Raw genomic sequence first — 273,535 nt, forward strand, 5'->3', positions numbered from 1 at the left:
TGCAGTACGAGATGACGTAGCAGTAGATCAGACGGTTTAACACTGCACCAGTGCAGAAAATGGTGATTTCTGCCGTTTTACGACCTTCTCTAGTTTCAAATTCGTTTACAATCATTGAGTTTTAAGTAAAAAAATGTTCCTTTTTCTTATCCTTATCAAAATCTATGGTGGAAAATGGGTTCACAAAGTGCAAACTGGAAAAAGAAGCAAACTACTGCAACGAAGATGCAGTTCCACTCATACAGCATACTGTACTCAGTGTACTGTTTGTTCCAAGCACGCCGTGTTACAGCCTTTACTGCATTAACTTTTATCTTGCTGCTTTATACGAAGCCTATAATAATTTTGTGTTTTAATGCCCGCGTGGAGCTTTTTACGGAACGAAGAATTACGGAAGCTATTACCGTGCTGCTGAGGTATTGACTGGGACGAATCTTGTCCTTCTTCACCAGTTTTACGTTCGGTTTTTAGATTTGGTCGAACTGTTCTGAGAATTTGTGCTACTACAATCTTTGACTATTCTCGAAGAACTCTTAATGTTGATGTTTGGAGGCCTAACAAAATTGTAAACGAAGCATTATTGACAGTGTCACCGTAGCAGCAGGTGAGCTGGGACAACAGCAGTTATTGCAATAAAACTTCCCAGTTTAAAGCTTTCCAGTCGGTCTATATTCCATTTTATGGCCCAAATTAGTTTCAGAATTTTTTTTATTTTATTCTACAATAAAAACTGTTATCAATAATAACAGTAACTCTAAAAACCAACCCAAATCAATCCATCATTCTCATGCTCTGCATTGGTAAATATTGATAACTGTCTCATCTACTTCGACGTCATCGAACCTCTTATTAGGCCTGTATACAATAGGTCCTGATATAACAAATATAAAATATAAATATATATAATAATATGCATAAATTGTAATATAAATGTAACACTTAGAAATTTATTTTGCCGCTAAATAATATTTGCAGTGGAGTGATGACTTACAAGCGAGTGTTGACTTTGCACGATTATGAATTTATTTTCAAGTTTATGCACTCCAGAAGGCAGCTGGGAAGCGAAATCACTTTACAAGTGTAACATACATAATGAAGGCGCTTATGTCTGCAAGACTGCAGATGCACGGTCAACGGAGATATTGGTACAGGTACATGTACAGATGTACTCGTACATAAAGTACTGCATATCGTTATATACGATGAACGCCGTAGATGCAGTCATGCAATTAGCGCGCAGACACTGTAATACGCAGTAAACAATGAATGCAACCGAACCGGAAGTCATCGGCTATGGAACGCTAGTGGCGTCAAGGTTAGTGTGAATCGCAGAACAACAAATTGCTCCCACAAAATCATTTCCACGCTTTCCTGTTGTCATATGGAAAACGTGATGTGATCATCTTGTGATCACACGCTGCACGATCTAAGCGGACTTAGCATATAGGTCTATGACCGACGCTTATGCGACCCGGAATACCTGCAAGGTATTCGCGTCTACTTCCATCTATCTCTACCTATATAAGCTCAGCACTGTTGTACCATCTGTACACACGGTACCAAGTCATCTGTATGCATGCTAGCATTGTACCATCCGCGTACAGTCATCATGTACCATCAATAAAGATACAGCACGGTCAGTCTCTCGTGTCTTCTTTATATTACTAAAACCCACTATTACAATGGTGGCTCCAGGGGTTGCCGAGATTCGGTCTCGGTATATTTCTGATCGTCAGTCTTGGCAACGCTGACCGTTCAGTTTCTACCGACTAAATCCTCGTCGATTTACTGTGAGTTTACTAGTGTTTTATACTGACTTGACCTTCCTATACACTGCACTATGGACACTTCAAACCCGTCACGGATAGCCCATCAGTTCGTCCAAACCATCCTGAAGCGACTGCATCAAGAGCATTCCTGCCCTACCCGGAAACAACAAATCTATGCCGTATTCGATGCGCTTCCTCCAGAACTGAAAGAAAAATACCTATTCGAACTGCCTCAAGACACCAACTCCTTCGAACGCAAGCTCCAGTACGAATTACAGTACGGTCAATTCCATTCTCAGCTCATTTTACCCGTATTACAACAACAACCTTCCCCTGGAAGCCAACCCAAACAACGACGACAAAGACCTATCGCTCCCAGAATTTGCTACCACTGCAGAAAGCCCGGACACGAAGTTATTCGCTGTTGGCAATACAGAAATCAGCATAACTACTGATGAAGATTTTACTGGATTCAACATTGACTTAGGACCGGATTTACAAGGTATAAAAGTGGAAAGTAAGGCATGTGGCTGTAAGAGTGATCCATGACCTTTGGTACGAGAGAACAAGCTGTAAGAGTGAAACGTGTCTCCGACCGATACTAATGACTTTAAGAATTTGGGTGCGACGTACGTGAAGATTACAGTGAGATTTTTACCACTACTTGCTGCTGATGGACAGTTGCCTCTTCGACGAATTTCGCCTCTACGATGCATTTTTCAACAAGGGAAGGAGGAACATGAGCTCCACTCGTCATCACCAACGAACACTGGAGAAACGCCCAACCTGAGCAAGAGGAATATAAAAAAAAAATCGTGCTAGTATTTCTTTTCTATTTGTTTTATAATTTCTACGAAATTCTCCTAAGAAGGGAAGTGTCATATGGAAAACGTGATGTGATCATCTTGTGATCACACGCTGCACGATCTAAGCGGACTTAGCATATAGGTCTATGACCGACGCTTATGCGACCCGGAATACCTGCAAGGTATTCGCGTCTACTTCCATCTATCTCTACCTATATAAGCTCAGCACTGTTGTACCATCTGTACACACGGTACCAAGTCATCTGTATGCATGCTAGCATTGTACCATCCGCGTACAGTCATCATGTACCATCAATAAAGATACAGCACGGTCAGTCTCTCGTGTCTTCTTTATATTACTAAAACCCACTATTACACTGTCAACGGCTCCATATGCCAAGAGTCCAAGATGGGCCAATTGCAACCTTACGAGGACCCTTTAGCTGTTAGAAAGCAGGTTTTGGAAAACAGAAATGGGTTTAAAACGACGGCCCAGGTTTGGGTTTTCACAACTTTGACTGAACGCAGAAGTATTTAGCTACACAATGGTGTGACACGAACCCTCTTTCTACTGCTAGGGGTCCCATTAAAAGCGGCAATGTTGCACGATCGAATTAAGGGAAGTGGGCCGGTACATGGTACCGAATTCGTGTACATGCACGAAAATTTACACTTTCGCGCACTCCCAAACACATTTTTGTTTCGGTTTATGGCGTTGTAGCCAGATGATTTGTATACACTGGCGTGAAAACCGTTTGTGCGCGCAACATCCGGTTCGGGAGTTATGGCTGCTAGAAAATTCCAGAAAGTTTAAATGCGTTCAGGTGTACCAAAAGTCTCATTATGGATCAATCTCCCTCAAAATTTGCACGTAAATGCGCATTATTATTATTATTATTATAACAACTACAGTAGCCAAACTCCATTAAAGGAGACTTTAACCCTAAGGTGAAAACCTTTGGGTGTTTAGGCTATTGGAAAATTTTTTTGTTTAATTTTGAAAATTTTATACTTTTTTTGGTTTGATTTTATGAGATAAAAGTTACCCACCTAGGAATCGAACCCAGGACATACAATCTTAAAGCCAGACGTACTACCACCAAGCTAGGCAATTAACATTAAATATTTGATTATTATTATAACAACTACAGTAGCCAAATTCCATTAAAGGAGACTTTAACCCTAAGGTGAAAACCTTTGGGTGTTTAGGCTATTGGAAAATTTTTTTGTTTAATTTTGAAAATTTTATACTTTTTTTGGTTTGATTTTATGAGATATGAAGCATGCCCATGAAGATCGTTTTTACACCGATCCACTGTTCTAGCATGTTTTTCAAATTTTAAAATGAATTTCAAAAATTTTAAAATTCATTTTAAAATTTGAAAAAAATTATGGGAGTCTGGGTCAGTGTAAAAACGATCTTCATGGACATGCGCATTTACGTGCAAAATTTGAGGGAGATCGGTCTATAATGAGACTTTTGGTACACCTGAACGCATTTAAACTTTTTGGAATTTTCTAACAGTCAAAACTCCCGAACCGGATGTTGCGCGCACAAACGGTTTTCACGCCAGTGTATACAAATCTTCTGGCTACAAAGCGATATAAAACCGAAACAAAAATGTGTTTGGGAGTGCGCGAAAGTGTAAATTTTCGTGCATGTACACGAATTCGGCACCATGTACCGGCCCACTTCCCTTAAGCGGGCGCGGGTGACTAACGGCGCCCATTGTTCAATTGGTGAAAGGTGACTCCGGCCGTCAGTGCTGTCCTGTGGGATGGTATTGCCCACATAAATGAGTACCTGAAGATTATATGGAGAACCGCGCGTGAAGTACAGTTAAGAAACCATCGATGGGTTCCTTGATGTACTATCCTTAACACTTGCTGTTTCCCATTCTTCAGGCTCTTCCGAGCTGCCGAGAAGTGGTGTCGCCACTGTAGCCAGCCGCTCTATGGGTTTTTGCAAACGGGCTGCTGGTAACCAACGAAAAAAGAAGAGAGGAACAGTGACCGGTTGTCCACCACGCCATAAACCAGCCCCCGGTGGTTGGCTTTGGGCGTGGTTGGCGACCGGTCACTTTCTCTTTTCGCTTCTATCCCCACGTTGGCTGCTGTCCTCTCTAAGGTACGTGGATGTAAGCGGTATACCGGAGGTGGCGCAGGATCCCGTTTACGACATCAAATTAAAATGCCGCGTACCATGGGCTGACATGGCACCAGTAGCTTAGCAGCTACGTACGCCGCTATCAATACCCACAGTTGATGGAAATTCGTGATGCATGGTTGTGGCATATCGACTTGGCAGGAACTATTGCATACTGCCGTTTATGTGCTCTTCTAGCTGCAGGTGTACATGTCCCGTCGAGGACGGGTTTGCGGTAAACTATCCAGAGTATCACTACAGTTACAAGTCATGTTAATGCACTGGTGTATACACCACAACATTAACATGTATAGTAACTGTACTGTACCAGTGCATAATTTTTCGAAAAACAATGCCGTTTATGCGGCGAGCGCAGAGGTTTCTTATATACAAGTACCTGAGCCACGGGCCCGCGAGCGGCATTACAATAATTCATCTTTCATTGGACAAGGGACAGCCCGTAGTCGTTCCATCCCGGCTTTCCGCGTTCGGTGTCGTTTTGTCACGTAGGTTTAGTAGAATGTACTTATCGCTTGAGTAGCATGTCATGTTATGCCGGTATCGGATTTCTTTGTAGCAGCGTGCACTCAACATTCTTGTCAGAGCACACACGGAAATGCTCTTCCGTGAATACCACTGTCAGCTGCATAATCAGCATTTCCGCTCTCCCCTAAACATCAGCACAACGTGGCTTTTCTCACTTGTCAGCGCCGGGAAAATGCAGTTGTTTGCCGTGTCAGGTGCCGAGTAGTGGAGTACAATTATGACTTGCATTACAGCATTGTAACCAATATATGCCTTCACACCACGTGACTGCACTAAATATGGTAAAACAGAAGAATAACTTGACAAATCGTAACGCGTGACCGCATTAACGCTATGAAACCACAATACTGACTGTAGTGCACTTATTGCCTATAGGCTGCCGAAAATGCACAAACCAGATTTTAAATACGGTACGCAACCGACCATCACTAACAACCTGACGATATACAGTAAAACACACGCATACCACTGAGTTTCCTTCCGGTAGCTCCAATTTTCAAGAACTAGCTAACCGACCGGAAATGCTTCACCGGAAGTCTTTCTACCTGTCTCAAGAATCTTCACAGGCTGATTTTTCGCAAGCGTAGGTAGGGAGCAGGTGCGAGACCGTTAAGCTGACTGCCCTTTCGGCTATCAGACATATGGGCAACCTACCGAGTCTCAAACTGAAAATTTAACATAGTGGACAATTACAGGATTCGGACTCTGGAAACATTTACGGCCGCCCGGTGTGGCAGCGTGATGCGCTTTCTGTCTTGCAAAAACTTGCTTCATCTTTATTACGAAAAGTGGGTTTACCTGCAGTTCCGCTATTGTAAGATGTAAGACGAAAACCAATGTTGTTATAAAGAATATCATCAGGCTGTTCATAAGGTATTTTATTTGTCTGGAAGCACACCGATGCGGAACGTCGTTTACTGGCAGAATTAAAATGCCTCATCCGGCGGCTTCAAATACGTCGAGTCGGCAACGTTTTAGTGTGGGGTATCCAATAAAATTACAGTGGTTCCTCATTAGGCGATCAATCTTACATCATAATCTTATGTAAGATTGATCAAGTCTGCATATATGCAGACTTGATTATGAACTGCGTGCAGCAGCTACCCAGTACGGTAGTAGACAGGCCAGGTGCACACTGCACCAATTCGCCAGGTACGTTACATGTACGAGCGCGTACGCTGCTTGCCGATCATGATAAAATGTACAGAAAACTGAAGGAAGTCGATCTTGTACCAGATAGCTGGCACATCCATTCCTGTGTTCTGCAGTATAAACGCTGAGAATTTATCTAGCTTAATTCTTGGCCGTTATACGCTAACGTTGACGTTGTTGTTGAGTGTTGATTCCGCTGATAACTGGCCCTGCACCATGTCTATCAACAGCGTGATAATTCTTCTCTGCTGCAGCGCCGGATTAATTGGCCATACTAACGTTATCATCGCGGCCAGCTCGGCGAAGACATCGGCCCTGGTCCGGCATCTCATCGCTGCTGAAGACGTCCACGTGCCGCCCAACGCCGACCAGCCCGGTCAGCCGGTGCTCGTCGAAGTCAGTCTTCAAGTCACCGCAATACAACACGATGTAGGTATTAGGTACATATACAGTAACCTGCGCCTGCGCTGGATATTTCTGACCAGAACTGCCGAGCGAAACCATAAAAAAGAAATCTCGTCCGTACATTAAGTTTAGACTGCGGTACTGTATTTATTGCGATTTTATTCGGAATTGTTGGTAAATAAACGTATATATACGCCTTTTTGCGTTTTGTTCGCGGTTCATGCAAGGTGTACTAGTAAGTTGTTCCGTCTAACCTGTTGTGGGGTCATAGAGTCCGGAGCTGGATTTGGCAATGCTGCGGGGATTTCTGGACCTGAACTGGAGGGACAGCCGGCTGACGTGGGAACCTCAGGAGCACCACAATATTACCGCGGTACGCCTCCCGGCCGACCGCGTCTGGCTGCCCGACATTACGCTGTATAACGGGTTAGTCGATGTTGGCGGAAGGACTGTGTCTGTACATACGAACAATCGATCAACGGCCACGCCGGGTTTACATCGCTGTCCTCTGTTTTCTTGGCGTCTAGTGCATTCATTAAGCAGCTACGGTACGCGCTGTCGAGCGGTATTCCCGGAAGAACGAAAGCTGGTCTTGGTGCAGTTGGACGGCCGTGTCACGGGGGTACCCCGCGTGACCTTCCCGTTGAGCTGCAATAAAACGCGCAACTATTACAGCTCCGGTGAAGTGCACTGTGCTGTTAAGCTAGGTACGGTGCAGTCATCGGATTTGCCGTTTGTGGAGAAAAAACAACAATTTAACTGGTTTTGATGTAGCTTCGTGGATGTATGACGGGTCACTGGTAGAGTTCTGGCGAGCGACGAGATACTTCAACGAACCGGTAGTGTTTCTGTATATATCTGTCGATTATGATTATGAATATAGCTGCATTGTTCAGCAGAGTGTCTTGACCATTGCAGACTACTGGGATCTGTATTCCTCCCGTGATTCCACCTACCGTATCGTCGACAGCAAGGTGCAACGCAACGTCGTCTACTACGCCTGCTGCCCCGAGTCCTACCCGTCCATCGACATGACCTTTACCGCCCAAAGAGCGGCAGCATCGCCACTGCGACTCACTTGGCCTGCTTTTATACTCAGTTCAATGCTAATAATAATACGTTAGTCTTAATGTGGTTGTATATATAGAAGTATGCACATTACTTATCTGTAGTTCAGCTACTACATATAGAACAGAATAATTATTATTATGCTACATATAATAATAATAATGGATATACTGTATTATATCTATATATGTATAATAATATTAATGACGCTGGTGTAATTATATTGTACAATACAGAGTACATGATCGAAGGTGCTACCAGATCTGCACAAAATGTTGCAATGCGCTGCATGAGATTTAAAAGCCGATAGCCAGTACCGCTATCGTAGGAAAACCAACAGAAAACTTTATGCAAAATTTTGCGATATAATGACAGTAATGCCAGTATGTAGAACAAAAAAAAACACTTCGTTTTGTCTCATATTTCGGTCACTTTAAGTACATGTTTCCATATTTCGGTCACCTGGTTTTAAATTTCCGGGCCAACAAGAAATGCCAGAAATGATTGGTTTTCACAGTAAAAACTTCGATCATGAATTTCGAAGTTTAATCAAGAGAAAATTTCCATAAAGAACTAAAGGACGAACAGGAATTGGACCGAGTGCAATGTAAAAGAACCGCTTTTCCACGTTAGTAAATTTAAGAAATTTTAAATTGCAGTGTTCCGTTCTTGTTTTAACGATTACAGACAGGTGAAAAACAAATCGGAAAGAAATTAATTTTTCTGCGATCAGCAGCTATTCATGTAGCGCGCCACATGGGGATGGTGTAAGCGACCGGTGTCCGAAATACTGTATGAAACCGTATCCTTAAAGTGACCGAAATATGAGACAAAACGAAGTATACAGATTAAAAGAAAGTTGGTTCGTCAAGAGAATTTGGTATTTTGTTTGCGTTGAAAATTTGGAAACCCTGTTTTACCGACAACTCCGGAACCGGATGTTGGGAGTATACGAATCGTTGAGCTGTACAATAACGTAGAATGTCGAAAACGATGCAAAACCAAGGTTGGGGAAAAAGTTCTCGTGCACCAAGCGAACTTTGCACCATGTACCGCTTTCCAAACGGGTCACATTCAAATTCAGTAAGTCCAACCGAATTTCTACTGTAATCTTCTTTGGTGACTTCGTCTGTCGTGCGCACTGGAACGATTCGTAGCGCACCTCCACCACACCGTACGGCCGCCGGCCGTTAAAAAAATTATCAGTTTTAGTGGGCAATCAACAACCACGCCGTTTTTTTGCGCTGTACAGTGCGAGTTTGTCTCTACATTTGACATTATTTTGTCAGTCGATCTTAGTATCTGTACTGTAATCTATCATAACATGTACATGTACAAGATGAGCACGGATGAATATTGGCTTACGACTAGGTACTGTAAATAAGTGAGTTAGGATTTTTTGTTACTCGAAGTCGTAGAATTACGTCGTAGTATTACTGTTTAGTGAACGGGGCTGCTACAATTATGTGAAAGATTGACCGAACTGTTGATACAGCTCAGTGCATTGGGCCGCAAGGTGCGACAGTGATCAAGTAAAATACTAGAAAACGGTAATGTGCTTTTTGGTTTCCGTCGGTTAATCACAAGAAACACAGAAGCGAAGCCAAACTGTTTCTTGTACAAGTGTTGTTTAACGTGCCCGTGGTAACAGACCAGCTCATGTTAGCCCTATGGCGGCATCCATGGTAACAAGCTTTTGAGTGACCACCGGCCTGAGAATTCTTAAAACAGCAAAAGGTCGTCAGTCTCACAACATCCACCGCCCTGAAAGGATTCTAGAATATTTTAAAGCATGAAAATCGGTTTATCAGGAGCTGAGATCACCCGGGACAACGAAGAGAGGCCGAACACCTGCAAGAGATGTTTAGTATTCATATAACCACTTGACAAACCCATGTACTGTAAGACTATGCAGATCGATGCACGACGATTAAAACGAAATTTTCCATAAATTTAATAAATATAATAAATTAGCAAGCAAAGTGGATAGAATTAAAAAAAATCCATGCCCGCAGAAACATAAATCCTTGTGTACGAGTATGTGGCATAAAGGTAACCGTTTTCCACAAAACACGTATATTTCACTATTAAGCCGCTAACTGGATCGAGCTTCGCGGCACTCTGGGAATTTTGTTGTGCTGCGCTAGGACGGTCTTTGCACCGACGGAAGTGCTGACACATATTGCCAATGGATTGTGACCAGAGATAAAGTGTCCAGTAAATCACTGTACCCTTGTAAATGAACTTGGAAGGATATAAAGCCTGTTTTAATTAACAGCGGCGGGTAAAATTCTTGGAAAAGGGCCAGACATTTATTTCTGTAACGCGGCCTTTGGCCGGCGTTCACGCAGCTGACAACACACAGCCAATAAAACAGGCACCTACCCGGTAGCCGGTAGCTAGGCGAGTTCTCGTTCGGCCATGTGATAAGTGCGTGCCAATACCAGCAATAACGGTACTGCGTGTTCAGTGAGTGTACGAGTGTGCATCGCGGGATATTGTCGGCTCAGAATATTTACTTCCTTTTGGGCGTAGCGAACACCAAGACAGTAGCTCTGACCGACATACAACAACACAGTGCGGTTTTAAGCCAACAAAAACAGCAAAACAAAACCAAACACAAAACAAAGGAAAGCTCAACGCAGTGAGCCCCCTACATAAGAAGAAGAGGAGCGGCGGGAGGGAGAAAATTTGTGAAAGCAAAAGTGATTAGTGTAAGTCCGGCGAGATGGCTTTATATAATAACCTACTATTAACAAAAACTAGGACACGAAGCAATCAACATGTTATTATTAACGACTGTCCATCTCCTTTCGAAGAAGAGCAAGACCACCATTGTCCACATGGCGCAGGTAGGAATCCGATGGCCATTGTCCGGCTGGGGAAGTAGGGCACGCAGCCGTTATAAATGGATTTCAATAGAAATCCTTCTCGGCCGGTGGCCGGACCGGAATTAGTCTGTTCCTTCGCAGACAAGTGCCTGATTGCGCGCTTTTGTGGCTACACAAATGTAACCGTACTAAGTATTTCTGAAGTCAACTGTACCTGTAAACTGCAGGTTTTTATTAGTACCTATATGCGCAGGCTTGTTGTTATGCAATAAATGCTGCTCCAGCAGCCAAATGACATCTCGCCAGCTGAGTTCATATTCGGGGGTGTTGGACAAGAAAATGTCATAATATCTCCAGTGTGCAAGGACAGGCCAAAATGGCAGGCCAAAATGTATACCAGGTGCACATTGCCAATGTGCACCTGGTATACATTTTGGCCTGCCACGGTATTGCTCGGAAGCAACCTACCCAGGCTTATCGTGTCGTCGGTTCGAGCAGACAATGCCTCGTCCAGCATGTCGTTAACTAAACAGGTGCAGTCTTCCTTTATTCAGACAACAGCCAATTAGCGGCCCGTGGCAGCAATAATTACCGAAAAGACATCACTTCTTAACATTACCCGTGGGCCACGGATAATGTTAAGTGATGTCTTTTCTGAACTAACTAACCCCAGAACCACTGCCGGCGAAGGGACGAACGTCACGGTGCGCTGCAATATCCGGCTGCCACAAGGCCCACAACCGAAAAACGTGTTGACCGACGTTAAGAATCACATGATATATATCATGTGATTCTTAACGTCGGTCAACACGTTTGGTGGTGCCATATATGGCGCCACAAGGGACGGATTATTCTAGGACCACCGGGAGTGCCATATGTCATATCTACGAGTGGAGTGGATAAAAACAGCCTGGCCTCACATCTCGTTACCAATGTAGCCGTGCTCTAGAGACGCTGCAAGTCGTTCTAAAGTGGTAATGCGATTCAAAGAGAACAGACTTACCGTTAGAAGTGAACTTATGCATAAATGCTCACCTCGTAGTGAACGACATGTTGGCGGAGGCGATGCTGCACAACCGGCAGGACGACCGCATCGTACTGCCGGGGCGGGGCCTGAGCAGCAGCATGGCGGACAGCGTGGTGTCCCGACCGCGACTCGGGGAGGACGCGACGTTCACCTGCAGCGTCCCCGACGACCTCGACTAGATATGACCTGGACGCACCAGAACTACCGAGTTTTCGAAAACGGAAAGCCGCTGCCGACGGAGAACACAACGGGACAGGCGTATAGCTTTAGCCACGCCCACCACACCGTTATATTGGTGATCCCCAACGTCAGCATGCGCTCCAGCGGATCCGTGCAGTGCGTCACCAGCCCCGCCCACTCGAGCCGCCGCGTCGTCCTGCAGCGCTTCCTGCTGCCTGCCGCTGATCACGCAGCGCGGCGAGGTCTTCGCCGCTCTGAACGCTTCCTACGTGACCGCCGTGGAGGGCGAGGAGGTCACGGTGCAGTGCAGTCTGCGGCTGCCCCTATCGCAGGGCGTTTACCTGAATTTAAGCAACCATTTCATGTGGGTCCACCGCGGCCGCATCGTCAGCGGTCCCCGGGAGGAGCCCTACCAGTCCCTGCTGCCCGCTCCAGGAAATCCGCGGGAGGTGGTAATGGACTTCGCCGCGTTCGCCAACCGGCCAGGACACCTGGGGCACGCGAGACTACACTTTCGGGCCGTCACGCTGGACGACGAAGGATCGCTGCAGTGCCTGTTCTGGCCACACCTGGGCGTGCACGAGTGGATTGCCCAGAGGACCACGCTGGTGGTCTTCGCCAGGGAACACTCCCGCTGGTTTCGTTGAATTTGTCTGTGCATGTGTGTACGATATCAGCGCGTATAATTCCACTTTCTAATAACTGCTGATAATGCTTTAACTTACGCAGCACAGGCTACTCTTAAATACGAAAAAAAGCGACGGTTCCGACAATAACTTTGGTGTGATAGAATTCAAGAAATATAAGGTACTGTAGCTTGGGTCTCTTTATGGCAGCAGTAATGGCGTACAAAATAAGAAGTGCACATCGTCGTGACCTTTAACTTCCGGTAGAGTGTCAACGTGTTGTTATCGACATTGACAGCAGACTGGCATCGTTCGCCTTCAATAAAATCACGTTTAACTTAATCGCCTTTTATCGTCTTCATATGATTTTATCACCTTCAGTCTGATTGGCTTTCGTATTTGCTATAATTTATTTAATGAAATTTGTATGGAATAAATATTGACCATTTATAAACCGTGGATAAAAGTATATCGTGGATAAATGTACTAGGCATATTTATTTATTGAATAGTTAATTATCTAAAGCAACTGTTTAAAACAGCCGATCCATGAAGAATTTTAGTTGTCAATTACGGCATAACAATTATGTTCTGTCGTGGTGTCTGGGTTTACCGGTTGTTGACAATTTTCTCGTTACAAACCAGATTTTCAATCCTTTCAATTTTTATAGCTATGCATTTTGAGAAGGGGTATATAACATAGTGTTTACATGTGTAATAAAGCCGTTGTGCGGGATAATGGAATTTGCCGACAACCTGTCCAAAAAATAATAATGTATTCTGCTGTGCAAAATAAACCCTGCGGCTCATAAACGCGAAAACAAATCAGTTAATGCATGATTCACGAAGCTGGCAACGAGTAAGACGACTGGTCGCGCTGGTTGTTATGACTGGAATCCAATTAACTGCACACGAGACAGTCCGCGGAAACCTGTCTCATTCCGCCATTTCACTCAAGATCAACACAATTAAGCGGTTAGCATGGCAGTACTGGAAACAGTTTCGCTATATAAGCGGACGCGAAAAAGCGATATTATTGTGAGACAGTCTGCAGTGTTCTCTTTTCCGTTAAGCACAGCCTCGAATATCGTAGTATTCCTTTGTTGACCGTTGCACGCCGCCATGCGTTCCCTGCTCCTCCTGACCATCCTGCTCGTGGCCGCCTTCTCCGGCTCGGTGGCTGGCGACGGTTGTGAGGCCCAGTTCTGCATGAAGTCAGGCTGTATGCCGCTGAGTCGATGCGGCGGTTGCGGCATGTGCAACAGCATCGTCGCGCGCCGCGAACGTTCGGTCCGTGCGGCCGATCTGCCACTCCCCTGACCACTCGCTTAATATGACCTTTTGCTTGCCTTCTGCGTTAGATGTGCGGTTGTCCTTGCGCACGATGAAATAAATTTCTTCTTTCTGCTGATGTCCGAGCAATTTTACCTGCTTTAAAGCAGCAGTAATTTCGTAGAGTGTGTCAGCAGAAGTATGCAATCGGCAAGAAAGACTTGTGTACAATAAACACCATATACTTCTTTCTATGGTCAACGTATCTCGCTAGCCTCTCACAATCAGCCTACAAGTCAGGCAGCAATGCGCTGGTGGCCGGGTAGCCTGCCAAATCGTGATGTAGCACCGGAAGTAGGCGTGCCTTTTTTTGTAACAGTACTTACGAGTACTGTCATGCTATGGGCAGAACCCGTAAAATGAGTGTGCATAGTACATTAAGGGAAGTGGCTCGGTACATGGTACCAAATTCGTGTACATGCACGAAATCTTTCACTTCCGCGTACTTCCAAACCATTTTTTCTCTTCTTTTTCTGTAGCCAAATTTTAAAAAAAATTATGGAAGTCTGGATAGGTGTAAAAACGATCTTCATGGATGTGTGCATTTCCATGCGGAATTAGAGAGAGATCGGTCCGTTATGAGACTTTTGGTACATCTGAATGTATTTAAACTTTTTGAAATTTTTTTACAGCCATATCTCCCGAACCGGATGTTGCGCGCACAAACAAATTTGGTACCATGTACCGCGCCACTTCCCTTAAGTGTAGTTCGAGTATACGGGTAGACAGACGCATGAAAACTTTCTCCCCAACACGTTTTTGGCACTGTTCAGCCACATGAAAGTCCATCGGGAGTAGTCCATCAAAAAACATCCCAGAAAATTTCAACGCAAACAAATGCATCGAAAGGCGCACTGCGAACGGATCTTCTTTACATTTTATACGGTACTGCACTTAGTATTCAGCATATATAATGTTTAAAGTTTAAAATTTGATCATTTTGATTAGTCTTTATGTGCGCAAGCGTACTGCTCTTTGTACTGTCTCCTGCCGAAATAAGAACTAGGTGAACATATATAAGTAGAAGCACTGGCATCATTGTTTTTTATCGTGTAACGATGGAAGCTGGTTTATTATCGCTCGTACGAGTATTACCGCAAAATCTTGGATGCAACCTTTCTGACGATTTCTTTAACGACAGCGGCACGAGATGTTATTTGCAGTTTAATTTCTTTCAGCTTAGCTAGTAGCATGTAAAGATGCAAGCGGCATTAATAATAAAAACGATGCTCTTAAATCACTTCATCTGGAACTGCTTATACAGCGCTCCCCGAAAGCAGACGACTGTTCAGGTTGGAAAAGGATGCGAGGTCACGTAGCAGCTATGATTACGATTAAAAGGAATCGAGAAATACCAGTTCACTGTGCGGCTAGATCGCGAGCCTAATTTATTAGAACGTTTCGTACGGACGGAAGAAGAACAAGAACCAAAATCACGTTTAGAAAATAACAGAATGGGCAGCTTCCGATAAATAGGCAGAAGGTATTTTCTACAGATACAATTCAAGTTTATTATCAGCAGAACGCAACTGGCATGGCGAATTAGTTGTGCGCAAGTCAGCCGCATTAGCGCATTATTGTTAGCGGAAAACTGAGGATGAACGCAACCCAAGCGAGGCGTAGCTGTGAGGCTGCTGCTCTTGTAGCGGTAAAGGTCATCTCAATGTACGGGTAGGCTTCGGGGCCGCTGGGGTAGTATAGAACTCTGCGGACTACCGTGCTGCCGGTTATGTGGTAGCGGGAGCCGAGTCGGTATGCATACGAATAGGCTGCAATGTACAGATTAATCAATACGAGTATACACCGTTTACGTTCCATGCGTTGAGATTGAACAAACAGTACGTACTGTTTAATGCAGCTTCGTTCTGCAGAAACATATGTACACTACCGGTTGTGCCGATTACACTGCTGGACGGCACAACGATAACGTCAATCACCGAACTATCATAAAGCCAGGAAGCTGTATTAAAAAAGAAATCGTTATTCTATATTTTATTCTCCACAAATGGGCAAAATTTCTTCGTCAACGCAAGTACGTATACCTAATTTAACAGCGCAGTGTACTTCGGCCTCGCCGGCTGCGTTCTGCGTACGACTACAGGTCAGCGGGAAGGACACGTAGGGTGACCAGGAGACCGTGCCATCGGGACGCACCCCGAGCAGCTCCCGTTCTTCCGGGAAGACTCGCTTGCAGGCGTTGTAGCTGGCAAGGAGCAATCAATGTACCAACATATATTCCAAGAAAGAGGAGAACATATATAGTATATACATAAGAACATACATATACACAAGAACATATATATATATATATATATATATATATATATAGGGGGAAATCGATTGCATATTATACACCTTCCCTGTACTGCTCCAGTCACCCGTATGGCTTGCCACGTTATGGCTGAACAGGGTTTTTTAAAGCGCTGCATTTATACCTGCACATTTACGCAGGTACATGTAAGTACCATGTGAGACGTAGTGATAATCAAAGTGCTGCAGTCATTGCAGTGACAGTAGAATTTGCATTTTGTTGTGCATCGCGCAAGCAGAATCGTGGGAGTGTGCACAAATCTAGTTCAGAACAGCACATTTACCACGTAGAATGATTCCCTTAATTTATTCTTCACTTTGCAACCGAAGTTGCGCAGAAGAAGCGTCTTTTTCGCCCCAAAATCGAAAATCAAAAGGATGGACGATTTCGAAAACTCTCAAAATGCAAGCCAGATCACGGTGCCACACCGGGCGGTTCCACCTGCGTCACGCGCCGGAAGTTTTTAAAATTAGTTTTTCTGTAACCCTTAGCTTTGAGGTCTTTATGAAATCTTCATGTAAAAAAACAGAAAAAAAATTTCCCACGAATACAAGGCAGTTTGAAGGTAATCACTCATACTCATACCGAGATACGCTTGATAAAGCGAATTTGTAGCAATCAATGTCCAGGTATAAATGTAGCGCTTTTAAAAACCCCTGTTCCCCCCTGACGTGAAAATCCATACGGATGACTGGAGCAGTACAGGGAAGGTGTATAATAGGCAATCGATTTCCCCCTATATATATATATATATATATGTTCTTAACAGCGTCATACATTCACAGTAGGTCAACAACACTACATACACTATGTTCTTAACAGCGTCATACATTCACAGTAGGTCAACAACACTATGTTCTTATATACCTATACGTTCTATATATACATATAAATATATATATATATATATATATATATATATATATATATATATATATATATATATATATATATATATATATATATATATATATATATATATATATATATATGTTCTTATATACCTATACGTTCTATGTATATATAAATATAACGTATATATAAGAACATATATATATGTATATGCGCCCTGTGCTGGCGTAGATCGCATCATTCGTGTGAAGAAGACGAACGCCCGTCCGCCAATATGGACTAACCTGTTATACAGCGTCATGTCGGGCAGCCAGACGCGATCGGCCGGAAGGTGTACCAGAGTGATATTGTGGTGCTGCAGCGGGTCCCACGTCAGCCGGCTGTTCGTCCACTCCAGGTTGAGAAATCCCAGCAGCGTAACCAAATCGCTGTCCGGGCGCTAAAGCCGATAGAAACTGTGAACTGTTTTACAATTCACAGTAAAATTACTGTATGTGACTGTACGTACATCATGCTGCACGCCCGTGGCGGTCAGGCTGAGGCTGACGTTCACCGGCTGACCGGCTTGGTCGGCGTTGGGCGGCACGTGGACGTCGTCCGCGGCGAGGAGCTGGCGGACCAAGGCCGACGTCTTCACCGAGCTGGCCGCGATAATGTTATTACGACCAATTAGTCCGGCACTGCAGCACAGAAATATTATCACGCTATTGACATACATTGTACAGTGCAAATTTATTATCGTATCAGGAAAATCGACAGTCAACAACAACAGCAACGACAATCGCCACAGTTAATCCAGTTTTGTGCTGAGCATGCTACAACTGTAATGTGTGTACAACTGCAGGGTACATTACAATTTTCTGCATTTTTTGTTTTGATGCGTCCGCACTCGTACGTCCAGTATGACAATACTGTACCTCACGAACTGGTGCAGTGTCGTCTTATTAGCGACTATACTGTATCTATGTCGCTCTTTATCGCAATTCACAATCAAGCGTACATGATATTGATCAGTTTAACTCGAAGGAATTTATGAAGCGATCGCAGTAAGTAATTCGTGTCAGCACAGTGCGCATACAACCAACACTGACTGCAAAAAGTTTGAACTAAAAAATTAGGAAATGGACTGTACTTACCGTAAGGGTAATACTGTATACTGTAATGATGTATAATCAACCGTTGATGGGTAGCGCGGCGCGCGCTGGGGTCGTTGCTAGTCCATTACTGCGCCCTTATAACTAATTAGCTCATCTGGATCCTGTCGTCTACCAATGTTTCATTTGTTTTTCCTGTTTGCTCTTGTATCCCTGGACAAGCGGGCATAATGGACCGCTTTCTCGGCGCTGGTGCCGCGGTTGTGCTGTTGTTGGTCGCGCTACCTGCAAGCCGCGGATGTCCAAGCCAAAAGGGACGTAGCGTGGAGTCGGTGGACAGATGTAAGCCACGGTGCAGTTTTCTCAGCACGAATTGCCTAGTCTCCCGTGTCACCATATTATTTTTTGGGCAGTGAACCAGATCCTGAACGAAGCCAAAAAATCCAACGGAAACGGCAGCATGTTTTTGCGCGGGTATGGGCGGCCGCCCTCGACCCCGAGGTTCCCGACGGCGGAATGGCCGCCCAACACGGAGATCATTCGAGCGCCCGAAAGGGGAGAACTGGTCATTCCCTGCAACAACACGAACAATTTACAGCAGGTACCGCATTTATGATAGATATATGAATATCTCGTGAGAGGAGCAGTAGCGTTTATATACGAGTAGAAGAGGTAAAGGTGTGTCGGAAAATTATTATTACGGCACAAGAGCAGACAAGCCCAAAGGGACTTCAAGTCTGGTCGAACACAAGAGCCTATGTTATATGCAGATGTACAGACATGACACGGATGTAATACGGAAATACCTTCTCCATATGACAGCGACCTTAAACAGGCCTATTCGTGCGTGACCTTAGGTATTACACACAGGTGTCCCACGTGTCGATTCCGCCAGCATACACGTACAACGGGAAGCTGTATCCCGTCAACGAGAACGATACCGTCGGAGACGGGTATGCCGCGGGGAAGCATTCCTGCTGCAACTGCACACCGGAAGCCAGCAGCCGGGGCTTCGTGCGGCGCTCCTGGTCCGTCTCCGAGTACGATCCGGCCACTGGTGCGTTCGCCATCACGCTGCACAACTTCACGGCCTTCGCCAGCGGTCTGTACGAGTGCCTGCACTCCAACGGCCGCCAGCTGGTGGTGACGCAGCGCTACGGGGTCATCGCCACGCTCCTCCGCCACGAGGTCTTCGACCCGCCCATGCAGAACGTCACCGTCCGCCTCGGCGACCCCGCGGAGATGGTCTGTCCCGTCCGCTTCAACTTCAACCGGAAGCGCTGATCCGCCGCTTCCTGTGGCGCAAGGGACACTTCCTGCTGATGCCCGCATCCATTCCGGAGGTAGCCGACGAGGCCGAAGCATGGCGGGGCTTCAACGGGCACTTTGAGGTGGGCGTGCGGCCGCCCTGTGTGTGCAGCGCCACCATGAAGATCAACAGCGTCACCTGGGAGCACGCCGGTGTGTACGAGTGCTGGTTCCGCATCGACGACCGCCTGGATGAATGGATCATGCAGGAGGCCCATCTGCACGTCGTTTAAGCGGGTCAGCGGTGCGCCAACGGTTTTCAAAATGCAGGCTGCTCAGCATCGCCTCTGCGGCTCTGCCTGTACATATCGTTGACCAGTCAGCTCATGGCTTATGGGATTGGTCAATATTCTTTGGATGATTTGGCTTTACTCTCTTTATTCTTTATTTATTTATTAATTTTAGCGCGGTAATGCGGCTTCTGTTTCCAAAACTGTTGGTTGTTCGAAATAGCTAAGAAGAGTTCTTTTCATTTCTTCTACATACAGTAGCTTAAGTGGCTTCCCAGTGTTTCGTTGTTTTCTTGTTAGGTATTGAGAAATACTTATGTATATTTATTTACTGAGCGCGCTTCCAGAGAACTTACTGATCTGTTTATCAAGAAGGTAAACATTCATACCAGTTGCTAAGCACGAGAAAGGTCATATGCTTAAGTACAAGCCGTCACATGTTTGCTCTTTTATACCTGGAAAATCGGTCATAATGGATTGTTTTGTCGGGGCTGCTGCCGCGGTTCTGCTGCTATTCGTCGGGCTACCTGGAAGCCTCGAATGTCCAAGCCAAAAAGGCCTCAGCGTGGATAGATGTAAGAAACGGTGCGGTGTACTCAGGACGAACTGTGTAGACTCCCCTGTGACGGAATATGGAGTACAGTAACGATGTTGTACGTAAAGTGACGGCTTTATTTGTACTAAGTACAAATAGTGCAACCCTTTTTCAGTGCAACTTTTTATGGCAAATTTAATAATACTAAAATCGGATCCGTTGAGGCTGTCAAGAACGCGTTGTGCGCTTAGTAACGGGGAGGGGCAGTGGGCGTTTGAGGGATGCCGGACGATTATAACAGCCTTTATAAAAAACTCGCCAAACGATATTTTTGCACGGAATTTTTGATGGTTGCCGTTTGAGTTTCTTAAACCAGTTTCTCTCTGCATGGCTTATTGGGTGGTGTCAGAGTAGAAGGCTCTGCCCTCAGGACAGCCGCCCCATCCGCCGCCTACCTGGTTGTCTCAAGCTCAAGCACAAAAATCTTGATCTCAGCCAACAACGGCGATGGCACAGTGGCTGTGCTACGTGGATCACACACTCGGTAGCCAGCGGTTCGATTCCGCTCCGTCGCCATTTTTCAGAATTTCCTCAACAGGAAATTCTTTCAGACTTCATCTGGCCGCCCTCCCTTCGCTGAGATACCCACGGACAGCCGTCTTTATGGCAGCCTCTGATAGTGGACAGAAGCGTTTAAACTGGCAAGCGTGTATGTACAAAGGGTCAATTCTCCACTTTAACTATGCCCAAAGTTACATCTCAAAGGTCACGTAGGTTTGGTTGTTATCGAACGATCTGAGATACAGTACGCAAGAGCCTTAAATAGCGAACACGTCAGACTTATTTAGTTTGGATAAATACGTCAATGGAATTTTTAAGCGAATTATAATTCGGAGGAAGGCTCCCACGGTACATGGGTTTGAAACTGGTCTGCTCTAGTTTCGCATACACTGCAATTCGAAACACGCTCTCAGCGTAAGGAACGATAGTCCAAAGAGGGTAGACACATACGGCAATACTATAAAATGTAATGATTAAGTCATTTGTGATGGGTGACCTCAGACCCGTGACAGGATTCGGAAAAAAGTGCCCGAACATGGCGTAGCACCCCTGTACACATCACCGCAGCGGCACACCGACAACTCGTTGACCACTATCCGGCTGACCGACAACTTGCTGGCAGTTTTTTGCCGACCGACGAAACGATGACCCAACAGTTTGTCGAAACGACAAATCGCTGAACGACTTTTTGTGAACACCGACAACTTGCTGACGACACTTTGCTGGCTGGAGAAACCCAAGAAACTTAAGAAGCCAAAGAAAACCTAAGAAAAAACGACAAAAAAGTTATGAAAACTCAAAAATCAACGTATCGCACCGAAAAGCAACTTGTCGGTCAAGAAAAATGTTTCGAGAAAACATCGGTCAACGATTGTCGGTCGGCGAACTGACGTGCCGCTCACCGCGGCACAACGCCGCCGCGACCTTTATGTGGCTTAAACCTTGAGCAATAAACTGTAGCAAGCTAGCAACGGTTGCTAAGCAACCTGTTGGACGAATATCAGTATATTGAGCGCTGCCACCTGATGCGTTTACTTTTCATTTCATTTAAACATATTATTTTTTGCACAGTGAACCAGATCCTGAACGAAGCGAAACAATCCAACGGAAGCGGCACCATGTTTTTGCGCGGGTATGGGCGGCCGCCTCCAACCCCGCGATTCCCGACATGGGAATGGCCGCCCAACACGGCGATCATGCGAGCGCCCGAAGGCGGCGCACTGGTCATTCCTTGCAACAACACTAACAACATGAAGGTACAGCATCCGCGTTTATATACGAGTAGAGCCTAGAGGTGAGGTTATTTAGGGAAATAACACAAGAGGCTATGTAGATGCACACACACGACACGAGTGAGATACGGAATACATTATACATTCTCTATATGACAGCGACCTTAAACAGGCATATTCGTGAATGACCTCAGGCATTACACACAGGTGTCCCACGTGTCCATTCCGCCGGCATTCATGTACAACGGAAAGCAGTTCGCCATCACAAAGGGCAACACCCGGGAAAAATCATCCGGGGAAACGAATCACTGCTGCAACTGCACACCGGAAATCAGTAGCCGGGGCTTCGTGCGGCGCTCCTGGTCCGTCTCCGAGTACGATCCGGCCACTGGTGCGTTCGCCATCACGCTGCACAACTTCACGGCCTTCGCCAGCGGTCTGTACGAGTGCCTGCACTCCAACGGCCGCCAGCTGGTGGTGACGCAGCGCTACGGGGTCATCGCCACGCTCCTCCGCCACGAGGTCTTCGACCCGCCCATGCAGAACGTCACCGTCCGCCTCGGCGACCCCGCGGAGATGGTGTGCCCCGTCCGCTTCAACTTCCTCCCGGAAGCGCTGATCCGCCGCTTCCTGTGGCGCAAGGGACACTTCCTGCTGATGGCCGACGCCATCCCGGCGGTGGCCGACGCGGCCGTGGCGTGGTGGGGCTTCGATGGATTCTTTGAGGTGGGCGTGCGGCCGCCCTGTGTGTGCAACACCACCATGAAGATCGCCAGCGTCACCTGGGAGCACGCCGGTGTGTACGAGTGCTGGTTCCGCATCGACGACCGTCAGGATGAATGGATCATGCAGGAGGCCCATCTGCACGTCGTTTAAGCGGGTCAGCGGTGCGGCAAATGAGTGTACAAACATAGATTTTGAATGCTGTGGATCGGTACTATCTCGTTTTCTACTTTGGAATAGATACCATAATGTTAGATGTTTGATGCAGTGGTATTTGTCTGCGGTGGCATTTAAGCAACTGCCGTCAGTCAACCGTCAGTACCCACTGCCTAAATAATTTTAATCTTTACGAATACGAGTACTCAAGTTCAAGTATCACTAACACTCGTAATTAAATCTTACCGCTACCATGCAGGACGTTTGTTCTTGATGTCGATCGTGATGCGACGCATCAAACAACTAATGTTAAGGGTTAACCTTTAATAAGTATCGTAGTACAAGTACAAACTTAGTACCAAAACAGAACGTCATTATAATGTTAAGGCAGATGCTGTGATGTCCGGCTACATGCTGCGTACAGCACCACACTACGGCTGGTGCCGGCCTGCGACGCATGGAGAATTTTTCATGGCAGTAAAAAATCCTCGGCCTGTGTGGCGGGCCGCATTAAGCGGAATGGATGACGGTGGTGCGCGTGTAGGCGGGCCGGAAAGGACACGGCAACAGCGGCGTGCGGCCCTTTCGGCAGGGACGTCGCGCTCGCTAGCAACGGCCGGCTCACGGCACTTGGTGGTCGGATGCGGCAAATGCTTGAGCAGTGAATCACGGGATCCGTAGATATCGAAATCTCTTTACCAGAATAATTCGAAATGAGCTGATCATACCTGTGTCAAGTCTGTCCGCTGCACGAGTAGGACGGATGTTTAATGATTATTTTCCTGTGCAGCGGATCACTGAATAATAATTTTTTAACAATAATTACGTACTGTATTACGACACTGACAATCACTGCTACGGCAATGTGTAATATGTAGCACATTATTCTGAATACTGGAAGTCTGGAAGTATGCCACAATAAATTACGCATTTTCATGTCATAACGATGGACTTTGCAGCATACACTATGTAGTACTCTACGCTAGTAGCTAGCCAGTAAGTGGCAATTCTTCTCGCATTTCTTCTCCAGAGTAAGACGTCGCGTCTAGAATTAAGTCTACTTGATCCTTAAGCCAGTGTTCGGCAATGATTTGGCAATGGCGGCGCATTGCGCAGATGTACGTTCTAGGTACTTTGTAACAGCGAAATACGTACCAGCACACAAGGGCGTGTCCCTTCAGTGCACGAGCGTTTATAGTAGAAAGAAATTTCACGGTTAAATTTTTTTTGAAAACCGTTTTCAGATTTGAACCCAGCGCATGAAATAACGTCTAAGTCTCCAGTTTCAAAAGATTTGACCGTGTAGTTATCGAGATTCGAAACACATGTAAGTTGAGGTTGCCGGTTACCGGGCCAATTTTATTTATCTTCTACCGTCTCCCATTTTTGGCGTTATACGTCAATTACAAGGCCATCCTAATGCTAATACCAGGCACTAATGCGTGCCCGTAATTGGGAAGCCCACACACCATGGTCAGTGAAACGTTCGATATACTACGTCTCTGCGACTCAGGGCTTATAAGTAAATTTCACACATGAATTCCAGCGGCCGAAGATGACGAATACTAATAACGATTTTGGTTGTCTCTTCGCTGTTTAAATTTGAATCATTTCAATTATTGTCCATCAGCAGACACATCTATATTTGCACTTTGCAGGTGTACTACCTAGTGGGTAGTGGCTAATGACATTGTGTTGCCATTAAAATTTGGCGCCAAAAATGTACATAGACGTACAATACATCGCCAGTGTATTAAATGTGTAAACTGTAGTTGTACACAGTCTCATCTGAATAATATACAGTATCTATCTACAGACAGATATTGTATTACAGTCACTGTAAACTGCAACTTGTAAGTATGTATATAAGCCCAGTGCCTGTTCTGTCGGCTCCTGATTCTCCTTCGTTATAAATGCTCAGTGTGAAGTCTTCATTCAGTAAAATTTGACTGACGTTAGATGGGCAACGTGCGCCATCTACCGGTACTAGTACTTTGCTGTTGAACATAACGTCGGTACAGATAATATACGTACAGTGGCGGAAGCGATGCTAGGTAAGCAGCAGCGGGCGGCCGTTTCGTTTTCCCATATTATCATGACCGATATATTATCATCAGTCATAACAACACCGGCCGCGATGGATATTATTGTCCAAGATCAAACAGCTAGCCTTCTCCCTGTTCACCGCCAATTCGGATTAGACGCCACGTGGTGGACCCGCGCAGTAGCCAGTGGGCAGCTACGGCCGCATAATAACAGCACCGTGGGGAGTGTCCCAGGGAGCTTGTATAATGCGATCGTGCTGGCGCCACATCCCGTACTTGCTCGTAGTCAGGAGAGTGCCTTCTGGAAGGGGATGACGGATACTATCATTCGCGGTGGCCGTCGGGGAAGGAACGCGGGATACGTACCTAATCTTCACTAGAAGCTACTTAAACTAGAAAAAATGAAATAACTCTTCTTCGCTCTTTCGAACAACCTACCGTTCTCGAAACGGAAACCGCATTACCGTCCTGAAATTAATTCTACGCTATTTAATAACAGATTTAAATTATTATTAAACCTGAAATGTAATCGCTCTGTGCTATAACCCAAAGAATATTAATTTTACCGATACCATAAGCCATGAGCTGACGGTGGTAAGGGACATGTACAGGTAGAACTAGAGGCTGAGAAATCAGCTAGACTTGGGCTGCCGTTGCATTTTGACCCGGCTGATTCCCCGCCAACGGACGCGGCAGCAGGGACGGGGCCCGTGCGGCCATATCATGAAAGGACCTAGGACGCCTGCTAGCGCCCTTCGATGATGCGGCCGTGCGGGCCTCCTATCCAATGGTCGTACGTATCGCCGTGGAGAATGCGTGCCGGAAGCCGGGATCACCCAGATCGCCCTGGCGGACGGCCCGAGAGCTGACTGCCAGCCAGCTGCAGCGGAACGCCCATCCTCCCCGAACATCGCCCAAACAACGGACACCGTCGAACTATGCCAGCGGTCGGTGTCGTCGGGCGTTGGCGATCGTTAGCCGAAAGGACGACGCTGACGCTGCCCGGCATCCAATAATTACGGACGGCGCAAAATCCGCGCAGGACAGTTGCGAAAGCAACAACATCAAAGGTCACCATGTAGGGTGGGCGGGTGGTAAATGAAAAACAGGAGAGGGCTAATCATCGGAATGATAATACAGCAGCTCGTCAACACGACTGATCAGAAGAGAATGCAAAAGGCAATCGGGCCGTGTGCACGGCCGGCGGCAACTCCCGCGTATTCGCCAGGCATAACAAAGAAAGTGGGCTGAGCCGACTCGAAACAAAGCAATACATGGAATTTACCACGAATTTAACTTCACTTAGCTAGCTAACTATCCTTTACGGACGGCGCAAAATCCGTAGAAATACATGTCATCGTTTAAGTAACGGTTGTATCTTACCAACTGGCAGCGAAACGGAAATGGCAGTAGCCGGCCAGCAAGCCGCTAACCTTGACAGTTCGCGCTTTTATGGAGGAGATAATATCGACATAAAGTGGTCTTAAGCCACGCCTAGCTAACGGGTAGGAATATGTTTTCTGGGCATGTGTTGTAAGCTGCGTGACGGGCGAGCAAAGGCCGCGTTACAGAAATAAATCTATCTCTGGCCTTTTCCAGCATTTTCGCCGCCGCTTATTCTCCTCTCGCCGTAATCAAAGCACGAGGCTTATCCTTAGTTCAAAGTTGATTTGTGAGAGAGCTGATGTGGTCCGCATAACGTTAGTTCTACTATTACTGCAGACCTTATCTTTAATCAAAGATACGAGTAGAAGGGAAGGTTAGAAATTTAATTTGTAGAGAGTTTGCACTGACTGACTGCGCATGGGATTCGTTACGAAGGCTACCGGTACATGGTACAAAGTTCGGGTCGACGCACGTGAACTTTCTCCACGTATTACAGCCGAATGGTTTGTACAGATCTGTATAGTTTGGCGTGCCTGCAAGGTCCGATTGGTGAGTTATCGGTACTGAAGTACATAAGTAGGATTCTCCAGACAGATGTACTGGTACCAAAAATCTCATTAACAACCGATCTGGTGGTTTTTTTAAGATACCGCGATTGCATCTGAATCTGATCATGCAGCGCATTACAAGACCAGCATTCTGTGCAAAGCCGGTAGCGCTTTTGTGTATTGTGCAGATCATTTGAAGCAGCGGGCAACAGCATTACTACGTAAGGTATTTATATACAGAGTATTGTACATACGAGTATAACAGCAGAACGAAATATTGCAGCTATGCCCGTCCAACCGCAATACTACTAGCGCATTATTATTAGCAGGAAACTGAGTCTCAAAGCCGCCCAGGCCAGGCGCAGTTGTGATGCTGCTGCTCTTCTGGCGGTAAAGGTCATGTCAACGGACGGGTAGGGCTCGGGGCAGCAGGTATAGTAGCGGACGTTGCGGACTGCCGAGCTGGCGACGATACGGTAGCGGGTAACACGCTGGGAATACAGATCAGAATAATCTGCAAAGGTCAACACACGCTGCTGCACAATACAGCTTCATTCATCACCAATATAATATTATTCGAACAGATACGTTACCGCTTCGGTGACTTATGTAGTCAAAGTCCGTCACAAAGTCCACCAGGGAACCGTCGTACATCCACGACGCTACACTCAACCATTATCCAAATTATTAGTTATTTACTCTCCACAAGCGGCAAACCCGCAACTGTACCGAGTTTGATAGCGCAGTGCACTTCGTCAGCGGCTGTGTTCTGCGTTGTATTACAGCTCAGCGGGAAGGTCACGCGCGGGATCCACGTGACAGTACCATCGGAATGCACCGAGACCAGCTGTCTTTCTTCGGGGAACACAGCGCGACTGCGCGGGTCGTAGCTGTTAATGAATGCACTAGAGGCAACGAAAACAGTTGATCGTATCGTGCGTATGTACACTCGGAAGACGGACGCCAATAATCTATACTAACCTGTTGTAAAGCGTAATGTCGGGCAGCCAGACGCGGTCGGCCGGGAGGTGCACGACGGAAATATTGTGGTGCTGCAGCGGGTCCCACGTCAGCCGGCTGTCCCTCCAGTTCAGGTCCAGAAATCCCAGCAGTACGACCAAATCCGACTGCAGAGCATGCTATAACCAGACCGAACAACTGAACAAGTACACCGTGGATGCCTGCGCCATAATTCAGTCCAAGCGGAAAAAAGGCAGATATGCAGCCCTGTACATGTCCTCGTACACTCAATCAGTTTGGCAGCCAACGCAGCGCGATGCTGCTATTGGTACTGGACGCGTGTGCTGGATGAAACGATTGTGACGAACAAGTACAATTTATGTGTCGGTCAGCGTAACTGCACCGACCTCACGTTGTATGCCAGTAGCAGTCAGGTGGACGCTGATGGTCACCGGCTGACCGGGCTGGTCAGCGTTGGGCGGTACATAGACGTCTGCGGCGGCGATAAGATGCCGCACCAAGGCCGACGTCTTCAGCGAGCTGGCCGCGATGATATTTTTATGATGGCCAATTAGTCCGGCGCTGCAGCAAAGAAATATTACTAAACGCCGGATATACATTGCGCAGGGCGAATGATCAGCGAGAGCAACACTCAACAACAACGTTAACGACAGCGTTAGCGGGCAAGAAGTATTTTAGCCAGTTGTGTACACTCTCGAGCATTACTACAGGGATGACTGGCAGCTGTCTGCTATGGGATCATTGCGTACAGTTGTATGCAGTGCACTTTGTAACTCCTCGTACATGTAACGTACCTCGCGAAGTGGCGCAGTGTACAACTGGCGACATTCCCATAATATGCTTTTATCTAGCTTCTGCACCTGCATCGCTGTTCACAACTGACATGGCATAATTAGGAACCAGTGTAATTTGAAGGACAGCCATAAAAAACAAACCGCCTCACGCTGCCACCCCGGGCGGTCGTAATTGTTTCCGGCGCCGGATGTCCAAGATTCCTTCGCTGTAAATCCTCATGATCAGTCTGGATATTCGTCCACACAACTTAACCAGCAGCACTGTTGCCCAATGCCCTGGCATCTTGACTGCAGCGTTATTCCACTTACCAACTTGTAAGTGATCGCCTGTTAAACAAAATAATTATGAAGGCATTTTGTGATTTGCCCACCACATTACTTACTATTCCGCAGTAAACACGAACTGAATTACTACCAACGCAGGTACATGTTATACCCTCCAAATAAAGGGCAGATGCATCATGTCACTTATTCACCTAGCGGTTTTGTTCACCTAGAGATTCACTGCTCGGTCATCACTCTCCTAGCGATTTCGTTTTGTGCACTGGACAGCTGGTGGTAGCTCGGTGACTCACTGCCCTATCAGTTTGGTTTTGTTTCCTTGGAAACCTGGGCTAATTCAAACATGGTGCAGAAATTGGATTTTTTTAGGCACTTGAACATTGAACATTTGAACAGCAATCAGGCGATTAAAATTCAGCATGTTTGCAAAATTTATTACACAGTAAAACCTCTCGTTACATACAAATTACAATTCTATATTAAGTACACTTCTGAGTTCTTTATAACATTCAACCTGTAAGGAACCGAACTGGCTCGCATGTTATAACATAGGGGCGATTCTCTTTATAACATTCACCTCTTTATAAGCCTTACATACACTTTCCGCGGAACCGAATGTAGTTTAACCATTGTAGAAAACCGCTGAACAGTATTCAGAACAACAGTTGCATACACGTAACTGGCTGATGTTATCTTAACATCCTGGACTAATACGGAGCAACATTAACGTTGTTTGTGTAAATGGTAATTACTTTGTACTATAGTTATGCAAAAGTATATCTCAGCAGAATATTCTTATTTTATCAGTCTTCAAGTGCTAATCATACTTTAATGAACTAGTCCAAACGAAGTTTGTATTTTTCAATGTACTCGTATGTACGAATGTAATTCAAATTTGTAATGTACTACAGATTCTTGCTACTACTGCCTTAATGTTGCATTTATAAAATACATGTACTGCGACCCCCCACACCCCAAATTATAGCAGCGCCCCTGGGGGCAGTTTCTCTTTATGAAATTCACCCCGGTATAACATACGAAACTGATGGAAGTTCATCATGGAACCGTGCCTGAATTTTATGAAGAGGTTTTAAGGTAGTACATACTTAATATGTACTTTCATAAATGTGTTAAGCAACTGGCACCGCTATATTATTCCCAAGTTCACCTGGAAGGCTTTACCGAAGCCAGTTGTGCCGAAACCGGCATCGGTGGGACGGGTGTAAAAATTTTTTTAAGAAATAAAATGCATGTGACACACTTTCTGAACAGGCTGAATCTAATGGCGTTTGCAGTTTTTTTGGATTAGGTTGTGGTTTTTCCGATCTCGGTGTCTCAGGTTTTTTTGCAGTTATACATATTATAGATCTTCCTTCATATGTATATTGAAGCTTTAATAATATCATACTGGTACAGTACAAGATCGTCGATAGTAAGCGGTTTCACGAAAATGATCAAAATAAATTTGTACATAATTGACAACAAGGCAGCATTTTGGCGCCGCAAAAATAGCTAGGGCCAGCCGACCTGCACATCACAGTTATGCTAATCATCACGGAATCGCGTCAATGGTACGAGTACGGCTCGTAGTTGTAATTCCTGGACAAAACCTCAAGCTCCGTCTCCCGCAATAGCCAGCGTTGCGTGAGTTCATGCGGCCGAAATAAGCACTGGATGGGTCCAGTTACTGGACCCGTCCAATGCATATTTCGGCCGCTTGAATACTGGACTCCAGTATCGTCCACTGTGACGGGCCGCAGATGGTATGTATTTCGCAAGACACCCCCGGGCCGGGATAGTTCCTAGCAGGGCTGTGCTCCAAGCGGACTCGGCCGGGTCCGGCGGTGGCCATGGCTGTTTCGTTGACCTGCATGCGCCCGGTAATAATCCGGTTACAAAAAACACAGAATTAATCCTGAATCTTCCCACTTGTTTGTTCTATACATAGTGCGAGCCTGGTCCGGGGCCGCACTATCTGTCTGTATCAGCACGAACGAGTCGGTGAACGGGACGCCTCAGGGACACAATTACACCAACCAAGCCCAGCGTGTCGCGCAGCATCCCCCTGCTCCTGCCGAATAAAATTTTGAAACGAACACTACAAAGGAAGTATCTGCAAAATAATTTGCAACTTCAGAAGTTAAATTGAAAATTATTTTGGAATGTTTTTGAAAAAACTTTAAAATTTAAAAATATAGAAATGCTTCTCAAATTACTGAAAAACTCAGAACTATTTTGATATTTCAGGAAATCATTCGGAAATTAACTGCAAAAGGTTCAGGTGAGCTGGAAATCATTTAGAATTTAGACAGTAAACAGAAGATTTAACGTAAAAAAAATATCCAGTAAGAAAAATATCAATTTGATCATTTCGAAAACTAACTGCGCTCCAAAAATTCATTGTTTTCATTCAAAAATAGTTTATTAATTTTCGGGAAATCAATATGGAAGCTACAGTCTTTAACTACCAACTATAAATTTGATTTTGAATTTTGGAAATAAATTGCAAATTAAGTTTCGAATAAAAACTAATAATAATTTGGGAATGTGGAAAAAATTGGGGAAAACTAATTTCAAAATCCACAAAATACACAAATCGGAAATTAACAAGAAAAGCAATTTAAAAATGATAATTATTTTGTAACTGAATTTCAGAAATACGAAAGATAATTTTAAATTAAATTCCGAAATCTGGGAATAATCTAGAAAATAGCTGGTATAATAATATAATTTCTTAGGTCTTCTGAAAATGATTTTAGGTACCGGATAGAAATTGTCTTTTAGTAATTGGAAAATCGTTCCACAGCACGGGGCTTATCCTTGGTTCAAAGTTCAGTTGTCAGAGAACCGATCTAATCTGGGTATTGTTACTAGTAGTTCCGCTGCACTGTGTAATTATGTGTTTCTGCACGCGTTATCTTCGGTCGCAATCCATTCGCATATGTGTCGGCACTTCCGCCGGTAGCCCGGTGCCAGCCACCGTCCTAACAGCGCAGCACAACATACAGTAACACACAGTAAGTGTGCTTTGTGGAAAATGGCGAACACTGGAAAACGCCATATACGGTACTTCGCACAGGGGTTTAATTTTCTGCGGGCGTAATTTCGCAGTTTAACCACTTGATCCACAATTAGTTAATTTATCCCAGTTTAATATTTTTGTGAATTTATTTAATTTCTCCAGATACTTTTTAATCGCTTTGCAAATAATGTGCATATCTGTAGTCTTGATTATACGGTTAGCATTTCGGTGTGCATATATAGTGATATATTACAGTATTCGATGGGTGAATGTAGAGACAAGCAAGCACGCATTCTTACAGCTCAGCAAAAATGGCGCCCTTATAGAGCGTAAATTAAAAATCTGAAATTAATCGTTTTTCCAACGGCCGGCGGCCGATTACGTCCATTGTGGAACGGCATGGTGCGCACTGCGCGATGGAAGGGAGCGCAGCGTGACAGAAGCCGACAGGCGAATAGAGCGAAGATTAGAAATTTATTTGAACGTACACTTACTGGCAGTGCATGTGATTCGTTAAGAAAGCGGTACATGGTACAAAGTTCCGGTCGACGCACGAGTACTTTCTCCCCAACCCTGTTTCTGCATCGATTTCCACACACTATAGCCGAATGGTTTGTATACATCCCCGTGCACGCAACATCGCGGTTCGCGGAGTTATCGGTAAAATCAGATTTCAAGATTTTCAATGCAGCCAGATGTAGCCAAATTCTCTTTACGAACCTTACACTTACATTTTACTTACTACCTAAGTACTGCACGTGTCTCCACAAATCTTTACAAAATTTTGCACAAATCTTTCTGGTAGTTTCTTCAAGATAGCGGGTTGGCACTTAAATCTCATACAGCGCATTACAAGGCCAACATTCTGTGCAGAGCTGGTAGCGCCGTTATGTATTGCACAGATTACTTGCACCAGCGGGCAGTATTTAGTATAGATATACGTACCTACATGTACATATTAGCAGAACGAAGTAACTATGCACGCCCAAGCGCATTACGGCATTACTACTAGCGCATTATTACTAGCAGGAAAGTGAGTATCAAAGCAGCCCAGGCCAGGCGCAGTTGTGATGCTGCTGCTCTTCTGGCGGTAAAGGTCATGTCAACGGACGGGGGTAGCAGGTAGCGGACGTTGCGGCCGAGCGACGGTAGCGGGTAGCAGATCAGAATAGTCTGCAAGGTCAACACACTCTGCTGTACAATACAGCTTCATTCGTTAGCAATATGTATGTGTACAGATACACTACCGCTTCTGTGAGTTAAGTAGCCAAAGTCCGCCACAAAGTCCACCAGAGAACCGTCGTACATCCGCGAAGCTACATTCAACCAAGATCAAATTAATTGAAATTATTATCATTTATTCTCCACATTGAAGCGGCAAACCGGCAATTGTACCTAGTTTGATAGCGCAGTGAACTTCATCACCGGCTGTGTTCCGCGAGCTATTACAGCTCAACGGGAAGGCCACGCGCGGTATCCACGTGGCAGTGCCGTCCGGTGCACCGAGACCAGTTTTCTTTCTTCCGGGAACACAACAGAACTGCGCGTAATCGTATCGTAGCTGATGAAGAATGCACTAAAGTCAAATAAAACAGAGGATACAGAATGCGCCCGTCGTGGCGTGTTGATCGTATCGTTCGTATGCGCAGTCAGAAGGCGGATACCGGTCCTCTAATACAGATACTGACCTATTATACAGCGTTATGTCGGGCAGCCAGACACGGTCGGCCGGGAGGTGTACGAGGGTAATATTGTGGTGCGCGTGAGGCTCCCACGTCAGCCGGCTGTTCTTCCAGCTCAGATCCAGATATCCCAGCAGCGTTCGCGCTCGTATTGGTATTGTACACAAATACTGCGCGAACTGGTGCAGTGGACATGTGGCGACCTTCCCATATTATACGAGTACAATATATAGATATAAGTACTTTTATCTACATAGCTCCTGCATCGCTGTTCAGAGTAAAGTCTAGATAATACTGATCACTGTAATTAACTAACACAGTACTGTAATACCGTATATACTGTAATATGCATAATATTGGTGACTGTTTTATATTTTAATTTTAAGGATAGCAAACCCCAAAAGGTTGCTGCCGACGCTTTTAAAATGTGGACGTTTTTTAGTTTAAGGAAAACGGCCCGGTAAATGGTGTCAGAAATGGTGTACATGCACTAAAACTTTCGCTTTCGCGCACTCCGAATCACTTTTTTTGTAATGTAAATTTATGCCATTCTAAAGCTAAATGATTTGTACGTATTGTTCTGAAAACCGTTTGCGCACGCAACATCCGGTTGCCGAGATATGGCGTATTAAAATGGGCGAAAAGATTCAATGCATTGTTGTGCACTAAAGGTCTGGTTATTACCCGATATTCTTGAAACCTTGCTGTAAACGACACATGGCCACAAAGTCGAAAGTGAACCAGTTTTAGGCCATAGTACTTTCCCATAATTTTAAAATTTTGGAAACTCATTTTAAAATTTGAAAACGATGGTGCAACTTTGGTTCAGTGTGAAAACCATTTTCACACTTACGTGCTTTTATGGGCAAAATTTCAAGAAGATCGGCCTATAATGAGCCTTTTGGTACACGGGAATGCATTTAAACTTTCTCAAATTTTCTCACAGCCATAACTCCCGAACCGGATGTTATATCGCGCACTCAAAGGGTTTTCACGCTAATGTAAAGATCTACAAATCATCTGGCTACAGAATGTCATAAAACAAAGCAAAGAAGTGTTTGGGGGTGCACGAAAGTGAAAGTTTTCGAGCGCCGGAAGTGCGTGATTTCCCTCCGCTTTAAATTATCATGATCTGACAGCGTTATTCCCATTACTACGTGAAAGGCAGTAAGAAAAAAGTTATGAAGGAAAAACATGCCGAATAATAAAGAGATTAGCCGACAGCATACGCCATATATCCACCGGCACATTGCTTGTCAGCGACATATATAATGGCGGAGGCGATGCAACATAAGCAACTTGCTGGGCGGCCGTTGCATTTTCCCGTTGGTTGGCTTCGAGCGTCCAGCCATATCATGACGGACATATCAGCGTGGTGTACAACAGCGGCCGTTATTGATATTACAGTGTTATCCCGGATGTAGCAGCACGTTCCCTGCAAAGCATCCCAGGGGATCTGGATATATATCCGGGAGCAGGAAGGAAGACGCTTACGCTCCTCCCTCCGCACAGGACGACATTTGTCTCAACGCCCGCATCTTTATACTTACTCACTCGTACAGTACCGAGACTACTGGCTAAGCTGTGTTAATCCAATAAATAAATACAGATTCGCACGGCGTGTGTACCGTAACGGGAGCAGAGCACAGCGTAGATGTTTGGCTACGGTAGTCCCCTGGAATACAGGCTATACTAGTAGGCGAATAGAACCACATTAAGTTTTCATGTCTGCGCAACTTGACTACAACGTAACACAAAAATCATACTCGTATACATAAGTAAGTTACTAAGTACAGATAAGTACAGATACTTATACATAAGAAGCATACTTATACATTCGCACATGTACCTTCGCGAAGCCTCCCAGAATGTGAGGAATTACGTTGCCACACCGGGCGGTGGCACCTGCGTCACGCACCGGAAGTCCCTAAAATTTCTTCCTTTAAAGCGTCTAGCTATGAGGTCCTCGTGACATTTTAATGCAGCCAAAGAGGAATGAGATTTCTGCAGGAGTACAGAGCAGCGCGAAGGTAATCACTCGTACAGTCATACGAATTTCGAGATAGGGGCGTGTATGAAAGCGACTCTAATCACTTTCTGCGCATTTTCGTTTAACCGTAATTAGATCTTGATATTGTTATCACGCTATTGAAATAAGTACATCTGACATGCGCATTCCAGCCACTGGAAATCATACCAGTGTTAATAGCTGATACTGATAGTATCTTCCTACAAATTATTAACTACTATATATATTAATGGTTGTGCTTTTTGCATTATTAATATTAACAAACTAACAAAAAGATTGTGCACGGTCCATGTAATATACTGTGCCTTGCAACACCAACGGTGTGTATGTATAAATTAAAATGGGGCGCGTTAGAAAACCCTTTTAAGGTTACTACCGTAATTATCGAATTTGTGGCCCTGGGGTGCAAATAGTTCGAAGGATATGGCGGAGGGGGGCTTATTTCGGGGAGGGGGCGTAATTTCGGGGGGTGGCATTATTTTTCAAACGGCATATTTTGGAAGGGGGCATTATATTATTTTCAAACAACTGTGCATTCTGTTCTAGTGAACTGAACGCAATAGTTACCGGTTTATCCAACTACACGACCTTGCGAACACACATTTTGGAGCTTATTCTTACCTAAGCAACTGTTTCTCAACAAACACAATATTATGCTGATGTCCGTTTACTATTTGCCCATCAAATTACAATAATTGTTAGGAAGAAATTTGCGGTGTACTTATGATTTTGCAGCGCTTGACATTTAATAACGGCCCCTGGGGCGTAATTTCGGGGGGTGGCGTTATTTCTCAAACAGGATCGGGGAGGGGGGCTTATTTCAGGGGGGGCTCTTATTGCGGGGGGAGCCACAAATTCGATAATTACGGTATGTTGTATTGTACAGCTCATTCTGCATATAGATATAATGTACAGAAGCATTTAATACCTATACACTATATAAAATAAACCATCAAGTTCATGCTGCTTCTCAGGAGTTGGTATACAATACACGCGCAGCATTATCACACTAAATTTCCATGCTAAAACGGTGTAAGAAAAAGCGCCTTGCGCGACCTTCTCGAGCACCAGTGTACAGTAGATCTGCCCTCTGATGCGTCTGATCAGTTCAGTTAACGAAATCCAAGAAGGGTCGGGCCCGCAACTTCCCGTTGTTCCTAACGGGCCGGGCCGAAAAATGTACCGATCAGCCAAATCAGCATATGTGCCATACTTCCGGTGCTCCGGTCGCTGCTGCTGCAGCTCAGGGATGATCGCAAGTACGCGGAAACTGGTCGGCCATAGTTGGTAACGCTAGCTGCTCGCCGGTAATTATATGGTCGTATCTTGTTGCGGGTACAGTCGGTTTCCTTACCACTGCACTGCACTGAAGAAAAGGCCTGTAATTAGGGATCCAGCCTCATACTTGCGGCTGGCTGATGTGGAATATACTGTAGGTGCGGCGTTGTGTAATACGGCCGACGGGCCGCGCAATCTGCCCGTTACATATATATATGCAACCATGAAATCCGCTGCGACCGTCTCGTATATTGATTAAACATTTTTATCGGCTCGATCGATGGGGCCGTACGGTCGCATCATTCCGGGCCCGTGGGAGGCGTCCCAGGGCCGGGCCATAAATGTTGCATCCGTGCGGTGTCATCCGGATTATACAGGCATTTACGCCGGAGAGTGGTTTCCGCGAGCAACAGATGCATACGACGCGGCTTCCATGCGTCATCGGCAGCCCGTACTGCCGAGTGCCGACGAGGATCAGGAGTTGGAGGGGAGGGTATGCAGTGTGCCCTGTCCTCCAACGACCACAGAGGCGGCCGTCTGACGGGCGAAGGCACCGACGGGCGCAGTGTGACTTGGCTTGCACGTTGACCGTTAAATAACCACGTAATTGCGCATCTGCAGATTGTCAACTCACAACGCCGGTATCGCTATATACTCGTATCAGTCGTACAAAGAATCGCTGTATACAAGTATAAGTCGGTTGAGAAGGAAGATGTGTATTTTGTCTTTAAATTAGCTGAACGGCAATGATGTCAGTGATTGTTTTTCTTGTTACTTTTGTAATGCGCGATGTAATTAAAGTCGTACAATGTACATATAAATTATCAATCATCCTTTTTACAAGCTGGAAATGGTAAAGTTTTGACGCTGCGTCGTTACTAAATAGCAAGTCAATACAAAATAACTCAACGTCGATTCTCGCTTTTAATTTCCCTCAGAGTATTTGTAGGAAGTATCTACACCACAGACTTTAAGCGACCGTACGAGGACCTATGTAGTATTGCACTTTTCTTGTCACAGACTCACATGTGTGATGTGTTCAGGTAAACTGCGCGGCCGGCGGTTATACAGTGCACATTTCAACAGCGCTGGTCAAAATTGACAAATAATTATTAATTTTCTCAGTTCTCTCGGTATGGTAGAATGGTTTAAGTTTCCTAATTCTGCTGGTAAGATGATATTTTGCTTCGGCTTCCGAGTTCTTCTTCGATTTTTAGTAGCAAAGTATGCGCAAAAAATAAAGGCGCGTCGCATGCAGTTGGTCAAGCGCCCGTACGCAACGTACTTAGTGTCCCGCAGGACGCTGATGGGCATCGGTGGGAAATAATGGCCTGCTTGTGGAGTGCAGTACCGCCCTGCCTTTTACTTGCCTGCCTGTCTGCTGCCGGCCAAGAAACTCTTCACAACGTTTACAGCAGAACAGTATAGCGAATTTTCCGCTTACCGGCAAAATCGTATCTGTTTGCAGATACGATCGGTTCTTTCGTGACTGAGTGCCAGCCCAGATCAAGCTCGTGTTGCTGATAAGCTACGCCACGCTCTGCAGCAGCGTACCTGTGAACTGCTTTGCGCCCGGCGACATCGTCTGGCGCGTGCGACCGTACCGGTTGGTCGCGGTTGACCGACCGCTGCCGCTTCCGGTGGAGACCTAGGACAGGGAATCAATCCCTTGCCTTTCAACGGAAGGGTCACCGGTCGGGACCACTATACCATTCCCGCCGCGCGAGCCCTACCCTCTCCTTCTGGTCTTCCGGCCGGGCGCCATACGCTCCGGTAGCTCCACAGTGCATCTGCGGAGCGGTGACGCATTTTGGTTGAGGCGCAGCTGGAAGAGCTGCCTATTCGATATTATTGAGTTTATTGGACGTAGTTAGTTAGTGTGTGTGTGTGCCGATGGTAATTACTGGGTTAGTACCGTTCAACTGCGGTCAAGTACTTACTTCTATTCCTACTGATAAAAATAATAATCTTACCGGCACCAGGTAGGCCGTATTATCGGTGGCGCATCACGCAAATGACCGGGTACAACGGTGCATGGTGCCAAATTCGCGCACATACAAGTGATACAACATTCGCGCCCGCACATTCCCAAAGACTTGCATAATATTTTCAATGACCACGCGCCGCCGTGAGCTAGGTACTAGGTAGGTATTCGCCGCGCCCAGCGTTACCCACGTAATTTACTTTTTTACTAAAACGATCTCTGCTATTCTCGGTACTTTGAATATTATTCCAAATAAGCATGGAACTGTAGCTCTGACGATTTAAACTGCTTAATTAAACTCAGATCATAATTATTAAGTAATTTTTAATTCCATCTGACAAATGCCTGCCGTACCGCTGCGGGCGGCAGCAGTCCATAGTTATCGGCAAACGCTACGAGGCGGCAGTGTGGCGGCCAACTTGCTCTCATACGAGGCTGTACGTGTGTGCGTACTCGTAGCGTAGTAGCTCCACCTCCTGCGATGTTCAGTGATACCAGGTGGCGCTCTTGTCGGTTCCCCGTACACCTGCGCATACGTGCAGCTGCAGCAGCGCCCTCTCAAGGCACTGTGGCGATTTGCTGCATCCGACGTGGCTGTGAAATGCCAGCAGCGTGTCCCGTTGGCACGCACAGCACAGAGCGGTGCAACCGGTGGAAAATACAGTGCTGTTGATTTGCAATGCGCATCGGGAAGATTTTGCCGCAAAAGTCAAAACCAAAACACACCAAGTTTCGTTTCCAGCGGTGTATGTTACTTGTGACTGATCTTTTTAGAAGTCGGATTTTGTTGTGATTGGGATTTGATTGTTGCATCGGTGTGCGGAGGGATTTGCGTGCGAGCGGAGTGATTCAGTGTTGCAGAACTTGCATTTGATCGGAGCGTGATTGAACATGTTGCATCGCGGGATTATCGCCGTCTTCCTGGCGGCGCTCGTCTTCTGCGCAGGCTGCCTGCAGGGGGCCCGCGCCGAGGACGACATCATCGTGGAGACGGAGGAGCAGCAGCAGCAGTTCAAGACGGCCAGCGAGATCGTCAAGGAGGCGGGCAGCAGCACGGTAAATACTGAGCATTTTTGATTTCTGCAGCTGGAGTACGCAGATTGCGGATGCGTGCCTGCTGGTAGAGTTAATGATTCGCTGCTCCGCAGGGTGATGCCCCGACCGAAGAAGCCGCCACCAACCTCGTCACGGGCTCCCCGGACGCCGACACCACGGTGTACTTCACTTATCCCCTCAATTCCAAAGGTGCGCACTATAACTCACAATTTTTCAATTTTGGCCATTTAATTGCAGATAATTCTTGCAGTTTGTGGTTTTTTAAATCATTTATCATTTTTGCTTTCCATATGATCATGTAAATAAATTAATTTTCGTGATCACAGGCAATGAGACTGGTAATCAATGGAATTGTTTGTTTTCAAGAAACAGCAAGCAGTGTATTTACTGGCATTTAGATTGACTTAATTTATTTTTAAAAGGATTTTATTCATTTTATTACCAGGTCTTATTCTTAGGCCGATGATAATTTTAGTGATTATGAATTTCTGATGATTTAGAACCAGTGCGATTGATATTTTCATTATTTTAAGAAGAAAATTGTTTTTTTGTAATTTTTTAAATTTTTATTGTGGAAAAAGGCAAAAAGCAGAAAGCAGCGCAATTTAAATTACTACTATTACTTGATAAAATAAGTAACAGATTGATTCTTTTATTTATTCTCAGCCCGGTCTGCAGAAATTGTTACTACCAAAAAAGTTACTGGAGTAATTGCAGAATTTTTTTTTATCTGCGATTAAATATCGTGATTTGGTTTATTATTGTTTTGTTAAAAAAAAACCGACTGTACCAATGTATAAGAATTTTTATTGGATATTTGGGAATGATTATTATCGCCATTTCGGGCGGTTATTAATTGTGCATAATAATAAATTCAGCGAATATTTCTGTGGTGCTTCTTTGAGTGCATGATTTGGCGTTTGGTTAGAAATCCCGACGAACAAGCCGGTGCGGCTGCTGATCGGCTTCCGCAACCGCGGCGCGGCGGACATGATGGTGGACTACCTGGACGCGTCGCTGCGCTACCCCATGGACTACTCCTACATCATCACCAACTTCACCGCCGTCCGCTTCAGTCGCCACGTGCCCGCCCAGCAGGAGGCCACCTTCGACTACGGCTTCTACCTGCACGAGGCCTTCGCCGCGCGCCCCTTCACGCTCAACATCAACCTGCACTACCACGACGCCGCCGACAAGCTCTTCGTCAGCGCCGTCTACAACGACACCATCCAGGTCGTCGAACTCGACGAGGGCCTCGACAGCCAGACGTAAGACGCTCTTGTTCGCCTCCCACATTTGTGGGCATAATTGAAATTATTTTATTTATTATTTTTATTTTATTTATGATTATTATTTATGCGTCGGCGTCTGCAGGTTCTTCCTGTACATCATGTTGGCGGCGGTCGTCTCGCTGCTGGGCCTGCTCGGATACCAGTACACCAGCGCCCGTTCGGTAGGTGTACCCTATTCACTTGACGACACTTCACTGTTATAACAATTTATTCACTGATTATTTTCCATTAATTTTGTCAAGCATGTTTGTTGAGCAATTATTCCGCAATAATGCTGATTTCGTACAACGTTTGAGATTAATGATTTTTTCTTAATTTTTTCAACTAATTATTTTATTTTCAGCTTATGAATGACCATTCTATAATAATCTGTTCAGCACTTATATGTTAGTACGAGTAGAATAATTTGGTAAATCCTTACTTTCTTGTAATTTGGTTGAGTAGTTAATTTATTATAATAAGTAACTGAAAACAATTTCTTCAGTAAGGATTGTGAAATAATTTCTGTATTTGTATTTTGTAATATTTTGTGGTGATTGATCGAGGCCTCCTTTTGTGATAATTTCAGAATGATGTGTTGTATATTAGTGAATTAGTAATGATTTTGGAATGGTTCATTTTTTTATTTATCCAACACCAGTTTAAGGCTTATTTGTAAATATGCTTATTGGATGGCTGAATGATTCTGTATGGTGATAGTAATGTGGTGATGTTGCAGAAGAAGCGCTTTGGCGGCGTGAAGAAGGCGGTGAAGGCCAGCGTGAGCGCGGCCGGCAGCGGCAGTCAGGTGGAGAGCGGGACGTCGCGCAGCGGCGACGTGGACTACGACTGGCTGCCCGAGTCCACGCTGCGCGCCATCAGTACGTCCGTTTACTGGCACTTTAAACCTAACTGTTTTTGACATGATTGGCTTCTCTTCGTAGATAAATCACCAAAGAAATCCCCGGTGCAGTCGCGGTCGCCGCAGCAGTCGCCCAGCGCCAAGAAGAAGCTTTGATTCACCATGCGATGCGTTTTTCCTGTTTTCCTCTCTGTGTTATCGTGTTTTTCAGCTAATTTCTGTACCAGATGCTTTTTATTCATTTTATCCGGACGATCAGCGGGTTAAATAAAAAAAAGAATACAGAAATTACCGGTATATAATTATTAATAAATATTTAAAAAAATCGATAGAAAAACATAAGAAGAAATAAAAGCATTCAATACAAAATTAAAAACACAAGTATTGAATATGTATAGGACTGAATAAGGATTGATTGCATGTACAGAGTATAGGATTGAATATGTATAGGGCTATGTATAGGACTGAATAAAAAATAATCAATTTAAAATAAGAAAAACACAGCATAAACGTACAGTAAAAAAACATGAAAGAAATTATAAGAACTTTTTCATGATATCTGAAAATTATCGATAGAAATAATGCGTAATAATTACACCATTTAATCCAGCATAAATCAATAAATTTGCTAGGATAATTCGGTGTGGTGCTTCCGCTTGTCACTGCCACACGGGCGGGTGCAGGACGGCCGGGAAATGCAGCGGTGAGTGGGCGGTGTCGACGAAGTTGTGGCTCTCGGGATCCGCCAGCGGGAAGGCCGGCGCCGGCGCCATAAAGGTCACCGGCGCGTCGGGCCCCGCGGGGTGTGGCTGGTGGTGGGTGGCGGCGTGGTGGAGGTCGTGGATGACGGAGAGCAGCGCACTGACGGCGTTCAGTCCGGAGAAGCCGTGGCCGGTGCCGCGGGAGGGACTGCCGCGCGACACCGGGCCCGGGAAGGCCGCCGACGCCGGCGCGGTCACGGACGGAGAGGTGGGCGGCGCCACGAGCAGCGTGTGGGCGGCGGGGTCGTGGCGCGGAGGGAGGAAGGCGTCGGGAGGGTCCAGCGGGTGGGCCACCACCCCGGAGGCGGGGTGGAAGTAGGCGGGGTCGGGGTGGAACGGGAGGAAGACGAACGGCGGGTCGGTGGGCTGGATGATGCCGGCGGAGGCCCCGCCCACGTCCGCGCCGTGGGGAAACGGCGCCGGGATCGTGTTGGTGACGAAGGGCGTGCCGACACCCTCGACCACCACCGGGCCGGTGTCGGGACGTTCCACGGCGTTGGAGGCCTGCATTAAAAGGTCATCGGGTTCGGTGGGTCGGCCAACCGCCGCCGGCAAGGGTTGCCAGGTGTCGGCCTGCGGCTGCAGGTGCCGGTCGACGATGAAGGCCTCCGGGGCGGCGGTGGCGCTGAAGACCGCCGGGGGAGACGCCGGAAGTGGCGCAACGGCAGCGGAAGGGCTCGCCGCCTGGAATGGCGCGAGGACGGGGCTGGGCGGGGCAGTGGCCGGTAACGGCGGGATCGGGGCGGCGTGGTGGAGGTTGAGGAAGGGGAGGATGTGCTGGGGAGTGTAGAGCTGCGGGGCGGGCGTGGCCGGCGTCCATTTGGGAGTGGTCGCCGGTGTTACAGCGGGAGTCGTCGGGAGGGGATGCCAGCCGGCCGCCGCGGGGCGGCCGTTGCCGGCCATAGGCGGCGGCTGCACTTCCAGGGCGTTGTGCATGTGGCCGTTGGGGTGCGGCCGCGAGAGGCTCTTGCAGCGGTGCCGGCAGCGCCACCGACACGCTACCGTCGCTGCAACGATCCGTTAGTTAGTTACAAGTTTACCACTGCGCTACTTGAAATATATATAAGCGTTGCATGGATAGAATATTGCTGCATGAATACATAGTCTTGGATAATTATGAAGGTAATCCCTAAACTCGTATATCTGCAAAAGTGCATCTGTACATATGTCTCACGATCGGTAATAATTTTCTGTTCATGTCGAGTCTGCCTGTCTACGTACATTTACATACGTAAGCGTTCGTGGCAGGAAGTCTGGCAGCGCTGGACGCAAAAGTGCTCACGCGGCTCCACGTGCATGTCGGTGTGGCGGCGGTTGGTGGCTGTAAACGGAAAGGTCATGATCGTGTGCGTGCTAATCAACGTAACATGACGTACAGATACAGTTACGCCATGCACACATGTACAGCGGTCAGTCTGTGCATGGGCATGCGATTTTGCAGTGCTTATGATTATGCAACTGACACGTCTGTAAATTCCGTACAGCTGTACCTTCATCCGTAGCGATCCAGACGGAAGCGCGGCACGCCGACACCATCCAGAGCAGAAGGAGCAGGCGTCCGAGGGGCAGCTGCAGGGCAGGGCGGCGACGCTGCAGCTGTTGCCGCGAGACGGTTAGCGGCCGCTCGGGACGTGCGCCGGCCGTGCACCGTGTGGAGGTGTCGCGTCGGTCGGATCGGAAGGGGCCGTTGGGTAATAAGACGGGAGCAGCGCAGCGGCCATGGCCGGGGCCGGGGGACAGCCAGCGGCCGGTGCGCCGGGACGCTAACGGCCGCCGGGGGGACTTGCATAAGGGAACGGCCGCCGGGTCGGTGCATGTGCCGACGCGCTGTCCCGGTGCGGAGGATTCCCTGGCGATTATAACCGGGCTGCATATAACGCTCGGCATCATGCTCGGGACTCTGGAGCGCCCTCGGGCTGCAGCGCATTCGGATGCCGGTATACTCGCGTTATGATGCAGCGCCATCTAAGCGTGCCAAGAGGAGGGCCTTGCAGCAGCATAGCAATAATTACTGACCACCGTGTTAATATTAATTCCGATTTCCTATGACGTTTTCTTGATCCGATTCCTGGCCGTCATATAACTTTGTCAGTCGGTGATCATTATAAACCCGGTTCACACGAACACATGCAATACTGCAGCACGTACAGGGCGATATGCGGAATTAAGTAGAATAATTACATCGATCGATCTATGGCTAATTAACGCCGGAGAATTCTAGCGCTGGACGTCGTCATTTCGTTGTGGTAACCACCAGTCATCCGCACTCGCTCAAATGGTTGTAATGCTGCACAGTCAGCACGGCTCACCAGTGACCACGCAGCGGCGTCGTCCCTTGTGAGTTATTCGGTGCAGGTTAATGCGGGCGTAACGTTAACCGTCGGTTCAGCTGGCGTTGTGGTGCAGCTCGGACAACGCTGGCAACGGGCAAACCGTTCACTGCCGATCAATTCCACTTCTTCACTGCGTATTAAACGACGCAGTCCGCAGATAGCTATACGCACACAGATGTACACTACAGCTGCGGCTGCGTATTGGGCTGTCGCACATGCAGTCCGTCAGCCGACCACTACCGAACCGAGACTGCCGCGGCCCCGGACGGACAGGCCGGTCGGTACGCTGGCCGTTGGCTAATCCCTGGCCTGGGTACGTACTGTGTGCGGTGTATATAATAATAGATAGCGACTGAGTAACTGCAGGCCTTGGCCAGCAGGAGCGGCCGTTGGGAAACCGGCCATACCGCATCACTGCGGCATAGTTGCAAGTTTGCAACGCGTCAGCCGGCCAAACCACATTAAATCACCGTGCCGCTGCATTCCTGGCATATATGCAAAGGTCACCTGCCTCTTGACACCGTGATCTGCGCTGCATTGCGCTGATGGCGGCTGGCCTGGTCCGGCGGCTTTGCTGTTGAATGCTGTGAGCGGACGGTGGAGCTAGTGAGATAACCGATGTATGCAAGTAATGCTACAGTACAGTGTATTGTACATGTACATTGTACAGCTCTGTCGTACGCCGTAAAATTATGAGTATGTATGCGGCAATTTTATTAACGGACAACCATCCCGGCCGACAGCATTCTTCAACGCATTGCAATTCGCAAGGCTTGATCAAATCCATACCAGATTCTGTTTAGTACTAACTAATACACTAATAATGACTACTACTACCGTAATTAGCAATAATACGAAGAATGAGCGGTTCTAAGTTCTAACAAAATAATAACTACATACGGTACCGTAATAATTTAAATATTCGTTTAGAAATTTATTTTAAAAAATACTGTAATTAAGACTACATACATAAATGTAGTGTTAGTTAATACTGAGGTAATACTGTAGTACTGTACTAATTACAAACGAAAGCATTAAGAAGAAGCCTCATGTACAGTACTTCGAGTTAGTTCAAATAAGTACAGAATGTTAAGAATAAGAAATATCAATGGGTACTGCTAATTAGCAATAAGAGACGATTAAGAAAAGTGCGGGATATGAATCACGTTCGTCTGTTCGTTCCGCACTGCATCTTTATTCTTTAGGCTGGAAAATTGATTACATTTCTTTTGAAAAACACACATTTATCTCGCAGTCCAGGTTACACATGGGCATTCATTCATCCAGGAACTTTGAGAACGAAAGAAACGACCACAACACAAAAATGCTAGGGTTAGGGTAGTACAACCAAAATTAATACGTAATAATACAATTGATTATGCCTTATGCGGAACCATTCTTTCAAAGACAATTTTACCGAATAATTCCGCTTTTTCTCAGGTTGTCCAGCAGCTGCCACAACTGCACTGGTTAAACGCCAACAAAAAAGAATTTAACAGAAACACACACCAACCTGGTTGGTAAAAACAGAAGAGCTGCACGCAAAAAAAACAGGAAACGAACCACGTCAGCGGCTGCTTAATGTAAGCAAGATAACTGGCCAAACCTCGCTACTGACGTTCATGTTCGCCGGCATCCTTCGCGGCCGGCAGGCGGGCGTGCAGGTCGCGGATGCGCTGCTCCAGCCGCGCCTGCCGCTCCTTCAGCGCCGTCAGCTGCCGCTTGATCAGCCCCGGCGACAGGCCCAACATCTCCTCGTCCTCGGCCGCTTCTGCAATTAATTAACCACATTTTTTCACAATTATTCAGTGAAAAATTAAATACAAAGATACGCCGTTTCATCCGTTTATTTTTCCCATTTTCTTAACATTTTCTTATGGTAACTTTCTTTGAAAAAATTAATTCCTTTATTATTATTAATATTACAAATGTTTTTAATTAAAATTCGCCCATTTTTATTTATATTCCCTAACATTATTACATTGTGCTGCATTTTCTTATCATTCCAATTCACACGTTATCAAAACAGACAATAAAAAAAAACAGCAAATCATATCATCGTGATTTCTATTTTTACTTTCTGTTTCCTTATTATTTTAGTTTGTTAACATTCCTGTTTTATTTTAGAATTTTTGTTATTTTTAAAAAATTAAGCAACTAAAAAAATTGGAAAATTTTCTGTTAGTGCTCGTATATCAAACTGATTATTAATAGTATAGTACTGTTCCTGTTATTACAAAAACAATTCACAAAATTTAAAACTAGCTGTATGTATTTATATTTTTCTTGTTCATAAAATTAGAAAAACCAGTTTCTCAGCTGACCTTCATCGTGCGCGGCGCTGACGCAAATCTGTCCATCGGCGTTGGACTGCACACTGATCCCGGTCAACTTCAGCGACAGATCCTTGACGGCGTCCCCGCCCGTCGCCGTGCCGTCGCCCGCCACGGGCGCCAGCTGCTGGATGACGTCCTTCAGCCGGCAGTGGATGTTCATCAGGCGGATGTTGATCATGGGCACGCCCTTCAGGATGTACTGCTCCTCGCTGCACACCGCGCCCTCCGCGTCGGCGGCGGCCAGGGGGCGCGGCCGGGGCCGACGGCTGGGCGGCGGCGGCCTTCTGCACCTCGTCCAGCAGCGCCATCAGCCGGCGGAAGGTCTTCCCTTGGACGGGGACGTCCAGGCCGCGGCACACCGCCGTGATGCCCGGCGCGTCGCCGTGCAGCGCGTACTTGCCGCGCTCGAAGCGCAGCAGCAGGCTGTCCAGGTACTCTGGCCGACTCACGTCCAGATCCGCTTCTGTTAACGCAGTGAAATATGTTTCAGAATATTTTATTCATCTCATTAGATTATCCTCTTTTTTTTCAATTTTACATCACATTACATTTTCATTTTGTTTACAAACGGCAAAGCAATTAACAAATATTATTTTCTTCCATTTTATTGCATTTCACATTTTTAACAGGTTTTTTCTCTGGTATTCTTTATTTATTTCGATTTATTTTTATTTAGCCAAATAACAGCATTTTATTTTGTTGAAAAGCTTTTTGATAATTTTGTTTTCGTCAGTTTTTTCTTTTAATCCGAAGGATCATTTATTTTCAAGGAACTGGAAATTTCTTTTTCGATTTTCTAAATTCAGCTTTTTTTCCATTAATTTTATCTTTCAAATAGTTTTTCGACTGTATTCTCGATGTGTAAATTATGATGTTAATTTATTTCGAACACATTAATTTTTATTCCTAGAATCTGTTTCCTTTTGACTAATAAAATAAATTTCAGTGGTTGATAGCATGGGTTGTTGCCTGTTGGCTTACCGGGCAGCGGGACACTGGGCACTTCCCGCAGCGCCACATCGCGACTTTCCGCCGTAACGATCTGTTTTCAGAAACAACTCAGTTCGCATCGTACTTTCCAGCAGTTAAACGCCCATTGTACTGACCTGTCCCAGTCGCAGTTTGGCCAGCACGTGCCCGTGCGAAATCATCAAGTAGGTCTGCAGCGACTTCAGCGTGGCCACGAACAAGGACGTCTACAATAATATCGTTTTTTTGTTCAGTTAATCCACTAAACAAATCGAAAGCAAGGCCTATAAAAGCTGCACATAATTATTACGTCTAGAGTAGAAAATGTAGTATGTACATAAGTTGTACATACCTAGTTGTACGTCTAGAAAAAGTTGTATGTATATAAAAAAATTGTACATATTATTATTTTTTAATTGTTGTATTGTTGTTTACTGGGACGTCGGGCAGCGGGAGGGTCTTGCGGGCGTTGGCGAGGGCCTTCCAGTTGAAGCGCTCGGCCTCGGTCAAATCCAGCTCGCTCTCCCAGGCGGAATCATCCGTAACGACGCTGCCGCCCGTGATGGAGCCGGCCGCGCTCTCCTCGTCCGAATCATAAGCCGAGCCCGTCTCGCTGGCGCTCTCCAGGTTGCTCACCTCGCTGAACACGTCCTCCGACTCGTTGTCCGACTCCCGGAAGTACTTGGCTGCACACACACAACAGCCAACATTCTTATTCAGCTGCTTCTTAGCTGTTGTGCATTGATGGCTTTCTCTTAGATTAAATGAATATTTTCCTGCTTTTCTTAGCTGACCTTGCTTCCACCAGGGCGCGTTGTTATCGAGGGAGGCGGGTTGGGTGTTGTTGGTGCGGTTGGTGGCGGCGCTGTCGATAGAGGCGCTGCTGGTGATCGTTGTCAGGGGACTGACCCCGACGGGGTTGTCGCGCGCCATCTGCACCGCCGACTGCTGCGCGCTCAGCGCCGCCGCCGACGCCGGGATGTTGACATCGCTGGCCGAAGTGGTCGAGTCGATGCTGTCGCGGTGCTGCGACAGCGACAGCGAGCGCAACGACCCGCTCTCCGCCATCGTCGCCGCCGTCTCCTTGGCGATGCTCAAGTTGGAGATGTTCAGCGCTTCCCCTGCACAACATCAAGAGGAATTTGTAATGCATTAAGAAATTCAAATCTATTTGAATGTATTTTAATTATAAATTAATTCTGCTAATTAAGATACAATTTGGTTAAATTTACCGGCGCTGATGGCCTGTCCGTACTGCGACTGCAGGACGACGGAGACCTCGACGTTCTCCTGCTGCATCAGCAGACACAGGCCCAGATCCGGGCAGCCCAGCTGCGGCAGCATCGCCTGCAATCCAGCAGATTTATTAGCAATTATTCACTCAAATACTAGTTGCAACGGGGCTGACCATGTGCTCGGCGCCGACGTCGCCCAGCCGCACCAGGCCCTCGGAGACCTGCTTGAGCAGCTTGAGGATGTAGTCGTTGAGTTGGACGCGGAGGGTGGGCGCGTCCACGCAGACGACGGCGGCGCCCCACACCAGTTTGCGCTGCTGCGACACGTTGAAGTTGCCCGGCACCAGCCACATCTGCACCGGCACGGCGTCCACGAAGGGGATCGGCACGCTGCTGCCCAGCTCCTCCGTCACCGCCCCCGCCCACAAATCCTGCCGGAAAAAGGACACGGATATTAATGACAATTTAATCTTGTTTTTGATTAAAGAAAATAATTTAACAGTTAGGAAAGGAATTCTGTTTGTGAAAATAATTGCGAGTAAATGCTGAGTATGCTAGTGCATGCTTGTGTGGCTAACCGTGGCCTGGATGAACATCATGGAGGGACGGCGCGCGGGGTCCTGGTAGAAGGAGCGGATGTGCTGCACCAGGTCGGGCAGCGACCAGTCGGCCGGCATGTTGGGCGGGAAGGAGGGGTGCGCGTAGAGATTGGTCTGCAGAATGGCCGGCAGCGCCTCCTCCACCGTCTTGCTCTGGCCCACCGAGGTGTTGGACACCACCAGCGAGGCGATCTGCAGCTGGATCCCCGAGCGACGGCCCTCCTCGCTCTCGAAGGACTTCGGGAAGAAAATCTACATAACCAAATAGGGAAAACATAAAACAGTGAAATACAAATCAAATTGGAAACCAAATGAACGGGACGCACCCGGGGGAAGTAGGCTTCGACGCGCAGCAGCGTCTTCACCGTCGACGGCTCGGGACTGCCCACCATCTGCAACAACCCAACGGAATGAGGATCAATTGGGATTCAATTGCACAGAGCTTACAAAGAGCTCGAGACTGCGCAGTTTCTTGATCAAGTCGAAGGCGACGTGCAGCGACATGAGCGTCATCCAGTCGACGGTCTTGGCGTCCAAGGCGATGCGCATCGGCGACACCGACACGAACAAGCTGGCTTTGGGCACTGCGCACAATAACGGAATAAAATCAGCACAAATATACGTATATTCAATGACGACAAAATAAAAGCTATTTTCATTATGGCAACGCTAACGGCTTACCGGGCCACTGGACCTGCTTGGCGTAGTAGTACTGCGTGCGGCACAGCTCGATGGCGGGGATGCTGCTGGGGAGGCCGAACTCGGTCTTCTGGAAGCTGAGGAAGGGCAGCTCCTGCGGGCGGTTGCCGCACTGCACGTCCTTGGCCGTGATCAGCGGGTAGATGGTCATGTCGCCGATGCCCACCACAATCTGCATATCGCAACCGGTCACAATCATGTTCGAGGCAAACTATGAAACGCCAGTACCGCTCTTTTACCGTCGACGACATCAGGTGCTTGACGTCCTCCTCGAACAGACTGCTGTTGACGCTGGCTGCCCATGGATAAAAACATACGTAAAATACCAAGGATATTACAGTATATATAAAATCCCCAAAAAAACTATAAATTGCAGTCAAAGCAAAATTTGTTCTTCTGACGGGAAGACAAAGACTGACCGAGCTCGCGGCGGTATCCGCTGAGCAGCGCCGAGCGCCACACCTCGCTGCCCGGCACCATGTGCTGGCGCGCCATCCAGCTGTTGGCGCTCTCCGACACCAAGTGGAATGGATACACATCTACAAGACAATACATGTGTTTCTCTCATGAAATATTCGTATGATCAGAATAAATTAATAATAATAAAATTACAAATATGGATCAATAAATTCTAAACAATTTTTCAATTTGTTCATCAATACAGATACAGGCAACTAAAGTAAACGATACGCAGATACTAATAAGAATTTTCTCCAGCGGATTAGCGCTGGCGTACCGGCCCGGAGGTTCTCGATGTGGAACGTCATGGAGGCGCCGGCGTAGCGCTTGTACTGCCTGTACTCGGGGAAGGACTCGGGCATGGCGTTGTCGTGGATGATGAGCAGGTCGATGGTCTTGAAGAGCAGGTGCTGCGAGCTCTCCCAGATGGTGTTGCGCATGAAGTAGCGCGCCTTGGCGTCCTTGAAGTGCGGCCGCTTCTCCGTCTGCGCGTTGTACTCCTCCCCCACGTGCTTCTTCATGAACTCGTCCATCTACACGTCACAAGCATATCTCTCACATTCTATTACTAAATGAAACATTAATCACAATTCAATGGAAATTACAGTTGAAATTAATTGGAAATTAAACTGTAGGCTACAATTAATTGGCAGTTACACTGCAGTTAGCTTGCAATTAAAACAGAGCAAAACGGGAGTTAAACAGAAATTAAATGGAGATCAAATACAAATTGCATGGAATTTACTGTAAATGGCATTCAGCGCAATACATATCGTACCGTTTTGGAGGATTTCTGCTTGGCGACGTATTTGTTCTGCGCTTTGAGGATGCGCGTCTGCGCCGTGGACGCCTCGATCAGCGCCATGATGTCGCGCACGAATTCCACCGCGGATTTCATCTCCGTCTCGCTGAGTTTCAGCTGGATTTTCTCCAGAATATTATCTACAATTCGCACTCAATTAAGTACCGGCTCCGTCAACGGCTGCCAGAAAAACACCCACCGATTTTCACAGCCAGAACAGCGGCATCTGTAAAGCCACAAGAAAAGGTCAAACCAGCAACAAATTACATCTAAACATTTCAAACAAATTTAGACAAAAAAGGTCAATCCAACGACGAATTAAATTTACTGCAAATAAAACTGAGAAAAATGTATCAAAATTTAGACTAAAATTGAAGAATACTTTTAAAAAACTGAAACTAAGTTTGAAAAATATGAAAGAAAACGTACAGTAAGTTGGAAAAAGTTGTGTTTGTTGGAAAAACTTATTTTCCAACCCCACTTATGTAGCTAGAAAAAAATTGTTTTTCGATCTGAATTATTTAAAACGTTTTTTATGTGTTATTTTGGAATAAACCTACCGGAGAGGCGGCGTTTCATGATGATGCGGACATTGTCATCGCTGGTGATGAGCGCGATGGGCTGCGACTGGTTCTCGTTGTCGCCGGTGCTGGCCAGCTCGCACTTCATGGAGTCAAAGTCCAGCTGGCGGAAGATGAGCGTCTCGTCCAGGTCCTGGTTCTTGACGCGGCTCTTGGCGATGTTGTCGGTCTGCTGCCACTCGGGCGTCGACGGGTAGGTGCGCAGCTGCAGCAACTGCACAGCAAACATACCGAAATGAAATAAAATAACCAAAAAGAAATCAGAACAGTCCAGGGACCTCGATTTCCGCCTTCATCAGCTGCGTGACGAAGGAGATGCGCAGTTTGTTCATCGTGATGATGGCGCCGTCCAGGATCTTGTGCGGCAGCCGGTACTTCATCCTGCAACACGCCAATCAACAAATCACCATTAAAAATAAATTAACAACAGCTATCAGGTGAAAAAATTGAAAAGAAAATCTGAAAAAAATACATCTTCAGCAGAATACCTAAATCGGAAAGTACAGATGGTTGGACATATTGGAAATAAAATCAAAGAAAAATTTAAAATGTATTCTGTGATAAATTTAAAGTAATTTGGAAAAATATTAAAACAATTGTAAGTAAGTTGTACGTTGAATAAATTGTGAAGACAATTAAGAAAAAAATATGTTTTTTTAGTAAATTGTAAGTGGAAATAAATTGGATAACGTACTCGGGCATGTCGGGCATGCTGAAGACGGAGACGGGCGGCGTGGGGGTGCGCAGCTCCGGACAGGTGGCCATTTGCACCGTCACTTCGTCCAGGTGCTGTCCAGCACAACACATTGTAACACCCACATTTCTACAAATTAACGCAGTCATGCGCCGGACGTACGATGTGCAAGGGAAGCGACTGGATCTTCCGCCAACCAATCTACACCCAAACAAACGCCAACACACCGTCAACAAACCATCACAAAATAATAGCATTTATTGATCATAAAACAAACAATATTCAACGGCAAAAAACACTTTAATCAATATATTATTTCTATTTTTGGATATTGTTGGTTATTATTTCTTCAACAATATCTCCGCGGTGCGTAGCTTCTTATCGACGAAGAAAACAGTTACGTTACTTTACTTGCATTTTCATTACTCTTAATAAGTGCTATAAACCACTTACAAACTAAGCCTGTTAATTTCTAAAAAACTGGAAAAAATACATCAAAATTTCTTTATTGGTTTTCTTTAATTAAGCATGTTTGGTATCGATTTGGTTTGTACCTTGACGTAGAGGCGATTGCAGGAGATGCGGTCCACCTTGAGCCAGGTGGGCAGCTCCATCAGGTTGGTCAGCAGGTCCTCGTCAAAGTCCAGATCCGTCAGCTCGAAACTGCAGTTAAAACAGCGCGTTGCAACACACACCGTCAAATCAATAATCACCGTATACATGTCCCATACGCACCGTCCTTTCGTCACGCTCAATTTGAGCTGGTCCCGCTCGAAGTTCTTGATGAACCTGCACACAACATTTCGTCAGCGTTACGCCACTGAACGGAACGACGCTGGACGGTACGTACTTGGCGAGGTAGTTGGTCAGCTGTGTTTTCACGAACGACGTCATTTTCGATCGATCAGCACAAGTTTGATCAGCGCTCGCAATGCGCGCCGCAACTCAATATCCAGTAATTCTCCGCCGATTAACGCAGATCCGCTCAATTTTATAAAACGGAATGAAGGCTACAACAACGGTAAGCTCAGTGGAAATCATCCACAAAGTAGTGTTGTCAATCGTATACAAGCCCACAGGGCACAGGCTATCAGTTTATCCGCGGCGAAACTCAGCGCACAACTGCTGCTTCCATCTACTTACTGTACTATGCAGAATACTTGTTAAAAATCTCAGATCCACAACTGACAACTCAATTCGAAAGGAATTTTAGATGGGGATAAAACTGGAAATGATTAATAACTGTGAGCAATCAAGCAGGTGTGAAGCGCGATATAAAGAAACTGCGAAACACATGCGAATGTTTGGCAATTCCCCACGGTGCAGCGCGATATGTAAAGCAGTGGTGATTTTCCAGTGCTGATGCGCTCTACGCCGTACGTTCAGTCTGCGTATGGTTTACGCTGCGTATGCGTGGCACGTACTGCGTAGCAATTAGTCCATCATTTGCATTATGATTCATTTGTTTTTAAGATTTCTTATTTGTCATGGGAAAAAAAATTATGAAAGATTGTGTGATAAGGAAGATTAAAGTTATTGAAAAAAAACTGGAATCGCCTGTTCGGCCCGCAGTCATCCTGCACAGGCTGTCGCAAAACTGCCGCATTCCCCCGAGCGGAACGTGCAGCCGCCCCAGGTCGCACGTATGGCGGAAATGAATTGCCTGGCTATCGCTCGATGCGTGCACGCAGATCATTTCAATTGCGTACTCGTATCGACGGTATCGGTACAAATTTTTTGAAAACATATTCGAGGTAATCATTGAGAAATCTGAAATCTGCTTGTGATTTTCAATTGTGCATTTGAGTATTTTGGATGGACTGTGCGGTGGGATTGTGAATATTGCCTACTCCTAAGTCAGGTAGCTACTGCATAATCACTGCGATAATCATTCATGATTAGACGTGATTGAGCGATAAGAGCACGCAGTCAAGTCGTGGATGCTGTGTGGCTGTTTAGCTTTCTACGCAGTGTCTTCGAGTTTCAGCTGTCAATCACATCGCTGGATTTTGAAACGGTGTTGTGTCGAGTAGTGCGCCTGCGGCTGGTGTTGATTGCGTTGGGATTGTTGCAGGCCCGTTGGAGTGCAGCATCGTGAATTGATCTTGAATTGCTTGCAATTGCTGTTGTCGGTGTGATGGCCGTTTCGTGGGGCGCCGTGCATTTGCCGCGCCTGGGGCTGGGGTGCCTGGAGATGCAGGCGGCGGGCTGCAGGCTGGTGGCCGCGCGCAGTCTGGCCAGCGCCGCCCGCGCCGCGTCCTCCGCCGAGGTGAGTCGACAGTTGGGCACAACCAAAATTAGCGAAAATGTTCCGATGAGCAAGGATGAAAGTGTGTCCTGACTAGCAGTGTCAGATGTGGTTGTGTTTCGGACAGGCCTCCGCTAACACGAAGGAAACCAATCAGAATCCCTCGACGTCCGCCAGTGCCAGCGCCCACCCGGGCCGCTGGTGGGCGCACGTGGAGCTGGGCCCGCCCGACCCCATCCTGGGCGTCACCGAGGCCTTCAAGCGCGACAGCAACCCCAAGAAGATGAATCTCGGCGTGGGCGCCTACCGCGACGACAACAACAAGCCCTTCATCCTGCCCTCCGTCAAGAAGGTACAGACGCTGAGTTAGCGGTCGGTGCGTGTTGCCTGAGTGTGGGTGTGTGTTTTGTGCGTTGGCAGGCGGAGGAGACGCTGCACAAGCAGGGACTGGACAAGGAGTACGCGCCCATCGCGGGTTTGGCGGAATTTAACGCTGCCGCGGCCAAACTGGCCTTCGGACCCGACAGCCACGTTATCAAGGACAAACTGGTACGCTACTCGTTGCCAGTATTTGCAGTGGATATAAGTCCGTTTTGCTTGTAGAATGTCACGGTGCAGGCCATCTCGGGGACCGGGGCGCTGCGGGTGGGCGCCGCGTTTCTGGTAAAGGGAATTTTTTTGATTAATTTTGACAATTTTTTTTCTAAGATAACCGGTGGCGTTGCTTGACTACGGCGTTATTAACGGTGTTGTTGATGCGCGGTTTAGGAGAAGCACTTTAAAGGCAACAAGGAGGTGTACCTGCCGACGCCCTCTTGGGGCAACCACACGCCCATATTTCGGTACGATGCATCGCCGTTAAATGTTGTCAGCGATGGTGTTGGTTAATCAGCGCTTGTCAATTGGATGTTTATTCTTGACTGTTTGCGTTGTTAGGCACGCCGGACTGCAAGTGAAGCAGTACCGCTACTACGATCCCAAGACCTGCGGATTCGACCATGTCGGCGCTCTGCAAGACTTAGCGGTGAGCGCGCTTACGAAAAATCCCTGCAGTTTTTTGTCAGACGGTGGTAAAATGTTTGTAATTGATTTTTCCAGAAAATCCCGCAGCAGTCCATCGTTCTTCTGCACGCCTGTGCGCACAATCCGGTAAGATGCACTGAACCGGAAGTCGTGTGAAAACACTGGACGAGACGTTCGTTTTTTCTGTAACAGACCGGTGTCGATCCCAAACCGGAGCAGTGGGCCGAGATGTCCAAGATTATCAAGGTAAATAATATTTCTTGTTTGTAAATACTTAAAAATACTGCTTGATGTGTTGGTGAATATTAATAAAAATAAATAAAAATACCAGTAAAATATTCAGTAATATTTCTTTTTTGTTATTGAATATTGCTTGAAGCTTGATGTATGGGTAGGAAAAATAAAAACTAATTAAATGGTGTTGTAGGCGCGCAATTTGTTCGTGTACTTCGACATGGCTTACCAGGGCTTCGCCAGCGGCGACACGGATCGCGGTGAGAGCGAAAGTGGTCAAACACGGTACAAATAAATGCAGTTTGGAGTGTTACAGACGCGCAGGCCGTCCGGCAGTTCGTGTCGGACGGGCACCAGGTGGTGCTGGCGCAGTCCTTCGCCAAGAACATGGGCCTGTACGGGGAGCGCGTGGGCGCCTTCACGGTGCTGTGCAGCAGTGCGGAGGAGGCCAGGGCCGTGGAGAGCCAGCTGAAGATCCTCATCCGGCCCATGTACTCCAACCCGCCGGTGCACGGCGCGCGCATCGCCTCCACCATCCTCAACACGCCGGACCTGGCGTCGCAGTGGTGAGAGTGCCGAATTTGTTCTTGTGGTGACGGTTGGCGTTGAGCGGGAAGGTGCTTGTAGGCTGAAGGACGTCAAGGGGATGGCCGAGCGCATCATCCAGATGCGCGAGCTGCTGGCCGCGAATCTGAAGAAGGAGGGCTCCACGCGTGACTGGCGCCACATCACCGACCAGATTGGCATGTTCTGCTTCACCGGCCTCACGCCGCCCCAGGTAACTACAATCAGCAGTGACCTTTTGGTTGGGTTACTTACTGTTGAATTTATAAATAAATGCATTCGTTAATTTATATAATTTTCATCAGTTTATTTCACGGTCAGGAACTTATTAAAATAAATTAAATAAAATTGAAGTCGTTACATTGGTTGATATTTTAATTGATCATTATTTGATTTACAGGTTGAGCGCCTGACGAAGGAGTTCTCCATCTACCTGACGAAGGACGGCCGGATATCGATGGCCGGCGTGACGTCCAAGAACGTGGCCTACCTGGCGCACGCCATCCACGAAGTCACCAAAGGATAAATTGCTGATTATCGACTAGGCTAACCGCATGATCCGCATCGACGTCTTCTTCGTGCTCGCTCAATTTGTCAGAGTGTTCGTGTTACAGTGCTCACTGGTCAGCGCTTCTCGCCCATTTTAACTGCTATTTTGTTAGTACTGCTTACGGCCAAAGCCTGTTTCTATTTTGACGAATTTATTTTTAATCGGAAGCGGAATTCACCGGCTACGGAGAATTTATAACGTTTGGTTTTTATTTAATTTGCCGTTAATAATTTAATTGCCTATTTTTCGTTGTTCAGGTTTAACCAAAACTAAATGCAAGGTTAATTATTAATTATTGAAATTGAACTGAAATAATTGATCACAGTATCATATTATGACAGCAGTTATGCTGCAACTGGAAGTAAAAGACTAGATCGGTTTCTTGGCAGTTATTATGTTAACAAACTGTCGATAATCATTAAAAACAGTGCATTTTAAGACAGTGAAGAACGTACGGTGAAGTATAAAGTATTCCAAATGCTGCGCACCGGACAATCCTGATTACTCACTCATTAGGCCTCCCAAATATCGAGCCCAACTTCCGCTCGATTCCGCCGTCCACAGAATAAATCATTGCACTATGTAAACTGTGCGCATCCCCCGTGCATTCCGGTAGGAAGTGGTGAAGCCCCAGTAAGGCGAGCAGATAACTGTACAGGCCGTTGCGAGGCACGCGCCGAGTAGCGAAACGGAGCGCAGGGCCTGCAGTGGGAATCGTGGCGCGCGGTCGTCAGTTCCCTGTAGGTTAGCTGCCTGCCTGCCTGTGCGCACTGTCACTCGCTCATTCATTTCTGGGCTCTCGGATTGTTTTGTGTTGATTTACGAAAAATCCGTCAAATGATCGCGAGAGCGGTGTGATCAGCTCGTCGTCCGCCTGATTTCTCCGTGCGCATGGAAGACGGTGGATAAAACGGGGCAGATTGTTGGGAGATAATTGTCAGTTGCCCGCCCGGCCGCACTGCGCTGGCCACGTTGAGAAGGACGCGATCTGTCAGTGTAATTTGGTGTCGCGCATGTTAGAACGTGCCTGTACCCGAATGCAGGCTTGGCCGTCGTCGCAGCACTCGCTCTTGAATCTTGATCTGTTCTCTTCCTTCCCCGGCCAGGATGATCCACTGAGGCCCGGCCCGTCGCTGCTTGATATTGTGGCCGTGAGTGTGCGGTGAATGTTGCTCAGCATGGGATGCTTCAGTAATTCGCGAAGCAAAACCGACCCCGAAGATGAACGTCTGCAGCGCGAGACCAACAAGAAGATCGACCAGCAGCTGCAGCGCGACAAGCAGCTCTATCGCGCCACCCACCGCCTCCTCCTCCTCGGTAAGGGGCTGTTTGCAGGGGGTTTCTGCCGTTTGTAACGGTTTGTTGACGAGTCCGCGGGGATGGTCGTCGGTTTGAATGTGCTGGAAGCAAAATTGCTGGCGTGCGAGGCGCGCGCCATCGCCTGCCTGTACGCACCCGTAGTACACCGTCAGCGGGTACAGGGATACAACCTGTTGCGTACGGTTGTGACTGATTGTTGCTGTTTCGTACTGGGACTTGTTGAAATTCGGTTTAAATGCTGGACTGCGATTATCTTGTTATGTTTCTGGCAGTTTTAGGTTTGTGAATAAATTTTGCCTGTTGTAGGAGCGGGTGAGTCGGGGAAGAGCACCATTGTGAAGCAGATGCGGATCCTGCACGTGGCGGGCTTCAATGAAGAGTGAGCTCGCTCCTGCGCGCTGCGTTGCTACTGCAGACGCTCATGGCTGGCTTGATTTTGCAGGGAAAAGCGGCAGAAGACGGCGGAGATTATGAAGAATATTAAGGATTCTATTGTGGTGAGTGGAGCTGATGTTGTAGGCGGTTTTCTGGGGGTATCGCCGCAGCGGAAATGACTGCGGTTTTAAGGTTGAAAGTCGAACGGCTTTGGGTTTTTTAAACGACTTGGAATAAAATTGTTTTAAAATGAAGTGGTAGTTTTACAATAAGAAAATGCATTTTTAAAATTGATTGTCCCAATATTTTTTCTGTTGTGAGCCAAGAAATTCAAGAAATCGTAATAGTTGATTGATTACTAATAATGATATAATGGTATTTGTATTTTTCAGTTGTTATTAATTAGTTCATTGTATTTTATTAAAATTGTTGCCCTTAAAATTGTAATTGAATAAATTAAATTGTAATTGAATAACAACTGTAAAACTAAATATTTCGTTGCAAATCTTTCCCGGTTTTATGTTGAAATGAATGAAATGATCTGATTAGAAGCTGGAAATGTGCAAGGTTTCAGTTGATTCTAGAGCGTAGTATTGTTGGTTTCACCAGCTGACACTGACCGTCCCGCCGTCCGTGTGTATTGTGAGAAATGAGGGATTGGCCGGAGTAGAGCAGGAGCTGTCGTTCGAGGGGAGTGTGCGGCCACACACGCTGCCAGCCGTGTGGCTGTGTCAGTGTGTGGTGATTTTACGATGCGGCTTATCTTATCTGTGGGCTGGTTACGACTTACGATGCTTCATGCTTCCGGCCGTGCTGCAGCCTGCAGCAGCTGGACGAGCGGCGGTCCCGCTCCGCAATTCGCAGCCGTGCGCGTGCTGTTGAACTAGATTGGAGCCTTGCCCGTTACCCGTGCGCTGGTGTGCCGCGATGGAAACGGCTGCCATGTGCTTGCGAAGCGGCACGGCACAGGACGCCTTGTAATTAAATGTAGTCCACTAATTATTCCGCTCGCCGACGGGAGCATGTTGAATTTCCGTGGGCGCACGGTGTCGCCGTAGGCAGGGATGTAGCTCAGTCAGGGCTGCGCTGCGTAACGTAATTTAATTTAATTTAATTGATTTTAGCCATTTAACCGCGGGCGCAAGGTTTCTCCTTATCCATCGAGAGAATTTGCAGTTATTCAGGGCGTTGTTATAAGGCGTTGATTTGAAGGTAGTTACGCTGGTATTTCGCGCTGTTGGTTTGCGCGATACGATGAGGATACGTATGAGAATATGGGATTGGTAAGCACGGGTGGAATGTTGTGCTGATTGGCATCAGGAACGATGGCATTCTTTAGTTGCCAGATGGAAGTGTGTGGCAGGAATAATTAAGTGGTGTCTGGGTGTGATTGCAGGTGATAACGGGGTCCATGTCGATCCTGGTGCCGCCGATTGCGCTGGAGCGGCCGGAGAACAAGCCGCGCGTCGACTACATGCAGAGCATCGCCAACGTGGAGAATTTCACGTATCCCGAAGTGAGTCGTTTGAGTCGTTGTCTTGCCTTGGCGAGACATGTTAGTGACACCTGAGCCAACGTGATTCCGTAGGAGTTCTGGGACAACGCGGAGGCGCTGTGGGCGGACGAGGGCGTGCAGCGCTGCTTCGAGCGCAACAACGAATACCAGCTGATCGACTGTGCCAAATAGTCAGTCAACGATCAGATCGTCTTACTTACCTTAATGCCCGCAGGTGGGATAATGTGGCGGTGTGTCGTTGCAGCTTCCTGGATAAGATTGGATCGGTTCGTCGTCCAGATTACTCACCTTCCGAGCAAGTACGTACCCGTCCCCGGGCAATGGTAAATGCTAATTGTCAGCGGCATTGTGACGTGTGTTGGTTTGTCCGCCTGCAGGATATCCTTCGCGCTCGCGTTCAGACTTCCGGCATTTTCGAAACCAAATTCACCGTGGACAGAGTGAACTTCCAGTGAGTGCTGTCGTAGTCAGAAGTCAGAATTACATTCGTTGTTATTTAATTGAAACGTATTCATGTGAATTATACTGACAATAATTGTTTTTCTAATTTATTTTCATATTTTTCATTCAATTTATTCCGAATCCTAATTTGTACAGTTATTCATCGTGCCAACGCCATCATTATAAAGCGGGGTTAAGTGTCATAAAATCGTTCCTTTATCTAATTTTTGCTGAATTATTTCCCGACCAAGACCTCACGAGTTTGTTAAATGTAGTGTTTGTATAAATTGACCAGCACAAGAGCAGTAGTAATACATGAAGGAATTATAACTTGAGTTGACGTGATGGGAAAGTAACGGTGCGTCTTTACTGTATGTGTGCGTGTAGTATGTTCGACGTGGGCGGTCAGCGGGATGAGCGGCGCAAGTGGATCCAGTGCTTCAACGACGTCACCGCCATCATCTACGTGACGTCCTCCAGTAGCTACGACATGGTCCTCATGGAGGACATCACCACCAACCGCCTCAAGGAATCTCTCGACCTCTTCAAGAGCATATGGAACAACCGGTCAGTCACAGTGCCATTCACTCCTTTGTTCACGGCGCAGCATGAAGCTGAAGAAAATAGTCAGAACTAATTAAGCAGATTATTCAATTATAACGAACAGCGGTAAATATTACTTACGTATTTGGAAAATTATGATAGAATAATCAACAACAAGAATACATATTAATTTATTTTATGTATCAGAAATTGTGCTGCTGTTAATTTATAGACAAAAAGGTTCATTGGTAGCTCGATAAAACTGTGCAACTGTTTATCGGTTAATGAGCAACAATAATAACATAATATTAACGTTGATTATCACAAATGGACTAACTGTAAACTAGCGAAAATATTACTTGATAGTTAAAACAAAATGTTACGTCATTTCTGTTAAAAATAATAAGATTGAATTAACAAAAGTGCTGAATAATAATCGACGAAGCCTGTGCATTTCACTTCATTAAGAAAAATGAGGAAGAATGCAGCGTTGGTTGTGCATTGCAGGTGGCTGCGGACGATATCGGTGATTCTGTTTCTGAACAAGATGGACCAGCTGCAGGAGAAGATCCTGGCTGGCCGCTCCAAGCTGGAGCTCTACTTCCCCGAGTTCGGCCGCTACGTCACGCCGCCCGATGGTCAGTCCGCTTGGATCGTTCCGCTGGCTCGTTGTGTGGTCCTCAGTTTTTTGTATTCTGTTTTTATAGCGAAAGCCGAGCCCGGAGAACATCCGGAAGTCGTACGTGCCAAGTATTTCATCCGCGATGAATTTCTGGTACGATCGATCGAGTACTAGTAGTGCTGTTACTGATATTTCTCATTTTTGTTCACTTAATATTTTTTTAATAGTATATGGCTAATTAATATGAGACATTTTAGCTATTTACTACGGTTGTAATTTCTATTATGGTGAAGGCTCTGCATACCACAATTTACCAACTTTGGCTTCTTATACCATCTTTATGAAACCATTTTGGACTCAGTATGCCACCATTTAATTCAACTTTTTTAGACTTTGTATTTGTTTCGTATGCCTTTCTGCAGTAAAGTTTAAATTTCCAACTTTTAAAAAATATTGTTGTCGGCAATTGGGACTTGTGACGTTGTTTTCGTTTGTTTATTGTATGATTACCGTAATACGAATTATGTAATTAAGTCTATGTTGGTTGTACTACTAACTACTGTAAAATTCAATTTGAACGCGTCTTCGTGTTATCCTTGTAATCGATTGCGCCCAGGACAGACAAGAATTAAAAATAGCTCAAATAATACACAATGAAACAGTTTGTTAAAACGATACAGCAAGTAATTAACCAGAACAATAAACATACCCTGTGATGGATCCTTACATTTTTTAAGAAAAAATTCCAAGAGGCTCTACCGATATTGTCAAAATCTGAATCCTCCGAATACATGCATACTAAACCTAACAAGTATTCCAACAACTTAGTATCGCGATTTAGCGTGCAGCCGCCATCATATTTTCTTTGATTAATTGTTGATAATTTGGTTAACTAATTTTCAGTACTTTTGTACTTTGGTGTGCAATAATTGTGGCAGTTAGATTTTGTGGTAATTATTGTTGAACGCTTTCAGAGGATCAGCACGGCATCGAACGACGGGAAGCACTTCTGCTATCCACACTTCACAACGGCCGTGGACACGGAGAACATTCGGCGTGTCTTCAACGACTGCCGCGACATTATCCAGAGGATGCATTTACGGCAGTACGAGCTGCTCTGACTTGTCGGGTCTGGGTGTGTGAACGGGAACGGGTCGGGACGGAATTCGGGCTGGGATACTGCTGCTGCAGGATGGGATGGTGGGGCGTAGTTATAGCATTTCATCGTTTTGGCTGTGGCTGGTCGGCGTTGTACGGGTGGAACGGCGTGTAAGCGGACTGTCGACCGAATCCTTCTCCGCGCTGCGTGCTGCATTCTGTTCTGCTTAGACAGTGTCTGACAGACAGACGTCCGGCGCAGGTCTTCACTCGAGCGTCTTCTTCCTTTTATGTTTGTTTAATCTGTACAGTGAATACATGCATCGTCAAGGGGACGAGATCAGTGGCGAGCTGCTAGGAAAAAGAGGGTTTGGGTTGGCGCGGTGGCAGGCGTTTCGGCTCGGTGTCCGCGGAGGCCCGGTGAAGGGCGCTTGGGCTGGTTGCGCTGTTGTCATTTGATTTGTAGCTGGCTAGTTTTGTTTCTTGGCAGTGCCGTGTCCGTGTCCCGCGGCCTATGGATCGGTATTGTCACGGACGCCGTGGGCGGGCGGCTGGCTAGTACACATTTCACCGTTGTTGTTGCATACCGCTAATTTTCGATTAATTCAGTTTCTGGTTTATTTTATCTTTCTAGACGCTGATCGAGTTAATTTCTGGAAAAATGAAGCTTCAGTAACTGCGTTTTTTATTGTAGTAAAGCATGAAGTACTGTATCGTACGAAATTATTCAGCTATCGCAACAGATCATAGCCAAATGCTCTCAAATAATCATAGTATTGAAATATTTACATAATTGATAAGTAGACAGAATTGTAACAGCGCCTCAATTGGAATACGAATACATATTCGTGTGAAATTTGTAACACTCAAGTTCCTGTTGATTTTCGACTTAAGTCATTGGCTATCCGGGTGGAACAGGAGGCGTAGACCGGCATGATAAATAAAGATTATAGGCTACAGTATAGCCACCAATTATACAGTAAGTCGGTCACACGCACTTTATGGGATGGAAAAAGGACACCGTATGTAGGGGGCGGGGACTCGCTATCGCTGTCTTCCATTGGAGGAGCTGTTGCAAAACATTCCGTCTCAGTCAAATCCGGGAGTGCCGATTCGATAACATTCTTTTTAAAGCACAATCGGTTTCTTTTACGTAAATAAAAAAATAATCCCACCAGTAAGGCCACAAAGATCACCACCGCCATAATACATAAGGGAATTATAAACTTATTCCTCTCCTCCTGTGGATCAGGAGGATTAGTAGGATATTCATATGGTTTTTTATAGGGGTCTAAGTCTCCATAGAATCCAGGATAATAATTCGATCTATGTGGCCCATAGAAATTATGATACTGGAGATGTTGCCAAAGGTCATTGAAATTTCCCACGGGAATCGGTTCCCCATTTGGTCCTGCAACGTATGGTGGGATGACGGGTCGACTGTCAACAGTAGATAAAGATACTGTTAACAGTACGATAAGGAGTAACTGCATCTTCCTATGCTAAAATTTGAGAATTTCTTAAATAAACGTGTGCAACACCGAAATCGAACAATTACAAGCACTGCGCAGTTGAATACGAAGTCTGTGACTCTACATAGCGTAGCGGTAGTGGCGACTGGCGAGTCATGCCAACTATGTAAGAATACAAATGAAAGCCCGAGGGGGATACGTTTGCTTGCAACTGTCTGTAGTCCTACCGCACGGTGCGCCACCATTTCGGCATAGGGACACTTCGGCATAGGACATATCGGCATAAGACATTTCGGCATAAAGATATTTCGGCATTGTGACATTTCGGCATAAGACATTTCGGCATAAAGAAATTTCGGCATGGTGACATTTCGGCATATACTATTTGCTTTTAAATTTTGGCATACTAGATTTCGGCATACGGTTACTTTGTCACAATTACTTTAATTTTAGGTACTATTAGTCTATTACTATAATTTCAGAAGCAATAGTCCTACCTACAGTACATCGTTCGGTATATAAACATTTCGGAATACCATATTTAAGTATTGTTATTGAGTTAAGACTGACAAACGGTTGTGACGCTAAACAAAATAAATAAACAAAACAAAACTAGAAGGAAGTTTACAATACATCCAGAAACAATGAATGGCACATTTAGAGACAGCGAATGATAACGCAGCAAAACTAAATTGAACAGTTTCTAAAAAAACAAGTATGCGATAATACGGTAATGTACACACAAGTACCACGTAAGTCAAGCACAAACATTAAGTAATGAACACAAATCTACACTTGAACGACTTTACAAACATCCGTACGAACACATACAGCAAGTACCGTGAACACTGAATATACCTGCACTAAAACAGTGGAGAATGCGTTTGACGCTATTTAAGGCCAACAAAAAATGTATGAAAAACTTATGATTTGCTGCATTTACCGTAGCTGTATTTAACGGCTCAAAAGGATTTCCAGGTTTAACGCAATAGAACGCAAAAAATCCGAATGCCCCATTATATCGTACTGGCCAAGCACGCTTTTCAACCGCTTGGTCAACTCGGCGTACTTACGCCGTGGCTTAGGGCCAGACGTACCGGCCATTCGATCGGCGGTGTTCGTTTCTTGGTGGGAGACCTCTAAGCGAATCAAATCCACGAAGTCATATATTCCTGGATGGTCTCGATTGATGGTATCTTCGATAGCATGATGCCACGCTTCCAGTCGGTTAGTTGTTCGATGGACGTCACCGCTCAGTCTATCCACGCAGTTCCAAAACTCCACCGGGAACAATGGTTTTTTGAATTTAAATCCATTTGGCGTCAGTACTTTACGGCCCACATATGTGTTCCTCAAGTAATGCAGAAACGGGTTGTCTGCCGGAAATGGAAAATCTGCCGCAAAGACCATTTCTTCAAACAGTTCAGTCACATCCGCAGTAGGAACAAACGCGAGAGCCAGTATCTTCCGGCAGGCCAAGCTAAATGCTGCGTCCGTTGCGTATGATGTGCCGTGGCCGAGATCAACCAACTTCCGGTGGATGCTTTGACCGAAATGAAAATTGCATCCTGCAATTTAAAAAATAGCATTACAAATGAAACGCAATGGCAAACAAAAGAATTAAAAAAAACTACATACTGAAAACCAGAAAAACAATCTAGAATTATGAGAATTACAATTCAATCTCGTGTGTATGTACAACATAAATTTACGTATTTATAACATATTTTATAAAATGACTGCTTTTATTAACAAAAATATTTTACATTAAATTTATTTGCGTTATAAGTTAACTACTACAAATATTATTTCAATTCTGTTAAAGCAAGGTACTCCAAGAATCCAAAAACAGACGTTTATTTATAGATTTTGTTAATTAATTTCATCTTTAAAAAATTTGTTCACCTCGCAAGCGCCATCCTGGAAACACCGTCCGAAAAGCAATAATAGCGGCTTGCTCAAAATCCATTACCATCCACTTGGGGCTGACCCCTTCTAAGCCCAGTTTCGCAACAACGGCATCGTGAACAATATGGAAGAAACGTCGGTAACAAACTTCCGATTTGTTTGGCAATAGACCGTACACTAAGGGAACAGTAGCGCCAAAACGTCAGCGTGAATTGTGTACAGCTGGGTGAACAGCGGTGGCGAAATGCTAAACGTCCCATCACTCATTAACACTTCTGCCTTTCCCAGGTGCTGGATGCTTTCTTCTGTTCCAAGCACAATAATCCGATACGAATCTTTGGCACCAGTATCAGCAATAAATATGGGGTGGCCACGGTCTGTAGGTTTGTGGAAATAACCAATGTCAATGTCACCCAACGCTTCACTTGTGTTGTCGGCATTCCCGCTACTTTTCTTTCTCGTCGAACGCAGCGTGCAAGGGCATTGTAGCTTGGCATTTTAACTGCAGCAATGACAGAAACTCCATTCTGGACCTGGCTGATAATTTGTCGTGGGCGTTCCATGGTACTGGCCGCGCGGGCTTTGATGATTTCTCTCGTAGATTTCGCGATAACCTTGATTACATCCGGTGCATGCGAATGTTGCGCTTTCTCAACAGCGACGTTTTCACTGGTGCTGTAACGAAGTTGGGCGCCGTAGCTGTCTTTACTTCGGCACCTCCAGCTAACACACTCGCCACTCTTGTCATCGCCGGTCTTCCAGTGCTGTATATACTCGTTACCTTTGTAGCATAACACTTTCTTCTTGCGATTAGTAACGGAGAATGTTATTTCAGCCATGATTATACTAAATAATTTTAACAGAATAATTACGCTTAGCGGATTAGATGTTTGAATTTTCGCAAAGCTAGGAAATGTTACATAAAAGTTGTTTTTGCAAAATAGCACATTAAATTAAACGCAGCAGACGGTGCGCACCCAGCGGACTTTAAGCAAGCTAAGCACAGTAACTAAACTTTTGCAAAAATAGCGGCATGCCGAAATGTCCTCATGCCGAAATGTCCCCATGCCGAAATGGTCGGACACGCTACCGCACTACTCTTGTCGATTAGTTATGTACTGTACAGTGTTTCTGTATTATGTAATACGCAACAAATCCGCCATCATAACAGTCAAGATTCGTGTTTCCGACCGTTCTCAGGCGTTCTGGTAAACGCGAGCAAGTACAGAGTACTTGCCCTTCAGAAGACTTTCTTCGAACTGCAAGGTCAACAGGCATTTGAATATAATTACAGCGTCAACTGACAAGTATAATAATAATGCTTTGCAACGCCTGCTACGTGGTACGACTACGGACTACGGAGCACGAAGCCACATTGAATTTTTTGTCTACAAGGTGCTGCAATAAGCTTTGAAGACTTCGTCAAATCTCCAATGATAAAATTTTGTCCGTAATCCGTTACGCTTTTCCAGTTCCAAATATTTTCCAGTACGAGTACCATTTTTCAGTGGAATTAGCGCTCGCTCGGTGCACAAATATGGTTAACGCCCACCGTTAGCGTTCAATGGGTAAGCCAATCATGATTTAATCGGACGATCCTCATGAACAGCTCAGATCATTCCTGAGATCAGAATTCTGATCTGCGCCGCCACGCCGCCCGAGGGCGGTTGGACTCAGTAGCCTTCGAGTAGCCGGGAAGTCGTGGCTGCTCCATAGCAACGCGTACTCCTACTGTAATTTTTAATTAGGGCGCGTTTGCAAACCGTGCTGTCTGCAAATACGGGTGGCACATGAAAATTAACAGAAAACCAAGGTCTACAAAGCGAAAGACACATGCCTGATAAAAAAGAGTAGTGTGCTCGGTAAAATCTGCGGTCAGTTAGTGTCCCCACTCCCCAGTATTACAGTGCGCCTACCATGCGCCAATCTTTACGTGATACGTAGCGTATGCGTAGTTCCCATTTTGGTGCACTGTGTAATCCCTGTAATTGGTGACGTGCGAAACAACGTCTACGGCGGTTGCCATTCGGGCGCAGATCAGAACATTTCTGATCTGCGCCCGAATGATAACAGATAAGTGAGATAACCCGTTAATACTCGTACTCATTCCTGACGGCTGACGCTGTGCAGTGTTGGTAGATTGGAATTGTTTTTTTGCCGGATTATCAGCTTATACATTTTCTGGCGCATGAATGGCATTTATATTGCGCAAGGCATCAGTGCAGCACTGCATAATACTGCTGCAGTATTATGCAGTGCTGCATAATTATTTGCACCGAGCGCGAAGCGCGAGGTGCTGCAATTAACTGATCGTCAAGCGATGCACGCTCCATAGCAGAGCATACATTTCCACAGCAGAGACAAAAACCAAAAAAAGCGTACGTAACACTTTTCCAATTTCACAATCCAATACCATTTTCCAGTGGCATTGGCGAAGTTAACCAGAGAAGAATTGTTAATTATCTTTATCTTTAACAAAATGCTCCAACCAAACAGTTGTCTGGTGCAAAGAAGTTGGTACTTGGTAGCCGTCTCTGTAGGCATGGTCTGTGTATAATAGTCCGTATTCTGGTTCGAAATCCCTAAAATCCAAGCGTGCTGGGTTGCTACGCGGTGTATTGGGTCTTTAGTATACGCTCTGTATACTGATACACTGTCGGTTCGAACAAGAATAGTAAATACGGACTTCAGTATACAGAGCGTATACTAAAGACCCCATACACCGCGTAGCAACCCAGCACGCTTGGATTTTAGGGATTTCGAACCAGAATGCGGACTATTATACACAGACCATGCTGTAGGTCTCTGAATTTCAGTACGTACATGTAATATCGTACTTTCGTTTTTAATTTTTCCGCATACTTACTATGTGGAATTTTGACACAGAGTGATCTGTGTCAATCTGTGTTTAGTTTACGACGGATTTGTTCATAAAATGACAGCGGAATAAAATTAAGTATATATCTATTATTACATATCTGAATAAAGTGTTCCAAAAACATATCTGCTGTTTACAATTCACCTATTATTATTATTATTATTATTACACCAAGAGCAGACAACCCGCTTAGCAGGACTTCAACGTCTGGTCGCTAAAAAAGACTTCAACAATGAATAACTTCAAAACAGATCTACAGTTCGGAGAGCAAATTTGAAAAAACCGATACCATCAACACTAAGTATCTGCATGTTGACTTTCTTAATGCGCTCAAAGATGTCCTTCAGCCGCATTCAACTTTCAGTGTAAACAGTTGTCGGTGAGTATCACTCCCGCTCGGTGCAATGATGTGGTTATCAACCACCACTAGTTATCCTTAGAGTGGTGGGAGAAGATTGAAAAAGATTATCGCTTATGCATATTCGGTAGCTGCGTATGGATAATTGGATATACAGTAAGAATACTGGAGCTGTCAACGTGCCATTTTGATTTTTGCAGATTTCCTGCGGGTTCCTCGCATTTGTTGTTGATGTAATCTGCACGATCTTCGTATTTGTTTTTTTTTTTTAATCGCTAACACATTGATCGATGACATCGATCTGTATATTAACCTTGTATATCTGTATATTATTATTATCTGTACATTAAACTTGTGATTTCGGTGCAGAGTGTGCTGCTCAACAGTGAAAGCCTCACGAACGGCTAAATACAGTAACGATCGACAGCCTGATCATTGTGAACAGGGAAGTGCGTGTTGACGTCGTGAATTTGGTTTCTTGATTGTATTCTCACCCTGTCCGCGATGGCCCAGCGCAAGCGCGAGTTCGATTCGGTGCGGGAGATGTGGGAGGCCAAAGCGTGCTCGCCGGGCGCGGTGCTGCCGTCGCCCAGTCCCAGCAAGCGCTTCGCCAAACTATCCCATCCAGAAGCAGAAACAGACCAGGAGCCCGCACTGCTGCCCGTGTCCGCGGTGGCCTCCTACACGTCGCGCTTCCACTTCACACCGCAGCGGGGATTGTGGCAGACGCCTGCCGCAGCGACCAGTGTCGCCCGCGTCCAGCCACGACGGGAGGACGGCGCCAGTCGCCAACGCAATCCATACAGGTCAGTTGAACGTGACGCACTACTGACTCACAGCTAACAGGGTAGTCGGATATTCAGCACAGTAATCAGGATCTGTGTATCATTCTGTGCTTCTTTCAATCGCAGGGAAACATAACCACTATGAAAAATAATTGAATATTATTACTTATTCGTTAGATAAAATATATATAATACTAAAATTTGAAGAATGATTATTAATAGTTAACAAGAGTGTCATTAATAAGAATGAGATCGTTATTGTGATTGTTAATGATTATTATATAATATTATGTATATTATAGATTGAAGTGGAGTCGGCCGTGGAGGTGGAGGCGCGCGAGGGGAAGAGCCCGGCCCCCCAGCGCAGCCAGCAGTCGACGCCACGGACACCGAGCTCGCCGCTGAAGGGCAGTCCGCCAGTGGCGGCGGCCGCCGGAAGTGCTCGATGGAGTGCGTCTCGTGCTGCGGAGGAAGAAACCTCCAGTGGAGCGGACGCGGAGACTGCAGCGGAAGAAGAGTTGGTGGCTGACGTCCTCCCGTCACCGGAAACGACGGACGACGAGTCGACCGGCGCGGACGAAGATCAGCCGTCGCTGCCGGTCCCACTGCCCGCCACTCACCCTGTCCAGCATCACGACGTGCTGGTAAAATAAAAAAATACCATACAATCAGTGCATTAATTATTGATACATTAAAACAAGTGATACGAATAAAATAATAACATATAATACTAATGAGTGAATAATGTAAGTGAATAATATGGTACAAGTGCTAATTGAATTACGGCCGGAAATGACTTTGACTGTCTACCGCTCCCATATCTGTCTGTTTGTCGTGAAGACTGACACTGCGGCTGGCGCATCGGCGTCGTCACCCGGGATGAGTGAGCGCGGAATCGATCTGCATGTGCTGGACGAGGAGGCAGTGCGAGTGCGCGGTGTGCTGGTTGGCGAGCAGTCACGCGTCTCCAACAACAGCTTGCCGCCCTCATCCGCCGACGCTGATCAGCCGGTACGTTTCGTAGTCCCTTCATTTATCTGTAGTTGTGCAAGAATATTGTACAGCTATACTTACGGTAATAGTACTTTACCAGTTTAATACCGGTACGTGTGTCGAGGCTTGAAACCTTCCGTATTAATTTTCTCGTGCTTTTAATCAAATCAGTCGAGAATTTTAAAGGGATTTGCAATGAAGATCTTGACTTTTAACAAATTTTATTATTTCTATAGTTTTAAATGGGCAAATTGACCAAATTCAATGCCGATCGATTGAAAATAAAGTAATATAGAACAACTGCTGCAAATAACGATAACATTAACAGCCAGTCCGTAATTCATAACAATTTACCATTTCCTTGTTTACTTTTGCAACGAAAGCTGGGAAATAAATAATTAAACAAATGTATTTTAAATGCAGTTTTTATTAAATATTTCAGATGGAAAGTAGAAGTTAGAAGTGGTTGAATGGAATTCCTAACGTGCATGTTATAGTATAGAGTGCATGCGTGTAGTGGTGTGTTGAATGGCGGTGTGATTGCGTTGTAAACGTTGTTATTCAACGCTGCCTGCACACGGTAGTGCTGCGCTCAGCGCTCTTGCCCGCGACAACAAAGGGATGCCGGTATGCGTAGTGTTGTGATGAGCTTGGCTTTCTGCCGACACTGACACCTTCCTAATGCGCTACATCTGAATGCGCTGGCATCAGTGCATTCCGCGCCTATGGTAGCGGCACTCTTCGACAGCCGTTTGGCCATACGTTCATCTTGCTTGACTATCACTGTGCTTTTCTCCCTAACATTAGGCCAGCATCCCCACTGTTCCCGCTTTCGCGCCGTCCCCCATCCGCTCCCGCTCGCCGGACATTCCCCCGCTGGACCTCAGCCAGGCGCTGGACGATCCCCATCCCGTCGGGAATGTGAAGGACGTCGCGGAGAGCAGTCCGTTGCTCATGGGGTTGCGCCAACACATCACCGTACGTCCGATCTGTTCATTAGCGGCGCTGGTCAGCGTTTGACGCTGTTTTTACACAGGATCTGGAAGCGGAGGCCGAGTACCAGGAGACGGTGGCGGACCAGATCCGCCGCACCATCAGCGCCGCGCAGAAGGGCTCCGCGCAGACCTCCACCGACCGCTCCATCATCAGTGCGCGCGTCGAGGCCGAACGCACGCTCCTCGTCGCCGGTCAGTCTTCAGCGCTAATTTTTCCTCTTATTCTTAGAATATTTTCATAATAATTTTTGGACTATGTCGTAATTGTTTTTTTGACGTTTATGGAGTTTTCTTTCTTTAAAATAAAGACGATCGCTGTGATCATTTATTGAGTACTTTTTCGAGAAACTCATTTGCTTTCTTAAATCTCTGCATGTTTTAAATTTTTGAATTCAGGACGACGTTTGAAATAATTGCTGGAATATTCTGGACATTTTTGTTCATTTTATAATGAAAATATTTTCAATTGGGTGTCGTTGTTAGCGCGCAAACGGAAAGGCTGTCTGGCGCAGGCGCGTCGCATCCAGCGCGCCATCGAGCAGTTGCGCAGCGCCGGCGCTGATCCGTTGACCATCCAGCCGCTGCAGGATCCCAGCTACAGCGCCGCGCTGACCTTCCGCGGCTTCCAGCTGGACGTCAGCAGTGATTTTCTGGCCGATCTCAAAGCCGACAGCAGTGCGTGCTTCCCTGCCAACAAATCTGTCCAGATGAGTGTTTTTTGTAAATAATTCTGTTTATTTATCGGTGTGCAGCTGCGGAGTACTTCGTGGTGATCGTGGTGATGCTGCTGGAGCAGGTGCACGCCACCGAGGCCCTGCCGCTCTCCGAGTTCGACGCGCGCGGCCGTTTGTTGTTAGGCAATTTCATCCAGTTCGTCGACGTGCAGTGCGGCTTCCTGCTGGAAGTGGAGGCCACGCTCATCGTGAGTGTTACGTTGTTTTGTATTTCCCCTTGAAAAAAACTAACTAATGTTAATTTAATTAAATTAAATTGAATTAAGTATGTAAAATTTAAATTAAATACTACGGAAATTAAAATGAATCCAAGTAAAAATTAAATTGAATTAAAATGAAGATCTACTGTATCTGCGATAAAATAAAAATTAAATTGCATCGCGACGGAAATTAAATTAATTCATTTAGGAATTCAGTTGAATTAGAATGCAGCTTTAATTTCGTTCGAATAAAGATGGCATTTGAATTAAAATAAATCAAGTGTTGCTTGTGCAGCGCGTCGGTCGCCAGCACGCCCCCCTCCATCCGGCGGCGTCCGCTCCGTCGTCCCATTCCACGCCGACGCATGGCGGGAATTTCCTCAAGCGCGTGATGGCCGCCCTACCCAAATCGGCCACCAAACACGCCGACGCTTCCGCCGGAAGTCACAGCGCTGTCGGCTTCCGGGCGTCCGTTAATCCCGCTTCCAGCGAATTAGCTAATGTCATGAGTCTGGGCAGCGTCACTCTCAACGTGGACAACTACAACCGGAAACGACACGTCCTGTCCGAGGTAGCGTTGACCGCATTTTGAAAATATTTATGTAATTATTCTGAAAATTATCTTTGTAGAAACAAATCGAACGAACTCGAATAATTACGGAAAACATATTGTAGGCATTACTTTTATAATTTTTTGATAGAAAAAACTAATAAACACGGATGAAATAGTTTAGAAATTATTTTCAGAATTGTTTTGATTTGAAAAACATTTAAGCGGAATGCCAAATAATCACAAAAGAAATTTTCTTGAATATTCTGTGGGTTTCTGAAGAATGTCTCAGTTAAAAAAAAATTCCGTAAAATGTTTATAATGTATGCTAACTTGTGGATGGATGGTAGGCGTTGTTGGTGAAGGAGTGCGGTGTCGTGCTGGACACGGAGGTGATGCTGGATCTGGAGATTAACGTGCCGCTGGCCGCTTTCCTGGTAAAACTGAAAGTGCGCTGCAGTAATGCGTTGACTAATGGTTAACTGATCGCTGCAGACCTTCTACTGCTTCCACGATCCCGGCTCGCAGACGGAGTGGATCCGGCGCTGGTGCGTGCTGCGCGGCTCCACGCTGCTCATGTGGCGCTTCTGCTTCCACCGTTACGCCGTTTAAGTAGCCACTTAAAAATTTCCTGTTTCATAACCCTGCAATCTTATCATGTCGGTCTTTCTGCCATCTAACAGAGCGGTCTCAGATCTTTACAGCGGCTGCTTTGTGCAAAATGACAATTTAGAATTAAAGCCGTCAGCCATCCCGTTAACCCCATGGTGTCTCACTTCTCTGCCCGTGCGAGTAGAGTAGGTAGTACTCTGTAGGTGCTACTTACTAGGTAGAATACAGTTATGGATTACTACTGTACTTCAGTAATGTAATACGTATAGGTATAAGAGAAATGATGCGTTATAAGTTCATAATCAAGATGCTGCACAATTACCGCATTTTCACCATAACATGACCCGGAGCTGGAGTAGTAATTTATTTGGATTTCTTAAAATTCATGCAGTTGCAAGAAAAACTGTAAGTACGTATCTATATAATGAAGATTTTACATTTGCAGCCACAGTGAAATAATTATAATGGAAATTGAACCGCCCGGTAGGAGGCGTAAATATAGTGGCGGCATTGTTATGTGTTAGTGTCATTTTTGGGAAAAACCAACAGCGCCGTCGTGTGCACAATCCACTCATGCAGTCCAGGGTGCGGCCGGAACCAGCACTCCACCGCGCCGCGGTCGGCCAGCTTGACGGCCGCGAAATAGCCTATATACAGCGGCACCTGTCCGGGGCTGTCCGCTGGTCGTTCTTTGCGGTTGGACAGGATTATGGGGTCCGGCAGGGGTTGGAGGGGACGCTGGCCGGCAAGAGGGGCCCGTAGGGGGCCTCCGGGGGGCCGCGGACGATGCGGCCGTTATGGCGCACCATGAAGTGGTTGCGCATGTTGCGCAGGATGGCCTCCGGGAGGGGCAGCCGAATCCAGCACGGCACCATGACATCGTCGCCTTCGCTGGCGGTGATGTAACTAGCGTTGGGCGCGGCGAAGACGTCGCTGCTGCGCGTAATCAGCGGCAGCAGCTGGTAGCGCTGCAAGACGCGGGGGCGGGGCGAGTAGTTGGAGGGGACGGAGGGGGTGGCGACGCAGAGGACGGCGCCGCCGACGCAGGTGCTGACGTTGAGGACGGAGAAGAAGAGGGTGCTGTTGACGCGGGTGAAGTTGTACGACTGTCCCGTGGTGTCTTGACTGGTTTCCACTGGTCGGCCGGCTTCGTAGACGGTCCGGTCCTGGTGCAGCCAAGACACGTCGCGCCAGTCGACGTCGGCCGGCACGCTGCAGTTAAAGGTCACATTCTTCCCCAGTCGCGGCCGGTACGTCACGCTGTCCGCTACGTCCGGGCTCGGGGCCAGTCGCGCCAGGGTGATGCGGTCGTCCTGTCGGTTACTTTGCCAGGCCTCCACCAGCATGTCGTTTACTATCCGCCACAAGACATTATTGTCAGTTTAGTTATTTGCTAACTTTCATGATATGGCAGCGGCATAACTATATGTACTCTACAAATTATTACTAGAATTTAAAGAAAATCATTACCGTAATATTATGATTGCTTTAAGAGCAGTGGTGGACTGGTAGTACGAGTGCACAATAATATTGTGCAGAAGTGACGTCTTGATTTTATTCGTGATTTTACAGCCATTGCATTTAGTACAGTTGTCAAGTGACAACGTAACCGTCGTGCGGTGGCCCATGCCACAGGCTATTTTAACGTAAATCTTTGAAAATTCATGACTTTGTTCATTCCTGCATTAAATTTTTATGTATAGTCTTGAAAAATGCAGAATAATACACAGCATTAGAGAAAATAAATGCTTCTCTGTTTCTTCTTCAGGGTAATGCGGTAGGAGCCCCTGCGGTTAACATAGCAGCCTATGACAAATCCTCCATAGGCGGCTATGCTAGCCGTACAGGCTAACAGTGCATAACCCTGAAAGAAAAACAAAAACGAATTTATTTTGCCTAATACTGTGTGTTATTCTGCATTTTCAAGACTATATAAAATTTAATGCAGTCATGAATTTCAAAGATTTACGTTAAAACAGCCTGGCATGGCCACCGCACGCGTGGCTATGTCACTTGACAATGGAGGTCCACAAATCTTCAATGGCTGTAAATCACGAATAAAAATTAATCAAGTAAGACGCCACTTCTGCACAATATTATTGTGCACTCGTAGTACTAGTATTAATGTACTACATGTACTCGTACTCGTACTGCTCTGTTGTAAAATTCTCCTGTAGAAGTCTTAGTACAAGAAAACGTCATACTGTATTTAAATTACGCTTTCAGGAAGACGTTATAAAATAAAATAAAATCATCCTTCTAGGAGATGTAAGTCAAGTATTGTAAATTAAACCAAACCAAGTATTTCAAACCTCGTATTTCTCCACCATGCATTCGCCGTTACTGAACGATCTCGTTGCCTTCAGTTATTTCAGTACATAATCATTGAGCTGCATAATAATGACTGCATGAAATCATAAAACGACTAGCACAAATCGTTTCTACCAGTACGGTCGAATTAAAAATTAAAGCCTTTTTAAGACTAACAACAATTATTGTAAGCTTCACTCAGACACCGACCACGAGCTGATTTCTCCATCCCCCACGGGAATTACGGTTATTTAGTAACTCAAAGCTTGTGTAACAATTACGCTTATTTAGTGGCCCACGGAAATTACGCTCTGGACGGTAAGATTGTATGGGTAGGAAGATACGAATAGTAAATACGAGTACTGTACGTAGTGAATACTACTCACAATCCGGTCCCGCCTTTGACTTTGCAGATGGTGGCGGACATCCCGCCGAGCAGTGCCATTGTAGCAGCAGTAGCAACACTAGTAAACACCAGCTGCACCTTGACCACACTTTAATCCTCCATTTGCGCACACACATTGTAGCTCGCTCGCAACAGAATAATATCAATGCGGAATCTGAATAGAATGCAATAATATAAACAGTAATATATATAAATATAGTTATTCATATGTATACAATATAAATATAAATAAATATATACAAGTAATTGTTACGAGTAACAAAAGATTGCAGGGAGATGGAGATTTGAATTGGGCACGGAAGGAAACAGATAATTTTTTCCGCTTTTCTCGAGATACTTATGATGTGTAACACACAAATTATAATTCAACTGGCTCTAAGCAACTGCAACATCGGCAACACCACCGGTTTTTCGGGCTTTAACGCACGGTGTGTTTGATACGATGTATTTAAACCTTTTGTATAAGATATGTACTGTACACTGTACTTGTAACCCTGTACCTAAAGGAAATTTATACGGTATGCGTAGTGCGACAATGCATGCCGTGTATGAGAATCGCGAATGCACTCGTTACGCTGCAGAAATGGATCGTGCGTGCACTGGTAACATCTGGTGGCACTGTACAAATTTCCCTAAAGTGCAGGATTAGGGTAGATTACTTAAGTATCAGTACGTCGTACTTGCGCAATACTTACATAATTATGTACAGCACTTAGTAATTACAATATCATCCTGTATAATATTATATTATTAAATTTATACTAGCGGTGGTTGCGAACCACATTATTGCACGAGCGCGAGCGCCAGTACCACTGCGAAATGGTATTGGGGTTGTGGAATTGGAAAAGCGTGACGTGTGCTCTTCGTGCACGTCAGACATATTTTATGCTCTTGAGTCTTGACGAAGGCGGTGCAAAAGATACCACAGTGATCCACCTGTGTTTATTGGACGCATACTGAATGATCGTATCATAAAATTTGCGGACATTTTTTGTCGAAATTGCGCGTGATCGCTGTGCTTGTGTTACTGTACAATAAATGCTATAGACATCGACTGTCATGAGAATCAGATCACTGTGCGCAACAATCATGTCGATGTCGGCATCTGATCAAGATGACCGCAAACTGATGAAAAAAGTGGTATTTGTTACACGAAAGGCATACACTCAATACTTACCTGTGGACAAACCACAAAGATCACGTAGTAGACTGATAGAACTGCAGATACGTATTACCAAAGTCTGTAGTACGAGTACAGAAATACAGATACATGTAATTAGTAGTGGGTCGGCGCTGATAATTAATCGCCTGAGAACTTCCTCCAATCCTTAAAATTAAGCAATTTCTAGCAGTACGTGTATATTTACTTTGCATATGAGCGTGTGTTGTGTTCGGCCAGGTTTAAATTCCCATGCTGTGTATGAAAAACACAGCAGGTTTATGGGCTACCTGCTACCGAGACGAAACTATTGAACTATTTATATAGATATTACATACTGTACATTGGGGAATTTTGGAGAGACTCACGCACAAATGCAGAATAGCAATCGATCTATGATTATTAATTTTACGAAAGCGATGCTGACGTGAATTATAGTGTGCAAGCGTTCCTTAAAATCATTAACATTCTATTATTGAACCAATAATCGATTTTATTTTTGAACCAATATATATTTTATTATTGAACCACTTCTCTTATTCGACCAATTATAGTATTCACGTAGCACAGACAACAATACATAATACAAGATAGCCTCCCGCCTTCGGCACGTTCGTACAGGACTTAGGAAAGATTACTTTAATACAGTACGACTAACTTTTAATTAAGTACGTCCTTACTTGATTAACTGATATTAAATGTAAATTTTACACTACAGTAACTGCTACTGGGGGGCATCCATAAATTACGTACGCAGAGAACCACGGTTTTTTCACCCCTCCCTCCCCCTTCGTAGCGGTCCGTCACGTTTGCTTGACCCCTACCCCCTGGTTCGCTCAATCGTAACACATGAAGCTGACCACCCCTCCCCTTGGGTTCGCCGGGGCCGTCACAGCTTGTCACGTTTTTTGGACCCGTCCCTCCCTGGTTCGCTGCGTACGTAATTTATGGATCCCCCCTAGCTCCGTGTTAACAGTATCTGTTATTTGTTCTGCACGTAAGAATATAATACCAGTACTCTTAGAAGTCAGGGAAGTCACTGTACTTTTCATTTTCGATACTTAAGAACAATTCGAAATGTTTAATTTCTGACCACAGCCTTTTTAAAAAGATCAAACGTCAGAAGGAAAATTAGGAATTTTTCAAGACTAAACTTGACTTAACCCGACCACGCGTTGATTTATCCATAATAACCCAGGAAAAATACGTTTTGAACGGTAAGCTTGTATGAATAAAAATAAGTAAATAAATATAGAGATAACAAGCCGAGCACGGATGGATAGTGGCTTACGACTGTCAGAGGCGTACGACTGCGCCTGGTGCGTACGGTCCACACAGGACGTACTTGCACCCATTGCTTGCCGTTATCGCCTCTCTCGCTTGTACGTACGTGTGCTGCTGCACTGCACTCACCCGCTGAAGCGGATATACGCAGCGCATACACGCTGAGCCACACTTGCTCTCGTTCCTCTCGCAGTATGACTCAGCGTTCATACGCTCGCGTTGGATAGAGTCCAGTCTGCGCATCATCACACAGCTGATGGCACACAGCACGTGCTTGCCGCCAGTTGCTTCTTTCACGCCATCAGACGCTCAAGAACCTTCCTGGCATCAACTTGCTAGTTTAGCCATCAGTGCTTTGTTCTTGCTTTCCTGCTATTGTTCCCCCTTTATTTGTACAATAAAGCTCACTCGTGATCTCCTCGTGCTTGTCTGTTACACGACCGCGAATGATGATAAAATATCAAGGGGCCATGATAGAATTAATAAGCACCTGGAAATTTTCCATGTAGTGTATCGCCACTGACAGCATGTTTGTTTGGCAAACTGCACCATGGGATGCACCATTAAAATTTGACCTATTAAGTAATTATGCGTATCCAGACTTTTATATTTTTATCCTTGCTACGTAGCCTACATAACAAAAAAATGCTCAAAGTATGGGAAATCGAGAGTATCAAAGTGCTTGTATTTGTGACCATTTTCCAACTCGATTTCGTGAGACCCAGTGGTCAATCATAAGTTTTTTAGCATGGATGCCATAAGATTATCATGGGCAGCTTTATTTATTGTTACCAGGGCTTCGTTAGTGGCTACGCTGCTTTGTTAAGCACAAGACAAACACTGAGCTTCGGCGATCGTAGACAAACGTCGATCCATAAAGTACTCCCGGGTTGTTGAGTGCAACTCGGCCGGTAGCGTCAAAACTAAATAAACGGCCATCAACATCATCCACAGCCAGAAGTCCAGAAGCAGGACGCTAACAAACGCATTAACCACCAAAAACATTCGTCCATCCATCCTTCCTCTCCAGTTGCGGCTGCGTGGATACACCCGACCAACCACAGAGCCACTACACCGACACCACATCGCCTGCCGCATCACAGGTCAATCGCCAGTGTTGCAGAGCGGTCCGCGCGGCACCCAACTGCCGCAGGCATACCGCCAGCTGCGCCTTGTCATCCGCCGCCACAAAATATCTAAGATAATTAATTAAATTTATTTACAAAAACGTACACGCCATACGTCTGATAACTGCTTAAACGACTGAAATTAACCGACAGCAGCTGCAATTGTCAGCAGACGACAGCAACCTAACTTACTCCAAGATGGGTTGACGCGTCTGCATGCCGGCTGTCGCGGCGGGAGTTGTATCGAGCGGCGCTGCCGCAAAAACCGCCCGTTCAGAGCGCAGGAGGAAGCAGTGCGGCCGGGCGCATTCCTGGCTGTTGGCGCGCCGCAGACTGCCCTCCAGGGCGTCGCGCACCTCCAGCTTCGACAACGGGTTCACCTGCCCGCCAAAACAATGCTACACTCTACACCTTCACAATTTGCAAAACATGTTTTCCAACTTGCGTTACGTCTGAAGAAAAAATCTACAAATGAAGACCAAAAATTTACCAGTTTTTCAAAAATATTACATGTAAATTAATTATTCCAAAGACTGTTTTAATGTAAAGCAAACCAGAAAATAAATGCCGAAAATTACACAATAAATGTTTACAAATGTTTGGTAAATTATTATGAAGACGGTTTACAGCGGCCACTTACGCCCTTGTCGACGTCGTCCGGGTAGCGCCACATGAGCAGCGTGGAGCCGCGCAGCACGCACCAGCGCCGAATCCACTCCGTCTGCGAGCCGGGATCGTGGAAGCAGTAGAACGTCTGCAGCGACCAGTTAACCATTAGTCAACGCATTACTGCAGCGCACTTTCAGTTTTACCAGGAAAGCGGCCAGCGGCACGTTAATCTCCAGATCCAGCATCACCTCCGTGTCCAGCACGACGCCGCACTCCTTCACCAACAACGCCTACCAGCCATCCACAAGAATATCATCAATTACAAGCATTTAACCAAATTTTTTATGAAATTGAGACATTCTTCAGAAACCTACAGAATATCTGAGAAAATTTCTTTTTTGTATTTGTTTCAATAAAGAATTTGTTTCAATAAAGATCATTTTAAAATAATTTCTGAAATACTTTCCAAATGCGGTCAACGCTACCTCGGACAGGACGTGCCGTTTCCGGTTGTAGTTGTCCACGTTGAGAGTGACGCTGCCCAGACTCATGACATTAGCTAGCTCGCTGGAGGCGGGATTAACGGACGCCCGGAAGCCGACAGCGCTGTGACTTCCGGCGGAAGCGTCGGCGTGTTTGTTGGCGGATTTGGGTAGGGCGGCCATCACGCGCTTGAGGAAATTCCCGCCGTGCGTCGGCGTGGAATGGGACGACGGAGCGGACGCCGCCGGATGGAGGGGGGCGTGCTGGCGACCGACGCGCTGCACATGCAAGGCTTCTTTTATTTTAACGCCATAAACGCCATTATTTATTCAAACGAAATTAAAGCTGCATTCTAATTCAACTGAATTCCTAAATGAATTAATTTAATTTCCGTCGCGAAGCAATTTAATTTTTATTTTATCTCAGATAGATCTTCATTTTAATTAGATCTTTATTTTAATTTTTGCTTGGATTCATTTTAATTTCCGTAGTATTTAATTTCAATTTTACATACTTGAATTCAATTTAATTTAATCAAATTAACATTAATTAGTTTTTTTCAAGGGGAAATACAAAACAACGTAACACTCACGATGAGCGTGGCCTCCACTTCCAGCATGAAGCCGCACTGCACGTCGACGAACTGGATCAAATTGGATAACAACAAACGGCCGCGCGCGTCGAACTCGGACAGCGGCAGGGCCTCGGTGGCGTGCACCTGCTCCAGCAGCATCAGCACGATCACCACGAAGTACTCAGCAGCTGGATCCCGATAAATAAACAAAATCATTTACAAACAACACTCATCTGGACAGATTTGTTGGCAGGGAAGCACGCACTGGTGTCGGCTTTGAGATCGGCCAGAAAGTCACTGCTGACGTCCAGTTGGAAGCCGCGGAAGGTCAGCGCCGCGCTGTAGCTGGGATCCTGCAGCGGCTGGATGGTCAACGGATCACTGCCGGCACTGCGCAGCTGGTCGATGGCGCGCTGGATGCGGCGCGCCTGCGCCAGACAGCCTTTCCGTTTGCGCGCTAACAACGACACGCAACTGAAGCTATTTTCATCGTAAAAAGAACAAGAATATTCCATGAATTATTTCCAACGTCGTCCTAAATTAAAAACTTTTACAAAATGCGCAGATGTTACAAAGTAAAAGAGATTTTTCCTAAAAACGCTCTATGAATTATCTGTGCAACTGTGTTTACTTGAACAAATACCGTAAAAGGAAACTCCATATACTTAAAACAAGAACAACTGCAAAATAGTCCGTAAATTATTTGGAAAATATTGTAGGAATTAAGAATAAAAATCAAAAGATGATAAGGACAGGAGAAAGACAAGTGTGGGAGACTGACCGGCTATGAGGAGCGTGCGCTCGGCCTCGACGCGCGCACTGATGATGGAGCGGTCGGTGGAGGTCTGCGCGGAGCCCTTCTGCGCGGCGCTGATGGTGCGGCGGATCTGGTCCGCCACCGTCTCCTGGTACTCGGCCTCCGCTTCCAGATCCTGTGTAAAAACAGCGTCAAACGCTGACCAGCGCCGCTAATGAACAGATCGGACGTACGGTGATGTGTTGGCGCAACCCCATGAGCAACGGACTGCTCTCCGCGACGTCCTTCACATTCCCGACGGGATGGGGATCGTCCAGCGCCTGGCTGAGGTCCAGCGGGGAATGTCCGGCGAGCGGGAGCGGATGGGGGACGGCGAGCGGGAACAGTGGGGATGCTGGCCTAATGTTAGGGAGAAAAGCACAGTGATAGTCAAGCAAGATGAACGTATGGCCAAACGGCTGTCGAAGAGTGCCGCTACCATAGGCGCGGAATGCACTGATGCCAGCGCATTCAGATGTAGCGCATTAGGAAGGTGTCAGTGTCGGCAGAAAGCCAAGCTCATCACAACACTACGCATACCGGCATCCCTTTGTTGTCGCGGGCAAGAGCGCTGAGCGCAGCACTACCGTGTGCAGGCAGCGTTGAATAACAACGTTTACAACGCAATCACACCGCCATTCAACACACCACTACACGCATGCACTCTATACTATAACATGCACGTTAGGAATTCCATTCAACCACTTCTAACTTCTACTTTCCATCTGAAATATTTAATAAAAATTGCATTTAAAATACATTTGTTTAATTATTTATTTCCCAGCTTTCGTTGCAAAAGTAAACAAGGAAATGGTAAATTGTTATGAATTACGGACTGGCTGTTAATGTTATCGTTATTTGCAGCAGTTGTTCTATATTACTTTATTTTCAATCGATCGGCATTGAATTTGGTCAATTTGCCCATTTAAAACTATAGAAATAATAAAATTTGTTAAAAGTCAAGATCTTCATTGCAAATCCTTTAAAATTCTCGACTGATTTGATTAAAAGCACGAGAAAATTAATACGGAAGGTTTCAAGCCTCGACACACGTACCGGTATTAAACTGGTAAAGTACTATTACCGTAAGTATAGCTGTACAATATTCTTGCACAACTACAGATAAATGAAGGACTACGAAACGTACCGGCTGATCAGCGTCGGCGGATGAGGGCGGCAAGCTGTTGTTGGAGACGCGTGACTGCTGCCAACCAGCACACCGCGCACTCGCACTGCCTCCTCGTCCAGCACATGCAGATCGATTCCGCGCTCACTCATCCCGGGTGACGACGCCGATGCGCCAGCCGCAGTGTCAGTCTTCACGACAAACAGACAGATATGGGAGCGGTAGACAGTCAAAGTCATTTCCGGCCGTAATTCAATTAGCACTTGTACTTGTATTATTCACTTATTATTCACATTAGTATTATATGTTATTATTTTATTCGTATCACTTGTTTTAATGTATCAATAATTAATGCACTGATTGTATGGTATTTTTTATTTTACCAGCACGTCGTGATGCTGGACAGGGTGAGTGGCGGGCAGTGGGACCGGCAGCGACGGCTGATCTTCGTCCGCGCCGGTCGACTCGTCGTCCGTCGTTTCCGGTGACGGGAGGACGTCAGCCACCAACTCTTCTTCCGCTGCAGTCTCCGCGTCCGCTCCACTGGAGGTTTCTTCCTCCGCAGCACGAGACGCACTCCATCGAGCACTTCCGGCGGCCGCCGCCACTGGCGGACTGCCCTTCAGCGGCGAGCTCGGTGTCCGTGGCGTCGACTGCTGGCTGCGCTGGGGGGCCGGGCTCTTCCCCTCGCGCGCCTCCACCTCCACGGCCGACTCCACGTCAATCTAATCATTAACAATCATAATAACAATGTTATTCTCATTAATTACACTCTTATTTATTTTTAATATCACTATTAATATTATTTATCATATTAGTGTTATTCAATAGATCCTGTATTTTATCCAATTAATTAGTAATAATATTCAATTATTTTTAATAGTGGTTATTTTTTTGCTGCGATGGAAAGAAGCAGGGATACTGATTACTGTGCTCAATCCTCGACAACCCTGTTAGCTGTTAGTCAGCAGTGCGTCACGTTCATCTGACCTGTATGGATTCCGTTGGCGACTGGCGCCCGTCATCCCGTCGTGGCTCGCCACGGCCGACACTGGCCGCCGCGGCAGGCGTCTGCCACAATCCCCGCTGCGGCGTGAAGTGGAAGCGGGACGTGTAGGAGGCCACCGCGGACACGGGCAGCAGTGCGGGCTCCTGGTCTGTTTCTGCTTCTGGATGGGATAGTTTGGCGAAGCGCTTGCTGGGACTGGGCGACGGCAGCACCGCGCCCGGCGAGCATGGCCTCCCACATCTCCCGCACCGAATCGAACTCGCGCTTGCTGGGCCATCGCGGACAGGGTGAGAATACAATCAAGAAACCAAATTCACGACGTCAACACGCAGTTCCCTGTTCGCAATGATAGTGCCGTCGATCCTTACACGTTGGGTTCTCCCTGCTCAACAGACAACAGCACAGTCTGCATGGGAGTCACACGTTATACAGCCCGCTCAAGGAGTAAGCGATTTACAAAGACAGCATGCAAATTACGATCAACAAGGAAGAACCAAATCCGAAGAACCCGCAGCTGGAGAAGCAGAGAAATTCAACAGTGATATCACACGCAGCTAGCGAATCCTAATTATTTCGTGAGATTCTGTTCTAGTCGTTCTAAAAAAATATGCACTGATGTCTTACGCACTATAAATGATGTTCATGCGAGAGAAGAACGTAAAAGTTGATCATCTGAAAACTAAAAAAGTAAAATTTGTAAATAGCGAAAATTCTAGTCTGCCAGCACACTGCACAGTGAGCTCACGTTTCGGTCGCTGACTTTTTGTTGTCTGCAGTTCGGACTCGATTAAGCGGCAGCGATTAAGCTAGCACGCTGGGCACCAATCACCGTTTTCCCTTCTCATGACCAGCCAATAATCGATCGACATTCTGCTGCTCAGCCAACCACCGTGGAGAAGGCGAGTCTCCATTCCGTCATAAGTAGGACGGCCAAAGCGTAAATGGACGAATCGTGTGAGCACAGTAATAACGTTCAAACTTGTAACTTGTGTGGATTCTTTTTTCATCGAAATTCAGAAAAATTTCCTACGACCCGATCCGTCGTCTATCTGCTGTAATTAATTATTAATCGTAGATTTTGTACGCCGCATAAAATGGCCAAAATTTCGTCGGCAATCCCAAAAATTAATACTACTTCCTTCTTGAATTATTTAATATTTAAACAGCCGGGAGGAATACTGAACAAACAGCCAGCAAGAAGACAGTAAACTGTAAAGTGTAAACATCCGGCAAGAATTTTAAAAATAATTCTGATTTAGTTTTGCATAAGTTTATTTCTCCAAAAGTTTTCGAGCATTAAATGATTACAGTATTAATACTTCTTCATCATTTTTCAAATTTTTTCACATTCCAACATCGTCTCCAAAGACCGAAAAACGCTTTTGCAAAGCCTTTGTACTACAACACACACACCACAATAAAACCGGGAATACGACCGGCACGAAGAAAACTATAATTCCAACTCAGTCCCCGCGCAAGAGGCAACTGCTTGCTGTAATTAATCGTACACGTTCCGCGGCGCATACACTGTTTCCACGAATCACTCCCGCTCTCCCGGCCCCCATCGGTGTGCTGATGCCCCCCCCCCCAATGGGAGCCGGTAAGATGAAAGGCGAGGCACGCGCCCATTGCTGGTGGCCGCAGATGGATAAAGACATCGTCGAGCAGATGTCTCGCGAGTGCCGGATCTGCTCCGAACGCGCTAAGGAAACTGCCCAGGCACCGCTCTCGCAGTGGGAAGTGCCCGAAAACCCATGCATGAGGCTGCACATGGATTTTGCCGGCCCATACCACGGCACGATGCTGCTGCCGGTGGTCGATGCCATGTCTAAATGGCCGGAAGTGGCGCAAATGAAACACGCTACATCCAATGGCGTATTGGAAACTTTGCGCAACCTGTTCAGTCGGTACGGCGCTTGTACCGAAATCGTTACGGACAACGGCACCCAGTTTACTCACAGGAGTTGGCAAACTTCTGTGCGGAACACGGGATAAAGCATCTCAGGACACCACCGGGACACCCACAATCGAATGGACAGGCGGAGCGGTATGTCCAGACCATCAAGGACGGTGTTGAGAAACTCATGTCTGACCGGAAGAATCTGTCCGAAGCACCTGGGCAGTTCCTCTGGAGATACCGAGGCGCGCCGCATGCAACAACCGGAAAGTCGCCAGCGGAGTTGTTCCTGGGTACAAATTCCGTACTCAGCTCGACCTCATTAGCGATGGGCCCCTTATTTAGTGGAAAAACAAGCAATACAAAAGTCAACCTATAGCTAACAGGCATTCCTTAATTCCATTAGCTGGTGTGCATTCCCTTGTTGAAGTGGGTAACCCTGGCCAACAGCATTAGGAATTCAAAGGGGCTAGAGGCTGTCGGGAAAATGCGTGCAGCTGACATGAAATCATTGGCAGCGATCGTTGCCGGCCGTTTGTTGGGTTGGTTAATTCGTTTACCGTTGACGACACACTTTAACAGGTGATTGTCTCGCTTATAAGATACTCGTATAAGCGAGACAATCATGCCTGTTGCTTATCTGCAGGAGATGCGTGGAACTGGTACATATAAGTATACAAATATAGTATATGCGTGTATAATAACTGTATATGTCTATATAATGGGTTGACGCACTGCGTTTTTGCGGTTGCCCGAATCCGTCAGCGTCCGGCTGCCCAGTGCAAAATTTATGACCACCCACTGACCTCTAAAGGGCAAGGTACAAAATGGCCTTCAGGAGGTCATAAAGTAGGCAAAAAGATGGCATCTGGGAGCCCCCCAACTTTGAGGCCTCTGGAAGGCGCCGCCGGATGCCAGCAAAATGGCTGTTGGTTATGGGCCTCCCAAAGGTGCCATGGTGGCGTTCCCGGTGCCTTCCGGATGGCACTCCCGGACTGACTATTAGGGCCTGTCATTAAACCACATAGTGCCTACTGTGACACCGCCTTCTACAAGGCTGGATTATCCATGTTTATTGTAACCAAGGGTCCAAGGGTGATTTAATCATGATGCATACGTTACTGGACCATTTTATCCACCGGATGCTATCATGCTAGCTAGTAATTTAGTGCAGAATTGAACACACGCGATAATTTCTAGGTTTTATTGTTAGTTAGATACTTCTATTTTTGTATTTTACCAACTAGCGCAACGATCGCCAATATTGTCCTAAGTTTCCTAAAAAAACTAACTGGACAATGACGCATATTGTTTAGTGGTTTCTTCAGTTTTCCACCATTTTAATATTTAAATTTTATTAACGCTTATATTATTGAAAAATGATAAAATAAATAACAAAAAAACAAATATTGATAAAGAATGCGAAAAACAATATCAGTAATACTAAACATTATTAGATAAATGGCAAATTTAATAAGCATTAATTAATAATAATAATTATTAAGGACATTACTACATATTAGCAACTGTTCATGGATGCAAGCGCTAATTTGATAATTACTATTATTATTACTATTATTATTTTCTAACAGTATTATATAATGCAAAAAGAATTTTTTTGTAATTACTGTAATTAAAAAACGCTCAGAAAAAGAGTACGATTGTACGATCGAAAGAATATAAAATTTTACGTTAGAGTTGTTCTTAAGAGAACTGGAGTAAATTCACACTGCCGGCCGCGGTAGTAGAACCTTTTCCCGCGTTTGGAGGCGGAGCTGCAGTTACCATCAATGGCATGTATAACTTGCACAGAGTAGTCAGCAACGGCAGCAGAGCTGCACTGCTGCAGTTTGTCTTTTTCACTTTGTCAATTCTATTTGAAAAAGAACTTGTCCTTGTGGATAAATCATAAATGATTGTTATTCTGATTTAATTGTTATTACAGTTACAAGACACCACAATTAGTTAACTATTAATTGTCCTTGTTGGCAGAGGGATGCTTGAATCCCTTTGTTTGATACGTTTTGCCGTCATGCATAATGCAGCGATACTTATCCCTTGTAATTGTAACACAGTAACAGTAATAATAAAACACTTGAGTTACTGCAACTGAGGATGGACTACCTTGGCGTCTTGTGTCCTTACTCCTTCGAAACCTATAACCCTGGAAGCCTATATCTTGTACTCTGGAGGCCAGGCTTAGCCAGCGCTTATTTCGAGATCGCCCTAAAAACTCCTCATTGTCAGTCGCAGTCGCAGATCTTCGTGGGTTCCCAAGTGCTGCAGCAACGGTGTTTACGGTACGTCGGGTACGACTTTATTTTCACTGAGTAAAGAATAATCTTTTCACTTAATAATTTCGTTGATGAGCACATGTGCAGTTTATAAATTATTCGGTTGGGTTGTTTGGTTTTGTCTGTCATCGTTGATTTTACTTTTTATTTTTTCGATTTTTCCTCAGATTTTTATTTTCTGTTGCTTTTTAATTTTGCAGGCGTACCCTGTGATGCTAGGGGAAATCAAGGCCAAAGGGAACCTCAACGCTCAAATCATTCACCAGTAGTGGGACGTATGCGTTCAAGGCTCATCGCTGACGCTCAGGTAGAGCGTACTGTAATTAATAAAAATATAGATTTTTATCAAAATTCAAATACAGTGTAAATAAGTTGTTGAATTAATAATTTTACAATTTTTCTGGGTGCCGATCACTATTCATTAATGACCTGATTTAAATTTCTCCTAATTTATCATTAATTTGGCAGTGCGACGGAGAGAAGCTGTGGATCTGTAAGTGAGCAACGACTACCGCGCCCGCGGACGTAACGGCCTCGTAGACGCTGGTCTAGTTGGACATTTAGAGCGCTTGCATCGGACAACGCCGTCGGCGCCGAGCCCACTCACTAGAAGGGCATACTCTTCCGGTTCTCCGACGGCCAGATTCTTTCTCTCAAAAGCAGATACACCGGTACAATATTAATTCATTTTAAATTCAATTATTTGAAGGATATTCGATGCCTGCTTATTATCATATTTGAAATTACTGTAATTTATCTGTTTATTTATTAATTTGGTTGTATATATGGTTGTATTTGGTTGTTTTATTATTTAATTTACTATAATTTTTTGGTAGATATGAATTTTATGTCATCATGTTGGTTAAGTACTGGATCATAATTTATTTTCAAAAAAATTTAATAAATTTGAAATTGCAGCGGTTATTTTTTTCTCGGCAGGCAGTGACTTTCATGTGGCGACCTAGCCTACAGAGTACAGAGCGTGTCCAGCGTCGGCTACGCCGTCAAGATTCCCAAAACCATCGCGGTCATCCGCGGTAAGCTATTTTTGTCATTTTGGCAGCGTAGTAATACAAATACCGAGACGAGCGCATTTACGTAATCGCATTTTTATTTCTTAAAATTTTAAACACACAAGAATTATTCGAAAAATTTTCTGGTTGCAGGTGCGCACGGAGTGAGTGTCAGGTGCATTAATTGTATTCCCATTTGGCCGTTTGATAAAGTCTATCTCCACCCAGAGCCGGCATCCGCTTATTAAACACATATCTTCCGAATGGATATTGGACACTCAAGCCTCGATTTTTAATTAAATGAACTCTTGTTTATTAACGACATGTCTGGTTTAGCTTTGAAAACTTAAATAAGGTAATTATCCTTTTGTTTAGTCATGGAGTATGGTGGTGTTTGTTGGTTTTATAAATTTTATTTAATTTTAAACTGAATGGAAATTTTGTTGGCGCAAGGCTCAATGGTATTGTCCTTATTACGGTATTTGGTGAATCTTAATAAAAACAGTACGAACGAGCTAATCCCGTACGCAAAAGCTGGGCTGTAGTAGGCTGTCACCGCCCTCGTCTAGAGGCCCCTATATGCACCCGGGAGGCCCAACCGTACACCTCCAAATGGCCCGTGGAGGCCTTCCGAGGGGCATTTTCTGTAACCTTTTACCGAATAAAAGGAGGCCTCCGAATGGAGGCCTCCGCACTGGGGCAAATGGTCATAAGTAGGCCCTGTGGGGGTTAAGTGCACAGGCCCCTTTCCAGCCGTTTGGATGTCAAATTTTGCGCTGGGTGGATCGTCGAATTAAGAGCATGCCGGGTCACGACTTCGAATCAGCAGAATCGAGCAAACACGGAATGTGGCCGGATGGCAAGATCGATTTATTTACATCCGATCGTCTATTCAGTGCTCTTTAAAGTTAAGTACCGTATTTTTCGAATTTAAAGCCTCCTCCAAAATTGAAGCCTCCTCTACTGTATAAGCCTCCCCCTGCACCTTAGTTCGAAAATTTAGTAGCCTCCTCCGTATTAGAAGCCTCTCTCTATATACGGTGTACAGCAATTACACTTGTTTAAAGGCTTTGAAAATTTAAAAGCCTCCTCCACAATATAAGCCTCCTCTGCTGTATAAGCCTCTCCCCAGGCACCTTTGAAAATTTAGAAGCCCAGGGCTTCTAATTCGAAAAATACGGTATTTGACAGAGAAGTAATGTGACCGCGCTGGCATTTTGTGTTATTTTGACGGCTAATGGCTATCAAAATTGATCGGTTGCATATAGACCGTCTCGTACGTTCATGCACCACGAAGGAATAAGAAGAGAAACTAAAGGTCACACTGAGAAACAGCTTCCGACAATGTGTGATTTATGCGTAATACATGTACAACATTATCCCCTACGGAGATAAATTATTCTGCAAGGATGTTACTGCGCGTTGTGGTGTTGCAGGTGCGACGCGTCATTGGCAGAGGATGGCTGAACACCCATGCCCGATAATCCCCACCGGATCAACGTTTTGTGGTCTAACACTTCCCCCGTCGGACAAATCTTTCGCCTATCGGATGGCTAGGATATGGAATGACCTACGCATGCCGGCAGAAGCTTATGGGAGTTTGAGTAAATTTAAAACGGCTTTAAATATTGTTGATTGGAAAACAGTAAAGTCGCTTAAAAAGTTTTACCACACTGATCATGTGCAGTTGTTACAAATTTGAGCGCTTGTTAATTTGTTTGCCTAGCATTATTCGATGTTTGCTCTATTTTAATTATGACGAGTCTGCTGCCTCGGATTGGGTCTTACCCAGACTGTGTGCGGACGTTAAACGATTAAACTTAACTTAACTTAACTTAACATGTATTATGGCAATCTGGTCAGAAGACGTAGTTACAACGCGGTCAACCGCTTAGACAAGATTCAACTAGTTAAAAATGTATTGATACTGTCATGTAAGAATTATTGTAAACCCGTCCAGCAAAAATCAGACAGTACTCTGTAGATGTATCTGTGTCAGTTGATGGACAGGCCGGTATTTAAATGCAGAGCGGTAAGGTGTAGTTGCCTAATTGGATCGGCTGACGACAGGGCAACGGTAGCGCTGACGCAGTAAGGCGAGAAGCACGGGCTGGCCTGTGTAGAAGCACATGTTATGCCCGTGGCCCACGGTGGGCCGCCTGCGCAGCATGAGCGGACGGCGAGGGACTCCGGGCCCGGGCGCAGTAGCTCATACAGAATCGCTCGCACTTTGGACTACAGGGAATTTGCCCGGCACAGCTAGCCGGACATTGGCCAGCCACGGGGCCCGAGCAGGCGGCCAGCAGCAGGAGGGTGAGGACGAGCAGGGGACGCATGCTGCAGTGGAACAGTGGAAACAGTGCGAAGGTCACCTTATCGACAAGTACAGATGTGATAGCGCCAGCGCGTTCACTTATGGCTACCGTCTTTTCCAGAAAAGACGGAAAGCTCAAAGAAAACAACACAACACTGCCAATTTTTCCCAATACAATCATCGCTTTTCTCTTTCGCTTATATACAAGTACTGTACCGCAGCAACTGTAAGGCCCTTCAGTATCATTGGAAAATTTCCCGCTGCAGCAATGTCACGCGGACATTTTCTCTTCACCGCGGGCAGTGTAGCCGCTTTTTCTCGCGGATCAACTGTCTCTCTTAGATTTCACTCTACCCGGCTGAGGCTGCCAAGGCCATGCCTGTTTCATGAATCATACACTCATTGTTTTTTAATTTGCCGCAGGGTTTGGAAAGCGTAGCTCTAACTGGTACTGTAAGTGTTCATTTTTTGGATGGCCGTCATTTTCTTTGCAGACTGACCCGGCTGCAGGGAACAGTTGACCGCATTTACCGCAGCCGTACAATGTACATCCAATTACATATATGACAATTTTGGCAGTCAACTTGGCTCTCACAGCTTCCACCGGAATGATGAATTACCCTAATCCATTGTGACCAAGGGACCAAGAGTCAAGACCAACCAACAGCACATCATAAAAGAAATATAATTCTTGTACAATTCCCTGAAATTAATCTACGAGTGGTTATCCGATTTTGGGTGGACCCTGCAAAATTGTCTTGTGCTTTATGTGGAATAGCATTACTGCGGAAAACACTGCTCGGTTAGAATACGCTGACAAATTAGGATTAAATAAAGAAATAAGGCCCTACACAAGGAATCACGATGATTACACTCTACCAGCCAACCAATCATGACAAGCCCGATGAGATGGAGAAAAGCAGACGAAAAGACAACAATTATCAATCCATACGCAAAACAAACAGCCGCTGCGTCCGTCCAGCCACGATCCAGTTCCAGCACAGATGCTCTTTGGACAGAAGCCCGCTGGAGCATCGCGGCTTTTTAGCTCCATTCGACGGTCAATTAAGTGGCCGCGGCCAGCACGACGGGCTCCTCGGCGTCGCTCTTGTTGTCGGGACTGCTGCAGTCCTCGCACAGCCACCCGTAGAAGCGCGTGCGGGGACATTTCGCCACTGCAAAGAATAATAATAATTGTTTTTCTTATAAATTATTAACTGCGGAAAGAAGCACTGACGCGGCGGATCCAAGCAGGTCTTGAAGTGGAACCACTGCCGGCAGCGATCGCACTCCACGGCGTCGCGACCGTCGCCCATCTGTTGGCACTTGCAGCAGCGCCCCGTCCGCGGCTCCTCCACGCGCTGCTTCCGGCCCGGCGTCCGCGGCGCCACCCCCGGCTGCGGCTCGCCGCTGGCCGCCGACGGCGTCCCGGCCGCGTCCGCCGTCATCTCCGCCTTCCTGGCCGCCTTCTTCCCGGCCGAGGAGACCTTGCGGCGCTTGGCCGGCGGCTGCCCGGCCTCCGCCGCCGCCGACTGCAGGCGCTGCTCCAGGGCGGGGTTCTTGCCCTGCAGACGCCGCTTCTTCCGCCCGCTGATGCCGGAGTCCTCGCCGCCCGGCTCGCCTTCCGCGCCCGCCTCACCCTCTTCCTCCGAATCCTCCGAGGACGGCGCACAATCCGAGCACAACCATTTCACTCCTGTTGAATCAAACACATTATATTTAATATTATCAATATTACCGTTAAATTTTTATCCTGAATTTTGTTATTATTAATACGGACCGGTGCGTTTGTTGGGCATGGTGGTGAGCGGGGGATCGAGGCACTTGAGGTGGAAGCGCTCCTTGCAGTCGTCGCACTGCACCATCCGTTGCGGGAAGCTGGAGCTGGCGCAGATCTTGCACTTGGGCTCCAGCTCGCGCCGCGCCACGCCCGGCTCCAGCTCGCCGCCGCGGTCCTCCGACTTCTTCTTGCCGCGCGCCGACCCCGCCTTCTTCCCGTTGCCGACCGGCGGCGCCGTGCTGCCGTCGTCCATGAAGGGCAGGAAGGGCGTCAGCAGCTTCAGCAAGCCCCTCCCGCTCGTACTGCAGCTCCAGCGTGTAGCGCTTGTGCGCCGCGCGTCCCGTCGTCGGGTCGAACTTGCCGCGCTGGCGCAGCACCTCCCGCCGCGTCTCCTGCGCCGCCTCCATGCGCTCCAGACACTCCGACATCTGCTTCTCGCGCTTGAACACGTACGCCACGAACTCCGGCCGGAAGTCCGGTCGGGAGGAGCGCAGGTTGTCGGCCAACGGATTGGAGTTCACCACGGGCTTCGCGTCCCACCTATGCACCAATCACAACACTCCAATCAATTACTTAACACTTGCGGCTTTATTGAGACTTTGGAGCACTATAATTCAACGGTTATACCGGCAGGGAAGAAACAGAGTGAGATAGGGAAAAACAATTCAGACAATTATAGCACAACTTAAGGAATATACACAGCGACGATTTCTGGATGAGTGCACCGGAAAGGAATACAGTTCAGTGCCGTGTGCATGCAGAATAATCGAGAAAAATCAATCGATAATAAGGCACCGCCGTTTGAGCGTTGTGAGCAGTCGTACACAGCTAATTATACACCTGCCGCACGTAAGCTGCCTTCAAAACGAACGAGGATTTAACATATTTCCTTCCTACTGTTAAATGATCGAGAAAATTACTGTTTTGGTGAAATTATAATTTTGGTGAATCGCCTGCAGTAAATTACGGCTGTAATTTTACTGAATTTTGCATCGAATTCGTACTGATATTTTCCATACTGTAGCGGAAACGAAGAGCAAATCTAAACTCGTCTCTCCTGCAAAGTCTAGCCAAAATCGGATAATTAGAACAATTTCAGGGAATTATACAATAATCATATTTCTTTTAGGTTGTGCTGTTGGTCTGTCTTGGCCACAATGGAATAACGTAATTCATCATTCCTATGAAAGCCAAGTTAACTGCCAGAAATTGCCATAATTTTAGCGTATAAGATACTTTTTTGTCCTCTAAAGCCGGGTCATTCTGCAATGAAAATAAAGGATATTCGAAAAAACATTTAAACCGTTACGCTTTCCAAACCCCGAAGCAAATTAAAAAAAAACAAAGGTATGATTCATGAAACAGGCAAGGCCTTGGCAGACTGGTAAAATGAAATTTTAGAGAGACAGTCCATCCGTGAAAAAAAAGCAGTTACATTGCCCGCGGTGAAGAAAAATTGTCCGCGTGACATGGCTGCAGAGGGAAACTGCTACGGTATATAAGCGGAAGAGAAAAGTGATAATTATATTCATAATGTTGCATTTAATACGTTAAGAAAAAAGGCGACTATGTCAAGGATTATTTTTCTATATGCTGGTACTGTAATAGGAAAATTTAATTATTCCCTAATCAACGGGAAGTGCACAGCGCATAATGTACCTACAATAAAGTACTGGTTCGCATTCTTTATCTAGCTTTACAGAATAAGCATAACACGTATTTTATAATTTCTTAAATAGCAAACTGTACGACGAAAAAACTTGTCTAAAAACTTGAGTAATAATATTTGTCAGATAGAATCCAACGGAAATGCACGAAATTTTCGTTCATAACACCGTTCATCACTGTTAACGTATTCCATTCACAAAATCACAATTAAATCGCTCACAAGATGGTATCTCCTGCTAGGCGGAGAAGGGAGTAAACAAGCGTTATTAAGCTAATTAATTTCAAAAAATACAAACTACTAGGATCATTATTGCAGAAAAATTAATCCAGTAGACTACTGTATTTATAGAAAATTAGCCTAGCGATCATTTTAAAACAAACAAACTGGTCCACTAATTTAAAAACTTGAATATTATAGGAAACTTCGCCTGTGTATTAATTTCTAGAGAAACCTGTTGCTTATCCACTGACCCTAGGGCGTCGGCGCGCTCGTGTCCCTTCATGAGGAGCCAGAAGGCGGAGTGCAGCGGCCGCGCGCTGGACTCGGTGCCGGACTCGGGGCGGCGGGCGCGGCGCCGCAGGATGTAGCTGTCGCGCTGCTTGCGCTCGGCGGCGTCCAGCCGCGCGCGCTCCTCCTCGGTGAGGGCCTGCAGACTCATCTCGTGCTTGCGCTGCAGGCCCAGCGAGGCCAGGAAGCAGCGGCGGTTGCTGGAGCGGTCCTCCTTGGGGCAGTGGTCGGGACAGTAGACGGCCAGCGGGTAGCCCATCTCCGGCTCCAGCTCGGCCGCCGTGCCCACCATCATGGCGCAGGTGGCGTGCAGGTACTTGCGGCACATGCCCGTCTCGCAGTTGATCGTCACGCCGGCGTTCTTGGCGTACACGTCGTCGCAGATGATGCACGGCCGGTCGCCCCACCGCACGTACGGCAGCTCCGTCAGCACCGCGTCGCAGAACCGCTCCTCGTCGTCAAAGTAGATCTCGCGGATGTAGCGCGCGCAGGCACTGTGGATCCAGTCACCCTAATCAACACCATTCAGTCATTTTCAATTGTTATTTCAAAATAATCAATCATTTTACTACAACTCGTAATAAGCCAATTGTTAACCTAAATCAAACAACCAAATAAATGCGTGTGTTATTAAGTCAACTTCCCTAGTAAGGAGTAATTTTTGAAAATTTTCCTCATACAGCAGAATATCTTTTAAAATGATGAAAATCAAGAGCTAAATAACCCGATACATATTTCTAAAAATTAATTTTTTAAATATATACCCGACAAAATAACGAAAGAATAAAATTATGTAAATTCGGATACACAAGAAAATAAATAAAACACAAATAAGAAATACTATAATTAAACAAACGATTAATCCAAACATTAAAAACGAATAGCAGCGGTCAAGAAACGAAAAAATCAATAATTAAGAAACCAATCATAAAATAAAATATAGATAAAATACACAAATAACTCGAAGAAAATTATTTTAGTAAAAAGAGAGTCATTCTCGTAAGTTAAATGCTACTTGAAATTCCAAAGAAAGCAAATAAATCGATCAGTCGAGCCTTGAAGAAAAAGAAAATTTGTGTGTAAGTTGCCAACAAAACGAAACGACATTTTAGCATCAATGACTGCAGTTTCACAGCTGCAAAGAAATCTGCGCAGAAACCGCAAAAGTAATATCAGAATAAATCACTGTCACCTTGATAGTCTGTTTGAAGGCGCCGTAGAGGTTAGGACAGGCGATGCAGCGCGGCAGGCGCTCGCCGTAGCGGCAGGGATCGCAGAACCAGGGCATGGTCTCGGTGCTGCTCTGCCCGTCGCCCTCGCCCGCGTGCGCCTCCTCCAGCTCCTGGCCCAACACCCCGTAGCAGGCCTCGTGCACCGGCACCCCGCAGGCGTCGCACTGCACCACGGCGTCCTTCTCCGTGTCCGTCTCGTCCCACAGACAGATGGAGCAGATCTTCACGTCCTCCAGCTTGCCGCTGCGCGCGATCTCGTCCAGCAGCGCGTCCAGCGACTGCTTCTGCTCCGCCAGCGCGTTCAGGGGGTCCTTGCTCTTGTGGTGGTGATGGTGGTGGTCGCGGGGCGCCGACACCGTCTCGTCCTCGGCGTCGGAGCCCGAGGCCGAGGAGGAGTCGCCCTCGGAGCTGGAGGAGGCGCTGCCGTGCTCCGACTGGCTGGTCAAGCCATTCAGCCGCGCCGCGTCCGGCCGGAAGTCCGCGTCGTCCTCGTCCGTGTCCGCGTCCGGCTCCCAGTCCTCCGATTTCCCTTCTATCAGATGTCACACAGTATTAAAAAGCCATCGTAATATTCCAGTTATTATGAATCGTTTTACTGTTTTTAAAAATATTTCCATCTATTTTAACCACTTTTCACACACTACAGATTATTCCGGGTGATTTGACTGATTAATTACAAAATTATTTACTGGTTTAGTTTCTAACATTCATTATATTTTCTGGAATATTGGGCTTATTATTATTCAGTATTCAATTTTCAAAAATGTTTTCCTCACTTGACAAATATTCTCCTCTATTCCAGCTGTTTTATCGCAAAAAAGACAAACTACGAGTATGTAGATAATTATATTAATTATTTTTCCAAAATAAATAGATAAACGATACAACTAGAGATTTCTCACACAATAATGATGAATGACAATAACAATATCTTAATTTCGTGTTCGATCGATCAACGGCAGAGTTAATTATTTCATTTCTTTGGTTTGTTTCATTTTGAAAAATCTGAATCACTGTCTTTCAATTGCACATAAGTTCATAACGGGAAAAATGGCTTACCCAAGAACTTCGGCGCGGGTGCGCGTGGGGGCCTGCGTGCCGTCCTCCTTCTCCTTGAGAATGGCCTCCTCGTAGCGATTGCCGAAGTTCTTGCGGCGCGAGCGACGCGGCGGGGCGCTGGCGCTGCTGGCCCCGGTGGTCGCGCCGACAGACACATCATCCAGGATCTGCACGTCGTCATCCTCGTCGTCCTCGGGCCCGGCATCCCCGTCGAGCGTCGACGGGCCGTTGCTGACGACCACGGCGGACTCGGGGGTCGCTGTCGCGGGGGACGCGGGTTTCTCGGGCTGGACAGCGTCGACGTGGTTATTTGTCTCGGCTTCCAGTTGCTCTTGGTCTATGCTGGAACTGCTTTCGACGGCAGACTGGCTGGAAGACGCGTCCGAGCTGGATGCGGAGTCGGAACCCGACGTGGCCATTTCTTCGTCTTCGGGTAAAGCCAACTCGTCGTTCTCGTGCAGCTCATTCTCCTCCATTCTGACCAGGCGTCACTGCGCCGATGACACTTGTCACGTGGACTGACCGGCCAACGGCTACGGAATAAGATTACAATGATAAAATTAGAGAAAAATCACCGTGAAACAGCAAACCATGCGGATTCGATCATTTGTATCCACTTGGAACTGTTCAAACCTGCGACCGTTCGAACTTTGCTCGAAGTGAACAAGTCTGTCTGCAAACTTTCAGGCCATCGACCGAAAAGGCAACAGCTAATTAGCGACTGCCGAGCCGAACCGCTGTTTGTACACATTCCCCCCGCTCACCACAACACATCTGCAGGCTTGAAAGAACGCCTCAGGTGGTTACGCCACTGCTGCAAGTTTAAACGTGAATCTTCGTTCTTATTCACATTTCAAACCAAACAAAATGGCACACTGCGTATCTCATCGTTTAGATCGATTTGTACTCTTTCCGTGTGTGTTTTCTCTTTTCCACAGGGAATAGTCGATGTTTTGACCAACTAAAAAAATACTGTAATCATTAAGTTGAACTTGTATCGCCGTTAGTAATTAGATCGTGAGGATGCAGAGCGCGGAGGACGTGGTGAGCCTGCTGCTGAAGGCCGAGCAGGGCGCCAAGCCCCACGAGGAGCTGCGCGGGCATTTCGCGGAGTTTGTCCAGCAGCTGCGCAAGTTCCCCGTCAACGAGCTGAACAACGCCATGCAGCGCGTGGATGCGCGCCACCACCCGTCGCCCGTGGCCGTTGTCCTGTACGATGGCTCAGTGTCAGACTGTCAGTTATCGAAACAGCTCCATCATGCATAATCTGCGTGTGTTGTAGGGCGGCCAAAACGGGGCTGGGGCAGGCCAGCGTCGACAGTCTCCTGCTGCAGATCCGCCACCTCCTCGAGCAGCACCTGACGGCCCAGGGGAAGCTGGCGCCTGCCCTGGACAGCCACGTCGTCTGTCTGCTGATGAAGCAGCTGGCCGAGCGTCTGCTGCGCGACAACGCCGCCTACGCGGGTCTCGATCTCTTCCTGGCGGTCATCAAGCTCATCCAGGACAATCCCCACCAACTCACCGAAATCCATCCGCTCTTTCTCCAGGTAAATTAGGACTCAATTATGAGCAATTTGATATCTATGGTAGTGCAGCGTTTGCTGCACATTGGCTCTGGCTTCTTGGGATTTTCTCGTGTTTTTACTTCGTCTTGAACTCTTGATGGACCTGACACCATCAGAAAAATCCCGATTGTTGTTATTGGATGCGTCGTACATTTGTTGGTTTAACAGTGGTGTTTGTGTGTGCAGTTGTCCCTGGCCAGTAACAGTGTGAAGAGCGCCCTGGAGCTGCTGGAAACGGAGATCAACGATATTTCCTCGCAGGTCAGTCTAGTCGCATTTTGTAAACAGTAAACAGTTCAAGTTTTAAGCCGTTTTTCATGTTAATTTCAAGTGAAATACAACCAAATGAATCTTTAATGCTATGGCATACACTACAAATTTTCCCGAGTTTTTTTCTGTTATAAATCAAGAAACTTTATTGAAATCACTTAATACTGTATTTGCTGATGCACTGTGATTTTCAACAGTTTTTTACATTGTATTTCATTCAGTTGGCTTTGATTTGGATCATTGGCAACCTCAATTCTGAAATTACATCAGTAGAAATTGAAACAGTTGATGTTAAATCATTTCAAATTCTTTAAGTCTGTTTTGGTTTCGAGAAAAATGTTTAGCCAAATGTGAGACGTTGGTAATGTCGATTTTCCAGCCTGTTAATGTTAACTGAATGATTGTGTGTTTGTTTAGAAAATGTCTGACGTGCAGTCGTGCGTGGCGTACTTCTACAGCGCCGCGCAGATCCTGTCGGCCAACAACTTCTTCATCTCCGCCCTGCGCAACATCCAGACGGTAGGGCAGTATGTCTTACACTCTTACTTGTCTCGTTCTTGATGTAGGAAGAGCTGTGTTTTCTGGGGGGCAGATCTTCTACATGCCGGGCGCCGCGACGGCCATGCACGCCACCGTCACCGAGGCCTACAAGAAGTACCTGCTGCTCGTCCTCCTCGCCAAGTACCGGGTCAGTTGCACCTTGTTCATTTTGCGCTGTTCCTGAGAACGGAGGTGATCTTTGGTCCTTCTCTGTGCCTGTGTCTGACTAGGTTGTTTTGCAGGGGACGGGTCTGCCCAAGACGGTGGCTAACTACATGGAGAACCATACCAAGGTATGTCGACAATCGAATCCAATCTAACAAAGTTGGTATTTGTGTCCATTTTCTGATTTTCATTCTTTTGCAGAAAGCGGTGGCTGCGTATCAGGCGCTGCACGACGCCTTCCTGGCCGACACCTTCGATCCCGTCGCGCTGCAGAATATCGCCCACCAACATGCGGCGGTTTTCAACCAGGTACGTCAGTGGTGTGAGTTAATCGCTTTAGTGTAAGCAATAACTTGCAGCCTTTTTTCGGAATTATACTCGTTTGATCTTGCTGTAATCGAAGAAAACAGCATCCAAGCATCAACGGTTGCTGTCTGTTAACTGGACTTTGTAGTCGTGATGCTGGGGATTTTTTTTTGCGCTGGAAAAAAGTGAGCGTCAAGCTGTTGAAATTCAAAATAAATTTGTCTGTTGTGTTGCAGGACGGGAACATGGGTTTGGTGCAGCAGTGCTTGAAGCGCTACCGCGTCAAGGAGTTGATCAAGCATGCCGGGGTGAGTGATTGACTGATGTTTCGGCTTAATTTAATTGCGGGATTCGGAGATTATTTCCTGGACGTTGAACAGGTGTTCGAGAACATGGAGCTGCAGGTGCTGATGCACAAACTGCAGATCACGCAGCCGGAGCTGCTGGAATCCTTCCTCCTGGACATGGTCAGTGTCGCCAATTAACTGACAAAATGCTTGATAAACAAACCGTTGTGTCGTTTGAGTAGCTTATTTATCAATATTTTTGGTATTATTGTTTTTTCCGGCAGTATACCTACAGCGATTTCCTGGGCCGCATCGACATGGGCCGGAAGATCGTGGTGTTCCGCAAGAAGGCCCTGGTCATGCTGCCGGAACAGGCCTTTGAGTCGCTGCAGACTTCGGTAAGAAATCGGTCATTTGAGACGGAACAAAATTAACAGTATTGCAGCATGTTCATAAGGATAAGTCAATCAACTGATACAAGCGTGACAGTGTGTTGTTGTTGTGTCGGCGCAGTTGTCGCATGTGCAGAGCGTGATGGACGCCGCGTCCAGCGTGGAGAAGGACATTATCCTCAACACCGACTACCTGCGCAAGGTACAGTACTATCTTCTTCTGTGGGTAATTAATAATACGCGTAATAATAATACTCATTAATTATAGGCAGTAATACAGTGATTGTAGATGATTGGCAGTCTTTTGGGAATAATATTGATTGTGTTGCGTGTGGCAGATGGTGCAGGGTGAGCCGGGGATGCGCGACGAGTGGGGCAGCATGTTCGGGATGGAGATGGGCATGGGCATGGGCTCCCTGGGCATGGGGATGGGCCCGATGGGCATGGGATCCTATGGCATGGGCCTGGGCCCCTACGCCTCCTCGGGCAACGGCTACGGCTTCCCCTCGCCGCCCTCCACGCGCTCCGGCCGCCGATCGCCGTGAAAGAGGCACTGTGAGCAAATTAAAAGGACGGCGCCTGCTTCTGCGCACACGCTCCTCTTGTGATTCTCCACATCTCCGCATCGTACAGCTGACAGTACTGCGACGGCGACACAGTATCGCCGCTTCACCTCTTTCTACTCGTTTCCTTGACACCTGTTTCTTACTTTGGATGTTTTCGGCAGTCATTGGTGTTCTTTCGGTTTTCACCCGCTGTTTCTATGCTTTATCGACGCCTCTGTAGTGAACATGTTTTTTTGTCTTTTATTCGTCCGATAGATAGATAACTGATGTGTTTATTTAAAGTCAGTGCTAAAACTAAGAAAAACTGGACTATCTGTACATATTCGTAGCATACAGTACGGACAAAATAATAATGCCGGTTAAAATTTATCGTTAACAGTAATGCGGATCAGATTGCAGCAATAAGCACTTACTGCCGTTTCCTGCAAATCTCCGTCGACAATATAATCTTCTGAATTCTTTTCTTATTTGCACATTTCGTACAGAACGAAAATAAAACGGTGGAAATAGCATCTCTGTACGCGTATCTGTAGTTCCAGAAAGCGAAAAGTTTAGAACTTTAGTGAATGGAATACAAGTTTATCGTATAAATACGAGTATCAATGAATTATAGCATGATCATAATTATTAATTTTCGTATCTTTATCAATAAGCGATCACAGAATACAAATCAGTAAACATGACTGAGCTAATACCACGATTAATCTGCCAGTGCCAAAAGATTGATTACGTTATCCTGTCTTTTTAATATTGTCGAATAATCGAATCCATCACCGGTACAATTTATTTTAATCAACAACAACCACGTTCTAGCATCAAGTAAAATCCATATTAATCGTGAATGGGTGTGTATGAGAAGTTGACAAACAGTCTGCTAAAAACGTATTAACCAATACAAACACAACACAGCCAGTCATGGAACGCGTAAAATAAAATCGCAGTGGCAAAGCGGAATAAGTTAAAAATGAACAACACAAGCCGGGTCGAAATTGGCTGGTTAATTAGAGATTCCTTCTGGCAGGCAGCCAGCATTATAGCACAGAACAGCGCCCGCAGCTGCTTGATTAATAAAGAGAGATTAGCACGAACAGATGAGCGGTCGTCGTGTATACCGACTTGTTAATGCACTGCGCAGCGAAGACTGGATGTGCCCGGGGCGATTAAAGAATAATTCTCTGCTCGGCTACTGCACCTGCGTCGTCGTGGTGGAGGGGCTCGTCTGGGAGGGCGGGCCGGCGCGGTAGCGTGCCGGCAGCACTTCCTCGAGGATCTCGCGGCCGCGCAGCATCTTCACCAGCCAGTTGAGGGCCATCCAGGCGGCGGCGGCGGCCGAGGCGGCGCCCAGGCCCACCACGAAGCCCGTCGGCACCGCGAAGAACAGGGCCAACACGCCGCCCGCCACCAACAGGCCTACGAGGACACATTCAACGCCATAAAAAAACACATTCATTTCTAATGAAAAAACATTCAACAATTCAACCAAAAATTCCCAAAATAATTACACGTAAAAAATTGATCATCCGCTCTACAAATACGCAGACCAATTTCTACAAACCACAAATAATTTCTACAAAGTGTACGGAAAATCCTTCAGAGCCAAAACGATTCACAAAATGTGGAAAATTATTATTACAGGAAAAAGTGGACAACTACGTCAGAGAAATTCATAAATATAAACTAAATAAACTGAATAAAAAAATTTTAAAATGAAAGGGAAAATCCCATACACTCACAACGATTCGCAAATGGTGGGGATTCCGGGGAAGAATGACGGGGAAAGAAAGTCAAAACAGCCGCATTATCCAAAACAAATTGCCAAATTAAAATTAAAAAATACATTCCTAATTCCACAAGACCAAAACTAAGATAATATTAAATACTTTAAAAAAGGGAAAATTCACTGCATAAATTCCCATAAAATAATTTCCAAAAATAAAGAAACAAATGGCAGAAATATAAGAAAAATGCAGAAAAAAACTGCAGGAAAATAATAGTAGAAAAAAATCGACAATGAAATGCAAGTGGCAGGAAGAAGGGAAATTCCCGTAATAATTTACAACAGTGCTTTGCTCACCTTCGACAATCAAGGCCGTGACGGCCACACTGACGGCGCTGACGAGGCTGAACCCGAGAAAGACCCCCAACGGCGTGAGAACGAACACTCCGAGCACGGTGCAGAAGACGCCGAGGGCGGGGTGCTGCAGGAAGAGCAGGAACAGCGACTGCGCCACGTCCAGCAGCAGGTCCTTGTAGGCGTTCAGCGCGTGCCACAGCACGCCCAGCCCGCGCAGGTACACGCCCAGGGGCGGCGGCACGTCCAGCAGGGGCCCGCTGTACAGGCTGTGGATGCGCGTCTTCTCCGACTGATCGGGATCCTCGGCCGTGCTGACGCGCGTCGCCCCCATGGCGTCGAAGGGGAAGTTGGCCTTGTAGGCGTGCACGCGCGGCAGTTCGGTGGACTCGCGGACCTCGGTGCGCTCGCTGTAGTAGGTGGGTTTGGCGTTGGAGGAGTTGACCGAGTCGGGCTGGTACGTCATGACAGAAGAGCAGGAACAGGAATAGACAGACGCGTATCGATCGCCGTTGTGCCGGTACTGGGAGCGATACGGATACGGACAGGGACACGCTTCCCACGCAGAATGCTGGTTACAGTCCGCTGCGTCGATGCTGCGCCTTCCCGTGTCAGGAAAACAATCAACAGTTGACTATTACAGCAATGCAGTTCCAAACTGGAATCTGCCATACAGACGGCACGCACTGCCGCCGCATTTCGGATTTTACAGAAATTAACTGTATTTTTTGTTACACTGCAGTCGCCGCCCACTCCACAGCAAACAGCTGTTTACTGCCCGGCCATTGGCTGCCATATCGTAGCGTATGAATTTGACCGTGCGACGGCGTGCGTACAACGGTACAAGTGCTCAGTTCTGTACGTTAATTTTGTTTAATATTACTTATTGTTAGTGAAATAATAATATCAAAATTAGTTTATTTGGAAGTAAAACAAGTAAGTATATCGCCACTAAAACCGATACTTTATAAAGTTTATTTAATAAAGCAACTTAGAATTCCGTATACCGAAATCCACTATAAGTAGATACGAGGTACAGGTATTGGGCTGCAGTACAGCACTTGCAAGTTGTAAGAACAATAAAGCGGCGCTGTATCATTCCATAAATTACTGTTAAATATGATTACATTTTCATACAAATTAATAATCTTTGATGGCGTACGCCGCCGTATGGTACGAGGGTACGACACTTTCTAGCCGTACTCAAAATAATAAATTTAATGTTAATTGTGTACTATCCAAGTATTGTACATATTATACGGAAGTATTACCGGCATCTCCACGGACAGACAAATGGCATCAATCTCAATCCTCACGACGCATGGAAACTGGAATTATTAAGGAATTCTCACTTCCGGTCACAACCGCCTAAATAAGGACGTTATCCGTAGTCATCAATACGCATCCAGAATTGTTATAATCATAGGATGGTGATCGTACTATCGTAGTATCTCAGAATGGAACCATTATTAACTGCTTAGTATTTGTATCTGACAATATTCTATCTCACTCCTTCTTTATTACAAACCATCACTTAAACACGTGTTAAAGAAGCAGTTACAAAAACAACAACTCGTTAAACATTTCCGCTTTCTCCACCGTGCCCAAAACAGAAACCGCGTTACCACGCTGTATCTCTATAGACAGACGTTGTCGAAGAAATTCGTGCGAGCGGGCTTCTCCTGAATGAGAACGTAATCTCTTCCCAAGTTCTTTTATAATGGCAATATAGAAGAACTGGGGAAGAATGGCAAAAATATATTCTATTATTTTCTTTTATAATGGCAAAAATATATTCTATTATTTTTGCCTTTCAGCAGAATATTAAGTAACTTCACTACTAACTTGTATACCCGTATAATAACTGCAAAATAAGATCAGTGCAAGAAAACTGACGTCAAAACGATGCAATGTCATCCAGTTTATCTCGTTGGATATGCACGTATACAGTATTATACAGTACATCAGTACGTGCACAAACACAGGTTTATTTCCGGAAAAATGGCGCCGCAAAATATTACATTCTATCCGCATATAAAATTCTGCAGTATATTCTGTAGCTCCACAGTACTTACTACTTAATGTGTACGGGTGGGAATTGAATGGCGACCGGAAGTTTGGTGCATGTCGATTATAAAGAGAAGCGCAGCGTTACAGATATCTGATCGTGAGATGGGTACATGCCGCGCGTTATAACTAGTCAATCAGCAGAAATTTGTTTACTCTGTCGCAATCAACAGGAGTTGTTGAATGTTGTTGTGACAGGAATATCAGCAGGCCTCTTGCGATTGTGCAGCGGACAGGTGCACGACAAACTCCTGACAACGCGAAACGCTATATCTATATATATAGATATACTCTGTGTTTAAATTTGGAGGAAAACACCTGATCCAGCTATAGCCCGCGTCAACGTTTTATTGTACAATACAATTCAGCTGTACATGCGTTGTACCTGTATAAGATATATGCTCAGGGTCCCACCTCGCTAGTTATTAGTTATTACTAGCGGTTTATAATTATTTTGTAATATTTATAATTATTCTATACGTATACACAGTTACATATTATATATTTATAGTACATCTCATCTAATAACTAAATTTTATCGTTAATTATAAATTTATACGTACGTGGCGTGCTTGTACTTGTACGCTGCGTTCAACTTGTTCGTAAGTAAACAAAGTTTTCAGAGTTCAGACTGTGCAACACATACGGGTGCTGTTTATATAATTAATCACAAGTCCGCTAATAACAACTTTTCTCAGCTGACAATGAATTGCAATGATAATTGCACGCGTTTCCATAATTCCTCCACGAAATCATGGAGGAATTGTAGTTATTGTACGCAAATTGCGATATTGTAGTCTTGAAATTTTAATCATAAGTACACAACCACCTACGTATAGATATCTATACGAAGTATACGATACGATACTCGCTAATGTTCGCAAGCGGAATTGAGATTAAAATACTTTTGATAATGCGCACTGCGCAGCGCCGGAAAGGACACCGGCACTTTTCTGCTTATCCCCCCATTATATCATTATCGTACAAATTTCTGTTTTTTCGATCTTTAGTAGTAGATCGAGATTTTCTTCTTTACTACAGCATCAACAGACAGAGGAAACAGGCGCTGAATCACAGAAGACATTATTTTAATCAAAATTAGGCGAGGCTGGTGCCGTCCTCAGGAGGGATGCCGCGTTTCCGCGCCGAATTTCCACGTGTCCACTTGTAATAACATTCCAATTAATCAAATCAAGCAAATCACGACTTATTATTAAATTAAAAATTATTATTGTAAATTCTGTAAGTCAGCAGTCTTTGTAGTACAAGTACTGCAGTACAAGTACATGTAAGTACTTCACACCTTCACAGTGCACATAAAATTAATACAATACTTAATTATAATTATGGCCGGAAGTGCATCGATGCTGTATGCACTATGCAGTACGCAGTGCGCACTATGCACAGTACTGTATCGCGAGTGCAGTGTGTGCCGTCCGCGGTGGAGCAGCTGCGCCATGGCGCACGGCTTTACGCTTCGGACTCTGTGGCTCAAGCAGTCTGTAATCTGAATTTCCAGTTGCTGCGAAATCCTAAATCCGCATTGCGCATTCGGTTATCCGTTCTCGATTTTTAATCCTGGTGGAAGGAACCTGAGCTGAAATTCTGCTGATTCCGATCTGCGAAGCGAAGAATCAGGCAGATTTCAGATTTCTCATTTGAATACTGACATTGTGGTGTTTAGCGCGAGGGATCCTCTTTTGGGGTGTGGTTGTGATATAAGTTGGCTGTTGATCTGTGATTGTCGCAGTGTGGATTAAAATCCTCGGCAGTTTGGCTGGAAAATACAGATAGATTTTGTCAGCCTGGTGTCAGTCCGTCCGTGGATCTCAGTCTGTGGTTTCTTGCCATCTACTCGTATCATTTATTCTGGCGCGGTGTGAGCGGTTCCCGTCCGAGTCCGACATTCGTATCCGCGATTGAAGTAGTTGAATATCTATCCCGTTAGTGAATCAACTGAAGCTGAGGAGTGAGAGGAATATTACTATCTGGCGAAGCCGCGAAAGGAACTGGAGGAGATCGGATAGAGAGTAGCTGCGTCTGATCCATCTAATTAGTAATTAGATTGATCGGGATATAGAGCCGCGTGATAGAGTGATTGGCGTGGTATTCCTCTTGAGTCTTGACAGACCAGTGAGATAACTCAGATAGGACTCATAGGAGCAGGATAAATAAAATGCCCGACACGACGCTGTACGATCTGCTGGGCGTCCGGCCCAACGCCAGCGACGCGGACATCAAGAAGGTAATCGAGTAGCCTAAGTGAGTGATTAATCATTGCCTGGCAGGCTCAGGCTGGCACCGACACAGACAGCGCAGTGTGCAACTGGTGCGGATGGAGGGAAGGCACTCAAGGCAGCTGGTCCCGTCCCGGACCCCGGTCGTGATCAGTGTGATGCAGTCAATTCTGTACTGCAATGACATGTACAGCTGTAGTGTATCTGTAGGCGTACCGGAAGATGGCCAAGCAGTACCATCCCGACAAGAACACGGACGAGGCGCAGAACGAGAAGGTGCGTATCCGGTTAGATGTAGTATTACTCTGCAGATGGCTGTGTGCCACTGCCACTGTGCAGTTGCAGTTGAGGATCACTAACATTGACGCTGGCTTATTCTGACGGCTGATTAATTGTACTGGTTCATGTTGTATTGCGTTGCGTGTTGTTGTGCAGTTCAAGGAGATGAGCTTCGCCTACGAGGTGCTGACGGACCCGCAGAAGCGCCAGACCTACGACCGCGGCGGCATGCAGGCCCTCAAGGAGGGCGGCGGCGCGCGTAAGTGCTCCAGTTGAATTATTCACTTTATCCAGTCAAATTCAGTGTAATTCACTGTAATGCCTTGGTCGGTACTGGTAGTAGCCGCCGTTAGCTGATCTTTCATTCTTCTGTTGACGTAGTTGATGATTTCTCCTGGAGTAACTGTTCTTGTCCGCAGCTGTTAGCGTCTTGGCGTTTGTATGGGTGTGTGGCTATAAGTTGCTGGTGATGTTGCAGAGGGCTTCGAGGACGTGTTCGAGCACCTGTTCGGCGGAGGCATGGGCATGGGCGGGGGCTTCTTCGGCAACATGTTCGGCGGCGGCGGGATGCGCGGAGGTATGGGCCGCGGTGGACGGATGCACGGCGAGGACACCGTGTTCCCCCTCAAGTATGCATGGCCTGTCCTGTCCTGTATTTAATTCTTAACATGCGTGCAGTTCGACGGCCTAACGTTTCGGCTGTTTCTCCTTCCTTTCTGGCAGTGTGACGCTGGAAGATCTCTACAAGGGCAAGACGGTCAAGATTTCCATTGACAAGACCGTGCTCTGTTCCCAGTGCAACGGGTAAGCAGACTTCCCGACTACAACGGTTATGCGTGATTTACGCTCATTTTATGCTGATGTAGGTACGGCGGGAAGAGCGGCGCCGGGGGGCGCTGCGGACAGTGCCGCGGGTCGGGGGTGCGCGTGACGCTGCGCCCCATCGGGCCGGGCATGATGCAGCAGGTGCAGGAGGAGTGCGGCAAGTGCCGCGGAACAGGTACAGTACTGTGCACTAGCTAATTAATTGCAATTTCATTCGGCAATTCTTTGATTTATCGTTGGTCAGGCAGTTGTTCAAGAATAATTGGTGATGTTGTTAGTAATTAATTGGCTGTGTTATGCATGTGCAGGCAACGACTTTGCGGACGCGGACCGCTGCAAGAAGTGCGACGGGAAGCAGACGGTGCGCGAGAAGAAGCTGCAGGAGATCGAGGTGGACAAGGGCCGCAAGCACGGCGACAAGATCCTGCTGCGCGGCGCCGGCGACCAGAAGGTGTGTAGATAAGGATAGTCGTGCTTGCCAGGATGACCCTGTAAACGTGTCTTGTCTGGCCGTGTCTAGCCCAACGTGGAGGCCGGCGACGTGATCGTGGTGCTGCAGATGGCCAAGCACGACACCTTCGACCGCGAGGGCCCGCACCTCCTCGTCAAGATGGACGTGGACCTCGTCGAGGCCCTCTGCGGCATGCACCGCCCCTTGACGCACCTCGACGGCCGCACGCTCATGGTCACGCGCAAACCCGGCCAACTCATCACGCCCAGTGAGTGCACCCGCCGGTTTTAATCAGGGTTACCTTTCGGATAATTATACCCGTTCCTTTATACTTTCGGATAATTATACTCGAGCTATAATTATCCTGCGGTTTTTCTTACGAGATAGATCTGTTTTTGTTCTCGTTCATTTTTCTATGCCTTTACATCAAATTACATGCTCCTTTTCTTCGTAACCGTTATATCTCCATTTTATTATATATCTTACCTACGTGTATTGCTGTTTCGCGTTGCATTTTTATATTTTTATTTGTGTATGCCTAATGCCTGTACGGTAATCCCTAACCTGTATATTCTTGATTTGCATTTCTGTTTTTTTCTGATGATGGATGATGTGTGTGTGTGTTGTAGCGGACATTTACACGGTGGTGGGCGAGGGCATGCCCATCTACCGCAACCCCACCGAGCACGGCAACCTCATCGTCAAGTTCACCATCAACTTCCCCCCGACCAACTGGACGAGTGCCGAGAATATTAAGGTATCTTGCCCAGTCACTTTTCTCTCTAACGCAGTTCATTTTCCACGAAAATCTCCCAGCTGGATATTAAAAACAGAAGAAATTCAGCGACTTCCGGTGCGTGACGCAGTTGCCACCGCCCGCTGCGGCAGTGTAATACCCATTTTATCTTGGCAGTTTTGTAAAATTCCCGGTCATTTTCCTTTTCGATTTCTCTTCACAAAAACCGACCAACTCTTCACTTCATACAAAAAAATAAATAAAAAATAAGGAATAATTTCTTTAAAAATAAAAATGCGGAATAAATTGTAGGAAGCCTTTCTAAATTGTACTTACGTCGTTTGGAAGCCAAAAAAATTATGGAAAAAAATTGGGAAAAAAATAGAAAAAATACGTGAGTGTTTGATTGGTGTGTGTAGAAGCTGGAGGATCTGCTGGGACCGAAGCCGGCGTTGTCGCTGCCGGCCGGCGTCAGTCTGGCCGACGCGGAGGAAGCGGCCCTGCACGAGTTGGACCCGGCCGCGCACGGCCACGCCAACCATTCCGGCCAGCGCTCGGAGGCCTACCACGACGACGAGGACGAGGAGGGGGCCCACGGCGCCCCCGGGGGCGTGCGCTGCGCCACGCAGTAGCCGGACTCCGCCCGCCGCGGACTATTTGCGCTCCCTCGTCCCCCGGACGGAGACGCGCACCAGCCGCACTGGCTGGCTCGCCGTCGAGGAACGCCGGCAGCGGACAGGGACGTCGCCATGGTGATGTGCTTGTGTTTTTTGCGTTGCTGGTCGCCGGCTTTTCTTGCGGGCCGGTCTACAGTTTACTGACACTGTCTACGATTATTTAATCCAAAAAAACCGACTTTTCTCTTGCTTGTCGACTTTTTTCTCTCTTTCTTTTCGTAATTTTCTTCAAATTCCCTCGATGGATATGCGACACTGTTACTGCACTGTGTGCGGCTTTATTAGTTTCTTCTCTTCTTTTCACGAGCAATGAAAGTCAGCAGTGTTTAACGGGTGATTCGTAATACTTTGATTTACTAAATTTATTTAACGCATTTGTTTCCTTCAGTCAGCGGTGTTTAGCACGGGCGCAAAACGCAATCAACAGTCAGTAGCAAGAGTATAAAAAATGGCCAAAAATAAATTAAACCATAAAAATCACAACGAACACATTGGGAAGGCATAGAAGTGAAGAGGTTGTTGAAACTTGAATGGTATTCTGATCAGGCGTGGCGGGATTCGGCCATGAAGGCCTCGATCTCGTCGACGGTGCGCGGCACATCCGTCAGCAGCTCCATGCCGTGCTGCGTCACGATGATGTCGTCCTCGATGCGCACGCCGCCGAAGCCGCGGAAGCGCTTGATCATGTCCGCCACCAGGAATTTGCCGTGCTCGGGATGCGCCAGCGCCGCGTCCAACAACTACACACACAACCAACCATATTAATCGAAAAAATTTTAACTAAAATGTAAAATAATCGGAAGCGACATCCAATTACCTCAAAATTACGTACATATAAAACCTATTTAATCCGAAATAATGTAAACATGAAACCTAAAATAGTCTAGAAGATCTCTGATTAAATCCAAAATAATGAAAATATAAAATCATAAATAATCTGAAATATTATCTAATTAATTCAAAATAATGTAAAAATAAAATCCGAAATAATGCAAATACACAATCGAAAATACAATGAAATAATGTCTAATTAATTCAAAAGAAAATCTGAAATAATGTAGATATAATTCGACTGACCGGATCGATGAAGTAGCATCCCGGCTCGACGGTGAGGACCATGCCCGGCTGCAGGACGCGCGTGGTGCGCAGACTGCGCAGGCCGGGCTTGTTAATCCTCGCCGTCCCGGCCGGGTAGCCGCCGACGTCGTGCACGTCGATGCCCAGCAAATGGCCCAGTCCGTGCGGCATGAAGACGGCCGGCAGCCGCGCCTCCATCATCTGCTCCACGTCGCCCTGCAGCAGGCCGCCCCGCTTCAGCTCCTCCAGCAGCGTCCGCTCGGCCAGCAGGTGCATCTCCAGCCAGGACACGCCCGGCTTGATGGCCGCCATCACGCCGCGGTTGGCCTTCAGCACCGCCTCGTAGACGAGTTTCTGGTCGGGGCTGAACTTGCCGTTGGCCGGGAAGGAGCAGGTGATGTCCGACGCGTAGCAGTAGTACTCCGCGCCCATGTCGAACAGGCTGCAAGTGAGAAAATTAACACAACAAATAAATAAAGAAATATATATACATATATCCACATATATCTAGCAATTACACAATAACATAAGAATAAATAGGAATAAAATAGAAATAAATAGGAAGAGATGTATGTCGATCCACTGACCACATGTCGCCGTCGTTGATGACGCGGTCGTTGACGTTGTAGTGCAGCGTGCCCGAGTTCTCGCCGGTGCCGCAGATGCAGGTGTAGGCCACGTGACGACACCCGCCGCCGCCGTACGCCGCGTGCAGGAATTCGCTGCGACAACGAACAGCGTATTGCCTTAATGTGTATTTAACCAACCATGGCCGAACGGCACTGGATATTCACCACCGACCTTTCCAGCTGGTACTCCTTCATGCCCGGCCGCACTTTGCGCATCACTTCGCGGTGCGCCGCGCTGCTGATCTTGTTGGCGTACCGCAGCACTTCCTGCTCGTCCACCGTCTTCAACAGCCGACTGCAAATCAGCACTGACTGTTAAGACTAACTTCAATGCGGGAAATAAGAGAAATAAAATTTATCAGAGATTGCACAGAATAATTGGAGAAACATGCACAGAATACTTGAATCTAAATGAAATTTCGACGAAAGTGCCGGTCTGTGGACTGACCATTCGCATATTTCGGGATAGAGGAGACTGCTGTCGACGCGGAAGCGCTCGATGCCCTTGAAGCTGGCCTCCTTGGTGGTCTTGCCGCTGTCGGAGTTGACGCCCGTCAGCGTCAGCAGCAGCGCCTCCGCCGGCAGCTTGTCCGCCATCTCGTCCGTGTAGTGCACCTCGTCCACCATGTAGCGACTCTTGAAGTCCGCCAGCGTCCACAGTCTACCCACCACGACAAAACACAACACTTGTCAGCCAAACCAACGTAATGCCAAATGACTACACTGTATATACGAGTATTTATTAATCCATATTCGCTTTGAAATCGCATCACACTGAATCTGAACATCCATTGCCATCATAATGATTCGATAATCAAATTACTCAGCATTATTTTTTGACCATCATTTAGATGAATAAATTGTCAAGTGTTATAATTATCTGTAGCAGCGAGACCGTACTTGCCCATCCAGACGGCGTAGGAGTCGGGGAGGCGCGGCACGAAGAGCGTGCTGCTGCCGGTGCGGACGTCGATGGCGCCGAGGCAGTCGGGCTCCAGGACGCCGAAGGCCCAGTGGAAGAAGGACTCCTGCATTGAATGCCGTTGAATGAGCGGGAAGCGGTGGATTAAGCGATCTGCCAAACGGTCTGTTAGGGTGACCTACCTGGCGGAAGAGCAGGTCGACGTCGGTGCAGTAGCGCGTGTCGGAGGGGCCGCCCTGCAGCAGCACCACCAGCCGGCTGTCGGCCATGCCCGAGGAGGGCGCCGCCGCCGTCTGCTGCCGCAGCAGTCGCTGGCACAGCCGCTCGCGGTTCTTGGCGAAGAGCTTCATCGACACCTTATGCTTGCCCACCGCGTACGCCGGCCTACACAATCAAACAAACAACAACCATCAACACAAACATTAATCACCCGACCGACAGATATCTGTACTGTATCGCACGCAGCGTTTAAAGAACACCACTGCAACGTGTCATACGATTATCAATCAATACAATCCACCATTTCCCGAGCAAGTATTTCCACTAATACGGTCTCTTAACTACTGACTGAGCATTTAGTAAAAAAAGCATCTCCTCACCGCTAACGCTCAAACGAGTACGCATTACTTTACTGCTTCCATATTTCCTGTATATTTCTCCTTCCCCAACAAATACAAACAAGGAAATAAAGAGAAAAACAATCAATAAAAAAATAAAAGAACAATTATCAAGTAACTACATTTACCTAACATTACTACATTTAACTAACAAGGTTAAATCAACTGGGGAATAATAATACGGTATATGTTCAAGTGTGGACAGCAAAAGACAAAAATGACAACACCATCACTATGAGTATGAAGCATCAGAACAAGCGAGTACATAATACAGTATTACTCAGTTACTGCAATAAAATTCAATCAACACAACACAGAGAGTTGTGCCACTTGCCCGTGTCCCGTGCCGTCTCCCAGCGAGGCCTTCCGCGGCAGTTCGTGCGGATGAGCGTGCGTGTGGGTCTGCGGGTGCGGATGCGAGCCGTGCTCCGATGCCATTTTCCTTAAGGCCTAAGAAACGACAACAAATCACGAAATGGGACGAGCAAGCTGCAGCTTGTGCCAAAACACTGAAATAGATTCTAGTCATTCAGCGATCGTCCCACTTCCGCCACCAGCCATCCCCGCACTTCACTGCTTTCTTATCGCGCGTCGCGATAAGATAATAACTGATAACGATTACTGTGGACGGCGATAAACACTGCCATCGACTGATAACCAACACGACACGGACAGACACCAATATTTTATCGATGTGCGCATTCCACATTTTTCACTTTTCCACGGACACAATCAACTTCTACTGGCTATTTTCCTAGCTGGTCCAATTAAATTACACTTTACCATCGTCTACTCGTCAAATTTAAAGCAAATCAACAAACTCTAATCGTACACGTACAGTACAGTATACTGCTTACTGTTTTCGAGTGACTCGACGCTCCTCTTCTCCACGCTTCACGCACAAACACGGTCTGGTAACAATTCCAAACAGACAAATCAGAAAAGCCTCTTCTGCCACCAAATTCCCGAGACGCACGAAACACACGGGTCCCGATTTGCCAGGGTGAACTGGCGTGCAGGAAAAAAGCAGGATAAACAGCGCTCGTTAAGTTCTGTACAGTGGCAGAAAGCATGTTTTGACTGGTTTTTTGCTGCTGACTGTGGTCCGATTCGCGGAAGGATGCAGCAAGAAAATTAACTGGCCAATTTAATAACGGTCCGGTGCGTCGAATCGTAAACAAATTGTAACACGAGCCGCTGTGACGCATCACTGGCACATTACGGCAGATAAGTGCATGGGCGGGCCAATCGGCTGGCGAACGAACCGGTCCGGAGCCGGACTGGCTGCAGTGTGAGGCGTGAGTGCATCGGGCGAGTGCTAGAACACGTTACGACGCCCGGGATCGTCTGCGAAGTGCGATGCACATGTTTCGCTGTTTTGCCTCTTTCTTCTTCCCTTTGGAGATGTAAAGCCATCCACCTTTGCCCTCTTTCTGACACGTTCCATGCGGATTAACCTTGGCTGATCGGGGAGCAGTAAGAATGGCGCGAGTACTGAGCCGTTTGTCGCATGCGCAGCAGATCTACTCCGGGGCGAGAAAGGTACACCTGCAAACTGAAAACAGGGCAGCCAAGGACTGTACATCTGCACTGCTTCCTGCTCCACGGGAATGATTATTTTCCTCGCCCAGTTTCTTGAAAATATTCAGGACAACCCCCTGATTGTTTTGCAGGCCCACACCTTCGCCTTTCGCAACCTGGAGCAGCTGTCGCGGTCCAAACAGCTGGTAAGGCCGCAGCGTTCGTTGGCGCGGAGGAACGCTGTCTTGGCGTTCTCCCGCGTGTCTGGCGCCTGTGTTCCCTGTTAAGGCAGGCGGTGACTAAGCGTGTTTGTGTGCGCAGTTGATCGGCGGGGTGGGCGCGGCGGCGGTGGGCGGCGCGTGTGTGCTGTACGCGCTGGAGCACTCGGAGGTGGAGGCCTCGGGCACGGACCTGCACCCGCCGCACTTCCACTGGGCCCACTCGGGACCCCTCGATTCCTACGACCACCAGAGGTAAGTTATCCGCCATCCGGATATTGGTGGCTTTTCCACGCTCCTGCAGGCTGCGTGCGGGCGCAGTTTCCTTGCTTTCAGAATGTCCTTCGATTTATTAGCCAATTTCCCGTTTATTTTTTATGAATACATTTTAATGATTTTATTTTTTCCTTGACTTGTTACTTATGCCTTGTGGTACATAATGATTTGCAGTTATTTAACAATTTTGCATAGCGAAATAAAATTTTTGTGTCTGAATTAAGTCGGGTTAATCGAGTGTGAAGCTTCTCATCCAGTATAATTGTAACGAGGAAACTTGTACTAAAATTGATTGATTTTGGAAAATCAGCAATCGTTGATTATCGCTTCCGCTTCTTCTTCAGTGTTAGATTAATCATTAATCAGTTTATCCTAATTTTTTTGATATTTTGCAGTCTGACACCTTTCTTCACAGTGGTTTTTCCTTTTTCGCAATAAATTTTGCTTTCCAGCAGGCATGGTTTTATTTATAACTGCGAGTATTATTTTGTCTGCGAGTTTTTGGCGACTTTGTTCGTAAATGGCATTAATTTTGTGAATATTGCATTTTAAATTACGAGTTTTATTGGTGGATCTTATTAATGTTGCATTCTGTTTGATAGTTTTGCGTTGCTCAGTTTTATTTGTAAATTTTTGTTAATTTTGTGAATTGTACATTATATGTTCTCAAATTTATTGTATTCTGTGAATTGTTTCATGCGTCGTAAACTGTTGGTTAATTGGCCTTTGCCGGTGCGGATGTGATATGAGGTAATAAGGATGGTGCGCTTGTTCCTTGTTGCAGTCTCCGACGCGGCTACCAAGTGTACAAGCAGGTGTGCGCGGCCTGTCACAGCATGCGCTTCCTCTGCTACCGCCACCTGATCGACGTGACCCACACCGAGGACGAGGTCAAAGCGGAGGCCGCCGCGGTGAGGGACCACGACACTTCTTTATTTCTTTTAAATTAAATTTAATATGCAGTCTCCAGTTAAATTTCATTATTCAGTCTCCGTCGTGCAGTCTCTATTTTATGTTTAATTGAAATTGAACTAAAAATGAATTATTGCATGTGTGTTTGGGTGTGGCTGCAGATCCAGGTGCAGGACGGGCCGAACGAGGAGGGCAAGATGTTCATGCGGCCGGGCAAGCCCTCGGACCACTTCCCCAAGCCCTACCCCAACGACGAGGCGGCGCGGGCCGCCAACAACGGCGCCCTGCCGCCGGACCTCAGCTACATCGCGCTGGCGCGCCACGGCCAGGAGGTCAGTTATCCGCCTGACCATGTTGCACGGGATGGGTCTGACAGTGTGCTTTGCAGAACTACATCTTCTCGCTGCTGACCGGCTACACGGAGGCCCCGGCCGGCGTCAATCTGGGCGAGGGCCAGGCCTACAACCCCTACTTCCCGGGCGGGGCGCTCTCCATGCCGCAGCAGCTCTTCGACGAGGCCATCGAATACGAGGACGGTGAGTGCGGCTGTTGGGACGCCATCGCAGCGTCTGCTTGATTGGCGTTTAGAATTGATGCAAATACATTTTCAGATGAATTTAATTAACGGTTAACCAGTATTTAATTTATATTGCGGATGTTATTTAAGGATGAAACTTGTTTTGGTTGGGTAGAAGGCCTTGTGGAGAATATTTAAAAATAAAATGTACATAACTGAATTATTGGTTGATTACAATTGAAATTTGACATATTTATGTAGAAAGTTTGTAATAAATTTGATTAATGGAATGTATTAATATGGCCATGTGTTTGATGCAGGAACGCCGGCGAGTGTGAGTCAGATGGCGAAGGACGTGTCGGCCTTCCTGACGTGGGCGGCCAGTCCGGAGCACGACACGCGCAAACGGATGGCCATCAAGGTAGATAGGAAATTGAGGATTTGTCGCTCCTGTTTTCTTCGTGGAATGCTCAGGGAATTAATCGTGTTGTTGTGTGATAGACGGTGATGTACGGCGCGCTGGTGATACCGTTCTTGTACTACGCCTACAAGTTCAAGTGGTCGCTCCTCAAGTCCCGCAAGGCGCAGTACGTCCTCCTGCCCAAGCCGCGCAACCGCTTCAACTCGCCCTAGTAAACGCGACCGGACAGCACCGCGAAGCAAGGGCATTTGTAAAGGAATGTAGCGCTAAATTAATATCATGATTTTGTGTTGGACCCTTTCTTGTGAGACCACGGCGCGTGCGGATGTCAGCGGCCAGAGCAGTTCAGTCCGGCGCCAAGTGTTGCTGTCGCCCGCCGTTGTGGACTGGTCTGTCTTCTGCGGCCGAGCTGAGCTGACCAGATGGCGTACAGGCATGGGTTTCATGTTGTTCATGTTGCGTGCAGTTCAGTGCATTGTGGAGTTACCTTCTGATTAAAAGCGACAATCTGAGAAAGAGCAGACAGCATGGCACGCAGCAACAGGTCGCTATCGGCTAGCTCCTACAGCGAGCTGGCGAATTTGGCAAATTGTGCACAACAAATTCAGCGAGCGACGAACGCATACCAACAGAGGTCACGGGTTGCCAGTGGCCAGTGCCACGCTCATGATACTGTAATAGCTCGTATTACCACGCGTTCCACGCCGCACTAGTTGCGCTGTATCTGTACATACACGCATTTTGCATGCCGAACATCTAAATGTTCACTGCCCATATAAATGGTCAATATAAACGGTTCCCCTTCCTAATTACCGTCAACATTTCGAGAGGAAAGGGAATTTGTCACTGTGACAGACGTAGTACAGTGGCTGATGGATTGCCAAACTTGGCGTGTAAATAGAGATTAGCAGCGTTACCGGCTGTACGAGTCTACGAGAGAAATTGCGGGATACGCTTGCACAATGCACACCCGGTCTCGGACATGAACTGCACTATGCACAGCGTGCTGAACGGATACTCCGCCGTACCGTCATTCGTCCGAAGCCGGCGATCCCATTGGGACTGGGTCTGTCCGGCAGAAAGTCCAACGGACACGAGGTCACTGCCGACCCGGCCCCACCGTTCACGGAGTCCAGCTAACGTCTCAGCTTAACCATCTGCATTTTCTTAGCTTATTAATTTTTCGCCCATTAATTGTTGCCGTGGTAACGGTGGACGTCGTGCGTGCGGTGGATTGTTGTGGCGGCGCAAGTATGTATTACTACCAGTGTCACTAGTCAACATAGCGTCGCTGAGCGGCTGCACTCTGCAGACCGGCAAATGTGCCGGTACATGGTACAGTACTGTATCTGCACGGTACTGCGTACACTGTACAGTACTGTACCCGTGTGAACGTTGCTGCGTTCGCGCGTTCCATTTCCCAGACGCCGGTGTTTGCTTTGCCAACCGTTCGCTCTCCTCTAGCGCCACACGTCCCTTAAACCAGACAACCTGCAGTGCGCTTAATTGCGGGTTGCTTACCAGCTAGAGCCGCTGTCATTTGTAACGCAACTACAGGTAAAATTACTAGTACTGTACTGTACTCAGATTTTTACAGTACTTTTTTGGTACAGTTTGCATACATATTACAATAATATATCAAATCATATGGAATATTTCCATTAACACGTACTGTACAATAATAGTGTAATTATACCAGTTATATATGTAATATAACATATTCTGTATTCATCAGTGTCCATCTCGCTCCGCCCAGTTGCACATGAGCGCCATAATTGTCAGCAGACAGCTGTTAACGCGGACATTTGACCAGCGATCAGCAGGAGCTACGGTAGTAATTCGCGGCGTATAACTGCGTAAGTGCGGAAGACACGCTGCCGAGTGCCGATCGATCGAGTGGCCGACGTAATTCTTCTGCTGCAGTCGGCTGTCATCGAAGCACTGGCCAGCGAGCTCCGCGTACGATGCCTGCGTGCAGTGACTGCAGTCTGTGCAGATGCCGGCGGAGGACGCCGCTGCGGCTCGCTGTCGGTCGGTGGTGGACGTGCGGGATTTTCTCCGTGATGCTGCAGCTGCACAGCCTGCACTTCTCGGCCGGATGCCTGCCCTTCGCGCAGCCGCCGTCGTCGCCGCCACCGGCGCCACGGATCACGCAGCTTTCCCGCAAGACGGGCCCTGACCGTGAGTAATTTCCACTTGCTCATCATTAATCATCAAATTATTATTTTGTGGTATCAACTTGTATGTTGTCTACTAATTCTTATCTAAAACGAAGGTTGCATGCAAGCGCGTGAACAGTACAGTGACACTACACTGTACTTGCCATCTGCAATTAATCGTATAGTAATGTCACTGTATAATAACAAACTGATTTTTGTTACTTGTTTCTTTTTGCTTTTTATATTAATTGACAGTTCCCGATCAGGATATCAAAGAGCAAATGTTTCTAATATGAATTTCTTTTGGTACATAACATGTACAGATACTTTATATGTACTGTACTTCTTTCGCGAAACTAGTAAAGGTCACATCCTTGTTTCTATTTTGTTACTAAGTCTTATTAATTTTCTTATCACCCGCTAAATATACAAACGGCGTAACTAGCTACTTAAGCCGAATATATAATCTTACATAAATTAAATGGAATAATACCAAAATTATTACAGTATTTGTACGTACAGAGTACAGACTACAGTGATGTATCGGCGGTAACTTGCTGTTATGTATCCCGTGCTACTCGTAGTGAACGACATGTTGGCCGACGCCTGGCTGAAGAACCGGCAGGACGACCGCGTGACCCTGCCGCAGTTGGCTGTGAGCGACTTCGTGACGGACAGCGCCGTGCAGCGACCGCGCCTGGGGGAGGACGCGACCTTCCAGTGCGAAGTGCCGGTCGGCACTGATCCCGACGGACGCGCCGTGTCCTGGCTGCACCAGGACCGCACCGTCTTCCAAGCCGGCCGAGCACTGCCGGTGGAGGGCAGTCACCGCTACAACTTGACCCGCGTCGGCAGCACCCTCTTCTTCACCGTCCTCAACGTCAGCCTGGCCTCCAGCGGCGCCGTCCTCTGCGTCGCCGCCCCCTCCGGCCCCGCCTACGCGCCGCGCCCCCGCGTCCTGCAGCGCTACACGCTGCTGCCGCTGGTCACGCGCCGCGACGACGTCTTCGCCGCGCCTGACGCTCCCGCTGTGACCGCCACCGAGGGCGGTCCCGTCACGGTGCCGTGCAGTATCCGGCTGCCCTTCCCGGAAGGCATTTTCCTCAACAGGCGCCAGCACGTCCTGTGGCGCCACAACGGACGCGTCGTCTACGGCCCCTCGGAGGCGCCGTACGGGGCCCTCATATCCGCCACCGGCCTGCCCCAGGCCAGCGTGATGGCCGTCCATCCCAACGACACCCAGCCGACTAACCGCCCCGGCCAGCTGACCGATGACCAGTACACCATGCACGCGGTCACGCTGGCCGATGCCGGCCATGTCGAGTGCTGGTTCCGGCCGCACCAGGGCCTCCACGAGTGGATTGTGCAGAGCACGAAGCTGACGGTGTTCGCCAAGAACTAATTAATAAATAATTAATGCCGCAGCGAGATCAGCTCAAGGCCATGGAAATACATTCCGGCTGCGTTTTTATTGATGCTGATCAAATTGCTGTCGCAGCTAGCTAGCGTAATCAAGACAAGAATTACTTCGCTAGTGTATCTACACGGCAAAGTTTATAGGAAACACGGTAATAAAAAGAAACGCCGCGTTGAAAGACAGTGTAGAGTAGTGGCAATGAGCAGACGCCGCAGCACAGGACGGTCGTTTCTCGGTCCCGACTGGGCAGCTCAGAGGTGCAGGTAGTGGTCGATGATCAGCGAGAAGGCCGCGAAGCCCAGTCCGCCCAGGATGCCCGGCTTCAGGCCCGCTGCAAGAGCAAGCAACACCGTCATCAACGTTCGCCCAGAAACACGCTTTTTAACACTCTTCAACAGCCGTCATGACTGTCATTCCTTCTGCACTACGACTGCCAATATACTGACATTAAAAACACATAATTATTACAATTATTGAATTAACGCTTACCACGGAAACCGATGAGGAAGCCGGTGGCTCCGCCGGAATACGCCGAATTCTGCCAGTCAGATTTCCCGCGGTACTGCAAAATGCAATCCGTCAAAAATTATTTGTCAACTGTGCGACCGCCTCGGTCTGGCAATTACTACTGATGCGCAATGTAGCAAAATAAGCTGAAAATTAACAGTCACTCACGCTCTCGATGGCGCACTCGATGGAGGAGAAGAGCGCGCCGACCATGGCGAAGTTCTTGGCGCTGGAGTAGCTGCGCGAGGCCATCTCCTGGAAGACCATCTTCACCGTCTGCGCGGCGGGGTCCACGCGGCCGCCCATGGAGTAGTAGGGGTCCACGCTGGCGCCGAAGAGCCCCAGCGCCCCGCCGATGACGAAACCTGTGCAATCAGTCAACCATCAGTGCCGTCCACCCTCCCCCCAACAACCAGCGCCCCTTACCCCCCACCGTGCTCAGGCAGGTCTTGAAGGCGCAGCTCTCGAAGGCCGCGTTCATCCACTTCTCCTCGCGCGTCCGCCCCAGCGCCTGCCACGCCCCCGGCCACTGGAACCCCACGGGGGTGGTCAGCAGGCGCAGGCCCTCGCTGGACGGCAGATGGTTGCTGTTGTTCAGGGCGCTGCGGTACACCTTGCCCAGGGGCGTCATCAGGGCCAGGATGTCCGAGGGAGCCAGGTGCGCCGCATCTGCTGATGCTGCAGCTGCTGAGTGCAACGCCACTGTTTCGTCAGCCCGTCCACCGCCGCTCAGGCCGAACTTGCGCAGCACGCCTTCCGAATACATCCTGCCTGCTTAATCCACAATTCGCTCAACAAACGATTCCCATTAAATCTTATGCAGCTCAATCACGAAAAAACAGAAAACTAAAGCAAACAGCAAGATCAAAGATTACGAAATTAAATCGTCGAGATGCACTGACAAGAAACTGTACAGTCACTGCCAGCCCGTGGATGGTGGGCACCCGCGACAGATGCCATTTCCGGCAAACTTCCGGTGGCTGACTACGCGGTTAGCAAAATTAATTTAACTACTTACTAAAATTCTTCAACCAATACGAATGCAGACAATGCTTGAAATTTTAATATGAAGACTGTTTATTACGCAGCTGTCCAAGAAAATTAAATAGTTCTTATTCAAAATATCTGTAAACTAAGTAAAGAGAATAAAGTCGCGCCGCTAGCTTACGTAAGTACACTAGTACAGATAAATATGCAGTGCAAGTTCAAATAAAAGTTATTATTGCTGTCTAGTTATGTGCTAAATAATAAAAACTAAAGAAATAATTTATATATGATTAGCAAGAGTTTCCCTAGAATTAAAAACAAATTAAATAATAAGTTTCTGGTTGGCAGGAAGTAAGTATACAATAAGATTGCGCACTGGTTAGATGAAATTAATTGACAAATTCATCTATCAGCTAATTTTCACCAAATAAATCGAAGTTTGACCTAACTGCAGTAACTAGTAAAAATTCTACATATTTTGCAGAATTTTGTGAATATTTTTGCAGAATATATATCTAGTGAGTGGTCTACATGTTTTGCAGTTAGTGAAATGCAAATCGGTCGCTTTCCAGTCAGCAGGAATATTTTTCTGTAATTATTTATTGTACAGTACAAAACGCCGTGTATGCCACAACGATTGAAGGACGCGACAGAGAAGAGGCGATTGCTCATTTCTTGGCCTTGGCAGCAGCGGCGGCGGGCGCGGCGGCCTTGGCTTTCAAGGCGGTCTTGGCGCCGGTGCGGACCTTCTGCTTGAGGTCGTCCTCGGTGACCTGGAAGACGATGGTGGGCGCGTCCCAGACGTGGAGGTCGGGGTGGACGAGCTCCTCGGGCAGGGGCTGGGCGTCCTCCTCGGGGTAGTGCGTCGGCATGGGCGGCGGCGTCTGCAGGTTGAGCCGGCGCTTGGGCAGGACGTGCGTGTCCCAGACCATGCACCACGAGTTGGTCGCGCCGGGGATGGCGCGGCCGCGCACCCACAGCACGTCGTGGCGCGTGTTGATGCGCAGGATCTGCACGCCCTTGTGCACGCGGTAGGTGTTGCCCATGTGGCCCGGCATGCGCTTCCCCTTCATGATGCGCCCGTTGTGCTGCAAAGCGAACGAATCAATCAACAAATATTCAGTGGATGGGTGTGTATGGCGGACTGACCCGGCGGAAGCCGATGCTGCCGATGCGCCGGTGGGATTTCGTGGCGCCGTGGCTGGCCGGGCCGCCGCGCATGTTCCAGCGCTTCATCACGCCCTGGAACCCGTGGTCCACGCTGCAACGACGCCATTTAGACACTTTGTACAGCGCCACAACAAAGACGGTTAGCGTACGTGCGGCCGCCAATGTCGACGTAGTCGCCGACGCGGAAGTGCGTGGCCCGCAGCGGCGTCCCCACCGGGATGACGGCGTGGTCCGAGACGATCATCTTGCTCAGCTTGCGCTTCGGCTGCAGGCCCGAGGCCTCGAAGAGCCGGCAGTAGTCGTCCGTCAACTGCAACACAACCACGCTGCTCTGAGTACTGAATAAGGAGTGTACAGCAGCGGCGACTGACGTTGGTGGGGTCGATGCTCTCGGCGCCGACGACCAGCGAGCTGAGGCCCTTGCGCGCCGCCTTGTAGTGCTGGCCGCGGTGGGTCGTCCCGAACTGCGACGACGGCGACTGCCGAATGGAATAACCACTGGTCAATAACTGCATCGCTAACTGAGTCGGGAGAGGCTGCGCACTTACCATGCTGATGACGTGGTTGTCGACGACCTGCGAGAAGCAGTAAATCAGTAGATAATCGACCCGGGAAAAAGACAAGTAACGCACCTGCAGCAGCGTGGTGAGGATCTTCTTGCCGGTCTTGGTCCACTGCGGCATCACGCCGATCTTCCGGCACAGTAGGCCGCAGCGCCGGGTCCTGACCAGAACCACAATGACAAGACAACAAATTACACACCGTCACACGTGCATAAACAGACAGATAAATCATAATTCTCAGCGCCAACACAGTCACACGTCAGAAAAGAGCACACGTCAGTTGATTGTGCGCTCTTATGTTTTCCCGCTACTCGCTACGGCAAGCGCTACTCGCTACGGCAAGCACGACAGCCACACGTACAGACACCAACAAAATTAATAAATATCTATATAAGGAAAAATGCACAGAAAAACAAACAATCAATTAAGCAACTAATCAGACAATTTCTGTGATTAATTACTAGTTAAATAAAAATAAAACCCATTAAATGATCGATAAAATAAATAACAAAAAATAAAAACAACTGCAGATAAAGTGGTGGGACAAACTAATAAAATTACCACGAGATCACAGGGAAAGAAAACTGTCAAACAAATTATTGAAAGGGTACGCATACAACGAGAAAATGTACTGAATAAGATGACAACCATATCAAGTAGGTACTTAAGGCCATGGCTAGTTCGGCTTTATTCATAACAGGCGATTTTGCAGAAGTAAGGCGCTTTACAGATTACCATTACTATACAAGTTTGTGCAAATTATACTGTATATTGCACTAGAAAAAATAAGCGTAAAGTAAATGTATCATGACAATTTAAAAGCCAGAAACTTTAAGAAAGTAAAATAATCAGAACTCAGAGAACTGCCTAAGATGCCATGGGGAGCGAAGTGATGCGTAATTCAGTAATATTAATAGTACAGTTGTTAGTTGTACTGACTTGAAGGTGTAGGGGGCCCGCTCGGGGGGCGGCGTGCGCAGGGGCGAGACGGCGGCGGCGGCGGCGGGGTAGGTGTCCTGGACGACCTGCTGCAGGAAGGCGCGGTTCTCGGCGCTGAGCTGCTCACGGGCCTCCAGCCCGGCCGGGAGCTCGGGCGTGATCCAGTGGCGGCGCGGCTGGTTCTGCCGCGGACCCGGGGCCACCGAGCGCGCCCGCTTCCAGCGGATACTCTGCTGCTGCGGGGAATGCAGGGGCAGGGACTCCCTGTCAACGCCACACACACAGACGGTTACGCTACACTGCGCCAAGGACGCAACGGAGTCTGGATGACGGCGTACCCGTGTGCCAGACTGCAGGAACCCCACCACGACTCCCAGCGACTCCACGACGCCGTTTTCGGGAATTGCACCGCGGAACGGGAGGACAGACACGGCAGCAAGGAGGAGCAGAGTCCCCGCAAGGCCATCATCAACCAGAAACCTCAGCAACTGGATAGCAGATAAACAGTCGGACAGAAGAGGATGCTGTCAGACAACACGAAAGCGGAGCTCAGTCACACTGTCGTATGCTGCATTCCTGATGATTCCAGGCTGCAGTACACTGCCGTTCCTCTCGGTGTCTTCCGCAACAAGCCACCACTCTGCACTAACCTCCAACTCTTCAGACGATTACAGTCTTACAATTACAAATATTTAGCCAAATCCAAACTAAACGCAGGCTGCACGTAAGATTCAAAGCAAACTGGGAAAAACGCTTTGCCACGAATATTACTCAGTAAGTAAGTACATGATGTGTTGGGCTTCCGCCTCGGGCCGCTGCAGTTAAAGGGAGGCTGTTTGCTGTTTGCTCAGTTTTAACTTTTATTATTAGCGTTTGTTAGTACAGTGCAGTGGCTAAAATACTGCGCCCGCACTCTCATATTGGAGACGATAGCTATAGCGTTGGAAATTATTAAAAATGATAACGCGATTATTAATGAGAATCAATGTTTCGAATAATTTTTTTAAATTGATTTATGAAAAATTATTTGAAATTATTTTTTAAAGTTTAGCCGGCTGTTTTAAAATTAACAGAATCAAAGAAGAAATTTATTATAATTTTCGTAATATTCGACAAAATTTTAAGCAATATATGCGGCGTAGGATATCTAGTATCTACGATTAATTACAAAAAGGAGCTGCCGTTGGCGCGCAGGGACCGAAGTTTGATTTTTACTTTTATTCTTGCCGGCTGCTTGCGCTGTGCGCAGGTTATAGTACATAATTGGGTAATACATAATTGCAGTGCAGATGGCTTAAAAAATCAGTGTTCCGATTTGTTTGCTGATTTGGGAGAGGACGATGTAAAAGGAGAATTGAAAAAAGAACAGTAGCACAAGAATATTTCGTTATGTTGATCCTGTTTTTTTTATGCTGATGACAGTAGCAGGTAGCACTTAACTACGAAAGCGTCAATTTGTCTAGAATCGGGAGGGCTATATTGAAATGCTGTTTTAATATGCGTATTGTGTATTTCGTGATTATTAGGGTGGAATGACAGTGATGCGGCGCACGAAATTAAAATTTTTTCCTGATTTTTACTGTTACGAGGAAAAACCTTGTGATTTGAATAAATTGAATAATTACTGCCAAATGTCGCTATACAGGTAGCGATAAGCAGTCAACATAATATGAGGCTGAGCCTTCATCGTAGTGCAGTGGCTAACGCTGCACCGATATAATTCAGCTGCGGCGACAAAGTTAATTGTAAGGTCTGAGCCCTTTTCAGTGGCGCAGTGGTGTGTGCTGTGGTTTGCTAGCGAGAGGTCCGCGGTTCAAGTCCCGATGCAAAATGCAAAAAATGCGGCACGTGTGCAAAAGTGGTGGTCAGTGAATATAAACCGGCACGTACCGTAGCAAGTACAAGAATTGGCATCGTACATCGGTGGCGCGCTGCAAAGCCTGTCGTACATCGGTACTTTATAATACAGGTCCATATATGTATTCATGCCGCCTGCACCACGTCTTTCGAATTGGGCGATAGCGCAGCCGCCTTGGGCGCTCGGTACTCGCATAATGTACTTGACGAGCTACAACTTCGAACATGGGAAAATGTTTAATGTTTATTGATTTTCTACGATTCTTCTTTTTGAAAACTTCAACATTATTTTGATTGTAGCGTCAGGGTCGCCTTTATGTTTTTTTCATGTTGCGGGAGTATGGTGCTTGATGATCCGTAAATCCTGAATTTTGCCTTGATATTTTGATGGATCGCGTGACGGTGGCCGTTTCCCGATTATCCCGGGAAATTCTGGCATGCGGGAAGCGTTCTGACGATCGCCTCCATCAGCAACTTGTCCTGGGTACGCTGTATTAATCAGCCAAGTGTGCCATGGTTCTCGGAAATTGATTCTACGGTGTTTGTTGTGTTTAGCGTTGAACGGGCTGCCAGTGCATGGACGCGATCGTCTGAAGCAGGTGCTGGATAATCGCGATCCCAAACGCGGCCTCAATCACCGTCGCCAGTCGTTACTGCTGCTCCGATGATCCTGACATCTGGGGTAATTCGAGTTTTCAGTTTCTGGTGATTTCTACTTTCTAGTACGAAATTCATATAGTTTTCGTTTTCTAGCGAAAGAAAGTCGAAAGTTTTCCCATTTTTTTAATTTATTTCAATTGCGAATTTGAGGCGGGAAGAATATGAATGAACATTTTTCGTAGTACGATAGGAATTATGCGAACGCGAATAATGCTATCGTACTACGAAAAATTATTCGCATTATTCGCATTCGCATAATTCCTATCATGTTTGAAATGGAATTCTGTAAAGCTGGAATGGTGCCGATTTTTGTAGGACAGTGATCGTTTTTGATCCTGATATTTTTTTCCATGGGTGTCATAGATAAAAAGAAATTTAAAGAATAACTGTTTGGTTACCGGTATATTTTGCAGTTTATTTCCGAAGTCATACTGCTACTAGAAATTATAAAATTAATTTTGATTAATTAAAAAATTTATTTTCGTTTTAATTTGTACAGTAAAATGGGAATTTAATTCATTTGTTCTGATAACTTATGAAAAAATTGATATAGCACTTTATCTGTTTTAATTTATTTTTAATTGATTGTTTAATTAATTTAAGATGTGTATGTACTGGTCAAAAAGAAGTTAAACAATTTCCGTGATGATTCTGTCAAGACTGGCATTTTTTCGGGAATATTTAGGCGAGCGTGGAGGCGTTGGTGACGTGGAAATTCCTGCCGGGTAGGAACCGCGAGCAAATCGTCCGGCAGATCGGCGACGAAATGCGGAGCAAGCGCGATATGGAGCCGGCTGATCTCGCTGGAGATGTGCAAGATCATCGCGGAGGGCGTCGGGGAAAGTGCATGGACATTTCCGTCTACGCCACCGGACAGTCGCGCATCTTCGAGGGCAGGATCCTGCCGTCGGAACGCGCCGGTCACGTGCTGCTGCGGACCTGGAACCCCCTCGGCTGCGTCGGCTTCATCTCGGCGTTTACATTCCCCATGGGTGTCTGCGGCTGCAGTAACGCCCTCGCCATGATCTGAGGTAAGATTTAAATTTCAAAAATTTTCTTTATGGTTTATTACATTTTCTACGAATTTTAAATTTTTATTGATTTTTCGGTTTTTTTCTTGGAAGTAAGTGGCCAAATAAATTGACAGTAAGGTTAATCCACCTTTAGCGGTGTTCGTAGTAGAGTGGCACGAGAATGTTCGATTGGTTGATACCGGACACGTAGGTCATGCCGAACAATAAAATAATAGAAATCTTTTAATGAATTACTCGTATATTCGGATCTAGTTTTCTATTGATTTTTAGTTACGAAGCTCTATGAAGAATTACCGGTGTATATTAGTTGTTGTGCAGTGGGACATGGAAAAATATTTCTACTAACTATTTTTAAATAGATTTTTTAATTAAGTTTTTTTATTTCAAGTTAATATGGAGTTAACCTGAGGATGAATTAATTGTTAATAAAATGAACCCATGAATTAATCGATCATTTAATTAACGAGGGCAATTATTTGTCTGTTAAGAATAAATTAATCGAATCGTGTAATTAGCGAAGTAGCTAACCAAACTACTGTATGTGCTGGTATGACGTAGTGCGATGGCATTGATGGCCGAATGAAAAAGGAGTAGTGAACCCTATCACAAAAAAGATTTCTGTTTGAATTTTTTAATAGTGTGTTATTGTGTTTTCATTGATAGCTTTTCATGGACAAATGATACATCACAGCGTGATTCAGGAAGTTAAATTATTTCAGTTTATTTGCCTTCCATTGGAGCCAAAAAATCGCGTTAAAATCGTCGTTTGTATTTCATGCGGATGATTTATTTTTAAATGACAGACTGGCCCCGAAGAGCCTGTACGACCCGATGCACAGTTGCACACAGGCGTCGCTTTTATACCAGCAGACCATCGCACATCGCCGACGCCCGGTCCGCCAGCGGCCGCGTCCTCGTGGACGGAAAAGCCAGCAGCCATCCCTTCGCCGGCAACTTGGTCCAACTTACCATCATCACCGACCTGCCGCACAACGCCGCCGTCATCCTCAAAGAGACCTCCGCCCCCGTTTTTACGCCCTGGAATACCGGGCCCTGGAGGATTCGGGGAAGCGGTACAGTATATGCGCCGCGGGACGTGTACGATTACTTACAGGAAGGAGCTGCAGTTGGCGCCTGGGCTCAAGTTTGATTTTTAGAGTTTTATTCTTACCGGTTGTTCGCTCAGTTTTATTGTTTGTGAGTGAAAGTGCTAGTGGTGTGGCTTTACAAAATTCCTGAATTCGTCTAACGACTCAGGAAACTGTGGAAAATTATTAAAACGAAAAATAATAATGTGGAAAATTATTAAAAGGATTATCAGAAAATTAAAGAGCGAAGGATTTTATTTAAGTATTCTATGAAAAGTTTATTAAAAATAAATTGATTGTTAGAATTAACTGGGTGACGAAAATTATAGATGCTTTAAACGCGGCGGGGGATGACGGGATGTGTAAGATAATTACAGCAAGGTGCCGTGGGCGCAGGGGCTGAAGCTTGATTTTTGGAATTTTATTCTTGCCGTTTTTTTCTCACAATCTGTTTTATGGGTTGTGAGTGTGATCATTGTAGTGCAGTGGCTTAAAAATATATCGGGTTCCACTGGATGGATTAGTACACTCTGCTAAAAAAGAGAAATTATTAAGAATGATTATGTACTAATAAGCTATTAGTTCGAAAGAATTTTTTGGAAAGCAATTTATTGAAAGAATACTGAAACCAATTAATTTTTAGAATTAACGGGTTACGAATATTAACCAGTATACAGTATGACTATATGCACGTGTCACAGACTCACAGTTAATTATAGTAAGTGTGTTCGTCCAGCAGGACTCTTCTGTTCACAACTGTGCATTGAAGAGCTTCTGCTCAAATTGCAGTTGACTAGCCAATTCCACTGGCACGTGAGCGCAAGTGAAGGAACGCTGGTAGTGGCTAGTGCTCTTCTCGAGTACTCGTAAAACAGTCGGTCAGTCCCATCACGAAAGATACAGAGAAAAACGCAGAAAGAGAGATAAAACCGGTTAAAAACAAGGTGGGAAATGACGGTATGCGGTGCTGCAGGAGAACAGATGAGCGGCGGTGTGCAAATAGAACGTCTACTAAACTCCTTAATCAACATCTCGGCCAACTTTGAACGGTTGGATTATTCGATGAGTTTCTTGGCCTTGAAGAAGCGGCGCAGGTACATGACTTGCCAGGTGGTCAGACTGAGCAGGCACACCATGGAGAAGACGCTGAAGTACAGGATCTTGCTGCTGGTTTGCTCTGCAAAACGATCAATACATTGGGTAGGAACACAGAGATGATTAGACGGAAAGGAAGCAGCGGTTAAAAATACCGTTGGTGCCGCGCATCTCCTCCTCGCGTTTACGCATGTGGTTGAAGCTCTCCACGATGGCGTCCGACAGATCCTCCAGTCGGCGCAGTTCCGCCTCCATCGGCTTCAGCTTCTCCGCTTTCGCCAGCTAATAATGCCAGGGCGAGACAGTTACAAATCATGCTCAAATAATTCTCGAAATGCAACCATAAATTAGTAACTACGTTTCTGCGGATTGCTATCCTTTTTTATGCAATTGTAGATCTGGTGCGGATTTCACAGAAGAAATTCTGCAGATTTAATTTAAAAACATTCTGTGGATTCAGATTTGAAACAGTTCAATTTCGCCAAAGACTAAGAGTGCAGATCTGATTTCCCGGCGGTCCTGATTTTAAAAATACAGCAGATTACTTTTGAAAGTAATTCTGCGATCTCATTCTAAAAACAATTCAGTGGATTAAATTTTACAAAAGACTGCGAATTTATTTTGAAGCAAATCTGCGACATCGATTTTCAATTTTGCAAGTAATTCTAAACAAATCTCTTACAGATTAAATTTAGGAAAACGCACGGCGTCTGACTTACATCATCGTAATTCTTGGCTTCCACTCCGTGCAGAATGTTGAAAGTGATCTCACGTGGCGGCGGCGCGGGACGGCCATACGCTATAAGAAATAATGAGCGTCAACAGGTACCACTACGTGTACGTTTTACCTAGATTCTAGAAAAACGCGGCGCGTTCTGTTCACTTACGGACATCAAACTTGGTCTCGAAGCACATCTCGATGATCTCGTACTCCTCCACGCTGAAGGCGAACTTGCCCTTCTGCGCGTCCTGCTTGTTGAACAACTTGTGTCCGCGCGAATCCAGAATCTGCAATGCAACATCGTTCTTTCAGTTTTTCATTTTTGGCTAATTCTCAATTCTGCACCAGATTGCACTGCAACCAGTTAAAATACCACCACTGGTGTAACGAGCCTACTGCTTTGGGGGCCATGCCGACTCCCAAATGGAAAAGTACAGCTCAGAGGTTGGGGGCACAACCCACAGTACGCCCACAGCTCGCTACGCCACTTAAATTTTGTCGCGGAAGTGATGGAACGTTCCTCATCGGAATCATTCATCAGCCTCACCTCGATGTCGGTCTTGATGTCGGGCGACGTGACAGACAGCTCAAAGTCGCCCTTGATGAGGTCGTCCTTCTGCACCTCCTCGCGCAGACACTTGCGCTGGTTGGGCGGCAGATGGAAGGAGACGGCGCTGGCGCCCAGCAGCGCCTCGCTGAGCAGCAGCTGCAGCGCCAGCAACGCGCAGGCCGCCCGCCGCGCCGGGGCCATCGCGCGCCACGATCCCGGCCAGCGCACTGAAAGACCCAACATCCTGCCCACACGCAACGATCACCAGCTAACAGAGTCCAGCGTCCCTGGTGGCGGAGTGCAGCACCAGAGGGAAGGCCCCAACAAATGAAGAATTCCTGTCGAGTCCGACGACGTCACATAAAGCTCACACAAAACCATCCACCCTTCCCTCCACACTCTACCCGAGACGTCAACAAAACTAATAAAACGCTGCTCCTTTCTTCACTTTTCAAAGAGATGGAAATCTTAGAATTTAACCACAGGAGCTCGAGGAGGGGAGGAAAACTTTAAAAAAATATCCAGTCTGACACTCTGACTGCGGTGTTTTGATAAGCTCCGAGATGACGTGGTGTTACAGCAGTTCCGTTTACACTTACCGTTACTAGTGGAATGGAATTAGCACTGCTGCATAACATAGATTACACCGCAGAATTACTTCCGGCTTTGCTTCCAGTAAATCAATGGAACTGCCATTACTGCCAAAAATTTGCTGTTATGAATGGGAAATAAAGTTTGGAAAATCAGTCGTCTGCGGTTTATTTTTCTCCAGGTTTGAGTTTATCGCGGAACTGAGTGGGGAATAATTATTTTGGCAGATTGTAGTGGCTCTTCTGGTGCAGATTATCGTGCTCGATTGAAAGAGGTAGCGGTGTCAGGATGGCAGCGCTCGCCGACAAGGAATGCGCCGTGGAGAAGTTGAGCGGGCTGGCGATGCAGCTGGGCGACTTCCAAGGCGCGAGCTGCTCGATCGCGCAGCCCGTGGAGATCGGCGCCTTCACGCTGACGGGGCCGTGGCCGGCGACGGACCCCTACCAGCGCCAGTTCCACGACGACCGCAGCGGCCTGCCGACGCTGCAGCGGCGCGGAGCGGGGCAGGCAGTGGTGAAGGGCCTGTCGCTGCCGCTGGACAAGGGCTTCCGCTCCTTCGTCAGTCGCCAGGAACCCCGCGATCCCGCGCAGCGCGACCACCTCAACCACCTCCTGCAATGGATCATCAAGCACCCCGCCGACTTCCTGCAGTACAAGTACGTCATCTTGGGCTGTTTGTGTTTGATTGGCTGTGCGTTTTGACTTTTGAGTCGGTGTCATCGTCACAGAAGTAGCAGTGTGCGTTGTTCTGTTTTCACGGTGTTTGTGCTGCAGGGCGCAGACGGACGTGGTCTGCTGGCGCGGCCACCTCCACACCGTCATGTCCACGCCCTACGAATCCGCCAAATTCTGCAGTAAGTATCGTTCCGTAAAAATTTTTAAATAATGCATTCCGTAGGACTTTATTGCAGTTGAGTCCGTAAAGTTTTCTTTTCGAAACTGGATCCGTAGATTTTGTTGGTAATTCAGTCCATGATCTTTCAAATCAATTTCTGATGAATCCTTTGGAAATTAAATCCACAATTCTTTAAAATTAAATGTTTGCAATTGGTAAAATAAATAAAATTGTTTTTTTAAATAAAAGCGAAGGATTTTCTATAAATTTGCGGTTGAACACGCAGGTTTTGTATAAAATCTAATTCCACAAAAGGTTTTTGTGAAACGAATCCACAAATCAATTGCTGCCATACGGACTGTTTTTGATTTGACTGTAGCCGTATTGGTGAAATAAAAAATTATATCGTGTTAAATTAAGAATCACTTTGATACAGCTAGAACTATGCACAAACGTTGTTCATTTTACCCCCAGAATTTTACGTTTTCTCCTGCTGAATTCGCGAAAACAAATGGACTTAACAGACATTTTCAGTTCTTTCCTTTCTGATTAAACGAAGTGCTGTGTGTAGGAGGGAATGTAATCACACCAGCACATGCAGTTTAATTAGCATGTAGATTTGATTAGGTTATTGAAGTGTTGTACTGTATTCGTATAATTATCGTATAATTATGTGCATACAGCTGGCTGGATCATCTGCGCGTGCCGCATCGACGGCGTCATCTATCTCTCGCACTTCGACACGGCCAGCAAGGCCGCCGACAAGGAGATAGTCGACGAGAAGCAGGCGCACTTCATCTACTGGTAAGTCGTCAGTGGTTGGCAATGACTCAGCATGTTATTCATCGGCTGTTCTGTCTATTCCGGCGCTATCCCGGTAATTAATTTTTCGAAATTTCTGCTGGGAGAATCTATAATTTGGGTGCGATTTCAAAAATATAATTATTTCTGTGAGTGTATTATCCATAGTAATTAAAAAGAATTCTGCGGGCTAATAAATTGATACGTATTGTATAATAGTGTATAAATAAAATTTGTAGGGATTTAACTTGAACAAATGGGCTGATTGAAATCAGTTGTTGTTCTTGTGCTACGAACTGGACAGTCCTGACGTGGATGTTTGAGGCATGTTGGTGCTTGGCAGGGGCTACAAGTTCGAGCAGTACATGACGCACCCGGCGGACGACAAGGCGGCCTTCGAGGAGCCCGTCAACAACTTCCACGGCTTCCACGCGGTGCTCAAGGGGCAGGTGGGCGCCACGGGGCTCCTCTTTGGCGCCGAGATGGACTGCCTGGATCCCTTGAAGAAAGACGCGCCCCCGCCGCGCTGCTACGTCGAGCTGAAGACGGCGCGCCGGCCCGACACGCAGCGCCAGTGGCAGTCCCACTAGTACGCACAGTTGTTGTTGGTTTCTTCAAATACTTCCGTCTTCGTCAGCTGCTTTTTCTGCGTTTGCCCTATTCTCGCGAATTTTGGCGGTGGTTTGATTGGGTGTGTTGGTGTTGTTAGTAACCACAAGATGTGCAAGATCTGGGCGCAGAGCTTCGTCTCCGGCGTGCCCACCGTCCTCATCGGCTACCGCGACGACGCCGGCAACTGCGTCTCCACCGAGGAGATGCCCGTCGCGAGAATCTCCAAACTGGCCAAGGTCAGTAATATCAGCTTCCTAATCCTGATATTTATTCCCGGTTTGTCCGAATACACGTTTTCTTTTGATTCTTATATCTACGAGAGCATCTGCCTTCAGTTTCTTTAAGATTCTTTCGAAGAATACAGTACTGAATGATTAAAGCGCAAAACATATGAACTTGAGCATAATAACTGAACAATTTCCACAGCTAATTCCTTTCCTTTCGATAGCACAATTCTGACATTTCCGCAGACGTTTTGCTGCAACATATTGATTATTATCATCAACAGTAGACAGTTCAGACGGAAATTGTTGATACTTCTACTGTTATTGATGGTTCGTGTATTCGTGTAGGAGTACGGGAATAGTTGGTCGGGTGGGATCTGTCTCAACTTCCTCGACGGCTTCTTGCGGTTGGTCAAGCGCAGCGTCACGGAGGACTACCGCCAGTAAGTGACGATCTACTTGTATACTTGCAGAATTACCTGTCTGTTAGCCTAAAATCTCAGCATTTATTTTGTCTGCAACTAATTTTGTCTTGTTATCCCTTAAAATATGACGTACTTTATTCCGTTTTTGATGATGTTTCTTCCTTTATTTTATATGTTCTTAATGTGTGTGTTTGGCAATTCGATAGCGCGGTGTACAAGTTCGAGTGGAACCCGGGCTGGGACCGCGTAACGGCCGAGAAGTGGCCGGCGCACTCGCAGTGGCAGTTCATTCCCGACTGGTACCTCGAGAAGCGGCCGCGCTGATTGTGAAGCCACTGCACTACATTCTCACGTATGTCCTTGTTCTCTGTTGTCTACCAATCTCTTTCTGTGCCTCTGGACGAGAGTCTGTTTTTAACCCGGATTTGTAGTATTTTGCATGTGATGTTTAGTGTGAAAGCAGCGAACATTTTTCCATTTTTTATCGCAGATTTTAATTTTACCGTTTTATCCAAGGCTGTGACCTTTGTTTTGTAAGGCAGAATACAGAATTATTTGGTACAATCATGTCACTAAGTGAAAAGGTACAAATTTCGAAATTGGCATATAAAACATTTGGAAGACCGTTAATTTTCGCAGTGGCACGAGAGACCAGTTAATCACAAAATTGCATTATATCCCGTTGAAGGAAGGGTGTAACGGCTACACCTCGGTTTCGGTGGAGTTCTTGAGGAAGAGGCACAACTCGCTCAAGTAGTCCAGCGAGGCCTTGACGTTGTTGAAGTGCCGCTGGTCGGGCGCGTTGGTGGCGCCCTTCAGCTCCAGGTGGAAGCGCTTGCAGGCCGTGGTGATGTAGCTGCCGGTCTTGGCCAGTTTGCGCCGCAGCGGCTCCGTCGCGGCCGACGTCAGGTTGCGGTTCAAGGAGTCCGTCAAGCGCGCCAGTTTGGCGGCGTGGCCGGCGATCTGCTCGGCCTGGGTGATGGTGTCCAGCGAGGTGACGGTGCGCTCGGCGAACATGCGCGCCGTGAAGGCGCTGATGAGCGCGGAGACGGCCGCCACCTCCTCGTTGACCTCCGCGATGTACGAGTTGAGGATGCGCCGCTCCAGGGCGGGCGACCGCGGGACTACCGGCATGGACACGTTCCCGTAGTCCACGTCTTCGTACTCGTTGTCCGCCACCACGCTCGCCTCTGCACAATTTACGCGAACAATTAAACTCAGAAAAAATTGGAAAAAATTGTAGAAAAAACTGAAAAAAAATCAGAAAAAAATCAAATAATATGTTTGTATCTGTTGGTTACCTTCTTGATCGAGGAGGCCCTTGCTGGGCACTCTCGGCAGCGGTCGCAGCTGCAGTTTGAGCTCCTCCGTGTCGGAGAAGATGAGCTGCGCGTTGCCCAGCACGAAGGCCGTCATCTTGCGCACATCCTCCGCCAGGATCTGTCCGGCGTCGACGATGCGCTGCAGACAGTGCACGGCCGTCTCCCCGGCCGTCCACTGCACGCCGGCCATCCCGGCCAGCGCCTCCCGGATGCTGGCGCACCCGCGGTACACCGCGTCGATCAGTCCGCGCAGTTTCTCCTCCAACCCCGGCTGCGCGCGCGACGCCGCCAGGAGAGTCTGCAGCGCTTGCAGCACGAAGCGGATCAGCCCGTTCAAGTGCGTGATCAAGTACTCGCAGCACACTTTGACTTCCGGTAGGCGCTGCGCCAACTGCCGCACCTGCCGCCACTGGGGCGCGGCCACGAAGCTGAAGAGGCGCGACAGTTCGGTTTGAACTTGGCTCTGCATGAAGCTGATGCGCCGGATGGCCGCCTGCTTCGTCACGTTCAGCGCTTCGTAGATCGGGAGCGTGTCCGGGGTCACGTGGACCTCGGAGGTGGGACGCGGCGCGGCGGTGTCCTCGACGAAGGACACCGGCCGGAACTGCTTGGGCAGGACGTCGTACACCCGCGCGCTCTTGATGAAGGACTCGCGCTTCTTGGCCGCCGCCGGCTTCGTGCTGGCCACCGCCCGCGGGGGGTGGCGCCGCGGCAGGCGCGCGTAGTGCTCTTCGACCTCCACCTCGGCGCTGTCGGCGTCGATGTAGTCCACGTAGTCGTAGTCGCCCTCTTTGGAGAGGAGGGCGGGGCCGTGGGCCAGGGGGGCGTAGTCCGAGGGCGAGGACAGCGGCTCGGCGCTGCTGCGGCCGCGGTCGGAGGGGGACGCGGAGGACGGGAGGTCGGAGGAGGTCAGGATGCTGTAGCGACTGCTGCCGCTGCTGCTGCCCGCCGAGGCCGTCGACGGCGCCGGCGGGATGTAGCTAGCCGGGTAGAAGGCCGAGGTGCGCAGGGGCCGCAGCGAGGGCGGGCTGTCGGGCGCAAAGGCTACCGGCCGCGGCTGGTCGTAGTCGGCGCCGGTGTCTGTGTAAATGAAGACATATAAATAAAATAATAAATTTACCTCTAACTAATTTAAGCAAATAAAATAAACTGTTAATAAACAAATAATATTAAAATACAAAAGAGAATTATGAATAAATCAACTAAGAAATTCGGTTTATTACTTAAAATTGCTAAGAAAGAACAGCTAAAATTGTAGTAAATAAAATGATAAAACTTAATAGTTAATGACAAGAAAAGAGAATAAATAAAATGAAATGCGGTGCATTTTTTGGGAAGTCAATGTCCTGTCGAGAAAATACTGGTGCACCAAATGATGCGCCTTATTACGCGCGCCGGCATGTCTAAGGGGATGCGCGGTGTGTCGGGGAGAAGGGGAATAAAATGTGTCTTGTCTCAACTGCGGCGCGTGTTATTAGGATGTCAGTCGTTTCAGTGACAACCAGTCGTTGGTCACGCAGACCACAAATCACGCCGCTGTCCGGCACGTCAAACATGTGGTTTGTTTCACAAGAAAAACGGCAAAAAATGAGGTTAGGCGTGACAGATGCCGAAAGAGAGAGCGCACCGGCTAGTTAATTAATAAGCCGGATATACTGTATATGCCGAGTGAGCGACACGGTCGAGCGGCTCATTTCACTCGGCAGTTTCATTTTTCCGGCATTTACGCCGTTTTTCGCAGAGAAACTGCGGGGCGCTGAGAAAATGTGGCTTGAAAGAGAGATTATTAGGAGCGGTTATTTTGTGTCGGATTCCGACAGCGCCGGTTATTTTGCTGTGTACAGGCCGGCGTCCCGCTGGGCGCGGAATGTAAAGAGTCGCTGATTACGGTAGTACAGTAATATGCCGGCACTCACCGCTGCTGCCTTTACCGTGACTGGCGCGCTTCTTCTCCGTCAGCGCCGGCCGCGGGACGTCGTAATCCGCGCCGCTTGGTTTGCTCCCCTTCGTCTACAACCAAAACACACATTAAGATTAAATGTAATTGGAGTAGTCCTTTTTTTAGGGAATTGCAGTGGGTTAATGGGAGCAAATATTAGCCGGTCACCGCGGCGAAAGGCGGTTTAATGGCTTTTCTAATTGCGCCTTTAATGCAGATACATATATAGTTTGATTTATACGATTGTATATATATGACTGCGTAGAAATGCGAGTAAACGTAAAGCGGGAGTCAGTGAATGTACCGCGGAGGATGCGGGTGTCTTGGCGTGGGGGAGGAGCCTGAGGCGGTTGTTGGGCGCCAGGCCTTGCTGCGGACTGCCGTCCGTGTCCCGGTCGGCGCCGGCGCGGAGTTCACGGTGCCGGCAGAGCCACCAGCCCTCCAGTCCGGCCGGCTGCAGTTGGCGCACCTCCAGCACGTCGCCGGCACGGAAGCGCAGCTCCCAGGGATGCTCCGGCTCGTTGTCGAACAGCGCCTCCGCCAACTGCAGCTGTGGCTGCGGCGGCGTCCCCGCCGGCACTTCTGGTGCCGCTTTCCCGTGGCTCGCAGAGGGCCGCTGCCACGGTGTCGCCTTCTCGTGCAGCACCATTCCGCCGCTCATCTGCTCAGCAACAACAATACCATGTACAGACGCACAGTGCATTTTCTTTTAACTACGCCCTAATCAGTACTGTATCAGTATTCCAGGGATAAGTGCACAGCCGCTGTTTTCATCTCATGGTCTAGCGTTCTTGTACATCCTAATTAAATGTACCGTATAAACAATAATGTGATGTACAGATATATGCGGCACTCGACTGGCGATTGAAAAATACTCGAAGGAATTCACGCTAAAAACTGATATGAAAAAAAGTTGTATTGCACGGTAATTATGCGGATATACTGTACGTATAATAGATGAGAACAACACCGTTGTGGGGAGCGAAGTGTGTGTGTAAATAATGTAATGGATGTTCGATGATGATGTCATTTCGATCCCACCATGTACAGCTGCATACGCAATGAAACAGGTGGCAGATATTATATTCACTCGTCTCATTGCACCGACGTCCGATCGCGAATCCGCTGCCACGATGTCTAGAGCAGTGTCTGCCAGCAGCCTGAATTGTGTCTTCCTGAATTACGTACTGTACTTACAGCACCCATAAATCGGACTGGTCGGTATTCTATGCAGCGACACGCTCCATATTGACATATAGATAATGATTATTTTATTTTAATTACTACTCTTCTCGTATCGTCGTACGACGTAGAAGTACGGATAATGTCTGCGCAGTTATTAAATAAGAAAACAGCAACACGACAGGATGGTCAAGCAAGTGACCTTAATGTCGTGATTGTAACTAACTGTCCTTGTTGGTTGGCGTATAACGGTCAAGGCGCTCTGCCAGTCTGCATAAAAAGATTAATTACGTCATGGACGTTTGACCTTTATTCCACGCATGCGCAACGGCTGTGGTCAGTCGCGTTAACAGTATGGCCCATTTGTCGCCGGATGCGACAGCCGGACAGCCTTCAAGCAGCAGCGTGAATTTTCTTTAATTTACATAAAACACAGTAGACTCCCGGCAGCAAGAGAAGAGCAGACAAAGAAGGGAAAAGAAGCCTGCACGGAGTCGTTTAGCTGTAGCTGCAATGAAGTGCAATCACAGTCACGCCGGCTTGTCCTTGTCTTGACTATAATCTCAACTGGAACGTTAACGATGCGTGTTCCCCTCGCAGCACGCTATGATCAGCGCCGGCTGCCGCAGTATCGTACTGTACTTTCTTTACAAAAGGATGAAACTGAAAGGGATCTAGACGCGGCGGCGCTTTGCACGAAGGAGGTAATTAGCTGCAGATTGGATTGAATGCTCTTTCGCTGCGTGATGCTCTCTCCTGCATATATACTCGTATATATGCGCCCAGTTAAGCGCAGTCACTTATCCACATCTCTATCTTTCCACTTCTTCAGTGCAGTATATAAAATTTTATACAGATATACTTGTATATCCCGGTTTAGCTAGCCTGACTGCAAGCTGAGAATATATACGGTACAGTACGTATATAAACTAGTGCAGCAGCAGTCACAACATGCATCTATCCGATCCATGCGCTACCGCGTTCAACTTAAACACCCGCCTATAGCTAATAACCTTAACCGGCAATTTAATCTAACGATGACCGTTTAAGGCTTTAAGCAGACCGGGATTACTGAGCAACCTCGCTGCGAGCGCATTTATCTGCGTTCTGCATTCTGCAGCCAACAAGTGGCCGCACAAGCAGAACAGACAGCCGGGCGCTGGCGCTGGCACTGGAAAGGGAGAAAGCGAAATATGCCGGCCCGGAATGGGATCCGGACTGATCACTGATCGGGAGCGGATAAATCCCCTTGCACCGCCTGCTCATGCTGCGCTGAATAATCCTCAGTCCACCGCTAACTCGCGCCCGCCCCTTTCCCACGTTCGCATCGCATTTCGCAGTCAGCTGATATATTAATGACAATCGCCGCAACGCGCTCACTTTTCCCTTCTCCCTTTCCCGGTTTGGAACGCTGGCGCCACGCTCAACAACTAATTGCTCTGGCAAAGAAATTCCTCAATCAGCTTGTCTGAACAAAGGCAATCAGCTGGCCTTTGCAATACAGCTCATTGCCGGCATATATATCCCTGCATACAGATACACGCTGCCCGTATATAAATATACTGTACATGTATTGAATTGCGTTGAAAGCAGCGGCGTGTATAATAAAGCCCCGCTTACTGTTAGGCAAACACACCGTCCACCGGTTCACACCGCTCATGCACATGTACAGCCACACAACACAACGGGACAGCCGGACAAATACTCGTCAATGCGCATGACAAGGGAAAGAATGCGCTGCCTGCTCCACATTACAGATACAAATGTATTCAGCAGGTCCAGATATGAATTCTTTTGGCCTTTCTCTCCACTCTCCAGCAAAGCAAACAAAACTAGCTATTTATAACATCAGTCTCTAGCTGACCCGCGCAATTACACAATTATATATGTAGTAGACGCTTTTAACCGCGTTTTTCCTACATAACATAACACACTACGGAGTAGTGTATGCTGTGCTAATAATTACTCAAATAAGAGTGAATTACACGTTTGTGGAGGTGCACTTGTCAGCGTACTCCGACTGCTCGTTACATGCAAAATTCAACACTCCACAGTGCACACATGCCACACGGCCGTTTTAAACAACGTTCTCAAGTCTTCACTTGCTGCGCCCACAATCAACACGGCACAAATATAAATAGCGCGCAACAAAACGGCATATACATATATCATAATATATTTGCCACTCTAAAAATGGAGATGCACACATGTACAGTACACGCAGACCTGTCTAATGGATTCTGCTTATTCAAGAGAATGAATATTTGCTTAACGCAGCACCAAATAACCGGCAAAAATATACACTTTTACCGATTGTGGACAGCGGCGAGAATAAAACGCAGGTTTATCTGTACATGCGAGTGCAAAAGAAACCCATTACACAGCGACATGTACACATATGTATACACAGACGTCAACATGGGCAAATGTGCAGGTCAGCTGTTTGACAAGCCGGGAACGACGTTCAACTGACACGAATTAATTTTCCCTCGCATCTGTTTACCCATTTTCCAATCAAACTCGTGCCGATTGCCAGGGAAGTTGCCATACCCAGCGCTCGGTTAGGAAAACTGCGACTGGTAATAATATTCTGCTGTTGCAGGAATGACGTGATGGTCAGTTGAGCCAGCTTAATTTGGGCGTGTGCAGCCCAATTAGATCAACGCCTGTGTTGTACTTGTCATGTCGCCTGCGAGCGTGAGGCTGTGAGCGACGAATCGTCCACTTCCGGTGCGAGCACCATTGCACTCACGCTGCGATTGCCGGGGATATACGAGTATCACACACGCATTAATAGGCGTGAAATACTGCAGCTAGTTAATTGATTAATCATTATAAGAGATTATATATTACAGCATTTGAACGAATCTTGAAGGTAATTAAATTACTCATAGTCTCATGCTTTGAATTCTCTGATAAGCGGCCCCGGATTGCCGCTTATCAGATCGAGAATACGGGGCACCCAACCTTAACGTTTATACATTATCTAAACTGGGCGTGCAAACAACCACGCAGGTTTAAACTTTACACAGACTGCTGGCTAATAAATTGCATATGATGACTGTTGTGTTCGCCATTAGTGGGCCTTATCGCTGGCGCACCGGCGCTGCAGCTGACAAGATTAGCCCGGGAAAAATCAGCGCAACAAGCTGCCTGATAAATTATCCTTATCGGCATTCCGTTCTTGTCCTACTAGTCAGCGACTCAGCAGCCAGAATATTACCAAATTTCTTGCTGCGAAGAACATGCATTATATAAATATTAGTGCACACATATAAGCACGCAATTCCCAAGAACAGCATAATATAGTCCGCGAGCAGCCGGCAAAGCTGGTAGGGTACTGTAATAAATCTAGCACAGACGATGCCCAGCACGGCCCGTTTAGGAATTTGCGGCCCGGTTCAGGACAGTGCGGCCCATTTCCTTCACTTGGCAAACTGATATACGTATCCCGCTCGTGATCATGATCATGCACCGGTCAGTGTCAAACCGTTTCCGGCACTAATGCGCCTAGCCTAGCTGGCGTACATTAGCACATAAGCCACAAAATGCCTCTCCGCAGTCACAACATCGGCACAACTGCAATTAATTTCCACATCCGCCGCTGTGGAATTGACCCCGCCGCACACTGTCGATCACAAGGAAAAATGATTAATAATATATTAATCACCGGTGAAAATCACAGCTTTTTCGTATAAGCGTTCCCGCCCATAATAAGACTGTAACGTATATTAGCCGATATTAAATGTTTCTCTTCTGTTCTGACCAGCCGCTCATGATCACGTGCGCCGTATACAGTTAAAAGCTTCGGCATGGAGATCATCACACCAAACGCCGCGCAGGTCATAAATTACAGCCCCGACCCGCCGTCATAATTCACCGGTAAAGCACGGGCAAACTCGCCAAACGGCGTGCGTCCATCTTGCTTTCGGGCATTTCGTGAGAATAACACATTGGTGATGCAATGTGGTGAATGCATAGCCTGCGTCCATTCCGTATTTAATTAGCAATCGTAATAACACGCAACCACCGAAAGCGCATACTTCTATATATAATTATGTTAACCGCAAACCAGTGCCGTTTAATTAGCCGAAGCCGGCCTGATCAAATTAATGCACATTATGCACTCATCATTTGCAGCGACTGTGCAGCGAACTACCTACTGTCATTACATGCCTGACACTTTTATTTCCGATTTTATTCTTTTAGATTTATTTTATGTTAATATATATGCCTTTCGTAGAATTGTAAGCGTAATGTCATGACTCGCATACAATGTAAGTCAACAATTACTGGCAACAGCACGTTCTGTGGCGGCCAGTTGCAAGTTGGATAAATAAACACGTCATCGGTTGGTGATTTGGCTGTTTGTCTGCCCGCGCCAACAACAACAACCGTTGGAATAACCGGTCCGAATAAATATAATCCACCAGCTTAATCATAATCGGCTGATCCGATCCCGAGGAAACGGCAGTAAATGTGCACAACCGACGAGAATACTGCATTATGCTACAAGCTGCACTTACGCAATTATCGCCCGTGGAGCGTAATGTTAATCCTTGCAATTCGCCTTCCCGTTGCCGGCGGCCCAAGCCCATGGCCAGCCCAACGGTCATCGCCTGCGCATGCCGCGACAAATTAGACACCACCGGATCAGCTGCGGCTAGTGCGGCTACCCATCCAGCATAACGCATATGCCAATTATTAGTTAATCCCTCGGCAATATTATAAATCCCAATATAACTGATGTAGAAAACAATGATCTCACTCCAAGGATCAAGCAGAACAAGCAGGCACTCGATTCGCACCAGCTGTACGCCGTTTAATGTACTTCAGAGTATCGCCGTTCCCAGCAGCTAAACAGTGTGGGAACATGAGCACTCCCGTATAAAACACATGTACAGCTCCCTGATATTGTTGTGACGGGTGAAATTGTCAATTAATCGACGGCGTTAACATTAACTGGATATCTAGCTAGAGGACTAGAGGACGCTGATGGGAAGTGGAAAGTAAAGCGAGGCGAGTGATTGTGCAGTCGCGGAAAGAAGTGAATTATTCAAGCGAATGGCTGCCTGCGCTAGACTAGCTAACGTTAACAACGTCGCACATGCTGTGCTGCCCGTGCACTGTGCAGTCTATTTTAACAACTGCGAAAGCGAAGCAAAGTGTGCTGGCTTATCAGGTGTACTTGCCAACCGTCCACTCTCGTGAGACGGCAAACATAGGAAACAGAACAGCGGAATACATGACATTGTACATGTGCACCGCCAGCACATGGCCATCATTCCGTGCTTTCTATACATGCATTTGCAATCAAGATTCAAGACAGCCACAACACGACCGCTGTAAAGTGGTAAACGCCCTCCGACGCAGATATCGGCAGCTTTCGCTATTAAAATCGGACACCGATCAACCTGCGACACGTGGATTCCAACTTGCTAACGGCCAGCGGTAAACGCTAGCCACCGGAAATCATATTATCTGAATAAATGGCTAAATTGCAGATGCTGCGTGTAAATCCACAACGCTCATCTCCACCGGAAGACAGAAAATCAGCAATTCGCCTGCTGGATATCAGAAACACATTTACGATTTACTGTTGCAGAGAAGAAGAAATTTGTTTATGACCGTTCTGCGTAGAATGTAGACAGAGCGGAAATGGAGTGCAGTGGAATGAATGTAATTTTCATGCAGCTCCACGGTTGAGTTGCATTCGTTCGGCAGCAGCATTAAATTTAGCATTTACAGCAGCCAGAGTGATTTTACTTGCCCCAACACGACCTCGTTGTTGCAGGGACTGCAGGCCTTATCGCGCAGTGTAAAAGCAGACATGCTTCACGGACGGCGCCCAGATACAATTCATATGCGCGCCGCTACACTGGCTACCATATTATTTGCCATTCATTTCGTCCCTATACTCGGCTTCGGCCCGGCAGGCTGCAGAAGTTGAATTACCAAGGCAACTGCGGGGATCTGCCGCAGCTCGATGCAGTCTTCGTTTTCGGACAGCCCTTTATCAAGCGAAAATTAAACGGAAGGGAAGCTGATAGCGGAGACCAATGCACTGTAGAATTACTAAAGCCAGTAAAGTGTATATGCAGAACAGGCACTTGCCGAACGAAAATATAAGAGAAATGTACTGTGTATCTGATAAAAATGCACGCGCGGTCACTCAATTGCATCTCCATTACTACTCGCTTTTTACACCGTTCGACACACAAACACTGGAAAACCGTAAACGAAAAATAAATCTGCATGACCTATCATTATACCGGAGGTAAAAATGTATGTACTTTATTAGTGTATCAGTAAGCAGTAAGCACCATTAAGTTATTAACGCCCGGCCCATTTCTCGAAATTAGGAGTGATTTCCGGTGGATATATGGTTTATCTTAAAAGCAAAATAAAACTGGATGGATGGACGAGAGACGGTCAGTACAATTATGTAATAATAAGAAAATTACAAGTACATGCAGCTAGCGACAGGCCTGCCATGCGAGGCACGGGAAGTCTCCTCCAATGAAAATTCCCGAATGAAAGCCCGCTTCCTACGTATACGACTATACGTGGTTCCTACAGTACCGGAGCACGCTCGCTACATTCACCAGTCAGCTGACTGAGCTGAGCGACGGAGTCAGCTGGTGTTCAACGCAACCGCCCGTAGGTTGCGGTGACCAGTCTATTTACTCCATATCTTTGCATTTATGATTTACTGGCATGAGCTTTTCCCCGTTTCTAGTTTTTGCTGTTGAGCATCTGAATTTTATCCGAATTCCACGTTGATCAGATTAATTACAATCATTTCCCAATTTGTTAACAGGATTTATATGAAAAGGTAACTGTTGCGCTGGATCACCTGACTTATCCGTACAGACCGTACTAACTTGTCACGCATGTGATGTGCTTACATGTATCAGCTGTTGCCAGTGACGCTGCCATTTGGAAGCCTGGGACGCTGTGTGAATGCAGCCATTTTACGCCGTCGTCTCTTGCAGGTGGCAGGACTGCGCCTGGAATATCGTGCACTGCTTTGCGAGGATCCTCGAGGAACGAGGTGACTGGTGGGGGCAACGCGCAGCACAGCAGTCGTCGCCACAAGTGACAAGTGGGAAGAATTCCTTGTCTTGTCGCGAGTGAGGAGTCGCACTGAGGACGCGTGGAGATGTGATGCGACAGGCTGTAGCCATGTCGGTCTGCACCACTGCCAACCCGCTGCGTTCCCGGGTCATCCAGCTCTACAAGCAGGTACAGTACAGGAAAAAACTAAGGGTTAAGTTTATTGCAAAAAAGGATTAAAAGTCGCGTTAAAAGTAAGGAGAATCGAGATCATGAGCTCACCTGTATTTTACTTATTTCGTGACTCGGTGACTGTGTAGTGTGTACACGATACAGTACGTGGAAAAGCTGTCACTTGCAGATGCCGTCTGTGGGCGGTGATGCTGTACGCAGCATTGCGAAGCCACCGGAAGTGATGGCTTTTCGCTGGTTGGTACAAGTATAGTAATTGAATTCATCGTAATTATGTGGACTTGTTTTTGGGATAAACTCTACTGCACGGTACTGTTTGTACTGTTTGTCGGTATTGCGAATGCACGATAGCAGTCAGCAGACATTGTGATGTGTGATGCTTGATGTGAATGGGTGAAATAGCGGGTGTGTGTTGCAGCTGTACTACACATGGGTAAGGAGTACCCGGCGGGCGCGGACTTCTTCCACTCGCGCCTGAAGAAGGCCTTCCTCAAGAACCGCGACGTCTCAGATCCGCAGCAGATCGAGCAGCTGCTGCAGCGCGGCCACTTCGTCGTCAAGGAGATCGAGGCGCTGTACATGCTGCGCAAGTACCGCGCGCTCAAGAAGCTCTACTACCCGGAGGACAGTTGATGATGTATAAAATGTAATTAACCGGCTTTCTGCGTCCGTGGATGAACTGGCCGACGGTCCGTCGCCGTTTGCTTATATTGTCTGCTCTTTAAGCCTGTCTGTAGGCTGTCCGCCACGGGGATGGACTAAACTGTACAAAATCGCATTAATCACAATGATGAATTACATAAATGCGTAACTTGTGAAAATATCGATCCACTGCATGAAGTGCACAACGTACTCAAATTTTATATACTGTACTGGTAAAATAATACTGTTTACCAACTTCTCCGTTAGTCTTTACAGTAAGGTTACGTTGATCAGAGAAAACATCACGATCTGGGACAGTTTCGCCGGCGTGCTGCAAAGTAAAGTACCGGTGGAATTATGCAATTTAGTTAAATTTACTGTCAATTGCTATCGGTAAAAGAAAAAATCCGACAAGACCGAAGTAGAGCAAGCCTTATAACCAAAGTAGGTTTCCAATGTGTATCATGGTACTCACATCAGTCACATGTCACCTGGCATAATAAAACAAATCCATTGACAGTGAAATACAATTTTAGCGGGGCTTCCGGCGTTGATGACGTTGGCTATTTCAAATTGTTCTTCATTATTACCGTTATTTATTGTATATCAAGTCACTATCAACCTTAGCTATAAACTCATGCATTGGAGCGAACACGTATCTGCCTCAACATCAACGAATCAGCGTCAAAATCCGGCGAGGAAACGCAGCATCTACACTACCGGCGTCGAATTCATGCAAATCATGACCGTCTCTTTTTGTTGATAATACTGTCTAATTGGCTGTCATTCCGATTTCTGAATAATTTAGATAAAATTTTAAAACAATTTTACTGGAAATGCAAAAAAATAACTTGGATGCTGAGCCGTGAAACGTGCAGTACCGTCAGCACGTCACGTGCTGCACTGTGCAGTACGTCTCACGTAGGGGTCTCCGAGAAATTACCATAGCTATTACCACTAGCTAGAGAATGTGCAGCACGTAACGTGCTGCACTTCTCCTAATATCAGCCGACACCAAACTACCACTCCGCCGGACGGTACCACGGCTCTGCCGTGGCACCGGTAACAAGCGTGCCTATATACAGCTGGGCTTATTAGCGTCAGCACTGGTAGCGGCTGATACCGGTATATGCACTTTTGTACGAATGGCTCCATGCAGCACGTTCGAACTTACTTTTCTATTGTGTTTGCATTAGGCTCATGTGGTTAATCAGACTGAGTAACGGAACTATTGCATTGTATTGGTACTGAGTGCTGATATAGTTATTCCTGTTGATGATCCCGAGGAGTTCCTGTGGGAGTCCGCGCTGCGGCGGAAAAAAATCCGTATCGACTGGTCGTGTCTCGCGTGCGACCGCCAGCGGTGGCTGCCGAAAGCTGCTCAGCCGTAGCGCGTGACTTGGGCGAAAGCGGTAGCCAGCCTTTGGCGCTGGTTAACCTAGCAATGTCGATGGCGAAACCAGCTAAGATCCGCAACACGTTACACGACAAACTTTAAAAATTTCCGAAAAACTCAAGTTTTGTTGTCTGTTGTTGATCGAGCACTTTCAAACGGGCTGTCAATGCCGCAACTTGACCCACCGTTCAGGCAACCGCAAACGGGTGCTGATTCAGATTAATGGGAAAATGGCAGGCCAACCGTGACAAGGTTGACGTCTTGGTAATCCGTACACGCCAAAACACAGAGATGGCAGTCTGTGCGGCGTGCGTGCAGGAAGCATGTTTGCAGTTTGAGAGACGTTTACTCGCATCTGTTTGAAACTTGCAACAGGAACTGTTTTAGCGAATTTGATACAGCAACTTCGCAGTGGCTTCGCGTATCTGTATATGTGGGCATACAGCCATGTTTGAGCAACCGTACCATAGCGAGATCTGCTGAATTCGGGACAACCTTAGTGTTTATGAGCAGTTTTGGGTTGATAAACAACTGTTTGAGTTGCGGAACATTTCCTTGTGTGAACTGATGTTCCTGTGGTGTTGAATTAGTCAGTGAATAAGTTTGCAGGTGGGAGGGTGAGGAGCAGTCTTGTTGAAAGAAGCAGGCAGCTTGAGTTGCGCGATTTGTTGTCGTTATTTTCATAATTATTTTGGTGTGGAGGTGCTGTGCTGGAGCTCAGCGTGTGATTAGGCTGTGTTGCGTTGTGGCCCGCGATTCCGCGTATTGATCAGCGTGAGGAGGTGTTTCTACTTGGCAGTTAGCATGGGCAGCATGGGGGAAGTGATGAGCAACATGAAGGAGTCGCTGCGCACTGGCGGCGGCCTCTTCGAGCTGACGGAGCGCCGCAACGTGCTGGCCGCGGCCCTCGCGGGCATCCTGGTGAGTCAGTGCTGTGTTTTCCTCTTTCCCTGTCTCGGGATCGAGGAAACAGCCAATAGCGTATTCTCGTGGTATAAGGTGTTGTAACGAAGTGATGGAGGGCCAGGGTGCAGTTGGAGGGCAGTTGGAGTTGCAAGGGATGTGTTTGCAAGTGTGTTTGTTTGTTGTTGTTGATGTTGTCACCTTGTTGTGGTTTGGGAATTGAAAGTAGCTGCCTGGGTATGTTGTTGTGTCATAGCCCTTAACAGCGTAGTCGTACTGTAGTCAGTAGTTTGAAGACGGCCGGTTAATGCTTCTTGCTGAGTTGTCGTGTAATACTAATGGCTGGCGTTTATTTGCTGGGCTACTCTAGTTCATGGGCGGGTGGTGGTGCATGATGGACGTGATCGTCATGTTCCCGCGCGAGGAGCAGTTCCACCACGCCTACCACGTCTGCGGCGTCATCTCCACACTGGCCTTCATCATGTAGGTGATGCTCCTGTATCCTGCGATGGATGCGTAGTTCACAGTTGGATATTCAGCATTAATTGCTAAGCAGATGCAATTCAATCCATTACCGAGCAGAATGCGGAATGTCTGTGTGTTTGACTAGGATCAACGCGGTGTCCAACGGGCAGGTGTCGGCCGGCGCTTCTGGCGGCTACAGCGAGGGCTGCCTGGGGCAGCGCGGCGCCCGCGTCTGGCTCTTCCTGGGCTTCATCCTGGCCTTCTCCGCCCTCATCGCCTCCGCCTGGATCCTCTTCCAGGACTACGTCTCCGCCAGCACCGCCTCGCCGCACCGTAAGCACCAACACAGCGTCGCTCTCACCAACATGGTCTTTAAATGATTGATTGACTCTTTTCCTCTTGCACAGACGACAAGGTGTGGCCGGGCGTGGCGCTCTTCCTCCAGAACATCCTCATTTTCCTCGGGTAAGCACAAGCTTAACCACTAAGCGCCATCTTTCTCATTTTTTATCCTAATTTATCGATTGATTATCTTCCTATTCTTGCTTGTCACATGTTCTCTTCTTCTTTTCAACAACGCAGCCAAAACAAACCGTCATGTCTGTTGGGTTTGTTTGTAGCGCCATTGTTTTTAAATTCGGCCGTGTGGAAGAGTCCTTCTGAATCCTAAATGTCCTTCCGGTTAGCACTTTGCACGCGGATGGCAGTGGCATATTTGTCGGCAGCCGCGCGATCGATATTATATTCTCCTGCGTTTCTGCACTGTGCAGTGGTGCACTGACAAGGCGTCCTTGGAGTGTAATTTGCGTGTTTGTGTTTGTTTATCTTATCAGTGAGGGACATGTCCGTGTTGTCGCTGTCAGCGGGTTGTTGCGCTCGCGTTTAACCGATACGCGTCTACATGAACGATGATGTGTCCTTCCTTCCCTTCATCGGCAATTGCTTGTTCATTCGCCCTCGACAATAATGCTGATCTCACCGTCATTTTTCTCTTTTTATGCTGCTGTCACTTTCACGCAGTCTTTCTTCGATTTTTCTTCTTGTAAACAATAACATATTAATTCTGGCAGTAAAATCACACGATTCCTTATCAACGATACTCGTATTCGTTCAAATTCTCTGATTTTAACATTTCGAATAAAAATGACAAGTCCTGAGGAAGTTGAAAATGCATCGTTTGGGATTAACCCATCTCTGCCTTGATGACGCTCACAAAAATGCGTAAGGCCTAATCGTAATTCGTAGGTGAATTAGTCAAAATTAGTTGGCTTTAATTTCGTGCATTTCAGAAAAGGCTCCATCACTGTTCACTAGCAGCGCCTACTGAGCAAACCTGTACGTTATAATGCAGAATTTCCACTGCGCATGTCAGTAACCAGACCCTGATGAAACATAATAATATCAAGATTCAAGAGCGTCGTTAATTACAGAAAATGAATGCTATTAGCTATGATAAAAACATTTGGGAACAAAACAGAAGAGTCGGCCAACGCCACAAGCAGATTCTGCATTGGGCCATTAACTGATTAAAAAAACAACAAGTCGGTGGCGCGCCACTGCTGAACTGACTGTGCCCCGGCGCGGCCAGGGACGGCGCCGACATGGGCCTACCTGCCTGTGGGGCGCAGTCACAAGCAGACCTGTATCACAAGGAACGCCCGTCCGCGCCCGAGCGGGGAGCACACGACGCAGCAGCAGTCGACGCGAGTGTGCAGTGCAGTCGGTTAGTACAACATGAAACAAACGGCCAAGATCCTGCAAAACGCCGAGACGAGACGATCCACGCGGGCGTTTGGTCAACAGCGCGGCTGCGATCAGTCCAGCGTGATGATCTCCACGGCGGCTTTGGCGGCGGCGCTGCGGCTGGATGATCCGCCGCCTGAAGAGGACGAGGCGGAAGCGCCGTTGGCCGTCGACGGACCTGCAGCACAACCGTTGCAGTTGACAAAATTAATAATAAACACCAACAACAACTGAGCGACAATAATATCCGGGCCCATATTAAAAATGAATAATAATTGAGAAAATATTAAAAAAGTCATGATAATCGAGCCCATTAGAGGAAACGAAGAAATGAGCCTGTAATAAAAATGATTGGGCCAACTTACGGGATCCGGAGGAGGAGGCTGAGGCGCTGCCCATCTCGCTGGAGTCGTGCTCGGCGGGCTTGGAGGCCTCGCGCACGACGATCTGCTCCTTGTCCAGTGTCGCCTCGATGCTCTCGCTGTTGGGGAAGGCGTCCAGCAGGCGCTGCAGGAACCTGTAAGAGCGCGAGGCCTTCCTCAGATCCTGTTCAAAGAATAAGCTAAGAACAGCACAAAGAGAGCGGCCTACTCGTCGACGACGATCTCGTCAAAGTGGACGGGCTTGTTGCACTTGGGACAGGTCCAGCGCGCCTTCTGCGCCTTGTTCATGAACAGGAAGCTGTTGGCGTCGAAGCAGTCCACGTGGTCGCAGTGGCGGCCGCGCACCGGCAGCCCGAGACGGAGCCGCGAGGCCGGACAGTGCAGACTGATCTTCTGCGAGTCCGTTACGATGTCGTCGTCCGAGCCCGACAGCGTCTGGTACACTGCACGCACATATACCTGATAAACTGTCCAAATCAAAGAAACAGAGTGCCAACTCACGCTTGAAGACCGTGTCGGTCAGGCTGACCCGCTGCGCCTGCACCAGGCCCAGGATCTCCTCCATCGTCTTGCGCCGCGCGTACTCCACCAGCAACCAGTAGTCCTGTACAGTTATCCTTGTTTTTAATGTACTCGTATATATCATTGTGGTGATAAACTGATAATTGCACAAAAATGTATAACTTCTAACGGTAATAAATGATCCCTACAGCGCGCTGACCTTGGGCGGCTCGTCGGGCAGCTGCTGGCCGCCCGGGCCCAGATTCTGGCCGCTGTCCTCCGTCCAGCGCACCAGCACCACGTTCTGGCCGGCGATCATCGACAGCGGCACCTCGATCGGCTGGCTGTACACCGTGTTCTTCTTCTTCTTCATGCGGTTGCTAAAGTCCACCACACTCTGCGCAACAAGAAAAACACCAACTATTAATTAATGCCACAGTTCAGTTTACTACGGTATCTGGAAACAGAAGAAAGCAACTATCGGAGAATAAAAAAGAACATCATGTAAATGTTTTACAAATACTGATGTACACTAAGCATAAGAGAAAGGGAAACGCTCATATCCGAGAACCTGATCAAAAGTATACGCCTGGAAAACATACCGGTTCGACGAGTGTCTTGCCGTTGAGCATGAGTTTGAGATTGTCCGGGTGGGTCTCGTGGTAGGGCCGTTGCAGGCCCTCCTGGCAGAAGCGCATGAGCACCATGTGCTGGTCGTTGTTGACGGTCTTGGTGTGGTCGAAGAAGAAGGTGGTGATGATCTCGCGGTACACGCCGCGCGACGTCAGCGAGGGATCGCGGCCTGTGCATAACACAACTCCTTCTTAACAACACCGCCACCGCAAAGAACCGATCCACTTACGAATGCTCAACGGCGGCGTCACGTCTGCCAGCGTCTGGTGGAAGACGGGCGGCTTGATCACCTTGCCGTGACTGCCGCCGTTGTCCATGCTGAACGGCTTGGCCTGGAAGCTGGGCTTCAGCACGCCGAAGCGCAGCTCATGCGGGGCGCCGCTGGGCCCGGTGATCACTTTCTCCTCCAGACGGTCGCTGCGCTCGGCGGCCGTGGCGGCGAAGACCCCGGCGAAGGGGTTGTTGGCCATGATGCTGTTGGCGTTCAGGCCCGGCTGGTTGGGGTTGGCCACCAGCCGCGTCGACTGCACCGGCGGCGGCGGGTACGCGCTGGTCGCCGGCTGGATGACGGTCCTGCCGGGGTCCCGCGTCAACGGCGACTGGTAGCCGGCGGCGTAGCGCGGCCGCTGCGGGGCGCTCATGCCCCCGGTGGGCGCCGTCCGCGGCGACGCCGCCGAAGAGCCGGGAATGGACAGGTACTGCGACAGATCAAAGTCCGCGTTGTTAGCCACGGCGGCGGCGCGCTGCTGGTTGCTGCTGGAGGGGTACATGCGCTGTCCGTTGTCCAGGTTGACGGCCGCGTAGTCCGTCATGCTCATGATGGGCACGCCGAAGAGGTGCGGCGTGGAGGTGGTGTTGCCGGTGGACTGCACGCGGGAGGCGGCCGCGGGGGCTTGCGGCTGGTCGGGGAGGTACTGCGAGAACTGGTCCAGGTAGTCGGCGTACTGCCGCGTCGAGCCGCTGCGACTGCTGGCCGCCGACTGCGCCGAGGGGGTGTAGGGGCCCGGGAGGTTGGCCGGCGGGAGGGCGTAGGAGCGCTGGTTGCTGCCCAGGGGCGGTCCGATGCCGTAGGACGACGGGGACATGGGCGCGTAGCTGCTGCTCAGCGGGTCGGGCACGCGCTTGCTGCGCTGCTGCTCCGTCGCCGCCTGCGATCGTTCATTCAGTTTATAACTATTCTGCTTTTAACCGTCATTTACTTTATTGTCTTTTACTGCATTCATAATTCAAACCAAATCTTTTTTTTACTGTACCCTGCGGCTTACAATTTAATTATCATTTCACTAGAACAAATAATAAATTAAAAACTCTGATCAAAAACTTTGTTGTTCACATTCATAATTCTGATTATTTTAATTAATTATCACAACTGCTAACGATTATTCTGCTCCCCATGATTACTACACTGCACTGACTGCAATGATATTCTGCTGAGGCAGATTTCAATTTCAGAATATCTCAACAGTAAAAGAAACCTATGAAAAAGTCGGCGCAAAAATAATGGAGCGACTAGCGTTATTGGCGTTGTACGAGTATAACTGGAAGCCCATTTAAATTAACCACAATGAAAATAAAAGTCCAGCAATTCTAATTTTGCTCCAGTAGCATGGAAATTGTTGCAATTACAATTCACAAGTACAGTAACATAAAGTATAATTGAAATGACAGTATAATCTCCAGGTGCTAAAAAGAACTAACCTGTGGCGCGTTGCTGCCGGAGACATTCCAGTACTGCTGGGCGGTCACCGCGGGCGGCGCCGCCGTTGGATTGCCTCGGGGCACGTAGGGGCGGATGGTGCTGTGGCCGGAGGACATCGGCGGCGTCCCGGTGTTGATGCGCATGGGCTGGTTGAGCGGGAAGGCGTTGCCGCGCGAGAAGACGAAGGCCGTGTTCCCTGAGGCGGTGCCGGAGCTGGTCGGCTGGGCCGGCGAGGGGGAGGGCGACGCCGGACTGACCAGGGACATGGGGTTGGTGGTGGCGCTGGCGGGCGAGGCCGCGCTAGAGGTTGAGCCCCGGACGTGGCCCTGGCTCTGCTGGCCCGTTATCACCGATTTCGGCAGGGTCAGGGTGATGCGGGGCCGCGAGGAGGGCTGGTGCTGCTGTTGCGGGGGGTGGTGGGGATTGCTTGAGCCGGGGTTGGCGGACGAGGAGGAAGGGGCGCTCATCACGTTCGCCGTGGCTTTGGGTCGACGGGGACTGTTGTGCGGATGCTGCTGCCTGAGATACTGCTGATTCCTGCAAGCAAAACTCTTCAATGGCAAATTTACGCGGGCAGTATCTTCTACATGACGCATGCAAAGAAATAAGTCGTACTTTTATTTATAGGGTCTTCCATAATATTTAGTAATGTTAAATTAAGTAATATAATGTGTCTTCCTATCTTTCCTCTTTTAATTATCAAATCCATTTTTCAATATTTTTGAAATTAAATTTTTTTTTATAGTTTTATGGAGATTCGAAAATCTCTCGTTTGTTTTCAGCTCGAGACTGAATCAAATAAACAAAAACTAGTATCGAACTGAAATATTCCTTCTTGATTTTCGTACGAATAGTCACTTATTTTTTTAACGCGTAGCTGGTTCGAGTTGCGAAAATCTGAATGCAAATAAATTCAAACTGAAAACTTTTGAAGACGAAAGCAATAATTACTAGGTATCCCTCTTAGGAGCAAGTTCGTTTTTGCTGGCATGTTAATACACTTATTCAGATTGTTCAAGGTTAAGAGAAAGGAGGCGATACCCTGAATTGAGGAAGGAGGGCGGCATGATTTCGGCCGAGTGCTCGGAGGAGTCGTCGGAGGTCTCCGAGGGGACGAAGGTGCTGTCGTTGGCCTCGCTGTCGTAGCTGCTGCCGGGATTGTTGGAGCCCGGACCCCCCACCGGCTCCCCGTTGCGACTGGAGGTGGCCCGACTGTCGCTGGTGTTGGTGTCGTCCTCGCCGGCCTCGTCGTCCTCCTCCTCCTCCTCCTCATCCTCGTCGTCCTCCTCGGGGAAGTAGCCGTAGCGGTGCGGCTGGCGGGGCTTGGTCCACACGTCCACCGCCTTGCGCTTCTTGCCGCGCCCCTGCCCCGCTCCCGGCCCCGCCGCCAGCCCCCGCGAGGAGCCCCGCGGCGCCGGGTTGCCCGGGACCGTGCTGGACACGGCGCGCTCCTTCCCCGTCGGGTCGCTCAGCGCCTCCACCAGCTGGCGCCGGTCCGCGTCCTCCAGACTGCGGTACACCTCCATCTGCAAGCATATACACAACATTTTTACACCGTCAACGGAAGAAAGATCAGTCAAGCAAATCAGTGAGATATTCGCCATGAAAAACTGCGATTTCAACATTAATTTCATCATCATCATTTCATCACCGGAACCAGAACCAACTTTATATGTAACACGAATATAATACGAAGAAAAATACCAATAAACCGAATACGATTGACTTAATGCTAATACTAATACAACCGAATTCGAATGCAACTACGAATAAAAACAAATTAAACTGCCATATAAACGAATACGAATGCCGTGACGAAAAAAAAACCAATATGAACGACTACGAAGAAAACTGTAAAGAATAACAAAAAAAACGAATATAAACGAATAGAAATATGGAAAAGCAATAATGTGCAGATACAAAAAATATGGAAAGCACGGTCATTCGTCAGACGGCGGACGTCGCCGCGATAACATCTCCAGCGAGATTGCCATCACGGAAGCGACAAACAGTCCGACTACGCTTTGTCGGCTCTCAACGGTCTCGATACAAAACATTTCCTTTCATTATAACATACAAAAACCGGTTGGAATTAAAATAGAAAAAAAGCCACCCCTGAAGGTACAATAATTAGCCAGTAGGAAACGGCAAAAAATTATCCACTTATAATTAACGTGATCAAATTAGAAAAAAGCCCAAATCAGTATAACGGCGGTGGGTTGAATCTCAAGGAAAACGCAGGGGAAAACCCATTTACGAGCACCAACTGACTATGATAGTTAATACTGGAGGCAACTGCGCGAACAGACGGCACTCACCCCGTTCTGCACGAGCGTCTCCTTGCGCATCTTGGACATTCCCTTCACTTCGTACTGGCTGAGGATCTTGCGCAACTGCTGCACACTGCACTTGTTGGCGAGTTTCTGCAACAAACAGCAACACTGTCAGGTGTCAGCGACCCCCAAGCAATCAGACAATTACAATCAGACCCCGAAGCTAATTACAATTGCAATCAGATCCCGAAGCTTACAAAAAGACAGGACAAGAATTTATCAATAATATTATCAGGCGATCACTCTGAAAAAATTCAGCAAAAAACAGACAATTATCAGACAATAATTAGGCACAAATTCAACCAAAAATAGTCAATATTCAAGCAAAAAATTCAACCAAATATTCAACAAAAATGAAATACTGACTGAAACTTTGGCGAGATCGGGGGAAGACGAATAAGAGTTCATTGACATCCTGGCCGGGGCCTGGGAGTGGGCCGGGGCGCGCTGGCCGTAGGAGGAGTGGGCATCGTGGAAGAGTGCGGCGGACGTGCTGGCGTCGGCCCCGTCCAGGTCCAGGTCGGGGTCGGGTTCGTCCTCGGAGGTGGCGGGGTGGTGATGTTGTTGCGAGGCGGCGGCGAGGACGAGGGAACTGTAGTGGCTCGCCGAATGCGCATTCCGTCGCCCACCGGCACTGGCACTGGCGCTGGGCTGGTGGCTGCGACGGGCCAGCTGCGGCTTGGGGTAGGGCCCCGGACGGCGCAGGGGCACGGGCAGCAGCGGCGGACTGGATCGCGAGTGCGACGGACGCGGCAAGGCCACGGGGCGCTGCTGCACGCGACGACGCGGACTGCGCCCTCCCTGTCGGAGCCCGCGCTCCACGGGCAGCTGCTCCTCCTCCGAATCAGACGTCGCGCTCTCCTCCACTCGGCCTGCTCCCGCACGGTAGCTGGAGCTGGCCATAAACTGGGACACTCACTCACCAGCCACCACTCAAGCTGCGACGAGTGATGACTGAGGAGCTCGATTCGCACCTGGCCACACGCTCTGTTTAACGCTCGATTCAGGCTGTCTCTGCGCCGCGGAGATGTGTAGCCAGCGCTTGGTTTAACCCAGATCAAAGCGCATCCATCGTCCGTTCGCCAACAGTGTCGCACAATTACTCAAGGTTCTGGTTCTCCCAGCTTTTCTGCTGCTTCAAACGGCTGCAACACTGCCAGCAATAGCCTCAATACCACGCTCTCGATCCCAACAAATTCTCAATACGGTGCAAAGAAATTTATATTCCAGTTAGAAACTAAATCCAGGATGACACGTTCAAACAAGATTCGGAAGCTGGAAAGTGGAAGCACCAAAACAATAAAAAAGATGTGGAAAAAAATTCTTGAACTGATTGTGAATTTTCAAGTCTGCCTGCAGAGTCCGTGGCCAGTTGTCTGCACTCTGCAGCCAGTCAATTGGTCGTTTTTGCCACTTTTAATAATGAATGAGTCACGAGGCGAACTGCAGCACTGCCAGCCGATCGATCCAGAACCGAGCCGCCCGTTCGAAAGCTGACTCCATCTGCAGCTGCTCCGCAGTCCGTATATTTCTTCTTATCTCAGAATATGGTGCTTTTTTCAAGAATTTATGTGTTTTCAAAATTACTGTTCTTTTCTCTGATTGTGAGTTTGTAGGTTTGTTGTGTTCTGGAGAAGCAAAAACGACTCATCCCGTTCGGCTCGGTTACGGTTCGGTGCGCAAGGGGCAGTATCGCACCGGCACCGTGTTGGCTTGTGCGTTGAACTGTCGCGTGTTTGATCATCAGTTATTTCTCGGAAACGGATATATTTCACAATCAGCTCGGCCTCGTCGGCAAGCGGTAATGCAGTGAAACAATCACAATCTCCCAACACTAGCGCGTGCAGTATGCACACCAGGCATTATACAACAAAACTATGTACAATTAATTAAGTTTTATCAGCGGTGATGAGCCACAGCATTCATCTATGGCGCATGAAGACGGGCGTAAACAACAGATTTGTAGGCCATTCGGCCAAAATTGCGTTGATTGTTTGTGCCAGTAGGCACATGGCTCCGCCCCGATACGAAATGCGCCGCCTCCTTCCGCTTGCGCTAGAAATAATAACCTAAATAATGGAATAACAACTTTAAAAACTTCGACAAAGGAATAAAAACGACGGATTGTGTGTTTTCATGTGTATAGTATACTCGTACTGTCCTATAATTATTATCAGTTGCTGGTTTCAGAATTTTGTAATTAATTTTATATTTTGTATAATTTTTTAGCCGTTTTATATTTATGCATCTTTTTTTTATTTGATAACTTTCAGTAAGTACTGCAGTCTTGAAGCTGCATTTAGCGGGACGTGGGCGACACAAGGCCGAATGTACATGAACGTTTGGAGCTTTGAGTTAACGCTGGGATCTATCATCTAGCTAGCTTGCGAGTGCATTTGCAGTCATTTCCTGACCTTGCTTGACTGCGTCTTCGAAAATGTCAACGAATATGTACTCCGACTCTACAGTGTTATTGTGTAAAGTATGAACAGTTAAGCACTCGTTAAAATTAGTTGTTCGAATTTTAAAAAAACTGGAATTTAAACATTGAAAATACACCAAAAATCATTAATGTTATTCATGCTGTTAACGGTACAGTCGGTACTACTCAACCTCTTATAGGATGTGCACTAGATGTACCCAAAACAGCTGCTGCATTCCTTTAAATTTCTAACTACCGCAACGTTTAAGCGCTGTCTAAAAATCGCAGTATATAGAGTTCATTTTAATTAGTGCAAATCTGCGAAAGTATACTGGTATGTGCACTGGCTGTTGCCAAAAAATAATAAAATAATTCGGCGCTTTTGCCGAATAACAGTTGTTCGAAGATTTAAAACGGGACCGGTGCATGGCAGCTTGCGCTGCTCACTTCCGGCTAGTATCACGACAACCGGCGTCATCGACGCAGAGTTACCTAACACTGAATTTAATTCCGCAGCAGTGTCCTTTGCCGCGAAGGACACTGCGCGATGTAATAAGTAACTGCGCGATGCGGTATGTACTATGTAGCTTATACAGAGCGTAGCGCACGCCACAAGGCAGCGGTGGTGAGTAAATTCCAGATCCCATCTATTGATGGTGGACGACGGGGAATTCGCCGCGCTGACACGCATGGCCACACGGCTGCTCCTGCTGCTGATGCTGCTGCTTCCGTGATGCCGCAACAAAGAGACTAGCCAAAGGGACTTTGTTTTCCAGCAGCCGGGAACAGCGAATTAGTTAACAGCGGCTGTGCCGACCAACCCGCGCTTGCTCATTGTCGCCGAAGCCGGAAAGGTCACCGGGGAAATGATGGCCGTGCGGGCCGCACAAAGCCCCGGTCCACCGGCGCTGACGGAAATAACCCTGTCAATGGCGGCAGGGCACGGTGCATGTGCGTCAGCTAGCTTCATTTTTCTCATTGGTGCCGATGGGTCGTGTACAATCAGCAGATATATAAAGGATCGCATTACCATCTAGAGGCATGCTTGTATTAATTGCGTGCACATTTACGCACACTTATGCATGCGATATTCCATTCCCAGTAGTTAATCACTTACCAATGTACATCGTTCATTTATTTGCCTAATAGTTAAGCTGTGTAGAGATATAGATCGGCCCTGCCTGACAGCGATTCGCCGCAATATCACCCAACGTACCCACTGGTGACCTTTCCGGAGTCTGCAGCATCGCGGTTGCGTGGGCGCAGCGCTCGTTGCCGGCAGGCAGCGCAACCAAAAAGGTCACGCGTTTACTCTTACAATCCAGTATTTAAGCAGCGCAGGATGTCTGCAGTAACGCGGAGTCTGACAAGGAATCACGGCTGGTTGCTGCTGGCCTTCCTCCAGCTGTTGATCGGCGTCCGCCTGGTAGCCGGCCTGCAGGGACCCGGGGAAGACGTGGCGGCCGGCGCGGCGGAGCAGCTGATGAGTTCGTCCTTCCTGGCGCTGCCCGGCATGAAGCCGACGGCGCCGGCCAGCAAGCCGCTGCTGCAGTACCTCACCGCCGCCGACGCCCAGGAGAAGCTGGTGCGCTTCGAGCGCAGCTGCGAGCTCATGTGCTCCGTCTACCCGGAGAGCGCCAAGTGCCTGCGCTGCAAGAACCGGGCGCCGCTGCGCTACGGGAAGCGCGCGGTCCCCGTCGCGCCTCCGACAGTGCCGACAGGCGTCCGCGGCGGGATGGCGCCGGAGGACGCCGACCAGCTGACCATGCAGGACGTCCTGCAGGCCAACGCACCCTTCTTCCGGCCCTTCGCCGACAACCCGACCCGCGGCGGCGCTGCGCAGTGGCCCAACCGGCGGTGAGTTAGGAGGTCCACCATTCCAATAGCCGTATGATTATTTATAATTACTGCGCACTGGACGAACCTGCATCCTTCTATAGCTAATAATCAATAATCAATTGTATAACGATGGCAACTCGCCAAGGAAATCGCTGCATTCCTCACGAATATTATGCCTGTTCAATTATTGCGCGCTGATGCGCTATATTCTTGAAAAGACTCGCGGCCCCGTTGACCTTTACGCAATAATCTTAACAATATCATGCCCTTTACCAAATTACCATTATATATGTCGCTCTGCACCCGGCACTGTATCTGCGGTGTTCGATTGGATCGATTATCCTGCGACACCCCAGCCTATGTATATTAAAATCAGCGTTATTATTAATCTGGATTCTGGAGTTGTTTTGCGACCAGCGATTGCAGAGTTCGGCCCAGTGAATTACCACTACGCATGCGACATGCTTATTAGGATGCAGTGGAATTGCCTGTATATGAATATTTGTCCCAGCTCGGATCTAGTGCAGCTGTAGAGTCAGCTGGCAAAGAAAAGCCAGTTTGCTTTAATTTGTTCAGTGCATAAATTATGTGTCTGCGCATCTGCGGTTATTACTTATTAGTAATTAAATATTGTGCTACACTGCACTGTACAATGCACAGAACGCTGACAGGCCGCGTACACGGGATGCACCTTGATTAACTGACGACTAATAATGCACCTTTGTGGTTACTAATTTGTCCTGTCTTAGGCTGTCTACACGTGCACTTGCAGTACTTGTCTGCTATCTGCATCGTATATACGCGTACGGCATATGAATGCCAGGATAAACGGCCAGTATCTTTATTAATTTTTGGCTATTCCCCAATCCGCATAATTATATCGATATATGTAATTTATATTCACCCCGCCGGCGGCCGATATGTATTGCATTAATCTCATGTTACAGTGTGCTCCAAGGGGGACTAGCAGCCAGTCTATCCCGCTGGAACAGCGGTTAGCCAACGAAGGACTACTTAGCTTAATTAACATTTGATGCACGCAACCTTGTGCTAATCGCTGTCTATGACTATGATTACTTATGATTATGAATGATTCCAGCATGTTCAGCGTTAAGCCTCTATCTGTACTTCTGTTGATTTACTGCACAGAATGCAGTTTGCTTTAATATCAAGCCACTTTCGGTCTTTTAGACGTTTACCTGAATGCCGAATCATTGCCGATACGAGTAGCGATGGCAGTTGGTGAAACTAGTATGAACTATGAAGTAGGTAATAAACTACTGTAGAACGCGCGCTTTTGCTGATAGTTACCGTAGAGTCCATTACGATGGCTCTCGGTAAACTGGGTATGTCGTTGCCTGCTATTGCGTTCTCACTCGGGTTTGGCAGTTCTCTTTCTGGCTTTGGAAGTTGTTTTTAGGTTTGCTGTCCAGCGTTATCATGAGTTTCCAGTGCGACCTGTGCCATAGGATCCTGAAAACAGCGCACGGCCTCACAGCGCATCGTGACTCACGGGTTTGCAAAAAGGCCCAGGCACAAGCTCTACGCCAGGGACCCACGGCGGACCCTAACCCAATTCAGACTGGAACCGCACTGACTGGAAGTCTTTGTGATCGTATAATTGAGTCCCGGAAAGCCCACGCTGTTCTTCGCCATGTGCCTACAGGAGCAAGACGCGCATGTGCCGATGCTCTACGAAAAGTTTTCACGGATTGTGTGGAAAAGAACGATGATGACGCATGGGCCGCATTGATGCTTTTTGCCTTGGACTACTTACACGCTCCTTCGTCTAATTCTGGCAGAGGCCCCACATTAGCAGCGTCCGTAAAAGCTAACTTACAAGGTACTTCTCTACCTACCAAGGCGAGGAAATCGAGGAAGAAGCGATCCGGGGACGAAGCACTGAGAAAATCGGTCAACGCGAAATTGCAGGATGGCGATATCAGCGGTGCTGTAAAACTGTTGACTTCTGACGAGTCTGTTGCACCCATGTCGGATGAAGTATTGAAATCATTGAAGGACAAACATCCAGCAGCTCCTGCAGACCTGAATTTCCCCCCGCCGCCTCCCGCTGGCAACCCACAAGAATTCACATCGGAGGAAGTACATGCAGCCTTGAAATCTTTTCCCGCTGGCTCTGCTGCTGGACCAGACGGACTAAGAGCTCAACACTTGAAGGAGTTAGTAAAGGTGCCGGGAGAGTGTGGTGAACTGCTGCTAGCTGCCCTTACAAAACTGGTCAACCATATTATTTTTGACTCTGTCCCCGATGGTGCACGAACGGTGCTTTTTGGCGCAACGCTCATTCCTTTAAACAAGAAGTCGGGTGGAATACGGCCCATAGCAATCGGTTGCACCATACGACGCCTGTGCGGAAAGGTGATAAGTAAACGCGTTCAGTCTGAGTTGGGTGCATTTTTTCGCCCAGTTCAGTTAGGGTATGGAACTCGAGGTGGAGCGGAAGCTGCAGTGCATGCCACGCGGAAATTTATTAGAGCACACCCAGCCAGACCTAATGTGATTTTGAAACTGGACTTCCGTAACGCATTTAACACTATACGTCGGGATGTTGTTTTGAAGGAAGCAGCTGAAAGAATACCGCAATATTATCATTTTGTTTCTCAGTGTTATAAAGAGAGCTCGACGTTGTTTTGTGGGGACACAACGATATTATCCGCCAATGGCGTCCAACAGGGCGATCCCCTCGGTCCGTTGCTGTTCTGCCTGGGATCTAGCCAATTAACCAGAAGTCTCCGCGCTGATCTCAATGTTTGGTATTTGGACGACGGGACGGAAGGAGGTGACCCAGAAATTGTTTTGGAAGATTTGATCACTGTACAAAACGAAGCCTCCAAACTCGGCCTGGAACTTAATTTTGCCAAGTGCGAGCTGTTTGTGTATGGCGGTACCGAAGAAGAACGACTGAGGATCTATGATCGTTTTAATGCGGTTGCACCCGGAATTCAACTGGTAACCCCAGAGACACTCGAATTGCTTGGCGCTCCTCTCACTGACTGGTCTATTGAGCGTGCCCTGGACTGTAAAATCAGTCAAGTTAAGAAACTGACAGAATCTTTGGGTGTTTTGCCGGCACATCAGTCTCTATTCTTACTCAGAAACAGCATGTCCCTGCCACGTCTCATGTACATTCTCAGAGCGGCGCCCTGCTACAAATACCCAGAGAAGCTCAGAGAATTTGACGATTTGATAAAGTCTAAGGCCGAGGAAATCACAAACGTCAAGATGGACGATGTTACATACAGGCAAGCTTCTCTGCCGGTGAAATCAGGTGGGCTAGGTTTACCAAAAGCGGAAGAAACTGCAGCCCCAGCACATCTGTCTTCACTTTATGCGACTGACGAGCTGGTCAGTAGTATTGTGCCCGAGGACTGCCCTGATGACCGGATCGAAGTCGAGTTTCGCTGGGAAGAATTAACTGGAAAATCAGCCCCTGCTAAAGAAGACCGAAGCAATCAACGCCTGTGGTCGAACATGCTGACTATCAGGAAGCTGGAAGCCTTAAGGAGGATGCCGACGTTATCGCCTCTGCTCGCTTGTTGGCCGCCTCTACTAAGAATGCCAGTGCCTGGTTGTTTGCTTTGCCGGTTGCTAGCCTTGGCACACTGTTGGACGACGCTGCGGTACGAATCGCTGTTGCTTTACGATTGGGAGTCCAGATCTGTAAGCAACACAAATGCCGTTGCGGGAAATGGTTGATGCTCTAGGTTTGCATGGTTTGTCATGTTCGAAAAGTCAAGGAGATTCAGGCGACACGCAAGTTTGAATAGCCTTATTCAACGCAGCTTGGGATCAAGTGCCTTCTATTCTGGAGCCACCTGGATTGAGCAGGTTAGATGGGAAGCGGCCGGACGGTTTATCTCTTTTCCCTTGGAAGAACGGCCTCCCATTGATTTGGGATGTTACAGTGTGCGATACATTCGCTATATCGTACATTGCCGGCTCATCGGAGGAAGCGGGATCGGCAGCAGAAGACGCGGAAGAGCGAAAGAGGAACAACTACAGGGAACTGACTGATCGCTATTTTCTCCAACCAGTTTCCTTTGAGACTACGGGAACTTGTAGCGCCAGTACCCGTCAGTTCATCAGTGAAGTCGGCCGACGCAAAAAAGATCAAACAGGAGAAGCGCGCGCTACCGAGTTTTTGTGGCAGCGTATAAGCGTCGAAATTCAGCGCGGAAATGCCGCATCTGTTCTGGGTACTGTTGGTTGTTCAAAAGAACTGGAAGAGTTGTTCCATTTGTTTTAGCTATTCAATATTTGAGTTTTAAGTGTAAAACGGCATTTTGCTTGTACATGTTGAAATCAATAAAGTTATATCACTGTACTAATTAATACTGCACTAATGCACAATGACATGAACATTAACTGCACCTGCTGCGATGTCGATTTGTGTCGAATAAAATAATGTTCAAACAATCTCCGTGAAGAATCTAATAAGAAAATGATGCGTATCACAGATCCACTGTCTAAGGTGACAAATTACCCTGCACTCGTATTGAACGAGATATTGTTCTCACTTCTCAGTTGCACATTATCCCACTTATTACCGGAAGTCGTAAAAATATAATTTACAGCAGGTATAAATCGGTTACGTGTCGGCTACTGCAAAACCGGCACTGTAAGTGTCGTTCAGAACTACAATACAAGACAATGAAGGCAGTCTGCTGAACACTAGACTAGTATGTACCGTATCGATTATTCGCACAAATGCTTAATCCATCAATTGGAATTAATTCTATCCTATCAAAAGATTGACCGGAATAGTAAAAATGCGGAGAATCTCACGGTCAGTTATTCTGCTCTGTGTGTAATGTTGGTATGCGCATTACAGTGAGCATGTACTGTACGTCCGTATTGTTGATTTGAGAAGAAAACCGCTGCATCGGACTGGCACTTGGCAGGGTACTCTTCGAAGTGCCACTCGTAACAGGACAGCGCTTTATTCAGCTTGCTCTAGTGGCAGCTAGTGCTACACTGTATTTGGCATGCAGAACAGTTACTTAACTACTGGCGCAGGAAAAAGCTAACACGCAGGATGCAACCGTCAACGTGAGTTCATGTGCAGTGTGCATTATCCCAGAAAACGTCTACTGCGATTCGTCAGCACAACACACAGAGAAAGCAGTAGCGGGACGCAGAAAACAGCCAGGGACACTCGCGCGAGGAGCGTCGACAGGTAAAGGTTAAAAGGATAAAACTGACTGGACGAGAGACGCGGGGAGAACGCCGTCCAGTCCGGCGTCTATCTATCCATCCAGATCACATGTGGCGTGAGATTAATAGGGAGTGAGTGTGCGAACACTGATCTTACGCGCAATCGGATCGGACCGGGAGCCAGTCCAACGGAATGCCCACAGCGACACAACCAAAGGTCACCAACACCGTCATCGTCATCACAGGCAACGGACCAGCGGCATCACGTGCAGCGTCAACAGGAGAAGGAAAGGCTCTGCTCTTTGGTTGCAGGGAATACTCTGAACGAGCCAGTAAGAGAGTGCAGGCCGGGTTGATCGGAATGCGGATCAGAAGCCGGCGGGCGGGTCGCCGATGTCGACCATGATGTGCGTGAACATGGGCTTCTCCACGAAAGAGAAGAGGGAGTACTCCAGACTGTTCAGGCCGTCCACCTTGTAGCGGCGCAGCGCCGTGTACAGCAGCTTCTGCCGCTTCTCCACCGGCGTGCGCTTCACGTGCTTGATCATGGAGTAGCGCGCGATCTCCGGCGGCGGCCGGATCAGCTTCAGGCCCACGTGCCGGATGCGGTACGCTGCAACACACAACACATCAGCCACTGACCAGCTACTCGTTTCTCCCTCAACGCCGCTTACCCATGTCGTCGTCCTCCGCTCCCCATCTGCAATACAGCATAATAATTATAGCAGTTAGCACGAATAGAGAGCGGAGATGCGCAATAACGGTGTAACCATGTAACTGACCCCCAGTAGAGGTTGCTGTAGCCGTTGACCTTGAAGAAGTGCTCGGTGCGGAAGGCCAGCACGCCGCCCACCAGGTCCTGGTACGTCAACCTGTCACAAACGGGACATCACCGTGTTTGAGGGTTAAAGGGCGGCAAGAAGCGTTCAACGTACCGGTAGCCCAGCTCGTTCACTGTAAACATGTAAACAGATAACGACACCCGGTTAATCACTGCGACAGGGTAACAGAGTCAAGTCACAAGTGAGCAGCTTACCGGCGACGGACATGTGGCGCGGCTGCTCCGGGGCAGCCGTAGAAGTTGCGGTCGTTCTCGGGGATGAGATCCACGTCGTGGAAGATGAAGCAGTCGTAGTGGCTGCGCTTCAGCGCCTCCTTGAAGGCCGAGTTCATGATGCGCGCCTTGTTGAAGGTCTTCTCGCCCTTCTGCACAGTAACAACTGTCACGGACTGATCCAACAACGACCAAGAAGTTACGCCGCTGACCTGCTCGATGACGACGATGCGGTACTCCAGCTGCTGGCGCTGCAGCACCGGGTGCAGGTAGTGCAACAGGCTCTGCAAATGCGCCTCGCGGTCCCGGTAGGGAATGATGATGCAGATGCGGTAGCGGGCCACGCAGCCCGCCGGCCGGAAGGTGCCCCCGGGGGTCACCAGCGGGTTCTCGGCGATGAGGTGCTCCCAGGTGGGGATGCTGTCCAGCTCCAGCACCATCTGGCCCTCTGCAATAAGAACACCTTAAATCAAATCAATCAACACGGACATTAATCAGTCGCGGCGTACGCAGATCGGGCGGCACTTCCGGGCACAGCTGCGTCATCATCGTCGTCCCGTTGATAACAGCCGCGGGGGGCGTCGGCGCGCTGCCGTTGGCCGGAGAGGAGGTTGTCGACCGTCTCCTCCCCTTCCAGGAGGTCCAGCGCCCACTCGCCCGCGGTCGCATTGTCAGCCACCCCGAGGGGCTGCACCTGCTGCAGGATGTCGCGGATGCGGATCTGGTGGAACTCCTGGTACCACAGCCGCTTGCTGAGCTCCATGGAGGGCACGTTGCCGGGCAGGAGGGACTCCACCTTCAGGTGCTCGCTCTTGTGGTGGTCGTGGGCGTGCAGCGGGGGGCAGGACGCCCCCCGCGGCGCCTGACCCGGCGCCGGCGCCCGCCCCGGCGCGCCGCGTCATGTGGAAGCCGGCGCTCATGCCCATGCCCATGCCCGGCGCCACCGCCACGCCCGCGCCGCTGTGCTTCACCATGGCAATCTGTGCAAGTACAGGGAAACGATACAAGACAGATAGCTGGGTTATTCCACAATTATTCCGAAAGTCACCTGTGAATCGCTGTGATTAGCTATTACTGATACCGCTTTATTACTATTCATTTATTTTGAACTTTCTTTATTATTTAGATGTTTTATTTAATATTCTTAACAGCGCTTTAGTATTATTTATGAGGTATTAAATTTTCATATTCGTTTATAATTTATTTCAGTTATTGTTTTACTGTTTTAGCCATTTTTAAATTTCATCTTAATACGCGATTTTTACTGCCAGATTGTTATTATATTTTTATTGATATAATTATTTTTGTGTTCTGCTATTAACGATAAAGGAGAGCAGGTTACTTACCTCTGAGAGAGTGAGGACGACGAGGACTAGGATGAAGAGCATGAGCATGTAGAGGGGCGCGTCGCTGCGGCGCATCTTCTTGTTGCTGGTCTGCTGCGACAAAGAGGGCGCGAAGGCCTCGTTGTCCCCTTCGCGATCCCGTTCACGCTGAGTCTGGCGCAGAGTGGCTGCCCCGGTCCCGGTGCCTGTGGCGGTGCAGCACTCCTCGTCGCTGTCAGAACTCATAGCAGCCTGACACATCGGCCGACCCCCCGCGGGAGCAGGCCCTCCGCGCAAATAACGCTGTCACTTTGACGCGATCCAGCCCCACAATCAAACCATCAACTTCCACTGGGGGACTGTTTTCCAAACACCCCACTCAGTTTCAACGCAAAACACTCGCCAGGATCTTGGCTCTAAGTATAAGCTGATAAAAGGCCAACTGCGAATCTGCGATCGATACAATTACGATTCAGTAACTCCAATCCGCAGTCAGATCAATCCTCCGTAAAGACAGTCAGACACAGTCACACCACCTACGCAACTCTTTGAAGCAGTACGCCTACGCTCCACCAACAGATAATTTACTGGATACCACAGGCCGTAGCTATCACATTTCACAGACGACGACGAGATAACGAGTGAGGAGAACGATAAAAAACCAGCTGAAACGGCCAATTACGCAAGTCAGCAGTCCATGAATTTTGATGATTGATCAGTCGCGATGTTATCGCAGTGAAAATTCGACAGCCGAGTCGAGAAAGCTGACTGATGGCGAGCGTTACGTCATTAATTTTAGCTTCCGGTTGTTGCTCATGTAACCAGCAGCACGGGCGGCTGCACCTTACCACAAAACTGCTTGCTGCCCTTATGATACTGTACTTCCGGTTAAGTTATCGTTTATGTTGTTCTTACGATTACTTAATTGAGGCCATTATTATTTTTTTTGTGGGCATTATATTCTTAGAATATTAATTATGTTATTCTTCTTCTTTTGATGATAATACCATGAGCATGTGACGGATGACTGCTGCAAATTGCTAATAGGAAATTATTCAAATGAAGTAACAATATGCCAATTTGAAACCATTTACATCCTGTGTTTCAAATGTGCAGTGATCAACCGGAAGCGAAAAACCAGTTTATTTATGACATATTCCGTTCGTTGCAACACAAGTCATCATAAGAATATTCCGTCTGTCATCAATCATCCAATAATACAGGAGAGGACATGTAAAAATAAAATACAAAACTGCGACTGACGATATAAAAGGGCAAACACACAAAAATAATCGCTAATACTGCCCGAATAAGTTGGCCACCACGCTGCGCACGGATCGCAGTCACCGCCCACGGAGAAAAGCAAGAAGGGGGCGGGACACAGCCTCTGCATCTGACCAAAGGGGACAGCTTTATAGGGTTAAGGACTACTACAGGAAACGCAAAACCAGTACAATCCGCCACCAAACTATGCTATCTATACTATTCGATTTTTTCATTTATTTCGGTAAGCTAAATAAAGAGTAGATCCTGTCGAGTATCGAATTACAAAAGGAGCACCAGCACTGCACTAGACGCTGCGTTCAGTGCGAGACCACCGTGGCCTCCACCTCCGCGTCCGTCTCGGCCTTCCCGTTCTCCATCGTCGACACTTTGGCGAATTCCTGCACAACACCAATCCCTCGTTCAAACGATATTTTCTGCTAAGTAAACGCCGCTTTACCTGGCCTAGCTTCTTGGCCGTCGTCTGCAGTTCTTCGCTGGATGCCGGCTCCTCGTTCCTACATCAACATCAAGACACGCGCTCATATTCAGCAAATGCTACAGTATGCACCGCTAAACTAACCAAAATATTACAGAATAACAAAATATACATCAAAACAATGATCAGAAAAGCTATTAAAATTACAGGATAACGAAACATGCCATGCAAATGCTGGACTGCGCGAAAGAAAAGCCGCTTAATTAAGGCTTACGCCATGTGGTCGATAATGCTGTCGGAGCTGAGATCGGCTGTGTTGACGTCGTTATCGAACTGCACGTCCATGCTGTCGTTGAGCGTCAGCTGCTCCATCTTCTCCTTCTCCAACCCCTCCGCCTCCTTCTCCGGCTTCTCTTCCTCGCCGCGCACCACCACCGCGTCGCCGCCGCCGACCAGACTCAGATCCTGCCCGGTGACCGGCTGCAGGCGCATCTGCACTTCCTCCAGCACGCTGCTGACCAGCCGCTCGCCCGTCTCCTCCGTGACGATCTCCGTCGTCGTCGTCACCACCGTCACGTCGTAGCTCCCGTCGCCCGCCGCCAACTGCTGGTCAATCTCCGCCAACAGCGACGCCGGCTCCGTCGTCTCGGCGGGATGCGGACTGACCACCATCACGCTCTCCACGATGACCTCCGTCGCCGCCGGCACTTCCGCCGTCGGAGGCGGGGGCGTGTCGCGCAGCTGCACCGTCTCCACGCCCGGCTCCACCGCCACACCCACGCGCTCCTCCGCCGCCGCCTTCATGCTCTCGTCCACCTACGCACCACGTTGTAGTCAGTACAATGAGTGACGCAATCATCTCCACCGGTTTCTGACCTTTTCCGCCACTTCTTCAACCCTAATTACGGGCAGATCCACCACGCAGCCGCGGCCGCCACTGGTCGCTGTCTCCGCCTCCGCCGTCAGCGCGAACACCTGCAGCTGATTGCCGCCCGACTGGTACACGCCCTGTCCGCGGCCGTTCAGGCACGCCCTGCAATAACATCACATTCGTCAAACGGTCGACACATACAGCGAAACAGGTACTTCATCTACATCTCCATTTCAATTAAACCAATTACCCCAAATCCTCCTTCTTGCAGAGCGTGACGCGCAACTGCCGCTTCAACCCCGGCAGCGACATCACCTCCAGATCGCCCTTGCTGGTCACGCCAGCCACAAACCAGTCCAGCCGCTTCTCCAGCATCGGTTCCAGCGTGTCCTCTGCCAAGATACATGTTTGCACAGCGTTACGAGGGACATAAGCAGTCACGTTGGAATCAGGACTTACTTTCGTTGTGGCCCAGACCCGGCAACTGCACAACCTGTGCGCGAGTGAACTTGCCGTGCTGCAGTTTGTACTTGCAGATGGCTTTCAGCGTCGGCAATTGGAATAACTGCAAGCACAGTTCAATTGACCGACATAATCCGCACATTTACCATTAGAGCAAATTAATTAAATCTGTACTTAACTGTAATTATGTGATAACCAATTAAATGTAATGATGATATCGATTTCGTTCAATTATACAAAGTACTGCGTTAAAATTATAACGAAATAATTAAAAATTAATAACGAATTGCATAAATACCTAATTAATAGCAAAAACATAAATCTAGCGAATTAATTATAACTGCAAAGAATTAATTGTACAAACAGCGAATTTGCATTAAACCTTAGCGTTCATTATTAGCGACATTCAGCAACGCACCTTCATCTGCTCTTCGGACACCACCAAAAGCCGCCCGTAGGCCGTCTTGCTGAGCGGCGTGGGAGTGGGCGGCGGCGTCATGGGCGTCTCCGTGGACACGGGCGAGGCCACGTCCACTGGCAGCGGCTCCTCCGTGGCTCGCACGACGACCACGTCCCCCTTCTCTGCCGACGCGGGTTCCCCGGTGGTCTGGCTGAGCGCCGACAGCACCGGCATGGTCTTGGACTTGCTGGGCTTGTGGGCCGTCTTGTCCTTGTGGCTGCTGCACACCCACCCGGGCACCACGAACATGCTAATGACGGGGGCGCCGTGCCGCAGATGGATCTCCTTCAACAGCTTCACCGCGCTGAACGCCGGCTGTCCCGGTCCCTCCGCTCCCGTCGACGGCTCGCTGACACTTCGCGTCGCACCCAGATTCAGGCCGTAAATATACACGGCCCCGTTGTTCAGTCCCACGAACAGACAGTTCCCGCTGGGCGGCGACAGGCAGCCCTCGTCCAGCGCCGCTTCTTCCAGCAGCACACTGCGCACCGTCGTCCGCTCGTAGTCGTAGATCCGCTCGCGGCGCTCCTTCTCCTGCGCCTCCTTGGCCTTCTCCGCTTCCACCACGACGGCGGGCAGGGCCTCCGTCTCGTCCACCGCCTTCCCGGCCTCCACCGTGATGGTGGTCTCCGCCAAATGAGTCTCCTTGATCCCGTTGACCACCTCCACCGTCTCCGTCTTGACCACGTCCACGCCGTTGCTGGACACGTGGATCATGCTGTTGCGGGCGGCGGTCTCCTTGAGGATGTCTTCCGTGGGAATGATGGGCGTCGGCGGTTTGATTTCGCTGGGAGACGGTGCGTTGATGCGCTCCTCCTCCACCACGGGACTGGCCAGCAACTCAGGCGACGCCGCTACCGCTGCCTCCGCTTCCACCTGGCGGTACTTGCCCGTTTTCCCGTTCTCCACCAGCGGGGAGGTGGGTGTCCGCAGCGGGAGGTGGGGCCGCGGAATGCGGCGCAGCGAACGGCGCAGGGTGTCGCCGGCCAGCCGCGCCTTCTGCTGCAGACTCAGACTGCCCCCGTTGGCGGCTGAGTGGAGGAAGCCGCCCTCTTCGCCGCGGTCCAGTGTGCACTGCGAGAAGACGCTGACGTTGTTGGTGTAGTCGATCAGCGCGAAGCCGTAGCCCGTTCCCACAGCCAGTCTGTCATGGGAATACCAATGCATTTATGACATTCCACATAGAGATATGCTTAAGGATCATTTGAAAGTATTATCCAATTACTTTTAATCAAATTTTGAATAATTTATTTACTTCCTTTCAGCCTTCGAAGGCTCGTAATTACTGTGTGTGACCTGTCCACTACAGAATAATACAGCATTTTTAATAATTATCGAGTGGATAATAACAAAGAACTCACAGTTTCCACTGCGGGTGCAGATCGAGAGCGGTGATCTGTGACGGCGGATACAGCTGCACATTCAACTGGCCTTGGAATCCGGCGAAATCTTCCAGATTGCCGTTGCGGTGCGGCAGCGGCTGGCATCCGCGCCACACGTAATCGTACTCCTCGCCCACCAACTGCACGCCGATTGTCTGCAATCAGCCAACGAAATATTACAATTATTCAATTATGAAAACAATACAGAAGAATAGGATAGAATTTAGTCCAGAAGAGTAAATTAATAAATTGACACACTGTTCCTTTTATTAATAGGTCTTTGGATGAATTCGGTACAAACCTGGAAATCGACAACAGCATACGCCGCGTTGAATGTGTAGAGCATGACCCGACCGGCTTGTCCGGCGACGGCCAAACTGCGCGAGCACGGATCGAAGGCCAGGTGCTCGATGCGCAGACGCTGGTCGCACATGTCCGCCGCATTCACACCGTACTGCAAAACACTCAATTCTATTTATTAAAACTAATTTTAATGCTATTAACACGTGCGCAAACGCGTACTTTGCGGAACGGCGGCCAGACGTCGAAATTATCATCGGTATAGTCCACGTTCTCCTGGTCGAAGTAGTAATAGCGGCTGGGAGGCGACACCCGGTGCAGGAAGCGCACCCGTCCCTCGGACACCTCCCAGAAGCGCACGGAACCGTCACCATGCCTGTCAATACGCACATGTCGATTTCCTATAAAATACTGCGTCTTACAATGTTAGTGTCAACTTACGCGGTCAACAGGAGATCGCCCGAAGAGTCCGTGTCCGCGTTGCGACGCCCACCGCGAATCGGCCACTCCTGCGCAAAGAAAAGCGTCAGCAACATGGAATAAACGAGGCGAGTAAAGAAGCTAGCACCTACCCGCTGCGAGACTTTGTGGGAGAAGCCGCCGAAGGGACGCAGCTCGGAGGGCTTGGACGAGATGTCGGCCAGGTCCTTCAAGAGCGCGCCCGGCACCTGGCTGTAGTAGCGGAAGGCGGTGAGGGGCGCGTGCAGACTGAAGAGGTACGGCACGCTCATCTCGGGGAACTTGTCGGCGGTCAGGTCGACGGCCACCAGCTGGTTGGTCAGCAGCACCAACAGCGTGTGCGGCACGGACGTCGCGTCTGCAGCAGAAACGTTAAGGAATAAAATCACAAGAATCTGCTGGTGGAATTTACCGCCGGGTTGGTGTAAGAGAATGTAATCCACCACGGGCGCCGGGAACTCCAGCACGTCCTGTTTGTCGTTGCGCGAGATGGTCAGACTGCTGTGCTGGGTGAAGCGCGGCGGCAGTCCTCCCTCGAAGATGACCCACGAGGTCGGCTCACTGTATTACCAAACACATTCGCTTATCTAAGGAAGCAGGAAGAAAAAGCAGTCAACTTACTCGGGTGCGCCGTGCGAATGGACAATAATCTTCTTCAGCGGCAAGCAAGGAAATGGCCCTACGAGCAGCACACTGGATGGCGCAGTTCGATCAATTGTTCACCTAACCCCAACTCACCGTATGGGATAACTGGTTTGCCGCGGACCGAGTTATCCGCGGTGTCCCAACTCAGATAACTGCCGTCGCCAAACGCCGCGTACAGCGCTGCGCCGTTCGACATCCATGTCAAGCCCGTCACGTCCTGAAAATTCAATGCGAGATAACGTCACTGCGCAAGAAAACTATTGAATTCATAAAAAAACTGCTAAAAATAACGATATACCAGTAATTACTAACTGATATGAGTATTTATAATAGAAAATTAGTGAGGGAATAAAATTTAAAAAGTTCATTTTTCTTCAGTCCTATGCAGCATACTGTTAGCCGGCTGACCTGGTCATGATGGAAGGAATTCAGGAGCACTCTGGCGGCCATGTCGCAGACGAGGACGCGTCCCCCGGCCATCCCCACGGCCAACACGTTGGACTGCAACGGATGCCCGGCCAGAGCAATCACGGCCGCAGCCTTCACTTCCTCCGTCTTCTTCTCCACTTTCTCGACCGCAGCCCCGCCTTCGCTGCTGACAAGCGTTTCTTTCCTACAAACAGCACACATTGTCGGCATCTTGCTTAAAGAATAAAAGGCCAATTTCGTACTGGGTCACGGCGGCATAGTCCAGTCGCTCGCTGTCGTCTTGCACTTCCAACGACGGAATCAGCACGGACAGCAACGCGCCCTTCTCCGTCCCGATGTACGCGGTATCGGCAACCAGCGTAGCGCAGGAAATATGCTCCAGTCTAAGAGGAAAAAGATTATACAAAAGCGACATTTGGTTTAACAACAGATGGCTCTATACCTGGAGGAATGGGTCTCTTTAACGAGGTGCAGTTCCGAGATCTCGTTGACGGTGCGCAGTTCCAACAGCTCCAACAAGCCATTTTCGTAGACGACCAACAAACGTCCCTGCATCAAGCACACAGCGTCGTCAAAATTACAGCACTTTAATAGTACTTGAGAACCGAAGATTTGCTTACCGCGGTGCGTAGAAAAAAGAGGAATTTAATGGGAGTATCTTTTTCCTGATGGTAATCGATCTCCACACCCGGTGCCCCCAAACTACAAGTGAATTTTTACAAAACTAAATTATGTTTCATCAAAGCATAGTAGTTTAAAGTGCGAGGAAAATAGGCGTCTATGGATTATCTTTATTCACCACTGCTTTTATTACTCCGAAGTGCGGCAGTTGTCGCCGCTTTGCTGACGAGATGCTTTCTCTGAACTCACAGGATAAGGTCGAGCAGGAAGATGCACCATTAGCGCAATGATGGTTAATTTGCCCGAAGAGAGACAGCGCCTTGACGCCGGCCTGCGTTGCCGCTAGAGGAGAACTGGATAGAAAACGGCAAATAAACGAACTGGACCCTGCAGGCCTTTTGATGATGCTCTGGCTGGCAGGATTACACGCAATCCAGCACGCACACATGTGCAACAAGTAAACAAAGACAGCCAACTAGCTCGCAGTGTCGACTATCCTGTCGAGTCGCGACAGTCGCCGCTGACACAGGGGTCATTGTGCAACAAGCCACGACAAGATGAGAAGCAACTTGTAGCCAGTAGTATCTGCATACTATCGCTGAATGCAGCAGTGGAGTGCGATTTCCGGCATCGGCAGCCGGCACGCAGCGATAAGCGGCCTGGCCTTACTTACTTACGCATGCCTCAGCCGCGACACAGAGCCCCCATTGACAAGACTCGCAATCGCATCGATCTCACGGAAGGCTGCCCGCCAACAATGCAACTCGATACAGCCGCGGCACAACCACAAAAACCACCTGGCAAACAACAATCCGGCCGTCAACAATCCCTCTCTATAACTACACAACAAGCAGGCAGCCCCGGTCAACGAGGAGCGCCGTTCTCCACTCGCGACGACAACCACCAGCTGGGCCCTTGTGCTCAGCAAACACGCCAGCGTCTTTAGACTCTTAGCGGGGACGGCAGAAAGAGAAAGAAAACCTGTTTCACCGGCCCACTCCAAGCAAAACACGCGCCTTTGTGCCGGCTTTCACTCCCAAGCTTAACTTGTGTACGTTACACACAAACCAAACCATTCACCAGCGCCGCTATTCATCGTGCTTCGTATGACAAGCCGCAACAAGTAACAACAAGGCAAGGCGCACACTCACATCTTGACCAGTCCGAAGGCCGTCCCAATGGCCAGCAAGTCCAGCGGCGCGTCGTAGGCCAGCGCCGTCGGGTGTTCGGGGACGCCGCACTGGATGTCCTGCAAGGATACAATCATGTCGTTAGTCATGCCGTTTCTATGCGTCAACCATTAAGCATGCCACACGGTACACAACACCAGTGCAATACTTCTGTCAGCCAGCCACTCCAGTCCTGTTATCACTTTCTCCTTCAAGAATGTCACCAGATTACTACCGCTAAACCGCACCAAACCCTCAAAAGCATCTTGTTATCATTTGGCCTTACTTTTAACCTTTTTCCTCCAACGAGTTCTGAGTGAAACCGATACATATTCGCAACAGCGTAACGAATGGGAAAGAAAGCACTGAGAAAGCGCAAATCAATGGTAATCAGTAATTACTGCACCGTGCACTCGTTTACGTAATCAACAATTATGTCTAATGATATCAGTAGTAATCGGAAGTCACAACCGGTGAAATATGAGCCATGCTGACGTGAAGGAAGACATATTTTTACATCAATACACGAATTACTGCTCGTAAATTTATGCATAAAATTTAGCTTTTTTCGGCAGTCTGTACCGACTGTAAGTTATTTGTGCAATATATCGATGTTAGTAAAAATAATTATCACATGTATAACCCATATTCTTTCCATCTGAACCGAAACAACATCCTTCCCGACCGTTTTGTTACATAAAGAGATAAAACGTTTTCTTTTAATATGCAGCGCGGACGCCTCCTTAAATACTAGGAGATGAAAGGCGCGAAACGGGCTGACTAACACGAGGAGGATGATTACGCAACGATCAGCAGCGATGAGCGCGCCGCATGGTGACGGGAAGAGAACAAAGACAGCTGGCTGTGTGTGAGTGAATGAGTATGCAAATTACTCACTGGCAAGCGCGGAAATGAACAAGTGCGCTGCCGCCGCCATGGGCCCATGATCACGGCGGGAGCAGCGGGACGCTGTGACTAGTACGTACCTTCTGCAGTTGCAGCAGCGAGGCCGGCTGTCCGTGCGGCAGGGACACGCGCGACTTGAAGAAATTCCACAGACGACTTCCGCTGCTGGCCATCTTCCACCTGCAACCACGCGGCCACAATTACTAACACGTCTAATACTACGATGCTTCTACTGCGATAATTCGCCCTTTACACACGCGTTTGCGCCACAATGCCCTGACGAAGCGATCCACTCAACGGGCACGCGTTGTGTCTGCTTACGTCAGCGCAAACTTATTCAACTACCCACTCACTACACGGTGCAGGGCTACAGGCCGCAGCGGCCAGTCAGCCTGCATTAAATGATCATGAACCGAACCCTGGAAGAAATCGCACACTGTTTGCACATCTATCTATCCGTCTAACGCGCCAGCTGCGATGGCCCAGGCCAAATAACTGCAACCGGAAGGAGGCCACTTGAGCAGCCATTGTCAGCAGCTTGCACCTTCCGTCCTGTCCTTATCGCACAACTTCGAAACGTCAGCACTTTGCAACAGCAGCTACCAGTGCCGACACAGCTGGACACAATTTCCTGCCTCACTACTACGACTGCTACTGCTGGTACTTCCATTCACAAAACAGCTTCCCATTCCCCGTAACAGCGCATCTATGGGCTATGGCTGTGTGCACTGAATCTGCAGTGCCGCATTTTCTCCAAAAAACACCTTTCCAAATACAGGCACTAATCTAGTTGTCATTTTAATTGACGAAAATTACAGTAATCGTTGTACTGAATCATTTAAAATAGCCGTATACCAGCGCAGGCTTTTCTGCTATGTATGCAAGCAATTTCTTGCGAAACACTACAGTAGAAATTTAATCAGATTCGAAATTTCAACGCCCTCCACAAAATACAGTACACCCGATTGCGATTAGTTTGCGCTATTCTGTTTTCTCACCTGTATCTCAGTATCTGTGTGATTCGTCAAAATTGCGGGACTCGACAGCTATAAATAAACCGGAGCGTCTGACACAACCAGGCTTCTATACTCGGCGAAATCGTTCCGGAAAAAATCACAAATTTCTAGAATTATCAATTGTAATTATTGAAAGTATCTTGAAACGGTTACGCTGCTAATCGTGCGAAACACAATGTTCGGTCACGGAAACTCCACGCAATAAATTTGAAAATGATTGTTCGTAAAAAAAACTGGATTCAGTATTTACACATTATAATTTATGAAAGATCTTTCTGGTAGTTCGAAAAGAAGGTAAGAAAACAGTTGGCGCCTGACAGTTAACAACGCACCTGATCTCGGTTTCTGCAGCGAAAATATGGCGCCTGCACAGAACAGTGCGCACCTGTTCGTCTAATTAACAACAACCTGCACGGTACAGGGAAACAGGCCCCGCACGCCAATTATCGCTCAGAAGGAGCTCAAGCGTGAAACAATAAAGAAAATCGGCATCCCAACCAACTCATTTAACGTGTCCTTACGCTCACCGCAATTCCTTTTCCGCCCGGGAGACGTATTAAATTATTCAGCAGAGACAGGAGGAGAAAACACTTGGCTGGCGGGAATTAGCCGCGGTTCGATGGTGTGCTGCGCGATGGCTGTGCTCAGCGCTGAGCAACGCAACGGAGCAGAACGGATTACACGCACAGCTTATAATTACTGACGAATAAATGTCAATTTCCAGTCCAGGTCGGCGTTCCTCGGCGCAATTTATAGTGGCAGCCAAGCCAGCACCGAGCGGATGAACACTAAAATCGTGCCAGGACAACGTGGAGAATTGGAAGACCAGGATGCGGATAAACAGGTCTATCGCTGTCGATCAATTTCATCCGAATTTTATTTTGACAGTGCACCGCTAATGAATGAGATAAACAAGCTGCTGCCTCTCGGCTCTCGGTCAGGCTCAATGCAAAATGCACGCTCATGCCCGCTCCACAGTCACACGAGCAGGCGATGCAAAGGCAACATGGACATTCTGACACAGTGGAGCGGGGCGGGGCTTCGCATTGGCCGGTAGCGTGGGCTCGGTGGGCGTGGCCAATCCGAGTGCGGCCCACGCTTTGCCGTTCCAGCCATTCACGAAGCTTCATAGCACAAATCGGCGAATTATAGTGCATTTAATAGCGCTAACGGAAATCCATGTGAAGCGAGCGAACCGGAAGTTTTTAGTTAATACGGCTTATGGTTAGAACTTAGAAGTTTAGAACTTAAAATCGTTAGGAGTGACTGTTTTGCACTGCGTTTTTTAACTGTTATTATTAATTAATTTACATTTTTTTTAATTAGTGCCGCTGACAGTGCCTGAACTTTTGCCAAACAAACTATTTATGACAGTATTGGTTCTTTTGCCTATTGACAAAACGTGTATAAAAATAATGTTGGCGATACGAACGCCGGCACTTAATACGAATGCTTGTTCTTACATGTAATGATGTACGCAATTTCGTTACCATATTGTTATGACTTTCGACAACTATACGAGCATCAAGTTGCATTATCATCATAATTATAAAAACAAAATAGATGTTGAAATACTGTGCGCACTGATCTGCAGTGAAATTGCATCGTGATCATTTTTAATTCAACAGTCGACTGGGTTAATGCAATTACGCACCTTTATTAAGAGCACCTAGGGAATTTCAGCGTTGCACTGCTTATACGAGCCTACGGGACGTCATTATCATTAAAGCGCGACTCCAGGCAGAACAAAAAAACGTGCGAAGTCGGGCTGCTTCGCGAATCAAATTATAAACAGTTTTAGATTTTGTGTTTAAAAAACTGCCCGCTTTCGGGTAAAAGGGACACTGTAGGCTGGTAATGTGTATTTTATCCACACGGCAGTCAGCGGAGAATCGGCAATTAAATCTACAGTAATAATTACCGGTATGCGCACCACTTAATGCACAGCTGCACTAGATGCTGTTAATTGATGCAGTTCGTGCAGTGTCTCAGCTGATAGCATTCAGTTCACGATGTACATGTAGGCAAATCAATTAAGTGTCCACCCGGTAGAAGTGGTGGCCGAACTCCTGGCCGAGGAACTTCCAGGTATTGGTCTCCGTCGATCCCGACAGCAGCAGCGCCGCCGGACACACCTTGCCTTCCACCGGCACGAGGCGGACGCCGGTCTGGCCCGTCCGGTCGGCCTGCAGCTGCGGCTTGAAGAGCTGCACCTCGCCCGTGATGGGGTTCAGCCGGGCCAACCGGTCCGGTCGCGGTGCCGGCACGGCGCGATCCATGGCGGACACGTCGTAGCTAGCACACGGAGAAAGTTCAGGTAAAGGTCACTGGGCAGTACAATAACGACGTACCTCTTGAAGGCCTGCTGGGTGACGGAGGTGGTTGGCGCCTCCTTCCCACTGCCCAACTGCACCGAGTCCACCAGGGCCGGCGGCTGGGAATTGGCGCGCTGCCGGTAGCGCCTGACACCGGCCAGGTCCGCGCTGAAGTCACGGAAGGCCTCGTTGCTGGTGGTGGTCCCCCGGCCACCGCTTCCGCCGGCGGCCAGCAGCGCGCCGACACTGGTCTCCACGTGCCGGATCGGCTGCACTCGGTCGGCCGTCTGCCCCGTGAATGCCGACTGCGTGACGCTGACCGCCGGTCCGATCGCAGCGCCCCCTGTCGTCTGGATGACACCCGAGCTGGACTGCCGCATCATCTGCGCCCGGCTGCCAGCCGACGAGCGTACAACTGCTCCTGGATGCCCGTACGCCGACTGACTACTGGTCAACATGGTGCGAGCGGGGCCTCCGTTCTCGATGGGAGGCAGTTGCAGCGGGTTGGCGTCCGAGGTCCGCGCCGACTGTCGCGTGTACCGTCCACTGCCGGCACTGCGCACCGAGTTCGGCTCGGAAATCAGCTCCCGCCACTCGCGACGACGGCGGCGCTGGCGATCGGACGCCTGGGATCTGGCGTAGTTGGAGGCCGCAGGCGGACCATAGGCATCTTGCGACACCGACCGTTGCTGTGCGTTGTCCGTATCGGAGCCGTTGAGGAGGTTAGACGTTGACTGTTGACGGATGGCGGCAGGTCGGACGACTCCGTTGGTGTTCTGATAGGCCGACTGTGTCTCCGAGAGCACAGCCGCCCCGGGGACGTTGTCGGGGAAGATAACGTTCTGGTTGGGAAGTGGCCGTCGGGCTGGTGGTGGACGCCGCAACGGTCGCCCATTGACCACGCTGTACGCTTCCTGGGAGGATGATTGCGGAAAGGTCACCGCTGCGTCACTGTACTGGAAGGACTGATGATTATCCTGTGGTCTGACCAATGTCCGACGTTCGCCAGTATCTCCATAGCCGGCGAAGGCGTCCTGACTCTCCGAGGTGGCCGGAGGGAGGTCCGAGCGGTTCAGGAGGTTGTCGGCGGCGTCGTAGCGGGTCAGACGATTACCCGGCACGCTGGGCATGTCGTCTTGCCGGTACGTGTAGGCGTCCTGATTCGTGGTGCGCGTCGGAGCGGCGCGGGTAGATTTGTTGAAGATGTCCCGGGCGGAATGCGGGCGAATAGGAGTGCGCCGGGCATTGGCCAACGCGGAGGCGTTGTATGCCTCCTGACTGACCGTCGACAGGGCAGTAGCGCCCATCGCCGTCAGCAGGCGGTCAACCGGACGGATGGCCCTAGCGGGCTGCGCTCCGGGAAAGGTCACGTAGGTGTCCTGCGCCAGGGACTGCAGGCGCTCATTGTTTTCCGTGCCGTCGAAAAGGTTATTCAGTTCTCCCTTGGAGATCACCGGACGAGATCGCGCCGGGAGATCCCCGGCCGTATAATCCTGCTGGGAGGTCGTTAGCATCCGGTCAGCTTCGCCTTGCGACGCTCTTCCAATCCGCTGCAACTCATCCTGTGGAAGAAACGCCCTGGCCCGGTCATCTTGCTGTACCCCAGTATACGTCGTTTGCGAGACACTTTGATCAGCGCTGCCCTCTTTTGCTGCCTCGCTGCGCAAGTTATCCGCGTGAATGACCTTTTGTGCGCGACTTCGACCGGCCGCTTCCGCTGGGAATTCAACGTAATCCTGCTGCGAAGTAGATTGCATCGACCCTCCCACGGTGGGCGGGAAGATAAGGTTAGCGTGGTCGGCGACCGGCAAGAAGGGCACTGCTCGAGCTTCCCGCATCTCAGCGTCGGTGAAGCGGCCGTAATCCTGGCGACCGATTGCCCCTCCCAGGGCGGCGGCGTCCGGGGTGTTATTAAAGGTCAACGTGGATTGCGGGCGGAATGCGTCGGGGCGCGCCTGCGCTATGGCGTCAACGGAATGCGCCGGGTACGCTTCCTGCATGCGTGACCTTTCTGCTGGACGGTTCTCGTTATCGGCGTCTCCGGGGAAGATACCGGGCAGTTTCTCTGGAGGCTTCCTCCCGTTAACCACCCGGTCAACCGCGCCAACGTCTCGGTATACCTGTCATAAGAAAGCCGCATATAAATAAAGCCAACGCTGAAAAGCGTCCACTTACCTCTTGGGATGTTGTAAGCCAGCCCGTCTCAGCGTCAGCCGCCCCGAGAAGCGCTTCCGCTGACCGCCGCCGGACAGCGTTGGGTCTGGCTGCGGCTAGGACAGCAGGATCGAACGGATCAAACTGCCGAAACGCTGTGCTCGTCGAGGATTCGGCCGTGATGCCACTGCTCGGTCCGATTAAGTCCGATACTCCAGCATCGCGCGCCCGGCCGGGACGCTGCGGACGGACAACATCCAGGCCGGTGTCCTTATAGGTCTCGGCGTTGGTCGTCATTGGCTCCCAGTCACTCATGTCCCGGTTGAAGATGTCGACGGCCAAGGGCGGTCGGAATGCCGGCGGTCGCACTGGGGCGTTGCCATTAACGGATTGATAGGAATCTTGGGTCAGCGTCTGCGCCGGCTGCATGTCCACGGGCTGGTCGTTTAGGGAGAAGGAAGACTGTGGGATTACTGGCGCCTGTCGGGCTGCTTGCTGTTGTGCCGCATTGAAGGCGCCGTAGGCATCTTGGCTAACAGATCTGCCGGCCAATACAGCGCTCTCGTCGCCGATCCGGGTCAGTGCCGCATCCCTCCGGACCGGCACCGCACGCTCGACCTCCGACTGGCCTTGGTAAGCTTCCTGGCTAACCGACTTGTTGCTCATCGCCTGGCTCACCTCCCCGCCTTCTCCAATGCGCAGTGTGTCCGCTTTGCGGAAGGGAAGTGGTCGTTCCGCTGTCGACTGGTGCGCTTGGTAGGCTTCCTGGGAAACGGAGCTCCACTGTTGTTGACCGTTGGTCACGTCAGCCAGCGTATGCAGGGTGTCCGGTCTCGGCAGCGGAGAGGCTCGCTCAGCGTTCGTGGAATAGCCTTGATACGCCTCCTGCATTACGGACTGGGTGGCCGCTCCCGACGCCTGCGAGTCAGCCAGGCGGAGGGTGTCCTCCTTCCGCACCGGAAGTGCGCGCTCAACGCCGATTGAGTGCGCTTGGTAGGTTTGCTGGTTGACCGACTGATACGCAGCTGTTGCTCCCAACAACGCCGCATCGCCGAGACTCAGTGTGTCGCTCTTCCTAACGGCTGCTGGCCGCTCGAAGCCCGCCGGAAGTGATTGGAAGGTCTCCTGGGTTAAGGATCTCGCTGCTTCTTGATTACTAGTGCTGTCTCCAAGATGCAAGGTATCACTTTTTCGGATCGCCGCCGGCCGTTGCAGCCCGCTTCCTTGCGCTGCGTAAGCCTCTTGCGTAACCGATTGGCTCGGCATGGGCTGACCGGAAGTGTCAACCCCGAGGTTGTCCGGCCTCCGCAACGGAAGAGACCGCTCCATGCCGGCTTGGAACGTCTGCATTGTCGACTGGTTGACCGAGTGCCGGGGCTCTTCTCCGTCCCGGTCTCCTAGCACCCAGGTGTCCGCCTTTCGCCCGGCCACGACTCGTTCCTCGGGAAGCTGGAGGCCCTGGTATGTCTCCTGATTGGCCGACACGCCGGTCACTGCGTCACTGCCCAGTCCGCCAACCGTTAAGTTGTCAGTCTGAAGAACCGGCTGTGGTCGCTGGACGTTTGCCAACCCTTGGTAAGTGTCCTGGCTCACCGAACGGTTGGCCACTTTTCGGTCGTCCGGCGCGACGTTGAGCACTTGGTTGTCCTGGGGGCGTATTAGTTGTGCCGGTGTTGCGCTGTAAGCCTGCTGCACGCTTTTCCTCTGGTCCGCCTCACTCTGACCCGGCTGGGCCAGGACCTCACCCAGCTGGCTAGCGGCCAGTTTCCGGTCCAAACTGTGCCCGCGCAGTCGATCTTTATTCCCGTCCACCAATTCCCGCAGCGCGTAATCGTCTTTGGTGGTGGTCCGGCCCGGGAAGCCGGCTGTTTTGTCCAGCGTTAGATTGTCGGCATAGCGAATGGGCTGCGTCGGCTGCCAGTCCGGGCCGACCGTCTGGTACTCCACGCGGCGCTGCTCGATGTGGATGGGCACTTCCGGTCCCGGTGAACGCGCTGGCTTGACTACGCCGGCTTCACTAAGTTCGGTCTTAACCGGGCCGGACCGCGGACTGTGCTGCACCGGCTGGCTGGTCACCTCGAAGCTGCCGGCCGGTGGGCGGGAGCCGCGGATACGGCGCCTGTCGCTGCCTTGCACCAGTGTCTTCTCGGCGAAGGCCTGTTGGCTCGTGGTGGTCTGCTCGGTGAAGCCGTGGTCCAGGATGCCCTCCATCGCCGTGTGCCGCGGATTCTGGTTGCGCTGGCTGCTGTCGCCGATGCGTCGGCGACCGCGGCGGGCGGCCGTCGGACTGAACTTGCCGGTCTCCGCGCCCAGACTGTCGGCGCGCGATGTCCGCCGCGAGCGAGCGCTGACTGGGGCGTCGGTCGTCCCGGCTGCTTCCGCTTCTTTGCCGGTGATGGACGTCGAACGCGACACCCGTCCTTTACCTACAATGCACCATCAAGTAATATGTATATTCCAGCGTCCATACATATATAAGTAACTACCTTTCTTCCGACCGGGACTGGTCGGCGCCTCCACCTGCGTTGCCTGTGCCGTCGCCTCCCGGTGGTCGGTGGAGGTCTGTCCGTCGGCCTTAACCGGACCTGGAACCGGGATCAACCGCGGCAGCTGGATGCGCGCCCAGTCACGGCCGGCAGCGTCCGCCGAGGCCGCCCGTGCCTCCCGGCCGGCAGGGGAGCCCTGACCCGATTGCCAGGCGCTGCGGTCCCGCTCCAACGAGTCCAGGGCCTGTCCGAGGCGGCCGCTGTCCATGGAGTCCGGGTAGGGACTGGCCACGTCGCCTCTTTCACCGTCTAGCAACACAGCATGAACATACAGAGTTTAGATTGCAGCCGGAAATCAAATTAGTATCTTGCTTTCGATAGGCAAATCAAACGCTAAGGCAGATAGAATGTAATTGTATCAATATCGTATAAAAAAACGTCTCCGTGAATGTATCCAGCTTGGAAGTTGAAAAGCCGAGACGTGCAATCGATCGATGTGGTCCATATAATATGATATGCGTGAGGACGCACTGCATATGTGCAGTCAGTGCAGACTAACTGCAGTATGTATGGGTAGATATTTATATGAGTACTGTGCAGATAAGAAGAAAGTACGTGTTCGGTAGCGCATGAGAAAAATGCTAATGACTAGTGTAAGCAATCTTGTAAGTAGCCGGTTACAGTTGTTTTTGACTGACTCTCTCTGGCGGGCCAGGCAGCGGCTGCGTGTGTGGCTGGCTGGATAGATGGCAGTTGGCCAGGCGCGGCGCTGGTCGTACGGGTGTGCGTCACAGTGTGTATCGATCGGTCCCGCGGCGGCTCCACTCTAGCCTCGTCCTCTGTCGGCCGCCGCCCGCCGCCGAAGCTGGCCGCTCGCTTGCGCGTCTGTCTGTCTTCCGCTGCCGCCTGCGCCTCCCGAAGCGCCCACGCCGGCAGCAGCGCCTCCGCTTCACTGCGCTCCGCTCTTGACGCCATTCCGCTGGCTGCATCCTTCTCGTTTCTGCAACAGTTTTGTTATTGATCAATTCAGTAGCTGCCGATCGTGAAAGAAACAGGCAAGCAGCAAGCCTTACGTTTCCGCATCGGCGTCGGCGGATGAAATGGGAAACCACAGGAAGCCGTTGGCGTCCATTTTGCCCACTTTAGCCAACTCCTCCCGCAGCCGTTTCACCGTGCGCTGATGCTCCGCTGCGTCCAGTCTGTCGCGCTCGTTGACCGCCCATGCATTCCGCGCATCCTCCGCCCCGTTTCGGCTCTCACTCTCAATTCGCCTGTAGATATATGCATTAAAGGTCACCACTAGCTGCTTAATTATTCAGAACGAAGCGCCGCTGTTTTCGTCAAACAACAGTTAACTCACTTCAGCCACTGCATATATAGGTGACTTTTAGGCGGTACTAACCTCTTATTCGAATAGCGGTATGCATCGGAGTAATTGTCTTCCTCCGCCTCCGAGCCGGCCTCTTCTCCAAACTGCACCGACGGCTCAAACAGCCGCCTCCGACCGAAGCCAGACGCCACCCCCGCGGCCCTCTCCGCCACCGCCTCCGCTGGGCGGTTGCCTCGGAAGTCTCCACTGCGCGCCCTCCGCTCCTTTCCCAACCGGGAGTAGCGCGGGGATTCCTCGTCGTCCTCGTAGCCCAAGGCGAAGCCCTCCGTCTGCCGGAATAAATCGCGCTGCACCGGGCGGGCGCGTTCCGCCCCGGCCACGCCTGTAAAAGCCTGGGAAGCGGTCGTGCCTCCCATCGCGCTGGCTTCCTGTGGAAGCCTACCGAAAGCATCTTGGGTCTCCTGAAAGACGTTGCGGCCGCGGATGGCAGCGTTCCTGTCACCCGCCGGTATCGATTGGTAGGCGTTTTGGGAAGTAGTGAGAAAGCGCGACGCTGAGCGGGCGCTGCCTCCAAAAAGCAGCCCACTGCTGGAGCGGAAGAGATCCCGTACCGGCCGCTTCCGCCCTCCGGACACCGGCGTGCCCTTTTGGAAGTAGTCCGACGCGGATGTCCGGTATCGTTGGAGATCCACGGCGTCGTCGCCCAGCGCGAATCCGCTCTGGTTCAGCAGATCCACCGGCTTGTTTCGCAGCTGGGCGGTCACGCGGTACGCCGGGAAGTCGGCGTGGTTGGTCGAGGTCAGCGGCTGGCCACTGCCGAAGCCAAGTGAGAAAGCACTGTGATTGAGCAGATCGAGTGGCGCTTGTTTCTTCCGGCGCGCCACGTCGTACGGGAGGTAGTCTGTGTGGTTGGTGGAGACGAGGGCGTCCCGCTGGGAGGGGTCGCCGATCAGCACGTGGTCAGCGAGGGCGTCACCCACACGATGCTGCCGTACGAGGGCGTCCGGCGGATGCGAGGGGTAGGTGTCCTGCAACGTGGTATGGTAGCTGGGCGACTCCGTGCCGAGCAGGAAGCCCTCGCTGGCGCGCCGGATTAAGCGGGCGCGCGACGCTCGCCCGGACGTCGAGTAGGCCGGGAACTGCTCGTGGGTTAGCGAGTCCAGCACCGCCGGGTCCGAGCCCGATAGAATGTTGTTGTCTGAGCAAAAACAGGCACCCAATCAGAATTTGATAATTAATTTCGCCACTCAGTTGTGCACAGTACAGGTAACCGGTCGCTTCCGGTCAACACAACACTACACAGAACTCAAGGGAGTGAAGCTGATCGGGCGGAAACAATTATGCAAATAAAATAAAAATCACATGCAGAACAAGCAGGTGTACCGAACCACACCAGGGTCTGAATAAACAAAAATCCGTTAAACCGGTTTGTCGACGTAGAAGCGGTGCTGGCCCTTCTCCTCGACGAAGTCGTGCGTCTTGTTGATGGTCAGCACGGGGCACTGGTGCTTCTTGCGCTGGTAGTCCAGCTCGTACGTGGTCTCCCCGCAGAAGTCGCCGCCGCCCGCCACGGTCACCGCCGGCTTGGCGCTGTCGGCCGTCGGTCCTGCCTGGCCCTGGAAGCGCGATTGGTGCTCGCTCAGGTGGTCGAACTTGTGCGCCGGCACCGTCCACGCTTCTTGCGGTAGAACCTTCCGTGCCGGGTCGCCGGCTTTGGGCGTGAAGTCGGTGTGGTGGGTGGTGGTGTCTACAACACGGCGCGCGCATTGCACACTGCATTAATTTTGTATCTATATTACTCAATACATATACAAGCAGGGTATACAAGCTTCCACTTTCTTTAATTTCTTTATGATTTTATTGCCATCCTTAGCTGCGTATGTTTGCTTAGAGCCGTTAAGTTTGATCCCTTTCTTTAGCGTTATAACAAATGAAAACAATTTAGAATACGGTGGATTTTGCAAACCGACAAGGGTCTGTGCGCAACACTGTAACATTTATAAATTTTTTCTTTGCATTACCATTTGCTAAAAATCGTCATCAATTCATAATCTATGGATAGGTTTAGTGAACTGTTACATTATGTGGCCTTCAGAAAACACCTGGCTTCGTAAGATTCTAGGCACTGGCACGCTGTGTTAGCTTCGTGAACTGGAAGATAGCCATTTTGACTGTTCCCCTTGCGTTCCTCCCCGTGCTGCAAATCCAGATTGCTTTTCCTGAGAAGTGTTTTTTGAGCGACTTTTTAATGTAGATATCTACGGTGGTTTTAACACTGGGAGAGACCACAAGCACTGCATTATTGTCCCGGTAAATAATTTCGGAAAACAAACATCACTCGTTTTCATTTTTTACCAAATTTTGATTTTTTGTTAATACGACATTTAAAAGCGGCAGCACGGAATTTTGTATCTCCCGTCCGAATAAAGAAGCTACATCTGCGCCTCACCGATTGCGATGGTCTGTGTCAAATTTCAGAAAATAAGGAAACTGGCAAAAAGATTTCCTCGTCAAAAACTTGTTTTAGTTTGGAAAACTGGGCGTTCCGCTTTAAAATCACTTTTGAGTGCCACTTACTTTTGTATTCGAATTCAACTAATCATGAATTATAAAGCACATATTGAAGTATTTTTAAGCGACAAGAAGTGAAGGAAAGAACAAGGGAGAGAATTACTGCAACTTTGTGTCCGTGCTGGAAGCATATTGCGAAATCACCCTCTGTACATTTTGTACAATATACTTACGTATATTCTGTACATAAAATTATTATGTCTATTGAATTATATATTTGCATACTTGTTTACATAGTCATAATTATCATAATATATTGTAGCTAATATCTATATATTATGCAATACTCTGAGATATGCAATATGTACAACAAAAAATTATAATATGGATATGTGCATATATTATTTTGTTTATATATTATGTACAAAGATGTATTGCACGTTACATACGATATACAGTAAATACTGTACGAGTACTTATGTATACGTATATAAATATATACATACTAATATATATTTAAATATATACTTATATATACGTATATATACGTATGCGTACATACATATCTGCATAATACGAGTATATGTTTTTAAGTTAATTTTTTCGTATATGTTTTTAAGATTTATGTTATTTCGTATATGTTTTACTCGTGTAATATTATGTTTTTAAGTTATATTAATATTGAAGTTTAAAAATTCTGCGTAAGCCAAGACAGCCTACCGTAGAAGCGGCCCCCGCCCAGCCGACCCAGCTTGGGCCGGAAGGGCGCGGCCTGTTGGGCGTCCTTCCAGTAGGGGAAGTCGGTGTGGGTCATGGAGGCCAGGTCCATGGGGACATCGCAGGGCGCGTACACCTGCGCCTTCTTGGGCTCCTTGCTGGGCAGCGGCACCGGCACATAATCGTTCTGGTGCGTCGTGCGGCCCGTGGGGACGTCCGCGTAGCGGTAGCCAGCGGTGGCGGGCTTGCAGCTGTCGGCCGGCTTCGCGGGGATGCCCTGCAAGTACGATGGTCAAGAAACGGACACACTGACGCCGATGACGCCGGCTACCGTATAATTTTGTTGGTAGCAGGAGCTGGCGTCCAGGGGCACCGTGGGCGGCTCGTAGACGATCTGCGGCCGTTGGGCCTTGTCGAAAAGGGGCTTGGCGACGTAGTCGGCGTTGTGGGTGGTCTCGCCGGCGAAGGGGTCGCTGGAGTGGAAGACGGTGGTGGCCGGCTTGGCGCTGTCGGCCGCTTTGCCCTCCGGGAAGGGGACGAAGCGTGACTGCGCCTCGCTGGGGTTGCCGAACTTGGCCGTGGGCAGGGGAATGGCCGCGGGGGTCACCACGACTTCCCGCCGCATCACCGGCCACTGCTTAAAGTCCGCTGCAAAGCGCATGCACAAGCAACTCAGTCATAAGGCAGCCAGCCAAACATAATTAAGCAAGCACAAAAAATTAATGGACTTTCAGCCAAACTGCCAAAGCACGCAATCGCGGAGGGCGAAATAAAAAAATTTATTCCTGATAACAGAATGTTGCAGATAGCAGCTGAACTTGAGCCACTGAAAATAAATGCTAGAACGCTTCCATAATAACGTTAAATAGCTACCATAATAACGTTAAAATTAATTCCCCAATAATAAAATAAATAAAGTTAAATTAGTACTAAATACACAAAGAACAAACTGGTTGATAATGCTGATTTTGGTTGTTTTTTTAATTCTTAACTGTGCACTGATGGCCGTAGTTAATGGAACTATGACTGTAATGTCGCGATTTGAAAATTAAAATGTACTACAAATACACAAATAAATTAAAATAAAACTGACCGTTATAGGTGGGGTCACCGCGGAATTTGCCGCCGCCGGTGCGCCTCGGCGCCGGTTTGTACGGCTGCGCGCGGGACATTTCTTTGGCTAAAGCGAAGGAAGCGAACATGATTACTTAGCACAGCGTACCGGCAGCGTAGAGTGCGGGACCTACGGAGGTACTGGGAGTTGTAGGTGCTGGTGAGGTCCATCGGCGTCTGGGCCTGCTGGTAGAGCTGCTGCGGCTTGAAGTCCTGCAGGCGCTGCAGCGGATGCGGCACGAAGTCCTCCTGGTGCGTGGTGCGGCGCTCCATCGGGCTGTCGTCGCGGACGGCGGCGGACGGCGGCTTGACGGGGTGGGCGTGCTCGCCGGGCTGGCCGGTGTAGCGCGAGCCGTACTCGCTGAGGAGGCAGGGGTGTCGCGGTCCGGCAGCAGACGCGGCGTCGGCTGGTGCGGGCAGCGGTGGCGTCTGCAGAATAAGCAACCGAAATTAACACGTTACTTCCGCTTTACTGACCACTCTGCATGTGAACGGTTCTGTATCTCCAGTGACACTGCGAGCGGCGGATGTATTGCAAATACCACTGTATATATCAACAGCGTTTTCTGCCAGTGTCCAAATGCATAATTGTACTTACAGCTACAAGGGCTTCACTTGCAGGCTTTTAAGTCACCGATTATGAAGGTTGCTTAACACGCAGGTATCGTTGTTAAAATATGCTCAGATAATTACAATGATATGCGGGACGCTTTAAGGACGCTTGTGTAACTCCATTGCACGCAATTTATGTACGTATATAAAGGCGATGAAGAGCCTCTGATGACAACCTTTCTGTTATCTTGAACTGTAATTACAACTCGTAATAATTCGGGATAGCACCATAAACAGTTGTGCCGGGCGCCTTGAATCTACTATTAGTATGGCATTGATAGTACTGCACTGTGAACGGTTTTATCCGTGGGTTGCTAACTTGCTACTCGATGACCGACGTACAAGCTTAGTACTGAATAAATTTGTTTAGATATTGTACGTACGAGTAATATTAGCCGATGTTGTGCTGATGCATTAATTTTAAGCAAGAGGTCGCGGTGCTGTATGAAATAATAATATTATGACTGTATGACGCGGTCAGCTATTGAAAAGGTCATAGTGACAATGAAGCGACAAAAGAAGCCAGCAGTTGTAAAAATCTCGACGGTATGGGATAGTATAATGGTATTCTAAGCTCATCTTACCCGCAGTTGCATATTTGGCATATGCACAGTTTGACGGGCATCTTCAAGGACTTGTTGTCTGGCCAAGGATGCACAAAGGTCCACAGCACGGTGATTAAGAACAGTAAAGGTCACTGATGTTGTGCTTGCCTTCAAGGGCGTCGTCAGCTCAGACTGACTGGCTTTTATCCAGCGGTCACTTGAGGGTCACTTTCAACGAACATTAGTTATCAACTGCATAATAGCTGAGCATTTGTCACGTTATTCTTAGTTCTTACACATAGTAATATAAAGGCATCGCTGTCGTTGCTGCACACGTGCGCACAAGGTCAGCGTCGGGAAAGGTCATCCAGCAGTAGCAAGGCCAAGGCAAGTGCAGAATGCAGAATTATACAGAACGGTTGTAATGATGGCAGTATCCATAGAGATTCCCGTGTAAACACGTACGTACAGTCTTCCACATACGTCGCACGCAAGCATCAACCACACTTTGTTGGTACAGTATTACTGTATTAACAAGAGTAAGTACTGTGTACACAGTAATTAAAATTAATAAAAAATAATAATTAATTCGTCCCTGTATAGAATTAATACTGTACAAATGTACAAAATATGTACATTAGGGAAAAAGTGTGTGTACGTAAGATTGCAAGAAAAAGGAAAGCAACCTTAAGGAAGTTGAGCGGTATTTCCGATACAATACGCTGTAAATTATTATAGAAAAAAACTGAATAATCACCAACCGCAAAACTTAATAACTGATAAGCGCAGAAAATGTGTAAAACGGAACGACGTATTGTGCATAAGAGGATTGTGTAGAAAACGTACAAAACGTATTCCCATGGTTCATGAAGTGAACGTTAACACCCGTAGCAAACAGCCACTCGTAGTGTGGGTCTGCAAAGATAGTCCAGGTACTTGTAGGCATCCGCTGGTGGCTACCAAACACGTATAATTAGGTATGTTATATTACTGCGATTGCTGTGCATAACTGTTCCCTCCATCTACAGATACGCAGCAGTCAGGATGATCATGAGCGTCGATCGAGGATTCGCCGAGAAACGATTGCGTAATTATCACTGCCTAGTGCCTGGCATAATAAACGGATAAACAAGCATGGAAGGATCCGGAGCGGAGAAGACCAGAGTCCCACAGCACGTTCGTCAACCCGCGGAATTAATTTAACCGGAAACCCAGCGCGTCCATCCGCTGTGATGCTTTCCCAATGGAAACGGACGTCTCCCATAATTCGACAACAATGCAGGCCTGCTTCCGCATCTCATTACGCAACGCCAACGGGTGCAGACAGTGGGAAATCACAGAAATTATGGCAAAGCACAGTGGCCTGCGCTTTAAAAAATCGCTTTAAAAAAGCAGAAAAAGAGCAGTGAAAGGTACGTAACTACTACGTACGGTCGGGCTGAGGAAATAACGGGCTGAATCATAAAACAATTTACAATTACACAAGAGCATGGACAGTGTGCTTATGGGCAATTATGGCGGGCCGGGCAACTTGGCAAGGGAAGAGGATGGGGAATGAATTGCGTAAATATTGACAGGTCCATAAATATGACAGAGCACAATTACAAGCACTGACAACACCTGCAGCAACTGCTGTACTCGTATCTGCACAGTTATATACGGTACGAGTATACACGTACGCGCATCCACAGCAACGTCAATAAACACCCGCGGGATATATGGGATCACAGGAACGCTGGCTACATATATATATGCAGGCGCGTGTGCTGCTGTTTACGTGCATGATATCTGGATGATGGAGGTGTCCCAGTTTCGGCGCAGTCGTAATCTCGCAGTCAAGTGCGTGGCCTGCGTCGCTCCATGCAGTCAGGCTGACTGGATAATGGCCAAATGCCACAGCACTCTCAGGTGCGACACGCGCTGAGATGCAGCCGGTCTTCCCGTCTTCCCGGCCGCCTCGCTCGCCGCGATGTGATGAAGTGATCGCACTTATCAATTAGGCGCCCTTTCCCTTGCCCTATCCGATCCGCCTAGCCTGAACCTGAACCTGCGCGGCGTCTCTCTGCATCTTCGCTTCTGCATCAAATATCGACCGATCAGCAACTCTCTGCGCATGCCATACATGTATCACTCAGTCCGTGCATCGACCTGTGACCTTTGCAAAGCGGGCCACGAAAGCATTACCGGCCTGCATATGCCTGAGATCTAGACTGGAATGATCACAGCCAATCGATCCAGCTAATCGAACGCAGGGTACCCAGCCATTCATGCAATAATATGCATGTACACTACTAGCCGTAGATAATGCGCTTAACACCGTTCCGGCCGTAGTGTTGATCGTTCGATAAACTGTTATTAGTAACTACAAAAAAATGGGAAAAATCAACGCTGAACTGTCTGACAAACTCTCCAATATGGCATGTACAAACTGAAGTATTACTTATTTATCGTCAATGGTGCTAAACCACGGTACGCGTCTCAAATCTACCGACTTCTGGTGGCAACAGCATGGTCGGCAGCGGCGCAGACGGCAGTAAGCTTAGTAAATGCAACGCAATTGCTACGATGTATCTGTACATCGTTAATTAATTCAGTTTAGGTAATTGTTTGCATTAAAGTTTTTGCCAGTACAGTCGTAGTGTCAAGTAGTGCTGACTCGCAGAAATACGTATTAACTTTAATTGTTGCGTTAGCTTGGTTCCTGTATAATTATATCTTCCATTTAATTGAATATAAGCTTGCAGTCTGGCACTCTGGCATAGTTCAACTAACGTTAGTATTCTCTATCTGATGCATGTACAGCAGCTACATGTACCTGTACTTTTGTATTCCTGATTTACGTTACTACAGAGTACATAATAATAATTATTATGTACAAGCTTGTCCGGTAATTTCCTACGTAAAGGTACAGCTAGCGCGAAGTTTGCGCTTATAACGATGGCCACTTCATTACGTTCATCAAATTTCCTAAATGCGCTCCGCAGGCAGATTGTCGCGTACTGCACTGACCATTTTCTAACCACCTTCCGCCAGGCAGTTACTATTATCCCCATACAATGTATGGCGTGTATTAAGCCACCAGCCAGTCAAATGCAAGTTACGTGTTTAAACAGTGTGGCGTCGCGCGCCGTAGTGTGAAGTTTGGCGTAACACGCAAATTTGTGCAAATCGCTGTATTGATTCGTCAGAAATCACCGGACAAGCTTGTACAGTGCTGTAGTATGTTGTGCATAGCATTTTCACACAGAAGATCACCAGTACGGAAAATACGGAATTTCCCTAAAGACCGGACACCAGCGCCACAGCGTACAACCTACACCGTAGGTTGTAGGTACCGTGTAGGTTGTACGCTGTGGCGCTGCAGTGCTCATCCGTCCGGTGGTTCCACGATTTCCCCGAATTGTGGAATTTCCGGACGGAAATTCTGTGCTGGCGGTATATAAGCGTCAACCGCACCATCTTGCTTTACAGCATTTTGTTTCACATACACTGTAGTTTTTCTATATTACACGCTAGTGACCTTTGATGAAAAAATGTTCTCGTTTCTGGTAGTTGTCATGTTGGTGGCGGCGGCGCTCTTCCGTGGCAGCCGTGCGGAATGATGCGGTGGTAAACCGTTGGCGGTGTGTCGGATGGATGGGAAGCAGAGTTCGCTGTACACGACGATCTGCGGCGATTGTACGATCGGGACACCGTACTGCGGGCACGGGAAGTGCAACATCTTCGGCTGCAACTGCGAAGGAGGCTGCCGCACCGGACGCTGTGCCGATGGATGCTACTAAGCCGTGCCTGGTTGCCCGCCATCCATCCCATTGGAAACGGCCATCCTGCCTTCGGTGGTCCACAGCAGTACTGTGTCTAATTGCTGAAAACTGTTGTTTAATTAACGCGCATCTGCTTTTGATGTCAGCTCATTTTTTTGTCATTTTTACTCTCAGTTTCTGTGCGCCTTTTTTTACCGCTTTCTAGGTTGTTAATTTCGGGTTAATTTGCGGCATAAAAGCGTGATCAGACAAACTGAGACACTGTATAACCGGAATGCAAAATAAACGGTCATGTGGTGGACATCAACGCTAGCGTGTTACGGTGCAGTTTGATGACAACTTACTGATGAGCCACGCCTTGTATGTAGAATCAACTTTGGTAAGCGCAGTACCATAAAATACGTTGTTTTGAAATTAGAAAATTTTCTCTCTGGAGCTGGAATTATCTGTGGTGTGAAATAACTACGCAGTAATTCATTGGTAGCACAAAAAGGGCACTTTATGAAACAACCTAGAAGCCATGGAGTACACTGTTTGTTAAATTTTGTTCTTGGTTCAATCGCTAATATGAGCATCCCTAAACAACCACTAATCTGTAGCATAAACGGTAAAGTATGTTTAAGCAACACTGAAATAATTTGCGAAGGCCAGTTGCAGTTTGAGATTTACGGGTGTCGATAGAAAAGCCACTCTCGACAACGGATACTGTACTAAGCCAGCGTGGTTCATTGCCAAACACCTGGATAATGCGACTGTGTATCCGAAACGGCAATGCAAATACTGACAAAATGACAAATTTATCCAAATGAATAACAGACAGATTATAGTGTAGTTCAGTCACTTCAGCCGAATTAATGCGACGGTCGTTTCAGTTATAGCGGCTCGTCTAAGTTATAGTTGTTTCTGCTGGCAACGGCCGCGCATTTGTACTAATGCCGTTTTGATTGGTGTATGTTCGTATCTACAATGTAGGATTTTTCATATTATGTTTTTTGTGAGCATTTCCATTTACATTCTCACGACTACTACAGAGTACATGTACAATAATTAATAAGCATAGCCTGAATGGCAACAAATCTGTTAATACAGTCATACCATGACTAAACGTGTTCTGCGAATGTTTTGCACGCATAACAGTATTCACGGAAGAGATAGCATTACTGAAGCCACCAGATGACGAACAATTTTCGCTATGTAATCGAATGTTGTGCTCACTCTAGAAATCATACTGTTTTGATCATAATCTAAATTGGCTTCGCGTGCCTTGTACCTCCTCGCAAGACGAAACGTGTGGTTGTAGACTCGTAGTTACGGACATGGGTAGTGTTAATGCGATAGAACCCACGTATTCCAGATTCTCAGATCTGTATTACTGCGTACCCGCTACACCAGTGCCATTCAACCAGAGAAGATCGACCACAACCGATATTACGAGTATATGCTTATATTCCGGCCAGACAGTATCCATTTCTCATTCTCCCTGCTCTACCACCGCCAGTATACAGAGCATGACATGCAAAAAATATTATTTCATATGGACGAATGTGGGTATATTTTCATTTTTATGTAACTCTGAACAAGAGATTAACCATTCTTACTGGCCGCGCACATTTCGGTCTGGATACGTTTTAATTTGGCGTAACACGGGCAGCAGTTGGCGGGCAGTTTGGCGTAACACGCAAATTTGTGCAAATCGCTGTATTGATTCGTCAGAAATTACCGGACAAGCTTGTACAGTCTGCCAGAAACAGCTTTATTCACTTGCCTCAGAAGAACTACTAAAGAGTAATTAGTGAGCACAGTCGGCAATATGGCAAATCAATGGCCAAACAAATAACAATAAAGAAAGAATGCCTTCGTACGTTTCGCGTACATTTAAAATTTTTTCCGATTTCAAGGGCAACTGGCTGACTCTACAGACTTGGCCGAGTGACAGCTTGACGACGCAGTCGGTGACCAGTTACTGCCTCACCGGTCTTGTTAGACCAGCCTAATCCCAGCGGTTGAGAACGGTGTCGTCGATGTCGAAGCCGCGTCCCGTGTCGTGCCCCTGCCCCTGCCCCTGCCCCTGCCCCTGCCCGTCGACGGCTGCCCGCCCCTGGGCGTCGCGGTTGGCCTGGTCGACGCGGATGAGGCAGAAGATGAGGTCGGTGGGGTGCAGGATGAAGTCGCGCGGCGGATTGCAGATGACGAAGCGCTTGGAGGGCGCCACCAGCGCGTCGTACAGCGTCATGCGCCGGTACAGGCCCAGGCACAGGAAGCCCCACTTGGACAGCGCCTCCAGCAGCAGCGCGCCGTAGTTCATCTCCTGCAGTGTTAATATTCAGTGACCTTTGTTAACTCTCGCCTCACACGCTAACAAAGTCCTTTATTCCAGTATGCTCACCGCGTAGCCGTAGAAGGGGCTGCTGGCCACGCCCAGCGGAATGTGCCGGATGATGACCTCGTCCTGCACGAAGGCCGCCTTCTCGCCGATCCCTTCCCCACCCAGCAGACCTGCAGCACAACTCGCCGTCAAGACACCACATAATCAGCCTGGCTGATGATGGGAAAATGGCACTTGGTAACCCCTTAATCATTAAAACGAATAACTGATTATACAGTACTCGTATAATGGCTCTTTTATAGCAGCAGCATACAACAGTTTATGCAACAACGCGCACGTATTTATGCCACTTTCACTGCACTGCTGACCACCTGCAGACTGCGGCTGCAGATCTAGAGTGATAGGATACTTCCATTACAAGCCAACATGCAACATGCTCTGATGCACATATTTTACCAGTTTTCTTATCCTTCAAGTTATTAAGTACCTACATGTATTTATGTTGTACAGAGTACAACATTTTTGTGAGGCTACTAATTAATTTACACAATATCCCTGTCACTCGTATATTTTACAATCATAACTCATGAGAACCATCCTCAACGAACGACAACATTTTCCCAAAATATTTTCAAACCGATAGCCTATATTCATGCGTTTCATACGTTTTAACTTGTAATATTATAAGCCTGTCAAAAGTTTTTGAAAATTCCCGATTACTTCCACAAAAACTGGAGAAGACGTCCTCAACGATAATTATTTCCGAAATTATTTTGAAGGAATTACCACTGCATAGTTAATTAGAATAACAGTTTTCCGGAATACTTCCTAACTTTTAAGAAGGCTGTGGTGAAAGTTTTCTGAAAAGTATTTGACGAAACGTATATTGTGCAGCTGTAACAATAAGGTCAGTCCTGTTGGGACAAGGAACTGGAAAAGCGCTGTTAACTGCATAATTATAGTAACTGTATTTAAGCAAGAACGTAAGGTACTCTTTCTGAACAGTATGCGAGGGCGTGGCCACATCACATAAGGGTCATACCGGCGCCTTCGGTGACGATCTTCTCGACCTCCTCGCAGTGCTTGCCGAAGACCAGCGTGTTGAAGATGTTGTACATGGAGGGATTGAAGAAACTGCAGATGGTCAGGGCGTCCACGACGAAGGAGGAGAAGGCGCGCCCGCAGGCGTACACGTGCGAGAGGTGCGGCTCCAGCACCAGCCGCGGACTGCGGTCGTACAGGTCCAGGTAGCGCGTGTTGTTCAGCACGCCTGCAACGGGCAATTAACCGGCGACACCAGGTGTAAATGACCATCATCAGTCGCGATCGGACAGTTGCGGCGGAGATATACATATACGTACAGAGCTGCGTGATGACGGGGATGTGGCTGCCCATGAGGTGGCCGACGGGGAAGCGCTCCAGCAGGCTGGACGTGGCCTTCCAGTCCATGTTGCCGCTCAGCTCCTCCTCGATGTTCACCTGCCGGCCCCCGCCTGCCCAAAGGTCATCAGTCCAATTATAGATAGTCGTAATATTGTGAGTACAGGTTAAACAACCACTGCTGACCTTCGTCGTCGCGGATGGCGAAGCATAATTCCTTCTCCGAGAATGACATGTCGCGGACGTTCTGTGTGGCGATGATGACCTCCTTGTCGATGAGACTGTGGTGCAGACCCTTGTACAGCAGGCTCTCGTGGATGCCCGGCGCGCCCACAATCACCACCATGCGCGCGCTCTTCACGCTCACGGCGCGCAGATCCACACGGTTCAGGGCGTCTCCCTGTACAGAGATTTAACCAAATTAGGACGCAGTTAATCCCTTGGAAGGAAAATCCGTCACGGCAACCGCATGCCCTAAGTCTAGTGTCTACCTTGACGACGGTCAGCTTGGGCATGTTGGTCAGCCACATCCACTCCTTCTCCATAAACTTCGGATCACTGCAACCAGTGCAAAGCAATCAGTTTCCGCTTTATGACGGTCAGCCTGATGTTATATCGGCCGGAGTACCACAGTATGACGATCTCGGCCAGTCGCTCCGGCCGGACGGTGCTGCTCCGTAGGGGCCACACGAAAGTGTGTAACCCTACAAAATTTATTATACAAATATATGTATCTATTAATAATTAATATAGATACATGTACCTACATTATACGAACTACATATGTACCTACATTATAATTATGTACCTAACTACAGAATACTTCTACAATAGGATGCTACAGATATACTCGTACACATGTTAAATGAATTTAAAAATACATAAATTTGTATGTAATTACCTATACTTCTACCTATATATATAGAGCTAATTAATTTTATTAATATATAATTATGTATAAAGTATAGCTATCTGTGTACGTATATTATACAAAAGTTTAAGTGCTGCCACGAAAAGTGAATATGTACAGACCGATAGGTTGTGAGTCGGGTTTGGTGAGGATGCAGAGAACGATGTGGTCTTGCCAGTCGCGCATGGCAGCCTCTTGTCGATCCTACCAGTCGGAATAATCAGTTACTAACTGCAAATTTGCTACACTCATGAGTCATGAGCACGCCAACAACAGGCCTCACAATGACGATATCGTACAGCCGCCGGCCAGGACTCCAGAAGAAGCAGCCGGTGGAGTCGTACAGATAATCCGTCGGCACGTGCTCGTTGTCCAGGTTGTCCAGCGAGGCGGCGGCGCTCAGCGGCGTGGACGCGGCCGCCGCCTCCTTGGCGCTCTTCCGCCGGAAGCGCAGCGCGGTGGGCGACGCCAGCTCCATGCTTCGCTCCAGGTCGGTGTCAGTGACCTTTCGACCCCTGCAACGGAGAGAAGGCGCGGTTAACAGCGATCATGATGGATGTAGGAGGCATCTGCACCGTTTGGTTGGAGGATGCGTGGACGCGGACGGCGTCAGGCGGATGTACTCCCACAACTTGTTGACGGTCTCCGGGGAGAGCGCGTGAGCACGGCGAGCCGCCTCTTCGTCGTAGTAGCTGTCGTCGTCGCTGTCGGCCTCCTTGGCCGGCTCCTTGGTCGTTACGTTGGCTTTGCCTGTAGGCGCACATAAACCTTATAATTATGTATACGTTGCAAGGAATTACTAGTACAGAATAACCACGGTGAGACATACTGTCGCACTGGCACTGGCGAATGCTCTTGGGATCGAGGGTGTCGCGGTGGCAGTGCGCACAGTACCTGCAAGCAAGAGAATTCACAAAAGGTCATCGGCCCCTCGACATGACGAAGGCTGCCTACAGCATGACCGGCGCCAGGTCGGCCACGGTGTCGGCGATGAAGAAGCCGATGCAGCCGGGAGTGATGCGCACGTCGTCGCCGGGGTTGATCAGCGGGTAGGCGGAGAGGCGTTGGTTCAGCTTGATGGCCACTAGCAGCACGTCGAAGCGCCGGTAACAGAACCTGCAGCATCAGTATATTTATTTAGCCGGCAGATTCAAATAACGCAGTGTTTGACAGGCTGGCCACTCACTCGGCCAGCTGCCGAAAGGTCATCCCCACGAAGGACTCGCTGATGACCCGCGCCGACAACTCCAGGGCGGCACCGCGGCCGTAGTCGCTCTGCCAGGTGCCTTCCCACTGCGAAAGATACCATGCAGCGGCTACTTGCTGTACTATCAGCACGGATGTGGCATATGACGGAACCTGCTCGTCTTCCTTGTGGATGCGCGACACGAAGAGGTTGGCCATGAGCGTGGAGAAGCCGGGCGCGTTGCAGCTCTGCGCCAGCAGACCCAGCCGGATCTCCGCGCAGCACAACACCGCGTCGCCCTTCTCGGCGTTCCATGCCGGAATCTTCTGCACGTATTCCTGCGCAGATAGCTCATGTCTTGTCCACGCCCCGGCGCGTTCAGTGAACACAGCAACTTACTTTATTCTTGTAATGTAGAATCTGTGAAAGACAAGACTTGGCATTAAATGGAACACAGAAATACCGTTGCTTCTCTCATTTCACGATTGCCGCAAGCCAGTAATATAGTTCAAAGTTCCAGAAATGGATGAATTAGATGGGGCGGGCAAATCGGTTAGCGAGGCATTGAAGGTCCATTAATTTTCATTTCAATTAGTACTGGTACATTTCATTCAATATGTAGTTTAGCAAGCTTATATATACAGCTAACATTTTACGTATGAACAAGCTTATACCTCGTGTGTGGAGTTTATATATGAAGCGAGCATCTGCCTGCGTAGCATTGTACTATTTGCCTGCTGAAGTGTTAACTGGGCAGCGCACCTGGACGAGGACGCGCATCTCGTTGCGGAGGTCCTTGACGGAGACGACGCGCATGACGTTGATGGCGTCGGCCGAATCCGGTTCGGGGCTCTCCACGTCGGCCAGCAGGAGGACGGCGGCAGCGTCGGCGGCCCGAATGCGGGCCAGATCCCGCGGTTCCATGACGGAGCCGCGCCGGTACTCGGCGCGGTTGTAATACTGCTTCACCATGCGCTCGGTGTCGGCATCCGGGGGCTGCCTGCAGCACTCGAACACTCGCACTTAACAAGCTCTTTTGCAGACAGCTATACGTATCCGCGTTAAGTGGGCAGACGTACTCGCCGAGAATGACCACTCGCACGCGTCGCCCGACATCGCGGTCGGGATGGTAGAACTCCTGCAGGAAGAGCTTGATGGCGTCGTTCGACACCGTCCCGGACACCACCACATGCCTGCGCAGCAAACACTACTCGTAGGATTTAGTGCGTAGCAGATTGTACATATATAATTCTAATTTTGTACTTCATTCATCTAAACGTTAGAAAAAGAAAAGCAACGGCCTGGCTCAACAGCACTGAAAAGCACAACTTACAGGTAGTGTTTGGGAGGTTTGTAGTCTTTATCGTAGTCCGGTGTCCGTTTGACCAGGGACACGATTTGCGGGATCGTGCGACCGATTGTTGTCTACAGAACAAGCGATGGAACCAAACATATTATTCTACTCAAACCTCGAAATATAACAAGCTAACATGCGCCCTAAATTATTAACAAAATCCGCCATTTATTAAAGCGAATTAAAATGTATTAAAATCAGCGAGCAAGAAACGCTGCGTGACTAACGAGTGCGGCCAGTTGGAAGAGGTAGACGGTGAGTTTGCCCATGATGGTGGTGACTTTTAGCCCGCTGAGATCGATGAGGGTCAGTCGGCCGTACAAATACTGGAAGCACTTCCAATAGGTCACCGACTGCCCGTTGTAGGCCTTTTCCGACCACAGCGAGTGGTCGCCGGCGTTCTCAAACTGCAGCACAATAATATTCAACAAGATGCGTGCATGACAAAGGTCACTAGTAAGCGCTGCAGCCAGCGCCCAACCGAAATGAGCCTACCAAATGCAGGACGCCGGCCGACGTGGTCAGAATGACGACGACCAGCAGGACGAGGTAGGTCAGCTTCAGACTGCTCTGCTTCTGGAAGAAGCCGCGCTGCGCCACCAGCTCCAGCAGCCACATCAGGTTGTACCAGCGCAGGAAGCTGAAACCTGCGACACAAACAGATGACCTCACATTTGGACGCTTCCTTCGATGCTTTGTACCGCGGACGTACCGGTGAAGTAGCGGTTCAGGCAGATACCGCCCACCACGGCCGGGATCACCTGTCCGAGCACAAGTGCACCGTTACTTCACTTTACCGGTCAGTAAAATCCGATAGTTATGCTGGTATATATCTCGATACCAGATAATCGACGAAGGAGTACGGGCTCATCAGCGCGTCCAGTTTGTCGTGCGTCCCTGCAACCTGCCATTAAGAGTAGCCGTGCTCGCATCTACCATTACACAGAGGGCGCTCCGCACCCCGCACGAAGGGAGCACCTACTCGAATAATAAGGTAGGCCAGAAGGTAGGCGTTGGCCAGCAGGTCCAGGCACTGCTGCCCGTTGGGCATCGTTCCGCAGATCTCCAGACTGGGCAGCTGCCTGCACAACGAGTTAGAACGGAAAGGTCACACCTGCGAATTGAGCTGGAGGAGCAGCCGTACTTTGTGACGGACGCCAGGTAGACTGCCAGGGAGACCATGGCGCACCCGATGGCCACCACCATCTGCAACAGCGGCCGCCGATTAACTGAGGCGTCTTGCGAACGACCACGTCACCCTTCCCTTCCCCTGGCGTGATTAACTGCCTACCAGCCAGAAGCCGTGCGTGCTGTTGGGCGAGGTGGCGTCGGCCACCCACTCCTCCAGCTGCGACCGGTCGAACTCGGTGCGGCCGGTCGTGCTCAGTTGCTTGAGTGCCTATAAGATAACATATATACCGTTTAAGATACCGTTTAGATACATATATACCGCATTTATCTTTCTATATACCGTTTACATGTACAGTACATATAAGCGCGCCGTTGTGTATTAATTAAGGCATACGATAATTTTCTGTATATTCCCTATGACTATAATAATTATTACTCCTCGTAACATGAACATATATCTCATGCTCTTCTGACCTCGGTGCGCTGCTTGATCAGCTTCTCCTCCAGCAGGACGTCGGCGCGCACCCGCGCCTGCATGTCCAGATCGGCGTCCTCCAGCACCTCGTAGCCGCTACGCGCCCCGCCGTACAACAGACGCCGGTAACGCCGCCCGAAGACGCGCCGGTCGATGGCCTTGAACAGCCAGAAGAGTAGCACGAACAGCGGCAGCACCAGGCCCACGACGAAGTAGATGCCCTTCAGCGGGATGGCGTTGTCCACGCCGTAGCAGGCCGCCGGCAGTCTGCAATGAACGCCTTACTACACACGATGCTGGACAGAGGGCCGAGGGGCCCGGATGCACGTACTTGACCGGCTCGCTGGCGTTGTGGCTGGCCGCGTACAGCTCGGAGACGGATCCCAGGACGGGCGCGGTGGCGGCCGTTGCCCCGGTCAGGTTGTGGTTGTCGTAGAACCACGCGATCATGCGGGCCAGCGGCGACGCTTCCCAGTCCGCGTCCTGTCTCTCTTCGGCGTCGGAGGAGGAGGACTGGCCGCCTTCCGGTCGGGCGCTGCTAGCGGGAGGCAGGCCGCTGTACGGCGCCCAGCGCCAACCGCCCGAGTAGCCGTCGGACGCCATCCGGCCAGTGTCGGCCACCGCGTCCCTCCGCTCGATTCAGTTGCGCTACAACTTCCGCTCCAACGTCAACGTACGATAGTGTTAGACAGGAAAAGTCAGGCACTTGGTACAGACAGTCTGTGGCAGCGAATCATGGTAAATTCATCTACCGGAACGACAGGTTAATAGCATACGCATATACAGGCTCTGTTTACATCCTAGCCGAACCAACAGTCAAAAGGCCGTTTGCAACTTTTCACGGTGTGCGGCTTCATGATTTCATCCAAGTTTATCAGAATTATTTTATGATTATGATTACAATTCAGCACGGGCCTGCGCACGAACCAGTGGCATAAAAAGGCACATTTAACCAATTAACCATATAATTTTCTCATCACTTTAAGGGATAAGTAACTCATGCAAAAGACAATCCGCTGTAACTGTTGATAATCGGCACATCCATCTCCTGACGTCGGGAGATGAGAAGTAAGAAGCAGAAGCCGGAACAGCGCGCGTACTCTTGAGTACTTATGCACAATGTTTTCGGTGATTAGATACACAGTACACTATAAAAATAATATTTCTCCCGCCGGCATGCAACTTGCAGTGTTAATCACATAATTAATGTAGTTCCAAGTACTTTACCGTATTTAACTGCCTTGCGCGCGTTACCGATACGAGATGCTACTTTTACCGCATGACGCAGGTGTTGTACGTGAACCGGCGCTGCTTGCTGCATGCACACTTCCAACATCGCTGCAAAAAAACTGAAAAATGCCCCAGGAAAAATTGCAGTAGCATTTTTGCTTTCTTATTATGTACTGGTAAACATTGCAACTGTGCTTCCGATTTGAACATTAATCATAACCGCTCAATACCGAATTACAATGTGCTAATGCTCGTACAAAGTACTACGTACTGCACGTACTATCTTGCTACGATAATAATAATATTATTATTGCACTTTATTTTTATATATGCCGCTGTAACGCAACGTCTTAAAGAAACCCTAAGGCGCTGAAAATATGAGAATGGTCAACATTAGACCGCGCGTATCACAAAATATATACGTACAAGCTATCCTGCCATGCTGATAATATAATATTATTTTTATATGCATCAGATAATAATATACAAGGGAATCGGAATAATAAAAATCTGCAAATAGTAATGGTATTGGTCCATATGCCAGTCTGTTCGTCATTTTATTCAGTCAGAAAGTGTGCGCATTCTTGTCATACGCAAAAAACAGCGCGCCTTTTTTACGTTGTTCATGTTACCCAAACCTGATATCAGGCTAATTGAGCAGCTATCGTTTCATTAGAAGAATCTCTAAGCACATCTGAGCGAAGGCGGACCAGAGCAAAGCGTATCCAGTACCGCTCAAATCAGCAAAGCGGAAGCGGTGGAAATTGACTACTGCACACCTTCCGTCGAACATGCCGGCACATGGGCGCAACTGCAAGCATGCAGGCACTGCAGATATTACAGTGGTTAAAGGTCCAGGATCCACGATAAAATGATCTGCAAATTCAGCAAGGGGAGAATTATTACTTGACGGCGAAGACGTTGACTCTTCAAAGCTGCGAATACTATACAGTGAAACCTGTCTTTTACATACACCGGTAAATACATACACCTGGAAATTACATACGCGGAAAGTTTAACCGACGCGTCCCATAGACTGTAATATAACTCTGTGTAATACATACACCTGGATAATACATACGCTTTTGCTTTAACCGAAGATGTATTTAGTAAACAGGTTTCACTGTATACTAACCGTATCGGCGACCAATCCGTACAGCTGCTCCGCTGTCCAGCCGGGCTGCATGGGTGGCACGGGCGGTGCAGCGTCCGCGTAACCGTAACCGCCATTCGCCGGATAGAGAGGCTGCTGATAACTATTATCAACGCCGTGTCCTCGGTAGGCGGCCGCATCCGGCGCCATTTCCGCCGGATTGTAGAAGTCTCGGGTGTCGACGTTATTAGCGGCGTTGTAGTCCTTGTAGCCGGTGTAGATGCCGTTCGCCTTGGCCACGTCGATGTACGAAGACGGAGCAGCTTTGTCGATGCTGACGGTGGCAGTGAATGGCTTAACGGCAGACACCGGCGCTGGATAGCCTTCCTCCACACTGGACACCTTTCCGCCACTGCTGCCCACGTACTTGTTGAAATAATATCCCGGCAAACCAATCACGCTCTTTCCACCGGCGTAATCATATGGAGCGGCAGAGGGTCGTTGTAGGTCTTTTAACTGGTCCTGGTAATAGTTCTCCTGCGCGAACTGCTGACCAATTTGCCTGCCGATCCCCTTCCCGCTGTACTGGATTCCCTTCGCGGAGTAAGGAGGCGTTTTGTGAGCGTAATTATCGCGCTCTTCTGCGTCTCCCGCAGCTGCTTCAAACGGCTGGCTGAAATAATCGTTCCCACTGGAGGCGTGGTCCGCGCGCAAGCGCGAGGCGAACCAGTCAGCCGCTGCAGCCGGTCGGCCGTAGCCGTAAGTGTCTTCGGAGATGACCGCTTCTGCCGTGCTCTCCAGGAAGCCATCCATCAAGCCGTACACGAACGGATGCAGTACCGGAACCGGCGCCGGATCGCCGCGATCCCGTCGTTTCCGGCGGCGATCCGGCACTTCCACGTGTCTGCTCACGAAGGATCCGCCTGCCGCTCCTTGCTGCAGCGACTGTCTAGGCACTCCGCCCACAGCACGCCCATCGCATTCAAGCGAAAATAGCAGCAAAACTAGCAGCGTGACCTCCGCCAGAAGCCCGCTACCGGCATTAGCGATATGAATTAGATGCCTTCGGCTTGGCATTGAGGCAATGACGTCACATGTATGCGCTTTACTGCAGCAGTCCAGTAATTATTATACACGGCTGAGGACTATTCGCCCTGCATGGTCTGACGTCGCTTCACTCGCTCCGGACAGCCACATCTCACGGTCACGCGATTATCGGCTCACTCTCGATTAGTCTCCGCCGGCGAAGGCAGGGCCGGGATCACGATGTTAAGCGTGCGGTAGGTCTCTTGTTATGCTGCTGGTACGTTTCCTTAACGACAGATACTCTACATCACATATATATATCCAGAAACAACCACCAGGCAATTTCACTGCTAAAGGAGTGTTGAATCAGTCACTGAGTTTAAGTATATATAACACCGAAAGGTCATCCATCTTACTCGCGTATCCCCTCAGTACTTATTTATAAGAGCAGTGCATACGTGTTGTATCTACACATACATGCAGTAAGATATCGATATCAAAGAAGTAGAAACTACTAGAAATCCAGATTTCTCTTTAGATTTCGAATTCATCGAAATCAGTGTACTGCAAGACTGCGCATTAAACCCAAATAAACCAATAGCAACTCATGGTCAGTCAAATAACAGCCAAGAAAACCCACTTACAGTTGGAATTATTTGCGGCTGGATGTTTCTGTACTTGTAGTGGTAGTGATAGCTGGTAAGTACTTACAGGCTGTACAGCCACGCTATCTGTACTGTAAAATTCGTAATCACACCACACATAAATCATAACAATAGCCTACTCCAGATTTGTCAGAAACCTACTCGCAAAATATAAAACCGATTTATGGCTTTCGATTTCATCCGTGCTGCGCATGTGTGCGATGGCAGCAACGGCACTGATGAGTGATACAACTGGCAAGAAAACTGTATCACGTCCCACGCGAGTCCTATAAATGCATCCACGCGTACTAGCAGATTAACAATGTAAAGCATACAAACTACTCAGAAAAAAAGGAGCGCACGCGGTCATACAAGAGTGAAACTTGTACGCTTGATAAAATTAAGTAACTAAAGCAGACCGAAAGCTATAATATTGCTGCGGCGCTGCCTAGTGCCTACCTAGTACCTACAGAGTACTACCTACGCACTGCAACAGCCTGTAGAAAACAACAGCCGCACCTGGTGCGGAAAGCACATTATTATAACTTAGAAGTGGCACAGCCACCGCGGTCATCTAATTTCAACTTTCGACATTCGCTATCTAAGACGTAATGGTTACAAGGTGGTTTCCGGTGCCGCACACGCGAAGCGAAGGCGCTCACAACAGTCTGCTGCCAGATCTAGATTACCAGAGAAATTTTTTACTACACTTTGTTCTTCCTTCTTATTTATATATCAAGAATATGAACGGAGAAATTGCTTGTGTTGCGGACCTGCGGGAAATAAATTTAAAAAAAACAACAAAAACTAAGCAGAATTTGTGCAATAAAGCCAAAGAACGCTGCCACGCTGGGGAGGCTGCCATTTGCACACCCACCGGAAGCGGCAGAAATCAGATTTGTAGTTCCAGCAATCAGTTTCAACCGCTCATATAAAATTGTGCTAGGATGCTAGCACAACTGAAAAGACGGAGAAATCAAACTAGCTGAACAGTAGATTCTAGATATTAAGAAATGCAGCGTTACGTTTTATGCATTTCTGAAGTAAATAAAAATGTGCCTCTCTGGCAATGGACGAGTGCGAGTGTAGGTAACTGCGAAGCTGCCTAAATGTCGCTGCACTGCAGTCCCAATAACCGATGCTAATGATAAGTAACTAAATAAACTACTCTATACTTTGACATAAGAACTTGTCATGGCGGCCTTAATTAACTGAACTTAATTGGGTAGCGCATTATTACAGCATTGGCCCATTTATTTATTTATTCATGTGAGCTTCAGCTAAAAACCTTTGATATTCTTCTTCCTTACTTCTAATGCGGCCGCGCAAACAAGCTGATATTCTCGGTCACACACCTGCGAAGTGGCTTTTTATTGCGCAAACGGCTGACGTAGAAAACTGCAAGAAAAAATGCCGCGACGAACTAAACGGTTCGATCTTGGCGAGAAACACAAATAACAAATTTCGCGACAAAGGGAAAAGTATGAATAAGTTAATGAGTGAGAAAGCACAAACAGGGAACGACGTGGTGCGCACTCTGCGCAGCACACGAGCAGAGGCTAGCCGATGAAGTTGATGACGACCAAGTGCAGGACGACGTGCGCGAAGACGAAGTCGGCCATGGCGCGCTCCTGGCTGATGTGGCCGAACTGGCTCTTGTTCTCCGGATTGATCTGCATCCGCAGACACGCTGCAAGCCCACAAACAAGCAATGCATCAGTCTGCAACAGTTACAACTCCATCGACCTTACCACGGGAAATATTCATACAAATGTTCAGGAGAGTACTTATCAGAAAATGCTCCAAAGCTGGTTTTAATGCACAAAAATAAAATAATAATCTTCTAAAAATACGGAACCACAATTAACATTTAACAACAGCAAACAGCAATAATTCTCTACTTATTTGAGAACCTGCGACGCACTACTGGCAACGGTCAGATGTGAAAGTTACAAAATTTACCAAGCTGAAAGTTTTATTTTTCTTAAAATAATAAAATTTTAATTTTACTATTTACTGTTTTTACAGCAGAGCTGCTACTCGTATCGGTACGGGTACTCAGTTAATTCATACAGTAAATAACGCTGAATTAAATTAAATAACTGAAACTGTTAAAACATATTAAATTAATAACAGTACAGTATTATTAGAGTACTTCGTAAGTTTTCGAATAGAATTCGAAAAACAGACGGAATTCAGAGCAACAGTAAACAGCATGCAGCGGTGCAAAAGCAAGGTTAGCGAAGAATCCAACCACTTACTCGCAAGAATGAAGGAAGCAACCGTCGAAATAAATCCGCTCAGAAAACTGTTGAAGGGGAATGTGCCTACCAGGAGGCAATAAAGAAACTGGATAATCCCCGTCATAAGCACGTAAACGAGGTACGCATCCACGAGCTTCAGCCGCTTCGGAGTTTTTCCGCGGTATTCCTCATACAGCTTCACGAGGATCTCTCCAAGGTGCGCCATGCTCGCAACGGGTCGTGAGTTCACTCAATTTTCAGCTCGAAGAAGGAAAGTAGCTCGCAACAACGGAGCAAAGCAAGAAGCTGAGAAGCAATAGAAGCAATCAAATTTTATGGCAGAACTGAAGATGAGAAATGGCACTGCCAGAAATGAGAAATCAAAAAAAAAGAATTTTTCGAAATACTTACACTGCGTGGCAAAGCTGCGCTACAGGATTTCACATGTATGCGCAGTTTTGCATTCTAGACAGCGTCAAAACATTAAAAACTGCGCAGACATTAAAGTTCTGTCAGAAGCACAGTGGCTGTCCACCTCGATGTTTAGCTCGACGAAAAATTTATCCAGTTCCGGTTTGTACCACGTGATGCGTCTGCCTCGGCAGTGTACAGGCTGTATCACGTGGAAACTGTGACGACCGGGGTTAAAAATCCTGTGCTCAGGCAGTGTAGAAAATCCACGTGTACTGATCTGGAAATCCTTGGAGAGCTGGCCATGAAAGTTTTTGTGCGAGACAGGTGATCTTTTACGTTTTGATGTCGTTAATTCCTTATTTTGGGAGTTGGAAATGACGGAGGACAGGGGACTCGAGGAGAACACGAAAGATCTGTTGTTCGACGGCCCGACAGGATCGACAATCGCCAAATTCAAAGTGCGCGTTGGAGAGCAGGTTTCTCGTGGCCAAGTGCTGTTTACTTATCGAATTCCTGGCAAAGATGACGAAAAAATATCCAAATCTGACGAAGGAAAATTCAGATGCCCAGAATCTGCCTTGATTGTCCAAATCCCGACCGAAAACGCAGATGTTCTCACGAGCAGGTAAACGCAGTACTTTGCGTCGTTTTGTGGCGCATTCAGGGGGGCTTCTGTTCAGGTGTTGGAGGCCTGGGTGGTATGGTACAAGGAACCGTTTTGGTGGCGTTTTTATTTTCTTTTTTACGTGTAGTGCAGATCTACCAAAGAAAACCTAGTGAATATTCAGTTGGGTTTTTTATTGTTGCCATTATGGTTTGTTGGTAAATTTTTATAATTTCTAGAAATCTTTCGGAAGGTTTGGCGAGGTTTCCAGCTTTATATATTTCCAGAAAAATCATATTTTTGTGGAATTTTCAGTGCGTAATTTTCAGTACGGTTTTGAATTTGCTGTACTTGTCGGGAGCCTGTCGCCCCAGGGTGGCAGCGCACGACAGTGCCGGCAGGACAGGACAGCGATTTACTGTAACTTTTTGCATAATAATCTGATCACTGATGATAATAATAATTATTATTATTGGCTTAATTGAGTTGGCATAGCTCTGCATTTGGTCTACAGAACAAGTGATATTTGCAGAGCCGTCGTGATGCGGATAAAGCCTGGCTGTCCCCATGAAATACGCATGAAAGATTTGTGCGCTGCTTGCGGCGCCGACCTGCGGGTGGAAAGTGGATCCGGGAACGGCAACCGGAAGTCGGAGTCAGCACCGGGGGTGACAATGGTAAGCACTAAGCACCGTCAGTCATTCGCATAACAGCAGTGCTTGATTTCTGGGTATGAGATACTGCAACAGTAGTCAGCATGCTTCTTGACAATCAACGCATAATTATTGAAAATGATATTCATTCATTCATTCATTCATGATATAAATTTATTTTGTGTACTGCACTTTTGCCTTTAACAAATCCCGCTCTGAAACGTGAAAGTTTTCTCTTATTTAAAAGTACGAGTATTGCCCGGCGGCGAACGTATACGTAGTGCTGTAGTCTGTAGGTGCTGTTGTTTTGCGTAGGTGCACAATATATCGGAGCTGAAAGTGAGCAAGGAGATCGCTCAGCGCATTGGCGAGGACGACCTGGTGCACCTGATCGGCAAGCGGCGCTTGGCCCTGCTGGTCGACCTGGACCAGACCATCATCCACACGACCATTGCTCCCGTCAACAATAACTTGAAGGTTAGTTTGCGGTTGCTCGTTTTTGTGGGATTTGCTAATGAAGACCTTCAATGATGGCTGCAGGACGTGCACCATTTCCAGTTGTCCAAGGGCCACTTCAACAATCCCTGGTACCACACCAAACTGCGCCCGGGCACCCTCGACTTCCTCGCCGACCTCCTCAAGTATTACCAGCTGCACATTTGCACCTTCGGCAACCGCATGTACGCCCACAAAATTGCCGAGATCCTCGATCCCAAACAGACATTCTTCTCCCATCGCATCCTGTCCCGCGATGAGATCTCCGACCCCTGTCTCAAAACTGCCAATATCAAGTGCGCAGAGACTGCTAGGTTAACCGCATGTTTATGCGAGTGCCAGTAATAACTGTTGGCATGTATAGGGACCTGTTTCCGGTTGGCGACGACATGGTCTGCATTATCGACGACCGCGAAGACGTGTGGAATTACGCCGCCAATCTCGTGCACGTGCGGCCCTACTCCTACTTCAAGAACACCGGCGACATCAACGCGCCCTTCCCCAAGAACGCCGTCGCTATCCAGCTGGATGCTGCCGCCCCCGAGAAGGCAGAAGCGCCCTCGGAAGCCACGAAGCACCAGTACGAGAACCGCTTTGCCGACGGTGCCGCGGAGGAGACGCAGGAGGACGCCGACGACTACCTCCTCTATCTGCGCACCATTCTCATCAACATCCACGCCGAGTATTACCGCCAGTATGACGAACTGAATCCGGCATCCTCTGAGACGGCCAGCGGCGACACCAGCAACCGGAGACTGCCCAAAACCAAAGAAGTGATACCGGTGCTGCGGAAGAAGGTCCTCCAGGGATGCCGCTTGGTCTTCTCCGGATTCTTCCCCAGCGACACTCCCTCGCCCGAGAGAGACAAGGCCGAAGCGTTGGTACGGTCCTTTGGCGCGGTGCCGCAGCCCAGCCTGCTGGACAAAGCCGCCGAGCCACAGAACTACACCACGCACCTCATTGCCGCCAAGGATGGCACGGAAAAGGTCCACAAAGCCCGCGAAATGTACGTAATTGTTCTTCATCGCAGTATACGGTGGAGTTAATCGGTGATTAACGGTGGTTGTTATGTGGTTATTGGCTTGCAGGCACGTGCATGTCGTCAACGCTGACTGGCTGGCCGAGTGCGTGCGACGCTGGGAGCGGGTTGACGAGAAACTGTTCCCCCTCAGTCAGGCCAGCAGCAGTAGCAGCGCCGGTCTGGTTCTGGCGGCCAAGGTGGACGCGCACCGCAACGGGCGCCCCCAGCGCAGCGACGCAGCCGTGAACGGAGGCAAGGCGGTGGGGAAGGAAGGCGAGAGGAAGAAGAGTGAGGAGGCGGCGGACGGCGCCAGTTATTCTGCCGTACGGGAGCGCGAGGAAGCAGCGGGCCCGCGTCCCACGGCGGTGGAGCGGTCAGTCAGCTGTTTGTCGGGTCTGTCGGCCGACGACATCCTCTGCATGGATCACGAGGTGGACGACGCCATCGGTGAGGAGGACGACGAAGAGGAATTCGCCTCTGAACACGCACCGTCCAAATCCTCCGGGCTGCCGCACGGTGCGTTGCTTTGTTGTCGTGCAATTGGAGGTGGCGCTACTGTACGATGTGGTGTTGATTGCAGAGAGCGCTTGGGCCGTGGGGCACCTGGAGAGCAGCTCCAGCTCGGAGGAGGCCGACGTGCTGCTGGATGAAGAGGAGCGGGGCGCCAAACGGAAGCGGGACTCGTTGGAGCTGGAGTCGAGCGAGGACGAGGAGGCGCCGGAAGTGCGGCTGGCCAAGCAGCTGCGACAGGAGGACCTGAGTCTGACCAGCTCCAGTGCGGCTGGCGATTCAGGCGAGGACGGGCCGCGCTTCAGCGACGACGACAACACGCTGGGCGAGATGGCGCGCGAGCTGGATGAGAGCCTGGAGGGCGGGGACTAAAGGCGATGGCACCGGCAGGTTGAGTGTCTCGGGAGCGGCATAAGATGTCCCGTGCTGTAGAGTATACATGAACCGGCGATTTTTGAGTATTAGCTACGCTTACCAATGCTCTGTTTTCTGCTGTCAGACGGAAATTGACTGACAGACTTCACTGGTTGGCAGCAGTGCCAGTACAACTTGTCAGTCAGTGTTGTTAGTGTTGTCCCTTCTTTTGGATTAGGCCAGAGCGATGCCAGTATTGGCGCTCCTGTACAAAGCACAACGTATAATGTACCTACATTTTCTGTTAATGTTTCCGTTTTGTTTCCCTATGGGTCCTACTCTTGCTTAGTTTTACTGTAAATAAATACTGTACTTGTGCGGTTGTACCAGCATCAGCATATCAAGTATCTAGGCGTTCACATTGATCGCAACCTGAAGTGGAGTGTGCATTGTGACCACATACTGCGAACAGTTAACTACGGCATCGCAATGATCAACCGCGCGAAAGACGGCCTGGATCTGCCTCAGCGTAGGAGCCTTTACCATGCCTGTGTGCAGCCACATCTGGATTACGGGTCAGATACGTGGTCGCCGGCATCTTCGGCTTTACGCGAGAAATTAGATAGGGCACAGCGGAAAGCACTGCGGGCGATTTCTGATTACAAGGAGCGGGTTACACCCGAGCTGTATCAGAAACTGCGCATCCTGCCGGTGTACGACCGTTGGAAGCAGTCTGAAGCGGTCTGGCTGTATAAGATCTACAACCACGAAGCATACCATCCGCCGCGGTATATGGTCGGGATGATCGACTTCACGGATCTGGGAATGCTGTACAACCTGCGGAACCCAACGAGAATTGCAGCCAGAGCGAAGAAGAAGATCGGAGAAGGCACACTGGCCATGCGACTAAGGAACATCTTTGAGCGCATAAAAAAAGTTAACATGCAGATACTCAGTGTTGATGGTGTGGGATTTTTTAAATTTGCTCTCCGAACTGTTGATCTGTCTTAAAATTGTTTTTGTTTAGTTATATTTTGTTGCCGACCAGACGTTGAAGTCCCGTTTAGCGGGTTGTCTGCTCTTGATGTAATAATAATAATAATAATATAATAAATACGTAGCAGGGTGACGCATCCGTATTAACACGCAGTAGAGACGCAGTAAATAGGGAACTAATGAAACAATAAAAAAGCAAAATTTAATTGCATTAGCTTAGAGCTAGGAGTGGAGTGGATTCAGATTTCAGAGGGAGGTTGTGTGTGCATCTGAGTTGCTATAGACTGGGAAATATGCGACGGTAATTTGCGTTACTTCCTGCGTAAAAATTTCTTATTCTTTACTGTTACTTCTGTTGCTCGCGTTTGCGTTAACCGAAATACACTGAAAGCACATTGATCCAACAACAAGCACAAACGCCCTCCCAGAGAAAAAGGAGCACGACGGGAGGTAAAATCTCGTTCAAAGTGAACTGCATCAAAGACCTTTACAAATGAACAATGGTGGCAGAACTGTCCCCGACAACCTGTACGCTCGAAGCACTTGGAACGGCCCGCTCACAGAGACTCGGGTGCCGGCCAGTCCTCCAAGAAACACGGAAAGGGGAACAGTCCGCCACCGCCCAGCACTGCCAATCACCGGCACACCTAGACTGGACAGCCGCGCTTTGTAACCGATCCAAGACAGCAGACAAACCGAGATTGGGAACGATAAATTGCCCGGGTGTCCGTGCACTGTGACACGCCGGGAGTGGTGGCTGAACTGTCCCAGCTATCCAGTCCGCAAAAAGGACTTGGAGCTGTCCCTTATAAAGACAGTTGGAGACCAGTGCTTTAAGCGACTGGCCAGTGGAGCAGATCCGTCAGCGCTCCCAATGCGGACAGCCACCGGACGACCACGACCGAGCAACCAGACAAGATGGACATTGACCCCGTCCCGGGAGATAGCCGAAAAACCACCGCTGGTGGACGATGCGCTGTGAGCACACTGGAAGTGAGGGTGGCAGAACTGTAACCGCTAGCCGGTGCGCTCGAAGCACTTGGAACGTCCGCTCAAAAGGAGTCCCGGGTGCGGCCAGTGCTCCGAGCGACCGGTAAGGGGAACGGATCCGCAACCGCTGCCAATGTGGACAGCCACCGACCGGACGACCTCGACCATACGACCTCGACCGCAATGCCACATCAGGCCGGGGATAAATCTCCCGGCGTGGGGAGACAGCCAAAAACCCACCGCATTTGGACGATGCGCTGTGAGCACATTGGGAGTGCTAAAATGATCAGCACATTCTAATAAAACCTTAATAAAAACTGAACAGAATCGTCGCGTCGATACCGGATAGACGGCAAAAATCCTAATACTGAAATCTAAATAACTGACCATTTTCTTCGCGGCCGGTTAAAAACGTGCAAGAGCTGGAGAAATTCGCCCCAACACCGGAGTTCGCGTAGCCATCATGTTGTTACAGACTTACAGCTACCAAATGTAACAAGGCGGAGTTACTCTCCAAAATCAGTAGCGAACCAGTCTACGTTTAACCGGTCGGTACGATACGTTTTCAAAGCTAACTGAATCGAAACGTTTATTTCATTATCAAAGACATCCGCGCATTTATTACGAGATTCCTCACAAACGTCAAACCATCGCTACGGCAGCATGTTCTCGTACCGATATAACCAGTATCAAAAAGTACAACGATGGTTAATGATCAGTTATGTCACGGCTGCTTACCGCTGGTCGCTAGATAATTAGATAAGCGCCAAACTAGATAGAATAATATTTCAATCTCTCTCTGGGAATGAATGCGTAGCGCTGACTACAGAGGCTACCATCGTTTACGGGCCCTAGACATGCGCAGTTCACCGAAGCAGTGCCGGGAGATGCGCGACAGCTTCTCCAGCTGCACATCCTGCAGGCCATCTTCGCACCATCGCTTCTCGCGGTACTGCACCGAGGGACGCGGATACTCCGACTGCAGCGCGCATAGCACCTGCAGCAGGGTGCAGCTCGCAGTTTCAAACCGTTTCACATCAAACAAACCTAGCTTCAACTCGGGCGGCCAGAGTTTCAAATACAAAACCATTAGCAACGGATAACTTTAGCTTTCAGCTTTCACAATAGGCAATGCGGCATGCCAAGCGCTCACACGATCTAGATGAAGAATCCATTTCCATTACGTTTCCATTCGATTCTACAGTTTCATGCCGACTCCTTCTAACAAATTAACTGACGCGTTGCACCAAACACCAACAGTTTCACAACCCAAACAGAACAAAATAACAACGATCAACGAAAGATTCGTATATCTACACAGCCAATCCGAAATCCGGATATAATTCCGAATCCAGTTAAAGGATACGTAAAACTCTGCCGGAACCAGGACTTTGAATTCACGTGCTACCGGCAGCTTGTCTGGACAACCTACGCAATAATAGTACGTTTCCAATAAACTTAGCCGTGCGCTTGGCAGTGCCGAATCACTGCCGATCGTCACGTCTATTACTGGGGTCTGTGGTGAACTCTCGAAGAACTCGGCAGGCATGATCTGCGTTGCTATTACAGTAAAATGCTTCTGTTTGCCAGTCGCAGTCGCTTATTTGAATAGAATTTAGCGCACAGTACTGCATCGAATAATGTAAGTAATTATCGTTTCTTCATATTTACTGAGAACTTGTAATCCATGTGCGGGTATGCAGGGGCTACCGATCAATTCGGCCATTTTCATTTCGGCCGTGTTCATTTCGGCCAAACTTTTTCGGCCGCGATTCACTGCGGTCGTCGATCACTTCGGTCGCACTTCATTACGGCCGACGCATATTTTGTTCTGATTTCTGCAAGAAAACGTTACTTTCCATGAAACTACGTTTCGATGGTACCATAACCTTTCAAATAAATTAAGAAAACCTAAGAATAACCTCAGAAAACCATTAGAAACTATACTAATGGGCTATTAGCCGTTAGAAATATGCCATTAGAAAATTTAAGAAAGCCAAGAAATTGAAAAGAAAACTATATAACCCATAAGAAAACCTAACCTAATTTTTAAGCTAAGAAACGTAAACGCAAACGAAAACTTACGCAACATAGCAAAAACTAGGATCACTTGGGAAACTGAAGATGGCCAGATTGTACTGCTGCCGAAATGAGCCGTAGCAGAAATGAGTGCTGGCCGAAATGAACTGGGCCGAAATAAACGTTGGCCGAAGGCCCGAAGTGATCGCTTGCGGCCGAAATGTAACGAGGCCGAAGTGATCGGATGCGTATTGTAACGAGTGGAGGTAAGGCCCACTAGATTGTTTTGTGTGATTGGCTGAATTAGCGTTTCATGTTCGTTCATGGGTTCAGCTTGACGCTGCATGAGCAGCGGTCCGATGCGGCTTCGCTGCTTCCAGTCTAATAATTTCTCTGCTTGGGCCTTGCTTTGATCTTGGAATAAAGGATCTTTGTTCCCAGGATCGAGGCTCTGGGCAGTTTCCCCATTATTTTAGGGTAACATTCAGGATTGTTTGTGACAGTATGCAAGTAAGTACAGTATGCACTGTTTTCGGTACGATAGCGGACATTTTTTGGTTGATATTTTTATTCAATACGCCGATGTGCGACTTCGGTTGTTTGTAACCCGGTGATTCTTTCCGTCAAATGTCTTTTCCGCCAAATCTTTTTGTAACTGCGCTGCGGTCGCATCTTTGCCTTTCAGTTCACAAACTTATGTCATAAAGTGCGAGGCAGGGTTACGTTAAAACGGAATCCATCAAAACCAGAGGAATCGCTAGAAGCGGCAAAGGGCACCCAGGCCTCACAACTCGACCTGCCCACAAGAACCGGCAGACACGTGCCGTTACAAAAGTGCAAAAAACAATCTACATTTCCAATCGGAAAAAAAACTGGCTAAAATAATCCGACGACGATGAGACTGATTTGTCCAATCATCCGGAAGAACGAAGGGCATGGATAACGAGCAAATGCAGAGCCGTACGCGACAATTTCTCCAAGCGGAGATCCTGCAGTCTATCCTTGCACCAGCGCTTTCCGTGGTAACTCGTTGACGGCCGCGGATCCGCGGTCTGCGTCGCGCACAACACCTACACCCACATACAGAATGCGAACTGACTAGCCGATTAACAGGCGATGGATCAGAACGACATTACACCGTAGCAATTTAATTCTAAGTTGAGCTAGTTGCTCTGAGTTTTTATTGTATTTTATACTCCATTCTACTAAATTCTCTTCCTATTTTCCAGTTAATATAGAAGTATCTACCTATACAGTGCTTATTAAGTTACGCGTTAAGGAGTTGCAAAGTTTCAAAGTTAGTTAGTTTAATGAGCTAGTTAGTTAGCCAGTCAGTTAGAAAGTCAGTAAGTAAGTTAGTCAGTCATATATAATAACCTAAGAAAACTAGTTTTACTGTTGGTTGAAGTGTTGATTCAGTTACTCTTAACTGCAGAGAAGGTGAATCGCCGCCAATTGCATTCTCTGCCGGTAGACACCCACGTCACGGAGGACTGAACAGCATCATATGCCGATCTCTTGTGTCAGCTGGGATCCGGCGAAATTGAAGCCACGTGGCACGTCGCATACGTCCGAACGATGTCCTGATGACTGCACAACATTCGCCTGGCAGGGAGGGATGTGCTTGGCAAGGGACGTCACTTGTGTGGACACGGTTGCGCCATCCCACGTCAGGTCTACGGCAGCAAACGCAGGTGCAGCGGCATTGGAAGCGGATGAAAGGAAGTCCCGGCTTTATTTGTATCTAAATGGCAGATACATCTTCGCATCGATAGCTTTCGAAACCATGGGCCATTGGGGACCGTCCGCTATCGCCATTACCAAAGCACTGGGTACGACTCGAGCAACACGCAGGCGAAGCCCGTTCCCATGAATTTTTACGCCAAAGATTGTCACTGGAGATACAGCGCGGCAACGCGGCATCGGTTATGGGAACGATGGAAGGAGCGGACAGTTTAATGAAATTTTGATGTTACTAGTAGACCCCGCGCAAACTGCGCGGAACAAATCAGCTGTAAATAATTTACGTTATTTGCAGGCTGCTAACCAGTAAAGTCGAAATCAGCGCATATTCACCAAAATATGAGACTTATATCACCTTATAGAATAAAATGTGCAGTTTATTAATAAATATTTCATTTTTCGGCAAGTATTACTATTTTTGTGTAATAATCAGCTAAAGTAAGTATGGAAGAACGTTCGGTGACGTGTACGCGCGCACATCAAAGATGCCGCCCACGCGCATCTGTTTTTTAGCGAGCTCCGCTCGCGCACCAGCTCCGCTTCGCCTTCTGTAAATATCCGTTTTTTATTACTAATTTTAAAAATACCGTTTTTCATCGGTATAATACGAAACTACTGAAACAGTGACATCGGAGAAAGGGTTAATTTAAAACTACCGCAAAACATACCTTTTACCTAAATAAGTATCAAGCAACCACCGTTATCCCGCAGCTACTTGATAATTGGTACTGCCAGGCTGCCAGCAAGATTGAAGCTTGAAGACTCGCGACGCATGCAGTTCTCACTTGGGACACTTCCCTGGGTCGTTTGTGAGTTCGGTTGTCAAAATGACTTAAACCTTTCTTGAGTCTAAATTTTTATGATCTTTAATAATCTATTAAAAAAAGATTTCTTAAAACCATTGCAGACCGAAAACATCACAACAAACAAAATTTGAAAAATTTTGTTTCACGATATAACCATATAACCCGCGCAAGCTCTGCAGCAAGGCAGTTACATTAAGTCTTCACTGATTGGTTGTGTTGTGGTTCCGTAGACTTTGTATGATAGGGTTTTTTAAAGTTTTCTCTATATAGTTATAGTTATAGTTTATTCAAGAGCAGACAAACCCTGAGGCACTCGCTAGTCTGGTCAGATAATAAGATAAAAATAACTAAAAAACAACATCCAGATGGCAGAACAGTCGGGGTAACATTATTACAGAAGATTATTAGAACGTAAAATAGCCAGGTAAAGGTCAATAGAACCACAACCGAACACCTCTTCCCCACGTAGTTTTTCAGTCTTACCATCAACAATTTCAGTAAACATTTTCCCCATTATTTTATCATACAACTGCTTTAGCCTCATCTTCAGGGTTGTCTTCCCGATGCACAGCCGCGTGGTGGCATCGATCCGCTCTGTGCGGCGAAGCTCGTACCTCGCACTTGTTTCCTTGAATGTCAGCAGGTTTGTCATGTAGGACGGCACATTAAAACTGCTCCGGTTACGTATCTTGTACAGCCATACCGCTTCCTTCTGCCGCCATCGGTCGGTCGCTGGTGTGATGCCCAGCTGCTCGTACAGTTGCTGTGTTACCCGACAACTGCCGCCAGTGATGGTCCGCAAGGCTGCGTCCTGCCGTTTCTTCAGCTCCTTCTGCTCTCCCAAAGACGCCGTTGACCAAGCCAGTGCACAGTAATCTATGTACGGCTCGATGAAGGCGTGGTGAAGGGTGGCTCGCTGAGGGATGCTGAGACCGGTTCTAACTCGCTTGATCTTCTGTATACCGAAATTGATGTTTCGTTTCACTTTCTGGAACTGCTTATCCCATTTAGTTGTTGGTCAACTTCGACTCCCAGGTACGACACGTGTTGTTTTACGGCCAGCGCTTGACCGTTCAGCATTACCACTGGGTCAGTTTCCTTGGATTTGGTTCTGATGCAAATAAACATTGCGGCGCATTTTTTTACGTTTAGAGCCAGGCTGTTGTCGTTAAACCAGGTTGAGACTTCCTCTAGTGCGGCATTCAATTTCTCAGCCGCTATGGCTTTTGTTTTCCCGCGGCAATATACGATGGTATCATCGGCGAACGCGTCGATTTCAAAGTAACTGCCGCTGTTTCGTAATAAGTCATTCAGGTAAATTATGAATAAAATTGGACCAAGCACAGTACCTTGCGGTACACCGGAAATTACTGGTAAATACTTTGAGGTCTTTCTGTTCGTCTTTACACGCTGCTGCCGGCCAGTGAGATAGGAGTGAAACCAATGCAGTGCCATGCCATTAATGCCGGCTTTTTCCAACATTAGCATTAGCCGCTGGTGGTTAACGGAGTCGAATGCTTTTTTGAGGTCAAGGAAGGCGACTGCTACTACATCACCGTCGTCCATCGCACACTTCCAAGTTTCTGTTACTTTAACCAGTAGCGTCTCGCATGAATGCCCTTTGCGGAAGCCGGACTGGCGTTGGGATAAATGGTCACACGCTTGCAGGTGAGTACTCAGTTGTATTTGTGCGCAACGTTCAAAGACCTTGGACATATTGCACAACAACGATATTGGGCGGTAGTCGTCTGGGTGCTGTGCATTGGCCACTTTCGGGATCGGACAAACATCTGCCATCTTGAAAACTGAGGGAAATATGCCTGACCGTAACGAGTTGTTAATCATGCAGGTTAATGGTGGGACCAGAATGGAGGCCACGGAGCCAAGTAAACCCGCTGGGATGCCAAAAGGACCAGATGCTTTCTTTTTCGCTCTTATGCTCTGTATTACGGACATTACGGCTCAAAGGATGTTTGTTTTTTGAAATCCGAAAGCTGCGGGCTCATCTTCGAATTCAGCGCTATCGAATGATCCGTAAACGTTGAATATTGATCCATCCTCCGATTCTGGGGGATTTGACAGACACACTGGTCACGCTCCCTCTTAATCTTTTATTATAAAGGATAAGGAATTGTCGATGTTTTCAGTTATTCTAAAATTACGTTGTACCACAGGTGAAATAAAACACATCGCCAGACAAACACTGCTGCTTACCTGGCATATTGTCTCCTGCAGTTCAAAATCCTCTTCATCATCCTTCACCGCAGTGCAGACAGACTGTAGTAACTCCGCTAGCTCCTGCAGCTGGTCGTCGCCAGGCTGCCAGGCACCGGCAGCGTGGCCTCCACGGGGTCCCACACCGCGCCCGGCCAGTCACCGCTCAACGGGAGACGCGCGTCCAGTGGCTGCGTGGCCGCCGTGCCATGCCACGACACCGCGACAGCCACGGTGCAGCGGACAAGATGGATGGCATCGCACGGTAGGGGCCCCCAAGGGGCCAGAAAATCACCCAGCGGCTCCGAGTCCTGCAGCTCCGGTTTGTGCACACCACAGTGCTCACGTCGCGCAACGCTCCAGAACCAGTCCGGTGAGCCCAGGACCGGCAGGACCTGCTTTCCGCGGACCAAATATAGCGCCGTCAGATGGATCCGGTTCTGGGCCCGCGCACCGCGAAGGCCATCACCTCCGTCACGGCCAGGAAGTCTTTCAGGTCGAACTGGAAGTCGCGGGCGATTATGATTTATGAGTAGACGCTTGGTGGAGCGACTCAGACAGTAGAAGATGGGAGCCACCAGGGAGTAGTGGTGAGTATAAGACTTGTCCTCCATGGCCACGCCCGTCTCGATCACCAAGTCAGCCGTCAAGGTGGGCGCGGTGAGGAGAGCGTTCGACGCTGGGCAGACCGTGCGCAGCTGCGTCTGCGTCGTCGTGTCCAAATGGGTCAGCACCTGCTGCCACATGTTCGCCGTCAAGACCCAACTGGCTTCCGCCTCCTCGCCATTCATCATCGCATCCCGCAAGATGCCGGGCAGCCACTGGATGGATGATATGATGGCCGTCTGCACGGGTCCGACGTACGTCTGCAGAATTACAAGAACAACAGGCAATTCAATGAACTCATGCAACTGGGCCCGTCGGCCGCCGCTCGAAAATTTAGGAAATAATGTTACAAACGAACAAAAATTCGGTCAAATTGACGAAGAGGAAATGTGGAAACTTCCAGGAAAATAAAACTGTCACTTTGAAAGTCAAGCACGTTGTAGGAAACATGGGAGATCGTTGCGCTGAGTAGTACACCGAAAGTAGTCCGTGATCGGTTTGCAAATAAAGTCGCAGTTCGCGTTGAAACGAAGAATGTAGGTAAGTAGTAGGTAGGACTAGCCACTAGGTACTACCAGACCTGTGCATCGATTTTTAACTATTTAACTTAGCATTTTCGAGTTATCCAGTTATAACGAAACTCCGAAGAGCTGCTTCCCGAAAACCTAACTCTACCGTAACTCGCACAAAAACTGCACATATCGTCAATGGTGAGTGACTGTCTAAAGCTAGATCCAGAATGAATCCAGGGACGGAGACAGAAACGGAATCTATCCCGTGGAGTGAGCAATACGATCTGGATTGCGAGCTATGCGGAAACACAAAACGTCGCACCGTAATCGCTGACTTTTAATAATATTGAAAGTCTGGAAAACCAAAAATCAACACTGATCGGCGCAGCTCGATCGTAAAAGCGTAGAGCCAATTCAACAGTGTGTATCACTGTGCAGCACGTGCTATGCCGCGCCCACTAACACAACTCAAGCCAATCAGAAGAGACACAACACAGACACGTAATCCTAAGGCATAGCGCCACAGGCGTAGCGCCACTGACGTGAACGCTAGTGATCCCGGTCTCACAACTGAATAACTCGAAAAGCGGTTTACTTGGATGGATCGCAACTGGTAACGTAATTCGCACGCGAACTGTAAGACTTCTAATTCTAACTCTGTGTGAATTGTGAACTGCACAGTTCTGGGTGCTACTGCCACGAATTCAACATGACATTGAGGAACCTGCATTGTGCTGGCGGATTGCCCCATTTCCACTTCCTTGGTTTCCACAATATACTGCAACTGTCCATCCGCGACGCCGACGTACATCACAGCCCGGAAGTTGTCACTATCTGTAGCTGTCGCTAGTCGCCAGTGCATCTCTTTCACCCAACCATCCAGCTGTGATGCTGACGCTCCCTGGCAGTCCTTTGGCAGGGACAAACTGCACTTGACAAAACTTCCCGGTCCCATGCGCTGGGGCAGCGTCACCCTTTGCCTGTCTCTGTCTCCTGACGCTCACGCGGCCTCGACGTCCACCAGTCGCGGGGAGCGGGCCAGCGGAGGAGATGCAGGGGGACCAGGTCCGTCCATGTGCCTTTGACGCTGTCATCCCGTCCCTGCACAATGACGACAGCATGCTGCAAATGGGGCGCTGATGACGCGGGGACCAGGTTCTGCGTCTCCGCGGGCCACCAGCGCCACGCGCCGCCCGGATATTCCCGGCGTAGAACTTCCACCGCACCGCTCGTTAGCGGGGCGGTACGCCGGTTCTTGTAAAAGCGCTGACACCAGCTCCTGGTCAGTCCAAGCCCGCGGATGGTGCGGAAGACGCTGTGGAAGGGGACGAGTTCGCGGCGCAGACGGGGACAAAGCAAATCGATGTACAGTCCGTTGTCAGCCACGTCCACCACGCGCCCGTACAGTAGGACACCGTCGTCGCCCACAACGTTGATATGACTGGGGTTGGGTGAAAACGAGGAAAACATGGCTGACGATAAATGTGATACCCGCAGTTTACAACCACAATCCACAGAGACAGCTGGACAACCAGCAGAAAGCGCTGGAAGGAAGTCTACGGTTGCTCAAGAAAGTGGTCAACAGAACACTGCCAAAAATTCAAAATGGAGTGTCTACAAATTAAAATAAACTTGCGGTTACTTGCCAATAGTTTTGATGAACAAAGGAAAAAAGTCGCACCGATGACGACACTACAGCGAATTGCATGTAGTTGAACGACTGTACCGACGACTCGAGTTGCTACTATTTTATGACTCTTGACAGAAAACTGACAAAATGACTGTATTCAGTCAAACCACGAGCAAATATACTGGGAGCTAGGGTTGTCATCACGCCATCACACGCTATCCCAATTACGCCGATTTCCTGTTCCCAGTCCCATCATGCCGAAGAATTGTGGCCGTGATAATGTGATGGGATGCATGATGGGATTGGGAAGTGATGAGGAGATTTTCCATTGCCCGAAAATATGTTTTATTGCCAAAATTTACCGTGCTTTAGTTATGTCCCATAATTTTTGCGCGTTACAAACTTTTCTTCCTTTCTAAATTAGGCGAACGTTGTATGGGGAAAATTCATTAAAATTCATTTTGCTTCGTCCCACCAATCCCACTATTCCCATAACTTCACGTTCTCATTCCCATCACATCCCGCCTCAAAAATCAGGGTGGGATGACAACCCTACTGGGAGCTACATAAGTCTGCATTCACCGCATCGCGCTTTAACGTATAGTGGACACAGACCAGCTACAGATATGTACCACCACGTACACTTTAACTCAACCCGGATATGGAGCACCTTGCTCAGTGCGCAGGCCATACGGGAAATTTACTGACCAATGATAAATGTCATCTTGCAAATTTCGAAAGCGTCAATACGGAAACAGACGGAAGGCCATTTTTTAATTCAAACCATTACTTAACAATGTTAGAGCCCCCAAACAGTATACTGTATACTGTAGCCAAAAACACGCTTTTACAATGGGCTTGCCGTATACGGTACTGCCGTATACGGTATACGGTACGGTCAGTCCAGTTATTTTTGCCGTAACCGTACCGTACAGTAGGAGCCGTAAGCGGAAACCGTACGTAGCCGTACAGATATTTGCTACTGTTTGGGGCTCTACTTTACATGTGTTAAAACGCATTTAGCAGAACCAAAGCTCATTAAACATTTCAGATTTCTCCACAGTGCCCATGACAGAAACCGCATTACCAAGCAGTATCTCTAAAAGACAGTCGCTGTCGTAGAAATTTGTGTGAGCGTGGCTTCTCCAGAATGAGCCCGTAATCTCTTTCCTAATTCTTTGATGGCAGCAATAGCCGATGGACCTCACGGGCCCATTGTCTCGAAACCGATAGGTACGAAAATATAACGGCCGCCTGAATAAGAATATAAACTAGACTTTCTACCTTCTGCTTGCACGGCGGCCGATTCTACGTTAACCGATGTGGATTTAATGTGAGAAGCGGCGACAGTATCCACACAGGTGACATCCCATGCCAGACACATTCCTCTTTGCCATGCAAAAGTTGTGCATCCATCCGGACAACGTTCGCTAGTGTGGGAAGTGCCCCGAGGTTCAAGTTTTGCTGGGATTCCGGCCGACACAAGAGCGCGACATATAATGCTGTTAAGCCCACCGTGCCGAAGATGTCTGCCGGCGGAGAAAGGGCCGGCGGAACGGAAGTGACACATTGGCACAATCAAACAGGATGACACTTCAGAACTTCCTCATGCGCGCCAGCCCCCATTTATCAGGTTTTTTTTACACACCTATCTGATAGTTCGAACGCTTTGCTCAATGGCAAGTGGTACGCTCTGTACTTACTCCCGCATTTAAAAAAATGACTGCAGTTTTTGCTGGCGATGTTGGAGCAAGGAAGACCGGCGTCAGTCGTCAACGCCAAGAATCCTTAGCTGGTCATTCCCGCGGGAATCGTTGAATTAGTCGAGAAAATTTTTGGGACGAAACACGAGGTACCGGGCTCATCGGGTCGAATTTCATCAACTAACGGATGCATCAACATTTGCGGGACGCGGTTAAACCTGGATTCACTATACTTTAACGCAAATACTCGGATTATCCTGGTGTCTGACCGTCTTAACGACCGTTCGTCCACGGGAGTATTATGGAAGAGCGGCTACAGCATCTCTACTGTTCCTTCTAGTTTCCGAACATCGTGCGTTTCGCCGCAGCGTGCAACGTGGATCATTCGATCGTGTGCCCGCTGAACTGCTCCGACGTAAAGATCTTTTGAACCCACGCCCAGTACGAGTCGGTCGTGCAGTACTGCAACCTCATTTTATTCGTGTTTATTTCGACTGACCGAGCTACACGGGGAGGCTACCGACGGTCCGCGGTGAAGACCCGACTGTCTTCGTCCCCATCAACCTGTACACGGCCTCCGGATTGCCTGGTGACGACCTACAACGGCTGAAAAATGCACCGATGGGGGAATCGAAGCCCGGCTACGTCGTTAGATCCGCGTAGGCAGTACCACTGCACCACGGCACAATACGTTGAAATCCTTTGAAAGATTTTGTCGCTGTACGTCAGCCGCTTCTCTCCTCACAGGAAGAACGGCGGCTCTTCTTCGACTGTCACGGACAGAACCAGGAGTGCGCCCACGGAGAACGTGGCTTAGTGTTTTCAGCAGATGGTCAATCTGTCCGGCGACGCTGAGTATATTCCTCGGGGCGGCAGCAGACGACCCACATGATAATTATGAATAATAATTTATAGTATTATGTTACGTTTACAGCAATCGTCAGTAATTTTCGCGTGCAAAAGCTTTCCCCATCAATAATAAGCATATGAATCATAGTAATATTGGTACCGGTACATGTATTTAGACGTTAACTCATATGGGAAACGTATGCCGTATTTATCGAATTAGAAGCCCAGGGTTACAAATATTTCAAATGACCCACGGGGTGGGCTCCAATTACGGGCATGGGCTTGTATTTAGGGGGGGGGGCTTCAATTTTTCAAACCAGCTTTTTGGCATTTTTTAACATGGGCTTTACGGTATTTAATTAAGCCCATGGGCCTCTATTCAGGGGGGGGGGCTTATAACTTTCAAACGACCTTAGGGGTGAGCTCTAATTACGGGGGGGGGGGCTTGTATTTTGGGGGGGCTTCAAATTCGATAATTACGGTGAATCACAATCACCCTTAATTTAGTGTTTTTTTGTCTTGAAAAAGACAAAATTTGTCCTGGAAGTATTTTGTCTGTAGAAATTATGGCAGGGTGTAAAACCTGGCAGTGGCACCTGCCAATGGCACTGCCAGTGGCATGGCATGCGATAAAAACTGGAGACTCTGGCCAATGGACAAGCGATAAAAGCTGGCAGATGCCAGAAACAATATGGCTACAGATACAGCGAGGTGCGGATGTCGTAATTGCACATGCCTAACAGCGTGAAAGTGAGGAGAAAAGTAAATGGCGTCGTGCAAATTGTCTGATAACAAAGATCATCGCGCCAAGTCTTATCCGAAAGCCGAGCACGTGATGTCGGTCGTGAGCTGATTGGATTTCGTGGCACCAAAACAACGGCAATATACATGTAAGCTTTAGTGGAGTGACCTAGGACTCAAATCATTCCAGTAAAACACAAGATACCTGTTGTCTTTGTGACCTTAATCGCATCGCCGATCTGGCTCATACTTGGCATGATTAATGATTTGTAATTTTTACTTTGCACGTGTTACTTTTTTGATGATTTAAGTACACCTTCAGCAATTGTTATTGTACAGGAAATTTAATAAATAGACGGGAGCCTACCACTTACCGGTTAAGAGTATCCGGTTTGGCTGCTGTTCTAGACTTCTGGTGGGTTGAATAATTCACCTTTTCACAATCTATCGGCTGTGCGTGCGAAGTGTACAGAGTAGTGCCATGATAACTAATTTTACCGGTTGTATGCATTAGCTCGTGCTGTACAACGCCAATTACGAGTACTGTACACTGAAGCGGTAAATATGACCTTCCTATGCTGGTAACACATATTCACAATAGTCACCGAAATCTGCCAATAACTATGCGTGCAAGAGAATACGACAGAAAGGATACTGTAGCGATGCTGACCGGAAGCTATTTAACTTTCACACGGGCTGGAAGACACGCTCTTACAATTACGGTTAAGCAGCACGATGCAAAAATTTGCTAGAGTAGCAACTAGCAAGTATTAAAAGCAAGCTTCAGCGAGAAAAGCACTGATAAGCTAAAAAAACGCATGAGCGCGGAAAGTGCGGGTCAATTTAACCGGAGCAAGAATTAATTAGCAAGGTTCGGAACGAGCTACAGAAAGACTAATTTCAAGAAAATCCTGACCAAGTGATGCGGTCGGCATAACGTGTGGAAGTTAGGATTCCGATCTCCAAGAAAACAACCAGTAGAAAGTAAACAAAGGCCACAAACACTCCCATTTGTAGTAGAGTGTAATTCTATTACTACAATATGGTCAAGTATTCGAAGACTCGAAGACGGGCTGTCTAACGTCAAAACGTTGTTTGTGAAAAAGTACTAGTAATTTCGTACGTAAATACTTATGTTAAAGTATCCCAGTAGAGTGCATTGATTTTATCAGTCTTGAAACACTAAACATAGCTCAAAATTAACTCTAAGCGATGCTTGTAAAACTATAAATAAATACTGTAATTTAAATGTGTAATGTGCTACAGACACTTGCTCCTGCCTTATTGTTATGTAAGTACATTTATAAATTACTGACACGCTCCCTCGCCCTGCCCTAAAATATACCAGGGCCTCTGCGGGCAGTTTTCCTTTATAAAATACATTTGGTATAAAATACGGAACTGATTTTACCGTGCCTGTATTCCATAGAGAAATTTTTCTGTACTACAAAACAAACACGAACGCTCTCAGTTCTCTCACTTTCACGCTCAATGCTAACTGCATGACTGCAGCATGTATTTAAACTATGTTGTGCCGTGCTGTATACTTTAATGGGTTATCTTTGAGAGCGGTTTTCCGCTCACGGACGGCAAATTATGAACTGACGTTTGGGTATGTTTACGTAGTTCTAAGCGGCACAACATGTTTTTACGAGAATTATATCATTTTATTCTAGTATTCTAGCTAATTGTTGTCGTTTGTACACAGAATTTGCGCATTTATTAAGCGAAGTGAGTGATTATTATAATTTTTTACAAAAACGCACCAGACATTCGTATCGAGCATGAGGAGATAGCCGAAATTTTGTAAAGGCATCCATACACGTGGATGCAAAAAAATATGGGCCGCTATCGGTTTGTGTTGCGACGTCGCCAATAGTGTGATTTATTCGAAGCCACCTAGAGCAACACAAAACTGCAACAAACTCTCGTGTTGGTCACAAGGAGATAGCCAAAAACCGGATTGCGCTAATATAATTGATTGCTTAACAAATTGTTCTATGCCGTTAGCGGTGTGTATCGTGAGATCGCCAATATTATGTCCTGATTGCATCCGCCTAGAGCAACACAAAACGCACCAGACATTCGTATCGAGCATGAGGAGATAGCCGAAATTTGGTAAAGGCATCCATACACGTGGATGCAAAAAAATTGCCATGGGCCGCTATCGGTTTGTGTTGCGACGTCGCCAATAGTGTGATTTATTCGAAGCCACCTAGAGCAACACAAAACTGCAACAAACTCTCGTGTTGGTCACAAGGAGATAGCCAAAAACTGGATTGCGCCAATATAAGTGATTGTTAAACAAATTGTTCCATGCCGTTAGCGGTGTGTATCGTGAGATCGCCAATATTATGTCCTGATTGCATCCGCCTAGAGCAACACAAAAACGCACCAGACATTCGTATCGAGCATGAGGAGATAGCCGAAATTTTGTAAAGGCATCCATACACGTGGATGCAAAAAAAAATTGTCTTGGGCCGCTATCTGTTTGTGTTGCGACGTCGCCAATAGTGTGATTTATTCGAAGCCACCTAGAGCAACACAAAAGTGCAACAAACTCTCGTGTTGGTCACAAGGAGATAGCCAAAAACTGGATTGCGCTAATATAAGTGATTGCTTAACAAATTGTTCCATGCCGTTAGCGGTGTGTATCGTGAGATCGCCAATATTATGTCCTGATTGCATCCGCCTAGAGCAACACAAAAACGCACCAGACATTCGTATCGAGCATGAGGAGATAGCCGAAATTTTGGTAAAGGCATCCATACACGTGGATGCAAAAAAATTGTCATGGGCCGCTATCGGTTTGTGTTGCGACGTCGCCAATAGTGTGATTTATTCGAAGCCACCTAGAGCAACACAAAACTGCAACAAACTCTCGTGTTGGTCACAAGGAGATAGCCAAAAACCGGATTGCGCTAATATAAGTGATTGCTTAACAAATTGTTCTATGCCGTTAGCGGTGTGTATCGTGAGATCGCTAATATTATGTCCTGATTGCATCCGCTTAGAGCAACACAAAACGCACCAGAGATTCGTATCGAGCATGAGGAGATAGCCGAAATTTTGTAAAGGCATCCATACACGTGGATGCAAAAAAAATTGCCATGGGCCGCTATCGGTTTGTGTTGCGACGTCGCCAATAGTGTGATTTATTCGAAGCCACCTAGAGCAACACAAAACTGCAACAAACTCTCGTGTTGGTCACAAGGAGATAGCCAAAAACTGGATTGCGCTAATATAAGTGATTGTTAAACAAATTGTTCCATGCCGTTAGCGGTGTGTATCGTGAGATCGCCAATATTATGTCCTGATTGCATCCGCCTAGAGCAACACAAAAACGCACCAGACATTCGTATCGAGCATGAGGAGATAGCCGAAATTTGGTAAAGGCATCCATACACGTGGATGCAAAAAAATTGCCATGGGCCGCTATCGGTTTGTGTTGCGACGTCGCCAATAGTGTGATTTATTCGAAGCCACCTAGAGCAACACAAAACTGCAACAAACTCTCGTGTTGGTCACAAGGAGATAGCCAAAAACTGGATTGCGCCAATATAAGTGATTGTTAAACAAATTGTTCCATGCCGTTAGCGGTGTGTATCGTGAGATCGCCAATATTATGTCCTGATTGCATCCGCCTAGAGCAACACAAAAACGCACCAGACATTCGTATCGAGCATGAGGAGATAGCCGAAATTTTGTAAAGGCATCCATACACGTGGATGCAAAAAAATTGCCATGGGCCGCTATCGGTTTGTGTTGCGACGTCGCCAATAGTGTGATTTATTCGAAGCCACCTAGAGCAACACAAAACTGCAACAAACTCTCGTGTTGGTCACAAGGAGATAGCCAAAAACTGGATTGCGCTAATATAAGTGATTGCTTAAACAAATTGTTCCCATGCCGTTAGCGGTGTGTATCGTGAGATCGCCAATATTATGTCCTGATTGCATCCGCTTAGAGCAGCACAAAACGCACCAGAGATTCGTATCGAGCATGAGGAGATAGCCGAAATTTTGTAAAGGCATCCATACACGTGGATGCAAAAAAAATTGCCATGGGCCGCTATCGGTTTGTGTTGCGACGTCGCCAATAGTGTGATTTATTCGAAGCCACCTAGAGCAACACAAAACTGCAACAAACTCTCGTGTTGGTCACAAGGAGATAGCCAAAAACCGGATTGCGCTAATATAAGTGATTGCTTAACAAATTGTTCTATGCCGTTAGCGGTGTGTATCGTGAGATCGCCAATATTATGTCCTGATTGCATCCGCCTAGAGCAACACAAAAACGCACCAGACATTCGTATCGAGCATGAGGAGATAGCCGAAATTTTTAATTGCATCCATACACGTGGATGCAGAAAAAGTTGCCATGGGCCGCTATCGGTTTGTGTTGCGACGTCGCCAATAGTGTGATTTATTCGAAGCCACCTAGAGCAACACAAAACTGCAACAAACTCTCGTGTTGGTCACAAGGAGATAGCCAAAAACTGGATTGCGCCAATATAAGTGATTGTTAAACAAATTGTTCCATGCCGTTAGCGGTGTGTATCGTGAGATCGCCAATATTATGTCCTGATTGCATCCGCCTAGAGCAACACAAAAACGCACCAGACATTCGTATCGAGCATGAGGAGATAGCCGAAATTTTGTAAAGGCATCCATACACGTGGATGCAAAAAAAATTGCCATGGGCCGCTATCGGTTTGTGTTGCGACGTCGCCAATAGTGTGATTTATTCGAAGCCACCTAGAGCAACACAAAACTGCAACAAACTCTCGTGTTGGTCACAAGGAGATAGCCAAAAACCGGATTGCGCTAATATAAGTGATTGCTTAAACAAATTGTTCCATGCCGTTAGCGGTGTGTATCGTGAGATCGCCAATATTATGTCCTGATTGCATCCGCCTAGAGCAACACAAAACGCACCAGACATTCGTATCGAGCATGAGGAGATAGCCGAAATTTTGTAAAGGCATCCATACACGTGGATGCAAAAAAAATTGCCATGGGCCGCTATCGGTTTGTGTTGCGACGTCGCCAATAGTGTGATTTATTCGAAGCCACCTAGAGCAACACAAAACTGCAACAAACTCTCGTGTTGGTCACAAGGAGATAGCCAAAAACTGGATTGCGCTAATATAAGTGATTGCTTAAACAAATTGTTCCATGCCGTTAGCGGTGTGTATCGTGAGATCGCCAATATTATGTCCTGATTGCATCCGCCTAGAGCAACACAAAAACGCACCAGACATTCGTATCGAGCATGAGGAGATAGCCGAAATTTGGTAAAGGCATCCATACACGTGGATGCAAAAAAATTGCCATGGGCCGCTATCGGTTTGTGTTGCGACGTCGCCAATAGTGTGATTTATTCGAAGCCACCTAGAGCAACACAAAACTGCAACAAACTCTCGTGTTGGTCACAAGGAGATAGCCAAAAACTGGATTGCGCCAATATAAGTGATTGTTAAACAAATTGTTCCATGCCGTTAGCGGTGTGTATCGTGAGATCGCCAATATTATGTCCTGATTGCATCCGCCTAGAGCAACACAAAAACGCACCAGACATTCGTATCGAGCATGAGGAGATAGCCGAAATTTTGTAAAGGCATCCATACACGTGGATGCAAAAAAATTGCCATGGGCCGCTATCGGTTTGTGTTGCGACGTCGCCAATAGTGTGATTTATTCGAAGCCACCTAGAGCAACACAAAACTGCAACAAACTCTCGTGTTGGTCACAAGGAGATAGCCAAAAACCGGATTGCGCTAATATAAGTGATTGCTTAACAAATTGTTCTATGCCGTTAGCGGTGTGTATCGTGAGATCGCCAATATTATGTCCTGATTGCATCCGCCTAGAGCAACACAAAACGCACCAGAGATTCGTATCGAGCATGAGGAGATAGCCGAAATTTTAAAGGCATCCATACACGTGGATGCAAAAAAAATTGCCATGGGCCGCTATCGGTTTGTGTTGCGACGTCGCCAATAGTGTGATTTATTCGAAGCCACCTAGAGCAACACAAAACTGCAACAAACTCTCGTGTTGGTCACAAGGAGATAGCCAAAAACCGGATTGCGCTAATATAAGTGATTGCTTAACAAATTGTTCTATGCCGTTAGCGGTGTGTATCGTGAGATCGCCAATATTATGTCCTGATTGCATCCGCCTAGAGCAACACAAAAACGCACCAGACATTCGTATCGAGCATGAGGAGATAGCCGAAATTTTGGTAAAGGCATCCATACACGTGGATGCAGAAAAAGTTGCCATGGGCCGCTATCGGTTTGTGTTGCGACGTCGCCAATAGTGTGATTTATTCGAAGCCACCTAGAGCAACACAAAACTGCAACAAACTCTCGTGTTGGTCACAAGGAGATAGCCAAAAACTGGATTGCGCTAATATAAGTGATTGCTTAAACAAATTGTTCCATGCCGTTAGCGGTGTGTATCGTGAGATCGCCAATATTATGTCCTGATTGCATCCGCCTAGAGCAACACAAAACGCACCAGAGATTCGTATCGAGCATGAGGAGATAGCCGAAATTTTAAAGGCATCCATACACGTGGATGCAGAAAAAGTTGCCATGGGCCGCTATCGGTTTGTGTTGCGACGTCGCCAGTAGTGTGATTTATTCGAAGCCACCTAGAGTAACACAAAACTGCAACAAACTCTCGCGTTGGTCACAAGGAGATAGCCAAAAACTGGATTGCGCCAATATAAGTGATTGTTAAACAAATTGTTCCATGCCGTTAGCGGTGTGGATCGTGAGATCGCCAATATTATGTCCTGATTGCATCTGCCTAGAGCAACACAAAAACGCACCAGACATTCGTATCGAGCATGAGGAGATAGCCGAAATTTTGTAAAGGCATCCATACACGTGGATGCAAAAAAAATTGCCATGGGCCGCTATCGGTTTGTGTTGCGACGTCGCCAATAGTGTGATTTATTCGAAGCCACCTAGAGCAACACAAAACTGCAACAAACTCTCGTGTTGGTCACAAGGAGATAGCCAAAAACTGGATTGCGCCAATATAAGTGATTGTTAAACAAATTGTTCCATGCCGTTAGCGGTGTGTATCGTGAGATCGCCAATATTATGTCCTGATTGCATCCGCCTAGAGCAACACAAAAACGCACCAGACATTCGTATCGAGCATGAGGAGATAGCCGAAATTTTGTAAAGGCATCCATACACGTGGATGCAAAAAAATTGCCATGGGCCGCTATCGGTTTGTGTTGCGACGTCGCCAATAGTGTGATTTATTCGAAGCCACCTAGAGCAACACAAAACTGCAACAAACTCTCGTGTTGGTCACAAGGAGATAGCCAAAAACCGGATTGCGCTAATATAAGTGATTGCTTAAACAAATTGTTCCCATGCCGTTAGCGGTGTGTATCGTGAGATCGCCAATATTATGTCCTGATTGCATCCGCCTAGAGCAACACAAAACGCACCAGACATTCGTATCGAGCATGAGGAGATAGCCGAAATTTTAAAGGCATCCATACACGTGGATGCAAAAAAAATTGCCATGGGCCGCTATCGGTTTGTGTTGCGACGTCGCCAATAGTGTGATTTATTCGAAGCCACCTAGAGCAACACAAAACTGCAACAAACTCTCGTGTTGGTCACAAGGAGATAGCCAAAAACCGGATTGCGCTAATATAAGTGATTGCTTAAACAAATTGTTCCATGCCGTTAGCGGTGTGTATCGTGAGATCGCCAATATTATGTCCTGATTGCATCCGCCTAGAGCAACACAAAAACGCACCAGACATTCGTATCGAGCATGAGGAGATAGCCGAAATTTTAAAGGCATCCATACACGTGGATGCAAAAAAATTGCCATGGGCCGCTATCGGTTTGTGTTGCGACGTCGCCAATAGTGTGATTTATTCGAAGCCACCTAGAGCAACACAAAACTGCAACAAACTCTCGTGTTGGTCACAAGGAGATAGCCAAAAACTGGATTGCGCTAATATAAGTGATTGCTTAAACAAATTGTTCCATGCCGTTAGCGGTGTGTATCGTGAGATCGCCAATATTATGTCCTGATTGCATCCGCCTAGAGCAACACAAAACGCACCAGACATTCGTATCGAGCATGAGGAGATAGCCGAAATTTTGTAAAGGCATCCATACACGTGGATGCAAAAAAATTGCCATGGGCCGCTATCGGTTTGTGTTGCGACGTCGCCAATAGTGTGATTTATTCGAAGCCACCTAGAGCAACACAAAACTGCAACAAACTCTCGTGTTGGTCACAAGGAGATAGCCAAAAACTGGATTGCGCTAATATAAGTGATTGTTAAACAAATTGTTCCATGCCGTTAGCGGTGTGTATCGTGAGATCGCCAATATTATGTCCTGATTGCATCCGCCTAGAGCAACACAAAACGCACCAGAGATTCGTATCGAGCATGAGGAGATAGCCGAAATTTTGTAAAGGCATCCATACACGTGGATGCAAAAAAAATTGCCATGGGCCGCTATCGGTTTGTGTTGCGACGTCGCCAATAGTGTGATTTATTCGAAGCCACCTAGAGCAACACAAAACTGCAACAAACTCTCGTGTTGGTCACAAGGAGATAGCCAAAAACTGGATTGCGCTAATATAAGTGATTGCTTAAACAAATTGTTCCATGCCGTTAGCGGTGTGTATCGTGAGATCGCCAATATTATGTCCTGATTGCATCCGCCTAGAGCAACACAAAAACGCACCAGACATTCGTATCGAGCATGAGGAGATAGCCGAAATTTTAAAGGCATCCATACACGTGGATGCAAAAAAATTGCCATGGGCCGCTATCGGTTTGTGTTGCGACGTCGCCAATAGTGTGATTTATTCGAAGCCACCTAGAGCAACACAAAACTGCAACAAACTCTCGTGTTGGTCACAAGGAGATAGCCAAAAACTGGATTGCGCTAATATAAGTGATTGTTAAACAAATTGTTCCATGCCGTTAGCGGTGTGTATCGTGAGATCGCCAATATTATGTCCTGATTGCATCCGCCTAGAGCAACACAAAAACGCACCAGACATTCGTATCGAGCATGAGGAGATAGCCGAAATTTTGTAAAGGCATCCATACACGTGGATGCAAAAAAAATTGCCATGGGCCGCTATCGGTTTGTGTTGCGACGTCGCCAATAGTGTGATTTATTCGAAGCCACCTAGAGCAACACAAAACTGCAACAAACTCTCGTGTTGGTCACAAGGAGATAGCCAAAAACCGGATTGCGCTAATATAAGTGATTGCTTAAACAAATTGTTCCATGCCGTTAGCGGTGTGTATCGTGAGATCGCCAATATTATGTCCTGATTGCATCCGCCTAGAGCAACACAAAACGCACCAGACATTCGTATCGAGCATGAGGAGATAGCCGAAATTTTGTAAAGGCATCCATACACGTGGATGCAAAAAAAATTGCCATGGGCCGCTATCGGTTTGTGTTGCGACGTCGCCAATAGTGTGATTTATTCGAAGCCACCTAGAGCAACACAAAACTGCAACAAACTCTCGTGTTGGTCACAAGGAGATAGCCAAAAACTGGATTGCGCTAATATAAGTGATTGTTAAACAAATTGTTCCATGCCGTTAGCGGTGTGTATCGTGAGATCGCCAATATTATGTCCTGATTGCATCCGCCTAGAGCAACACAAAAACGCACCAGACATTCGTATCGAGCATGAGGAGATAGCCGAAATTTTGTAAAGGCATCCATACACGTGGATGCAAAAAAATTGCCATGGGCCGCTATCGGTTTGTGTTGCGACGTCGCCAATAGTGTGATTTATTCGAAGCCACCTAGAGCAACACAAAACTGCAACAAACTCTCGTGTTGGTCACAAGGAGATAGCCAAAAACTGGATTGCGCTAATATAAGTGATTGCTTAAACAAATTGTTCCATGCCGTTAGCGGTGTGTATCGTGAGATCGCCAATATTATGTCCTGATTGCATCCGCCTAGAGCAACACAAAAACGCACCAGACATTCGTATCGAGCATGAGGAGATAGCCGAAATTTTGTAAAGGCATCCATACACGTGGATGCAAAAAAATTGCCATGGGCCGCTATCGGTTTGTGTTGCGACGTCGCCAATAGTGTGATTTATTCGAAGCCACCTAGAGCAACACAAAACTGCAACAAACTCTCGTGTTGGTCACAAGGAGATAGCCAAAAACTGGATTGCGCTAATATAAGTGATTGCTTAAACAAATTGTTCCATGCCGTTAGCGGTGTGTATCGTGAGATCGCCAATATTATGTCCTGATTGCATCCGCCTAGAGCAACACAAAAACGCACCAGACATTCGTATCGAGCATGAGGAGATAGCCGAAATTTTAAAGGCATCCATACACGTGGATGCAAAAAAATTGCCATGGGCCGCTATCGGTTTGTGTTGCGACGTCGCCAATAGTGTGATTTATTCGAAGCCACCTAGAGCAACACAAAACTGCAACAAACTCTCGTGTTGGTCACAAGGAGATAGCCAAAAACTGGATTGCGCTAATATAAGTGATTGCTTAAACAAATTGTTCCATGCCGTTAGCGGTGTGTATCGTGAGATCGCCAATATTATGTCCTGATTGCATCCGCCTAGAGCAACACAAAAACGCACCAGACATTCGTATCGAGCATGAGGAGATAGCCGAAATTTTAAAGGCATCCATACACGTGGATGCAAAAAAAATTGCCATGGGCCGCTATCGGTTTGTGTTGCGACGTCGCCAATAGTGTGATTTATTCGAAGCCACCTAGAGCAACACAAAACTGCAACAAACTCTCGTGTTGGTCACAAGGAGATAGCCAAAAACCGGATTGCGCTAATATAAGTGATTGCTTAAACAAATTGTTCCCATGCCGTTAGCGGTGTGTATCGTGAGATCGCCAATATTATGTCCTGATTGCATCCGCCTAGAGCAACACAAAAACGCACCAGACATTCGTATCGAGCATGAGGAGATAGCCGAAATTTTGTAAAGGCATCCATACACGTGGATGCAAAAAAAATTGCCATGGGCCGCTATCGGTTTGTGTTGCGACGTCGCCAATAGTGTGATTTATTCGAAGCCACCTAGAGCAACACAAAACTGCAACAAACTCTCGTGTTGGTCACAAGGAGATAGCCAAAAACCGGATTGCGCTAATATAAGTGATTGCTTAAACAAATTGTTCCATGCCGTTAGCGGTGTGTATCGTGAGATCGCCAATATTATGTCCTGATTGCATCCGCCTAGAGCAACACAAAACGCACCAGACATTCGTATCGAGCATGAGGAGATAGCCGAAATTTTGTAAAGGCATCCATACACGTGGATGCAAAAAAATTATGGGCCGCTATCGGTTTGTGTTGCGACGTCGCCAATAGTGTGATTTATTCGAAGCCACCTAGAGCAACACAAAACTGCAACAAACTCTCGTGTTGGTCACAAGGAGATAGCCAAAAACTGGATTGCGCTAATATAAGTGATTGCTTAAACAAATTGTTCCATGCCGTTAGCGGTGTGTATCGTGAGATCGCCAATATTATGTCCTGATTGCATCCGCCTAGAGCAACACAAAAACGCACCAGACATTCGTATCGAGCATGAGGAGATAGCCGAAATTTTGTAAAGGCATCCATACACGTGGATGCAAAAAAATTGCCATGGGCCGCTATCGGTTTGTGTTGCGACGTCGCCAATAGTGTGATTTATTCGAAGCCACCTAGAGCAACACAAAACTGCAACAAACTCTCGTGTTGGTCACAAGGAGATAGCCAAAAACTGGATTGCGCTAATATAAGTGATTGCTTAAACAAATTGTTCTATGCCGTTAGCGGTGTGTATCGTGAGATCGCCAATATTATGTCCTGATTGCATCCGCCTAGAGCAACACAAAAACGCACCAGACATTCGTATCGAGCATGAGGAGATAGCCGAAATTTTAAAGGCATCCATACACGTGGATGCAAAAAAATTGCCATGGGCCGCTATCGGTTTGTGTTGCGACGTCGCCAATAGTGTGATTTATTCGAAGCCACCTAGAGCAACACAAAACTGCAACAAACTCTCGTGTTGGTCACAAGGAGATAGCCAAAAACTGGATTGCGCTAATATAAGTGATTGCTTAAACAAATTGTTCCATGCCGTTAGCGGTGTGTATCGTGAGATCGCCAATATTATGTCCTGATTGCATCCGCCTAGAGCAACACAAAACGCACCAGACATTCGTATCGAGCATGAGGAGATAGCCGAAATTTTAAAGGCATCCATACACGTGGATGCAAAAAAAATTGCCATGGGCCGCTATCGGTTTGTGTTGCGACGTCGCCAATAGTGTGATTTATTCGAAGCCACCTAGAGCAACACAAAACTGCAACAAACTCTCGTGTTGGTCACAAGGAGATAGCCAAAAACTGGATTGCGCTAATATAAGTGATTGCTTAAACAAATTGTTCCATGCCGTTAGCGGTGTGTATCGTGAGATCGCCAATATTATGTCCTGATTGCATCCGCCTAGAGCAACACAAAAACGCACCAGACATTCGTATCGAGCATGAGGAGATAGCCGAAATTTTAAAGGCATCCATACACGTGGATGCAAAAAAAATTGCCATGGGCCGCTATCGGTTTGTGTTGCGACGTCGCCAATAGTGTGATTTATTCGAAGCCACCTAGAGCAACACAAAACTGCAACAAACTCTCGTGTTGGTCACAAGGAGATAGCCAAAAACTGGATTGCGCTAATATAAGTGATTGCTTAACAAATTGTTCTATGCCGTTAGCGGTGTGTATCGTGAGATCGCCAATATTATGTCCTGATTGCATCCGCCTAGAGCAACACAAAAACGCACCAGACATTCGTATCGAGCATGAGGAGATAGCCGAAATTTTTAAAGGCATCCATACACGTGGATGCAAAAAAAATTGCCATGGGCCGCTATCGGTTTGTGTTGCGACGTCGCCAATAGTGTGATTTATTCGAAGCCACCTAGAGCAACACAAAACTGCAACAAACTCTCGTGTTGGTCACAAGGATTGCGCTAATATAAGTGATTGTTAAACAAATTGTTCCATGCCGTTAGCGGTGTGTATCGTGAGATCGCCAATATTATGTCCTGATTGCATCCGCCTAGAGCAACACAAAAACGCACCAGACATTCGTATCGAGCATGAGGAGATAGCCGAAATTTTGTAAAGGCATCCATACACGTGGATGCAAAAAAATTGCCATGGGCCGCTATCGGTTTGTGTTGCGACGTCGCCAATAGTGTGATTTATTCGAAGCCACCTAAAGCAACACAAAAGTGCAACAAACTCTCGTGTTGGTCACAAGGAGATAGCCAAAAACTGGATTGCGCTAATATAAGTGATTGCTTAAACAAATTGTTCCATGCCGTTAGCGGTGTGTATCGTGAGATCGCCAATATTATGTCCTGATTGCATCCGCTTAGAGCAACACAAAAACGCACCAGACATTCGTATCGAGCATGAGGAGATAGCCGAAATTTTAAAGGCATCCATACACGTGGATGCAAAAAAATTGCCATGGGCCGCTATCGGTTTGTGTTGCGACGTCGCCAATAGTGTGATTTATTCGAAGCCACCTAGAGCAACACAAAACTGCAACAAACTCTCGTGTTGGTCACAAGGAGATAGCCAAAAACTGGATTGCGCTAATATAAGTGATTGTTAAACAAATTGTTCCATGCCGTTAGCGGTGTGTATCGTGAGATCGCCAATATTATGTCCTGATTGCATCCGCCTAGAGCAACACAAAACGCACCAGACATTCGTATCGAGCATGAGGAGATAGCCGAAATTTTTAAAGGCATCCATACACGTGGATGCAAAAAAATTGCCATGCGCCGCTATCGGTTTGTGTTGCGACGTCGCCAATAGTGTGATTTATTCGAAGCCACCTAGAGCAACACAAAACTGCAACAAACTCTCGTGTTGGTCACAAGGAGATAGCCAAAAACTGGATTGCGCTAATATAAGTGATTGTTAAACAAATTGTTCCATGCCGTTAGCGGTGTGTATCGTGAGATCGCCAATATTATGTCCTGATTGCATCCGCCTAGAGCAACACAAAAACGCACCAGACATTCGTATCGAGCATGAGGAGATAGCCGAAATTTTGTAAAGGCATCCATACACGTGGATGCAAAAAAATTGCCATGGGCCGCTATCGGTTTGTGTTGCGACGTCGCCAATAGTGTGATTTATTCGAAGCCACCTAGAGCAACACAAAACTGCAACAAACTCTCGTGTTGGTCACAAGGAGATAGCCAAAAACTGGATTGCGCTAATATAAGTGATTGTTAAACAAATTGTTCTATGCCGTTAGCGGTGTGTATCGTGAGATCGCCAATATTATGTCCTGATTGCATCCGCTTAGAGCAACACAAAACGCACCAGAGATTCGTATCGAGCATGAGGAGATAGCCGAAATTTTGTAAAGGCATCCATACACGTGGATGCAAAAAAAATTGCCATGGGCCGCTATCGGTTTGTGTTGCGACGTCGCCAATAGTGTGATTTATTCGAAGCCACCTAGAGCAACACAAAACTGCAACAAACTCTCGTGTTGGTCACAAGGAGATAGCCAAAAACTGGATTGCGCTAATATAAGTGATTGTTAAACAAATTGTTCCATGCCGTTAGCGGTGTGTATCGTGAGATCGCCAATATTATGTCCTGATTGCATCCGCCTAGAGCAACACAAAAACGCACCAGACATTCGTATCGAGCATGAGGAGATAGCCGAAATTTTAAAGGCATCCATACACGTGGATGCAAAAAAAATTGCCATGGGCCGCTATCGGTTTGTGTTGCGACGTCGCCAATAGTGTGATTTATTCGAAGCCACCTAGAGCAACACAAAACTGCAACAAACTCTCGTGTTGGTCACAAGGAGATAGCCAAAAACTGGATTGCGCTAATATAAGTGATTGCTTAAACAAATTGTTCCATGCCGTTAGCGGTGTGTATCGTGAGATCGCCAATATTATGTCCTGATTGCATCCGCCTAGAGCAACACAAAAACGCACCAGACATTCGTATCGAGCATGAGGAGATAGCCGAAATTTTGTAAAGGCATCCATACACGTGGATGCAAAAAAAATTGCCATGGGCCGCTATCGGTTTGTGTTGCGACGTCGCCAATAGTGTGATTTATTCGAAGCCACCTAGAGCAACACAAAACTGCAACAAACTCTCGTGTTGGTCACAAGGAGATAGCCAAAAACCGGATTGCGCTAATATAAGTGATTGCTTAAACAAATTGTTCCATGCCGTTAGCGGTGTGTATCGTGAGATCGCCAATATTATGTCCTGATTGCATCCGCCTAGAGCAACACAAAAACGCACCAGACATTCGTATCGAGCATGAGGAGATAGCCGAAATTTTGTAAAGGCATCCATACACGTGGATGCAGAAAAAATTGCCATGGGCCGCTATCGGTTTGTGTTGCGACGTCGCCAATAGTGTGATTTATTCGAAGCCACCTAGAGCAACACAAAACTGCAACAAACTCTCGTGTTGGTCACAAGGAGATAGCCAAAAACTGGATTGCGCTAATATAAGTGATTGCTTAACAAATTGTTCTATGCCGTTAGCGGTGTGTATCGTGAGATCGCTAATATTATGTCCTGATTGCATCCGCTTAGAGCAACACAAAACGCACCAGACATTCGTATCGAGCATGAGGAGATAGCCGAAATTTTGTAAAGGCATCCATACACGTGGATGCAAAAAAAATTGCCATGGGCCGCTATCGGTTTGTGTTGCGACGTCGCCAATAGTGTGATTTATTCGAAGCCACCTAGAGCAACACAAAACTGCAACAAACTCTCGTGTTGGTCACAAGGAGATAGCCAAAAACTGGATTGCGCTAATATAAGTGATTGCTTAAACAAATTGTTCCATGCCGTTAGCGGTGTGTATCGTGAGATCGCCAATATTATGTCCTGATTGCATCCGCCTAGAGCAACACAAAAACGCACCAGACATTCGTATCGAGCATGAGGAGATAGCCGAAATTTTGTAAAGGCATCCATACACGTGGATGCAAAAAAAATTGCCATGGGCCGCTATCGGTTTGTGTTGCGACGTCGCCAATAGTGTGATTTATTCGAAGCCACCTAGAGCAACACAAAACTGCAACAAACTCTCGTGTTGGTCACAAGGAGATAGCCAAAAACTGGATTGCGCTAATATAAGTGATTGTTAAACAAATTGTTCCATGCCGTTAGCGGTGTGTATCGTGAGATCGCCAATATTATGTCCTGATTGCATCCGCCTAGAGCAACACAAAAACGCACCAGACATTCGTATCGAGCATGAGGAGATAGCCGAAATTTTTAAAGGCATCCATACACGTGGATGCAAAAAAATTGCCATGCGCCGCTATCGGTTTGTGTTGCGACGTCGCCAATAGTGTGATTTATTCGAAGCCACCTAGAGCAACACAAAACTGCAACAAACTCTCGTGTTGGTCACAAGGAGATAGCCAAAAACTGGATTGCGCTAATATAAGTGATTGTTAAACAAATTGTTCCATGCCGTTAGCGGTGTGTATCGTGAGATCGCCAATATTATGTCCTGATTGCATCCGCCTAGAGCAACACAAAACGCACCAGAGATTCGTATCGAGCATGAGGAGATAGCCGAAATTTTGTAAAGGCATCCATACACGTGGATGCAAAAAAAATTGCCATGGGCCGCTATCGGTTTGTGTTGCGACGTCGCCAATAGTGTGATTTATTCGAAGCCACCTAGAGCAACACAAAACTGCAACAAACTCTCGTGTTGGTCACAAGGAGATAGCCAAAAACTGGATTGCGCTAATATAAGTGATTGTTAAACAAATTGTTCCATGCCGTTAGCGGTGTGTATCGTGAGATCGCCAATATTATGTCCTGATTGCATCCGCTTAGAGCAACACAAAAACGCACCAGACATTCGTATCGAGCATGAGGAGATAGCCGAAATTTTTAAAGGCATCCATACACGTGGATGCAAAAAAAATTGCCATGCGCCGCTATCGGTTTGTGTTGCGACGTCGCCAATAGTGTGATTTATTCGAAGCCACCTAGAGCAACACAAAACTGCAACAAACTCTCGTGTTGGTCACAAGGAGATAGCCAAAAACTGGATTGCGCTAATATAAGTGATTGTTAAACAAATTGTTCCATGCCGTTAGCGGTGTGTATCGTGAGATCGCCAATATTATGTCCTGATTGCATCCGCCTAGAGCAACACAAAACCGCACCAGACATTCGTATCGAGCATGAGGAGATAGCCGAAATTTTTAAAGGCATCCATACACGTGGATGCAAAAAAATTGCCATGGGCCGCTATCGGTTTGTGTTGCGACGTCGCCAATAGTGTGATTTATTCGAAGCCACCTAGAGCAACACAAAACTGCAACAAACTCTCGTGTTGGTCACAAGGAGATAGCCAAAAACTGGATTGCGCTAATATAAGTGATTGCTTAAACAAATTGTTCTATGCCGTTAGCGGTGTGTATCGTGAGATCGCCAATATTATGTCCTGATTGCATCCGCCTAGAGCAACACAAAACGCACCAGACATTCGTATCGAGCATGAGGAGATAGCCGAAATTTTGTAAAGGCATCCATACACGTGGATGCAAAAAAATTGCCATGGGCCGCTATCGGTTTGTGTTGCGACGTCGCCAATAGTGTGATTTATTCGAAGCCACCTAGAGCAACACAAAACTGCAACAAACTCTCGTGTTGGTCACAAGGAGATAGCCAAAAACTGGATTGCGCTAATATAAGTGATTGTTAAACAAATTGTTCCATGCCGTTAGCGGTGTGTATCGTGAGATCGCCAATATTATGTCCTGATTGCATCCGCTTAGAGCAACACAAAAACGCACCAGACATTCGTATCGAGCATGAGGAGATAGCCTAGATTTTAAAGGCATCCATACACGTGGATGCAAAAAAAATTGCCATGGGCCGCTATCGGTTTGTGTTGCGACGTCGCCAATAGTGTGATTTATTCGAAGCCACCTAGAGCAACACAAAACTGCAACAAACTCTCGTGTTGGTCACAAGGAGATAGCCAAAAACTGGATTGCGCTAATATAAGTGATTGCTTAAACAAATTGTTCTATGCCGTTAGCGGTGTGTATCGTGAGATCGCCAATATTATGTCCTGATTGCATCCGCTTAGAGCAACACAAAACGCACCAGACATTCGTATCGAGCATGAGGAGATAGCCGAAATTTTAAAGGCATCCATACACGTGGATGCAAAAAAAATTGCCATGGGCCGCTATCGGTTTGTGTTGCGACGTCGCCAATAGTGTGATTTATTCGAAGCCACCTAGAGCAACACAAAACTGCAACAAACTCTCGTGTTGGTCACAAGGAGATAGCCAAAAACTGGATTGCGCTAATATAAGTGATTGCTTAAACAAATTGTTCCATGCCGTTAGCGGTGTGTATCGTGAGATCGCCAATATTATGTCCTGATTGCATCCGCCTAGAGCAACACAAAACGCACCAGACATTCGTATCGAGCATGAGGAGATAGCCGAAATTTTAAAGGCATCCATACACGTGGATGCAAAAAAAATTGCCATGGGCCGCTATCGGTTTGTGTTGCGACGTCGCCAATAGTGTGATTTATTCGAAGCCACCTAGAGCAACACAAAACTGCAACAAACTCTCGTGTTGGTCACAAGGAGATAGCCAAAAACTGGATTGCGCTAATATAAGTGATTGCTTAAACAAATTGTTCTATGCCGTTAGCGGTGTGTATCGTGAGATCGCCAATATTATGTCCTGATTGCATCCGCCTAGAGCAACACAAAACGCACCAGACATTCGTATCGAGCATGAGGAGATAGCCGAAATTTTAAAGGCATCCATACACGTGGATGCAAAAAAAATTGCCATGGGCCGCTATCGGTTTGTGTTGCGACGTCGCCAATAGTGTGATTTATTCGAAGCCACCTAGAGCAACACAAAACTGCAACAAACTCTCGTGTTGGTCACAAGGAGATAGCCAAAAACCGGATTGCGCTAATATAAGTGATTGCTTAAACAAATTGTTCCATGCCGTTAGCGGTGTGTATCGTGAGATCGCCAATATTATGTCCTGATTGCATCCGCCTAGAGCAACACAAAACGCACCAGAGATTCGTATCGAGCATGAGGAGATAGCCGAAATTTTTAATTGCATCCATACACGTGGATGCAGAAAAAGTTGCCATGGGCCGCTATCGGTTTGTGTTGCGACGTCGCCAATAGTGTGATTTATTCGAAGCCACCTAGAGCAACACAAAACTGCAACAAACTCTCGTGTTGGTCACAAGGAGATAGCCAAAAACCGGATTGCGCTAATATAAGTGATTGCTTAAACAAATTGTTCTATGCCGTTAGCGGTGTGTATCGTGAGATCGCCAATATTATGTCCTGATTGCATCCGCCTAGAGCAACACAAAACGCACCAGACATTCGTATCGAGCATGAGGAGATAGCCGAAATTTTTAAAGGCATCCATACACGTGGATGCAAAAAAATTGCCATGGGCCGCTATCGGTTTGTGTTGCGACGTCGCCAATAGTGTGATTTATTCGAAGCCACCTAGAGCAACACAAAACTGCAACAAACTCTCGTGTTGGTCACAAGGAGATAGCCAAAAACTGGATTGCGCTAATATAAGTGATTGCTTAAACAAATTGTTCCATGCCGTTAGCGGTGTGTATCGTGAGATCGCCAATATTATGTCCTGATTGCATCCGCCTAGAGCAACACAAAACGCACCAGACATTCGTATCGAGCATGAGGAGATAGCCGAAATTTTTAAAGGCATCCATACACGTGGATGCAAAAAAAATTGCCATGGGCCGCTATCGGTTTGTGTTGCGACGTCGCCAATAGTGTGATTTATTCGAAGCCACCTAGAGCAACACAAAACTGCAACAAACTCTCGTGTTGGTCACAAGGAGATAGCCAAAAACCGGATTGCGCTAATATAAGTGATTGCTTAACAAATTGTTCTATGCCGTTAGCGGTGTGTATCGTGAGATCGCCAATATTATGTCCTGATTGCATCCGCCTAGAGCAACACAAAACGCACCAGACATTCGTATCGAGCATGAGGAGATAGCCGAAATTTGGTAAAGGCATCCATACACGTGGATGCAAAAAAAATTGCCATGGGCCGCTATCGGTTTGTGTTGCGACGTCGCCAATAGTGTGATTTATTCGAAGCCACCTAGAGCAACACAAAACTGCAACAAACTCTCGTGTTGGTCACAAGGAGATAGCCAAAAACTGGATTGCGCCAATATAAGTGATTGTTAAACAAATTGTTCCATGCCGTTAGCGGTGTGTATCGTGAGATCGCCAATATTATGTCCTGATTGCATCCGCTTAGAGCAACACAAAAACGCACCAGACATTCGTATCGAGCATGAGGAGATAGCCGAAATTTTTAAAGGCATCCATACACGTGGATGCAAAAAAAATTGCCATGGGCCGCTATCGGTTTGTGTTGCGACGTCGCCAATAGTGTGATTTATTCGAAGCCACCTAGAGCAACACAAAACTGCAACAAACTCTCGCGTTGGTCACAAGGAGATAGCCAAAAACTGGATTGCGCTAATATAAGTGATTGCTTAAACAAATTGTTCCATGCCGTTAGCGGTGTGTATCGTGAGATCGCCAATATTATGTCCTGATTGCATCCGCTTAGAGCAACACAAAACGCACCAGACATTCGTATCGAGCATGAGGAGATAGCCGAAATTTGGTAAAGGCATCCATACACGTGGATGCAAAAAAAATTGCCATGGGCCGCTATCGGTTTGTGTTGCGACGTCGCCAATAGTGTGATTTATTCGAAGCCACCTAGAGCAACACAAAACTGCAACAAACTCTCGTGTTGGTCACAAGGAGATAGCCAAAAACCGGATTGCGCTAATATAAGTGATTGCTTAACAAATTGTTCTATGCCGTTAGCGGTGTGTATCGTGAGATCGCTAATATTATGTCCTGATTGCATCCGCTTAGAGCAACACAAAACGCACCAGAGATTCGTATCGAGCATGAGGAGATAGCCGAAATTTTTAATTGCATCCATACACGTGGATGCAAAAAAAATTGCAACGAGCAAGTGCCGTTAGCGGTGTGTATCGTGAGATCGCCAATATTATGTCCTGATTGCATAGAGCAACACAAAACGCACCAGACATTCGTATCGAGCATGAGGAGATAGCCGAAATTTTAAAGGCATCCATACACGTGGATGCAAAAATGCCATGGGCCGCTATCGGTTTGTGTTGCGACGTCGCCAATAGTGTGATTTATTCGAAGCCACCTAGAGCAACACAAAACTGCAACAAACTCTCGTGTTGGTCACAAGGAGATAGCCAAAAACTGGATTGCGCTAATATAAGTGATTGTAACAAGTTGTTCCATGCCGTTAGCGGTGTGTATCGTGAGATCGCCAATATTATGTCCTGATTGCATCCGCCTAGAGCAACACAAAACGCACCAGACATTCGTATCGAGCATGAGGAGATAGCCGAAATTTTAAAGGCATCCATACACGTGGATGCAAAAATGCCATGGGCCGCTATCGGTTTGTGTTGCGACGTCGCCAATAGTGTGATTTATTCGAAGCCACCTAGAGCAACACAAAACTGCAACAAACTCTCGTGTTGGTCACAAGGAGATAGCCAAAAACTGGATTGCGCTAATATAAGTGATTGTAACAAAATTGTTCCATGCCGTTAGCGGTGTGTATCGTGAGATCGCCAATATTATGTCCTGATTGCATCCGCCTAGAGCAACACAAAACGCACCAGACATTCGTATCGAGCATGAGGAGATAGCCGAAATTTTTAAAGGCATCCATACACGTGGATGCAAAAAAAATTGCCATGGGCCGCTATCGGTTTGTGTTGCGACGTCGCCAATAGTGTGATTTATTCGAAGCCACCTAGAGCAACACAAAACTGCAACAAACTCTCGTGTTGGTCACAAGGAGATAGCCAAAACTGGATTGCGCTAATATAAGTGATTGCTTAACAAATTGTTCCATGCCGTTAGCGGTGTGTATCGTGAGATCGCCAATATTATGTCCTGATTGCATCCGCCTAGAGCAACACAAAACGCACCAGACATTCGTATCGAGCATGAGGAGATAGCCGAAATTTTAAAGGCATCCATACACGTGGATGCAAAAAAATGCCATGGGCCGCTATCGGTTTGTGTTGCGACGTCGCCAATAGTGTGATTTATTCGAAGCCACCTAGAGCAACACAAAACTGCAACAAACTCTCGTGTTGGTCACAAGGAGATAGCCAAAAACCGGATTGCGCTAATATAAGTGATTGTTAACAAATTGTTCTATGCCGTTAGCGGTGTGTATCGTGAGATCGCTAATATTATGTCCTGATTGCATCCGCCTAGAGCAGCACAAAACGCACCAGACATTCGTATCTAGCATGAGGAGATAGCCGAAATTTTTAAAGGCATCCATACACGTGGATGCAAAAAAAATTGCCATGGGCCGCTATCGGTTTGTGTTGCGACGTCGCCAATAGTGTGATTTATTCGAAGCCACCTAGAGCAACACAAAACTGCAACAAACTCTCGCGTTGGTCACAAGGAGATAGCCAAAAACTGGATTGCGCTAATATAAGTGATTGTTAAACAAATTGTTCCATGCCGTTAGCGGTGTGTATCGTGAGATCGCCAATATTATGTCCTGATTGCATCCGCCTAGAGCAACACAAAACGCACCAGACATTCGTATCGAGCATGAGGAGATAGCCGAAATTTTTAAAGGCATCCATACACGTGGATGCAAAAAAAATTGCCATGGGCCGCTATCGGTTTGTGTTGCGACGTCGCCAATAGTGTGATTTATTCGAAGCCACCTAGAGCAACACAAAACTGCAACAAACTCTCGCGTTGGTCACAAGGAGATAGCCAAAAACTGGATTGCGCTAATATAAGTGATTGCTTAACAAGTTGTTCTATGCCGTTAGCGGTGTGTATCGTGAGATCGCCAATATTATGTCCTGATTGCATCCGCCTAGAGCAACACAAAAACGCACCAGACATTCGTATCGAGCATGAGGAGATAGCCGAAATTTTTTTGGCATCCATACACGTGGATGCAAAAAAAATTGCCATGGGCCGCTATCGGTTTGTGTTGCGACGTCGCCAATAGTGTGATTTATTCGAAGCCACCTAGAGCAACACAAAACTGCAACAAACTCTCGCGTTGGTCACAAGGAGATAGCCAAAAACTGGATTGCGCTAATATAAGTGATTGCTTAACAAATTGTTCTATGCCGTTAGCGGTGTGTATCGTGAGATCGCCAATATTATGTCCTGATTGCATCCGCCTAGAGCAACACAAAACGCACCAGACATTCGTATCGAGCATGAGGAGATAGCCGAAATTTTTAAAGGCATCCATACACGTGGATGCAAAAAAATTGCCATGGGCCGCTATCGGTTTGTGTTGCGACGTCGCCAATAGTGTGATTTATTCGAAGCCACCTAGAGCAACACAAAACTGCAACAAACTCTCGCGTTGGTCACAAGGAGATAGCCAAAAACTGGATTGCGCTAATATAAGTGATTGCTTAACAAGTTGTTCTATGCCGTTAGCGGTGTGTATCGTGAGATCGCCAATATTATGTCCTGATTGCATCCGCCTAGAGCAACACAAAAACGCACCAGACATTCGTATCGAGCATGAGGAGATAGCCGAAATTTTTAAAGGCATCCATACACGTGGATGCAAAAAAAATTGCCATGGGCCGCTATCGGTTTGTGTTGCGACGTCGCCAATAGTGTGATTTATTCGAAGCCACCTAGAGCAACACAAAACTGCAACAAACTCTCGTGTTGGTCACAAGGAGATAGCCAAAAACTGGATTGCGCTAATATAAGTGATTGTAACAAATTGTTCCATGCCGTTAGCGGTGTGTATCGTGAGATCGCCAATATTATGTCCTGATTGCATCCGCCTAGAGCAACACAAAAACGCACCAGACATTCGTATCGAGCATGAGGAGATAGCCGAAATTTTAAAGGCATCCATACACGTGGATGCAAAAAAATTGCCATGGGCCGCTATCGGTTTGTGTTGCGACGTCGCCAATAGTGTGATTTATTCGAAGCCACCTAGAGCAACACAAAACTGCAACAAACTCTCGCGTTGGTCACAAGGAGATAGCCAAAAACTGGATTGCGCTAATATAAGTGATTGCTTAACAAGTTGTTCTATGCCGTTAGCGGTGTGTATCGTGAGATCGCCAATATTATGTCCTGATTGCATCCGCTTAGAGCAACACAAAAACGCACCAGACATTCGTATCGAGCATGAGGAGATAGCCGAAATTTTTAAAGGCATCCATACACGTGGATGCAAAAAAAATTGCCATGGGCCGCTATCGGTTTGTGTTGCGACGTCGCCAATAGTGTGATTTATTCGAAGCCACCTAGAGCAACACAAAACTGCAACAAACTCTCGTGTTGGTCACAAGGAGATAGCCAAAAACTGGATTGCGCTAATATAAGTGATTGCTTAACAAATTGTTCTATGCCGTTAGCGGTGTGTATCGTGAGATCGCCAATATTATGTCCTGATTGCATCCGCCTAGAGCAACACAAAACGCACCAGACATTCGTATCGAGCATGAGGAGATAGCCGAAATTTTTAAAGGCATCCATACACGTGGATGCAAAAAAAATTGCCATGGGCCGCTATCGGTTTGTGTTGCGACGTCGCCAATAGTGTGATTTATTCGAAGCCACCTAGAGCAACACAAAACTGCAACAAACTCTCGCGTTGGTCACAAGGAGATAGCCAAAAACTGGATTGCGCCAATATAAGTGATTGTTAAACAAATTGTTCTATGCCGTTAGCGGTGTGTATCGTGAGATCGCCAATATTATGTCCTGATTGCATCCGCCTAGAGCAACACAAAACGCACCAGACATTCGTATCGAGCATGAGGAGATAGCCGAAATTTTTAAAGGCATCCATACACGTGGATGCAAAAAAATTGCCATGGGCCGCTATCGGTTTGTGTTGCGACGTCGCCAATAGTGTGATTTATTCGAAGCCACCTAGAGCAACACAAAACTGCAACAAACTCTCGTGTTGGTCACAAGGAGATAGCCAAAAACTGGATTGCGCTAATATAAGTGATTGCTTAAACAAATTGTTCCATGCCGTTAGCGGTGTGTATCGTGAGATCGCCAATATTATGTCCTGATTGCATCCGCCTAGAGCAACACAAAACGCACCAGACATTCGTATCGAGCATGAGGAGATAGCCGAAATTTTTAAAGGCATCCATACACGTGGATGCAAAAAAAATTGCCATGGGCCGCTATCGGTTTGTGTTGCGACGTCGCCAATAGTGTGATTTATTCGAAGCCACCTAGAGCAACACAAAACTGCAACAAACTCTCGTGTTGGTCACAAGGAGATAGCCAAAAACTGGATTGCGCTAATATAAGTGATTGCTTAACAAATTGTTCTATGCCGTTAGCGGTGTGTATCGTGAGATCGCCAATATTATGTCCTGATTGCATCCGCTTAGAGCAACACAAAACGCACCAGACATTCGTATCGAGCATGAGGAGATAGCCGAAATTTTTAAAGGCATCCATACACGTGGATGCAAAAAAATTGCCATGGGCCGCTATCGGTTTGTGTTGCGACGTCGCCAATAGTGTGATTTATTCGAAGCCACCTAGAGCAACACAAAACTGCAACAAACTCTCGTGTTGGTCACAAGGAGATAGCCAAAAACTGGATTGCGCTAATATAAGTGATTGCTTAACAAATTGTTCTATGCCGTTAGCGGTGTGTATCGTGAGATCGCCAATATTATGTCCTGATTGCATCCGCCTAGAGCAACACAAAACGCACCAGACATTCGTATCGAGCATGAGGAGATAGCCGAAATTTTAAAGGCATCCATACACGTGGATGCAAAAAAATTGCCATGGGCCGCTATCGGTTTGTGTTGCGACGTCGCCAATAGTGTGATTTATTCGAAGCCACCTAGAGCAACACAAAACTGCAACAAACTCTCGTGTTGGTCACAAGGAGATAGCCAAAAACTGGATTGCGCTAATATAAGTGATTGTTAAACAAATTGTTCCATGCCGTTAGCGGTGTGTATCGTGAGATCGCCAATATTATGTCCTGATTGCATCCGCCTAGAGCAACACAAAAACGCACCAGACATTCGTATCGAGCATGAGGAGATAGCCGAAATTTTAAAGGCATCCATACACGTGGATGCAAAAAAAATTGCCATGGGCCGCTATCGGTTTGTGTTGCGACGTCGCCAATAGTGTGATTTATTCGAAGCCACCTAGAGCAACACAAAACTGCAACAAACTCTCGTGTTGGTCACAAGGAGATAGCCAAAAACTGGATTGCGCTAATATAAGTGATTGCTTAACAAATTGTTCTATGCCGTTAGCGGTGTGTATCGTGAGATCGCCAATATTATGTCCTGATTGCATCCGCCTAGAGCAACACAAAACGCACCAGACATTCGTATCGAGCATGAGGAGATAGCCGAAATTTTAAAGGCATCCATACACGTGGATGCAAAAAAATAGTGCCATGGGCCGCTATCGGTTTGTGTTGCGACGTCGCCAATAGTGTGATTTATTCGAAGCCACCTAGAGCAACACAAAACTGCAACAAACTCTCGCGTTGGTCACAAGGAGATAGCCAAAAACTGGATTGCGCTAATATAAGTGATTGCTTAAACAAATTGTTCCATGCCGTTAGCGGTGTGTATCGTGAGATCGCCAATATTATGTCCTGATTGCATCCGCCTAGAGCAACACAAAACGCACCAGACATTCGTATCGAGCATGAGGAGATAGCCGAAATTTTTAAAGGCATCCATACACGTGGATGCAAAAAAAATTGCCATGAGCCGCTATCGGTTTGTGTTGCGACGTCGCAAATAGTGTGATTTATTCGAAGCCACCTAGAGCAACACAAAACTGCAACAAACTCTCGTGTTGGTCACAAGGAGATAGCCAAAAACTGGATTGCGCTAATATAAGTGATTGTTAAACAAATTGTTCCATGCCGTTAGCGGTGTGTATCGTGAGATCGCCAATATTATGTCCTGATTGCATCCGCCTAGAGCAACACAAAACGCACCAGACATTCGTATCGAGCATGAGGAGATAGCCGAAATTTTAAAGGCATCCATACACGTGGATGCAAAAAAAATTGCCATGGGCCGCTATCGGTTTGTGTTGCGACGTCGCCAATAGTGTGATTTATTCGAAGCCACCTAGAGCAACACAAAACTGCAACAAACTCTCGTGTTGGTCACAAGGAGATAGCCAAAAAACTGGATTGCGCTAATATAAGTGATTGCTTAACAAATTGTTCCATGCCGTTAGCGGTGTGTATCGTGAGATCGCCAATATTATGTCCTGATTGCATCCGCTTAGAGCAACACAAAAACGCACCAGACATTCGTATCGAGCATGAGGAGATAGCCGAAATTTTAAAGGCATCCATACACGTGGATGCAAAAAAAATTGCCATGGGCCGCTATCGGTTTGTGTTGCGACGTCGCCAATAGTGTGATTTATTCGAAGCCACCTAGAGCAACACAAAACTGCAACAAACTCTCGCGTTGGTCACAAGGAGATAGCCAAAAACTGGATTGCGCTAATATAAGTGATTGCTTAACAAATTGTTCTATGCCGTTAGCGGTGTGTATCGTGAGATCGCCAATATTATGTCCTGATTGCATCCGCCTAGAGCAACACAAAACGCACCAGACATTCGTATCGAGCATGAGGAGATAGCCGAAATTTTTAAAGGCATCCATACACGTGGATGCAAAAAAAATTGCCATGGGCCGCTATCGGTTTGTGTTGCGACGTCGCCAATAGTGTGATTTATCTGAAGCCACCTAGAGCAACACAAAACTGCAACAAACTCTCGTGTTGGTCACAAGGAGATAGCCAAAAACTGGATTGCGCTAATATAAGTGATTGTTAACAAATTGTTCTATGCCGTTAGCGGTGTGTATCGTGAGATCGCCAATATTATGTCCTGATTGCATCCGCCTAGAGCAACACAAAACGCACCAGACATTCGTATCGAGCATGAGGAGATAGCCGAAATTTGTCCATGTGGATGCACCAATCGGTGACGAATAGCCACAAAACTGCAACAAACTCTCGTGTTGGTCACAAGGAGATAGCCAAAAACTGGATTGCGCTAATATAAGTGATTGCTTAACAAGTTGTTCCATGCCGTTAGCGGTGTGTATCGTGAGATCGCCAATATTATGTCCTGATTGCATCCGCCTAGAGCAACACAAAAACGCACCAGACATTCGTATCGAGCATGAGGAGATAGCCGAAATTTTAAAGGCATCCATACACGTGGATGCAAAAAAAATTGCCATGGGCCGCTATCGGTTTGTGTTGCGACGTCGCCAATAGTGTGATTTATTCGAAGCCACCTAGAGCAACACAAAACTGCAACAAACTCTCGTGTTGGTCACAAGGAGATAGCCAAAAACTGGATTGCGCTAATATAAGTGATTGCTTAAACAAATTGTTCCATGCCGTTAGCGGTGTGTATCGTGAGATCGCCAATATTATGTCCTGATTGCATCCGCCTAGAGCAACACAAAAACGCACCAGACATTCGTATCGAGCATGAGGAGATAGCCGAAATTTTTAAAGGCATCCATACACGTGGATGTTGCGACGTCGCCAATAGTGTGATTTATTCGAAGCCACCTAGAGCAACACAAAACTGCAACAAACTCTCGTGTTGGTCACAAGGAGATAGCCAAAAACTGGATTGCGCCAATATAAGTGATTGTTAAACAAATTGTTCCATGCCGTTAGCGGTGTGTATCGTGAGATCGCCAATATTATGTCCTGATTGCATCCGCCTAGAGCAACACAAAAACGCACCAGACATTCGTATCGAGCATGAGGAGATAGCCGAAATTTGGTAAAGGCATCCATACACGTGGATGCAAAAAAAATTGCCATGGGCCGCTATCGGTTTGTGTTGCGACGTCGCCAATAGTGTGATTTATTCGAAGCCACCTAGAGCAACACAAAACTGCAACAAACTCTCGTGTTGGTCACAAGGAGATAGCCAAAAACCGGATTGCGCTAATATAAGTGATTGCTTAACAAATTGTTCTATGCCGTTAGCGGTGTGTATCGTGAGATCGCCAATATTATGTCCTGATTGCATCCGCCTAGAGCAACACAAAAACGCACCAGACATTCGTATCGAGCATGAGGAGATAGCCGAAATTTGGTAAAGGCATCCATACACGTGGATGCAAAAAAAATTGCCATGGGCCGCTATCGGTTTGTGTTGCGACGTCGCCAATAGTGTGATTTATTCGAAGCCACCTAGAGCAACACAAAACTGCAACAAACTCTCGTGTTGGTCACAAGGAGATAGCCAAAAACTGGATTGCGCTAATATAAGTGATTGCTTAAACAAATTGTTCCATGCCGTTAGCGGTGTGTATCGTGAGATCGCCAATATTATGTCCTGATTGCATCCGCCTAGAGCAACACAAAAACGCACCAGACATTCGTATCGAGCATGAGGAGATAGCCGAAATTTTTAAAGGCATCCATACACGTGGATGCAAAAAAAATTGCCATGGGCCGCTATCGGTTTGTGTTGCGACGTCGCCAATAGTGTGATTTATTCGAAGCCACCTAGAGCAACACAAAACTGCAACAAACTCTCGTGTTGGTCACAAGGAGATAGCCAAAAACTGGATTGCGCTAATATAAGTGATTGCTTAAACAAATTGTTCCATGCCGTTAGCGGTGTGTATCGTGAGATCGCCAATATTATGTCCTGATTGCATCCGCCTAGAGCAACACAAAAACGCACCAGACATTCGTATCGAGCATGAGGAGATAGCCGAAATTTTAAAGGCATCCATACACGTGGATGCAAAAAAAATTACCATGGGCCGCTATCGGTTTGTGTTGCGACGTCGCCAATAGTGTGATTTATTCGAAGCCACCTAGAGCAACACAAAACTGCAACAAACTCTCGTGTTGGTCACAAGGAGATAGCCAAAAACTGGATTGCGCTAATATAAGTGATTGCTTAACAAATTGTTCCATGCCGTTAGCGGTGTGTATCGTGAGATCGCCAATATTATGTCCTGATTGCATCCGCCTAGAGCAACACAAAAACGCACCAGACATTCGTATCGAGCATGAGGAGATAGCCGAAATTTTAAAGGCATCCATACACGTGGATGCAAAAAAAATGCCATGGGCCGCTATCGGTTTGTGTTGCGACGTCGCCAATAGTGTGATTTATTCGAAGCCACCTAGAGCAACACAAAACTGCAACAAACTCTCGTGTTGGTCACAAGGAGATAGCCAAAAACTGGATTGCGCTAATATAAGTGATTGCTTAACAAATTGTTCTATGCCGTTAGCGGTGTGTATCGTGAGATCGCCAATATTATGTCCTGATTGCATCCGCCTAGAGCAACACAAAAACGCACCAGACATTCGTATCGAGCATGAGGAGATAGCCGAAATTTTAAAGGCATCCATACACGTGGATGCAAAAAAAATGCCATGGGCCGCTATCGGTTTGTGTTGCGACGTCGCCAATAGTGTGATTTATTCGAAGCCACCTAGAGCAACACAAAACTGCAACAAACTCTCGTGTTGGTCACAAGGAGATAGCCAAAAACTGGATTGCGCTAATATAAGTGATTGCTTAACAAATTGTTCTATGCCGTTAGCGGTGTGTATCGTGAGATCGCCAATATTATGTCCTGATTGCATCCGCCTAGAGCAACACAAAAACGCACCAGACATTCGTATCGAGCATGAGGAGATAGCCGAAATTTTAAAGGCATCCATACACGTGGATGCAAAAAAAATGCCATGGGCCGCTATCGGTTTGTGTTGCGACGTCGCCAATAGTGTGATTTATTCGAAGCCACCTAGAGCAACACAAAACTGCAACAAACTCTCGTGTTGGTCACAAGGAGATAGCCAAAAACTGGATTGCGCTAATATAAGTGATTGCTTAAACAAATTGTTCCATGCCGTTAGCGGTGTGTATCGTGAGATCGCCAATATTATGTCCTGATTGCATCCGCCTAGAGCAACACAAAAACGCACCAGACATTCGTATCGAGCATGAGGAGATAGCCGAAATTTTAAAGGCATCCATACACGTGGATGCAAAAAAAATTACCATGGGCCGCTATCGGTTTGTGTTGCGACGTCGCCAATAGTGTGATTTATTCGAAGCCACCTAGAGCAACACAAAACTGCAACAAACTCTCGTGTTGGTCACAAGGAGATAGCCAAAAACTGGATTGCGCTAATATAAGTGATTGCTTAAACAAATTGTTCTATGCCGTTAGCGGTGTGTATCGTGAGATCGCCAATATTATGTCCTGATTGCATCCGCCTAGAGCAACACAAAAACGCACCAGACATTCGTATCGAGCATGAGGAGATAGCCGAAATTTTAAAGGCATCCATACACGTGGATGCAGAAAAAAATTACCATGGGCCGCTATCGGTTTGTGTTGCGACGTCGCCAATAGTGTGATTTATTCGAAGCCACCTAGAGCAACACAAAACTGCAACAAACTCTCGTGTTGGTCACAAGGAGATAGCCAAAAACTGGATTGCGCTAATATAAGTGATTGCTTAAACAAATTGTTCCATGCCGTTAGCGGTGTGTATCGTGAGATCGCCAATATTATGTCCTGATTGCATCCGCCTAGAGCAACACAAAAACGCACCAGACATTCGTATCGAGCATGAGGAGATAGCCGAAATTTTGGTAAAGGCATCCATACACGTGGATGCAAAAAAAATGCCATGGGCCGCTATCGGTTTGTGTTGCGACGTCGCCAATAGTGTGATTTATTCGAAGCCACCTAGAGCAACACAAAACTGCAACAAACTCTCGTGTTGGTCACAAGGAGATAGCCAAAAACTGGATTGCGCTAATATAAGTGATTGCTTAAACAAATTGTTCCATGCCGTTAGCGGTGTGTATCGTGAGATCGCCAATATTATGTCCTGATTGCATCCGCCTAGAGCAACACAAAAACGCACCAGACATTCGTTTCTAGCATGAGGAGATAGCCGAAATTTTTAAAGGCATCCATACACGTGGATGCAAAAAAAATTGCCATGGGCCGCTATCGGTTTGTGTTGCGACGTCGCCAATAGTGTGATTTATTCGAAGCCACCTAGAGCAACACAAAACTGCAACAAACTCTCGTGTTGGTCACAAGGAGATAGCCAAAAACTGGATTGCACTAATATAAGTGTTTGCTTAACAGGTTGTTCCATGCCGTTAGCGGTGTGTATCGTGAGATCGCCAATATTATGTCCTGATTGCATCCGCCTAGAGCAACACAAAAACGCACCAGACATTCGTTTCTAGCATGAGGAGATAGCCGAAATTTTAAAGGCATCCATACACGTGGATGCAAAAAAAATGCCATGGGCCGCTATCGGTTTGTGTTGCGACGTCGCCAATAGTGTGATTTATTCGAAGCCACCTAGAGCAACACAAAACTGCAACAAACTCTCGTGTTGGTCACAAGGAGATAGCCAAAAACTGGATTGCGCTAATATAAGTGATTGCTTAAACAAATTGTTCCATGCCGTTAGCGGTGTGTATCGTGAGATCGCCAATATTATGTCCTGATTGCATCCGCCTAGAGCAACACAAAAACGCACCAGACATTCGTATCGAGCATGAGGAGATAGCCGAAATTTTAAAGGCATCCATACACGTGGATGCAAAAAAAATGCCATGGGCCGCTATCGGTTTGTGTTGCGACGTCGCCAATAGTGTGATTAATTCGAATCCACCTAGAGCAACACAAAACTGCAACAAACTCTCGTGTTGGTCACAAGGAGATAGCCAAAAACTGGATTGCGCTAATATAAGTGATTGTTAAACAAATTGTTCCATGCCGTTAGCGGTGTGGATCGTGAGATCGCCAATATTATGTCCTGATTGCATCCGCCTAGAGCAACACAAAAACGCACCAGACATTCGTATCGAGCATGAGGAGATAGCCGAAATTTTTAATTGCATCCATACACGTGGATGCAGAAAAAGTTGCCATGGGCCGCTATCGGTTTGTGTTGCGACGTCGCCAATAGTGTGATTTATTCGAAGCCACCTAGAGCAACACAAAACTGCAACAAACTCTCGTGTTGGTCACAAGGAGATAGCCAAAAACCGGATTGCGCTAATATAAGTGATTGCTTAACAAATTGTTCTATGCCGTTAGCGGTGTGTATCGTGAGATCGCCAATATTATGTCCTGATTGCATCCGCCTAGAGCAACACAAAAACGCACCAGACATTCGTATCGAGCATGAGGAGATAGCCGAAATTTTAAAGGCATCCATACACGTGGATGCAAAAAAAATTGCCATGGGCCGCTATCGGTTTGTGTTGCGACGTCGCCAATAGTGTGATTTATTCGAAGCCACCTAGAGCAACACAAAACTGCAACAAACTCTCGTGTTGGTCACAAGGAGATAGCCAAAAACTGGATTGCGCCAATATAAGTGATTGTTAAACAAATTGTTCTATGCCGTTAGCGGTGTGTATCGTGAGATCGCCAATATTATGTCCTGATTGCATCCGCCTAGAGCAACACAAAAACGCACCAGACATTCGTATCGAGCATGAGGAGATAGCCGAAATTTTAATTGCATCCATACACGTGGATGCAGAAAAAGTTGCCATGGGCCGCTATCGGTTTGTGTTGCGACGTCGCCAGTAGTGTGATTTATTCGAAGCCACCTAGAGCAACACAAAACTGCAACAAACTCTCGTGTTGGTCACAAGGAGATAGCCAAAAACCGGATTGCGCTAATATAAGTGATTGCTTAACAAATTGTTCCATGCCGTTAGCGGTGTGTATCGTGAGATCGCCAATATTATGTCCTGATTGCATCCGCCTAGAGCAACACAAAAACGCACCAGACATTCGTATCGAGCATGAGGAGATAGCCGAAATTTTAAAGGCATCCATACACGTGGATGCAAAAAAAATTGCCATGGGCCGCTATCGGTTTGTGTTGCGACGTCGCCAATAGTGTGATTTATTCGAAGCCACCTAGAGCAACACAAAACTGCAACAAACTCTCGTGTTGGTCACAAGGAGATAGCCAAAAACTGGATTGCGCTAATATAAGTGATTGCTTAACAAGTTGTTCTATGCCGTTAGCGGTGTGTATCGTGAGATCGCCAATATTATGTCCTGATTGCATCCGCCTAGAGCAACACAAAAACGCACCAGACATTCGTATCGAGCATGAGGAGATAGCCGAAATTTGGTAAAGGCATCCATACACGTGGATGCAAAAAAAATTGCTATGGGCCGCTATCGGTTTGTGTTGCGACGTCGCCAATAGTGTGATTTATTCGAAGCCACCTAGAGCAACACAAAACTGCAACAAACTCTCGTGTTGGTCACAAGGAGATAGCCAAAAAACTGGATTGCGCTAATATAAGTGATTGCTTAAACAAATTGTTCTATGCCGTTAGCGGTGTGTATCGTGAGATCGCCAATATTATGTCCTGATTGCATCCGCCTAGAGCAACACAAAAACGCACCAGACATTCGTATCGAGCATGAGGAGATAGCCGAAATTTTAAAGGCATCCATACACGTGGATGCAAAAAAAATGCCATGGGCCGCTATCGGTTTGTGTTGCGACGTCGCCAATAGTGTGATTTATTCGAAGCCACCTAGAGCAACACAAAACTGCAACAAACTCTCGTGTTGGTCACAAGGAGATAGCCAAAAACTGGATTGCGCTAATATAAGTGATTGCTTAAACAAATTGTTCCATGCCGTTAGCGGTGTGTATCGTGAGATCGCCAATATTATGTCCTGATTGCATCTGCCTAGAGCAACACAAAAACGCTCCAGACATTCGTATCGAGCATGAGGAGATAGCCGAAATATTTAATTGCATCCATACACGTGGATGCAGAAAAAGATGCCATGGTCCGCTATCGGTTTGTGTTGCGACGTCGCCAGTAGTGTGATTTATTAGAAGCCACCTAGAGTAACACAAAACTGCAACAAACTCTCGTGTTGGTCACAAGGAGATAGCCAAAAACTGGATTGCGCTAATATAAGTGATTGCTTAAACAAATTGTTCTATGCCGTTAGCGGTGTGTATCGTGAGATCGCCAATATTATGTCCTGATTGCATCCGCCTAGAGCAACACAAAAACGCACCAGACATTCGTTTCTAGCATGAGGAGATAGCCGAAATTTTTAAAGGCATCCATACACGTGGATGCAAAAAAAAATTCCCAAGGGCCGCTATCGGTTTGTGTTGCGACGTCGCCAATAGTGTGATTTATTCGAAGCCACCTAGAGCAACACAAAACTGCAACAAACTCTCGTGTTGGTCACAAGGAGATAGCCAAAAACTGGATTGCGCTAATATAAGTGATTGCTTAAACAAATTGTTCTATGCCGTTAGCGGTGTGTATCGTGAGATCGCCAATATTATGTCCTGATTGCATCCGCCTAGAGCAACACAAAAACGCACCAGACATTCGTATCGAGCATGAGGAGATAGCCGAAATTTTAAAGGCATCCATACACGTGGATGCAAAAAAAATGCCATGGGCCGCTATCGGTTTGTGTTGCGACGTCGCCAATAGTGTGATTTATTCGAAGCCACCTAGAGCAACACAAAACTGCAACAAACTCTCGTGTTGGTCACAAGGAGATAGCCAAAAACTGGATTGCGCTAATATAAGTGATTGCTTAAACAAATTGTTCCATGCCGTTAGCGGTGTGTATCGTGAGATCGCCAATATTATGTCCTGATTGCATCCGCCTAGAGCAACACAAAAACGCACCAGACATTCGTATCGAGCATGAGGAGATAGCCGAAATTTTAAAGGCATCCATACACGTGGATGCAAAAAAATTACCATGGGCCGCTATCGGTTTGTGTTGCGACGTCGCCAATAGTGTGATTTATTCGAAGCCACCTAGAGCAACACAAAACTGCAACAAACTCTCGTGTTGGTCACAAGGAGATAGCCAAAAACTGGATTGCGCTAATATAAGTGATTGCTTAAACAAATTGTTCCATGCCGTTAGCGGTGTGTATCGTGAGATCGCCAATATTATGTCCTGATTGCATCCGCCTAGAGCAACACAAAAACGCACCAGACATTCGTATCGAGCATGAGGAGATAGCCGAAATTTTAAAGGCATCCATACACGTGGATGCAAAAAAAATTACCATGGGCCGCTATCGGTTTGTGTTGCGACGTCGCCAATAGTGTGATTTATTCGAAGCCACCTAGAGCAACACAAAACTGCAACAAACTCTCGTGTTGGTCACAAGGAGATAGCCAAAAACTGGATTGCGCTAATATAAGTGATTGCTTAAACAAATTGTTCCATGCCGTTAGCGGTGTGTATCGTGAGATCGCCAATATTATGTCCTGATTGCATCCGCCTAGAGCAACACAAAAACGCACCAGACATTCGTATCGAGCATGAGGAGATAGCCGAAATTTTAAAGGCATCCATACACGTGGATGCAAAAAAAATGCCATGGGCCGCTATCGGTTTGTGTTGCGACGTCGCCAATAGTGTGATTTATTCGAAGCCACCTAGAGCAACACAAAACTGCAACAAACTCTCGTGTTGGTCACAAGGAGATAGCCAAAAACTGGATTGCGCTAATATAAGTGATTGCTTAACAAATTGTTCTATGCCGTTAGCGGTGTGTATCGTGAGATCGCCAATATTATGTCCTGATTGCATCCGCCTAGAGCAACACAAAAACGCACCAGACATTCGTATCGAGCATGAGGAGATAGCCGAAATTTTAAAGGCATCCATACACGTGGATGCAAAAAAAATTGCCATGGGCCGCTATCGGTTTGTGTTGCGACGTCGCCAATAGTGTGATTTATTCGAAGCCACCTAGAGCAACACAAAACTGCAACAAACTCTCGTGTTGGTCACAAGGAGATAGCCAAAAACTGGATTGCGCTAATATAAGTGATTGCTTAACAAATTGTTCTATGCCGTTAGCGGTGTGTATCGTGAGATCGCCAATATTATGTCCTGATTGCATCCGCCTAGAGCAACACAAAAACGCACCAGACATTCGTATCGAGCATGAGGAGATAGCCGAAATTTTAAAGGCATCCATACACGTGGATGCAAAAAAAATTGCCATGGGCCGCTATCGGTTTGTGTTGCGACGTCGCCAATAGTGTGATTTATTCGAAGCCACCTAGAGCAACACAAAACTGCAACAAACTCTCGTGTTGGTCACAAGGAGATAGCCAAAAACTGGATTGCGCTAATATAAGTGATTGCTTAACAAGTTGTTCTATGCCGTTAGCGGTGTGTATCGTGAGATCGCCAATATTATGTCCTGATTGCATCCGCCTAGAGCAACACAAAAACGCACCAGACATTCGTATCGAGCATGAGGAGATAGCCGAAATTTTAAAGGCATCCATACACGTGGATGCAAAAAAAATTGCCATGGGCCGCTATCGGTTTGTGTTGCGACGTCGCCAATAGTGTGATTTATTCGAAGCCACCTAGAGCAACACAAAACTGCAACAAACTCTCGTGTTGGTCACAAGGAGATAGCCAAAAACTGGATTGCGCTAATATAAGTGATTGCTTAAACAAATTGTTCTATGCCGTTAGCGGTGTGTATCGTGAGATCGCCAATATTATGTCCTGATTGCATCCGCCTAGAGCAACACAAAAACGCACCAGACATTCGTATCGAGCATGAGGAGATAGCCGAAATTTTAAAGGCATCCATACACGTGGATGCAAAAAATTACCATGGGCCGCTATCGGTTTGTGTTGCGACGTCGCCAATAGTGTGATTTATTCGAAGCCACCTAGAGCAACACAAAACTGCAACAAACTCTCGTGTTGGTCACAAGGAGATAGCCAAAAACTGGATTGCGCTAATATAAGTGATTGCTTAACAAATTGTTCTATGCCGTTAGCGGTGTGTATCGTGAGATCGCCAATATTATGTCCTGATTGCATCCGCCTAGAGCAACACAAAAACGCACCAGACATTCGTATCGAGCATGAGGAGATAGCCGAAATTTTAAAGGCATCCATACACGTGGATGCAAAAAAAATGCCATGGGCCGCTATCGGTTTGTGTTGCGACGTCGCCAATAGTGTGATTTATTCGAAGCCACCTAGAGCAACACAAAACTGCAACAAACTCTCGTGTTGGTCACAAGGAGATAGCCAAAAACTGGATTGCGCTAATATAAGTGATTGCTTAACAAGTTGTTCTATGCCGTTAGCGGTGTGTATCGTGAGATCGCCAATATTATGTCCTGAT

The 273,535-nt window shown here is 47.5% G+C and overlaps 34 protein-coding genes, 3 long non-coding RNA genes and 1 pseudogene across 52 annotated transcripts; 17 read left to right on the forward strand and 21 right to left on the reverse strand.

Annotated features, from left to right (window-relative positions):
• Positions 1-6,565: 6,565 nt before the first annotated feature.
• Positions 6,566-8,096, forward strand: LOC129598372 (acetylcholine receptor subunit alpha-type acr-16-like). Of its 2 annotated transcripts, none has more exons than XM_055496243.1 (4): positions 6,566-6,848; positions 7,096-7,531; positions 7,599-7,663; positions 7,724-8,096. In XM_055496243.1, the coding sequence occupies exons 1-4, from the start codon at positions 6,636-6,638 to the stop codon at positions 7,946-7,948; spliced, it is 939 nt and encodes a 312-aa protein (XP_055352218.1). In that variant the 5' UTR covers positions 6,566-6,635; the 3' UTR covers positions 7,949-8,096. The 2 variants fall into 2 exon arrangements, with proteins under 2 accessions (XP_055352218.1, XP_055352219.1); XM_055496244.1 differs by having other exon boundaries at positions 7,743-8,096.
• A 7,149-nt stretch (positions 8,097-15,245) lies between these two features.
• LOC129598363 (neuronal acetylcholine receptor subunit beta-4-like) lies at positions 15,246-17,871 on the reverse strand. 2 transcript variants are annotated; one of them, XM_055496233.1, is made up of 5 exons: positions 17,559-17,871; positions 17,335-17,489; positions 15,930-16,090; positions 15,734-15,847; positions 15,246-15,656 (listed from the first exon to the last, which is right to left on the reverse strand). In XM_055496233.1, exons 1-5 carry the CDS (start codon positions 17,766-17,768, stop codon positions 15,454-15,456), a joined length of 843 nt encoding a protein of 280 aa, XP_055352208.1. In that variant the 5' UTR covers positions 17,769-17,871; the 3' UTR covers positions 15,246-15,453. The 2 variants fall into 2 exon arrangements, with proteins under 2 accessions (XP_055352208.1, XP_055352209.1); XM_055496234.1 differs by lacking the exon at positions 15,734-15,847.
• A 223-nt stretch (positions 17,872-18,094) lies between these two features.
• On the forward strand, positions 18,095-20,046 carry LOC129598359 (uncharacterized). The gene is made up of 3 exons (XM_055496227.1): positions 18,095-18,486; positions 18,558-18,745; positions 19,015-20,046. The coding sequence occupies exons 1-3, from the start codon at positions 18,375-18,377 to the stop codon at positions 19,426-19,428; spliced, it is 714 nt and encodes a 237-aa protein (XP_055352202.1). The 5' UTR covers positions 18,095-18,374; the 3' UTR covers positions 19,429-20,046.
• Positions 20,047-20,114: 68 nt separating this feature from the next.
• Positions 20,115-23,124, forward strand: LOC129598358 (uncharacterized). The gene is made up of 3 exons (XM_055496226.1): positions 20,115-20,257; positions 21,850-22,034; positions 22,218-23,124. The coding sequence occupies exons 1-3, from the start codon at positions 20,155-20,157 to the stop codon at positions 22,884-22,886; spliced, it is 957 nt and encodes a 318-aa protein (XP_055352201.1). The 5' UTR covers positions 20,115-20,154; the 3' UTR covers positions 22,887-23,124.
• A 3,916-nt stretch (positions 23,125-27,040) lies between these two features.
• LOC129598360 (acetylcholine receptor subunit alpha-type acr-16-like) lies at positions 27,041-28,562 on the reverse strand. Its single transcript, XM_055496228.1, has 5 exons — positions 28,236-28,562; positions 27,850-28,007; positions 27,598-27,773; positions 27,462-27,530; positions 27,041-27,382 (listed from the first exon to the last, which is right to left on the reverse strand). The coding sequence occupies exons 1-5, from the start codon at positions 28,446-28,448 to the stop codon at positions 27,177-27,179; spliced, it is 822 nt and encodes a 273-aa protein (XP_055352203.1). The 5' UTR covers positions 28,449-28,562; the 3' UTR covers positions 27,041-27,176.
• An 11,011-nt stretch (positions 28,563-39,573) lies between these two features.
• Positions 39,574-42,398, forward strand: LOC129598344 (translocon-associated protein subunit alpha-like). Its single transcript, XM_055496200.1, has 6 exons — positions 39,574-39,976; positions 40,069-40,165; positions 40,905-41,244; positions 41,351-41,429; positions 41,987-42,128; positions 42,192-42,398. Exons 1-6 carry the CDS (start codon positions 39,812-39,814, stop codon positions 42,263-42,265), a joined length of 897 nt encoding a protein of 298 aa, XP_055352175.1. The 5' UTR covers positions 39,574-39,811; the 3' UTR covers positions 42,266-42,398.
• Positions 42,198-45,733, reverse strand: LOC129598343 (uncharacterized). The gene is made up of 3 exons (XM_055496199.1): positions 44,361-45,733; positions 44,102-44,191; positions 42,198-43,877 (listed from the first exon to the last, which is right to left on the reverse strand). Exons 1-3 carry the CDS (start codon positions 44,833-44,835, stop codon positions 42,769-42,771), a joined length of 1,674 nt encoding a protein of 557 aa, XP_055352174.1. The 5' UTR covers positions 44,836-45,733; the 3' UTR covers positions 42,198-42,768.
• Positions 45,734-46,360: 627 nt separating this feature from the next.
• LOC129598341 (bridge-like lipid transfer protein family member 3B) lies at positions 46,361-54,888 on the reverse strand. 2 transcript variants are annotated; one of them, XM_055496197.1, is made up of 25 exons: positions 54,428-54,888; positions 54,313-54,366; positions 54,132-54,240; positions 53,740-53,778; positions 53,578-53,672; positions 53,162-53,264; positions 52,863-53,097; positions 52,502-52,528; positions 52,279-52,442; positions 51,778-52,033; positions 51,461-51,580; positions 51,281-51,336; positions 51,024-51,213; positions 50,790-50,926; positions 50,669-50,734; positions 50,322-50,594; positions 49,917-50,174; positions 49,741-49,855; positions 49,303-49,629; positions 48,944-49,194; positions 48,646-48,735; positions 48,521-48,581; positions 47,791-48,002; positions 47,528-47,741; positions 46,361-46,974 (listed from the first exon to the last, which is right to left on the reverse strand). In XM_055496197.1, the coding sequence occupies exons 1-25, from the start codon at positions 54,469-54,471 to the stop codon at positions 46,814-46,816; spliced, it is 3,657 nt and encodes a 1,218-aa protein (XP_055352172.1). In that variant the 5' UTR covers positions 54,472-54,888; the 3' UTR covers positions 46,361-46,813. The 2 variants fall into 2 exon arrangements, with proteins under 2 accessions (XP_055352172.1, XP_055352171.1); XM_055496196.1 differs by having other exon boundaries at positions 46,835-46,974; positions 47,528-48,002; positions 54,428-54,587; positions 54,721-54,888.
• Positions 54,889-55,279: 391 nt separating this feature from the next.
• Positions 55,280-64,825, forward strand: LOC129598368 (uncharacterized). Its single transcript, XM_055496238.1, has 24 exons — positions 55,280-55,438; positions 55,652-55,846; positions 55,953-56,177; positions 56,246-56,374; positions 56,429-56,488; positions 56,594-56,667; positions 56,762-56,849; positions 56,924-56,974; positions 57,041-57,094; positions 57,276-57,342; positions 57,399-57,648; positions 57,710-57,860; positions 58,047-58,170; positions 59,364-59,513; positions 59,823-59,895; positions 59,959-60,013; positions 61,288-61,407; positions 61,480-61,577; positions 61,652-61,706; positions 61,785-61,858; positions 62,236-62,415; positions 62,899-63,029; positions 63,099-63,166; positions 63,988-64,825. Exons 2-24 carry the CDS (start codon positions 55,715-55,717, stop codon positions 64,132-64,134), a joined length of 2,556 nt encoding a protein of 851 aa, XP_055352213.1. The 5' UTR covers positions 55,280-55,438; positions 55,652-55,714; the 3' UTR covers positions 64,135-64,825.
• Positions 64,826-66,152: 1,327 nt separating this feature from the next.
• Positions 66,153-68,009, reverse strand: LOC129598364 (uncharacterized). The gene is given in 3 exon segments (XM_055496235.1): positions 66,153-67,151; positions 67,489-67,692; positions 67,695-68,009. Coding segments are annotated over 3 exon segments (882 nt in total). The 5' UTR covers positions 67,759-68,009; the 3' UTR covers positions 66,153-66,537.
• A 2,339-nt stretch (positions 68,010-70,348) lies between these two features.
• On the forward strand, positions 70,349-75,736 carry LOC129598355 (anillin-like). Of its 3 annotated transcripts, none has more exons than XM_055496218.1 (11): positions 70,349-70,748; positions 70,928-71,533; positions 71,815-72,156; positions 72,353-72,523; positions 73,313-73,483; positions 73,542-73,692; positions 73,984-74,175; positions 74,253-74,422; positions 74,730-75,005; positions 75,335-75,421; positions 75,480-75,736. In XM_055496218.1, exons 4-11 carry the CDS (start codon positions 72,392-72,394, stop codon positions 75,594-75,596), a joined length of 1,296 nt encoding a protein of 431 aa, XP_055352193.1. In that variant the 5' UTR covers positions 70,349-70,748; positions 70,928-71,533; positions 71,815-72,156; positions 72,353-72,391; the 3' UTR covers positions 75,597-75,736. The 3 variants fall into 3 exon arrangements, with proteins under 3 accessions (XP_055352193.1, XP_055352195.1, XP_055352194.1); XM_055496220.1 differs by having other exon boundaries at positions 71,097-71,533; XM_055496219.1 differs by having other exon boundaries at positions 70,745-70,883; positions 71,097-71,533.
• A 210-nt stretch (positions 75,737-75,946) lies between these two features.
• LOC129598356 (uncharacterized) lies at positions 75,947-78,755 on the reverse strand. Of its 3 annotated transcripts, none has more exons than XM_055496222.1 (3): positions 78,566-78,755; positions 78,293-78,466; positions 75,947-76,950 (listed from the first exon to the last, which is right to left on the reverse strand). In XM_055496222.1, exons 2-3 carry the CDS (start codon positions 78,426-78,428, stop codon positions 76,304-76,306), a joined length of 783 nt encoding a protein of 260 aa, XP_055352197.1. In that variant the 5' UTR covers positions 78,429-78,466; positions 78,566-78,755; the 3' UTR covers positions 75,947-76,303. The 3 variants fall into 3 exon arrangements, with proteins under 3 accessions (XP_055352197.1, XP_055352196.1, XP_055352199.1); XM_055496221.1 differs by having other exon boundaries at positions 78,553-78,755; XM_055496224.1 differs by lacking the exon at positions 78,566-78,755 and adding an exon at positions 77,909-77,986 and having other exon boundaries at positions 78,293-78,429.
• Positions 78,756-81,518: 2,763 nt separating this feature from the next.
• Positions 81,519-88,305, reverse strand: LOC129598369 (uncharacterized). Its single transcript, XM_055496240.1, has 14 exons — positions 87,988-88,305; positions 86,848-86,861; positions 86,461-86,710; positions 85,854-86,195; positions 85,492-85,661; positions 84,539-84,704; positions 84,330-84,480; positions 83,814-84,005; positions 83,567-83,736; positions 82,977-83,252; positions 82,695-82,781; positions 82,523-82,636; positions 82,075-82,262; positions 81,519-81,951 (listed from the first exon to the last, which is right to left on the reverse strand). The coding sequence occupies exons 1-14, from the start codon at positions 88,303-88,305 to the stop codon at positions 81,825-81,827; spliced, it is 2,565 nt and encodes an 854-aa protein (XP_055352215.1). The 3' UTR covers positions 81,519-81,824.
• A 1,959-nt stretch (positions 88,306-90,264) lies between these two features.
• Positions 90,265-92,191, forward strand: LOC129598373 (uncharacterized). Its single transcript, XR_008691686.1, has 5 exons — positions 90,265-90,676; positions 90,871-90,977; positions 91,139-91,341; positions 91,610-91,707; positions 91,837-92,191. It is a non-coding gene; the product is annotated as an uncharacterized LOC129598373 (long non-coding RNA).
• Positions 92,192-94,741: 2,550 nt separating this feature from the next.
• On the reverse strand, positions 94,742-100,910 carry LOC129598370 (PHD finger protein 14-like). The gene is given in 8 exon segments (XM_055496241.1): positions 94,742-95,172; positions 95,235-95,693; positions 95,778-96,057; positions 96,059-96,317; positions 97,917-98,464; positions 99,146-99,717; positions 99,962-99,987; positions 100,245-100,910. Coding segments are annotated over 8 exon segments (2,730 nt in total). The 5' UTR covers positions 100,721-100,910; the 3' UTR covers positions 94,742-95,062.
• A 192-nt stretch (positions 100,911-101,102) lies between these two features.
• LOC129598357 (COP9 signalosome complex subunit 3-like) lies at positions 101,103-104,711 on the forward strand. Its single transcript, XM_055496225.1, has 12 exons — positions 101,103-101,455; positions 101,527-101,791; positions 101,996-102,070; positions 102,497-102,598; positions 102,672-102,767; positions 102,862-102,912; positions 102,986-103,093; positions 103,327-103,398; positions 103,471-103,557; positions 103,662-103,775; positions 103,891-103,971; positions 104,108-104,711. Exons 1-12 carry the CDS (start codon positions 101,268-101,270, stop codon positions 104,312-104,314), a joined length of 1,446 nt encoding a protein of 481 aa, XP_055352200.1. The 5' UTR covers positions 101,103-101,267; the 3' UTR covers positions 104,315-104,711.
• Positions 104,712-105,105: 394 nt separating this feature from the next.
• LOC129598351 (uncharacterized) lies at positions 105,106-108,609 on the reverse strand. Of its 3 annotated transcripts, none has more exons than XM_055496213.1 (4): positions 108,482-108,609; positions 107,678-107,774; positions 106,410-107,008; positions 105,106-105,745 (listed from the first exon to the last, which is right to left on the reverse strand). In XM_055496213.1, exons 2-4 carry the CDS (start codon positions 107,704-107,706, stop codon positions 105,519-105,521), a joined length of 855 nt encoding a protein of 284 aa, XP_055352188.1. In that variant the 5' UTR covers positions 107,707-107,774; positions 108,482-108,609; the 3' UTR covers positions 105,106-105,518. The 3 variants fall into 3 exon arrangements, with proteins under 3 accessions (XP_055352188.1, XP_055352186.1, XP_055352187.1); XM_055496211.1 differs by having other exon boundaries at positions 108,260-108,516; XM_055496212.1 differs by having other exon boundaries at positions 108,252-108,516.
• A 1,391-nt stretch (positions 108,610-110,000) lies between these two features.
• LOC129598375 (dnaJ homolog subfamily A member 2-like) lies at positions 110,001-114,052 on the forward strand. The gene is made up of 10 exons (XM_055496247.1): positions 110,001-110,718; positions 110,921-110,986; positions 111,146-111,248; positions 111,468-111,618; positions 111,713-111,793; positions 111,856-111,989; positions 112,123-112,265; positions 112,335-112,533; positions 112,895-113,022; positions 113,421-114,052. The coding sequence occupies exons 1-10, from the start codon at positions 110,650-110,652 to the stop codon at positions 113,631-113,633; spliced, it is 1,287 nt and encodes a 428-aa protein (XP_055352222.1). The 5' UTR covers positions 110,001-110,649; the 3' UTR covers positions 113,634-114,052.
• On the reverse strand, positions 114,026-118,012 carry LOC129598374 (xaa-Pro dipeptidase-like). The gene is made up of 9 exons (XM_055496246.1): positions 117,781-118,012; positions 117,258-117,373; positions 116,489-116,690; positions 116,285-116,412; positions 115,833-116,045; positions 115,557-115,679; positions 115,343-115,477; positions 114,756-115,197; positions 114,026-114,418 (listed from the first exon to the last, which is right to left on the reverse strand). The coding sequence occupies exons 1-9, from the start codon at positions 117,994-117,996 to the stop codon at positions 114,221-114,223; spliced, it is 1,773 nt and encodes a 590-aa protein (XP_055352221.1). The 5' UTR covers positions 117,997-118,012; the 3' UTR covers positions 114,026-114,220.
• Positions 118,013-118,245: 233 nt separating this feature from the next.
• On the forward strand, positions 118,246-121,241 carry LOC129598377 (cytochrome c1, heme protein, mitochondrial-like). The gene is made up of 8 exons (XM_055496250.1): positions 118,246-118,465; positions 118,597-118,650; positions 118,766-118,917; positions 119,723-119,849; positions 120,012-120,182; positions 120,239-120,386; positions 120,688-120,788; positions 120,869-121,241. The coding sequence occupies exons 1-8, from the start codon at positions 118,406-118,408 to the stop codon at positions 120,998-121,000; spliced, it is 945 nt and encodes a 314-aa protein (XP_055352225.1). The 5' UTR covers positions 118,246-118,405; the 3' UTR covers positions 121,001-121,241.
• A 213-nt stretch (positions 121,242-121,454) lies between these two features.
• Positions 121,455-124,530, forward strand: LOC129598376 (uncharacterized). 2 transcript variants are annotated; one of them, XM_055496248.1, is made up of 4 exons: positions 121,455-122,345; positions 122,524-122,644; positions 122,712-122,969; positions 123,532-124,530. In XM_055496248.1, exons 3-4 carry the CDS (start codon positions 122,753-122,755, stop codon positions 124,347-124,349), a joined length of 1,035 nt encoding a protein of 344 aa, XP_055352223.1. In that variant the 5' UTR covers positions 121,455-122,345; positions 122,524-122,644; positions 122,712-122,752; the 3' UTR covers positions 124,350-124,530. The 2 variants fall into 2 exon arrangements, with proteins under 2 accessions (XP_055352223.1, XP_055352224.1); XM_055496249.1 differs by having other exon boundaries at positions 121,455-122,039; positions 122,253-122,345; positions 122,524-122,969.
• On the reverse strand, positions 124,402-125,998 carry LOC129598378 (mitochondrial import inner membrane translocase subunit Tim22-like). The gene is made up of 4 exons (XM_055496251.1): positions 125,298-125,998; positions 125,040-125,236; positions 124,854-124,926; positions 124,402-124,695 (listed from the first exon to the last, which is right to left on the reverse strand). The coding sequence occupies exons 1-4, from the start codon at positions 125,635-125,637 to the stop codon at positions 124,616-124,618; spliced, it is 690 nt and encodes a 229-aa protein (XP_055352226.1). The 5' UTR covers positions 125,638-125,998; the 3' UTR covers positions 124,402-124,615.
• A 378-nt stretch (positions 125,999-126,376) lies between these two features.
• Positions 126,377-129,297, reverse strand: LOC129598354 (39S ribosomal protein L3, mitochondrial-like). The gene is made up of 8 exons (XM_055496217.1): positions 128,869-129,297; positions 128,531-128,794; positions 127,661-127,751; positions 127,577-127,603; positions 127,400-127,507; positions 127,178-127,338; positions 127,008-127,119; positions 126,377-126,946 (listed from the first exon to the last, which is right to left on the reverse strand). The coding sequence occupies exons 1-8, from the start codon at positions 128,997-128,999 to the stop codon at positions 126,527-126,529; spliced, it is 1,314 nt and encodes a 437-aa protein (XP_055352192.1). The 5' UTR covers positions 129,000-129,297; the 3' UTR covers positions 126,377-126,526.
• A 1,324-nt stretch (positions 129,298-130,621) lies between these two features.
• LOC129598365 (uncharacterized) lies at positions 130,622-133,360 on the forward strand. Its single transcript, XR_008691685.1, has 4 exons — positions 130,622-130,871; positions 130,943-131,069; positions 131,733-132,078; positions 132,885-133,360. It is a non-coding gene; the product is annotated as an uncharacterized LOC129598365 (long non-coding RNA).
• A 581-nt stretch (positions 133,361-133,941) lies between these two features.
• LOC129598382 (transmembrane emp24 domain-containing protein 10-like) lies at positions 133,942-136,072 on the reverse strand. Its single transcript, XM_055496261.1, has 5 exons — positions 135,533-136,072; positions 135,152-135,272; positions 134,984-135,063; positions 134,420-134,546; positions 133,942-134,346 (listed from the first exon to the last, which is right to left on the reverse strand). The coding sequence occupies exons 1-5, from the start codon at positions 135,776-135,778 to the stop codon at positions 134,225-134,227; spliced, it is 696 nt and encodes a 231-aa protein (XP_055352236.1). The 5' UTR covers positions 135,779-136,072; the 3' UTR covers positions 133,942-134,224.
• Positions 136,073-136,267: 195 nt separating this feature from the next.
• Positions 136,268-139,653, forward strand: LOC129598381 (decapping and exoribonuclease protein-like). The gene is made up of 7 exons (XM_055496260.1): positions 136,268-136,782; positions 136,901-136,980; positions 137,645-137,765; positions 138,106-138,351; positions 138,472-138,610; positions 138,947-139,041; positions 139,230-139,653. The coding sequence occupies exons 1-7, from the start codon at positions 136,415-136,417 to the stop codon at positions 139,345-139,347; spliced, it is 1,167 nt and encodes a 388-aa protein (XP_055352235.1). The 5' UTR covers positions 136,268-136,414; the 3' UTR covers positions 139,348-139,653.
• LOC129598380 (enhancer of filamentation 1-like) lies at positions 139,507-150,830 on the reverse strand. Of its 6 annotated transcripts, none has more exons than XM_055496256.1 (6): positions 150,805-150,830; positions 150,375-150,701; positions 142,589-142,945; positions 142,262-142,355; positions 140,325-141,425; positions 139,507-140,213 (listed from the first exon to the last, which is right to left on the reverse strand). In XM_055496256.1, the coding sequence occupies exons 3-6, from the start codon at positions 142,943-142,945 to the stop codon at positions 139,726-139,728; spliced, it is 2,040 nt and encodes a 679-aa protein (XP_055352231.1). In that variant the 5' UTR covers positions 150,375-150,701; positions 150,805-150,830; the 3' UTR covers positions 139,507-139,725. The 6 variants fall into 6 exon arrangements, with proteins under 6 accessions (XP_055352231.1, XP_055352233.1, XP_055352232.1 ...); XM_055496258.1 differs by lacking the exons at positions 150,375-150,701; positions 150,805-150,830 and adding exons at positions 146,995-147,094; positions 147,993-148,133; XM_055496257.1 differs by lacking the exon at positions 150,805-150,830 and having other exon boundaries at positions 150,375-150,735.
• LOC129598383 (uncharacterized) lies at positions 149,683-149,981 on the forward strand. The gene is made up of 3 exons (XR_008691687.1): positions 149,683-149,743; positions 149,829-149,897; positions 149,953-149,981. It is a non-coding gene; the product is annotated as an uncharacterized LOC129598383 (long non-coding RNA).
• Positions 150,831-153,252: 2,422 nt separating the features above from the next.
• Positions 153,253-155,281, forward strand: LOC129598347 (transmembrane protein 50A-like). Its single transcript, XM_055496209.1, has 5 exons — positions 153,253-153,673; positions 154,026-154,138; positions 154,266-154,453; positions 154,528-154,585; positions 154,741-155,281. Exons 1-5 carry the CDS (start codon positions 153,557-153,559, stop codon positions 154,781-154,783), a joined length of 519 nt encoding a protein of 172 aa, XP_055352184.1. The 5' UTR covers positions 153,253-153,556; the 3' UTR covers positions 154,784-155,281.
• A 93-nt stretch (positions 155,282-155,374) lies between these two features.
• On the reverse strand, positions 155,375-162,781 carry LOC129598346 (zinc finger MIZ domain-containing protein 1-like). The gene is made up of 11 exons (XM_055496208.1): positions 161,779-162,781; positions 161,398-161,502; positions 160,121-160,605; positions 159,079-159,616; positions 157,610-158,528; positions 157,350-157,549; positions 156,968-157,144; positions 156,748-156,850; positions 156,455-156,689; positions 156,229-156,380; positions 155,375-156,041 (listed from the first exon to the last, which is right to left on the reverse strand). Exons 1-11 carry the CDS (start codon positions 162,313-162,315, stop codon positions 155,935-155,937), a joined length of 3,558 nt encoding a protein of 1,185 aa, XP_055352183.1. The 5' UTR covers positions 162,316-162,781; the 3' UTR covers positions 155,375-155,934.
• A 2,112-nt stretch (positions 162,782-164,893) lies between these two features.
• Positions 164,894-165,709, forward strand: LOC129598349 (uncharacterized). The gene has a single exon (XM_055496210.1). It carries the CDS (start codon positions 165,177-165,179, stop codon positions 165,693-165,695), a length of 519 nt encoding a protein of 172 aa, XP_055352185.1. The 5' UTR covers positions 164,894-165,176; the 3' UTR covers positions 165,696-165,709.
• Positions 165,710-171,080: 5,371 nt separating this feature from the next.
• On the reverse strand, positions 171,081-173,958 carry LOC129598348 (beta-1,4-galactosyltransferase 4-like; annotated as a pseudogene).
• Positions 173,959-174,353: 395 nt separating this feature from the next.
• On the reverse strand, positions 174,354-184,609 carry LOC129598340 (LLGL scribble cell polarity complex component 2-like). Its single transcript, XM_055496195.1, has 22 exons — positions 184,177-184,609; positions 182,714-182,813; positions 181,710-181,807; positions 180,558-180,639; positions 180,380-180,486; positions 180,180-180,320; positions 179,917-180,121; positions 179,602-179,725; positions 179,485-179,542; positions 179,276-179,424; positions 178,977-179,221; positions 178,846-178,913; positions 178,627-178,780; positions 178,406-178,558; positions 178,084-178,259; positions 176,681-177,866; positions 176,260-176,365; positions 176,051-176,192; positions 175,806-175,962; positions 175,204-175,745; positions 174,951-175,008; positions 174,354-174,891 (listed from the first exon to the last, which is right to left on the reverse strand). Exons 2-22 carry the CDS (start codon positions 182,804-182,806, stop codon positions 174,811-174,813), a joined length of 4,125 nt encoding a protein of 1,374 aa, XP_055352170.1. The 5' UTR covers positions 182,807-182,813; positions 184,177-184,609; the 3' UTR covers positions 174,354-174,810.
• Positions 184,610-185,320: 711 nt separating this feature from the next.
• Positions 185,321-199,430, reverse strand: LOC129598371 (uncharacterized). Its single transcript, XM_055496242.1, is given in 17 exon segments — positions 185,321-185,944; positions 186,001-188,084; positions 188,140-190,544; positions 190,605-190,913; positions 191,303-191,604; positions 191,678-191,875; positions 192,007-193,132; positions 193,199-193,229; positions 193,359-193,681; positions 195,166-195,439; positions 195,494-195,810; positions 196,256-196,342; positions 196,410-196,670; positions 196,673-196,704; positions 197,472-197,529; positions 197,601-197,660; positions 197,729-199,430. Coding segments are annotated over 15 exon segments (8,052 nt in total). The 5' UTR covers positions 197,513-197,529; positions 197,601-197,660; positions 197,729-199,430; the 3' UTR covers positions 185,321-185,682.
• Positions 199,431-202,938: 3,508 nt separating this feature from the next.
• LOC129598352 (calcium-activated potassium channel subunit alpha-1-like) lies at positions 202,939-211,133 on the reverse strand. The gene is made up of 27 exons (XM_055496215.1): positions 210,290-211,133; positions 209,958-210,225; positions 209,644-209,751; positions 209,497-209,558; positions 209,335-209,434; positions 209,194-209,256; positions 209,065-209,113; positions 208,848-208,999; positions 208,580-208,759; positions 208,332-208,423; positions 208,078-208,191; positions 207,761-207,998; positions 207,398-207,418; positions 207,172-207,336; positions 206,999-207,105; positions 206,767-206,928; positions 206,642-206,706; positions 206,388-206,562; positions 206,096-206,327; positions 205,935-206,016; positions 205,531-205,606; positions 205,394-205,460; positions 205,089-205,302; positions 204,884-205,015; positions 204,565-204,792; positions 203,583-203,692; positions 202,939-203,504 (listed from the first exon to the last, which is right to left on the reverse strand). Exons 1-27 carry the CDS (start codon positions 210,559-210,561, stop codon positions 203,187-203,189), a joined length of 3,852 nt encoding a protein of 1,283 aa, XP_055352190.1. The 5' UTR covers positions 210,562-211,133; the 3' UTR covers positions 202,939-203,186.
• Positions 211,134-211,464: 331 nt separating this feature from the next.
• On the reverse strand, positions 211,465-214,487 carry LOC129598353 (uncharacterized). The gene is made up of 2 exons (XM_055496216.1): positions 212,324-214,487; positions 211,465-212,064 (listed from the first exon to the last, which is right to left on the reverse strand). The coding sequence occupies exons 1-2, from the start codon at positions 213,356-213,358 to the stop codon at positions 212,035-212,037; spliced, it is 1,065 nt and encodes a 354-aa protein (XP_055352191.1). The 5' UTR covers positions 213,359-214,487; the 3' UTR covers positions 211,465-212,034.
• Positions 214,488-215,307: 820 nt separating this feature from the next.
• Positions 215,308-216,598, reverse strand: LOC129598339 (dolichyl-diphosphooligosaccharide--protein glycosyltransferase subunit DAD1-like). Its single transcript, XM_055496194.1, has 2 exons — positions 216,213-216,598; positions 215,308-215,641 (listed from the first exon to the last, which is right to left on the reverse strand). Exons 1-2 carry the CDS (start codon positions 216,418-216,420, stop codon positions 215,511-215,513), a joined length of 339 nt encoding a protein of 112 aa, XP_055352169.1. The 5' UTR covers positions 216,421-216,598; the 3' UTR covers positions 215,308-215,510.
• Positions 216,599-216,847: 249 nt separating this feature from the next.
• On the forward strand, positions 216,848-220,623 carry LOC129598338 (RNA polymerase II subunit A C-terminal domain phosphatase-like). The gene is made up of 7 exons (XM_055496192.1): positions 216,848-217,233; positions 217,745-217,889; positions 218,181-218,342; positions 218,406-218,656; positions 218,725-219,366; positions 219,449-219,897; positions 219,962-220,623. Exons 1-7 carry the CDS (start codon positions 216,983-216,985, stop codon positions 220,261-220,263), a joined length of 2,202 nt encoding a protein of 733 aa, XP_055352167.1. The 5' UTR covers positions 216,848-216,982; the 3' UTR covers positions 220,264-220,623.
• Positions 220,624-273,535: the final 52,912 nt, after the last annotated feature.

This window comes from Paramacrobiotus metropolitanus, unplaced genomic scaffold (genome assembly GCF_019649055.1).
Source record: "Paramacrobiotus metropolitanus isolate TYO unplaced genomic scaffold, Prichtersi_v1.0 Parri_scaffold0000120, whole genome shotgun sequence".
NCBI lineage: Eukaryota > Metazoa > Tardigrada > Eutardigrada > Parachela > Macrobiotidae > Paramacrobiotus > Paramacrobiotus metropolitanus.

Coding starts and splice junctions, on each gene's coding strand:
- LOC129598354 (XM_055496217.1), bottom strand. CDS start 128,999: ATGATGGCCTTGCGGGGACTCTGCTCCTCCTTGCTGCCGTGTCTGTCC. Junction 127,339..127,399: donor AGAGCATCGACCCCACCAAC/GTCAGTCGCCGC, acceptor GTTGTGTTGCAG/TTGACGGACGACTACTGCCG. Junction 127,120..127,177: donor GTCGACATTGGCGGCCGCAC/GTACGCTAACCG, acceptor GCGTCGTTGCAG/CGTGGACCACGGGTTCCAGG.
- LOC129598380 (XM_055496254.1), bottom strand. CDS start 143,383: ATGAGACGAGTGAATATAATATCTGCCACCTGTTTCATTGCGTATGCA. Junction 142,946..143,098: donor ATCACATTATTGTTTATACG/GTACATTTAATT, acceptor GTTGCTGAGCAG/ATGAGCGGCGGAATGGTGCT. Junction 141,426..142,261: donor TCACGGTAAAGGCAGCAGCG/GTGAGTGCCGGC, acceptor TCATTTACACAG/ACACCGGCGCCGACTACGAC.
- LOC129598353 (XM_055496216.1), bottom strand. CDS start 213,358: ATGCCAAGCCGAAGGCATCTAATTCATATCGCTAATGCCGGTAGCGGG. Junction 212,065..212,323: donor ACGGATTGGTCGCCGATACG/GTTAGTATACAG, acceptor CTGAATTTGCAG/ATCATTTTATCGTGGATCCT.
- LOC129598377 (XM_055496250.1), top strand. CDS start 118,406: ATGGCGCGAGTACTGAGCCGTTTGTCGCATGCGCAGCAGATCTACTCC. Junction 118,466..118,596: donor TCTACTCCGGGGCGAGAAAG/GTACACCTGCAA, acceptor ATTGTTTTGCAG/GCCCACACCTTCGCCTTTCG. Junction 120,789..120,868: donor GCAAACGGATGGCCATCAAG/GTAGATAGGAAA, acceptor GTTGTGTGATAG/ACGGTGATGTACGGCGCGCT.
- LOC129598341 (XM_055496197.1), bottom strand. CDS start 54,471: ATGACGTCGTTCGTGAAAACACAGCTGACCAACTACCTCGCCAA. Junction 54,241..54,312: donor TTGAGCGTGACGAAAGGACG/GTGCGTATGGGA, acceptor TTTTAACTGCAG/TTTCGAGCTGACGGATCTGG. Junction 50,175..50,321: donor TGATGTTCATCCAGGCCACG/GTTAGCCACACA, acceptor TTTTTCCGGCAG/GATTTGTGGGCGGGGGCGGT.
- LOC129598356 (XM_055496222.1), bottom strand. CDS start 78,428: ATGTGTGTGCGCAAATGGAGGATTAAAGTGTGGTCAAGGTGCAGCTGG. Junction 76,951..78,292: donor GTCAAAGGCGGGACCGGATT/GTGAGTAGTATT, acceptor TGTGGCGGATAG/TAAACGACATGCTGGTGGAG.
- LOC129598368 (XM_055496238.1), top strand. CDS start 55,715: ATGGCCGTTTCGTGGGGCGCCGTGCATTTGCCGCGCCTGGGGCTGGGG. Junction 58,171..59,363: donor CCACGAAGTCACCAAAGGAT/AAATTGCTGATT, acceptor GTGTGCGGTGAA/TGTTGCTCAGCATGGGATGC. Junction 63,030..63,098: donor CTACGTCACGCCGCCCGATG/GTCAGTCCGCTT, acceptor CTGTTTTTATAG/CGAAAGCCGAGCCCGGAGAA.
- LOC129598372 (XM_055496243.1), top strand. CDS start 6,636: ATGTCTATCAACAGCGTGATAATTCTTCTCTGCTGCAGCGCCGGATTA. Junction 7,532..7,598: donor GCACTGTGCTGTTAAGCTAG/GTACGGTGCAGT, acceptor GTTTTGATGTAG/CTTCGTGGATGTATGACGGG. Junction 7,664..7,723: donor CGAGATACTTCAACGAACCG/GTAGTGTTTCTG, acceptor ATTGTTCAGCAG/AGTGTCTTGACCATTGCAGA.
- LOC129598382 (XM_055496261.1), bottom strand. CDS start 135,778: ATGTTGGGTCTTTCAGTGCGCTGGCCGGGATCGTGGCGCGCGATGGCC. Junction 135,064..135,151: donor CGAGACCAAGTTTGATGTCC/GTAAGTGAACAG, acceptor TATTTCTTATAG/CGTATGGCCGTCCCGCGCCG. Junction 134,347..134,419: donor GGAGATGCGCGGCACCAACG/GTATTTTTAACC, acceptor ATCGTTTTGCAG/AGCAAACCAGCAGCAAGATC.
- LOC129598340 (XM_055496195.1), bottom strand. CDS start 182,806: ATGGCCAGCAGCGGAAGTCGTCTGTGGAATTTCTTCAAGTCGCGCGTG. Junction 179,726..179,916: donor ATTCCTTCCATCATGACCAG/GTCAGCCGGCTA, acceptor TTGAATTTTCAG/GACGTGACGGGCTTGACATG. Junction 175,746..175,805: donor TTGAAGAAGTGGCGGAAAAG/GTCAGAAACCGG, acceptor CGTGGTGCGTAG/GTGGACGAGAGCATGAAGGC.
- LOC129598347 (XM_055496209.1), top strand. CDS start 153,557: ATGGGCAGCATGGGGGAAGTGATGAGCAACATGAAGGAGTCGCTGCGC. Junction 154,139..154,265: donor TCCACACTGGCCTTCATCAT/GTAGGTGATGCT, acceptor GTGTTTGACTAG/GATCAACGCGGTGTCCAACG. Junction 154,586..154,740: donor AACATCCTCATTTTCCTCGG/GTAAGCACAAGC, acceptor GTTTGTTTGTAG/CGCCATTGTTTTTAAATTCG.
- LOC129598346 (XM_055496208.1), bottom strand. CDS start 162,315: ATGGCCAGCTCCAGCTACCGTGCGGGAGCAGGCCGAGTGGAGGAGAGC. Junction 160,606..161,397: donor AGACGCTCGTGCAGAACGGG/GTGAGTGCCGTC, acceptor ATATGCTTGCAG/ATGGAGGTGTACCGCAGTCT. Junction 156,381..156,454: donor GACGAGATCGTCGTCGACGA/GTAGGCCGCTCT, acceptor GCGCTCTTACAG/GTTCCTGCAGCGCCTGCTGG.
- LOC129598378 (XM_055496251.1), bottom strand. CDS start 125,637: ATGTATTCGGAAGGCGTGCTGCGCAAGTTCGGCCTGAGCGGCGGTGGA. Junction 124,927..125,039: donor TCGAGTGCGCCATCGAGAGC/GTGAGTGACTGT, acceptor TGCATTTTGCAG/TACCGCGGGAAATCTGACTG. Junction 124,696..124,853: donor CTTCCTCATCGGTTTCCGTG/GTAAGCGTTAAT, acceptor TTGCTCTTGCAG/CGGGCCTGAAGCCGGGCATC.
- LOC129598375 (XM_055496247.1), top strand. CDS start 110,650: ATGCCCGACACGACGCTGTACGATCTGCTGGGCGTCCGGCCCAACGCC. Junction 110,987..111,145: donor ACGAGGCGCAGAACGAGAAG/GTGCGTATCCGG, acceptor GTTGTTGTGCAG/TTCAAGGAGATGAGCTTCGC. Junction 111,794..111,855: donor CTCTGTTCCCAGTGCAACGG/GTAAGCAGACTT, acceptor ATGCTGATGTAG/GTACGGCGGGAAGAGCGGCG.
- LOC129598374 (XM_055496246.1), bottom strand. CDS start 117,996: ATGCTTTCTGCCACTGTACAGAACTTAACGAGCGCTGTTTATCCTGCT. Junction 116,413..116,488: donor TCGACCTGCTCTTCCGCCAG/GTAGGTCACCCT, acceptor CATTCAATGCAG/GAGTCCTTCTTCCACTGGGC. Junction 115,478..115,556: donor AAGGAGTACCAGCTGGAAAG/GTCGGTGGTGAA, acceptor TCGTTGTCGCAG/CGAATTCCTGCACGCGGCGT.
- LOC129598369 (XM_055496240.1), bottom strand. CDS start 88,305: ATGGCATCGACCACCGGCAGCAGCATCGTGCCGTGGTATGGGCCGGCA. Junction 85,662..85,853: donor TCCAGCATCACGACGTGCTG/GTAAAATAAAAA, acceptor TTTGTCGTGAAG/ACTGACACTGCGGCTGGCGC. Junction 82,637..82,694: donor TGCCGCTGGCCGCTTTCCTG/GTAAAACTGAAA, acceptor TGGTCGCTGCAG/ACGTTCTACTGCTTCCACGA.
- LOC129598376 (XM_055496248.1), top strand. CDS start 122,753: ATGCCTGCGTGCAGTGACTGCAGTCTGTGCAGATGCCGGCGGAGGACG. Junction 122,970..123,531: donor CCGCAAGACGGGCCCTGACC/GTGAGTAATTTC, acceptor TGCTACTCGTAG/TGAACGACATGTTGGCCGAC.
- LOC129598349 (XM_055496210.1), top strand. CDS start 165,177: ATGTCTGCAGTAACGCGGAGTCTGACAAGGAATCACGGCTGGTTGCTG.
- LOC129598363 (XM_055496233.1), bottom strand. CDS start 17,768: ATGTATGTCAATAGCGTGATAATATTTCTGTGCTGCAGTGCCGGACTA. Junction 17,490..17,558: donor CCACGGGCGTGCAGCATGAT/GTACGTACAGTC, acceptor TATCGGCTTTAG/CGCCCGGACAGCGATTTGGT. Junction 15,657..15,733: donor GAACGAAGCTGCATTAAACA/GTACGTACTGTT, acceptor TGTACATTGCAG/CCTATTCGTATGCATACCGA.
- LOC129598381 (XM_055496260.1), top strand. CDS start 136,415: ATGGCAGCGCTCGCCGACAAGGAATGCGCCGTGGAGAAGTTGAGCGGG. Junction 136,981..137,644: donor CGAATCCGCCAAATTCTGCA/GTAAGTATCGTT, acceptor ATGTGCATACAG/CTGGCTGGATCATCTGCGCG. Junction 137,766..138,105: donor CAGGCGCACTTCATCTACTG/GTAAGTCGTCAG, acceptor GGTGCTTGGCAG/GGGCTACAAGTTCGAGCAGT.
- LOC129598357 (XM_055496225.1), top strand. CDS start 101,268: ATGCAGAGCGCGGAGGACGTGGTGAGCCTGCTGCTGAAGGCCGAGCAG. Junction 102,913..102,985: donor ACATGGAGAACCATACCAAG/GTATGTCGACAA, acceptor ATTCTTTTGCAG/AAAGCGGTGGCTGCGTATCA. Junction 103,776..103,890: donor TTGAGTCGCTGCAGACTTCG/GTAAGAAATCGG, acceptor GTGTCGGCGCAG/TTGTCGCATGTGCAGAGCGT.
- LOC129598344 (XM_055496200.1), top strand. CDS start 39,812: ATGTTGCATCGCGGGATTATCGCCGTCTTCCTGGCGGCGCTCGTCTTC. Junction 41,245..41,350: donor GAGGGCCTCGACAGCCAGAC/GTAAGACGCTCT, acceptor CGGCGTCTGCAG/GTTCTTCCTGTACATCATGT. Junction 41,430..41,986: donor AGTACACCAGCGCCCGTTCG/GTAGGTGTACCC, acceptor GTGATGTTGCAG/AAGAAGCGCTTTGGCGGCGT.
- LOC129598338 (XM_055496192.1), top strand. CDS start 216,983: ATGACGGAGGACAGGGGACTCGAGGAGAACACGAAAGATCTGTTGTTC. Junction 217,234..217,744: donor GCAGATGTTCTCACGAGCAG/GTAAACGCAGTA, acceptor TGATATTTGCAG/AGCCGTCGTGATGCGGATAA. Junction 219,367..219,448: donor GTCCACAAAGCCCGCGAAAT/GTACGTAATTGT, acceptor ATTGGCTTGCAG/GCACGTGCATGTCGTCAACG.
- LOC129598360 (XM_055496228.1), bottom strand. CDS start 28,448: ATGTATATCCGGCGTTTAGTAATATTTCTTTGCTGCAGCGCCGGACTA. Junction 27,531..27,597: donor GCACTGCGCTATCAAACTCG/GTACAGTTGCGG, acceptor GGTTGAGTGTAG/CGTCGTGGATGTACGACGGT. Junction 27,383..27,461: donor CTACATAAGTCACCGAAGCG/GTAACGTATCTG, acceptor TGACCTTTGCAG/ATTATTCTGATCTGTATTCC.
- LOC129598343 (XM_055496199.1), bottom strand. CDS start 44,835: ATGGCGCTGCATCATAACGCGAGTATACCGGCATCCGAATGCGCTGCA. Junction 44,192..44,360: donor CTGGATCGCTACGGATGAAG/GTACAGCTGTAC, acceptor TTCCGTTTACAG/CCACCAACCGCCGCCACACC. Junction 43,878..44,101: donor TTCCTGCCACGAACGCTTAC/GTATGTAAATGT, acceptor GGATCGTTGCAG/CGACGGTAGCGTGTCGGTGG.
- LOC129598359 (XM_055496227.1), top strand. CDS start 18,375: ATGGACCGCTTTCTCGGCGCTGGTGCCGCGGTTGTGCTGTTGTTGGTC. Junction 18,487..18,557: donor CGTGGAGTCGGTGGACAGAT/GTAAGCCACGGT, acceptor TTTTTTGGGCAG/TGAACCAGATCCTGAACGAA. Junction 18,746..19,014: donor ACACGAACAATTTACAGCAG/GTACCGCATTTA, acceptor TATTACACACAG/GTGTCCCACGTGTCGATTCC.
- LOC129598339 (XM_055496194.1), bottom strand. CDS start 216,420: ATGGCGCACCTTGGAGAGATCCTCGTGAAGCTGTATGAGGAATACCGC. Junction 215,642..216,212: donor TGCTTCCTTCATTCTTGCGA/GTAAGTGGTTGG, acceptor GTGGGCTTGCAG/CGTGTCTGCGGATGCAGATC.
- LOC129598358 (XM_055496226.1), top strand. CDS start 20,155: ATGGATTGTTTTGTCGGGGCTGCTGCCGCGGTTCTGCTGCTATTCGTC. Junction 20,258..21,849: donor AGGCCTCAGCGTGGATAGAT/GTAAGAAACGGT, acceptor TTTTTTGCACAG/TGAACCAGATCCTGAACGAA. Junction 22,035..22,217: donor ACAACACTAACAACATGAAG/GTACAGCATCCG, acceptor CATTACACACAG/GTGTCCCACGTGTCCATTCC.
- LOC129598351 (XM_055496213.1), bottom strand. CDS start 107,706: ATGCCATTTGTCTGTCCGTGGAGATGCCG. Junction 107,009..107,677: donor GTCTGTCCGTGGAGATGCCG/GTAATACTTCCG, acceptor TGACACGGGAAG/GCGCAGCATCGACGCAGCGG. Junction 105,746..106,409: donor CACGGCCTTGATTGTCGAAG/GTGAGCAAAGCA, acceptor GTGTCCTCGTAG/GCCTGTTGGTGGCGGGCGGC.
- LOC129598355 (XM_055496218.1), top strand. CDS start 72,392: ATGAGTGAGCGCGGAATCGATCTGCATGTGCTGGACGAGGAGGCAGTG. Junction 73,484..73,541: donor GGTTGCGCCAACACATCACC/GTACGTCCGATC, acceptor GTTTTTACACAG/GATCTGGAAGCGGAGGCCGA. Junction 75,422..75,479: donor TGCCGCTGGCCGCTTTCCTG/GTAAAACTGAAA, acceptor TGATCGCTGCAG/ACCTTCTACTGCTTCCACGA.
- LOC129598352 (XM_055496215.1), bottom strand. CDS start 210,561: ATGGCGTCCGACGGCTACTCGGGCGGTTGGCGCTGGGCGCCGTACAGC. Junction 209,114..209,193: donor ACTCCTTCGTCGATTATCTG/GTATCGAGATAT, acceptor GTGCTCGGACAG/GTGATCCCGGCCGTGGTGGG. Junction 206,929..206,998: donor ACCTTTCGGCAGCTGGCCGA/GTGAGTGGCCAG, acceptor CTGATGCTGCAG/GTTCTGTTACCGGCGCTTCG.